At 45.9% G+C, this 258542-nt stretch overlaps 19 protein-coding genes and 4 long non-coding RNA genes across 38 annotated transcripts; 12 read left to right on the plus strand and 11 right to left on the minus strand.

The window, feature by feature from the left end:
* The first annotated feature begins 1652 nt into the window (after nt 1-1652).
* Nucleotides 1653-5203, plus strand: si:ch1073-224n8.1 (zinc finger protein 90 homolog). The gene is given in 3 exon segments (XM_057054281.1): nt 1653-2813; nt 2900-3244; nt 3247-5203. Coding segments are annotated over 3 exon segments (1659 nt in total). The 5' UTR covers nt 1653-2107; the 3' UTR covers nt 3855-5203.
* A 1958-nt stretch (nt 5204-7161) lies between these two features.
* On the plus strand, nt 7162-29699 carry ltbp3 (latent transforming growth factor beta binding protein 3). Of its 2 annotated transcripts, none has more exons than XM_057054257.1 (29): nt 7162-7731; nt 17514-17783; nt 17859-18022; nt 18099-18204; nt 19687-19773; nt 19866-19982; nt 20071-20232; nt 20381-20479; nt 20564-20589; nt 20670-20736; nt 20864-20941; nt 21900-22028; nt 22644-22775; nt 22848-22976; nt 23048-23167; nt 23254-23376; nt 23464-23586; nt 23670-23789; nt 24038-24166; nt 24236-24406; nt 24534-24614; nt 24813-24941; nt 25042-25179; nt 25259-25399; nt 27115-27243; nt 28067-28228; nt 28302-28391; nt 28578-28706; nt 28804-29699. In XM_057054257.1, the coding sequence occupies exons 1-29, from the start codon at nt 7494-7496 to the stop codon at nt 28953-28955; spliced, it is 3741 nt and encodes a 1246-aa protein (XP_056910237.1). In that variant the 5' UTR covers nt 7162-7493; the 3' UTR covers nt 28956-29699. The 2 variants fall into 2 exon arrangements, with proteins under 2 accessions (XP_056910237.1, XP_056910238.1); XM_057054258.1 differs by having other exon boundaries at nt 21903-22028.
* Nucleotides 8162-11213, minus strand: LOC130537426 (uncharacterized). The gene is made up of 2 exons (XR_008953616.1): nt 11010-11213; nt 8162-9147 (listed from the first exon to the last, which is right to left on the minus strand). It is a non-coding gene; the product is annotated as an uncharacterized LOC130537426 (long non-coding RNA).
* A 3515-nt stretch (nt 29700-33214) lies between the features above and the next one.
* LOC130537187 (spectrin beta chain, non-erythrocytic 1) lies at nt 33215-66576 on the plus strand. 6 transcript variants are annotated; one of them, XM_057053755.1, is made up of 40 exons: nt 33215-33615; nt 39665-39852; nt 42789-42902; nt 49343-49494; nt 49730-49903; nt 50221-50312; nt 50486-50566; nt 51331-51446; nt 51763-51875; nt 51962-52149; nt 52237-52354; nt 52516-52674; nt 52767-53069; nt 53267-53420; nt 53514-53908; nt 53997-54260; nt 54345-54556; nt 54744-54881; nt 54985-55204; nt 55319-55855; nt 56056-56258; nt 56358-56448; nt 56607-56753; nt 56877-57140; nt 57338-57562; nt 57675-57764; nt 57894-58172; nt 58269-58399; nt 58479-58683; nt 58767-59141; nt 59231-59475; nt 59560-59698; nt 59798-59882; nt 60102-60298; nt 60409-60533; nt 60617-60692; nt 62817-62995; nt 63089-63262; nt 63349-63391; nt 63468-66576. In XM_057053755.1, exons 2-40 carry the CDS (start codon nt 39696-39698, stop codon nt 63678-63680), a joined length of 7173 nt encoding a protein of 2390 aa, XP_056909735.1. In that variant the 5' UTR covers nt 33215-33615; nt 39665-39695; the 3' UTR covers nt 63681-66576. The 6 variants fall into 6 exon arrangements, with proteins under 6 accessions (XP_056909735.1, XP_056909730.1, XP_056909731.1 ...); XM_057053750.1 differs by lacking the exon at nt 42789-42902 and adding an exon at nt 61234-61311; XM_057053751.1 differs by lacking the exon at nt 42789-42902 and adding an exon at nt 61237-61311.
* Nucleotides 66577-67678: 1102 nt separating this feature from the next.
* On the plus strand, nt 67679-73791 carry dpf2 (double PHD fingers 2). 2 transcript variants are annotated; one of them, XM_057054933.1, is made up of 12 exons: nt 67679-67791; nt 68849-69009; nt 69288-69395; nt 69524-69699; nt 69791-69883; nt 69962-70040; nt 70452-70493; nt 71438-71575; nt 71670-71801; nt 71877-71989; nt 72059-72140; nt 72267-73791. In XM_057054933.1, exons 1-12 carry the CDS (start codon nt 67760-67762, stop codon nt 72347-72349), a joined length of 1239 nt encoding a protein of 412 aa, XP_056910913.1. In that variant the 5' UTR covers nt 67679-67759; the 3' UTR covers nt 72350-73791. The 2 variants fall into 2 exon arrangements, with proteins under 2 accessions (XP_056910913.1, XP_056910914.1); XM_057054934.1 differs by lacking the exon at nt 70452-70493.
* A 175-nt stretch (nt 73792-73966) lies between these two features.
* LOC130537842 (sodium/potassium/calcium exchanger 3) lies at nt 73967-87257 on the minus strand. Its single transcript, XM_057054929.1, has 17 exons — nt 86752-87257; nt 83385-83504; nt 79363-79439; nt 79203-79277; nt 79033-79117; nt 78703-78806; nt 78553-78627; nt 78442-78467; nt 77395-77448; nt 77168-77310; nt 76938-77092; nt 76647-76857; nt 76350-76516; nt 76154-76268; nt 75971-76083; nt 75832-75897; nt 73967-75750 (listed from the first exon to the last, which is right to left on the minus strand). Exons 1-17 carry the CDS (start codon nt 86852-86854, stop codon nt 75640-75642), a joined length of 1800 nt encoding a protein of 599 aa, XP_056910909.1. The 5' UTR covers nt 86855-87257; the 3' UTR covers nt 73967-75639.
* A 9069-nt stretch (nt 87258-96326) lies between these two features.
* zmp:0000001168 (signal-induced proliferation-associated 1-like protein 1) lies at nt 96327-113298 on the minus strand. Its single transcript, XM_057054925.1, is given in 13 exon segments — nt 96327-96453; nt 97331-97721; nt 98267-98504; nt 98507-98540; nt 98652-99258; nt 99384-99541; nt 100274-100377; nt 100667-100841; nt 101038-101226; nt 101312-101436; nt 101520-101829; nt 101941-103043; nt 112950-113298. Coding segments are annotated over 11 exon segments (2847 nt in total). The 5' UTR covers nt 102625-103043; nt 112950-113298; the 3' UTR covers nt 96327-96453; nt 97331-97498.
* LOC130537849 (uncharacterized) lies at nt 104086-104789 on the plus strand. The gene is made up of 2 exons (XR_008953708.1): nt 104086-104534; nt 104617-104789. It is a non-coding gene; the product is annotated as an uncharacterized LOC130537849 (long non-coding RNA).
* Nucleotides 113299-114071: 773 nt separating the features above from the next.
* On the plus strand, nt 114072-116769 carry LOC130537848 (uncharacterized). The gene is made up of 2 exons (XR_008953707.1): nt 114072-114583; nt 115412-116769. It is a non-coding gene; the product is annotated as an uncharacterized LOC130537848 (long non-coding RNA).
* On the minus strand, nt 116062-122513 carry LOC130537843 (histone acetyltransferase KAT5). Of its 2 annotated transcripts, XM_057054930.1 has the most exons (15): nt 122456-122513; nt 122310-122376; nt 121582-121650; nt 121350-121486; nt 120450-120659; nt 119924-120094; nt 119773-119847; nt 118772-118834; nt 118313-118561; nt 118139-118228; nt 117915-118055; nt 117720-117813; nt 117474-117633; nt 117306-117387; nt 116062-117128 (listed from the first exon to the last, which is right to left on the minus strand). In XM_057054930.1, the coding sequence occupies exons 1-15, from the start codon at nt 122471-122473 to the stop codon at nt 116994-116996; spliced, it is 1761 nt and encodes a 586-aa protein (XP_056910910.1). In that variant the 5' UTR covers nt 122474-122513; the 3' UTR covers nt 116062-116993. The 2 variants fall into 2 exon arrangements, with proteins under 2 accessions (XP_056910910.1, XP_056910911.1); XM_057054931.1 differs by lacking the exon at nt 118772-118834.
* A 928-nt stretch (nt 122514-123441) lies between these two features.
* abcg4a (ATP-binding cassette, sub-family G (WHITE), member 4a) lies at nt 123442-135597 on the minus strand. Of its 2 annotated transcripts, none has more exons than XM_057054928.1 (15): nt 135005-135597; nt 133420-133648; nt 130766-130883; nt 130548-130680; nt 130412-130462; nt 129615-129760; nt 129406-129529; nt 129205-129319; nt 128983-129122; nt 127825-127923; nt 127565-127733; nt 127383-127483; nt 127144-127302; nt 126560-126678; nt 123442-126484 (listed from the first exon to the last, which is right to left on the minus strand). In XM_057054928.1, exons 2-15 carry the CDS (start codon nt 133637-133639, stop codon nt 126259-126261), a joined length of 1920 nt encoding a protein of 639 aa, XP_056910908.1. In that variant the 5' UTR covers nt 133640-133648; nt 135005-135597; the 3' UTR covers nt 123442-126258. The 2 variants fall into 2 exon arrangements, with proteins under 2 accessions (XP_056910908.1, XP_056910906.1); XM_057054926.1 differs by having other exon boundaries at nt 133420-133651.
* A 2669-nt stretch (nt 135598-138266) lies between these two features.
* Nucleotides 138267-139928, minus strand: si:ch211-117m20.4 (CUB and sushi domain-containing protein 1). Of its 4 annotated transcripts, none has more exons than XM_057054937.1 (5): nt 139381-139928; nt 139140-139301; nt 138900-139067; nt 138624-138824; nt 138267-138527 (listed from the first exon to the last, which is right to left on the minus strand). In XM_057054937.1, the coding sequence occupies exons 1-5, from the start codon at nt 139481-139483 to the stop codon at nt 138505-138507; spliced, it is 657 nt and encodes a 218-aa protein (XP_056910917.1). In that variant the 5' UTR covers nt 139484-139928; the 3' UTR covers nt 138267-138504. The 4 variants fall into 4 exon arrangements, with proteins under 4 accessions (XP_056910917.1, XP_056910918.1, XP_056910916.1 ...); XM_057054938.1 differs by having other exon boundaries at nt 138344-138527; nt 138662-138824; XM_057054936.1 differs by lacking the exon at nt 138267-138527 and having other exon boundaries at nt 138569-138824; nt 139387-139928.
* Nucleotides 139929-140053: 125 nt separating this feature from the next.
* hinfp (histone H4 transcription factor) lies at nt 140054-143345 on the minus strand. The gene is made up of 9 exons (XM_057054932.1): nt 142850-143345; nt 142324-142550; nt 142137-142248; nt 141835-141987; nt 141670-141747; nt 141349-141469; nt 141119-141257; nt 140905-141029; nt 140054-140820 (listed from the first exon to the last, which is right to left on the minus strand). The coding sequence occupies exons 1-9, from the start codon at nt 143004-143006 to the stop codon at nt 140556-140558; spliced, it is 1377 nt and encodes a 458-aa protein (XP_056910912.1). The 5' UTR covers nt 143007-143345; the 3' UTR covers nt 140054-140555.
* Nucleotides 143346-143930: 585 nt separating this feature from the next.
* dpagt1 (dolichyl-phosphate (UDP-N-acetylglucosamine) N-acetylglucosaminephosphotransferase 1 (GlcNAc-1-P transferase)) lies at nt 143931-147292 on the minus strand. The gene is made up of 9 exons (XM_057053720.1): nt 146872-147292; nt 146675-146795; nt 146384-146597; nt 145984-146130; nt 145757-145841; nt 145491-145679; nt 145282-145369; nt 144878-145033; nt 143931-144801 (listed from the first exon to the last, which is right to left on the minus strand). Exons 1-9 carry the CDS (start codon nt 147024-147026, stop codon nt 144736-144738), a joined length of 1221 nt encoding a protein of 406 aa, XP_056909700.1. The 5' UTR covers nt 147027-147292; the 3' UTR covers nt 143931-144735.
* Nucleotides 147293-147894: 602 nt separating this feature from the next.
* Nucleotides 147895-160582, plus strand: c2cd2l (c2cd2 like). The gene is made up of 15 exons (XM_057053719.1): nt 147895-148193; nt 148470-148902; nt 154637-154732; nt 154897-155016; nt 155656-155766; nt 156209-156322; nt 156439-156538; nt 156620-156752; nt 156836-156900; nt 157150-157265; nt 157431-157602; nt 157992-158084; nt 158346-158473; nt 158643-158856; nt 159187-160582. Exons 2-15 carry the CDS (start codon nt 148537-148539, stop codon nt 159435-159437), a joined length of 2079 nt encoding a protein of 692 aa, XP_056909699.1. The 5' UTR covers nt 147895-148193; nt 148470-148536; the 3' UTR covers nt 159438-160582.
* A 336-nt stretch (nt 160583-160918) lies between these two features.
* On the plus strand, nt 160919-161548 carry LOC130537168 (histone H2AX). Its single transcript, XM_057053722.1, has one exon. The coding sequence runs from the start codon at nt 160983-160985 to the stop codon at nt 161409-161411; it is 429 nt and encodes a 142-aa protein (XP_056909702.1). The 5' UTR covers nt 160919-160982; the 3' UTR covers nt 161412-161548.
* Nucleotides 161549-163300: 1752 nt separating this feature from the next.
* Nucleotides 163301-183209, plus strand: phldb1a (pleckstrin homology-like domain, family B, member 1a). Of its 3 annotated transcripts, XM_057053716.1 has the most exons (25): nt 163301-163379; nt 167071-167169; nt 167364-167487; nt 168223-168393; nt 169561-169674; nt 170456-171534; nt 173074-173310; nt 173390-173518; nt 173628-173765; nt 174163-174291; nt 175597-175752; nt 175891-176001; nt 176080-176169; nt 176249-176383; nt 176731-176853; nt 176952-177110; nt 177269-177409; nt 177540-177644; nt 177722-177800; nt 177960-178104; nt 178280-178370; nt 179110-179256; nt 179924-180143; nt 182109-182194; nt 182493-183209. In XM_057053716.1, exons 2-25 carry the CDS (start codon nt 167110-167112, stop codon nt 182631-182633), a joined length of 4110 nt encoding a protein of 1369 aa, XP_056909696.1. In that variant the 5' UTR covers nt 163301-163379; nt 167071-167109; the 3' UTR covers nt 182634-183209. The 3 variants fall into 3 exon arrangements, with proteins under 3 accessions (XP_056909696.1, XP_056909697.1, XP_056909698.1); XM_057053717.1 differs by lacking the exon at nt 174163-174291 and having other exon boundaries at nt 163302-163379; XM_057053718.1 differs by lacking the exons at nt 176249-176383; nt 176731-176853; nt 176952-177110 and having other exon boundaries at nt 163302-163379.
* On the minus strand, nt 166106-173124 carry LOC130537169 (uncharacterized). Its single transcript, XR_008953564.1, has 2 exons — nt 172805-173124; nt 166106-166812 (listed from the first exon to the last, which is right to left on the minus strand). It is a non-coding gene; the product is annotated as an uncharacterized LOC130537169 (long non-coding RNA).
* A 4066-nt stretch (nt 183210-187275) lies between the features above and the next one.
* On the plus strand, nt 187276-191388 carry atf5a (activating transcription factor 5a). The gene is made up of 4 exons (XM_057054307.1): nt 187276-187496; nt 188238-188486; nt 188777-189953; nt 190029-191388. Exons 2-4 carry the CDS (start codon nt 188345-188347, stop codon nt 190213-190215), a joined length of 1506 nt encoding a protein of 501 aa, XP_056910287.1. The 5' UTR covers nt 187276-187496; nt 188238-188344; the 3' UTR covers nt 190216-191388.
* An 818-nt stretch (nt 191389-192206) lies between these two features.
* stk36 (serine/threonine kinase 36 (fused homolog, Drosophila)) lies at nt 192207-198388 on the minus strand. The gene is made up of 20 exons (XM_057054305.1): nt 197946-198388; nt 197624-197709; nt 197140-197280; nt 196950-197027; nt 196741-196871; nt 196418-196667; nt 196250-196343; nt 195805-196144; nt 195625-195730; nt 195426-195554; nt 195183-195353; nt 195016-195107; nt 194884-194947; nt 194662-194772; nt 194513-194587; nt 194318-194429; nt 194115-194241; nt 193837-194017; nt 192758-193663; nt 192207-192452 (listed from the first exon to the last, which is right to left on the minus strand). The coding sequence occupies exons 2-20, from the start codon at nt 197705-197707 to the stop codon at nt 192333-192335; spliced, it is 3312 nt and encodes a 1103-aa protein (XP_056910285.1). The 5' UTR covers nt 197708-197709; nt 197946-198388; the 3' UTR covers nt 192207-192332.
* Nucleotides 198389-199002: 614 nt separating this feature from the next.
* On the plus strand, nt 199003-209828 carry LOC130537461 (A disintegrin and metalloproteinase with thrombospondin motifs 15-like). The gene is made up of 8 exons (XM_057054306.1): nt 199003-200156; nt 203355-203487; nt 203568-203735; nt 205717-206000; nt 206086-206263; nt 206356-206528; nt 207295-207470; nt 207559-209828. The coding sequence occupies exons 1-8, from the start codon at nt 199224-199226 to the stop codon at nt 208349-208351; spliced, it is 2838 nt and encodes a 945-aa protein (XP_056910286.1). The 5' UTR covers nt 199003-199223; the 3' UTR covers nt 208352-209828.
* Nucleotides 209829-238181: 28353 nt separating this feature from the next.
* On the minus strand, nt 238182-244113 carry LOC130537063 (sorting nexin-19-like). 2 transcript variants are annotated; one of them, XR_008953546.1, is made up of 13 exons: nt 243659-244113; nt 241677-243148; nt 241468-241606; nt 241291-241391; nt 241100-241219; nt 240865-240977; nt 240690-240780; nt 240467-240614; nt 240163-240286; nt 239874-240058; nt 239701-239788; nt 238808-239141; nt 238182-238698 (listed from the first exon to the last, which is right to left on the minus strand). XR_008953546.1 is itself a non-coding variant. In XM_057053472.1 (12 exons), the coding sequence occupies exons 1-12, from the start codon at nt 243771-243773 to the stop codon at nt 239012-239014; spliced, it is 2826 nt and encodes a 941-aa protein (XP_056909452.1). In that variant the 5' UTR covers nt 243774-244113; the 3' UTR covers nt 238182-239011. The 2 variants fall into 2 exon arrangements, 1 of the variants encoding a protein (XP_056909452.1); XM_057053472.1 differs by having other exon boundaries at nt 238182-239141.
* Nucleotides 244114-245553: 1440 nt separating this feature from the next.
* On the plus strand, nt 245554-250661 carry LOC130537065 (carotenoid-cleaving dioxygenase, mitochondrial-like). The gene is made up of 12 exons (XM_057053475.1): nt 245554-245810; nt 246464-246641; nt 246712-246923; nt 247100-247215; nt 247281-247383; nt 247487-247615; nt 247694-247854; nt 247919-248086; nt 248166-248303; nt 248391-248573; nt 248993-249103; nt 249537-250661. Exons 1-12 carry the CDS (start codon nt 245783-245785, stop codon nt 249651-249653), a joined length of 1644 nt encoding a protein of 547 aa, XP_056909455.1. The 5' UTR covers nt 245554-245782; the 3' UTR covers nt 249654-250661.
* The last annotated feature ends 7881 nt before the right edge of the window (nt 250662-258542 follow it).

Consider the following 258542-nt stretch of genomic DNA (forward strand, 5'->3'; position numbering starts at 1 on the left):
ATAAACCAAAAAATAATAATAGTGTCCCATATCTGCTGTCGTGTACATTTGCTCTTCAGATTATTTTCTTCTATATTATTGGGATTAATGGGAATAATAACTAAATAAAATGTCCAAGAAGCAAATTGCTTCCCTTTTTTTAGGTGCTAAAACGTATTTTTTGATGACGCCTGTCTTCTGTGCTCATTCGGGGGATTTTACTCATGTTGTGTCATTATAGGGCCCAAACTTGGACTTGAAGTTATGGGGTGACGTTAAAGTTAAGAGGGGGGTTTATTTTAGACCGTAAACTGTTTTATTCTGCACTGATTCAGAGTTGAGAGAATATCCGCAAGGCCATAAAAGGGGCTCTGACACAAACTTAAGAAAAAGCAGTTCCGAGATCTCGGAAAGTTGCAAAAGGTCACACAGATGGGAACTGTTAGGTGGGTTATTGACACAGTACACTGGAATTATTGGTGGAATTGTTCTTCACTCATAATCTACAGAACCCTCCAATGTTCTTTTCTGCTATGTTCTCCAGATGGCTGTTTTTAATTCAGGGGTTAGCATAAGTGACAACACGCACAGTACTGGCCGTGCCAATTCGGCCTAATAATTCATAACTGCCTGCGTTTCTCCCCGTGATTAAAGCAGATTAATTGTTTTTTATGCTGATGACAGCTCAAAGGCAAACTGAGTCCAGACAGGAGTGATGAGTTAACGAGCCAAAGTGTTTAATTAACCTCCTGTTTAGACCTGCGGGAAATGCATGGCAATAAGATGCTACATCTTGGATTTTCATTAGCAGCTTATTAAATGAGTCACATTGCGTCTCTGCGAAAGCACATGTTTAAATGATAACTCTACAAATAGATGATTCACTTGGAGATCATTTTCTGGTCCCAACATTATTCATTTGGTTTATTAGTTCATCTCCCCATTTGAAATGCAGTCTGCAGTGCCTCCCAGAGTCTGCTGGGAAACACACAAGGGTGGATTCGGCATCTAAAGCAACACAACTGGGTGTGGGTTACTTTTCATTTCTCATAATTCGTAATGTTCATCTGCAAAGCATCAGGGCGTTCATGACACGTCTGGGCAGTTTGGGAAATGAAAATGATCGCGTTACATCGGCATCCTGCACTCCCAGGGCAGCCTGCAGCGAGCTGTGCATGAGGGGTAAACGTCTAATCTTCTCATCCGGATTGTATCAACCACAGAAAAGCCAACCATCTGCAGGCAGTGTGGAATTTGAACCATGAGAGTTCCAGTTTGGATAAAAACTAAATCTTTTCTCTGCAAATGGCTGCTGGAATACACTCAAAAGGTGATCTCCCCCTGAGTATATTCTTGCAGGCTAAAAGTGGAGCGTATTTACTTCAAGAAAAGGACACTGCCCGGGGAAAATACACGTTGATTTCAGGCATAGTAATATGAGATATTCTCTGAAACAAATGGTATAAAATCTCGGCTGCAAGTCGAGATTTGATTAACGACACATTTAATCATTTGGTAGATGAATGTATTCATTATCTCTGGATGTCGGTTAACACAGAAATACACAATTTAATCGTATCAGAGAAGTTTATGTTAATTTGGCCCCCCCAAAAAAGTGCATCCCTCCCTACAAGAACACTTCCAGGGATAAATCCAAACACGTTATTCGGACCTTCTTTGGTGACGTCATATTGGCGCGACGGGCCTCAGTTTACAGTATAAGGAACGCTGGACATGGGAGAGTCATAGCCGCGAAGCAGGAAGGTTTTCACTCCTGATTTACGGATTTGAACATCTGCGTTACAAACACACGAGTCCTTTCTCCAGTAGAGTCTCGGTTTTAGCAGAAAGACATAATTTACTGGATGTCAACCTTAAAGCTAACCGGCTAATATTAGCACGCGGAGCCAGGCCCAGCGAAGAGTCGCATTCTAGGGTTGTTTTTGTCAGCCAGGCTAGATTAACAGACAAATGTAGTTTTTGAAATAACCATTTGTTAAGTTTTCGTTTTCGGCTTAATAAATAACACGTTAGCCCAACTGGTGTTTTACTCACGTTATTGATAGACTGAACGCTAGCTTGTTGACGTTAGCTATTTGAAATAAGGCTAGCTAACGGCATTATAATAATGACTTCCAGGAGAAGCAGTTATGCAGGTAATATGGATACCTCGTCATCAACTAGCGGTAGCAGCTCGATCCCCAGCGGCAACCGTAAACAGACCATCATAGATAGGAGCGCCATGGAGTCGTGTTATGATCGGAAAGTAGACAAGTCTGTGTATGTAGCTCCGCAGGGTAGCCTGACGGTAACGTCGTTGAAAACACGTCTCGCTCCGACAATTCAAACCGCGATGTCCGCAGCAGTCGATACTCTTTTGGGAGAAGTGGTTCTTGTGCTTAATGAGACTCAACAAGAGCTGCTGCACAAGGAACAAGAGAACGAGAGACTCAAAGTGCGCCTCGAAGTGTCTGAGAGGGAGCTGAAGACTTTGCAGGACTGTCTGTGCAGCGCTCAGAAGCTCATTGATCAGCTTCAGGTCTCATACACGGGCCCTCAGTCCATCAATCAATCTGTTTTTGCCCCATCTATGTCTTCCATGGCTTCAATAACTCAAGGAATGGATCGTGATCATCAGAATGCCCGAAATGTGAATGGAGCTAGTGTCGATATGGGCATGGGGGCCCCCGTGGAAGATTCCCTCCATGAATTTGAACCAAGAGATGACTACAAAATGTGTCAGCTTTCAATCCAACCTGATGGCTCTGTGACTAATCACCCTTTGGATTTTGGATCCAACACATCCCATATGTGCTCAGATTCCAGCAGACCAGGTAGATATGCAACTTCTGTGTCTGTTGTTCTGTGTTTTACAACCATTCGCTGTATGTTGGGAATTAACGTCCACATTTGTGTTTAGATGACAGGCAGTCTCAGGGAACTGTGCCCAGGTTTGAAATCAAAGAGGAGCAGGGAGCAATCTCCGGCTCTTGTCCACCCACCAGGAAGGAAGGGTTACGCACTGACAACAGGGTTGTGGACGGGGATCAGTCATCCCACAGTGTGGCTAACATCAGCTACGTTCAGGTTGGGAGCGAGGATTCCCAGCGTTCCTACACTCAAGCTCTGCGTCATCCGCGAGCTGCCAGAGACTGCGGTGCCTTACAACAGGGGGATCTTGAGGGACAGAAGCATTTGTCCCGGACTTCTGGAAGGGGAAGAGTGGACAGTGTTTCACCAGGAAGGGCGGAGGACGCGGCGGGACCTCAGCACCCGACGCGGCGAGCGAGCCTTCGGGAGATCGCCCGCACCACTGCCTGGAGTGCGGGAAGACTTTCCGTCTAATTTCCAGCCTCAAAAAACACATCCGCATCCACACCGGAGAGAAACCGTACCCCTGCGGCGTCTGCGGGCGCCGCTTCCGCGAGTCGGGGGCGTTGAAAACTCACCTGCGCATACACACGGGTGAGAAGCCGTACTCCTGCTCCGAGTGTGGGAACTGCTTCCGCCACTTGGACGGTCTGCGCAAGCACAGGCGCACGCACACGGGCGAGAAGCCGTACGTGTGCGCCATCTGCGGGAAGCGCCTGAGCCGCCTGCAGCATCTCAAGCACCACCAGCTCATCCACACGGGGGAACGGCCCTGCTGTTGCCCCTTCTGCAACCGCACCTTCAAGGAGCCGGCGGCGCTGCGGAAGCACATCCGCACGCACCGCGAGGAGAGCAGCCACATGGGCATCGGCGCCAGCGACGACACCGACCCGGACGCCATCGACGACATGAACAATCTCCACCCGGCGGCCCCATCGCCTCAGATGAGGTTCGGGGAGTGGGGAGCTGAGGAGGAGGACAGCTCGGTGGCGGACTGTGTGTAGAGGACGCTGAAGGGAACAGGTCAAACGGAGCATCCGTCTGCTCTGAAACTGCCACGATGATGCAGAGCATCGTGCCCTTTGGGTCGTTACTCATGCTCCCATGTTTATCACTCACAAAAACAAACCTGAACCACTTCCTGCAGCGCAGCACTGACACTTCTGGACATTGTCAAAGCACCAGCGGCAGCGGCGGACGGATTCTTCTCAGCACGGGGGGGATCGAGGTTCACCAAGTTTTTAAAAGGCCTCTTGCAAAGTGACGTTAGAAACGGTTTCAGGTTCGGTGGTTTTTAAGTTGCAAATGCATCACACCCACCCTTGAGCTGCTGCTGTTGCTGCGGCTCTGATGCTGCTCTGCAGCTGCGGCTGCTGCTCTGATGCTGTTGATGCTGCTCTGCTGCTGCTGCAGACGGTTCCCATCAGGACTGACGCTTCTATTGGATCTGTCTGTCTCTGTGATGCAGCGCAGCATCAAGCCAGTGGCTTCGTGCTTCGTGTGTACACAGACGAGCAGGAGCACTGACCTTTTTGTGTCTTTGTTACCAATTTTCTCATCATTATGCAGAGGAAGCTCACATGTAGCGGCTGCTTCTGTCTCCACGCGACTGTCGCCGGGGTGGAGAGGTTCTAGAGGTGAACTGTGTGAGGGGAAAGACTCTCTCAGCGTGTAAATGAACTAAACAGTCATCTAAACTTTTTATAAAACTGGTTGTGTGCTGGAACTATTTTAGCCTTTCTTTTTCTTAATGTGTATAAAGTACTTGTTGTTATCAGCTGATTATTAGTGATGCCTGGCAGATGCGCGTCCGTGCACGTCGGTGCACGTTCATGTTTCTGCCTCTGTAAATAAAGAAATAGTTTTTTTTACTTTATCCAGTTAAGGGTTAGCTTTGAAATCTCAATGTCTAGCGAAGATGTTTTTTTATTTAAAATGTATAGGGAATTAAATGCTAACCATTTAATGCAATTGTGTACAGGTGCATAACATCTGGAGCTGGGGCAGAACACGAGGCTGTTCTGTGAGGCTCTGCCTCTCCCCTCGTGTCCTCCAATGATCTCCATGTTACGACTGTGTGTGCAGACAAGCGTGAGTCGTTTCCAAGGCCCGGGAGCACTTTAGGTCTGTGACCGTCAGTGCTGAGGTGGGCCTCGCCAGGCTGAGGTGCGTCTGTGTCCATCCTCTGGGGCTGTTGCATGTGGGTGAAACTGAAATGAGGTTTGTTGGGAGGCTGAACAGTCGGTGTTAATTGTGAAACTTAAAACTTTCTATGCTTCTGTGTTCTGATTATATTCCCTGACATCATGTATATCTTGTTACCATGTTACTATATTAAAGGACATTGTTTATGGTTGGTTTTTTGGCTTCTTTTTAACTTTGGCTGTTTATTGTGTTAACATTAATGATGAAAGGCTGCTGTTCCTGCCGGGGAGACCTCGGGCCGACGGACACGTCGCCACACAGCCGGTGGACACGCCTAACGCAGACGTCTTATCTCCTGATGCTGCGTAATCACAGTTGTGCTCGCACAAACCAGTCATTTTGGACTCCTGCTGGCGTTACAAACTAAAACACTGAAGACCTACAAATAATTTGTGGTCATTGTGACATTTTTGTGTCATTTTCATAGTTCATGAGAAGATAACGAGTTATTACTTCGAGCTCACCGGGATTAGTAAAGATACCGCCATCAGTGTCGTATAAATTAAGGCTCGACGGTGGTGATGAGACCTGAGTGTCGGTTCTTGCTTCCCGCCTGCACCCTGATTCTGTTTGGATGCAATGCTGGAATGTTGGTGTCATTACAGTAGCAAGGGAAGTAGTAATTACACACCGACGGTGGGATGGATGCAGGCTTGTTCCAACACACTGAGCATCGTTGAAGCACGTGCCGTGGACGGAGCCTCGGCGAGGCACATCGGAACATGTCGCTGCAGACGCTTCCAGCCCGCAGAGAGGAAATAACAGTTTCATCCACACTTCTTTTGTTTTATTACACATTCATGGCAGGTTTTCCTGATGCAGCTGTGCTCTATTTTAGCGTCTCTCTGGTTTCTAATGTAATATTAGTGCACTGATGCACAGTTTCAAGCTTAACTTGAAGCCTGTGAAGGCAACATGTGACACAAGCTCCCCCAATTAGCCACAAAGCTGCTTTTATGTGCTGAAATGAGAACAATCAAACTGATGAATGAATAATAGATTTGTTCTACATATAACGAGTGACAGGACAACAATGGGACAAAAATGAATTGTTCATAGTTGTCCACAATTGAGGGAAATTTTAAAAATTAAAAAACAAACCAATCCTGTAAAGGTGAAGATATCTTAGATGTCCTTGTAGATCTGCTGCTGAGGAAATGTCAGTGACCTTTAACCCCGATAGGGCCTGTTGGTGTGAGGGATGCGGTCGAAGGTGTAAATCTTAGTGCTCTAGCCTCCAGATGAGCTTCCAGACTTGGTCAGAACTGGGTCAAGGTGAAGATTTGGGTTGGTTTTGGCATTTAGTTGTGATGGAGCGGTCATGTCGTGTGTGTTGTCAGCCAGTGTGGTCATTTCCTCAATGCCGGAAGCTGAAACACTCTCACTCGCTGACAGGAAGTGACTCGGCTCGCACAGGGTGAGGGTGAGGCTGCTCTCTGCCCCTCGTTTAGTCACATGTATCCACCAATCACTTGAATATTATTATTAGTAGTAGTAGTATTGTTATTATTATTACTATTGTTATTATTATTATTATTATTTTACCTTTATTTGCTATAAATACTTAAAGGTACCTCTATAATTAAGTAGAAGTTGCGAGATATAGATTTCAGGGGAACAAACTATCAAAAAATATCGGTCGAGGGAATTTCATATATTTAATAAACATATATTAACATAGCTGAACTCTTAATTATGATGTTATGGAATTACTGCTATAACAATTGCAGTTGGTTTTTAAAAAATCTTCTATGTAAATCATTGAGTAAATGCTAAAAGTTTAACAAGCTCTTAGGACCCACGTGCTTAGGCACATTTCATCCCTGTCTTCGGTGTTGAGCAGATACGGGTCATTTGGAACCGGATCAACCAAATCTCCATGGAAACGCACCCTGTCGCTCCTTCTGAACGCGTGTTTTCGGAGTGACGCGTACAGCTGTGCAGCGGAGGTCTGCAGATGAGAGTCTGGGGGGGGGGGGTGGTGACGAGGAGCAACCAACAAGGAAACGACGTTGCTTGTGCGCCGCCTGACTGGCCTGAAAGAGGGCTGGCTCACCCCTCTCTCCTCCTTTCTTTCTCTTCCATCAGACTCTCTCTCTCACTCTTCCTTTCTCTCTCTCTCTTTCCAGCTCTGCGAAGTAACAGGAGGAAGCGGGACAAAGACGAGGGCAACTTTTCAAAAACAGCAACGATTTAAAGAAAATAAAAACTTCTTTTTAAAAAAAATGTCAGGGGTGTCGGTTTCCCAGACGGATCACTGCGGACCCAGAGGGGAGTGATTTCCCCCCACATTCAAGGAGGACGCGCTCCCCCCCCCCCCCAACTCCACCGTATGAGACCTGAAAACTCAGCCTCGGTTAACAAAGCAGCGGACTCTGAGCTGGAGCTTGGGATTTAAGGTCCCCGGGTCTCTGTGGAGGGCAGCGAAGGATGCCAGGATGCCCCCTCTGATCGCCCGTCTGCTTGTCATCTGGCTGAGCGTCCACGGGCTGGCGTGGTGCGTCGAGCGCTCCTTGGCACGGGAGCGCTTCAAAGTGGTCATCGCTCCTGTCATCTGCAAGCGGATCTGCCTGAAGGGCCACTGCAAGGATACCTGCGAGCAGGGCAACAACACCACGCTGATCGCCGAGAACGGCCAGGCGGCCGACACGCTCACCGGGCAGGGCTTCAGGGTCGGTGAGTGACGCTCGGAGCCCCGAACAATGCGTCTTATTTAGAAGGGATTTGTGGTTTTTTTTCCCCCTGCAGAGGTGAAGGGAGGTAGCTGGGTTCTCCCTGAATAGGGTGGTTCTAGCTGCGGCTCATTATCAGTAACAACACAGTTTGAACAGAATATTTCCAGTCATCTCCCCATGTGTTTACTTTAGATGCATGCACTGTTTGGTATGTGAGAGCAATTAAATGTAGAGTACAGCCTGAACCCCCACTGTGGAGGCTTTTTGGGCCCCTTTTCTCACCGTATCGGATAGACAGAAAAACAAACTCTCAACTCCATTAATCAGCAGCCAGATTTCGTAACCTTCACAATAATTCCCATCTGCCCTATATTCACATCGTAAAGGTTTATGCCGAACCCTGCTCTGTAAATCAATGTGGCTGGAAAACATTCATTTGTTACAATTTAATTAGCATAACATTCACATCATTACAGAGCATATAAATGTACTTTTTAAGGTGTATAGTTTCCCGCCTGGGCATGACCAGGGCCTTTCTGCTGGTATCAGATCAGCTGTGGTTCAGACCTGGTGCCGTGCAGTCTAACCTCAGTCCCCGTGCCCAGAAGTGCACATCAGCAGCCCTTCCTACGCCCACCGTACTGCCTGAGATGTTCTGCTCTGATAAGGGGAGTTTAACAAAGATAAGAAGACTTCAACAAGACATGATTTCACATCATTCCAGCGGCAGATGTTTCTTATTAGTCCGGGGATGACTTTTTTAAAGATAACAATCTGGAGATTCTTTGTAGCGTGACTTTTGATTGATGCCAGAGCATCCTCCTCCTCTCAAAACATCCTTTGAAGATTAAATCCTGTTTTTCCTCCGCTGGCCACTTTAGAGGGACGACGCACCTGCTTCTATGTTTGGACGTCGAGGAGAAGCCAAGATGCCAAACAATCGAATCGAATCTGAGTCTGTGGAGCGTGTGTGAAACGTCAGGACGTGCTGCATCCAGCGGCCCTGACAGGTTTACAGCTGCTGGGATGTTCCTGGGGCTGGATCTAAAGGAGGTCGGGGCGATCCGACGTGTAGCGCCCTGACAGGGTTTTTCCCTGCTCCATGTCATGTCTGAGGCGGGGAGCTAGCTCAGCCACCGGTCCTCCACCCGCTCCTCTCCCCCCGATTTCATTGTGGTGCGTCACCTTTTGGAGCTCCCCTGCCAAATAATTCAGCAGACACATTTGGGATTCCAGGAATGCCTCCCTCTGCCTCGCATTGGGTCTGGAAAGCGTGGTCGCTCTGCGGTTACCTGTCTGGAATGACGAGCGCAGACCTTCTCGGGACTGGCAGATCCAGCTTCTGCTGGGTTAGGAGACGCACGGCGATCGGTGCCGTGGCTGGAATGTGGTGCTGAGCAGTGGAAACTTCTCTCCCCTGTGTTAAAACAGCCACAGCGACAATATGAAGACTTTTCCGAATTTGAGCTGCTGGTACGTCTGCGCGGCGAGGCCGAGGCCTAAGAAGTGAGCAAACTTTTCCTCAGAAGAAGCGCGGCCCCTGTGCCGTCTGCAAACCATTTCCTCCACGAGCACGCCCACGCGCAATTAAGCAAAACTGGGGTTTCATCGTTTCCAGGGTCCGAATGGGATTGAAGCTTAACTAGGGGTGGCATGAATGACACTGTGGAAAAGCAGCCGGCAGCGCGCAGGGCCGTTGCCGGGGTCGCGCTCTGTGCTTCTGCGTTTCATCTGCAAGTATGTGAAAACTGAAGAGCACAAACTCCCACTTCCAGGAAAAACAATCAAGAAGAATTAATCTGATTGCTTCGGCTGGGCCCTCGGCACGAAGGAGAAAAAGGGGTTGGAAGACGAGGAGGTCTGATGCGATCCGCAGACTCAGCCGAGGATTCTCGGTGGACTTTTCCTTTCTAACGTAACCTGAGCTGCACGTGTTCTTGTGCTCGCTGCAGCACCATCCAGATGTTCAGCCTGGTTGACCAGCAGCCTGTGAGCGCCCGGAGCTTCGGCCACCATTGTTCCCCTGGATCATCTCGTAGAAAACCCGTTCTCCGCCCGTCTGTGCTGCGGTTTATTAGGGCTTTATGGCATCTGCGTGCCTTCGTGATGCGAGCCGCGAGGCCACGAAGATAAAACCAGATACGCTTTGGTCAATTGGGTTTCCAGGGGAACCAGATGTGATTAATACTGGCCTGCAATTCGCTGTTCACTCCTTTGAGGCGATGAAAGGAGGAACTTGAAAGCATCGCAACGGGTTTGACATTTACGGCCTGACAGCTCTTTTTTTCTGCTATCACGCGTCTTTTCCAGGGGAGTCTTTCCCTCCCCCGTTAAACTTTATGTGAGGACTAAAAGAGCGGGCCAGCCGCGCGTAAGTCACAGATACACTCTTTAAAACCGCTGACCGGACCTCTGCATTCCGTATCCTGAGGATTTACCACTTGTTTACTGGCAGATAAAGAGTTTATTAGCAATTATATCCACGTGTTGGTCAGACAAAAAGTTGGGGCGACTTCGTTAGCTCCCAATCGCTTGTCTTCCTCAGAGACGGAGAGCTATTATTTATGCGTGTTCACCTTTGAAAAGGATGAGTTATATTCCCAGTAGCCATTTAAGATAGCCTTTCTGGTTACATGATCTGATAGGGATTTTATTTTTTCCTCAACAATTATTAGTGCATGTTTTCCTTGCTGTTGCTAGCACAGAGGCATCTCATCTATCAGGCGCGCTGACAGCAGCTGCTGAGCTCCCACACAGCCGCCTGAGTATCGTCTCTCTCTCCTGCCACTCAGCAACATCTCCTCTCCGTCGGGCCTCCGGGTCCTCCGGCTGCTCCAGATTCTCATCTTATTCCGGACTAAAAATGAAATCCCACTTGGCTTCATGTTGCAGCAGGAAGCGCTCTTATCGCGGCCCCTGTCTGGGCTCGCCTCGGCCGCAAAAGGTCATCGCGAAAAGTGGATGCGGCTATTTCGAGATTTCTCATGTGGTTCTGTATTTAGATTGAAGCGAAGTGTGGTTTGTTTTGGTTTTCTCGTGGCCTGGGTCAGAGGTCCATGGGAGCCTGAAAATGAGGGTTCTGCTCTCTCTCATAATTTGTTTTGATTTTCGAAGCTCTCCTCCTTCTCCCGTTCACACACACTCCTTTGGAGATGGCCAAAATCCTGCAGCGAGGTTGCCACAGGTTGGGGTAAACGCTGGCCACAGCTCACAATTCAAACACAAACATTAACACACGGAGGGGGGGGGGGGCAGCTTATAAATGTGAAAGCAACTTACCTTTGGTGAAAAGTGCTTTTTGTCAGGCAGAATCTGATCTTCGCCCCGCATCCAAGGTTCTGCGTTCGTATTTATGGAGGCGCATTCTGTCGCCTCCGCCCGTCTATTTATTCATGTCAGGAAAATAATACACGTGGTTATTTGGAGACTGCTCGTGTCAGTCACATTGAACAACAAGCTGTTCGCTGTCATCTTTGCATAGCAATTACTATCACTCAGGCTCTCCAGCCTTCAAACTGATTTCCCAGTGCTTAAGTTGACAATTTGATTGGTTAGAGGGATGTAAAGATATGAAATGGACAAAAAAGAAGTGTGCTGCACGCAATGATGTGCACAGAAAAGTCAGGCTGATGACAGCAACATAAGGAAAAGTCTTTAGATGCAATTTTTGGATCAAAAGTAAGATCTGCAGTTATGTTCCATTGATACATCAGATGTTGCATATTTGATTTTACAGCTAAAATGGATTGAATCATAATGAACCTGCAATGTTTTTCTAGTTTGGGAAGAGGATTGAGGCCACTGGGAAAGGCATTGGAGCCTGGAATGTTTTATTCTTACATTTTCTTCTCTCAAAATGATAAATTTACCCAAATTGTCTTCCATTTTGGCTGTGGTGCAGCTGTGACTAAAACGACAGTATTTAACCAAATGTGGTGTTTCTAAAAATGTCATAAAGTTGCCGTTTCAAAAGGCAGAAAACTGCCCTTCAGCGGTTGTGATACTACCTCCGAGTTGTAAAGTGCAGTACGTAGTTTTAATCTGTTGGGGAGGGGGGGTTTGGGACCCTGCAAGGGACCGCTTGTGTGTATCAGAAGTGGGTCTGAGTGCCTGAGAGCGGCGCGCTGAACCCAGCTCAAACAAACAGCCTTCTTTGCCATCTTTAACACTCTCCTCCCATTTGCCAAGTCGAGGGGGGAGAAACGGAGCAGTTATTTAAAGCCACACAGAGGAATGCGAGTGCACCCTCTCCGCGCGGGACCCTGTAGCTGTAATGATTAGCCAGGGTAAACAGAACAACACGGCCTCTGTCAGCACCGCCTGCTGCCCGCGGCCCCGGCCGGCGTGGCCCCCGCCGGCGTGGCCCCGGCCAGCACGGCCTGCGTTAGCTGCCGCGCTCCAGTGGCCAGAGGGCAGGAATCTGACATAATCTCAGCGGAGCACTGTCAGCACTCTACCTGCCTGCTCCCGCTCCCAATGGCTGAGTCCTTTAGCCGGTCATTAGATGACATCATCCCCGCTGTATCTGTGCCAAGATCCTGTCCGACTCTGGATTTCTTTTCCACAAACATGCCTGCCAGAGGGGAGTGACAGGGTCGGCCCACGGCTCTGCGAACCGCACTGCGAAAGTTGCATTTTGGCGAAGCGACGCAGAGGAGAGGGTTAACAAACTGCTGCTTTGTGCCAATGGGAGCGGCACTGGGAGCCTTTGGTGACAGTGGTCGACTCTGGCAGAGGGGCCGCAGTGTTGTCAGCATAGCTGAGGCCACGCGCAAATACTGGGGGCCGATGGGAGCAAAGAGTGATGGATGAGGATGCTTAAGAGCCGGCGATGATGTCATTTTGTCCCACCGTCCGGAGGTTGACCCACCACCGGTTCGCTCAGGCCACAATGGATGGAACACGGATCATTTAGCACAGCAGTAATCAAGGAACTCTCATGCTTCCTTTCTAAATAATGAGAATGATGATGTTGTCTCAATAAATGGCACACGGTGGCCATTAAGATTCAGTCAAAGGGATATAAAAGAATAAACCAACCATTCCTGTATGTTGGATTTTATTTTATTTTTTTAAATTACATTCACTCTTTATTAAAAGCAACTTTTAAAATCAAATCTAGTACTAATTAGTCCGAGTGGAATCTCACCACTGGTTCTGTCAGAGCCCAGAGAGTGAAGTAAATATTGAGTGTCCAAACGCAGATGTTTTACTGACAGATCAATAATTGAATAATGTGACGGCTCCAAAGAGAAAGGTTGTTATGTAGCGGTTTTACTGTTCCAGGGGGGAATTATCTGGGTAAAAGGCTTCATTACCCAACAAAAGTGGGTATTATTAATAAGACCTAACTCACTGCATTGTTCTTCCCTCAACCATGTCGCTGCTTCACAGGCTATTTTACCAGAATAGCCTTTTGTAATTGAAGGTAACGCCACAGTTTCTCTCATTAAAGCTGCAGCTTGTAATTTAGATTGCGTGTAAAGGTCAGAGCTCCAGCACGTCTGCGTCTGGCTAGTAAAAAATGGCCGCAGGTGGACCAAAAAAACCAACATTACGATCTTTTTAACTGAATCTGAGTGGGCTGACTGAGACTGGCGCTGACCCGGCCCAGGCTGGACGTGAGCGGGGGCGGGGGGGGGTGTCCTGGTGACTGTTCAACCAGGCAGCAGCAGACTGTAACAGTGGGAGATGGCCCAGTGGCAGCAGCTGGCCCGGGCGAGCACTTTTAAAACTGCACCACTGCGGTTTGTTGTTTCTTTGGGGTGGGTGCGGCTGAAAGGGCAGGGGGGGCAGGGGGGGGCTCAGGGATGCGTCATCCCCAGACAGACAGGAGTGGGTGGGTGGGCTGTCGCAGCCTTTTTTTCTTGTCTCCATCCCACAGATGTACTCTCAACATGTCGCAGCCTGCGAAATAGAAGACAAATATAATTCCCCATGACCAGTTATTACCTATAATGCCTTTCAAATAGGGAAAATGTGCGTCTGAGTCGGTCTTCGTGTGTTTTCACGCTCGTGTGCGGCTTCTTTTTTAAGCCGCTACACTAACCTTGCTTACTTAATGCTCAAGGAATGCGCATTTTTCCTTAAAGGGAAAAAAATCCTGTCTGGGAATCACAATAATCACCGACGTCACATTACGTTACGCCCTCTTGATTTTACTTCCTCCGTCTGGCTTAATGTTCAGACATACGATACCTATATGACATAAACAACCTCCTCGCGCTACAAAAAGATCTGTTTGTCTTCTCCTGGGCTGAATAATGACATCACGAACAATGACCTCTCACTAGTACGTTACATCAAACACCGTAATGAGAAAAGCTCTAAGAAAGAGTACACTTTCCCTTCTTTTTGTGTATTTTGAGTTTATTTTTGCCTTTGAAACCCTGCACAGGAAAATCTTACGCTTCCCAGCTGCCGAGAGCTCATGTCTGGGGTGTTTAGGCTGCCTTATGAACTTTAAATAAAAAGAAATAACAAAAACTCAAAGCACTGGCCACAGAGAGGTGCATCCCAGGCCTTATTCGAGAACACTGAAGGGAACCCTGAAGACTTCTGAAGCTCCATTTTCTTTGTCTACCTGGTTTAGCTCCTCCCCCTCCTCATGCCTGTGTTCAGCCCATCACAAAAGACGCCCCAAAGAGGTTCCGGGGCTGGTTCGGAGCCAGTGCCTCACTTAACTGGTTCCAAACTGGTTCCAGGCAAAGTGCCATTTTTTTTCTGGGCGAAACAGGGTCCAGTACTAAGACCCGATGATGTGGAGGGTCGGGTAGACCGGGTTATAGACCACACAGTCACGTGATCATGCTTTACACTGACATAGTCACGTGGGTCCGACTCGGCTCTGTTTGGCTCTTGCGGTTTCTTGGAGGGACCAGGTTGGAACCAGTCGAGCTCGGCTTCAGCCCCAGCAGCACCGAGCTAGCGCCAGGTTCTTTTAGGTGGAACAGGGGTATTAGCGGTGTGTGATTAAAAATCACCTCCAGTCTCAGGAATGTCTCAGATCCGTAAAGGTTGAGGTGTGGCGCGAGACACCAGGCAGCTGCGTCTGAGTCGCGATCCAAGTCTGCGAAGGCTGCCAAAGAACTCCGAATCCATGACTTCAAGAGGAAGTCCAGTCCAGAATGAAGCCCTGGTCACGGTCTCAACGTCACGTCTGTGCATTGTGTAATGCGGCGCAGTCATTTAACCAGGAGATATCACACACCCTCCTCCGAGGAGCTCTCACCACACACACACACACACACCCAGACCCGCAGCACGTGCGCGTTCCTTTGGTTAGCTACAGCTCCTGCTTCACTTTGGCTGACACGTCAGGTGTTGAAGAGCAGAACAATGTTGTTTAAGCCTGTGCAAAGCTGTTTACACCAAAGAATTTGGGGGATTGAAAAGGTAAATACCCAAAAGCAAACGCCATCTTCTCCCAACAGCTTCCAACGTCACGCCGGCAAAAAGGTTCAAGGCTACAGCAAAGCGGACGTAAAAAAGTCAAGTCATTTAGTGTTTGTACGCACGTGCAGTCTTTGCACGCGACAAAACGGCGACAGCTTCACTTTTTTGTGTCTTTTTGAGTTAAAAAAAAAAAGAAATGTGCACCAAACACAGTTCAAGGACTTTCCCCTGACCACAAATCTTGAAGAGTGTATATTTAGGAAAGGATGTGCAGCCGGTTTCAGCTGTGTATTGTACTTTCACAACAGTCCCTCTCTAGAAAATCTGAAACCCGACGCCTAACCTTTTCTTTGGCTCGGTCAGCGTGACCCTGGCGATGCTACGTCAGACACCCTGGCTCGTTCCCACACCCACCCCGGCCAGATGGGGCCTCGGCACACACTTTTCCTACACTGTGTCTTCTCTGTGGGTTTGGATTGTGTAATCGCAGTTGGAAAAAGTGGGGAAAAAAAGTTCTTTCCTAACGTTCCCTAATCAAGTCCTGAATCTTTCCCAGTTTCCTCTGGTTTCAGCTGCAGCACGAATCACACGCTATTCTGTCCTCTTCACTCCTCTTCTCGCTGGACTCTGCCAGCAGCTGCTGCCATTAGAGCCCGGCTGAGGTCCATCCCTCCTCCGATGGGCAGATTTCACTCCTTAGCTCGGTGTTTCATTCTCCTTCCCGGCTTTCACGACGTGAGGATGTCCCTGCTGCGCTTTAAGTGATCTAGTCCGCTAATTATGCTGTTTCCCAGACTCCCTCTACGTCTGCGCATAATCACTTCCAGATGTGCACATCTGAAGCGACGCTAACAGAAAGAGGCCTCCTCTCCTTTACTGTGATCCGCTACAGTGGAAACGACCAAAGGTTGCGCTCTTAAAAGCACACTGAGATTAATAGAACAGTAATATATGAGACGTGAATCCGCTCCAGTGATCTCTTAAACGTGCTCTCCTTCAGGTTTGCTCGGCTCCCTCCCTTCACATCGATCAACGATCGGGTTTATCAAGTCCAGTAGGACCTGATAGACTGATGTTAGCGTGAGCAGCAGATTCACTGAACTTATTCACCCTTGCTGCTTTACTGGTGCAACCCACAAACACACACACACACACACACACACACACACACACTCTATATTGCGATGGAGGCTTTTGGTACTCTGTTTAACTGCTTCTGCTTCCTTTATTTGCTGGCCAAGGATCATTTTCTCTTCATATTGAAGGTTTGCTTTAAGCTTTTACGATCCCCCTCCACCGGTTTTGGGTTGCGGCGTAGGTTACCACGGAGGTAATCACACTTTCTTTAGTGCTCATTTCTCTCCGTTTAACCTCCTCGATGCCCTCGCCTGCTGGATCTGAATGGGTTTGACCTCTGTCGCACCTTGACCTCTGCATCCATCCATTAGAATCCTTACATCATTTGCTAGCATGTGCAGCCTTATCTACTGGTGCATATATGGTGCACGGTGGTTTACTGTATAGGAGCCATACTGGTATTTATCTCAGCAATGAGACATTTTTTCTCAACATCTGTTAAAAGAGATAGAATCAGTGTTGTGAAGGTGGGGGGAGGAATGTGACTGTATATGGTTTCATGCTCACGGTGGTGAAAAAGACGATGTGGTCAGGGACCTCAGGAATAGCACCCAACTCTTTGGAATGTTGCTGATAAAACACCACAGAATGGAACAATGTGGAGACACGAATGCGACTTGCATAGTTTCCTGAGAGCGTTTTGATGTTTTACAGCCACTCTATTTAAGTAAGAAAACTGTTTCTCTTTACAATTGGTATTAGAAATGCCCAGTTGAAATGATTTTCCCTTTTTGGCCGTCCCAGACGTTATCAGAGCTCTGCTTGCCTGGGTTCTGCTCCGTAGCTCACTCTTTCCTCTGATTGTTCTGTTGTGGGCATTTCAAGAACCACGGCATTTAAAACCAACACAATGGGAGACCCAGCAAAAACCCACGGTCGATATTGTCTGCACCATCAATCTTTCTCCAACCAGCGTTGTTTTTTGCCCCCGAAGAGTTGGAGATCGATCCCATGTGTGAGAGTGAACCTGCTAAACAGATCAGGACTTTAGCTGCTCTCCTGCCGCTGCTGTCTGGTCCTTCAGATCCTTGAGATTTTAATCCTTCTGCGCTGTTGTGTGCTGCGTTTCTCCATCCACCTGTCAGCCCTCCACATGTTCATGAATGAAAAACATCTGCGGGCATTTCCTTTAAAGGCAAAGGGAAGAATAAATGCTTTCAAGAATCTACTTTATGTGCTTTCCCCCCCCAAAAAACCCCGAACTTTACAGGAAAAACTCAGTTGTTCTGCACCTGTGCTCTCTGTCTGCAGTTGTCTGTCCTCTCACCTGTATGAATGGAGGAGTATGCGTCTCCAGGAAGCACTGCCACTGTCCTCCCGGCTTCACTGGGAGGCTCTGCCAGTTTCCACTTACGCAGACGCAGCAGGCCCAGGCTGCCAGGGGCAACAAGCAGCCCGTCTACCCCATATCCCTGAAGCCAGACAGCCTGAAACTGGGCGGGGAAACAAGCATCGGGCGCACTCAGATGACGCACTCGGTGTTCACGCTGCCCATATCGCAGAGACACCACTCGTCAGAAGGTAACTTTGATCGAGCCCAGGTTGGCAGCAGATTGGGTTAGACCAACGTGCACGTGCGCTTGTGTCTGTTTTCAGTGCAGATTAACGTGCGCGTTCACCACCATCCCGACACCTCCGTCTTCTTTCATCCCCTGGACCAGTCGGACGTCAAGCTTCCTCACAAGACCGGTCCGCGGCTCTTCCCCTCCAGGCACAAGCCGAAGGGGCGGTGCTTCCAGGAGACCACGCCCAAACAAGCAGTGAGTCGAAACACTCGTATCCAGGTGAGACGAGAGCGTAAAAACACAACAAGTGTGCTTTATTTTCCTGCTCTAGTGTACCAGCACGCCGCTGCCCGTCCTGACCAACCAGGAGGATTGCTGCGGCAGCGTGGGGAACTCATGGGGGCAGAACAAATGTTATCAGTGCCCTAAACTCCCAAGTAAGTTACAGATAAGGCGCTCTGCTTCTTCATATCTGCGTCTTATCTTGATTCTTTCCAGGATGTTTACATTTATCTAGATTCTTAAACATACGAGTGTGAGATTTTCGATTTTATGCCGGCCCAAATCCTGGGTGTTCCTGGGAATAAATGACTGTTTACTGTGCAAAAATGTCAAGAATTAGCTGCAGTTTAAACCTTCTACGTCTCGCAAATAACAGCTTTGCTTCTCTATAAAAGTGAAGGCTTTAATGTTGGTGTTAGGAACTGGAGTCAAACTGAGGGGGGAAAGGGAATCTGGGAATAACACTCAGACACTGAGGCAGAAAAAGAGAATGTGGAAAGTAACCATCTATTTCAGAGTGCTCCTAAGGCCCGGCCCACTGCAGGACTGTCATCACATTGCTGGAGATTGAATTTCAAGAAAATCTTGGCTACGCATGTTTTTTCCACTCTGCTATTATTTCGTCTGTCGGCTCTGAGTCACACAATGCCGCCTTTGACACGAGCCGATAATGTACATCTGGTTAGTCTTCACATCACTGGATTCCTGCCCAGAGCTGCTTTGGTACATTTGTATCCATTTATAAGCTCGACTTTTAATGAAAATAACTCTAGTCTGCGATGAAACGTCACAGCTCTGTAATAAAACCGCCTTAAAGGAGACCAGAACTTTCTTCTGTGCTATTTTAAAGTGGGAATATAGACCATGAAAGTGTATTAACGACGTGAAAAGAAGCTTGAACTTGAAGTGTTTGTCCAGTCAGAAAATCCCTGATAAATGAGTGTTTTATGGCTGAACTCTAGACAAGGAAACACAACATTATAGTATTCAAAAACTCTCTGACTCACTTCCCTTTCACAAATTCCCTGACCTCGCTGGGTTTGTTGCTTTTTTGTTCCTCCTTCTTGCTTTTTGCTTCTCACTTCATCCACACTGCCAGCTCTCATGAGAACCAAAGGAATCCTCTAAAAGTAAAAGATTTGCCTTTGAAAGCTGAAGGTCCAAGTCAGTTCTGTCCAGCACAGAAGACAGATATGGAAGAAGTCGACCATGTTGCAGTAGCTAGTAGCAACAAGCTGACAAACACCTCTGGAAAGGTCTTCGTGGAGCTGTTGTGCATCTAACAAACTCTATAATAGTTTGCACACGAAGGCAACAGGCGAAGGTTGGGCTCTCATTGTATAGCAGAACTATAACACTGGAGTCACCAGCCGGACTGGCAGTTGTCCACACCAACAGGGGGCAGCATTTAGTCACCAATTAAAGGAAATAAACAAGGTTTTCCTTTCTGTCTTCAAGAGCAGAATATCCTAGAATATCTTGTAGCAAAAGTCCACAGAAATCTGGCCAACTAAAATGAGTATAGGGAGCGAGCCAGTTGGGAATTTCCCCTCTACAGTATTTTTAAAATGTATTTATTTTTTAAACTCCTGCAGGCTTTTAGTAACACTGTTTTAACAGGATTTCTGCTCTCTCAGATGCACCAGTCAAGCAGACTATTGTTGAAGACTACGGTACTAACTGTCCTCAAGGCTATAAAAGGTTTAACGACACTCACTGTGAAGGTAATACAAGTTTGCTACAGGGATAAATTGGAGCTGAGGTTTGAATTATCGCCATCTAAAACAACTTATAACATCCCCCCCTGACATGGCAGACATCAACGAGTGCTCCATGCAGGGAGTCTGCCAGAACGGAGACTGTCTGAACACACTTGGAAGTTTCAAATGCTCCTGCAAGGCCGGGTGGGCGTCGGAGAGGAATGGCTGTGTGGGTGAGTACCTGGCTCAGTTTCATCCCATCCTTGGATCCTCCTGTACTAACTGGAACCCCCCATCCCCCATTGTTGTCCGCTCCCTCAGATTTGGAGGCTCCAGCTGAGCAGGGTCAGTGCTTTCGGATAGTGTCTGAGTCGCGGGGCTGCGAACACGCGCTGCCCACTTATCTGACCCAGGTGTTGTGCTGCTGCACCGTTGGGAAGGCCTGGGGACCCAACTGTGAGCCGTGTCCCCAGACGGGCACAGGTGAGCATGGGGAGGCAGGAAGGAGAAGCAGACAGGACCTTTTCCAGTTTTTGCTACTTTCACTAAAGTGCAGTTTCGAGGCCAGGCTGAATATTTTCTTTCATTCTAAGTATAATGAACTTTTGTTCTTTCTGCCTGTGGTGCTCAGTGGCCTTCCGTAAGATCTGTCCTGCGGGAAAAGGTTACTTTTTACAAAAAATAACAGAGATATTCACCTTCCCTCCCATCATCTTTCCCCGCAAAGATGGTGAGTCTGTGGATGCTGTCAGGAACAATCAAGCTGCTCTGCAAATGCCACTTTTTAACCAACATCTTTTTCTTTTCCTTTCAGAAGGAAAATACCCGGTTAAACACCCGGTGAGATGTTACTCCTTTTTTTTCCTCTTGACTGAATCATGTTGTTTTGCTGTAGCTTAAATGTGATTATCTCCGTTAAGAAGCCCCCAGAGACGACAACTGCTGTCCAGCAGACTCCCACCACCACCCACAGCCCTCGTGTGCCCGGTAAACTCTTTTTTAATCAGATTAGTGAGAGGCTCTGGGAGACATTAACTCTCTGTGTTGTCAAAATGCTGAACAAAATATTGTTTTACACTAAACTTTGTCTACGTCTCCTCTGCCGGATCCACAGTTGTTAAACCTACACCTCCCACAATCATCAGGCTGACCCCCGACAACGACCCCTTCGAAACACAGACAAAAGTCTCCTGTGAGTTCCCTCAGACTGGTTCAAATACATTTAAAGGGCAGTGCACACAAAAATTTCCGTCTGGTTCACTTATAATTGCTGCGCATCATCAGCCGTGACGCAGGCCACAAGTTGATGTCTTCGACCCTTTTTTTATGCAACCTGACCAAAATAAACCTCATCAACCGATTAAAAACGCTCAAAATGAATCCCACTTTAAATGTTTTGATGGTAATTGCGTTCCCTTACTGCCAGATAGCGCTAAACACACCTTAGTCTAATTCATCAGCATCAGCAAGGACGACAGCTTGTATTTTAAATCTAACTTGGTCCCCCCCCCCATTTGGCCCACTATAATTCAATATTGCACATGTAAACAGCAGATGGATGAAAAGAGAAAATGGTTTTTATTGTTTTAATTTTGGGTTGAACGTCCCCTTTAAGTGTATGAGGAGTTACTTTAAATGCTGGTTCGTGTTTCGTGCACGTCAGAACTCGAAACAGCCAGCTCTCTGCATTCCCCCACGGAGAGTAGATATTGTGGAGCGCTTTTGGTCCGTCCTTCACAAATGACATGTTGACTTTCTCCACGTAATAAATATAATTTATGGCTGCGCGTAGAAAGGTTAAGTATACGCCGAGCCAACCCCTTTGGGAAAGATGGAGTTTTTAGCAGCCAGCTGAGCGTGGGCGGACGCATGCTTCTCTTTGTGCAGGCAGATTTGAACACTGTGGGTATGAAGCAGCCCTGAGGTGATGTTCCCCCTCTGCAGTTAATGGGGGTATTTAAAAGGGGCTTATGTGATGAAGAACAACCTTCCCACAGTTTAAACAATGACCAGGAGGACAATGCTGCATATTTAGAAGTACTGAATGGCTCTTTTAACCCTGTGATTTCCTAACCTCTTCCACGTGGAGCAGTTTATTTTTTTGATTTCACCAAATGTGCATATTTTTCCTGCGTTTCTGACGTTGCCAGCAGATGTAGACGAGTGTAAACTCTACAGGAACATTTGTGGTCACGGCGAGTGCGAAAGCAACCCAAATGGATACGTCTGTCACTGTCACCATGGCTACCGCCTCAACCCAGTGAGGAACATTTGCGAGGGTAAGATGCTATCATGAGGACAATAGGTAGATCACATACAGGACAGACGGATCAATCAAAAAGGAGCTTCAGAATCCACTACTATTAAGGTTTAACCAGTTGTAGATGTGTTAAAGACACTGATTACTCAGCGTTAGTACTCAGTACCGACGTGCTTTTAAGGGCGCTTTTTAGCTTGCATCATGGAAAATGTGGAATTCATCGTTTAAGAAACCTTTGCTGCTTTGAATTTGATCACAAACCAGCTGCAGGATCCATTAAAGACACTTACAGTCTGTTTATGCTTGTTCGCGTCCTCGAAGATGACGAAACACACAGCAACATCCACCGGGAGACTGTTTTTTTTGTTTGTGAATGTAAAAACACAGCATAATGATCATACCAGATTTAAGAATTTAAAAGGTTTTGACATGGCCTTATGAAAGTCATAAAACAGATTTATGCTAAGTAAGTTCAGCCAACTGCTTAGGAAATACTTGTTATTACACTGTGAAGCGTTAATTAAAAATAAATGGCCTGTGCAGCTTAAATCCTTACAAATCTGAGGCCTAAAAATGTATCTTCTTATAACCGATTGCTGATTTATTGTTCCATAAATTGTCTCCTGTCATCCAGACATTAACGAATGTGAGTCGGAACCTTGTGGCCATGGCAGAGGTCAATGCGTCAACACAGAGGGAAGCTACAAATGCCTCTGTCGCCAGGGCTACAAGCACATAGTGCAGAGCGGCCGACCCAAGTGCATCGGTGAGTTCAGCTCCTCCCGCTTCCCTGGTAGCCGCCGGATGCTTGACTGCCGCTGTCCCTTCTGATGCGCAGATCTGAACGAGTGCTCCAAACAGGACATCTGTGGCGTCGGAGGAGAGTGCATCAACCTGCCCGGCTCCTACCAATGCAAATGCATCAGCGGGTTCAGGATCAAGTCGCACAGCCACCACGTCTGCGAAGGTACCAACCGGCGCAGCGTTGCGACTTCACGTGAACGTTTGACTTCAGCGCATCTCTCTCACTGCTTTCAGACATAAACGAGTGTTTAAATCCCAACACCTGCCCCGGTGAGCTGTGCGAAAACACCGTGGGCTCCTACGAGTGTGTGTCCTGTCTGCCTGGTCATGAGGCCCAGGGGGGCACCTGTTATGGTGAGAGAGTCGGCCTTCACCGGCATACATTACCCAGCGTCCCAGAGTCTTCTGAACTCCAGTGAACTCTCTTTGACCGTCACCAGATATCAATGAGTGTCTGAAACCCGGCATGTGTCCCAACGGCCGCTGTGAGAACCTCCCCGGCACTTACCGCTGCCTGTGCAACGAGGGTTTCCTCCCATCCTCAGACAGCAAAGGCTGCAGCGGTTAGTGTTTCCAGGGCTCAATGCGTGCTTTTAACGGGTCCTTCTTCATGCTTAAACGCCCTGCGTGCGTCTCCTTCTCCCGAGCAGACATCGACGAGTGCGAGGACTTCCGGTTGTGCGCTAACGGCCGCTGCATCAACACAGAAGGCTCGTTCCATTGCCAGTGCTACTCTGGATTCCAGCGCACGCAGGAGGGCAGCCACTGCGAAGGCACAAATCGCTCAACCAAAATGAAATTACAGGAAACTCGGTTTCCAGGCGTGAGTCCAACATTTTGGTTTCCGGTCTTGCAGATATCAACGAGTGCGAGAGACCGTCAAACTGCCTCAGAGGCCGCTGCATCAACAGTATGGGCTCGTACCACTGCGAGTGCCAGAAGGGCTACGTGTTGGTCGGAGGAAGGCGATGCCAAGGTCGGCATTCTCTCAGTGTCCTCATAACTATAGTAACTAAGTCACAAGAGAGGCTAAACCTGCACTTAGCGTCTCTGAAGCTAATCTCTAAATGTTCACCTCATAGCAAGATGATGATACTTTCTGGACACTCCTGCAACAATGTTGTTGACGGATCTTTGGAAGATTTCTCTCACCTCTCATTGGAGACAGCTGGTGTTTGGATTAAATCAGACACCGACGGCGGCGTGTGTTTGTCTGCCTTTCAGACGTGGATGAATGCGCCACAGACCGGAACCTCTGCCAGCCCTACGGCTCCTGCGAGAACAGACCGGGCTCGTACTCGTGCGTCTGCAACCACGGTTACGTCCTCTCAGAGAACCAACGCGGCTGCGAGGGTGAGTCTGCGCCAGACGGAACGGCCTTTCAGACGTGATCCAGTCGTTCACCGAGGTCTGCCTCTGCAGCGGTCCGCGTGTTCGTGGAGGAAAAGAAGGAATGCTACCTGAACCTGGACGACACCGTGTTCTGCGACAGCGTCCTGGCCACCAACATCACCAAACAGGAATGCTGCTGCTCCATTGGAGTGGGATGGGGAGATCACTGTGAGATCTACCCCTGTCCCGTCTCCCAGTCAGGTACATTCCCAGCAAATGAGATCGCGACGTCTGTAAAGTCGGCCATTATTCATGTGACTCACCACAGCACTCCACTCATTTATTCAGTAAATCTTTTCCTGATTTTTGGCTGATCTTCTCCACGCAGCCGAGTTCCACTCACTGTGTCCGAACGGCCTGGGCCTCTACTACGATGAGGGACTCATGTACAGTCTGCCTGCCTACCAAGGTGTGTGTGTCATCTAACGACCAACACATGACTCAGAAATATAACCACTGCTCAAGTAAAAGCCTGAAAAGACCTTAATACGATGATAACCTTCAAATCGAGTAAAGAAGAGATTGTACAGTTGCTAGCGTCTACACACACATGCACAAACACACACACAGCTGTTAAAATGTCCTTATGTTCCTTCCCGGTCTGCAGACATCGACGAGTGTTCTCTGTTCGCTGAGGAAATCTGCAAGAGGGGTCACTGTGAGAACACGCTGCCGGGTTACGAGTGCTACTGCGAAAAGGGCTTCTACTACGACAGCAACCTGCTGGAGTGCACCGGTGAGTCGTGACAACTCCCCCCTCCCTGCAAAAACCCCCTAAATTTATTCTCAATATTGTCTCTTGATTATGCGAGTCAACCTTCTCTCCGCTCCCTCAGATGTGAACGAGTGCCACGATGAGTCTCTGTGTGCCAACGGCCACTGCGTCAACACCGAAGGCTCCTTCCTGTGCAACTGTAACCCGCCGTGGATCCCAGACGCCAACAAGAAGAAGTGTGTGCTGGCAACAATCATAGGTGGGTGAGATAAACCGACCCTGGGTCTGGATCGTTCCACAGGATGAGTCCTCTGGACTGAACGTGTGCTGCTCCGCAGATGTAAATGAGTGCGAGGACCCGGCCAACTGCAAGAACGGCCACTGCGTGGACACGCCCGGCTCCTACTACTGCATCTGCACGCCGCCCTGGACCCTGGCCACTGACCGGAACAGCTGCGTGACTCCCGAAGAGCAGGCTGGTGGGTGGAAACCCTCCTGTAGGGGTGTAGGGATGAGAGCTTTTATAGATGCCTACAAACAAACCTGCTAACTGTAGCATGAAGCCATCATCAAGTAGCGTTAATGTTCTATTTTTATTCCATTTAATGTGGCTGAGGGTGTTTTGAGATGATCTAATATTATATATTTAGCAACGACCGCGAGCTATGCTATCGTTTCTTCAAAAATAGATTACGTTCTTTTGGTATTTTCTACACATGCTCTCTGCTTTACTGGTGGGTCCTGCAAAGAATAAGAGGAAAAAAAACATTGTTCTGATGTTGTGGATGAGGATTATGAGAATGGGCAGAGATCAACCAGGCCGGGATCGTCCTGATTCAAAGAATGATCCCTCATTGTCATACCGAGTGGCTGTGGAAGTGCACGGCTCCCAAAGTGTCCTGGAGCAAATGCTTCAATGTATTTATTGGGGAATTAAAAGTTGGATTTTTAAAATAAAAAGATTAAGCACAGGGCGGCTGTGGATTCATTTAAATTCATTTTGATTTTTGTTGGGGCATAAAGACTCTTGATAGATGAAATCTACATTTAACCTGTGGCTTGTCCAGTTTTATTGTCAATCTGCTTGTCAGAGTTCCAGTTTGGTGCAAGTGAGTCCTGACCAACGTGCGCTTGGCGTTGATGCGGGAGCCTGAAGTGCTGAAGTGACTATGCACTCTAATTCTAAACTAATTCATCTGATTAAAGTGTTACTTTGATCAGTCCCAGTATTCATTGCTCATGTGATTTTGGGTTATTTTGACCTGTTTGCAGTTGTTTGTGGGTCGGGACCCTGTGGTGAAGAGCAGTAGTTTAGACAAGTGGGATTCCTTTTGATGACCTTTTGGATGTGCAACGTAAGAATCGGGCCATCGCAGAGTTATGCTGTTTGGTTTGACCTGATAAATATAGCAGATTATTCTAGAGAGTTCTTGGCCAGAGGAGGAACATGGCTGGTTGGACGGATAGTTTGAAGATCTTTGCCAGAGCCTGCTATTAAAACTGCCCTCTGTAACTTCTGGAAGTCAAGCCTGAGGCTCATACAGTATTTTTAGTCTAATCAATCAGCTGTTTTGTAAGCCTGTTGCATAAGAAAGGATCCGACTGTCTTCGTGTCTTAGATACGAGTGGATCAGAAAAGCAGGAGCATCTCTATTTACGTCTCTACACGCCCGTCTAAAACCACACTGGATTTTTTCTTTTATGCTTCAAAGTTTAAAATAAAAATAAAATAAAATCATGTTGCACTCATATCACAGCACACCCTGGCCCATATACGTAACGTAGGAGCATCATTTTCTCTGCAAACTGCCTGCAAATGTCCAACTAGACCCAAAGCCTTGACTCAAACTGCAGCCTCCCGGCTCATTTATCAGTAAACTTTCACGGGAACTCCAGATCAGGTGCAGTATTCTAGATAAAGTCCAGATACAACCGTGCATGCTGTATCTGACAGAAAGGAAACAGGACATGCAAAGGGTGGACACAATAGCCTAAAAACGCAGCGCAAAAGCAGTGTGAAAGCAAATTTTTTCTAAAATCTGAAGATTTGTTTTTACAGTGCACAATCAGAAAATCCAACATGGTAGTTTGGCGGCGGTGCATGTTGTGACGTACCGGAATTATTGTGTCCACCACCTGCAGTCAGCTGACCACATGTTCCTACTGTAACCAGTGTCTGTGGTGCCCTTTGCAGATGTGAATGAGTGCCAGGACCCCTCGTACTGTAAGAATGGGAGGTGTGAGAACACACCCGGCTCCTTTCACTGTTTTTGCGACCCTCCCCTCACCTTCAGTGCAGCGCTGAAACAGTGCGTCTACGACGGTGGGTAAAATCAGCCGGAGCGGACCGATCCGCGTTAGCTTTTTTTAATTTTTTTTTTTTGGCTTACGTCAAAATCTGCCGCTCATTTTGCTCCTTGTAACACCTCCCTTTGTGTCCCATGTGGCCTGACCTGACCCAAGCCTCTTTCTCACAGGGACAAGTTTCAGTCGTGGGGGGGTTCCACTCGGATATAATGCATGTATGCACACAGTAGCCGCGGAATGTTCCAGAAAATGACTATTAAAGAGGAAAGAAATGTTTTTAACTGGTGTCCTAATGTTTTTGCATGTAAAAGTGAACACAGTTTGTCCGGTTTATTGTCTGAGCTGCATTTAAAGCTGCTCATGCGACAGCACAGCATAAATATATAATATATATTATGTACACATATACAGATGGTGGCTTTGTCACTCATTTTCATGTTTAATGGTCAATATTATCACATGCTCATTGTAATTTCAGCAATTTTTTTTAAACATACAGGTACATAAACGTCCAACTATATTTATATTGATGGACACACGTAGATTGAATATTGGCTGGCTTTCCTTTGCTATTTGCCAACTCAGTGCACTTAAGCATACGACCCTGCATGAACTGTGACCAAGAGCCTCCTAATCTCCATACAGGCTGAGTTAGTCTGTTTCTTTTGCCTTTCTTTTTACATCCTGATGAAAACATACGGTTACAGATTTTGGCTGTGCAGGTCTTCACCCTGATGACAATGAAGCCTCCAGAGTTGAGACTCTCTGAATGTTCTGATGTGTCTGAGACGAAAGTGCTGTTGAGCCAAAGTCATTTATCCTCCCCTTTATTCTCCCAGATCGCACCGCGGCTCACAAGGACGTGTGTTTCCTCCATGTGGACGAGGGTTTGATCTGCAGCCAGCCCAAGAACGACATGGTGGTGACCTACTCGCAGTGCTGCTGCCACTACGGCCGCGGCTGGGGGCCCGAGTGCAACACCTGCCCACCCCGACACTCAGGTGAGCCACCAGAAAACATCTCGCCTCTCTCCACGTCTCCTTCCGCTGGACCTAAGGACACTCTTGTGTTCAGATATGTTCAACCGCCTGTGTCAGATGCACCTGGAGACCGAGTCCGACGGGGAACAGGATTTCCTGGCGGTTTTTGCTAACTACAACCCAGGTAAAGCCACATGCACATTTATCCAGGCAGAGGGTCGCAGGTGCAAATCCTGGCGTGGGGCCCTTCGAGCTTGTAAGCGTCCGCTACGGTTAAGGTTTCTCTTTTATAGAAGATGGTTGTAGAACTCTTTTGGGGGTTCGGCTCCACCCACCACTCGGTTTCTAACGCTCGGTTTCTCCGCTGCAGGGGACAGTTCAGAGGAGGATTCGGATGAATGCAGCTGTGCAAACGGCCGCTGCGTTCGCTCATATTTGGGCACCATGTGTGAATGTAACGCAGGTTTTAGGCTGGACCACTCCCGCACCCGCTGCATAGGTCCGTGCCCACCTTCACCGTTATTCATTTGGGATTTTTGCTTGCTTTTTAGCAGATCTTTAAATGTTGCTTGTGGGTTTTTTTCCCGTCTCTTCAGACATCGACGAGTGTGCGGAGCCAGGAGCTCGCGTCACGCCCTGCAAAAACTCCCGCTGCGTGAACACCGCCGGCTCATACAAGTGCTTCTGCAAGCACGGCTTTGTACCCACACGCAGGCCCAACATATGTGTCCGCCGAAGAACTCGATAACCTCCGTGTGCCGCCGCCTTTATCCCTATTGACAGTATGCAAGACATCATGCTGTGAACACACTTCAGTCTGACAGCACAATTAAGGTCTGAGTGTCGACACGACTTCTCATCAGGAGCCAAATCATAGCTCACTGGCTCGCATCAAGTATAAAACATTAAACATATCATCATTAAAGAAGTAAAAGGAGGAATATCTTTGTCTGTTTTTAACATTTTTGTAATTATTTTTAACAGTTGTCGTGTTGAAATGGTGTATTTCTGTGTTCTCTCCTCGGTGATGTCCCTGTTGAACTGATCTTTACTCTTCATTTGAATCTCATGAGTCTGAATTTCCTGCTCACCGTCTCAGCCCCTTGCATATTCTCATCTTATGGCCTTTCCCCCTACATTCCCATTATACTCCTCTTTTTTTTCATCATAACCTCTGCGCCAATATTGTTTGAATTCTGTTACTTTTTGCATTGTTGACTTTGTGTTATTGTACAGTTTGATGTTCCAGTAGGGATGTTTCCTGTCCTAATTGTTGATGTAAAATATGAGAAAGCGTGACGTTTTTGTATAATTTGACGTGTACACCAAAGTGGACTTGAAGCCAGAATAAGAGATCATGCACTTAGTGATGGATAAATGGGAATATTTGGTTATTTAGCCTATTTCCAGGAGAGGTTTTTGACATCTGCTGTCAAGTATTTTGAAAACCAAAGACAGGAGGAATTTAATTAAAAAATAGATGTCAACCAGTCATGCATGTGCTTTCCTTGAGTTTTAACGGGCCATATTTTCTCTGAAATATAAAACCGTTCAAGAGGTCACATGTGGTCTGTTTGACTCCACTGCGGGTGACTCAAGGTTGCCTTTCAAGCACACCTAGAAAGCAAATAAACTCAGCACACAGAAGGGACTCCAGAGGTTTTCGCCGAGCCTTCTCTATACTTGCTTGTAGAAATCTGTGGGATCCACAGCAGTGCAAGTTTGTACTATTTCAAATCAGATACATCTTGTTTCTTTTTGTACAAGTGAACTTCATTCCACTAGTCTTTGTAATCACAACAAGGAGGTTTTTGGCTTGTGAAGCAACCTCCACAAGCTCTGGAAGAAGGTAAAAAAGTAAAAGTATTTTTTTTTAAAAGAAGAAAAGAAGAGGCAACACTCCATTAACAGAAAAAGATAAATCCCAACAATTTTGGGATATAATTTTGTTTCTCCTTCAGTTTCTTTATTAATTTTAAATGGTTTTTTTTCCAAACACAAATCAAAACAAAAACCCCCGTTATGTTATGTTAGTATTTTCTCCTTTTTCTACATTGCAGTTATAAACAGTCCCATTGTGAGCCACTAGAGGGCGCTGCAGCCGCTTATTTGCAGGACTTCCCAATTCCAGACATTCACTGCTGCATCTGCACTGAAGTGTAACAATGTAGAACCGATCAGTCCTTCAGTATCAGCACAACAGCTGGACACTGTGGACTACAACCTTCCTAACAACCAGGTTTTTGTCTGATTTTCACTCCCCATTTGTGTTTGAAAAAGACTCACATGACTAAAATAACTGTCCATCTGTTGAGCTGAGCCCCACACCCAGATACTGTAAATACCCTGCGTCCCTCCACAGATGCACCTCATCCTGTGAGCTCACCGAGTCACGTTGCACACGAGTGCCACCGCAGCTCCTGTGTGTCCTGGTTTCATTCTGTCGATGTATTATATAATTTAAAAAGTGGAACAGCAGGGTGACCTCCAGCAACTAGTTTAGGAAGTATTAAGAAGATGAACAGCAGGGATGGAGGACGAGCAAGAGCTGCAGCATAAAATAGCCTGGCTACTCCTGGGAGATGACTCCAAAAAGTGTTGATGTGATATAAATATCTTTTAGTGGGTCACGCTGATCGGACTGCAGCCCACTCGTTCTGGGATCGGGTGGTCAAATCCACCAAAAAACTCGGGGGGGAAAAGCACGGATCAGAGCGACATGATAATCTCAAGTTATGACGTGTGTCACTTTGCAAATGCAGAACAGACTCTGCTGCTTTATGACGCTGATAAAGTCCCAGCGCGGCTCCACGTGGGCCCAGCCGCGCCTGTAGGTGAGCCTGTCGCTTCGGATCCTCGTCACGTCTCTCGGGCGGTGGCGGCGGATTCGAAGGAAAATTGATGAACCAGGAGAACATGAATCGGGTCGCATCTTTTCTCCTCCCAAGCGTCTGGGTCATGGGATTCAGCTTTGGGGTCGGGGTATATCCCTCACAGAATATACTAAAAACAACAAGAATAGAACTCTGGTCTACCCAACTGTTACCCCAGTGATGCCCCCCCCCCACCCAGCCGGGGTCCCGTCTATAGTGAGCAGACAGAAAGAGGGGGTTTAGCTCAAACTGCTGCACTTTGCAGAAAACACTGTACCGGACCCACTCTGGCAGCCAGAGGAGGCCGTATATCCTGCGCTCAGCTCTTTCCCTTTGTCACGGTGGATTGTGGATGAGCTCTCCACATGGGTGTGGTTCTGCGTGGGGGGGGGTTGACTGTGGCCGTGGGGCGTAAACAGGTTGTGTGTGTCTGACTGCTGACGCGCGCCTGGCGTTATTAACATGATATACTGTGTAAAATGTACAGATCCACACTATTCCATCCTGAATCCGTCCGGAAGGCTCCAAACGCTTCCACACATTCACGTCACAGATGCAAAATCATGGCGCCCCACCACCGAGGACACATCAGAGGCGTTTCATTTCCGCTAAGTGCCCCTAATGAATAGTGTGCTCCTCTCCCAAACAGCCGAGCCCTCCCTGCGAGACCCATCATCTCCTATAGGCTTCACCACCGCCACTTTGTAGGCTCAGCTACGCCCATGCACCCGTGTCACACGCCCTCGGCCGCGGCGCACGCCGAGAACAGACGCACAAACGGGAGATTTAGAGCTGGAGGCCACACGGAGGTGCCTGTTTACAGGCCCCGACGTAAATGGGTACCTTTGTGAACGCTGAAAACATCATTAAATCGGTGCTTAAAAGGAGCAGAAATGAAGAAAAGGCAGGCCTGGCGGTCTTGGGAGGCGTCTCTGCACGAGGATCTTTTCTCAGGCTTTATGAATAACCCAGGTCTGGAAGTGGAAGTTCAACCAGGTGTTGCAGTGTGTCAGGAATTATTTAGTAATAGTGGAGTTAAAAAGAAGGTCAGGGGAGTGGGGAGGAGGGGGGTTCCTAGAAGTAGCAGAACCCAGAAAACCAGCATGATCTGCAACAGGGGAGGGGAAGGGGAAGATACTAATATACAAAAATACCTCAAAAATATACCTCAAAAAAAGATAACTGGGGTGAAAATGTGAACGGGGGTGGAGTGGGTTCACTCCTCATCCACCGTACGCGCAGCTTCTCCGGCCGTTACGTCACTGTTTTATTTATGATGGCTGCACTTTGCGTCACACGGCGGCTCTCAAAGTCTCATTCTGGAGCAACAATGTCGAGTTCCAGATCGTCGCATAGTTTAATGAGATCTCGGTCACCATTCAGACATAAAAAAAAAGGTCTTATCTTCTGCAGTGAGTGGGTGTTTCGCTTTAGCACATCGGAGGATGAGAAGAGCCATGGAAGCAGGCTAAAAATGGCGCACACAGGACCCTTTATGGAGGCCGGCTCGCGCTGTGCACTCGGCGCTCCCGTGAACGTGGGCACCGTGCATTCGGTGTGAAAAGACGCACTAATTATTCTGGTTTCTCTTAATGGTTGTGGTGTTCTGCCACACACAGGAGCTACAGTTTTCTGCTCATAGTCGTTGCATGTTTAACTATGCATGGCTGCGCTTTACAAAGCAGGTGGTCTCCTTTTTTATATTTGATGCGTGTCAGTGGCTTACGGCCAATGTCAGAACTTCTAAAGGAGGAAGAGCCCCAGCTGGAAGAGTCCATAAGATCCCTCGGTTATTGAAACGAGGCAAAATCTGAAACCCAGAAAGCAACCTGCAGAGCCTCGTTTGAGGCACTGTAGCGCATTGATCGGTGGCTCTGTAGCCGAGCCTGGCTGGACGTGGTGAGGCCACCGGTGGGTTCTAGCACCAGGGACAGCACCAGACCCACCAGCACCGCGGCCTTCCTCTCTCCTGCACGGATATTTTGGAGAACACTCCAACACTGTTGCCCATGTGACTGCGAGGGGTCAGCGCCCACCCACCCACACACACACCCACCCGCGCACGCACGCACGCACGCACCCCCCACGCACACTTTTTTTCCCTCTCTCTCTCTTTCTTCCCTCTCTGTCGGAGCGGGGGCAGAGGCAGCGGGAGCGAGCGAGGCACAGACGGCTCCACGGATGCTCGGCCGCGGGAGGAGAAGCCGCTGCGGATATCCGTCTCCTACCTGCCTCGACGCGGGATCTTCTCGAAGCCGCTTTTGTTGACCGCCGGGGGAGAAAGGTGCAGACGAACCCAGAACCCTACGAGCTCTGTCGGGGTTTTTGTAGCGCCCTGCGCGGCGGTGAAGACCCGTCCCCCCACCCCCACGTCCCCCCCGGAAGATGCGGGCTGAGCAGAAAAATCGCTAACTGTGTCACCTGGGATTTTCTTTTTCTCCACAACGTTGCCGATCCAGTTGACTCTAGCGAAGGGGGGACCTTTGAGGCTGTAGTGAACCACCGACCAGCGGTGTGACTGAAGACAAAAGAGAGGTGAGCTTGGCGGTTTTTGCCGTTTTGGATCCCAATAATGGTCCCAATGAAGCTAATGAGGGAGCGCGTTGTCCAGGTGACCGCTGCTAGCTTACCAGCGCTGTTAGCTTCCCAAACACACGTCTATTTTATCACCTCTAATTCCATTTCTGGTGATGTTTATTGAGGGAAAGCGTGGATAGACACACGTTCTGGTGCCGCAGCTGCCTGTTTAAGGAGCGTGTGGGTTGCGATGAGCCGGGTCTCTCCTGCCTTTGTTTGATTTGGTGTCGCCACATCATGAATCTGCGCGGATCCAGCCAGTGGAGCCTCCATCCAACATCTGCTCAGACTTGTTGGCTGTCTAACATCGAGGCCGCCCTTGGTGTTTGCTCCCCCGGGTGGTTTCCATGGTGGCTGGCGTGATGCAAGGCTGGGGATGCTGCCTCCGACATGGTGGCTCCGGGCTTGTGTTGTGATGGGACCGCCTGGCCTAGACGGACTCATGGCGGGGAGGCAGCAGGTAGAAATGTGTGTTTTCACACTCTAAACACGGGTCAAAAGCATCATATTGTCCTCTCTTTTTGGAAAAGAGAGACTTTTTCGAGAGAGGACATGTTGACAGGATGAAACTAACAGGGTAAAAAGTTAAAAATAAGCTCTAGGATTGGAGGAGAAAACGTGTTGTAGTGGGGAGGTGAGAGGGAATGCTGACAATTCCCAGGGGAATTGCAAAACATGCTATTTCACACTATTCCGGCGGACATCCAGTTGCTCTCTAGTAAAAGGTTCCATAGTTTTCAGTGGGGTTTTGCAACCAAAACTCCAAAAATCCCACCACATTAGTGGGAGCAAACCATCATTAAGCGATGGCGAACAACTGCGGGTGAGCTAATTCCATCAGAACCAATCACAGATTCTCAGTGGGATCCACACAGAGACACATCGATTGGAATCTGAATGCGACAAATTGCTGCCAACTGGCAGATGGTGCAGAAAATAGAGGCTGAACATTATGTTATATCCACGGTGCCACTTTTCCTCCTCCTCCTCCAACACCTCACCCATCATTTAGTGGCTTTGCATCCATATGGAGCAATGGCTTTAACACGCATATAATTGTGATTAAAATGACTGTTATCGATGAAATGTACAGGTTTTTATCCTCTGTAATTAAAAGAAACCCCAAACAATTATTTAACAACATTATAATGTGGTTATAATATTGATATTCAGGTTGAGTGTTTCCGCCATGTTCATAATTCCAAAACTATGTGTTGTAGATGGAAATGCCTTCATCTCTAAACTGAACCTCACAGTTTTATGAACATCGTCGGCAACAATTAGCATGAAATAACTCGTGGAACGTCTGGGGAGATGTTGGCCACCAGGGGGCAGCAGTGAAGTCTGTGTTAATCATGTTGAAATGGTGGTAACGGAGCGCTGCCCGCAGGCCTAATCATGACTCAGGCTTAATACACTCCAAACAGGCATTAACCGGCACTATCCGACGTCTGCATCAACACACTGTACTACGAGCTCACGGTCATTTGTCCCAGCTTTGCAGCTAGGTATGTGCATGTAGTGTATATGGGCGTGCACGTGTGGCCAGCGTGTTCCCAGGAGAGACCGTGACAGACGTTTCCCCTCATCCTCCTAAAAAAAAAAAGGAAATAAAATCCTGTTTGGGAGCCACTGCTCTCAGACGCTGTGCACAGCGGCTTTGAGGCGACACGGGGTCACGATGTGAGATGAATGAGAGATGGCCGCTGGCTGGCGAGATGAAGAGCGCCCAACAATGGAGCGGGTCTGTGAATGTGGGCCCCCCATAGTGCTGATTCTCAAAATCCCTCTTGAACAAGCCTTTTTTTTTTTCCCAGTTCCTGTCATTCACACTTTGATTGTGTTGCAGTGAACCATAGCAGGAACCCGGCATACGCTGGTTTAACACGCCGGTGCTGCGTAAATACGAGCGCCTCTTTAGCCGTTTTATTCATTTTGTCTCTCATTAGTAATGCTGCGGATTACCACGTCGCGTTAAAAAGCTGAGGAAATTGAGAGCACATTTATTTTTAATTTTCCAAATTAAACCCACAGCCGCGTGAATCACTTATCATGTGTCCTTTGTGCTCGTCCCGTCGTGTACGATATTTGAGTATCACTAAAACCACGTTTCAGGACGCTTAAAATGCATCAAATAAAGCAGATAGTTGCAGTTTTCTGGCACCAGACCTGGGCGGCAGGTGGTGTGTCTGCTGTTATCTCGCATCAGGAAACCTTGGGAGAATACCAATGCCGTCGGTTGACTGTAGTTACTGCCTGTAGACGGTTTCCTACACAGTAATGAGGACAAACTGGACATGGTCCACGTGGCCGTCTGTTTCTCCTGTATGTTGGATGGACACCGGCATTCTGAATAGATACACAATTGGCAATATCTGCATTTAGTTTCTCCACGTGTGCAATGAAAACGCCGCCCAGGTGATCAGGACGGCCGATACAGCACCCGTCATTCCTCCAAATGATCATTGTTTGAATGTCTAGCTCACCTGTGAGAGTTTGTACACCTGGAAATAAAGAAACCTGAACGCTGGGGAATTAAAGAACAAACACAGGTGGTTAGTGTCAGGTGTTGAGACTGTCCAGTGTTCATGGCTATCCTTCAGTATTAATGCACTTGAGGTCTGGTATAGATGCAAAACCCCCTCAGAACTGTGCGTGTTAAGAGAGATGAGTTATGGGCGGGGCGACACTGACGGTTAGTTAATTAAATACTGGTGAATTAGCCTGGTCTGCATGCCTCTGACATTTCCATGAGTGTCTGGCAGATCTGGCACGGTGACATCCAGCTAACAGACACTCATCAGCAGATGGCTCAACCAAAGTCAGCCTGTCTGATGGGGCCCGTTAGCTTAGCGCCCTCTTTTCTATGTATTAACGGTGCCTCAGATTGATGTTAAATGGAACTACAGTCAATAATCTTGGTGACATAATCTGGAATCAGCGGTTTGCTTCAAAACTAGAGGAAATTATCGCTGAATTCTGAAGTTTGTCATGTTGTTGTGCAGAGCACAAGCCCTCGGTAAATATGGTGACCACGGAGGTCCGGCTGTCTGCGTGAGGTTTGATGAATGTGATGCTACACGTCAACAAAGGGCTTGTGCTCTCCTATTCATCGAGCCATTCAGGGCCGGATTAGCAGCCCGTGGATGGGCCTCTGATGCTTATATGCCTCTGGCTGCCTTATGTCCACAGACAGGAAAGAGCTCTCTGCTGACTCCTCCATTGTAGGGGCCCGTGGGCCGGACCCGGCTCTGCGTGCCGGAGGCTGCCTCCCCACCGTGTGGGTCCCTCTGAGCATTGCAGGGGGCTCCATCAGGGGCAACGAGAGCGTGGCGCCATTTGCTGCTTTAGAATTGTAGATATAGTTGTAGTAACACACAAGCTGCATTTAGTTAGGATCTCGATAACGGGACGCGCGGGTCATTGTTTCGCGTCCCGGTCGTCCGCCCCCCCCCCGGTGCGCCATGGGAGTGGAGCTGGCGGAGGCAGAGAGGCCTAATTTCCCGGGGGCGACTGATAGTGGCTCTCTTTCTCTTTTCGTCCCCCCTCGTGTTGGACGCAGTGACAAACGGACCAGCTGGGCAGAGGGAAGCAGGGAGGAGGGTTGACAAAGGCTGCTGGCTCTGGCCCGCTTTCCCAGCGCTGTCGGCCCGCTGATGTGTCTGCCCCTTCTGAAGCTGGGGTTTATCCTGGAGGCAAGGTCTTTGTGCCCCACTTTAAATCTGCCCCTTTACAGAAGCACTCTGCTCCTAAACAGGCGTTCTAGCGCGGTATAACCTACTTTTATATTTTGAGCAAAGTAATGGCACAATAACAAAGGAATAACTCTCATAACTTATTTTAGATTTAGTCGTACTTGTAAGGATTCCTAAAGTGATTTTTTTTTTTGGGGGGGGGGGGTTGAAGTGTATGTGGCGGCTTCTTAATCGGACTTTACATCACTGTCTTTTGTGTGTTTTTGGATTAGGCCTGGTGGGGGATTTGCTTTCATCAGATCTCTTTAATGTCCCGTTTTTGTGCCACATCTGTCTGATCTGCCTTCATACGCATCTTTGTCTGTGTTAGACGTTGCACTTAAGCAGCTTTTGGGCAAGAGAGTCGAAAACACTGAACTCCAAAGTCTCCAAAGTCTTACAGTAAAATTGGTGGTTTGGTTTACGCCCATCTGATGCGATCTGTGTGTAGAGAAGGCTGAATTTATCATGCATGTGTGATGTTTGCTCTGGTGTGTGTGTGTGTGTGTGTGTGTGGAAGAATGGGTATTGGTTGTATTGTAGTAGGTCAGAGGATTGTCTGATCCTCTGAGTAGCGATTAGTGTAGATATTGAACCAGGCTTCCCCCCCCCACCACAACAGGGGGAGGGTTGCCCTCCATTTGCTGCAGCCAGACACTTGTGACCTCACTGGGTGCTCCCATTTCCAGCCCCCACCCGAGTCTTCTCGCAGCAGCAACGTGGACTTCACTGTTAATCGACCCGTCCTGGATCACCCATCTCTCTCTTGTTCTTTGCCTTTTGGTCGGGTTATTTTTCTCTTTTGAGCTTTATAGTCTGGACATCTTAGAACTTTTCCTGAGCAGCTCCACAAAGTGGTGTGCTGCCGCCAGCCACTCACTCACACGTCCTAGGGTGTACTGGGGTGTACCGGGGTGTACTGGGGTGTACTGGGGTGTACTGGGGTGTACTGGGATGCCACTGAGTGTGGAGATAGCAGGTCAGGGGGTGGTGTGGATAGGTTCTCTGCCTTCCTCCCTAATCCCTGCATTTAGTTTCTATTCCCAGTGACTTCTTAATCTGCTACTAATAGGATTTGCAAAGGTTTTGTTTTATTTTTTGTATGGGTGCAAACCATTTGACTTAACAATACTGAGGTTTCCATGCCGATTGTTGCTGTAAAACTGCTGCTGCTGTGCTGCAGGAAGCAAGATGGAGCCGTTGGGTTCGGAGGCTTGTGCTGACAGTGTAGGGATCTAGAATAATTTAGCTGGGATAATGATAACTGTGTTGTAGTCAGAAGGCAAAGCTAATTAGGCTGTTCAAATGTGGGTTTATGCTAATTGGGAATTCACCATAACAGGCACAAATGGCCCCACACATCTGAGATAATATCTGAGACTGAGCTGGTTTTAAGTGCTTTTCCACACAAGTTGCCTCAAAAGGACGTTAGATAGCTAACATTTTATTTGAAAAATAAGGCAGGTTCAGTGAACAGACCCAGTAATTTCGGTGCTTGTTTTAGAACTGCTCCAAGAGCTTTAATCAAACTCCGGGGGGGGCAGAATCTCACATCGCCTCACCAAATATGTTTATATGCATGCAAGAAAAATACATTCCTGCATTAGTTCGAGTACATAAAATGCCAGTTGACGTCACAGCTGTATTAGGATTGGCCCAGAGATCTCTGAATATGGATGGGCTACGGTTGTGAATTCATTTATAGGAGCATGTGGACAGCGAGCTAGCTTACGCCGTCCGTGCTAACGGTCTCAGGGAGACCAATGTGATGCTGATACGTAAAGCGTAAAGTCGTCCATCGCTGCCGCTGGTTTAGCTGTGGCTGCTACCTCGCTGGCTAACGTCTTTATGAATTATTAAAAGGTAAAAGGTAAACCAGTGTGACCAAAGAGCAACTCAGTAAAACACTGTAATCCTCCTCCTAGCGGGGGGAAGGTGGCCAGACTCCACGCTGACTACTACAAACCTCCTTGTAGTGCACCCCAGTTGCTTAATGGGACTGTGTGTTGGGGGTTTAATCCCCATGTGCATCCCCCATTAGATTATAATGCACTACTGTGCAATAATGTGGACAGAATCTACATTGTTGACAGGTTGTGTTTGGGATTTTTGATAGAATATGTCTCAAATATTACACATACTTACATTTTCTTTAATAACATCTAATATATGTCACAGAACAGAACAGAAAAAAAAATCACTCCTAACCAAATTCCTGTCTGATAGATTGTGTGATATTAAATTGTCTCTTTGTTCCGTCTCCGTCTCCGTAGGTTGAATGTGCTTCCCTCCTGCTCGGACACCATGAGCACCATCTCACCCACAGACTTCGACAGCCTGGAGATCCAGCAGCAGTACAACGACATCAACAACCGCTGGGACCTGGCGGCAGAGACCGACTGGGACAATGAGAACAGTTCGGCGCGTCTTTTCGAGCGCTCGCGCATCAAGGCTCTCGCAGGTAGGCTTCGATTCCGGCGCCGCGGTTGCAGCAGCATCACAACACCCCCGGTCATCTCACCATTAATAACCAAGAATTAGTCCCTCGTTTAGTATAAGGCACAAAAACTAGCTTTGCACCTGCTTATTACTGACATTTAAACCTGTTTTTACAAAAGAGAATGACAGATTACCACCACATTGCACTAACCCAGTTGTGCTACAGACTGAACGAAACCTTTTGACTCCCCCAGAAGGCACCTTTTTATTTTTATGTGCGATCAGAAAAGGAGGACACCAGCAGGCAACAGCCAAGTGGGAGGTGGGAACTTTTTCTTCGGGACAATGTGACACACTTTACGTTGCAACTTAACCAAGAGTCTGGAATGACCAGGAGAATTTACGACAGTTTTAAAGTTCTTCTGAACAAAGGAAGCTCCCTGTCCTGTTTGCTCCTTCTAAACAAACCAGATTAAAGCCCCGACGGGTCTGTAACCGATGCAGTTACCCCCCAACCCTTTTATTTTCCTTTACATATTTAACATCTGGTTAGTTTTACCAACAAGATGCAGTTTTGTGGAGGACCCAGCAGAGGGGAGCAGCAGACAGCCAGGCACCGGCGGAGACACGTGCACATGCACACCCACACGCATGCAGGGGCTGCTAAAACCACATCCTCTGGGCAACTTTGAATACCGTTGTATTCACATGAATGCAGCACAAAGCCCAATTTCACTCACAAATGCAGGCAACTCATTTGGCCGTGCTAACAGAAACACTTTGCATCTTGATTGTATCTTCATATCTGCTGTGCAGCATTTAAATACATTCTACATCTTTCTACTGTCACATAATTATAACGTGTGTGTGTGTGTGTTCGTTCACCTTTTCGTGTTAATACCACTGCAGCCATTTCCAGCTTGACAAGTGTGGGCTTGATGGGCACATTCTTTGACGTGCTCAAGCAGCTCTTTCCCCAGAAGTGCAGTTCCTGCCCACCTTCTCCGATCTACCACTAAATGTCAAGAGGTTTAAGCTTCTACCTGCCACATGTCCTGTTCTCTCCGTGTTTCTCATAGAAACGTCCTCTGTCGTCGTGCATTTCAGTAACATCGCTGTAATGAGTCCACATTTCCTGCTCCTTATGCTCTTTCGGCCTGTTTATTTCTCCGCAGCTTTGACGGCGGTTCTTCTTCATTGTATTGAGATGATTGATTTGCTTTAATAACACACACTTCTTCAAATTTGCTTTACCTTTTAGAAGCAACGCCCTGCCCTTACACGCACAGGCCAGATGAGAGAAACCAGTGGTATCTTGGGGTTTTATATTTGCCCCGTGGGAGTCTAAATGCTTTTACTGGCGTTACTTTGCCATTTATCCCTCTTTTTTCTCTGCATGTTTCAAACATGACTGCTTCTCCTCGGACGGAAGTGCGTTCCCTTCAGTCCTCATTAGTTCTGTCCCCTTCCATGAACAACCAGTCAAAGCAGGCCCGCGGGGAGGTGGGGGGGGGGTTGGTTTTTGTAACGAGACCCATCAAGATGCTCCCGGTTCTTCAGGACAAACACGGATACAAAATGTCCCGGCGTTTTAACGTAAAACCCAGCAGCCTCGCACCTATAAGAGAGGCTGTGACCTTTGTGTCCTCCGTGGTTACAGACATGTAATTATTGTGCACACACATGTAGTGGATCTGTCACATGCCTGACTGTTGACCAACAGCCTAAAGAATGACTAAATTGCTCACTTTAGTTCAGATTTGAACATATTTCTCTTGATTAAATTTAGCTTTGCTAAAGAACTATGAGGACAAGTCTCAAATTGCCATCACGTGATGGCTTATGTTGAAAGATTATCGTGCTACTCCAGTATTTGCAAGTCATTATTTACTCTGACCCAAGATAAATATACTTTTTAAAGGTTTTTGGGAAAAACTACTGAGATACGGCAGAATCGGCATCCATATTTGTTTGTGTTTCATCTAAAGAGACATGTCAATACAGCTGAGTTAACGTTGGGTTTCATTAACGGATTACAGCCTCATATCTTGAATATTGTTTAGGCAGGGTAGGGCAGGGTACTAAGGCAGTTCCACCAACTTCCTTCCTTTCTTAACATCACACCGCAGTGTGAAAGTTAAGATCATCTGTAGCCTTAAAAATGATGAAGAGAAATGAGGAAACCGCAGAGAAAGATGCAGTGTAAGTAAAGTAAAACCCAAGAAAAAGACTCTGGTTATAGTTTCATGGCTTAGGCCACACCTCCGCTGCCCTATGGAATTACAGAGGCGTTGAATAATCCGCCTCAAGCTACACTGAGTAAGGAACTCTAATGGTTTAGTCCACCTCCACACCTCCTCCTTCCACCATAGTCTTCCTTTACGCGCCTCCCTTAAACACACCTTATGCAAATCGGCCAGTTTTCAGTAGCTAGAGCGAGCTTTGTTTACACAGCTATCTGCCTCCAGCCAGTTAGTGTGTCTGCTGCGCTTCAGTCCAACAAGTGCCGCTTCAGAGTTTGGAGGCAAGGATTGGGCAGGATTCTTTTTGCTGGAAGCACCACGGAACACAAGCAAAGGATTCATTTTGCTCCAGAGCTTCACATGTGGTGAAATTCTTCACGGTAGGAGGTGAAACAGGAGACCTCTTTTTTTTTTCTTTTTTTTTTTCTCTTCAGTTTCTTTAGTTTAGTCTCAGATGGTTCTCTGAAAAACACATCCTCAGCCCTCGCGCGCACCGCTGTGCTTTCTCTGGACAAGGTGAGACATTGTAGAAGAAGAAAAGCTGCAACAGTTTCCAGCTGGTGGAATTTGAACACAAAGGATAAAGAATTTTGGATGCTCCCAACTTTGACCCGTGGGTATATTTCAGTGGGAAGGGTTGCTTCATCTGTGCTATGCAGGAGAACTCCCATTCATTCCACATCTGAGAGGAATATTTTGGAGAGTCTTTTTTGAGAAATGGCCATGGACTGGGGCCACAGGGAGAGAGAGCCCGGTTTGTCCCCAGCAGCATTTGTTAATCAGGTGCAATACTCTAATATCCTGGAAGGACGGTTTAAACAGCTGCAAGGTAAGAGTTCTACTGATGTGTTGATGTGGTTCTAAGGGATTCATTCAATTATTGTACATTTATCCAGTGGACGGCAGGTAAACCGATGTACGTAAAATTCAACCATGCTTGTTACAATTGTTAAAAGCTACTAACTGAAGTTGACTTGGAACTAGTTTTAACACACTGCGTTCTCCCCTGCTGGGTGTTTCTGATTTAATTTGCTTTGCTGTGTAAAGGATTTTGCCCAAAGCATTTGAGCATTTGAGCGGTAAAAGAGACTGTTCTCCATTGATGCAAATATTTTGGAGGCGCAACATCGGTTCATCTCCGGCACAGGCAAACATTCTGGCTCCTGATCTGTAGGCCACCTGTCTTTTCTTATCTTATTACAATGCGCGTCTCTGTCTCTGGTTAAAGCTTGTTAGGTGGTGAGGTCCTGCAGACAGAATCCACAGGTAATAGCTGTGCAGTTATGTATGAACTGACTTATTTTTGCTAGCAGTGTCTGTAAAACAAGTGATTAAAATCTGCTCCCATCCCTCTCTGGGTTGTTGCATTTAGCTCACTTGTGTTTTACCGTCTCTGCATGTTTGACATTCTTCTTCCAAACCCACAAAGTTTTACCCCCCGTGTTACCCAGCATACGGGCTGATGCCAAGGTAAAGATTTGTCCGCTGAAAGACGTTGCTTCACGCACACAATGAAAACATCAGTCCACTGTGCCGAAGATAACAGCCACAAGAGATACTATCATTTAGAGCAAGGAATGTAGAAATAACATTCAACTGAGTAACTTTCAGGGTCACAGAACTTCCCTTGACTCTTCTTCTTTTTACAGTCATCCCTCCACATGATGGTGAAAGAACCCTAGCTGTGTTATAGTGCACAGTTGAGAAAATGCTTTATGGTTTTCTCATAATGTGCATTGATACGCTCTGAATGAAGCCCCTGTGAATACATTCACATGTGCACTCAGAAACACAAGCAGATCACGGATACACCCACTTGAATTTCCAGTTTGACTGCCCTAGAGGCTCATTCCACGTGTTCCTCCCTCCGACACTGTGTGAGATGATGACTGCTGGAATGACAAAGTGGATGATGTGAACACACATATCTCCTCTGTCACACCAGCACACGTAATGAACGCCTCTGAAGGGCTTTCAGAGAAATTCTGATATGCTATTGATGTATCTTAACATGCCCACAGCAGCCCTGGGAAGAGCCTCAGCCCAACTTTACCTGGTAAACAGTAAGCTGAGTAACTAAATAACCGCAGCCGTGGGAGGTGGTGGTAATGAAATACTGGGTCACGTGGTTTGATTAAAAACAGGCGAGGTGAACCATCTCTGTTCTATTGAACCGTCTTTATTGACAGATGGAGGGGCCAGTGCTGTTTTTAGCCTTTTCTGGGTTATTCAACAGGTTCCATGATGAATCATGCAACATGTTAATGATTCATTAATGAATCATTATTGAATCATTTACCTGGTAAAGGTTTCAGTAATGTTTAGGACTAAAGTGCCATAAAGCCAAGGCTTTTTACATTTACGTAACACTGGGATCTGGCATTTTTGGTGTCTGAGGCCTTTCTAAAGGGCACTATTACACAGTATTATATTACGCAAAGTCACAGTGTTTTCTCTGCAATAGTGATTGTGTGTGTGTGCGTGCTTGTGTGTGTTAAAGTTCATATTGCTCTAGTCATCGACTCCGGTAGCAGATAAATCCATTTTTGTGGAACGTTAAATCTGATCTTTACTAGGAACAGATCCAAATAGGTTTTCTTGGCCCTTTCTTTCATATTTAACTTGTCATCTTGGTTCTCATTCATCCGGCTCATATTAATCCAGAAAGGTGTAGCCAAGAAGACATTTCTTCAGAACTGAAGGAGCTTTTAGGACCAGAGGCCGAAACGTCCTCCAGTTGCTTTCACCAGTCCAGTTGACTCTTCCCTAGACCTTTACGGGTTCATATTTGGTGTTTTTAATTATACCGTAATAGACATCTGTTAGATTTGAGGTCAGATTTCGGGGTTGGTGGAGTTGAACGCTGTAACTTGATATTCTTATAACACTCTGAGCAAAAGAATCCAGCCTCCGGGTTGGACTCATTACCTCGGTGAGAGTTCTCCATACGTACAATCAAGTACACTCAAAGTGTTTGTTTTGTTTGCACGGTTCTGAGAATATTGACAGTTCAGAAGGGTATCAACCAAGTGTGATTTCGGAGGCTGTCGGACAATTATCCTATTGTTGACCTTTACTACCTTCTTGGCTCCAGATGTTATGGCTGAGGGTTCCTATTCCTGAATTTCACGTGGGATTGGCCTTGGCCGCCACCCCTCCCCCACACCTCTTCCACATTATCAGGCCCAGCTGCAGATGGTACAGAGGTGCATGACAGGAAGGCAGGGTTCCTACCACCACTGCTGCAGTTACACAGGCTACACGACGACTATAAATCTATATTCAGTCATCGTGAATGCGGCATGTTTAAACACAGAGCTGCCCTTTAATCCAAACCACAAACTGTTAAAGTGTTGAAATACATTATGCCACATGCAGTAAGGGGGCGTTTTACCACACAAGTCGGAACCAACGGAAGAGGAAGAGGATCTGAACGTGTCGACTTTCTCTTTTTAAAACATTATTTCATTTTTAAAATTTGTAATATGCGTTAATCTGCTGCAGTCAGCAGTATTCTAATGAGTAAAGTAAGTGAGTCCGTTGCTGCTAACCAGGCTGAGACTGCTTTGAAACCCAGCCGCTCACTAGTTCCTTCCTGTGTGCCTGAGTTTCGTCACTGCACACTTGTTTGGTGTGTTCTGTTCTGTAGAACTAAATGTTTTTCACAGGTTATATTAACCTGTTTGGCTTTCAGCAAAGTCTATTTTTCCACATTTTTCCTAATTTACATCAACTATTTATGTTTAAAATTCAGTTTTAAGCTGTCAGTATAGTGATCATCAGTATTGTGTTAACCACAGAGAGAAAACCACACCCAGTTTGGGGACAGGAAGTCTCCACCTACTGACACCATCTCTTGGGTTTGTGATGATCTGTGTTGGTTTTTGTTAATAACGTGAGCATCTTTGCGAATGTACAAACACAAGTGGACACTTAAAAACAATTTCTTTAGTTCTGAACAGTTAACACATCCCGCGGTGCCTAAATCATTTCTTTAATGATGTTTTGCAGCCGACAGCACGAGTTTCTAAGTACCAAAAGAGAATATAGCGATTTTTCTCCTCACTTAAATTGAATTCAATACACTGAACTTTTTAATTTATTCCCATTCAGACTTTGATTCAAAAGCAATTTTTAGACTTGGTGAATCATCCTTCACACAGATAAGAATACTGTAGAGTTGACTTCCACTGATAAGCTTTCTCTGCACCCTTTGGCAGAATACCATAATCTTGGCTGTGTGGGGAGCGTCCAAAAGAAGGTCATTAAAGCAGATTAAAGCAGACAGATTGATGGAAGTAGTTTACTCATTCTTTCTGAGGACAGAGTGACCAGAGGTGCTTGTTATGAAAGCTCACAGTGGGTGAGGGCCAAGATCTAGAGTATACAGAGTCAAGGGCATTTCTCCCCATCCAGAAAAGTCATGACCTCTGCTGGACATGAAACTAAGTGAAATAGTTTGCATTACTTATTAATTCCTCTACCATTATAAGGAGGGAGCTTTCCTCTTAAAAGATCCGACACATCCGAGGACATTTCTGGAAATAGAGACTGTCAGGGAGAGGTCATAAAGTCTGTCCTTTGCTTTTATATTTGCCCTGGTTTCTGCAGTGGTGTTTTTATTCATGGATCAGCCTGTGTCTCCTTTTAACACCAAACAGAGACAGCTTCTGGCTGCTGCGCACCACACAGACAGGATTAAATCTGGCAGCATATTTCTTCAGATTAGCCGCAGGTAATCATCATGATCAGTCTGCTAGTTTGTTTGAGGGCTAAACAAGAAAGCAGCAATGATCCGAGGTCCCGGCACCCATGATGTCTGATGCACATCTGAAAACCTGAACATGACTAAAGAACTGATTTCAACTAGTGTAGCTCCCATCTCCCACTGCTAAACAATAAAAGAGCAGAAAAAACATGGCTCCATGACAATTTCATGGAACATTTTAACAACAAGGAACAGACAACAATGTTTATTTTGAGCCCGGGTTAAAGGTATTTTGCCTTTGTGCCTTTGCCTCTGCAGTTAAGAGTCAGACAGCTGCTCTTTAGAGTGGCTCATATTATACGGTTGTTGTGGGAAAATCCTTTCTGTGACATTTTTCCTTTACGTCTGAGATGAGTGATAGAGAGGCATGCTTATTACGGCCTGCGTTTATCGCCATCTCTTGTCCTTTGTTGTGTCATTGTGAAACAATGTTAAGAAGCCCTGCAGGAACTCTGCCTGACATGTAATTTCAGAGAGCTGAGAATTTGAGGCTGGGAAGGCTCGCTTCACCATATGCTGATCACTTTTGCCTTTCTGCCCCGAACATTGTGGAAAAACAGGATTTTCTTCCCTTATATTTCCCCATTAACTGCTGGAGTCTCATATAAATGCTGGTCTGATTGTTGGAATAAGCAGCTGCAGCGGGCTCAGCCATGACACGGCTGTGTTTCTGTCGTACTGCAAACACCTCACGCTGGTTCTCTGTCATCTGTTTTTGTGCAGTAGCCTTGTCATTAGCTGCTAAACAACAGCGTGTCATGGTCAGAACCGCTGCCCACTCCCTCATCCTCAGTGGATGGGGTCTGTCACAACAGGACGGAGCAGAATGCAGCCCCCTCCGCTGTTGATAAGCCAGCATCATGATCCATATCGGCCTGATTGATGCGCTGCTTTATTGTGTTTAGTAAAGTTGTCTTTCCTGTTGGTGTTTAGTGGAATTACATTAGTAGCAACTGGAGTTGGACATGACTTTAGGTAACACTCATTGAAATAAAGGGGGGGGGGGGGGGGGGGTTGTATGAATAGTAGCTGTATGTAAAAGCATAATGCTGCTGTTTTTCTGAGCAGTTTGAGTTTAACTCGCTGAACCTGACGAGGGGTTCGGGCCTTTCTGTTGGTAGAGATTTGCTTCTGTCTGGTTCCAGTTCACTGACTCGCCTACGGTCACAGTGTTCACCTCTGTTACCAGCTCACATATCTTTGGCTACGTGTTATTTAAAATATTTTTCTTTGACAACATTGTTTACCTGGGCTGTGCCGAAGCTCTTTTTTTTTTTCTTTTTTTTTTTACTTGTATTGCATGTGAATTGTGCAGGAATATGCAGAAAACAATTGCAGCAGGGGGGAGACGTCATCAGCAGTACGTGACTGTTTATTGTTTTAGGGAAGTAATATCAGACTTTTTAAGTTTACTTATACCAAGTGGTACATTTGTGTGCAGAGCTCATTGAATGGAACCAATTCTTTCAGCTTACAACAGGCCGATGTAGTGGTGCTGTGTTTCATCACAGCTGAAGGGTTTTGGAAATTTTCACTTTTTGTGGCTGGCATTTACACAAGAATTACACAACAGGGTTATCTGTGGTGAATGATATACTTGTATGTAACATTACCAACTGACTGAATCTTACCACAGCTATATTTCATCAAAGCATGAATTAATGAAGTTTGCATATTCTGATTTTAGTCCTCGAAATAAGTGATGACGTCTTGACGTTAATTTAAACTTCTGTCAGTTTGTGTGCTAGTTGGTCAGTTATTTTATCCACATAATTATGTAATGTCAGAGCAAATGTAATTGTCTGCTCTAGTCTACAGTTTTTCTTCAAATGCTTTTTGATTGAATAGTCCTGAAGGTTTTTGAGTGGATATCTATCTCCAGTGCTATTGTATTTCATTGCAGACCTCATGTAGTTCAACCTGTTTTTTTGTGTGTTTCCTGTAAGCTTTAATGTCACTTTATGTGGGTGTTGGTAGGTCCTTTTGTATCGAGTAAAATGCCTGAATTGTGTTTTCAGATGGCAGAGAGCTGTGGTGTCCTAGAAAGGAGGTCACCTTGTTAGGTGGTGGAGCAGATTAGCTTCTTACTCCCCTGGTCCATATGTCTGAGCTGCTGCTACAGCTTAATTTATTGTGATTCTTTTTTTAGTCTTGCTCCCAAAAGGAGTGTCAAAAACTGCCGATTGCTACTGGCCACAAAAGGTTTTCTGGGTTCCACATCACCTGATCAAGCAGCACAGCACACAAGTTTAGCCAACAGCCAACAGCAAACTTTGGTCTGAAGAGTGAAAAGGTCTTGCTAAGCTGTCGGTGCAGCGACCTAATGGTGTAGCTTATCTGTGAAGTTAGCTACTCAGTGGAGCTTAAGATGGACTGTAACCCTCCTCTCACACTGATCCAAAATATTGACAATATATTTTCCTGACAAATGAATATTTCTTTGAGGATAGTGAGGCCAGTTCTGTTGTAAACATGTCCCTCTACTGTTGTGTCCTTTGCAGATGAGCGTGAAGCAGTACAGAAGAAGACCTTCACCAAGTGGGTGAACTCCCACTTAGGACGAGTGACATGTCGAATCGGCGACTTGTACACAGACCTACGGGATGGCCGCATGCTTATCCGCCTTCTGGAAGTGCTCTCAGGAGAACAGCTGGTCAGTATCACACTGCAACACCACACACTCTCCAAAACTTGACCCTGACCCTCAGCATGACCCCAAACCTGCGCGAGTTAGGAGGAAGTAGAACTCATGTGCTCGGTTTCCTCTTTTTGATGCATGAATAACTTGTGTTGTTTTCAAATGAGCTTTTCTATCTTACTGTTTTTGCTGAGCTAATTTAAAGAACTACTTGATCCTTTACCATATTTCTGCCCTTCATTTCTCACAGCCAAGGCCAACCAAAGGCCGCATGCGTATCCACTGCCTGGAGAATGTTGACAAAGCGCTGCAGTTTCTCAAGGAGCAAAAGGTTCATCTTGAAAATATGGGCTCTCATGACATTGTGGACGGTAATCACCGTCTCACCCTGGGCCTCATCTGGACCATCATCCTTCGCTTTCAGGTAGCGGCTTGCATAGTTTTGTAGAGCTTTGTTTACCTGCCCCTCATTGCTGTTGTGCTGTCAGAATAGATTTGGGAATTTCAAGTCTGCATCTACCTGGTTTGTCCTCAGGCACAGTCATAAAAGTCTAATAAAGATCATTGATTCCCTAATTGTATTATGACAAGGTGAAATAACTGGTGAACATGTCAAAATATTTTTATGTTATAATGTGGTGACGAAGCTGCGATAATGACTCATCATATTTATGTATATCATTTTTTAAATATATCATTTAAGACCTGTGTAAAATAGTGCCTGTTTTAAATTGCTTTCAGATCCAAGACATTAGCGTGGAGACAGAAGACAACAAGGAGAAGAAATCAGCTAAAGACGCCTTGTTGCTTTGGTGCCAAATGAAGACTGCTGGGTGAGGAAGGAGTGGGAGATGAGAAGACGCAGACAGAGAGGCCCGATTCATGAAACATAAACAGCATGAATATGTTAAAGATACTCCTGATCATTTTGGCTCTTGCACTGAAGCAATTACTGGTGAATCTTGCTGTGTTTAGTCAATGATTAATGACTTTTGTTCTGGCACAGATACCCCAATGTCAACATCCACAACTTCACCACCAGCTGGAGGGATGGCCTCGCGTTCAATGCCATTGTGCACAAACACAGGTCATTGACTTCTTTCTGGGTTTGATTTTACCTATTACACGTGATGAAATTGACCCTTGTTAGTGATAGAGGTGGTTTTTAAAGTAAGTCTTCATCTGAATAATCAAGTTTACCCTCTTTACTCTTAAGTTTTACGCTATTCCTTTAATTACAGTAAAATTAGGATATTTTTGGGATGCTTTTTCTATTTCGGCCTTTTGTCCATCATTTTTCAGTCTGCTGTAAGGTTAAAAATATAGAAATGCTGTAGAGAATGAGATGACCTAGATCACAGAAATAATAACCCACTTATTTTCTGTGAAAATCTACGTTTGCTAACTCAATTGCACACCCTGCTGGTAATAATACCATCAGTTTTTTTGTCTTATGATAAACCTGTAAATTGATAACCAGTCAAGTACTCTGCATATTATAATAGAGACCAAATGATACGGCTTTAGAATGGAACAATGGAACATTCATATAAATAATGATGCTGCATTTATTCAGATTGTTTACTATGCAGACTGTGTGTTTGAATGAATCTGCAAATAACCTTCAAAAATCTCTATGCCTGAATCCACTCGATCATTTTAAACAGCTATTTGTTGCTTGAGAGTAGATAGTATAATACTGGATTTTATATTAAATATTACTCTATACTAAAAACCTTTTTTAATTACTTTATTACCAGTCATGTTAATAGCAGTCTTTATATTAAAATCCTATTTTTATGACTTTATTTACTACTGACAATAACAATACTTGTCTCTCTGCCTCTTCAGACCTGACTTAATTGACTTTGAAAACCTGAAGAGGTCGAATGCTCATTACAATCTCCAGAATGCTTTCAATGTGGCTGAGAAGGAACTGGGACTTACTAAGCTTCTGGACCCTGAAGGTGAGTGGCTGCAGTCTCCACACAGACACTTCACTTCGCCCAGGTCACACTGACAGCCTGGTGCTGCTGACTAAGCACTAAGTTGCTTCTTGTCCTAACAGACGGATGGCTGTTAGGAGCATGGAGGATTAGTGGAATTAATTGTAGCTGATATCACTAAATCATATGTCAGCAAGAGTAATTTAGTTCTGAAAAAAATAACGTCTTCATTTGGACTATGTTTAAAAATGTATTTTCTCATTCATGCAGCTTTCAAACAAAGAAGAACTGTAAAGACTACAGGGTTAATTTAATGTTATCCTTTTATTTCCTCCAGACGTTAATGTTGATCAGCCTGATGAAAAGTCCATCATTACTTATGTGGCGACCTACTACCATTACTTCTCCAAGATGAAGGCCCTGGCAGTAGAGGGCAAAAGAATCGGCAAGGTTGGATCTCTGTCTGTTTGCGTACTAATATTTACATCAAATATCGCTACCGGTTGGTTTAAATCCAACTAATGTGTCGGTATCAGGTGCTGGACTACGCTATTGAGGCAGACCAGTTGATAGAGAAATATGAGACCTTAGCCTCAGAGCTGCTTCAGTGGATTGAACAGACCATAGTGACCCTGAATGACCGGCAGCTTGCTAACTCTCTGAGTGGAGTGCAGAACCAGCTCCAGGCTTTCAACTCCTACAGGACTGTGGAGAAACCCCCCAAGTGAGTAACTCAATGACCCAGTCCATGTCCAGATATGTACAATTATCAGGAAAACAAGGTTTTAAAGTAAATACTGTGTATCTACAGATTTACAGAGAAAGGAAATCTGGAAGTTCTCCTCTTTACTATCCAGAGCAAAATGAGAGCAAACAATCAGAAAGTCTACATGCCAAAAGAGGGCAAACTCATCTCTGACATCAACAAGGTAAGATCAAACCATTCATGTTCTCCGTAAGTGACTGGCTGAGCCTATTGCTGCCCTTTGTTGACCACATGCATCGACACATCTGCAATCTTTCATCCATCTATACAATTGTTATACCGTATCTGCAACATGTTGTCAACATTTTTGTGCTCTCCTCTCAGGCCTGGGAGAGACTGGAAAAGGCCGAGCATGAGCGAGAGTTGGCCCTAAGAAATGAGTTGATTCGCCAGGAGAAACTGGAAATGCTCGCTGCACGGTTCGACCGCAAAGCAGCTATGAGGGAGACGTGGCTGAGCGAGAACCAACGGTTGGTCTCCCAGGTAACAAAAATCCTCAGTTGAGGCTTCACATGTACGTTTTTACTGTGACTATTGCCAGAATTTGATGATGAGCTGAATTTTGTTGTTGCTAGGACAACTTTGGAACTAATTTGGGAGCAGTGGAAGCTGCCACACGTAAACATGAGGCCATTGAAACTGATATCGGGGCATATTGGGAGCGCGTGGCTGCTGTACAAGCTGTTGCTAGAGAGCTTGAAGCAGAGAACTACCATGATGTAAGGCGCATAGTTGCTAGAAGGGATAATGTACTTCGCCTGTGGGAGTATCTGAAAGAGCTGCTAGCTGCACGAAGAGAGCGGCTAAATGCTCACCGTGATCTGCAGAGACTGTTTCAAGAGATGCGCTACATTATGGACTGGATGGGAGATATGAAGGTACTGGCCCTGATCACAAAAAACACTTTTTCTGCCTCTATGTAGGGTAATGTTCTCAAGCTACTGAGTGTTGACAGTGTGGCTTTAGTTATTTATTTTTATTTAAGTAAGAAAACCATTTCTAAATTGAACTTACATAATATTAACTTAAATGGCGATACTATTGAATGCTGAAAGTATACTGGACTGTGTTTCAGAGTCGTCTGCAGTCTCCAGACAGTGGCAAACATCTGCATGATGTGTTAGACCTGCTACAGAAACACACCCTGGTGGAGGCTGATATTTCAGCCCAGGCAGAGAGGATCAAGGGTGTGCAGGGAGCTGCACAGCGCTTCACTTCTTATGAACAGGGTGAGTCATTTACACTGTTTACACCACTTCTATTGACTCTGGAGGTGATATATATATGTATATGATGCCATACATTTGTGTCTTGCTTGTCAGCCTACAAACCATGCGAGCCAGGATTAGTTAGCGAGAAGGTTGACCTGCTGGGCCAGGCTTATGAGGAACTTGGACAGCTTACTGTAAAACGCAGAGAGCAGCTAGAGGATTCACGCCGCCTGTGGCAGTTCCTATGGGATGTTGGAGAGGAGGCAGCTTGGATCCGAGAACAGGAGCAGATCCTGGCCAGCGGAGACTGTGGTCGTGACCTCACGTCTGCCCTTCACCTTCTCAGTAAACATGAAGCTTTCACAGATGAGATGGCAGCTCGGTATGGCCCTCTGAGTAACAGCATTGCTGTTGGAGAAGCTTTGATTAAGGAGGGACATTTTGGAGCCCCAGAGGTCAGAGAGAGAGTTGAAGATATCCGTGGGCAGTGGAATCATCTGGAAGAAGTGGGTCGATCTCTATTTCCTTTATTTTAATATGCTTTAAATATAAAAGCTACCTTTCCTAAATGCATTTTGTTTTTTTATTACCTAGACAACCAAGCTGAGAGAGCAGAGCCTTAAGGAATCAGTGGCACTGCACCAATTCCAAACAGATGCCAATGACATGGAAGCATGGATCATGGAGACATTTAGGCAGGTGTCTAGTCAGGAGGTGGGTCATGACGAGTTCTCCACCCAAACATTGGCTCGCAAACAAAGGGAGATCGAGGAAGAAATCAAGAGCCACCGTCCCCTTATTGATTCGCTACACGAGCAGGCCCAAGCATTGCCGGAGGCCTTTGTTCACTTCCCTGAGGTATGTGTGTTCTTTTTCATACTTCTTTAATGATGCAGCTCCGTTTGTCATACTTCTTTTTTTTTTTTCTTGCCATGCCTGCAGGTGGATGGACGTTTGCCTGCCATTGAGCAGCGCTACGAAGAACTGGAGTCTCTGTCGGCTGCACGGCGTCAAGCCCTTGAGGGTGCGTTGGCACTCTACCGCATGTTTAGTGAAGCTGGTGCCTGCCAGCTCTGGGTGGAGGAAAAGGAGCAGTGGTTGCACGGCATGGAGATCCCAACCAAACTGGAAGACTTGGAAGTCGTGCAGCAGAGGTTTGTCTGGGTGACACAAATGTAGTTGGAACAATAAACAATGTTTAAAAGAAACCTAATTCATGTGAAACTCTGATTAATTAATGCTGTTTTTTTTCTGTCTTCCTTTAATTGGAGTTTTTTTGTTACCTGAACTATCTAATGACAAAAGATTAAACTGAAACGAATCTATTATTTATGGCTGCAGGTTTGACACCCTGGAACCTGAGATGAATAACCTCGGCGCTCGTGTCACTGATGTGAATCAGGTAGCCGAGCAGCTCCTGAGTTCCGACAACCGTAACAAAGACCAAATTCATCAGACACGAGACCAACTGAACAACAGGTCAGAGCAAACCTACAAAGTTTCTGGAACTTGGATAAATATATTTCTATTCAACATGAAGTTCTGGTACCGTTTAGCATAAAATGTTTTCTTGATTCTCCAGATGGAAGGAGTTTGAGCAACTGGCTGGTCAAAAGAAAGAAGACCTAGAATCTGCCCTTAATATCCAGAACTACCACCTGGAGTGTAATGAGATCCAAACTTGGATGAAGGAAAAGACCAAAGTGATTGAATCCACTCAAGGCCTGGGCAATGACCTGGCTGGAGTGATGGCGCTACAGCGCAAACTCACGGGGATGGAGAGGGACCTGGAGGCCATTCAGGTATGAAGAACTGGTAAAATACAGCACGTTAAAACGATTATGCGTATTTACTTTATGAGGTTGGGCTATTTTATCATATTTCTGAAATTGAATCATTAATTGTGGTTCCTTAAGGGCAAATTGGATGACCTAAGAACAGAAGCAGAAAAGCTGGCCAAGGAACATCCAGATCAGGCTGGAGAGATCCAGGGTCGTCTGACAGAGATTCAAGAAGTGTGGGAGGACTTGAACGACACCATGAAACGTCGTGAGGAGTCACTGGGAGAAGCCAGCAAGCTGCAGGGCTTCCTTAGGGATTTGGATGATTTCCAAACCTGGTTGTCTCGCACCCAGACAGCAGTGGCTTCGGAAGATATTCCTACCTCTCTTCCTGAGGCTGAGAGTTTGCTTGCCCAGCACGAGAGTATAAAGAATGAGGTGGACAACTATAAGGAGGACTATGAGAAGATGCGAGCAGTTGGTGAAGAGGTGACCCAAGGTCAGACAGATGCTCAGCACATGTTCCTGGCCCAAAGGCTCCAGGCACTAGATACCGGCTGGCATGAGCTGCGGCGCATGTGGGAGAATCGCCACAGTCTTTTGGCTCAAGCCTTTGACTTCCAGACCTTCTTGAGAGATGCAAAGCAGGCTGAGACGTTCCTCAATAGCCAGGTTAGGAAGATTCTCATGGAATTCAGCCTTGTTCTGGAGAAATATGGCTTAATTGAAACCACCGTAGCAGAATATTTCTAAAAATTTGGCAAAAACTCCCAGAGTCAAATGTATTATTGAATTGAATTTTAAAGAAATAAATATTTGAGATAGTTGTGTGTAAGGAGTGTTGACATTGCCTTCCCCTGTTTTCTGCGTAGGAGTATGTGCTATCCCACACAGAGATGCCCACCAGTCTCCAGGGAGCAGAGGAGGCTATAAAGAAGCATGAAGATTTCCTCACGACCACAGAAGCCAGTGAGGAGAAGATAACTGGGGTTGTGGAGTCTGGACGGCGTCTCATTAATGACTCCAATGCAAACTCTGATAAGATCCAGGAAAAAGTTGATTCCATCCAGGAAAGGTTAGAACATAAGTAAATTAAGAGAGAACATATAACATCTAAGCCTTTTTGAAATTTGCACATGGAGCCCGGCTCAACTTTCTTCCTGCTTTTCTTTAGGCATCGTAAAAATAAGGAAGCAGCAAATGAGTTACTAACCAAGCTCAAGGACAACCGTGAGCTTCAACACTTCCTACAAGATGGACAGGAGGTACATGATTTTTCATTGAATTATGTTTAAATAAAGATGCCAAATAGATTAATTACTCTTTAAAGCTCATGCGCCATATTAAATAGAAGAGTGTGGGAAAATGGGAAGAAAATGTAAATCTAGGATAAGCACTTAATGATTTTTTTTATTTTGCGTAGCTCACACTGTGGATAAATGAAAAGATGCTGACAGCACAGGACATGTCTTATGATGAGGCCAGAAATCTTCACAGCAAATGGCAGAAACATCAGGCCTTCATGGCAGAATTGGCCTCCAACAAGGACTGGCTGGACAAAATTGATAAGGTATGTCGTTGCAAACTTTCTGTCTGTTTATGAGACGACACTCATAATGGGGATAGTTATCCAGGGTTGACCTTTAACCTTTAATCACCTTAAATTTGCTCATATCTCCTGCGTCTCCAACAGGAGGGACAGGCCCTGGTGGCAGAGAAGCCTGAACTGAAGCCAGTGGTGGAGCAGACCCTCCAGGATCTACAACGGCAGTGGGAGGAGCTTGAGGGAACCACCCAGACCAAAGCCCAATGCTTGTTTGATGCTAACCGAGCAGAGCTCTTTACACAGAGCTGCTCTGCTTTGGATGTCTGGTTGAAAAACCTCGAAGGTCAGCTGCAAAGTGACGACTATGGAAAAGATTTGACCAGTGTCAACATCCTGCTTAAGAAGCACCAGGTAAGTCCCATCGTGCAAGCGAAACACTAATTTATCATGTAAAAATGTACCTGATTTAAAATGTGTTGTAAAGTTTTGTGGTGACACCAATGGGCTTCATCTACTAAAGGGTTTTAATGTATGAATTGTGATTTGTCTGAGCGATATAGCTGGAGTGAAATCAGTTTGATTGACACTTTTTAATTTTTCCCGTGAAGATGTTGGAGCACCAGATGGAGGTCAGAGAGAAGGAGGTACAGTCTCTCCAGTCCCAGGCTCTGGCCCTGTCCCAGGAAGATGCTGGACTCACTGAGGTTGATGGCCAGCAAAGGCGTGTCACTGATACATTCGCCAACCTCCAAGAGCCTCTCAATCTGAGGAGGCAGCAGCTACTAGCCTCCAAAGAAGCACATCAGTTTAACAGAGATCTTGAAGATGAAATTGTGAGTTGTAATACCTGTATGACTTGTATATAGACACAATATAGGAGTTATTAGTTTTTCTCTGGGTTCCTTTTCTGCCAAATATTCACATATTGTTCTGTATTTCTCTCAGCTTTGGGTGAAAGAGAGGATGCCTCTGGCAACCTCCACGGACCATGGAAAAGACCTCCCAACTGTACAGCTGTTGATCAAAAAGAACCAGGTAAAGTGATGTTTGCTGCAGTGAACTTTAAGAGTGTTTGCATTGTTGAAATACTTTTTACACTGTATATAGATTTGAAGAAGAAAAAATCACAAAACTGCCAACTCACCTGCTTTGTTTCTGAATTAGACGTTGCAGAAAGAGATCCAGGGTCACCAGCCTCGCATCGATGATATTGACAGACGAAGTAAGACCCAGAGCCAGGTAGATGGTGAGAGACAGTCGGTTCAAGAGGAGCGCCTCGGTGAACTGCAGGACCTCTGGAACCAGCTAATTGCTGAAACAGACAAGCGTCACACCCGTCTAATAGAGGCCAATCGTGCACAGCAGTTCTATACTGATGCAGCAGAAGCAGAAGCCTGGATGGGAGAGCAGGAACTGCATATGATGTCTGAGGAAAAAGCCAAGGTACAATGGAAAATATACAACATGTTCTTTTTTCTTTGTTGATCTAGGATAATGGCAGCGTGTTGTATCAATCCCAAATGCACTTTTGCCTCATAGGATGAACAAAGTGCATTAGTGATGGTCAAGAAGCACCAGAGTCTGGAGCAAGCACTGGAAGACTACGCCCAAACTATTCATCAATTAGCCAACAGCAGCCGGCTCATGGTCAACAGTGAACACCCAGAAAGGTGAGAGCTTAAACTTTGTGTTCATGCATTAAATAAAGTGGTAAACCGTCACAAAAGCTGTCCATTTCTATGTTGACAGTGAGCGAATCACCTTACGGCAAGCACAGGTGGACAAACTGTATGCCGGTTTGAAAGATCTTGCCGAGGAGCGCCGTGGGCGGCTTCAGGAGAGGCTGCGACTGACTCAGCTTAAGCGGGAAGTGGATGACCTGGAGCAGTGGATCGCAGAGAGAGAAGTGGTTGCTGGTTCACACGAACTAGGACAAGACTATGAACATGTTACTGTAAGACTCCTCCGCTCAGTTGCAGGTTTTAGGAAGTCTGACTCAGCCCATATTAATGGTATATCACTTTTTTCTATGGAAAGATGCTGAGGGACAAGTTCCGAGAGTTCGCTCGTGACACCAGCACCATCGGCCAAGAGCGCGTCGATGGTGTTAATGCACTGGCAGATGACTTGATTGAGTCAGGCCATCCTGAGAACGCCAGTGTTGCTGAGTGGAAGGACGGCTTAAACGAGGCTTGGGCCGATCTGCTGGAGCTGATCGACACACGCACACAGATGCTGGCGGCCTCGTACGAGCTGCACCGCTTCCACCAGGATGCCACGGAGGTGCTGGGGCGTATTAAAGAGAAGAGGGAGGGGCTGCCTTCTGACCTCGGTCGAGACCTGAACACCGTTCAGCATCTACACAGGCAGCACAACACATTTGAAAATGACATTCAGGCCCTGAGTGGACAGGTGAGTCAGCTAATAAAAGGATGTTAGACGAGACAGTCGCACACACAGACATGCTAAACATCCCCTGTACCTCACCTTTGATGATTTAGGTAAACCAGGTGCAGGATGATGCAGCACGCCTCCAGAAGGCTTATGCTGGGGAGAAAGCTGATGACATTCAGCGGAGTGAACATGCTGTGACGTCTGCATGGGAGGGTCTTCTGGATGCTGGTCAGGCACGCAGGGTCCTCCTGCTGGACACAGTAGAGAAGTTCCGCTTCTTCAACATGGTGCGTGACCTTATGCTTTGGATGGATGGTGTCAACCTGCAGATTGATGCACATGACAGCCCCAGGTGATTGACATTTTCTGTCTCTGTTTTCACGTTACTATAACCGTCCTCTGGGCATAAAGCTCACTCTTCTCTCTGTTGTTCCAGGGACGTGTCCTCTGCGGGACTGGTCATTGCCAATCATCAGGACATTAAATCAGAGATTGAAACCAGGGCAGACAGCTTTACTGCCTGTACTGAAATGGGAAATACTCTCCTCAACAATAATCACTATGCATCCGATGAGGTAAAAGCACAACGTTGTTGTTGTTTACGCTGAAATTTATTGAAAAAAGTGTTATTTTTTAAATTTTAATGTAATTTCTGAATGTTCCCTGATTTGTAGATCAGAGAAAAGCTGATACAACTTCAGGAAAAGAGAGACAAGATCAACAAAAAGTGGCAAGACAAGATGGACCACTTACAAATTGGTAAGGGTGCTTATCATGTGACACGTGTATAAGGGCACAGTCAGTCTCACAAAGTCAAAAGAAAGAAAAAACATGAGGGATCTCTTTGTTTGGCGCGTTGCTACTGTGTAAATACAGGAATGCCCAGATTGATTGTTGAAGTGTCCCTTTTTAAGACTTGAGAAGTAAACCACAGTTCTACGCAGTGCTCTTAATATTTTCCTTTTCTCTCCTTCTCAGTGCTGGAGGTGTTGCAGTTTGGGCGTGATGCTTACATAGCAGAATCCTGGTTGGCAGGCCAAGAACCTCTGGTGCGAGCAGCAGAGCTGGGGGCAAATGTAGATGAAGTTGAAAGCCTCATTAAGCGTCATGAGGCCTTTGAGAAGCTCGCTGTAGGCTGGGAGGATCGCTTTGTTCTGCTGGAAAAGCTCACCACAGTGCGTACAGAGGAGTAGAGAATGGGCTGCACCTATCTAACATCTGATTATCTCTCATTCTCTGAGGAGACCTGAAGGTTAGATAGATTTACTGAGTTCCAATGTTTCAGCTTGAGGAACAAGAGATGCAGAGGAGGCGAGAGGAAGAGGAGAGAGCCCGGCGACCCCCCACACCGCCCCCAGCTGAAGAAGCTGCAGATATCACAGAGAGTCACGTACATGATTCTGCAGCCAGGTAAGCTCTAGTCATGGGTGGCATATTGTGCGTATACTGCCAAACACACTTCACATTTATAATTGAGCTTTTCCCAAACCCAGAACCAGTCTGGACCAGACCACACTAAACCAGTCGGTATCGGTGAATGGCGTGCACAGCGACAATGACACATCACAGGTGAGACTCGTTTCTTTACGCCGTTTCCCACATCTGCCCTCACATTTATATCATGTTCCATACTTCCTTTGCATAAAGTCCTTCTTTAATATTCTTCAGCTTTATATCACAATATGGACTTTTTCCGTAATATTGTATAATTTAATTAAAATAACACAAATTACTTTAAAGTGAGCTGCTGGGAACCTGCATATTATTTCTGTTATTAGTGGCCAAGGTCCTGTAAGTAATGTTTATCACTCATTCATAGTACATATCATAACTGTATATGTGTCTCGTCTGTTACAATCAAATCAAAAGATCACCCATATAATCTTCTCTGGGTCCTGGTTGCCATTATTAAACTCTAATAAAATTGTGGGTAATTTACTTAGCTACTAAAATAGATAACAAAAAATTCATCATGGACCTTTCAGATCACTTTTTAATGCGCAGTTACAGTCATCAAAGTGTGTGGAAAAAGTTCTGAAAATATGACCCATTTAGAGGCTTAGAAGTTTTTGTCTGACCTGTTCACCATCTCTTATTGCGTTTCCACCAGCAGTCATTATCGCTATCGTTGTCATTGGGAAAGAAATCAGATCCTAAGCGTGTGTGTAGGCCCAAACAACTGGAGCGTGTGAGTACAAAGCTTTGGTCAGATGTGTAGTCCCCCCTCTCCTCTGCTCAGCTCCTGGTCATAAGCAGCGCCTTTTTTTCTGCTCAGACGTCGTTTTGTGTGACGGATGCAAACCATCGCTTTATTTATTTATTCATCCATCCGCATCGCTCCTAAAGTTGACAACGCAGATTCATGATTCATGGATCATGTTGCTGTTGTGTCTGTGCTGGTATTGACCAGGTTGAGAGTGACTATAAATGTGACTGTGATGCTGTAACTGTACATAGAAAATAGTTTGTTTTAGCCCCCCCCCCCCCCAGGTTTGTGTGCACCTGGCGTGATTAGTGATATGTGATATGATGGTCATCTAACAGCTCGACCATAGAAAAACTGGCATTAGCAGGAGAAAAGAAATGTTTTCTTATGTGCTCACTAATATTTCCATTAAGACGGTCAAAGTTCACAATTTTATCATGTTCGTGCAATTTTTCATGACCCCCGGTGATTCTTTTGAGGCCCGTTAATCACGATTTACTCCTTTGGCGTTTTTCATCATTCTAGATCATGCAGACATCTGTCTAGACCAGTTACAGGAGCTGGGGTGGGATATTGAACACAGCTAGTTTGGGCAGCTGCTCACACAAGCCTTTTAACCAAGTGACTCGGCGTGAGACCCTACGTCCGCACCTCCAGTGTGTGTCTGTATTTCTGGCAAACTGCTTTCGAATTTTCACCTATTAAATCTCCTTTACTCCGCTGCACAAGTGACAAATAATAAAAACACACCCTTTTGTTGATATAAGCCTCTGCTACCTCAAAACCTCGGTTCCATAACATTAAAGTAATCGGCGCTCCATAAAATGAGCTGCTGTGCCGACAAGTCGGCTTTGGCTCCCTTTAATTACCACGGAATCTCATTTAAAACCGGATAAAGCTTTGAATTTAACAGGTCGTTTCTCCGACACCATTTAACATAATCTTAAGAAAATTTACATGCTTATGTTTTAAAGGTTCCCGGTTCTAGCAAGCCCTGACACAACACTTAACAGTCATTTTTAAGTGCTCAAAATTAGTGTTTAAATACGGGTGGGTTCTCTGCTTTTTAATAATAAAATAAAAACATTTGTGCATTTGCTTTTAAAGACATTGTAGTGAATCGTTAATTTAAGACAAATATGTTAAAACCTGACGATAACGGGATCTAAACAAAGAAGCTTGAGCTATTGTACTCAGGACAACACGCTTGAATGCTTCCATTATTTTATACATAAACAGGCCTTTCACAAATCTGGTAAAAGGCTCTTTTTGTGATCATTTAAAAACTATGTGTCGTTTCTGTAAATACATGCCTGTAAGTGTAATTGCCCTGAGTGACAGCACAGTTCTGTCAGGTTCTGTCAGGTTCTGTCATAACGGCTTTTTATGTTTGGCTGCGATCGGCTGCTTCTCCGCTCACTCGCATCCATCCAGCCGTCGGTTTTTACCCACTCACCAAAAGTCTTTTTCTCTTCCTGGAACCACAGGGCTCCGAATCTGAGTCGGTGAACGGTCCAGGTAGGGACAGCGGGCTGGCATCCTCTCGCCTAGAGCCTTCGGCGACGTTACCGAACCGGGGCGGAGCAGAATCTGGGCCAGAAACCATGGAGGGGATGCTGAATCGAAAACAGGAGATGGAGTCCCACAGCAAAAAGGCAGCTACCAGGTTGGTGCGGTCAGAGGTCGGCCAGATATTAGAGAGGTGACGAGACTCTTGCCTCGTCATTCTGTCCCAAGCTTGATTTCATTTTTTCTGTAGGTCCTGGCAGAACGTCTACTGTGTCTTAAGAAAAGGAAGTCTTGGCTTCTATAAAGATGGAAAAAGTGCAAGCAATGGCATCCCATACCACGGAGAGGTGCCCATCAGCCTTGCTGAGGCTGTGTGTGAGGTGGCTCATGACTATAAGAAGAGGAAACACGTCTTCAAGCTCAGGTGAGTAGAAGCGACAGGCCGTCCTGTTGAAATGCCCAGAAGAGGTGGAAGGATCAACAGTTTGTATTTTTCAACAATGTCTGCAGGCTGGGGGATGGAAAAGAGTTCCTGTTCCAAGCAAAGGATGAGGTGAGCCATAGAACTAAACTGTAAAAACAATATCTTAGAGAAGCTGGAATTCAGTAAAGCTCCTCTCCATCTTTAGGCTGAAATGAGCTCCTGGATTCGTTCCATCCTGGGCTCCGTTCCATCAGGAGGAGGAGACTCCCCAGGAGGTCCCCGGGCACTCAGCCGCGCCATGACCATGCCTCCCATCTCGCCCAGCTCTGCCGAGGGCGGAGGTGTTACCATGCGCAACAAAGACGGGAAAGACAAGGATCGGGAGAAGAGGTTCAGCTTCTTTGGCAAAAAGAAATAGAACAAACCACCGCAAGAAGCTACGTTTGTCAGAATTTCAACAGAGTCGAGCAGGCTGGAAGGAAAGTACAACCAGGTCACACAAACATCCGTCAGGCCCCGAGGAATTCATCTACAGCTCGTCTGCGGCTTACAGAGAACTTTTTTTTCCTCTCCAGTTTTAAATGTCATCATCTTTTTCATTCACCCCATCCCTACATCATCTTTAGAGGCTCCAGTCGCTGAAAATCCTCATCCATTCACGTGAGCTCTGCCAGCCAGCAGGGCTCCTTAGTCTGTCAGTAGCTGGAGTGGTTAGCGTTAGCACAGATCCAGGTCCAGTTCAGCTTTAGTCTACCAAACCTTGGATGAAGGCTTTCCCATGTTCATTCCCACTTGGATTTGAATTCCCTGTTTTCAAGATGGCATCAGTCTCTATTTCTGTTCTCAATATTGATGTTATTAACCTGATCAACATTATTGCTGTTATTATCATTGCTGTTATTTATCTTTTGCTTTTGCTGGTTTGATGAAACATTGATTTTAAAATAGAGAATCTTGATTAATGTTGTGGAGAGAAAAATTTGGTTTAACTAGTGGAGAATGTTGGGCTTGCCCTTGTATGTATTTTCTTTTAATTTAATTTAATTTTTTTCTCTCCCTTTTTTTTTTAGGAATTACAGTTTATGAGGTGTTTTGCAAAAATAAAGCTCATTCAATTTTAGCAGTGTGCAGTAAGTGACAAGTTTCATTGAGTAAATGATATAAATATATTTAATAAGTGGTTTTATTTTTTATTTGATCTAAATTTGCCTGTATTGGAACATTTCATTGAGTGGTCTTTTCTGCTTGAGTTTTGACTTCTGTAAAAATGGGGGGGGGTGCAGAGAAGGATTAGTTTTTTTAGTGAGTGCGTGCGTGTGGTGCTGTGAAGTTTGCACGTTTCTGTTATTCTTGATCAAACGTGGGCAGATGAACGCCGCTTTTCAGTGCGGATAGAAGTCAGACACCGAAAAACTCGTACGGGGAAGTTTCAGAAACTGAGCTCTTCTTTGCTTTTGGTTTTCCTGAGATGCAGGCTTGGCGTTACCCTCGAGGCGATTCCATCGTTTTCTGTTCTAATCTTCTCATTTGTCTCTTTCTGTTCTCTACCTGCAGGTGTGAAAGCGCGGGGGGCGGTTTGGGGGGTTTTAAAAACAAAAATTAAAGCACATTATCTGTGGCTGCAGACCGCAGGGACGCGAGCAGGACAGATGGACAACTGACAGGTCTCATTACGGGTGAATTGGGGATGATTGTGCGGTAAACAAGGCTGCCTGATGGAGGCGTTACTGAGCCCAGTGCAGACACAAAAGAACCCACCCTCCATTTAAGAATACTGTCCAAAAGCACCGGTGCAGATGTGCCCTGTGCTGACGTGGGTCACAGGTACGGTGTGAATTAAGCGGAACCTCAGCCGGCTCCGACGCTCACGGCTACGTGTGGCACGACTCCATTTCTCCACGCACGCATTTCACCGTTGCCCTCCGCTCTCATCCCGATGACTCCCGACACATGAGGTCGCGTGAGGCCCGGGGAGCGATTCTTCTCATTGGCAACGACAGCAATCGACATTGTCAGCACAAGAATTTATAGTCCGTTAGTTTGTCAGACTGGCAGTCGTGCAGATTTTATATTAGTGCTGGTGTAGTGTTAATTTGCCTTTTCCTAACTGCCAAAACACAGCAGGAACTTCCTGGACAGCAGTTAGGGACGTCCTCAAAGGTGTAAGCGATGGGTTGTGAATTGTTACCTTTTAAAATAACGGTAAAGCTGGAGCAGAAAGGTCCACAGGAATGTGGTGAAAACGGCTGACAGGAAGTGCATATTTGGTTGTAGTTCTTACACTGGTTGGCCTTATTCTCCACTCCCAGACGAATGTGCGCGCAGCAGCACAACTGGGCTCGGCTGGCGGCACCTGGAGCAAACTGGATCGGACCCACTGCCCCTGAAAACTGGCTTTGGGTGGTGGCAGAACCCCCCCCCCTTCCCCGTTGAAGCTGCCGTGCGGCAGCGGCCGTCGCATACGTGCGTGAGCCAGAAACAATCTGTTGTGCACAATTTTGAACGGAGGAGCTCCACAGAAGGTGAAGGTACTCGAGGTTCAAAGGTCACACAGTGTATTTTCTTATCGGCTATTTGAATGTGAATGATTCAAATTAGTTTGGCCAAATTGGTCAAGTGACGCAAAAAGTTTTCTCATGCTTACACCGAGGCGCTCACACACACACACACACGTACTGTTCTCTGACCCTTGACCCTGGTGACCTGGTCTCGTGGATGTGATCCTCCGCTGGCTGTGAGTCCACATTTTTGTGCGGCATCTTTTTAAATATTGTGCTTTGACCAGAACGCTGAAAGTCTGTATTATAGATGTCGGAGAGGGGGTTTAAGTTCTGAGAGTACCGACGAGGAAGATCATCTTTTACTTGTATTGAAGTGAACACAGACTGGTGACATTTTGGGCTTCCTTTTTTAGAAGAAGGCAGGACGTTTGCTGTCTGCTGGGAGCTTGTATTTTTTCCTCTGATGGTCTGTCTTGCAGCATTTGATAAGCCTGTCTGCCTATACCTTCATTTACTTTTGACGAATGTCTGTCCCATCCTCTGTAACTCAGAGTTGTTGATATCACTACTATTATTAATTGCTGTTATTACATTATTGCTACTGTTGTTACTCTTACTACTACTGTTACTAATGCAACTTGTTGCAAAAAGTATAACTGCTGTCCATTTTCAGGTACGTGTCTGTAATACCAGACCCTTCCACACGATGTCAGTGTGCTGTGGAGCATTTTCATTACAGATCGAGAAATACTGTTTGTTGACTTGTGTATCTACATCTAATATTAGGAATAATAAAACATGGTTTAATCAAAATATGGCTCGGCTTTTTAAGTAAGGAATTTGGCTCACACTGCTGAGGTAGCCCATAATGGAAATGGTGTGATAAAATGTGGGTTTAAAGGGAGGAGAACTTCTGTGTTGGAAATGCTGAGAATTTTTTTTAAATGTGACATTGCATGTCAACATCATTGAAAACACCCCAACCAGAAACAACCTGAAATTTGCTTAAAAACTGGCTTTAATAACTGTCAGTTAATGAGCCCAACAGAAACTGGATTAATCAAGAGCTCCTGCTGGGAAAAAAAAAAAAAATTTTGTTTGCAAAATGTTTCCATCAGACAAAATAAATAGGTTTAACTGCTTCACATGAATCCCATTTAAAGTATTTGCACGTTTCACCTGCTAATTATTCAGGATTCTGATCAGATGCATTTCTGTATAAATAATCACAATACAAGATAAGAACAGATTCTTTTTTCAGAGGAATGTGTTGACCCAACATAAAAATAAATAGTGTGTGCTCCCACATGGTAGCCAACAGACATTTATGGTAGTAGAGGGTATGGGAAAGAGAGCAGTACCAATGCTGCCATCAAGAATGAATAAATAATCCATCTTTCTTCAAATTAGGTCAAAGGTGATCAAGTAGAACTAACATGCAGTGGTTCTGCGATGAATCAGTGGGTGCTGGGAGCACTGGGACTGAGTAGTATACTGGTTAAAGGCCCATGTGGAAGCTGAAAGACTCTGAACCCTGAAGAGGGTACGGGCTGGTGGCCATGGCCCCAGAAAATGAGCAGGATAATATAAAAGCAATTTATGAGGAAGGATTGTGGGTAGAACACAAAGATTGAAGCTGGCTGGAAAGAACTAGAATTAAATATAAAGTTGAAATGTCAACGGAACTCTAATGTATTTAAATGCGTCTGGGTGTGCATCATCCTGTAGACTTTAGAATAGAAAAATAACAGAGACACCTTTTTTATTTAGACTATACAGTTCAATATAAATATATTTATTTATTAATTATATATAATGCGACGTTTAGTTACACGTTTATGTAGTTTTCAAATCACCACAGCTCCCAGTAGTATACCATCGAAATGCGGTAATACCACAGATGACCGAGAGGTGGCGCTACGCTGCGCCTTCCGCCTACCAGTCCTGACAGCGGGCGGATTTACCGGCGTCCACTTGCCCCGAGTAATGAAGCAAGATGGCAGCTGTTGTTGAGAATGTTGTCAAACTGTAAGTATTTGACTTCTCTGTTACTTTACCCCCGGCTACCCGACGAAGGCCGCTCTCGCTAAACGGTTAAAATAGAAACCTCGGTTGTACACAGCGTTAGCTTAGCAATAGTTTGTACTTTTAATACGGTTGGCTAGCGCAGTGAGACCGCCGTGTCTGTTTCACATCCTGGAATGGAAGAGTAAGTTAGCGGACACGCAGTTGACGTCTCCGAATAATGAATCTTGGCTCTCTAACTGTACGTTATTTACACCATAGTGACACAAGTCGTTGACTCAAATTTATCTCGTTATTTCCTCCTGTCCATATAGCTAATGTAGCGCTATTGTCGTAAATGGCTCGGCTAGGCGGCGCGAACCAACGCACGCTAACTAGCTAATGAGACTAACGCAGTTAGCTCAGGCGGAACTTATGGTAAACACGTCAAGTATGGAGGAAAGGCCAGACTTTAATTTCATAAGATTTATATTAAGGTGGCAGGTTGTTGCCATTGACTCTATCCAAATGTGACCTAAAAAGTTTTGTGTCAAAGTCATCGCGATAAAACGGTCTTCCGCTTCATCCCGCTCCGCTATAACGGCTAAAAACAGAAGTTGTACAGTAACCGCAATTCTTGCGAAAATATATCGGCTAAAGAGCTGTGTTTGGTCATTTGAATACAGTTATGACGACCAGAGATGGTCATTCTCTTAACTTCCATTCAGGGCGTCACTTTATTCGACTTTTATTAATGATTCCGAGTTTGCGTTTCTGCTGAATGCGAATATAACTTTCTCCTTTTTCCACTGCAGAGCTCTTTTCCCTCAGCATCATCTTGACAAACCTCAATATAAACCACATTATCATCTTTATGGGTTACAGAAGCATAACTGTCGCCTTTCTGATGAGCTTAAAAACGCGAGACTCACTTCCGACTAAAACACGTCATATCCGGGGGCGATTTTTCCTCCCTTTGTTTTTGAGTTACTATCCCACATTCCTGAATGATTTTCTACATTGTCGGCGCAGTGAAGAACTGTATTTTTCTTTGGGACTGACGTGTTTCTCGTGTGGTCAGGCTGGGAGAGCAGTACTACAGGGACGCCATGGAGCAGTGTCACAACTACAACGCTCGACTCTGTGCTGAGAGAAGCGTCCGGATGCCTTTTCTTGACTCTCAGACCGGTGTGGCCCAGAGCAACTGCTACATTTGGATGGAGAAGAGGCACAGGGGCCCAGGTGAGAGGCACAAATGTGTAGGATGACTGGGGGGGAGGGTTAAATTATGTGGAAGAACATCCTGGTTGGTGAGGTCACTTACAATATTGTTTTACTTACCTTTGACTCCAATTTAAAAATAAGACCCTTATTACTAGAGCTGGTAATACTTTGCTTATACATTTTAATTTTTTTTTTTAAAAACAACATTTTTCCCAGTAGTTTTCTTAATAAAAACTTCCAAATTGGTGCTTAAAAAAATAATTTCAAACTGAGGGATGTGTTATGACACCTCTCAGGCATGGCTCCAGGGCAACTCTACACCTACCCAGCCAGGAGGTGGAGAAAGAAACGGCGCTGTCATCCTCCAGAGGACCCCCGGCTGATCTTCCCTCCAGTCAAGTCAGGTACCTTGCTCTCCATTTTAGCACGACAGAATAAAAAAGCCCTCCTGCAGTTTTCGGGCGATTACAATGCTCCCGTTCGTCATAACCGTCTGATGTTTATGTTTAGTTTACCCTGGTTTAATTTTCAGAGCTCGACATTGGACTAAAGAAAGACGTGTTGTCGGCGGACGGCAGTAGCTTGGAGGCCTTACTGAAGAGCGACTCGTTTGAAAAGCGGACGGCTGCGGATCTTCGAGGGTCTGAGGAGGATTCAAACCAGAGTGATTACACTGGAAGCCTCAGTGCTGCCACTCGCGTCAGAAAGGTTCATGTTGTCAGCATACGGAGGTGAAGAAAAGGAATTGACCCTCAAGGTATTTGTCTCATTTGTTCATTGTGCCTTTGTGTCATTACAGAGGATCCTAGAGCCAGACGACTTCCTAGATGACCTAGATGATGAAGACTATGAGGAAGACACACCTAAAAGGCGGGGCAAAGGGAAGGGGAAGGTAGTCTCTTGATAATTTTAAGTATATATTACTAAAAGTCTGCCGAGGTTCGTTAATGGACTCGGGCTCCACGAACAGGGTCGAGGAGTCGGCAGCACCCGGAAGAAGCTGGATGCAGCGGCGCTGGAGGACAGGGACAAGCCCTACGCCTGTGACAGTGAGTCCTGCCACATTAACCTCCTTCTACAGTTGTGTTTGTAATTAAATCAAGAAAGAGTCCCCATTGTAACCTCCCCGTATTTCACCCTCTCTCTGACGAGCATATCATCGTCTTTCTGCTCTCTTCTTAGAAATGCTAATGCTTGTAGAGCGAGCGGGGGCTCATTAATTTATCATTTCGATGTAAGACGTTTCTTTGACTGTAAATCTGTCCCCCAGCAGAAGAGAGAAGTGGTTCTTCAGCCTCTTTGTTACTGCATCTGTATTGCTTAATGTGTCCTTTTCCTCTTTTGTGTAGCATTTCCACTTTCAGCTGCAGTTCTCATTAGGGCGTAGCTGACTGACTGCTCCTCTGTCAGTCTGCGAGCCAGTTTCTCTGCCTATGCTCTCTTCTCCTTCTCTCTTTCAGACACTATCAAACAAAAGCATATTTCAAAACCTTCTGAAAGAGGTATATTTCTCTCATTCCCTTTTACTCCACTCTGCTGTGTCTTTTTGTCCCCACTGCCTGGTTTGGTTTTTCCATCTGCATCAGACAGTAGATTTGTGTAGTTCACGTCGCATTTTTCACATTTTACGCTGCACAGTTTAGCGTAAATCTGAACTAGATTTAGAAAATGTCGAGATCGTGCACCGTGATGAACTGTTCCACTGATTCATCCACAAAAGAGTCTCTGTGTGCCAGAAAGGAAAGGATGTGTTGCTCAGCCTGTCCTCCGATTGCTGCTGTGTTTTGTCTTTTGAGTCGCTACTACACGCCAGCACGTGACATTCTTCACCTCTGCACCCTGTTAAGGTCTCCGGTGATTTAAAACTTGTTTTATTTTAAAGTTTCATTAAAAACCTTTTTTTTATGTTGAGGGCAATCGTTTTAATTTTTTCTTTTGACACCTCACTTAACACTTGGAATGTTCCAAACTACGTTCCTCAAAACCAGCAATGGTACGGAAATGATAATGAGAAGTGAAAGAAGAGTTTTAGCTCTGGGTGTGATGACAAACCTCACACCCTCCTGTGACATTGGGAGCACACAGTGGCAACTTTGTCTTTCTTAGAGTCAGAAAATGCCCTTAACGACCCCCCAGGCTTGCTTTATTTCATTATTAACGGTTAATACATCAGAAACACTGTTCCGAGTATAGTAAATGTTAGGGACACTATTGGCTTTACTCTACCATATTATTATACATTTAGTCAGTTAATACTGAACTTTTTTTTTTTTTTTAAAAGGAAAGTATTACCTTCATTTTCCACTAATCTACAGTGTTGGTTATAAATAAAAGCACACAAGATCACCAAAATTAGAACTGGTCGATATTTCTTGAGCCTTTTTTTCTGTTAATCTACCTTAGTTTTTGTCTTTGTTCATGCTGTGTCTCCTGATTCTGGTGGCAGTCTGTGGGAAGCGCTACAAAAACCGCCCTGGCCTCAGTTACCATTACGCCCACTCCCACCTGGCCGAGGAGGAGGGCGAGGACAAGGATGAGATGGAGGTCAGCGAGCCTGCCCTGCCTCTGCCTGATGAGCCGAAAAGTAGGAGTTTTCCCCCTGTTGTCAGAATTTACCCTTTAATTGTTGTATTTGATGCAGAACTAAAGACAAATGCTCCAAAACCTTCATTTTGCAGCTCCAAAGAAAGGTCCAGATGGTATCGCATTGCCCAATAATTACTGTGACTTCTGCTTGGGCGACTCCAAAACCAACCACAAGACCGGCCAATCAGAAGAGCTGGTGTCCTGCTCCGACTGCGGGCGCTCGGGTGCGTTCGCCTCCGCTGAGGTAAAACCGAAAGCGCGGGGTCTTTGTGGCTCTAAATGCCCCTTTCTGTGTGCAGGCCACCCATCCTGCCTGCAGTTCACCCCCATAATGATGGCGGCCGTGAAGACGTACCGCTGGCAGTGCATAGAGTGCAAGTGCTGCAACATGTGCGGAACCTCGGAGAACGACGTGAGTTGACCTTAGCTGACCCTCAGCGGTGCCGTGGCTTCAGAGCTGACATCTGTTGTGCTCTTCCAGGACCAGCTCCTGTTCTGTGACGACTGCGACAGAGGATACCACATGTACTGCCTCAACCCCCCCATGTCCGAACCACCGGAGGGTACGTTGCATCTCTGACAGCCGCTCCCACAGATCCGTCAATCATCACCCGCCGACTTGATTTGTTTGTCGATAAAGTTGGGAGCAGATGGGTTGGGAGGTAATTGTGTGATGTTCTGCCTATCAGGGAGTTGGAGCTGTCATCTATGTCTGGACCTCTTGAAAGACAAGGCGTCCATATACCAGAACCAAAACGCCCCACCATCGTGATGACCACCCGCGCCTACGCATACTCATCAGTCAACCCGTCCAGGCAGCATCTAGTTTATCATTTACAGCAACTCTGCTGACCACCAGCAGGAGAGACGGGGAGGTCTCTCCCACCAGACTGGTATATTAAGGCCCCACCTTCTATGTTTATTCCTTCTGTCACAGCAAATATAGCCAAAATCCTACTTCCTGTCGATGTTTTCTACACAAACGGCTGCACAAGTTGCTAAAACCTTCTCTCCTGCATTGTTCTGATTTCAATAGAGCAGATATAGAGTTTAAAGTCCAGTAGCATGCCTGTGCTTTCTTGTTATTAAAGAGATTTTTGTAATTTTTATATATTTCTATGGTATGTAACCATGTGGAGTAGATACAGAATAGGATGATAGGTGAGTCTTTCACTCATCAATTTCACACCTTTCGGACTCGCTGATTTATTCGGGTGCTTCGACCTCTAAATTCATCCCTGATGCTGATGTTCAACGATTTCAGGCAAATTAACAGGAAAATTGTTTGTCTTGTCAGGCAAGTAAAGGGAAAATAAGGAAAAAAACAAATGCTGTGTTCTAGCAGTTTGCATATCTTGACCCATATCTAATATATATATTGTGATTGTGATGCAATTAGAAGTTTTTAATATAATGGAGTTTGCAGATGGACACTGGCTGTTGTTGAAGCCATATGACAGAGCTCCAGTGATAAGCTGGGATGATGAGTGCGGAGTCCCTGAGTGGGCACACATCCATACTCTAAATGTCCCTCAGTGGCCTCCCGTTGTATAAATATAACGCGTAAACGGAGGAAACCTCTTTTGCTACTGCTTCCATAGACGAATTATGCAATAGTTCCCCTCTGCGGCAAGTTGAAAAGAAAGTGTGGCTGTTGTTTTACCTCAGACTGAAGCGGTGTTTGAGGCGTTTGATTGAAAGGAGGAAGTGGCTGCAGCACCTGCGTCGGCCACCGGCTACTCTCCTCGTCCACAGGCTCAGTCCCTTCTTGCATTATCTGGAGGTCAGGTGGACGACGGTAACTGTCAGCTGACTAACGTTACTAAAGCATTATATCAGTTTGTTTTCTTCTCTTCAGTTAGTTCCTTAGAGATGCTGGTGACTAGAGCGTGTTGAAATCCCCTCTTCGCGGTTCGGGTGCTTTATTTTAGGATCCTGTGATCCGCTTCAAAGCAAAAAACATGATGTGTTGGAGAGGCGCGTTGAGGCGCTTCCTTGGTGCTGGCGGGGGTTGTTGGTAATGGATCCAGGCTGCCGGAGAGGGAAATCCAGTCAGTCAGTGTTTATGGAGAGATGAATGCTCTGGGAGAGAGACTGGGATCACTGGTTTACTCGGCGAGTGAATTCGCCACTGGCCGGTTTTCATTTGGGGTCACACAGTGTTTTATTGTTTGAAATGTGGGAAAATAAAAACACAAAGCACTATAACCCGAAGATGTTTTTGTCCGTCCTTATTTTCCAATATTTGGCTCTACACTCTTAATTAAACTTTTAAACAAGGGTTGGGCTGGAAATTCCACCGGTCAGATGCCGATGTTTCCTGTTACCATGACTACAAGATTCGAGCAGCAAGTTCATAGTTGGCAAAGAAAAGTCCAGAAAATGTTGCTAAAATCTCAACATAATTTATTTACACTAATTTATGGTGCATCTTACAGCTGTCAAATTTTGATCTGATCAAAGTATTTACGAGGCTAGAAAGAACATTTCAAGATGGAAAAATGCCGTTACCACTAAAACATTACAATCATGAGCATTATAAAATATTTCTTCTGCTCTGTGAATAAACAGACTTCACCAAGTAGACTGAAAAGCGTAAAGAAACCAGAGAACACTGCAGCGGCTCCACAGGTGTGTACATTCACATTGGAATATTTGAGCCTTTCACAAACAGCCAAATTAAGTGCTTCGCCTGTCTAAAACATTCTATTTCAATACTTCAGAGGTCTAGATCAATAACGCCAAAAAGCTAGTCATGATTGGACATTCATTCTTAGTAAAACATGTCAAGTAGATTAGGGTTGCCTAACTCCCTGTGGTGAAACAACCTTCAAATCCCTCCGAAAGTTCTCCCATTTAAATAATGCTTCAGTTCTCAGAAACATTTCACACCAGAAGGAACAAAGTATTAAAAACAATAGAAACATCGCTCGATTTACAGAAGCGTGATAGTTTTGGCAGCACTCGTGTTTAAGCAGTGAGGTGAAATCTTGATATTGTGCTAAAAGTGGTGAGAAACAAACGCCTGCTCTGCTCCGTCCGAACGCACGTTTCACATTTAACAGCTCGGTCAGCAAAAAGTTTACATTCAAAACAAACAGCCTACCAATTCCTAAAATCTAAAGCAAATGTCCTAAACTGAGATTAAAACTACATTTTTAGTGGGGGAGCAAAGATGTTTGAAATTATGCAATTAGTGTCCACTCCATTAACAGTTCATGTCCGCGTTCAGGGCCACACCCACTTATGTGTAGCCACGCCCAGTTGTTAAGGACGCATGGCGAAGCCTCCGCCCCCTGGTGGTGACACGTGGTAAGATCCCAGGCCCCGCCCACTAGGCCTCGCATATTTGTCCCTCTGCAATTGACAAGCACTGATAATAGTTTTATGGATCATATCAATCTGTCTGAAACAGTGATAAGAAAAAAATAATAAAGCAGGCGTCTCTGTGTAATCTGCAAGCAATAACTTAGTCAAACTGTAAAAAAAAACCTTGTACTGCAGCAGGTTTGACAACATTACAAATATAAATAAATAAATAACCACTCAACGTGTGTTTTCAGACGACACAATTCATAGCTTGCGTAATAATCTAAAACCTACTGACTTATTGCTTTGACAAAACAGCAAAACACAATTCCTCTTAATCTTATTTTTATCAAGCATTTGAGATTTTTTTTTTCCCTTTTGTGCTAACTGGCTGCTAAGCTAACGTGGCTATGCAAAAGATTTCACAGACAGACTCCCTAAAGCTTATAGCAAAAGATTATTTGCATGTATTTTTAGCACTTTTAATTACAGTACAGCAACACAGTCACATCATGTTAGACAAGAGTACCAGACCGCTATTATCTGCTGTTACGCTCTCACAACACTCCCTAAAAGCATCAGACGATACAGAACAGACCTCCGGGCGTATTTGTGTCACACCAGTAAACCCTACAGAGGTGACACAGACTCCTCACAGGGAACGTGACAACGATGCGACACTGTTTTGGCTTCAGGAAAAGAGGACGTTTGGGGAACAGGGCGTCACGTCTGACGGGTCTTAAACTTTTGACCTCACATCTGCCCAAAGAGGATGGAGCAGAGCAGGAAGATGGCGTAGAGGAACAAGAGGCCCAGGCCCAACCGGCGATCCAGCCTCCAGTGGTTGAGGTGAACACTCAGCACCTGAAAGCAGGAGAATAAACTTAAATGAGCATTAATTATCATTAAGTGGACAATGAGGAGTTTGATCCGACGTCTCCTCACCGTCAGGAAGACAGACGCCAGCAGCAGGATGACGGAGTACACCAGTCCTTTATTGTTAATGAAAATCTGTGTGGTGAAAAAAGAAGGAGGAGTCACCATCCTGCAACCAGAACCAGGGGAGCGATGGTAGGAGACGTACCGAGGAACCGTGGTCCACCAGGAGGGTACGCAGAGCCCAGGGGAAGCCCAGACCCAACAGGATGTCAAAGATGTTGCTCCCTATGGAGTTGGACACAGCCATGTCTCCCATGCCTGATGAGGAGCGAGAGAAGAGGAATGAAAGGGAGAACAGGCGTGATCAACGGCGACGGAGGGTGGTTACCTTGTCGGGCTACAATCAGACTGGCCATGCAGTCCGGGACGCTGGTCCCCGCTGCCAGGAAGGTGATGCCCATGATGTAATCTGGGATGTCTAAAGTGTGGCTGATGATGGTGACCTGCAATGTCAGGAAATGGTCGGTCGCTAGAAGAGAAGCCACCCGAGAACGGTTCTGGCCTGGTCCCAGCGCGGTCCTTACCATCCACACCATGAGGTAGGAGAAGACGGCGATCCACAGGGTGGAGGCCACAAAGGTAGCCATGAACCAGCGGTGCCAGCGGGGCCGGATGCAGTTTGGCACGGTGCAGTAGAGCAGGAGGCCCAGAGGCCACGTGATCACCCACTTCACACGTGCGCGGCAGCCACCTGCACAGAGCAGGACTTTTAAACTCTCTTGTTCCTTTACTGCAGCCCTCCACCAGATGGTGCCCTGGAAGCTTTTCTTGATCTTAGCCCCTAAAATCCCCACACAGATTTGTGGGTGCAGCTCTGTCACCTGGTATGTGGACAGGACTGAATATCCCATCTTCATCCTCCTCCTCCTCAGCCTGGCACATCTGGGCTCCTGGGTTGCCCCCCGACTCTGCATCCTCACTGGGTCCTCTGCCTCCATTCTCCAGGCCGCAGGAGCTGGTTCTCTTCAGGCTGTTGGACCCGGGCTCGGCGCCACCGTCTACCTGGTTCTTTCTCTGGATGAGCCTCTGTCTCTGCAAGACGACACGTTTGCTAGCTCGCAGCTCTCTCACCATGTGTGTGTGTGTGTGTGTGTGTCTATTTTAGCCAATACCTCACTGATGACCATGCGTCCTGCCATGGAGAGGCGGGTGCGGGGGGAGAAGTGCGGTGTGATCATGATGCGCATGCTGGCCTCTGAGAAGGACAGCTTGTGGGGGTTGAGGATGAGAAGCTCGTCCACCATCACGACCGGAGGAGGCTCCTGACCTGTGAACACCATCTTAAATCTTCCCCAGCAATGTGGAATCGACGCAGCGCGACCGTTCAACCGTCGGCCCTGACCTTTGTTGAGGAGAACCATAGAGGTGTTGCAAGCAGAGGCCTCCTCTACCATCTTGTCCTCCCTGCCATCCTCTGACCTGGAACAACGCGGCTTCACGCTCCTGAACTGACGCGTCACAAACACCAGAAGCTGGGAGTTGAACCTGCGGCCAACCAGGAATACGGGGTTTGCTAACACTTCCAATCACCTCCACCTGTGAAGCGATGTTGACCAGGTCTAAACCTACTTCATGATGACGATGTAGATTCCATACATGGTCATGAGGAGCAGCGACTCCCACCTGAACCAGACAAAAACGTGCATCCTTCATTTCACACCCATCAAATCAGATCATCACTTCAGAGACATCATGAATCTATATTTAACTCTATAAATTCTCAGTAAATTTTGAAAATGTAAGTTAATTTTAGAATAAAAATCATTACAATTTCTGGCCACAAGGTGGTGCTGTTACACCTGTATTGGTCATTAAAACAATAAGCAAATTGCAACTACAGTACTTTAATATTAAATCACAGTCTATAATATTGACTTTGCAAATAAAACAAATAATTGTTGATGCACCAAGCTTTTATGGAACAATGTCCATTTTAACCAGATTTTAATGTGAAATCCTGCTTTTCCCCAGTCAGCATCATAAAATCAACAATAAATTGGTTAAGAGAATTCCTAAAAAAACAACTTGTTGCACTCCTGACTGATAAGAAGAGCTGACCAACAATTTCCACGTTGAATCACTTTGATGCCAGTAACTGAAACTTAAATGCTCAAATCAGTGACTAAATCCACTTTAGAACCTCCACAGTAGATGGAGGTTCTTGACCTCGTTGATGCACTTTGTGATGGTAATAACAGGTAATAACAGGGGCTGGAGGAGTTGATGACACTGAATGGAGACAGAAAAGGGCTGAATGATGAGTGTCAATACGGATCGAATCTTCACCTCCAATATATTAAAATAGCTACAGCCTGATGCAGAGAAAATTCTCATTTTAAACACATTTTGCTTCGTAAATTGTCCAATCATATGTTTACTACCTTCATACAAGTCATATCGGCATGATGTGACTGGTTCTATGGATTTGTCCTCTCTTGAAGGCACTCGACACAATCAATCAGCATCCCTAATCAACCCACTCAGCCATGTCTAAAACCGCCTCTTTCATCTGTACTGGTCCAGGTCATAACCACGGGCTTTATCTAAGCCTAAAAACAGCACCAAAACGACATCATCTTTAGAGGTCACCGTAAAGAATTTAAGGCGTGAACTCACCAGACGACGGTGGCGTCATAGATAACCTAAAAGAAAAAAAGATCAAACCATCAGGCTAATAACATTGAGCATTAAAGACTTGAGAGCCTTGTTTGGCAGGACGAAACTGACCATAATGAGAGTGAGAACAGAAAGGATGTAGTAGGAAGAGTCTCTGAAGAGGGACCACCATGTCAGAGTAATGGTCTGCGGAGAGGGAGGAGAGCTGTGTGGCCGTTCTCTCAGGAATTACGTATGCGTGCTGGTTGACGTTTGTTCTACCTGCCCTGCAAAGATGCCACTCAGGCCGATGATGACCAGGATGTTGAAGACGGCTGAGCCGACGATGGTGCCCACGCCGACGTCTCCTTTGGTGATGAAAACACCTGTGGGTAAGTGGAAAAGGAGGAAGTCAAGAAACACGACTCCATGGAGATGGTGAGACATAACAGAATAAAAGCAAGTTTTAAGTTGTAATTTGAGTTTTGGTGACATCTACTGGTGGATTTACGCACTGCAAAGGATTTAAGGTGAAACGTCTCCGCCATAAAACGATGGTTTCACAAAACTGCTGGAAAATTCTGTTACTTCCTGATTGGCTCGGCTACTAACCAATGAGTGAAGTAAAAAGCTCTGGAGCAGAGCTTCCTGCAGCCATAAATGTTGCCCCGGCAACATCTTCGCTCAGCTGCAGGTTCTGAAAGAATGACGGCAAAAAGTAAACACTACATGAACCCAAAATTCCATCAAACGCAGATAGAATGATCAGGCAGTTCCCCAACCTCAGATATTTTCTCAAGAGAGGGCACAAAGTAGTCATCGCAGACGATGGCCAGAGCGTAGAACATGTAGATGGCCTAGAGAGCGGAGAGGCACGTTGCTCCTTTTTGTGACACACTTTTCACACACATTTTTACACAGGTATCGTGTGTGAAGACTCACACAGAGTGTATGCAGAACCACAGCTCCATTCTTCCTCTGCTCCTTGGTGAAGATGTCCTCCGGGAACTCATGGATGGCTGTGAACACATAAACATGGCGTTCATCAGCTCCCCAGATTAAAACACACGAGCAACGAGATGAAGTTTTTAACTTCCTTTTATTCTTCTTCTTCTTTTAGGTTGTCATTTTTTATTTTAGATCAGTAACATCAGAAATAGAATCCCACCTAGGCCATCCTCATTGTAACCTCTGGCCTGTCTTTCATTCAGAGAGTGAGACAGGAAGTGAACAGTTTATCCTCTTCCTGTCCGACCTCAAGTGTGAGAGAGATGGGGAGGGGGGGCTGTTAATGACGGCTTTGTCTTCCGTTCCCTTGACACGGCAGAACAGAGGCTGGAGAGCGCGGTGCGGCTCCAATTTACAACTCTGAGCCGAGCTGGCTGAATTTAAACTAGAGAGGAGCTCGCGGCTATTAATAGCCGCTCTGCTGAGAGACAACTGAGGGTCGGCGGGCGCACAATGAGCGCAGCGCAGCCGCCACCGTGCACACTGGAAACAGGCTGCGGGGATGAAAATAGCAACGGTGGTTCCAGCTTCAGATTCTGTCAGCACTATCTCCTCACTTATGCACCATTATCCAAACAACACGTGTTTTTTTAATGCGCAAATACGACATTTATGGAATGTTTATTGTCCCTGAGAGGAAAATAAACCACCCGTCCCGGCTGCACGCGGGCGTAGGCAGGATGCACGCTGGACGAGTGGCCAGCTCATCACTGGGGCCTAGCTGAGGATTCGGTGCCTTGCTCAAGGGCACCTCGGCATTGCTCTGAAGGTGTCCTGGCACCTCTGCTGCTACCAGCAAACATTACACCTTTATCTCCAACGCTGAATCAGTTTATTAACTATCCTGGAGATGGGAGCTTTCCACACCACTGAGGCCGGCGTCTGGCTTCATCCACCCCACAAACAGGCTGTGGTGCTCGGGCGTTTGCACCGGCGTCTGTGACTGATGGAGGAGGACAGATGGTCCAGCTGAGTGGGCGATGGATCGGCTGTGCTCGGTTAGCAAATGTAAATGTTTGCGCGGTGATGTTTAGACGCGTGTGACATGGCAGCGCTGCCACGTGCACCAGCCTGGGGGCGGGGGGTGGGGTAGGGGGGAGTTCCTGAACGCTGGCCACTTCCTTCCTCACCCATATCACCATTCCTACATAAATCCAGGCTGGAAACTTTCCCTCCTCTCCTCCCCACGCTCAGGTTCTCCTGTGGCTGAAAGTGCCAGGCTGCGACATGTAGCTGGGATGGATGCTTTTAGGAGTCGCTGTAGTAAAGGCTGTTGCTATGACGACCTTCCCCCTGGGGGCTGATTTTTTTTTTTTTTCGAGGGTGGCAGTAGGAAGTCAATTGCCTGAGCAGTGAGAAAGGGGGAGGTGAGTACGAGTTTCCCAGGGTTTAGATAAAATGGAAAAAGGAAAAGAAGTGACAGCAGCCTTGGATGGAGATTTCTAAAAATATTTATTTTTCCCTGCAAAACCCTCAGGAGAGGTCTGGCAGAGCTGGATGGGAGGGTGAGGGGGGGTGGGGGGTGAGGCAGAAAGAGTTCACTGGTTTGCTGATGGCTGCTAGACAGGAATGTCCTTCCCAAGACTCTTCAAACTCAAAAAGACGATCCCACATCTGCAGCTTCCTGCAGGAGGGCCCAGTCCAGTTGCGTCCAGTCAGCAGTTTTGCAGGTCTCAGTGGACGTTAGCAGCAGGTCACCGTCCTCCAGCACCACCAGACCAGAGTCCCCTCTGATCCGGTTCTGTCTGACACGCCAGCCCGCAAAACTGGAGTCCCAGGGTCAGTAACTGTGCAGATTACGGCTCGTGTTTATGGCACGGAACTCTGACCCCGCAGCGAGGAGCGTGCACAGCGGGGGGGCGATCATAAAGAGGGTCCAGCTGCAGCGCGGAGCTCCGTTCACATCAGGAAATGAGCTCTTCGTGCTGCAAACGTGCAGCGGCGCGGCACGACAGACGTGTTCATGCTGCAGGAGGACCTGTTCTCATCCAACCCCTCAGGTTTTTCTTATTTTCCATTAGAACTGAGACCCGTGGGAGTGAAAGTGGTTCTGATTTGACGGGCTGAAGTCTCCACCAGTCAATCAGAGGAGCTAAACGAAGGGGCGGCGCACAATAATGTTATTGACCTGGCGATCTGGGGGGGTCCTGGAGTCAAACCACGCTATCGACTGGCACGCTAGAGCTTCTCCAGAGGACAGAACACACACACACACACACTAACACACACACACACACGTGCGTGCACGTTGTGTCTGCATTTTTCATGAGGAATTGAAAAATAAATATTTCATCCAGGTGTTTAATGTAAATTCAATCAAGCTTTTGCGCTTTGATTTGCTTCCCTTTGAGGCGTTTTTCAATGTGGCTCAGATGAAATGAGCTTCAAAACGCATCAAGCGCCTCCGGTCGATAAACGCATCACGTGACATCGAGTCGATGGAAACCCGCCGTTGGCTCCAGTGCTGCATCAGTCACGCCAACAGGTGAGGCCACAGCCCCGGTCCGTGTCATTAATGGTTCCCAGTCTGAACGGACCGATCAGCGCCACCGATCAGGTCGCTGCGTCACTGATCATCCTCCCTCGGGGGGGTTTGTGCCCCCCCTTTGACAGCGAACTGCAAAATCTATCAATAGACACTCGCGGCTGGTTGATGTTTCTGACAGTTTCTTGGTGTGATGCAGGAAGAAGGTGGGTGTGTGTGTGGGGGGGGGGGGGGCAGACGATGGGCACACGAGCAGCACCACCCATGACGTGATTTTCCACCTGCTTGGACACGGACTCCGTCAGATTGTCAGCTCAACTTTCACCCCAAAAAACTGCGGAAAACAAAACTATTTCAAGCTGACGACCTGCTGCCAGAGTAAAGAAACAACGCAACAGGCTTTGAAGAAACACATCTTGTCCCTTCGGTTTCACCATCTGGATCCCTTTGCTCCTGACTGCACCCCCCCCCCCCTCCCACACACACACACACACACACACACACACTATTTTTAGGACTTTGCTTTGCACTTTTGACGCCTGAAATAGACATTTGTCTGGGTTTCAAAATTTAGCATTCAGTTGCCTGGCAACCATGGCAACGCTGGCGAGGTGTGCCGTCTCCATCTTGTGCAGCAGCAGAACGATGAGAGGGGGAAGAGAAGAGTCTGGAGGCCACCAGTCTCTAAGATAACGTCCCCCCGAGGTCCAGGCCGGCCTTCTTAATCACACCGCAGATTACGCAATCACTGTCAGACGGCCCGCTGAGGAAGGGGGCAGCGCGGCGGCCCGCTGCGGTTCCCCCCTCCTCCCCAGTCAAGTGTTTGCCCTGTAGTGCACTTGTGTCTCCATGAGAGGTTATGAGGAAGATCTGCTCGCAAGCCGGGAACTAATAAAGGTTAAGGGCACCACGAAAGGAGCTCGCGGGGGAGCTGTTGTTTCCCGACCGAGAGGGCGACAACAAAAGCAGCCGCACGCGGGACGACACAACTGAAAGTTTCGCACACGCAGCCGCACCATCAGCGCTCGCTCCAGCCCGCGGAGCGTCCTCGAGCTGCCCATTTGCATGATGCATTATTAGCAGAACATAATCTGCATAAATTACCGACACAATAAAGCTGAAACTGCGGCGCTGAGCTGCGGGAATATTAACACATCCCCGGAGCAAATGCAAACCACCTAAAGACACACAACTGTGCGTCCTCCCTCCCCACAACAAGACAGCGACCCCTCCGATCTGAATTTTGTCATGATAAAACTGTCCTCTGTGATGGATGCGGCTCCCGACAGCAGCAGGCCTGTTAATCGGCCCCGGAACCGCAGGGAAAAGGGGGACATTTCCTGACTGGCAGGATGGAGCCTGGAAGGCAGGAGGATCTCAGGTGGCGGCGGGAGCCGGAATACTATAAATACCAAAGAGCAGTGACGAGCACGGCGTGTAATCACACGTCTGCGGACGCCCACGGCCTCACCTGCTCGGGGCTGGTCCCAGCTCTGGTTCTCCATCTTCTCCATCTTCTCCTGCATCAGCCTGCGAGTCCAACGCTGCATCCCGTCGTTCCCATCTGGCCGGAGCTCCGGCGACTCGCCCTCTGCCAAAGCAAATGCAGCCGTAAGACGTCTTCAAATAGGCCGGTTAAGGTGCTGGGAGCTGGTTCACAACGTCTACTTCCCTCGTTGTCACTGAACCTGACCCCTGACCTGACAGGTGACCCCGAGGTGACTGTTGTTTTTTAAATAATGGCTTTTATCTCCACTGAAATGAGCTAAATTTATGCCGAATAAAGACGGGGGGGTCACTCCTGCAGCTGCATCAGGAATTCTTGAGGATGATTTATCCAAAAAAAAACACTTGGGAAGCCGCCGCCGCCGCTGCGCTGGTGTGATTATCTCCCAGCTATTTTTACCCCCCCCCGCCTCAGAATGTGGCCTCATGTTTCTGGGGAGGACAGCGCCCGTCAGTCCGTCCGTGCTGCCGCCAGCTGTCCTGAGACGTCACCGGGGAGGAAGCTAACGGTGCGTTTCATCTCTTAATCTTTGTGATGGTCTCATGTTTTACAGCTCGGGACCCCCCCCCCCCCCCCCCCCGCCTCATCTACACAAGAGAAGCAGCCTCCATTACAGCCCCCACAGGTCTTTGAAACAGGCCTGAGGAGACAGTGAAGTGGTTATTACTCTCCGGGACACGTGATCCTTTTATTTATGAGGCAGGCTGGTGTCTGCGTGTAATGTTCCCAGAATGCCAGGCTGCCCCCCCCCCGACCCCCAATCCACCCCCCCCCCCCCTATGTCGCGCAGCTCAATGAGCTCATTTTACGGGGGCAGCGGCGGACGAGAGCGGGGACGTGGAGGCTTTCATGTCGAGGCATCAAGAGGAGCTCCGCTCGTGTGAAATTCAAATGGGCTTCAGCCACGTGAAGCGTTCTCAGACTGCGACGCTTCCCGCTTTATTTTCCTTCTCTTCGGAGATTCGGGATTTAAACCGACAGAGAAGAGAGAGACACCAAAACCACCGCAGCAGCTGTAAAGTGGACGAGTGTGGCTTTATTTAATCAGCATGATGGCAAACAGGACGTAGTCACATGACTTCTGGCTGTTAACGAAAGCTAAATACGAGCAGCTGTTGGCTTCTGTTAGCATCTACCTGCTCAGGTAGACCAGCAGGATGGGCACGCCGATCCTTAACCTTTAACCTTCAACTCAGGAAGCTTTACGGCGATATTCATGGTCTTGGATCTCCACTTTACAGGCGTCGCGTTGCAGCAAACCCACCTGATCCCACCTGAAACGGATCTAGGCCCCGGGCGCACAAACAGCCGATCACAGGCAACACCGGGAGCATCCGAGGCAACTCCGAAGGAATTCGGTCAAAGGACCCGAAACAATATTTGAGCGAAATGATGTGATTTAGTCTGATCTGTTCGGGTCCTGCGGCCAGGGTCACTGGCGAGGCTGATTCACTAAGGTCGTGACCCAAAGTGCTGCAGCAGATGTACGACGCACGCACACAGTAAACACAGACGTCAAAGGCGCGCACGTTCCTCTTTCGTTGAACACGTGGACAGCTAACGGACACTGGAGCAGACTGCCAGGCTGCTCTATACAACAGGTTTAAACTAGTTTCTTTCACTTCCTGCTTCCACATTGTGAGTTTAGATTAAACGCCTCCACTGGAGTCCTGCTGGAACAGGCTGGGACGGGAAAAAAGGTCCATAAATCTTCTGCGAGAAGATAAAATAAAGCTTTTTTTTAGTAGCCTGTCAACAAAACCACTCAGCAGCTCAGTAACCTGCGCGTTTAGGAACATCGCTGTGTATCCAGGTAGTTTAGCAACTGTTACACCTCCAGAACGTCTCCACCCAGCAGAACCTGGATCCACCAGCGGCCCCATATTCACACGCGTGTCCCGCTGAGCCGTGCACGTCACATGCTCGCGCGGTTAGCCAGGTAGGGGCCTCGCGCTGCAGGTTAAACACACCATTCATTTCTCTGTCACAATGGAAACTCTTCCTTCCTGCGGGTCATAAAACCGTCAGAACTCGGACTTTAGTCGATCAGGGAGCTGCCATAAAGGCAGATCCGCTGGATCCGTCTCGAGAGGACCTCGGTGCTTTAAACACACGACGGGGATCAATCAAAGAGGAAGTGGAACTGTCCGCAAACACAGGAAACCACGGTTAAAACGCAACATGGCGAGGGGGGGTTGACTGCGCCACTTCTCGACGTGCGTTCCGAGCAGTTTCAGATATTTTGATCTTTTTAATTGGCTTTATTTGCTCAGATAGCGGATTTGTTCCCAAACAGCTTCCCCCCGCGTTTCAGATCCCCCTTTCACCAGGTCAGACACGCTTTAAAACCCCCTCTTCTGGCTGACTGGTTTAAAGGTGAAGCGTAAATATTAATGAGGCCGCTCGTTCACGCTGCACCGTGACCAACATCAGCACGACCCAGATGCAAACTCAACACTACGATTGGAAATGTTCGATGGTTTAAGGCCTCGCAGGGGATTAAAGAGAGGGAGAGAGAGGAGGTGGCAGCTGCCGAGGCATGTGAGGAGGGAGTGGGTGACAATCTGTGACCATGTCAGCGGAGGTGATGAGAGGATAATGAGCTGGAGGCAGGTGTGTGTGTGTGTGCGTGCGTGCGTGTGTGTGCGGGTTGCAGTGAAATCCAGTCAGTTATGAGACTTTCCCTTTTCCAGATGCGGCGTGGGTGTGCTCGGATTACCGGAGCGAGCGGTTCTGATGAGAACTCGGGGGGGGGGAATCTGGAAATCCAAATCACCACCCTGCCAGTCAGCTCCATCATTGATGGGAGGAGGCGACAGTCGCTGGAAACACTGGTGAATGTGCGGGCGATTCAGGAGAAAAGTCCCGTTTTTGGCCGGTCCATCTATTTCTGGACCCACGGAGCAGAACAAGTCCCTCGTGGTCCGACATCCAAACACACAAACACAAGCATATATGTGGAAATCCTTCAGGGACAATGATGAGAAATGGAGTAAATGTACAGGCGCAGATCTGTGAACCCCCCACGGACCTTGTCTAAACTCTTTTATGTAATGACCAATCTGTCACCATCCATCACGGACTCGGAGAAAACGACACTTTTTGGCTTCATTTGCCATTTTCACACTCCTCGACGGGATGTGTCTTAAGTCAATTCCAGATGATTGCTTCCGATGACCACAAAAGCTGTTCCGCGGCTCCTTCCTATTGTGAGTCTCATTTTAGGAGATCAATTAGAAGATCAGTCATTAATTCGTTTCGATCTACACGCATTCTTGATCGACTGCACGTGCTGGATCGGACCGGTGATGTCTGCAGGTGTGTGTCTCACCTGGTGCCCGGAGGAGCTGGCTGATCCCGATGACAGCGAGCAGCCCGACTCCACAGCAGCAGAACCGCTGGAAGGGCCGCCGGGTCCTCGCCGCTGCTCTCATTCCTCAGCCGGACGCATATCCACCCGAACACACACACACACACACACACCTGCTGAGCTCTTATACACACTTATGTCTTTCGTAAAAAAAAAGAACCCTCCGAACGCACCACAGGCGATTGCAGCGACTTGTCTGTCAAGTTGTGTCCAGGGATTAAAAAAAAAAGAAATCCAGAGCCACGCCGGGTCGGTCTCTCAACCCCCGCGACCCGGACTCAGAGCTGGGCCGCTTCGCTCCTCGGAACCTGCGGGTGAAACATAGCGAGCCAGCGCCTGGAACGGGGTTGTGCCGTCATGTGAGGAGCTTGAAAGGTCGAGAGCGGATCCCACAGTGAGGAGCAGCAACAGGAGGCGACATTCTCTGAGCTCTGCCTCCTCCTGCTCTCCCCTTTAGACTCCTCCTGCACTGCCGCCACTTCGCCGCCAGGAGGCGACAAACCCACCCTGCCATTAAAAGGTCAGAACCGCGTAACCTGTACCAGTCCGAGGTTCGGACCAATGCAGAGACTCACTTCGAGGCACGAAAGGCTCGATATGGCACACTGATATAAACTAAAGTGGTTTATGTTTATTCAGCTAATTGATGCAGTGTATGGGGTGGACCCAAGACCCTGTAACCCAGGATTTAGTGTCTTCAGTGTGGACACTCTTTGGACATTACAGGCCACAAGTTTTGGCTTAGTAAATGTTTTATCATATATGCTTATAACAGTGGTTTTCTGTCACAAGGCATTCAGATCAAAGATCAAAGAATCCACCGAAAGTTATTTTCTTCTTCATATTATCCCCAGGATTTCCTCTTTTCAGTGTATATAAGCCAAATTAAGCCAATTCTCCGAAGAATAAGGAACAACAAAGGTGATTTCCAGCTGGATCTGCAGCGGTTGCAGCTCTGTAAAGCTACTTATGTAAGGTTGACAAAGCGGTAGCGGGGAAGCCTTTTATAGGCCTGAAAGCTGCTTTCATGTAAACAAACAGAAGTTATGTTTGATCTATAAATATGTGCAGCCTTCTCCTGAAACCTTTGCAAATCACACTACAGTGTTTACTTGGTAACAGCGTTGTTATCAGCCCGCCATCTCCGCGTGTTGCGGCCAAGAAGTGAGAGATAGTGTGTGTATCTCACCAGCAGAAAACCCGCCGTTATGTAACCACAATTCTCTCCCAACACTCAACACAAGTGTAAAATATTGTAATTGTTGTGTTAAATCTGGATGACCGAGAGCGCCACCATCTCTGCACTGTCAAAAAGGCCACATTAAAATGTTTTCAATGTGGGACGACCTCTTTGCCTTCTCTCGGACCCACATGTGATCGTCCTTTAATATTTAACAGTGGAGTTTATGACTGGCGTGTTTATCATTGCCCTACATCAACGTACCGGCTGTTATATGAATTTTTACTTATTAACAGACTTTACAGTCTGCACATTTTGTCACATCGTGGAAACTTAGTGGCGTTTTATTTCCGGGTAAATAATTTGTGCATTTGTAAACGCTGAAGGAGCCTGTGGGTTAAATATTTATGGGCTATTTATGACATTACAGCACTTTTGCAAAACAAAATCGGCCTAATTCCGGCCGTGCTGCTCGTTGGCAACGATGTCACAAGAACCTTTGGGTCTCAGTGTGTGTGTGTGTGTGTGTGTGTGTGTGTGTGTGTGTGACGGGCCGAGCGTTTACGACCGGTGAATGTAAACACTCGCACGCAGCAGCACGCGGCCTCGGCGTTTACAGGACAGGCAGCAGTCGGAGTGGCGTGAAGCTCCTCAGCCGCGTGTGACGCGCAGCAGCTGCTGGAGACTCCAGACCCAAATAAAGACATGGGCCCCACACACCGACGTCCCTGATGTCAGCACCCAGAAGACGGAGCACTTTCCAGCAACTGGTGTTTAGAAAAGCCCCCCCACAGGGCAGACGCCTGGGAAATGTTCCTGCGATGGATGACGTCCCTCCTCGCTGTGACCTCATGCTGCTAGCATTCAGAGACGGGGCTCTTTCAGGGTTCGTCTCACCTCCACAGCGCATCACAACCAGCCAGCAACAAATGAAAATCTATTTAATTAATAAGCGTTAGAGCTCCTGCTCCGACTGTGAACATGTGCAAATATCAGCGAGCTCGCATGCTAGCAAGTGCAGTTTGTCATTTCGAGTTCGATTCTAATTGTTCCCATGTTTAAAAGTAGATATTTTATAATATTTCTGTAGTGCATAAAACCGCCGAGCTGCGTTCGCTGATGTGTGTCGAGCTTCAGAACCAGCAGCTTCAGGCCAGTTCGTCACATTGTCACACTGATGTTTCCCACCAGAACTGACGGTTGGTGCTTTTTTTGGGAAACACTATTAATAGTTTATTATCTGTCCAGCGATGGCAAGAACCCAGTTGCAACATGAATCAGTTCCTGGGGAAATATTTTATTTGCTGAATCATGCAAATAAAAGATGAGGGGAGTGATATCTGCTCGGAGGGGGAACGTTTGAGTCGCTTTCTTACAAATCTAAACACAGATTGTAAAGTTCTAATAGCTCCATTTCCCACTCCTCCTCCTGCAGCCTCCTTGTCTCCACTGTTGGCAAAGAATCAAACAATTATTTGTCATAGAGCATCTATTGGGTCCTTTTTCACCAAACTCTGCTGCTTTCTTTTCTCCCAACACACCTGAGACATTGACTCAGACCTTGACTTTTTCCAGCACCTTTTTCCTTTTAATTTGCTCTCAAAAATCATATATTTATCGCTTTGCATCAACAATCTGTGAGTTTCACGGCAACAGCACACATCATCATCGTCGTCGTCGTCATCAGATCACACGTTTCTAGGGGATTTTTTAAAAATCCCTTTATGGTGGGTGAAATACCAGATGTGATGCTCTCTCCTCCGTCCGCCGCCAAGAACAAAAACATCAGTAAGTGCAACCAAAGACAAACAACTGAGGTCACTATGCTCCGTACATTACATTTTCAGGTAGGCACAAAGTCAGAGTAAATAAGCCTCCACGTAAGACCAGCGCGTCCAGTCTGACCATCCATTCTGAGACCAGTTTCCCTCGTTAAGGCGTACCTAATGGTGGTTAAGACCTTGTTAAATATGTAAGAGATAATGATGATCACATTTAGCAAACACCTGCATGTGGCCGTCATCGTTTCCCCACACAAGAAGCTCTAACACGTCTCACCCGGCGCCTTTCCTCTCTGCCCCGTTCACATTTTGAGTTTGAAACAGCTACAAGTAAATCCACAGTTGCATGATTAATAACTGTTTATACACACACACGCACGCACGCACGCACACACACACGCACACATACAGGGGAGGGGGTTTGAAAGTCTCTTGGCACATTCTCATGCTTTGACCGACCTCCCGCGGGCTGAAACGGGCAACACAGGACGCAGTAAAACAGGCCTCCGGAAGGTCACGGCTGAGGCGCCTGTGCACAACGGTCCTGCGGTCGGGAGGTGGACGCAGCTCAGCGCACGAACACGGAACAGTTCAGGTTCTTCGTTTCATCTGGATATACTGTATTTGAATATGCTGGTACCAGGTATTCACAGTGACTCAAAAAAATAACGTTACAACAGGACGTCTGTACAGGAAACAAAGAGTCTGGCGGAGCGTCTGGCGTCCCTCACGCTCGCCGTCAGTTCCCAGGTCAGTGCACGCTGCCCGGGCCTTTCGTTGGCACTGAGGAGAAGCAGTCCGTCTCCTTGGAAACGCGTTAGCCGGCACTGCCGGCCACGGACACACGAGAGGTGAGGTAACGTTACATGAGGTGGGGAGGGGTGCGGATTTCATCCGACTTCCTTTTCGGACATCCTCCGCGGAAGCGTCCGGTGCAGATTTTACCAAAAAAAAAAAAGTGCAAGAACTACACAGATACACACACACACACACATCAGGGAGGAGTGGGTGAGAGAACCTACTGTCCTAACCGCTAACACCCATGAGCCATAGTACAAGTAGTCGACACTGGAGACATCCGGCTGACACAAAATGGATTTAAATACAAGATAGACGTCTCCCTAAGGTGTCTCAGGTGGACACCTAAAGCTAGTTTGCCGGCTGAATGCAAACGCTGCCTCTGTTTGGTTTTTTTTTGGCAGTTTTGGCAGAGATCTTCTACAGTATGGCTGCTACAGTAAGTGAGGTTAGAAGGAAACGGCTACAGGCTATTGTGAAGGTGACGCTTCCCCTCCGTTGAGCCTTTTCTCTTAAACTCGCACGTCCCAGAGCGACGAGCGCGCCGGGTCTTTCGTCGCCTCCAGTTGCATCTAACAGCACCTCCGCGTGTTCCCTGTCCCCCCTCGTTCTGCTCCACGTCGTCACGGCCGACCACACACACACATTGCACCAACACATCTGGCAGAGAATAATACTGATCACTTATATTATCGGGAATATATATTATACACTTTTGGTCATTTCTAAGAAGACACCACCTAACATGCTATACAGTGTCTCAGTCTTCATTGCCGCTTTTTTTTTTTTTTTTTTTTTAACGCAAGTGCTTTTCAGCCTGGCTTGTCAAGTATTCAAAGCAAGGTACAGTAAGAGATGCACACACACACACACACATACAGGGGAGGGGGTTTGAAAGTCTCTTGGCACATTCTCATGCTTTGACCGACCTCCCGCGGGCTGAAACGGGCAACACAGGACGCAGTAAAACAGGCCTCCGGAAGGTCACGGCTGAGGCGCCTGTGCACAACGGTCCTGCGGTCGGGAGGTGGACGCAGCTCAGCGCACGAACACGGAACAGTTCAGGTTCTTCGTTTCATCTGGATATACTGTATTTGAATATGCTGGTACCAGGTATTCACAGTGACTCAAAAAAATAACGTTACAACAGGACGTCTGTACAGGAAACAAAGAGTCTGGCGGAGCGTCTGGCGTCCCTCACGCTCGCCGTCAGTTCCCAGGTCAGTGCACGCTGCCCGGGCCTTTCGTTGGCACTGAGGAGAAGCAGTCCGTCTCCTTGGAAACGCGTTAGCCGGCACTGCCGGCCACGGACACACGAGAGGTGAGGTAACGTTACATGAGGTGGGGAGGGGTGCGGATTTCATCCGACTTCCTTTTCGGACATCCTCCGCGGAAGCGTCCGGTGCAGATTTTACCAAAAAAAAAAAGGTGCAAGAACTACACAGATACACACACACACACACATCAGGGAGGAGTGGGTGAGAGAACCTACTGTCCTAACCGCTAACACCCATGAGCCATAGTACAAGTAGTCGACACTGGAGACATCCGGCTGACACAAAATGGATTTAAATACAAGATAGACGTCTCCCTAAGGTGTCTCAGGTGGACACCTAAAGCTAGTTTGCCGGCTGAATGCAAACGCTGCCTCTGTTTGGTTTTTTTTTGGCAGTTTTGGCAGAGATCTTCTACAGTATGGCTGCTACAGTAAGTGAGGTTAGAAGGAAACGGCTACAGGCTATTGTGAAGGTGACGCTTCCCCTCTGTTGAGCCTTTTCTCTTAAACTCGCACGTCCCAGAGCGACGAGCGCGCCGGGTCTTTCGTCGCCTCCAGTTGCATCTAACAGCACCTCCGCGTGTTCCCTGTCCCCCCTCGTTCTGCTCCACGTCGTCACGGCCGACCACACACACACATTGCACCAACACATCTGGCAGAGAATAATACTGATCACTTATATTATCGGGAATATATATTATACACTTTTGGTCATTTCTAAGAAGACACCACCTAACATGCTATACAGTGTCTCAGTCTTCATTGCCGCTTTTTTTTTTTTTTTTTTTTTTTAACGCAAGTGCTTTTCAGCCTGGCTTGTCAAGTATTCAAAGCAAGGTACAGTAAGAGATGCACACACACACACACACGCGCGCACACACACACGCAGCGTATCACCCACTCTGAGAGAAGCACTGTGGAACACTGGCTCACCAGCTCAGCAGGCTGAGAGCTTCCAGTTGGTCAGTCTGAGAACTGATGCTGAAATTGTCCTTCCCCCCCTCCCTTTTAGTTCATTTGCATACTCCCTCACCAGCAGGTCCAGGATCCAGGGTGGAGACCGTAGCACGGTTTGAAGGGGATACATGAGTCCGCTTATGTCAAACAGTCAAACAGTGAGCGTGCGAGCGTGTCTCTCCCTGCTGATTGTGCGCGGGTGAAAGCGGAGGCTAACAGGGCTTGTTGACGTTGCACAACAGCTCAGTGACTTTGATGAGGCGAGCCACTGTGCTCTGTGACTCCTCCTGCAGCCGCTGGTTGTTCTGGCGGAGGCTCTGCACCTCGGCCTGCAGCACCGCTTTGTCCTCTTTCTCCTGGAAGACGACACACACACACACAAACAAAAACAAAAAAAAAGGCCGTCGCTCAGATGGCTGTGGCAGGAAGAGGAGAGGAACGGCTGGTGCAGAGGAGGAAACTAGTGGACGCACGTGAACAGTGCAGAGGCTCCTAATACTTCAGTGCTTTACAGGAAAAAAATGTGAAAAATAATGGAAAAGCATCACATATTCCCAGAGCTAACAGTCAATACTGCCGCTTTCCCAAAGACACTTCGTTAATTTGAGCTGCAGCTGCTCATTTTGTCCTCCGAATCATTAATTAGCTTCTTATTTCAGCGATAAACTAGTAATTCATGGCTAATTACAGAAGAATCTACGGAAAAATCTTCAATCAATCAGAGGGAAGGTGAAAAAAGCTCTGAAATAATTAGAAAACATTCAGTGATAGGTTAAAAAATATATATTTATAAAGGATTTGGTACACATACAGACACATACACTACTGCTGAACTCATCCATGAAGATGTGGTGGAAGCTTGACAGAACACAAGCAAATCTTGTGTCGACAACGGGGTTTTTTTTGTGTTTTTCTTTCTTATTTTTCAGGTTTTTCAATTCATGACAGACAAAACAATCAAACAACAGAAATGTAGAAATAAGAAAAGAGCAAAGCACTAGAAAAAAAAAACATTCAAGCAGCTGCCATAATATATAATAAATATGTAGAATATTAGAACATTCAAAGAATCTGAAAATGTATAAATTTACAACAAGGTAAGCGATAAATACAGGCTGTTTGAGTGTTTTCATTGACTGCCTCTGCAGGGACTCAGCTGCCTTGACGACAACGAAACGGGCGCCTGTATCAGCGAGGACGCGTCCTCTCACTCCTTCAAACCTTCTAAATCCACTCTCCTACCTGCAGGCTCTGCAGCGGAAGCTCACTCGGACTACGATTCTTAAAGGAGGAAAAGATTCATGAAAGTCAAGGCACCTTTTGCAGGTCATCCTGCAGCCTCTTCAGCATGGCTTCCAGCTGCGACACTTTCTCTTCCAGGTTCCCCGGAGAGTCACTGCAACCGAGACACATCCACAACCGGTCAGACACGATCGCAGGGTTGGCCCCCATTTTCAGCCCCCCCCCCCAACCCTCCCCCAGGCGTCAGAACAGTTCATTTGTTGTTAGGCAACAGCAACTTAAGTGGGTTCTCTTCCAAGATGGAGTCCAGTAATGCTGGGATAGTCTGTAAGTGTCAAATCAAAGTTTGACTTCAAAGAAACGCTGCCTTCCTTTTATCTCATTGAGTTCTTTTCTTTTTTTGTTCTTTTCTTTAGGCTCAAGAAAATCAGCATTGATTCCTGAAGGACATTTACACAAAGGCAGAGAGTTTTAGGTCTGAGGGTAATGATTCGGAGGGAGAGGTAACCACCCAGGAGAGCAGAGCTGTTGGACCGTCTGCTGGGCCCCACAGAACTCACCTCTCCTTGGAGTCTTTCATCTTGCCGTCTGTCTGGTCTCCCGCTTGCTCCCCAGCTTTGCGGTCTGAGTGAAGGAACACGAACGACACTGTTAACGTTCTGAAGGCAGCACGTGGCGGCTTTGGTCTGACTGTGGAAGTTTTTGCTCAGAAGGGAGGCTTGGATGGACCCCACTCGGGTAGGACACGCCCTGCACGCCTGCAAGTGTGCATGTATAAATCATCGCTCACCTTCTCTGGACAAAGCCTCCAGGATGCTGCGGCAGGCTGTGGCCAGGTCCGAGATGGACTGCCACTCCTCCTCGGTCGAATCTGTTGTTTCCGAGAGGACTACGAGGGAGAAGAGGCAACATTTATTCAATGTAAAAGCCACATATCCGCACTCAGACAAACCCAGAAGAGTTGTATAACACAACAGTAGTTTGAATGCTTCGAGGAATATTTCTACATTGACGCCATGTAACCACTAGAGGGCGCCGTCGCCTCACAACTGGTTAGATTGAGACACTCGACGAGGAAGTAGAGGGATGACTCCAGTCTGCAGCGGCCACTGAATTATATTTTTGACTTTGTAAGGTCATTTTTGCCAAAGGGAAAATATTTAACCGTTATAACGAGCCAATGCAAATATTATAAAAGGGTGAATAAAGAAGATTTCCCTTCCAGATCAATTCCTGCAGGCCAGGAATTTCTTCTGTTACTTTAACTGGGTGGGATGGATGTGAAAGTCCCTCACGATATGGTTGATAACGCGATGTATTGCACATAAAGCACAACCAGAGCCCCACTCAAAAATCTGAAGAATCCGATGAGGAAATGAGTGCTATTATGGCAGCTAAATAATAAATCTCATAGTCTCAACAGAGGCAGAGCAGATGGTGTAAGAGGGGCTCCTTGATTTGGGGCTGCCTCGCCCTCCCACTCCCCATCTGTCCCCCTTTTATCTGAGCCCTGGCAGGGGGTGGCAGCAGAGCAGGGGTGATATTTGATTAGCGGAAAAGGGGGCAGCGTGGATAAAAGAGGAGGGACAGAGGGGATGCAGTGGGAGGATAATAAAACGAGAGGTTTTAAAGCAAAAACAGTTTTTGGGGATTAAATCTAGCAGAGATGATCTGCAACGGTGCACTTGTTCCATTTTTGGCAACATTTGAGCAGCAGTGTGTCTGGAAAAGGAGAAATACCTTTAATTGATGCTGATTGCTCCCACTTCTTTTAAATTTAATCTGCAGCCATCATTGCTTTTGTGACTGGGATTACATGAAAATGGTTTATAATGATGTCTAATAATAATAATAATGAATTTTCACTACATAAATATTTAAATGGCTTCTCTTTTTCATGTTCACAAATTCACAGTAAGCACAACTAAAGAAAGTAATTTTATTTCCCTTGTAATGTAAATAATCACTAAAAAAGGGACACCTTTTAGGTTAAAAGTGAAAGATTGGCTAGTAGTTTTTGTTGGTTACATTTATTTATACCTATAAAGTCTTTACGATGAATCAAACATGAAGTGGCGTCTTAATAACGGAGGCCAAGGACTTACTCTTCGTGATGGAGTTATGGATACTGAGGGCTCGTGAATTTCTCTCCACAAACGACAGCCTGGCTGACGAGTCGCTGGCCGAAGCTCTGTCATCGCCCCACTCGGCGCCCTTAAACTGAAGATGCATAAAAGACACGGTCAGAGAAGAAGATGCAGTGGAGATGACGGACGCACGTCCTCCGGCCCCAGTCCGTCACCTGCTCTTCCTCCAGAGAAACCTTCGGTTTGACGGCCAGGATCAGATCGGGCGTGGCGTCTCTCAGCGCGCCCACGTTCTCGTAGATGTGGCCGCCCGCCTTCAGCCCGACGTTGTCGTACACCGTCCTGTTGTGGCGGGGAGGGGAAACGGCTGCTGATAACGTTGTGTGACATTCGTGTCCGACCGAGGTCAAAACAGAAAAGGGAGCACTTTGATGCGTAATCTCTGCGGTGGCTTAGGCTGAGACCTGATTGTTGCTCGCCATCGTGCGCTCACGCAATCATCTATCACAAATATCACGTCTTTGCAGCCTCAGTCAAACCGTTCCCTTCTGCCGGGAAGCGCAATAAACAGCAGCCGCTCTCATTTCGGCGTGCAGCAGAGCTACGTATCATCATCATGAATATTTCCTTTGTAATTTCCTGCTCATGCACATCCCAGCAGGGAACCCAAACAGTGTTCACACTCATTTCTCAGCCAGGCACATGTGGGTCTCCTGTGTTTCTCTCTCTCATTTGTGTCGTTGCCCAATCAAAGATAAAATATTTTAATCCTTCCTGTTAATTGTTCAGTTACATCCTCGTGGTTATTTTGCATTTGTTATTTGGGCCTGAAGAAGAACGGGAAATAAAAAACCCTCATTACAAAAACTACTTCACCAAACAGCCAATTAGAGTAAAACTTCAAATGAGAAGAGTAGAAGAGTATCTCAGTAGGCGATACAATTCCAACGCTTTGGCGTTCATTTAACACGCTTGGGCGATTCGGGATGAAAGCTTTTCTGCTGTCCTTTCTCTGGCTCGTCCTCCTGCAGGAAAAGTGACGCACTAACTCTGAGATTAAATTGTGATGAGTCAGCCCCGGTTTGAAGATATTTTCAGCCCTGCTGGTGGATTCAAAAGGCCTTTTCACCTCCTGGAATCCAACTCCGCTGGTGACATTAAAGAGATCCTTCCTGGGTTAGGCATTCGCTGGGATGGAAGAATATGGACAAACACTCACCAATCACGCGCTTCCCTGAAGGACGGCTGCTGCTCTAAAGAGCAGCTGCGTGTGAGCTGCGAGCTGCTTCCCTCTGCGCTGTGATTGGCCGGTTGGTCTTGCAGAGACGTGGCTCGATGCAGAGGTAAGCTGGGCGGCGTGAGAAGCGAGCCGTGGCTTTGCCCTTTATCACACGGCTGACCTTCGACCTCTTCCGTCTCTGTCCGCAGCTCCATAATATCCGCTCCGCTGACCCCGGCCGCTGGCCGCTGTCTCCTCTTCCTCCTCCTCCTCCTCCTTCTCCTCTTCTTCTTCTTCTCCCTCGTCCAGCACCCAGGCCTCTCCAGACTGATCCTCACCAGGTTTACACTCTGCGTCCTTAATGGCTTTCTGGTACAGCTCAGAGAAACTTCTGCAGGACAAGAAACCCACAACAAAATGCTTATTTAGAGGCAGTCGATGTGCTTCCATGTAAGGCCGCGATGATTCTTTTATACTGCTTTGAAATGAAAAAGCCACCACTTCCTGCAGAGAATTACGGTGCATTTACGGCATGCATTTAGTGGAAGCTAAATAAACGAGTATGGCCAGGTGTTCCTCTAGAGCCAGCTCTGAAACATTAAATGTATTTATTCTAAGGCTTCTAATCCTCCCCTCGGCTGGAGTTGGTGCTGGTAAGAGAGACCATTAGAGTCATTGATTGGTTGTTAGCCAGCTGGTGTGATAGTGACCGCAGGCCAACAGCATGCAAGCAGTGACCCCAGACCGGAACCTCTCACAGTCTTTAGAGACCAGTGACCCCCGTCCTCCTTATTAGCTGCTGGCTAAGACTCTTTCTTTAGCAAGGCTGCACTTGTACACCAGGGATCTTTTAATTTGTTAGGCAGTTTAATCAGCATTCTGCTTTTTTCCTTTTTTCTCCACAGCATTGCCCCGGTCCCGCTCTGCCCCTCTCACCTGCGAGGCTTCCCGTTCTCGTCCGGCGGGATGACCGTGATGTGGATCTTGTGTGCAGTGCGGAGCAGTTTAGTCCTCTCCTCGGGGCTCAGGTGGACCAGCGAGTGTCCGCACAGCCGCACCACCCGCGCCCACAGCTGGAGCCCACCGCTCTCCGCGTAGCAGAACCGCTGCAGATCCGTCACAAAGCCCTCCTCGTTCATCAGGAAGCCGGGCTGGCCGACGCCGTCCCGAAGGGGGTGACCTCGAAAGCCTCGCATCCTCGGGTAACCAGCTGCAGGTGATATGAGGAACATGCTCAAAGGTGGACAATAGGGGACGTGTTCATTTGGGTGAGAATCAATCAAAGTGTTTGCTGAGGGGCATTTTAAATCCATCCACCCACCTCGAGCCGCTGCACCACCTCCCTTATATCCTCCGCCTGGTTCTCCATCACACCGATTGACACCGACTCTCCACGTTCGTAGAAGATGTCCAGGCTGGGCCCGCCGTCCTTAGCTTCTGTCACGGCCTTCCAGCCGATGACGTCTCTGCAGGAGCAGTTGAACACCACCCTGCGGGTACACCTCTCAATCAGGACCACTGACTCGGCCGACACCCCCAGCAGACAGGGCAGCCTGAGATCTCCCCCTTCCCCCTCCTCTCGCCGGTTGACCATCACGGCCCACACAAGCGCCCCCGCGCTGTGCAGCTCCGCCCCTTTGGCGCCCTTCATCTTGTCTTTGCGCTTGCATCCCAGAGACAGCAGGGGGAACTTGGTGGAGGAGTCGATGGGGGTGGTGGTCACGTAGTTTTCGGCCAGGTCCTTGAGGTACTCCTGGCGGGTTCGCGTGGCCATGGAGCGGAATTTCTCTGACTTCTCTGCGGCATTTTCTGCGTTTACTACCTTCGCCAGGAGGAAGTCTCTGAACGCAGAAGAGCGCGGGAAGTGGGCACCCTTAGGGAACAGTGGGCCGAATAACGGGATGTCTTTAGAGCGGGTCACAGCTACCCTGATAGGCCAAGAAGGGAAGAGCACATATGGAGTTAGAGAGGGAGGGAGCTGACTCTGATGCTCAGATTTCCACATCTCAGCCTGTGAAAGAGTGTGAACGTAACCAGGGAGTTTTTAACACACCTGTAATAGGTCTTGTCAGTACAGCGCTCGTGGACCTGGACGATGATGAAGACGTGCTGGAAATGTGATCGTATGGACTTGGGAGTGAAGGGCAGGGCACCTGGCTCCTGAAACACGATTGTCACGATGTCATTACCGATGTGCCGCTTCCTTAGCAACTGGTGAGGTAGAACAGAGACAGAAATGCATCAAAGAAACAGGCCAGAGTCGGCGCCATCGCCCAGGAAACATCAGTTCAAGGGCAGGATGAGAACATTCGACTGAAATTGTTGTTTTTGTGTCAGTAACATTTGAAAGCATGCGGCTAAAGTGGCCAATGCTAATCCAGGGATGGGCATATTTGACTCTGATTGAGTGAGTTTGACACAAATGGCCTGACTGGAGCACATCCATGGGTCGCTCTTGTCCGTTCAATTCTCTTATTGATTTCACATTTCGCTCTCGTTTGACCCAGTTGTGTTGTTTTGTGCTTAAATACCTGCCCAACGGCACTGAAGTAAAACCTTTAGACTTGGATTTAATTTAAGGTTTGTTTGTGCCAAAGTACGGATCATTTAATTAGAAGAAAAATGTTTACGTCTTCAATAAAAATCACTGAAAATATTTAATCCTGCATTATTTTAACATACCAAGGTACTTACTCGAGAATGAAAATGATCCAAAACTGTTTTTTAAGAACACTTAGTCAGGCTAGAATAAAGACATTATTCTGCCAGTTAAGGGGGATTTATTACTGTTGTGTTTAAAGCTTTAATCTTTATTAGTTTGCCATGTTCAGCTTCTTTGTAAGTGACAGCAAACAGGCTTAAACTGACAGAGACATTTTTATGTTATTGAGGAACGGAGGAGAAATGGGTAAAAAGGACACATCAGTGCTGCAGCATGTTTACCTGCTGAGTGTTGTTGGCCGTGTAGGGCAGCATAGTGGACACATGAAACATAATCTCGTAGTCCTGGTAGCGTGTGTAGAGGGAGTGCGTCCCAGTTGAGTCCGCTGCAGGACAGAAACACACCACACAAGTGTAATTAGGAGAGGAGTCAACATCCCAGAGACTCAAAAAAGGCTGACAGCGTCTCAGCTGCTGCTCACAGGGGAGAAAAGAAAAAAAAAACACTGTCTGATAATCAGCAGCGACTATTTTACAGGAATTAGTCAGATTACAGGAGGCTCCATAGCAGTTATCTCGGGCTTTAAACGCAGCACCGATGCCTTTGCGATATCATTTCCTGAGCAGCCAGGATCCCACACTTGGAGCTGGGTGTGGAGTGTGTTTTCAGCTCACTCTTGTTGTCCAGCTGGGCTCGGTATTTCTCCCAGCCCTTCAGGCGCACCCGCTCCCCGAGCAGGTCCAGAAACTCCTCAAACGCCGGCCCCGAGCTCTCGTTGTTGTACATGTCCTCCTCCGAGCTCTGCCCGGCGCGGCAATACATCACCCCGACCTTCCTCTGGAAATTTAACTGAATGAAACACAGAACAAAAGGTCCAAGGTGAAGGTTGAAAGGTCCCATGCGGAATCTTTCGTGGCATCTACAGGTGAAAATAGGCATAGGTAGAACCGAATCCCTTTCCAAAACCTCCACTTAACCATGATAAGTTCTCTGAAGCTTCAATCTGACCTTCCTGAAAGCTTATTGTCCATCCTCGAGCACTCACCCCCTGTTCGTCCAGCTTCAGCAGAGTGTCTCGGACCTTGGGGGAATTCGAGGCCAAGCGAAGGCAGTGCAGGTTCAGCTCAGGCATAATGAACTCCAGCAGCCTCTTCGGGGACGGGCCTCTGGGGGTCGTGTGACGAGCAGCCGAAGGCACCGACTCCTCCAGGATGGATCCTCGCAGCGTCTTCATCTGAGGAGACCGTTCACAGTGTTACCACGTCGCCTCCAATTGGCTTTAAAAGGAAAGTGGGAGGAGAGAAAAGGGGCAGGTTCACCTCTGTGGTGCGAAAGATGATCCTGCAGTTGTACTGAGCTCCGCTGGATCCTTCCTTCTCCTCGCGGCGGAAGCTGATGGCCACCGGACCGAGGCGATCGTCGATGCCGAAGAAGTTCTGATGCTCTTTAAATGTAATAGTTCGTCCTGAGAACGTGTCCTTGTCATAATAACAAAGGCAAAACCAGAGAAAGCAACACTGGACGTACCTTTCATGTAGAAATATTTGCGGTAGTAATGGGCTCCCAGGTCTGCGTGCTCTATGAAGTAGTTGCTCTTGCCCTGCTGTTGCACGTGACTCTCTCTTGGCTCTTCCAGGACGGACACAGCATCGTTTGGGGTTCGCAGGCTGGACCAGAGCCCCCGTCTCCCCTGAGACCTGCCCAGACCCACCTGTTCTTCACCCCCTGTCTCGTTACGGAAGTGCGGACAGCTGAGGAGAAGCTCGTTGTCGTTGCCGTCGCCCTCGTCCAGCAGCAGCGACTGCTCGGGGTCGTCCATGTACGCGCCGCCGCCGCCCTGAGCAGGTGAGGGTGGCAGAGTTTGGGAAAGCGGGCGTAACTGGGAGGCGGCCGAAGCCCCTGAAGTTATATTCTTTTTTCTCCCAATGCTGTCTCTGTTTGTAGCTACCTCGGTGAGGTCAAACAGGATGCTCTGGACGTCATAGTGAGCAAAGTTCCTAACCCAGGCTCCGCCCACAATATTGTCACAAGGCCCTGGCGGCGGTATCGGTGGGGTCATGGGCTTGCTCTTCTTGCTTAGACCTTCAGGTTTCGGTGGTTTGGCGGGTTTAGGAGAATCTCCTGTTGAAGCAGAGAGAGCTCGGAAGAACCCGTCAGGCTCTGGGGGGGCTCCCTGCAGGCCCAGGAGCAGAAAAGGGTCTTTGAAGCGGAGGGCGTTCGGGCTCAGGGGTCCCTGCTCGCCCATGCTCGACTCCTGAGCCTGGGTCTGCCTTTCCAGTGAAGACAGGCTTCCATATTCCCTATGAAGCAACACTGTGGAGTCCCCCTGAGACCCTGCCACCTTCTCGCCAACGGTTCGAGCTGTCTTGCCGCCGACCTTCCCGGAGGAGTCCAGGTCTCCTAAAGTTACGTCGCTGTTACTTCGCTGCATGATGTGGCCCCGACCCACTGACCTGATGGTCAGTCCGGCTCGGCTCGGGGTGAGACTGTCTCCTTCGGCTCCATCTCCCTCCCTCCTGGGCGGCCACTCCACAACGCCCGCTTCCCGTTTGGAGTCAAAGTTAACGGTGGATACCGGCGGCCGCATATTCTGACGGCGAAACTTGCGGATGAAGAGGTCATCTGACTGCATGGTGCCTGAGAAACAGTTCAACTATATCCTTTCCACTCGGGTCCAGAGGGCCCAGCTAAATGTCTGTCCCGGCCTCTGTGTTGCTGGTGTGGAAGTGGGAAGTTAAAGGGAGCCGGGAAATTCAGTCGTCATTCAATCAACTTTTTCACTCGGGCTCACGCAGACGCCTCTGTGAGGTGCCAAACTTCACCTGGAGGCTGCAGGGGTCCATCCATGCGTGCAGATGTATGTTTGCCTGATACTCCAGTTACACGGGCCTCCTTGATGCATCTCAAAGGTAGGAGGATGAACACTGGAGCCTAAATCTCTGCCTTCTGTGTGGGAGGAGCTCCGTCTCTATTATCCTTTCTATTATGGCATCCATTTGTCTGCACTCTTCAGTGCCTACTGCTTCCCTTTTTATCTGCTCCACTGGCCACCTGTAGAAGACAGAAAGAAAGGTTTTTTCCATCATCGAGCCTTGCTGCTGTTATCGTAGTCACCAGCTTTGAATGTAAGCAGCCCAAACTTGCCAGTCAGAGCAGAGAAGCACTTCCTTTAGTAGAATCTCTCTGACAAACACGCACTGGAAGCTCAAATCACACCACAGCAGCAACGTGCAGCTCTGGTGTGCTTGATTGTTGAGTAATGCCTTGTTTTCACATTTTCCGTTCCAAAGTTTCCCTAAATAGTTCCATAACTGAATGCCGCATTCATGCTGCCCTCGCTCACAATAGACACTATTAACATTTGAAGGCGGGGGGGCTTCCTGGTGCATTGAACACACGCCAAATCAAGTACAAACCTTCCCTCACCTTCACGAATGTTCACCCACAGACATATTACACAAGCCTGCAACAATATTGCTGACAGATAATAAACGGCCGACTTTTTCGGCTGAGGTTGAGCGTTTATCTAAAGTTTCGAGTGCAGTTTAATTGTGCCGCCTTGTATTTCGGAGAGCGACTCACCAGCCGAGCAGATTCTGTCTCCAGCACAAATCAACCGGTTCCTGTCAGCGTTTGACGCTTTCCCCAAACTGACGTCAATCAAGCACGGCTGAAGCCTTTTGTCGCGCGTCTGAACGTTCTTCCTGTCGTTGACACACACATCTCCTTTCGCTTGCTGTGCAGCCAAAAAGCAGGTGCAGTGTTGCAGAGCTACATGCACACACACACACACACACACACACACACACACACACACACACACGCTATTGCAATGAGGAAGTCATAATAAACCATCAGCTTGTCTCCCTATTGGTTCATCAGTCTCAATGCTGCATCAAGAGGTGGCAACTGATGAAACTGCATTTTTTTAAGCGGGCTGGTTATGCTACGGATGTTTGACCACATTATATTTGTGGCCCATCAAAAACGGGAAATTCTGCAGAATAACTGCAATTTTGTTTTTAAAAAAAAATGGTTTAAAGCAAAAACTCGCTGATCTCTATCTGACCGCCACAGCTCGTTCAGCATTTGATGCAAACAGGCTCATATTGAAAAGGGGAACGGTGAATGTAAATGCTAACGCTCGCTAAGTGCAAGCAATGAAAGAAGGCTTGGGCTCCGTGAGGTGGAAGATAGACTTCAGTCAGCTGTCCAAATTCCTCTGAACAAACTGACTTAACCACTGAGAAATCATTTTTGTATTTTTCTAATCACATTTTGTATATTCAGTAAAGTATTACAGTATTATATCAGTATTACATATATATTTGTGGATCTAGCTTTATTTTATGGGTACTTAGTTACATGAAAGGTGTAACTGACAGGTTACTGTCATACAGGAACCCATAATTTACTTCTGTCTGTCTGATTATTATTTCCTGGCCACAAATGATGCTCTGCTAACACACTTATCACCAGGTACCACAAAGGCCTGGAACCCAAACGGGCCGAGCGAGCCTGAAGCGGGCCCAAACCGCACAGGTTAACATTCACTATCACTAACCATCTTTGCACAAACTGCATATTCCAGAGAGCCCTAAACCTCCTGTCCTTGTTTCCATAGCAACCGCTGTGGCGCCACCCTCTCTCGGTGCAGAATCCAGCTCATCCGTGATCCACCGACTTCGGTTAAATGTCCTGAATGTACCAAACGTGCGCGTTGCCGCTTCTTTTAGCGACGTCCTAATTCTTTTTAACTACTCACTTTACACCTGGAGATAAAATGGCATTTTCTACCTTCGCTGTCCACATCGTTTCCTTTTGTTCTATCTGTAAACACACATTCTGTCTGTAAATTAGGTCACAACACACACACACACACCACACACACACACACACAGCCAAGTACATGACAAAAATGATGATGATGGAAATTTGTCAGTTAAGAAAAAAAGATGGCTGTTGTTCCCATATAGAGAAGTGTGAACAATCTTCAGAGAGCCCATAAAGTGAAGAGGAACTAACGCATTTTGGCGCCGTCTATTCTTGTTTCTACTTCTTTCTTTTTTTTTTAAATTTTGCGCTTGCGGTTCCTCTGAAAACAAAAGCACCGTTAATTAAACAACGCCATGTAAGAGAAGAACGATCTAAGCGGCCTCTCCTGTCCTATCACAGCTCGCATTTTATCGGAACGATCAACCTGTTCAGAGGTTTTCATAAAGGCCTCAGACAGCCACCAGAAACAGGAAGCTTTTTTAGCCTTCAATACATCTGATTGCAAAGATTGACGTGGATGCGGTCTGATGCTGACTCAACGCACGCGATCTTTGCGCCGCCGTCTTTAACCCTACCTAACATTATTGGATGGGTGCTTGAATATGCACTCAGATGTCAGCACCAGCGACGGCCCCGCAGCCCTCTGCGCTGGCCCACATCCACAGCTTGTTATCTTCATGTCAGTCTGCGCAGCCGTTGATGGAATCCCTCAGTGACCCTCAGCGCTCTCCGAGCCACAACGCTGCTGCCACATCAACAGAAACCTGACCCGACACCGGGCCAGCGTGCAGGAACCACTTTAACACGCTGTATTAAATGAATGAAAGTGCCCTCTATCTGAGTTGACTTGTAGGCACGGCTTCGTGCCTATCTCTATATGCTTTGGTGTTTCCACATGTCCTCTGCTTCTTAGAACTTCCGGGCCTCTTTTACCGACATGAACTTGAAGGTCGAACGTCTGTTTGATCACGTGACTTCAGGTGCAATACAAAGAGTTTTTCTGTCGGGTCAATAAAGGACGACCCGTGCGTGCACCGGATGCCCTGCAGGATCTTATTTTAAACATTTGGAGCACTGATTAAGACCTCAGAGGGGTTGGCGCCCTCCACAGATCCCTCTGTGGTGCCAGAGCCGGCCTTTCTCTCCAACAAACTCAATAATGCATGCAGACAGTGGTGTTTAATCCTGCTTCCCAGAGCTTAGAGCTCCGTTAGCAGAGACAGGACAGTAATGATCTCAGTATTATTTCACACAGGCTGGAGTTAAACCCAGTTTCATTCTGGTGCTGGGGGGAAAGAAAATAATCATTTTCTTTGTGCGTCGAGCTCCTGCGCGTATGAGAAATGAAGATGGGGTCAGTCTGAAAGGGAAATGTGAAATTACAGAGTGCAGCAGCACCACTTGATCTGCTTTTTAAGGGTTCTATCTGCTGGTGCGGGGACAAATGTCCCTCGTTCTCTTGACCCATATTCACACTGTCCAGGATGGGTGTTTGGCCTAACTGAGGAGGGTAAATGAGGGCCACTAGCATGTCAAGACAAGCCCAAGAACACGGTTAAACTGGATTCTGGAGTAGTACCCCGTCAGGACACAAACTTTCAGAGCTGATCTACGTGAAGCGTGCACTTATGTGGAGAACTCAGGGTCTATTTGACTTATTCTATCTAGACCTGCTTGAATGAGTGTGCATCCTGTCAAACAGGAAGAGATGACTGACTTTTGAACCAGGGGAGGATGGGTGTCATCATCACTTCCCAACACCTCCGCACCTCTGATCAGAACACACACGAGTGGTTTCTTTAGCTGTGCGCAGCCGTCTCCACTTTGTGCTTCACTGCAAGAGACACATAAAAGTGAGATCAGATCCGCTTTCTCCTCAGGTGAAGTCGCGGGAATCTGCTTATCGGCTTAGATGCGATCAGCAAAGGTCCTTACTGCAGCCTCATCGGCTTGATCACATGACGCGCCGCTTCAACTTGCAGCCTGGTGTCGAGCTTCCATCAGCAGCAAAGACCTGAGTTGTGAAATGTGCCACACGGCTTCCTTTATTAAGCAAGTGCGTTGTTTTGACATGTGACCATAAAATGACATAAAGGCGCCGGCTCTGTTAGCACGCGTGTCGCTGCACCAGAGAACCTTTAACCAGGCGAGCCAACACCAGACTTATAGTTAAAAGCTACCTAACGGACTCTTATCCAACAGTCGACGTCTAACTGCGATTGATTTTTTGCAAATTTAAAGCCTGGGACAGTCTGACTTGCATTATTGATCGCATATAATCACGTTAGGTTTTAGATCAGGTTGCATTCCTTCTCTGCTGCAGAGTAAACGACGCTGAACCCTGAGGTGGATTAATGCCTCCAGAAAATTCATTATACTGCACAACAATCCTCAATCTTTCCCCAACGACAGCATCCAGCGCCCCACTGCAGACAGTAAACTGGGCCAAGTCCAGAGGCTGTTAAGTGGATTCTACTGCAGCACTCTCTTTCAGCCCCTGTTTTATGTCTTTTTCTTCATTCAAACCATTTGCAAATGTCACTCTGAGCTATTGGTCCCCACAGACGCCTGAGCTGCACCCCCACTACCCGCTGCTCAACAGGCCGAGATCTCACACGCGAGCAGAACTGTCAGGCTGGCAGGAAAAGAGGAAATTTGTCAGGAATCTCAGGAAATTTCAGCTTTTGCTGAGCATAACAGAGACTTGCTAGCAAACATGACGACAAGCCAGTTGTGATCTCGTCATCGGTAATGGGTCCTATACCTCCGTCCCGTTTCAACTTAAATATTAAGTATCATAAATGATCCTGGACTGATAATGTTTTCACAACACCTAAAGGTGACACTGGCAGGTAGCAGCAATTTCCTGAAGCGGTCTTACACTCATCCTCGAGTATTTCTCTCCTGTCAAGCTAATTGCCACGCTAATTGCTAATCTGTCAGTGCTACTGCAACTTTACTTATCCCAGTGTCACCGCTGCGGAGAGTTTCAAGGAAGGATTACACACACACACACACACACACACACACACACACACACACACACACACACACACACACACACACCCACACTAATGTAGAAGGATGCCAGCTAATGCCAGCTAATGAAATCAGAACCAACAGTGTCGCTGTGTAACTGCTCACACAGATGAGCCACATGCAAGGAGAGGTCATAGTTGTATTTTCTGCTTCAAAAATATGAAAATGGGCTCTGCATGACTACTAAATTATCAATAAGGGTGGGGAAAAGGGAGTTGAGGGTTACCAAGATGTCAATAATTCATTGATTAGTCGCTGCCTTGCCCACTGCTAAAACATCGAGGGTGTGCTCGCCGACACCCGCAGAGCGGAGCTCCTTTGTGACGTAAAGCTAACGCCATCTAACGTCAGGCTCCAGTCGTGGGCCCGTTACAGGAATTGTTGCATCACTTTTATTCTCCACACCAAACTTCTGCTTTATTGCAAAGAGGAAGCTTGCTCAGAGAAGCGCCCACCTATAGCACTGACCACCTTAAAATCACACTTCCCCCTGTAATATATAGAACCAGATTAAACCGATTTGCTATCGAACACAGATGTGAGCAGTATTGTTTCGCACATACGCTACGTGCTGTTCCAACAAGAAAGCACCCAGCTCACACTATTGTTTGATGGGATATTTGCCTTGACTTGGACTGTGTGGGCTGAGCGCTGCCACATCCTGTGTGTCTGAAAATACACCTTGTGGCAGGAGGGACAGAGGGAGTCAAGGCCTGAATGTGAGACGGCTAATGTGTGTGTGCATGTTTGTGTGTCTTTGCTGACTTTATAAAAGCCTTATAGATGAGACACACAGTGACAGGAAGAGCAGCTGTGGTTGTGTGTCTGCATGTGCCCGTGTGTGTGTGTGTGAGAGGGGGTAATCATGACTGTTTCTATTGTGCTGGGCGGCTGCAGCCCTTCGCTGTTCCCCCTTCATCCGTGTACTGGAATGCATCTTCATTTACTCAAGATTTAAATAATAACAGTACTGTCATGTTGACGAGGACGCGGGAGGCAAGCGAACCATCACAGTAGGCAGTTTTGTCTTCTGATGAATGCTGGAATGACAGCACAGACATGTGCAAGTTAGGCTTCTATGACCTCTAGTCTATGACCTTGATGGATAAACCCAGAGATGCTGTTCGAGGTGGATTATCAGTCGGGCTGGAGTCTCCCGTTAGAGATTCCGGACGTGCTGAATCATCTTTGTCTTTCTTGCTGTGTCATTTTATTCCTGCTGCCCGACAAGGGTTTCGTCTTCTCTAATAAATCCTTTTAGCTCGCAAAATAAAATCAGAAAAATAAATCTATATTCGGAGGGGTCGTGTTCTGGAGCTCCCTGTAATCGTGCTGGCTCAGAGAAGCTGCAGTCTCGTTGTCTGGTGGCCTTGAGTGCTCTGCAAATTCTGACCTAGATAGAAACACCAGCAGCTTGAGCAAGGATGTGCTGCGACGAGCTCCCCCGTGACGCTGTACGGTCAGCACAAGCGCATCACGTTCTGTGAATCATGTGCACCAGTGCCCGCATGACTTGATTGACAGAGGCTGCTCGCTCCTTACATTCATCAGAGTGGGCCCGCGGCCACGGTGTCATTTCTGCTGCGTTTCTCCCTTCACTGAGGTATGAAATGAGCACACAAACACCTGCAAGGCACGTTTTTACACCACAAATGCACGGAAATAATAGAAAAATGTCTTAGAGCTCCATTTGTCAGCAAACGTGGAGCCCTATTAAAAGTCAAGTCTATTTTCTGATAAATAAAATAATATCTGATAATAAAAAAAATACATATTTGATTAAAGGGAGCTTAGAGTGTGAGTGCCTAACCTTTTATAAGTAACCCTGATCAGAAAACCAAATGAAGCAACTTTTAAAAAAAAAAAAAAACAGAAATAGATCATCGGCTCTGGATCCTAATCGAGTGTTCAAAGGTCGCAATCAAAGCGAACAAACACATTTGGGCTGCACAGGTGCAACATTTACATTGGAAATGGAGGTGAGGGGGTTTGCAGATAAACAGACACCATGTGCACTGCGTGGCAAAGGTCACGTCTCGGTTTCTGGTGTGTCACCGTCGGCTCCCTCCTCTCACTTCTGCTGTCGCTATCTAACCGAAACAACGTGGACCCGCAACTTCCTCCAAACAACAGCGGCAGAGCACAAAGTCTGGCAAAAAACAACAACTGGATAATCTCTAATACTTCATCTGGACCGGGAATATTTATTCACAGGGGTATTTTTAAACTCTCCTCACTCTGGGATGTTTTCTGTCTTTTTGATCACTATCTGCCCAGAGTGGAGATGAAGCAGTGCAGCCTGTGTGTGTGTGTGTGTGTGTGTGTGTGTGAGAGAGAGAGAGAGAGAGAGAGAGAGAGAATGACTGATCCTGGTCCTGCTTTTAGTGGCTCTGAATACCCTCGAGAGCACTTCTCCTGTAATAGCAGCAGGAACAATGAGAAGGAGCCACGCTGCCGGGTGTGTATGGAATAACTGGGAGCGATTTCAGAATCAGGCACGAGTTGCTGGAGTGCGGAAAAACACGCCGAGTGCACCTGAAACCCGAAGAATTCGCGGAAGATGAGAACATCAAACAGCATCAAAAAGGCTGCTTGACACATTTGGAGACGATTACATCATTAGGCGCCTCTGACTCCAGCTTCCCCCTAACTGAAGCACCCCCCCAGATGTAGGTGGAATCATTCGGAAAACACACGCCGTCACCTAACATCGGACTAAGAGGCCTCCCATTATTCTGCTGCATAATGTGATTGTGATCTTAAAAAGGTTAAAAACACACTTTTCATTGGAGGGGGGGCTTTAGAAGAGCAGCGAGGGGTCACCGTCGACAACAGAGCACGAGTTAAGAGGATCCTCCCAGCACGCTCCACTGCCAGCATCCAATGAGGCCAAGGCTCCGCCTGCCCGCCTGTGCCTCCCTCAATGAGCCCCCACAGGGAGCCAGTGGGGGTGCAGCCATGCAAAATGACTCCAAATGAGAGGAGTGAGACGATGCTGAGTCAGACAAAATCTGCCCGGTAACCCTCCATCACATTCATCCAAATCTGACCGACAAGAGGCAGAAACAGATCCTTCAAACCTGCAGGCAACTTTCTTGTCTGATGGACGAGCCACAAACGGGCCGGATCGTCCCGACAGAGTCGCCTCGGGACGGTTCCGAGCAGAAACAGGACAAACAGCGAGAGCTCACGTTGGAATCCTGCCTGACAAACAGCAGTGAGGTCCGACCAAGACAGGATCTCGCTGCCCAACGCCGCCAACAGCCGTTGGTGTGAGAGCGCACGGAGGTTATTCAAGTCCACCTGCATTTAAAGGGGAAAGAAGGGGGGGGGGGGGGGCTTTTTGTAGGGATTATTTTAATGGCCTTGCTTCCCTGCATAGACGAGCTCCTTTAAAACTGAATAAACAAGTCAGGCTTCAGTTCGCCGCATGGGATAAAAGCAGGCCGATCGATCGCTCGTGTACCACCTGGCAAGAGGTCGCCGCGTTTGAAATGATGGCACCTGCATCATCAGGCATTACTATTTGGCTTAGAAACTCCGAGAGATCTGCTAAACCCGTCACCGCCACGGGGGCGGGCGGTGGCACCTCGGGTCCCTGCAGTCACAGCGTTCCCAACGTGCTCCGGTCAGATCACACGCTCGCGCCCATCCGTCAGAGAGCTTCCAACAACACCAACCACATACCAGCGAGCGGGTCGGCGAGTATCATCTGGTGCCGGCGTCTTCAATGGCGCGCTAATGACTCACCATCTGAGATTGCCAAATTTAAGAGACTTCACTGGGGGGCCCGGTCGACCCGCACGTGTCGCTCGTCAGGGACGGAAACGCCGCTGAAGCAGACGTCAGTGATCAAGAACAGGAACTTGTTTCTCTAGGTTCCATCCTGAATGATCCCACTCCAAAGTTCCGTTGGGTTTAGTTCTGTATATGCGGCGCGGGGGTCTGCCAGGGGGGCGTCGACAGCAGCAGTGTGGAATGAAGAGGCTGTTAGCGCCGTTGCGTCCGAGCACACACACACACACACACACACACACACACACACACACACACACACACATATTGGTGCACGTCACCTCCAAAACCATCGTGTGAACTGCAGCGGGCGCCACACTGCGAGGGCCCGCGCGGCTCAATGTAAATTAAATGGCACGTCCTTTGAGTGCACTGGCTTATGTAAGCTGTTGCCGCTGTTTGTGTACCCCCCCCCCCCCCAACCACAAAGCTCTCATCCCTGCCTCTCCCGCCCCCACCCCCGCAGCAGCCTCATCCATCCCTAAAAAGTCCCACCGACACTCCGCCCCGTCCTAAATTGAGACGGTGCAACGTGGGGGGTGCTGAGGAGGATGAGGTGAGGAGGGAGGGAGGGAGCAGGGGGAGGGAGGGAGGGGTCTGATTCCTGCATCCCTGCTTTTTCGTGCCACCTTGAAAACAACACCCCGATGCCGGGTTGTGGCTCTCCCATTCCGTCATTGTTTGCACTCGTCGCAGGCGTCCACCTCCCGCTCGCCACCGGCCTCTCAGGACATCCAATTATACAAACAAAATAAAGGCATCAGTGATGCTCTTTTGGTTTTTTTCATCCTTTCTTTCTTTCCATTCTCAGTGACCCTACCCCCCCTACACACACACACACACACACACACACACACACACACACTGCCCCTAAGTCTGGCCGCGGAGAGGCTTTTGCAGCGTCTCCACCACAATGTCACACCGCCGGGTTTCAAGGCGAAGCTCGGCTCGCCGGAGAGCGCACAATGGAGAGAGACAGGGAAGATGATGGGGGTTAGTGTCGAGGGAGGGGGGGGAGGAGGAGGAGAGAGGGGGAGGAGATGGGGAGCAAGGCCGGGGATGAAATGCGACAAAGGTTGCAAGCTGGATTCCAAGCTGCGATGGAGCGTGCGAGCGCTGCGTGCGCGGGCGCCTCTGCTCCCTCGGAAGAGCTGCATTTTTAAAGAGCTGGATCATGATGTGACGGTGAGTCAAGCCGCTCCGCTCTCATACATTGTGTCTGCACAGAGGTATGTGGCACACATAGCTCCGTCCATCTGAATTCATTACCATCAGAAAGAGGACAAGGGGGGGGCAGGAGGCTGGAACGGGAATGGAGTTACCTCCACCCAGAAAGAAAAGGCTTACCTCCACATTTCAGCGCCGCTCGACCCTGCCTTGTTTCATCCTGTTCCTCTCTGCCGACTCCCTCCCCTTCTCTCCCCATGACAGCATTTTTCTGCTATCTGTCTCCACGGCGAGCCTCTCCTCCTCCTCCCCTCAGTTCCTCCCGTGCGCTCGTCTCCTTCCTCTCTCCGAAAATAAAATAAAGAAGCAGCGTCCACACTTCCCTGAGCTCGGCGTCTCCTCTGTTCTGCCGCTGAAGTCAGGAGGCAGGTTGATTTGTGCCTCCCTCCCTCCCTCGTTCTCCTTCTCACACCGACTCTATTCCATTCACATCATACTAAAGCCAGCCCCCTCTTTCTCTCCTCCTCCTCTCTAGCTTTACCCAGACTCTCTCTCTCCTCCCCCCAAGAAAAAGCAGCAGCAGAGCAGAGGGCTCTCTCTCTCTCTCGCTCTCTCTCTCTCTCTCTCTCTCTCTCTCTCTCTCTCTCTCTCTCCCCCCTAAACACTATCAATTTAATGTAAAAATGCCAAAGGAAGATAAAACAACCTGCATCCATTCTTGGGTCATTTTAAATCTAATTCTGTGCATTTGAACACGATTCATTGTCACGGGAGCTCAAAACTTCTAGTCTTTTTCCTGTAAATGGTGAATTTAAATTTCACCTCCTATCAATCACTGGTTCTTTTCTGTTGTTCGTCGTATTACTCGTGCGTTTTTGGCAGAAATAAACCATCAGGATTAGTAATCTGATGACATCATGCCTTCATTTAATGGTGTAATTTCAATAATCAATTATGAAATGCTAAAATCTCACTTCAATAAGACTCTATAAAAGCTTGGAGTTCACATTTTAGCAGCTTTTTCACTTTTCCTCTGTCTGATGATCGTCTCTGGAATGTGTACTGGTTCAGATAAACAGCACTTTCTGGAAAGTGGATTTGAAATATAAAAGGCAACAACAACTGTTTGACGCCGAAGCTTCTCGGGTGTGAAATGAGCACACCGAAACTTTTAATCGGAGGAGATCAAACGCAAAAACAAAACCAAAGGGAAGATTTTTGGCTCGATAAACTAGATCCCGTAAAGCATCCAGGTCTTAATGAGAATATAGATTCAGAACCTGCGCGGAGCTTCCGAGAGCGGTTTCCTCCGACTGTTGTGGAAGCGGGGACACGGCTGGATGCTGCAGTGAGGCCACGCTCGCCCTGACCAAGGTCACACCTGAGCTTCCATAGATAATTCCATTTCCACTGACCATCTTTCTGCCTTTTCAGCAACTCTTAAACATGTAGAAAGAAACTCGGTCGTCCATTATCTGCTGACATTTCTGGGCGACACTGATAAATGCTCCAGAGAGGTCCAAAGGGGAGACTGGCAGCACGTGTGTGTGTGTGTGTGAAAGAGGGAGTGTGTTTATTTGAGGAGACCTCAAACGCAGCCAGCGGAGAATCGAGGCCGCGACAATCAGCTCACTCCAGAACGAGACCGCAGGAGCGGAAGTAAGAGAGGAGGAGGTACCTGCGAGTCCGGAGGAACCAGAGGTCAGGACAGGAAGCCCCTCGCCGCAGCAGGAACCAGCGTCCGCCATCATCCCCCCGCCAGTTACTGCTGGAGCCTCATCCAGGCGGTACCATATGGCCGTGTGCATTACCAGGTCAGTGGCTGTAGTCTGGTGGTGGGGGCAGCAGAGGGAGGGGGAGGGGGAGGAGGCTGCTGTCGGCGTGTGTCTCCAGGAGATAAGAAAGACAAAAAAACACCGAGGCGTTAGTTGATAGCGCTCTCAGTTTTACAGTTTAGAGGCGGCGGGGGGGTTCCGCTCGGTCCAGTGTTGAAACATAATCCAGCCCAAGTGGGATCAAAATGGAAGCAGGTGTCGAACCTTCGAGACCGGCCCGGTCCGATCTCGCAGATGACGTCGCGTTACTGTGGATTTCTTGGAATTTGCAATGAACGTGAGTGATTTGTGGCCATCTGACAGTGGGTCGCACCAGAGGTCATTGTGCACGGTGACGCCACAGCTGGGAACGTTCCAGTGGAAAGAAAAAAAAAAAAACAGCCTTTCAAACATTCTCAAACACACTGATGCTTTGTCTGTCCGGGATTAAATATTCCACGATGAGATTCCAGAGGCCCCGGCAGAAACGAAACATGATAAACAGTTATTATTCTAAAAACTCTAAAAAATGCTGCAGTGCCTCTATAATCTCTGCTGGACCTCAGAGAAAATCATCACCTTTCATTTTATTAGACAAAACCCACAGACTGTACCAACAGGATTTAAGGTCAAAGGTCAAGTTTATCATGCCATCATCCCATTTTCCAGAACAAATGTGACCACATGTTGGGATTCCTAATAGTTTTGACCATTTCTACCTGCAATAACAAGTTCAAATTAAAAATGGGGGGGAGGGAGTAGGTTTGGCTCCCTGACGATTCGCCAGAACATGCCGGAATCAGGATGAAAAAAAAAAGTGAATTTCAGGAAGATTTCCCAAGTGAGCAACGTGATAGGATATTAAATGAGTGTGAAGTTCCCCTGCGCCCTCCTGGGAAAGAGGTGGCTCTGCCTGGTGTGGAAGAGAAGATGGGCGAGACCAGCCGAGGAGCAGCGCAGCCAAAACCCAGTTCTTTACCTCCCCCGATACAGGTCGACACATCTGATCCAGATGCGGAGTGAGTCAGCTACAATCGATGCTAATGTGCCTGCAGCTCTAAGATGCTCACTTTAAAGCTGCTTTTTAAACACTTGTTATGCGTCCACCTGCGTGGAGCAGCAGGATTGATCCAGCGCAGGTGTCCATTCTCAGTCTTTCTGCAGCTCTAACACAATTACATCAGTGGAGGCTGCGGGTTGTATTACATTTCCCCTTCAATAAGCATCCTTCTGGGCTAATTTTAGCCTGTGGTTTTAACTTTGGTAATGTGACGCTGCACTGACAGCCGGTGTGTTCAGAGCGCCCCCTGGTGGCCGATGTGAACAACAACAGCATTACCGTCTGTCCGAATTTGTAGTAAATAGTTTCTACTTCAACTGGTCGCTTCGTATCATAATGCAACGGTGGCAAACTAAATAAAAATCTCATTTTAACGGTACATGACAAATCCTGTTAAGATGCATTCATGACACAGAAATTCTGAGATGTTTTTTTTTTTTATCAATTCAAGATTTTGATATCAAAGGTCCAATTTTCTCCACCTCTTTCACTTCTGCTAAATCACTTTCACAAAGGTAAATCCAACCTCCTTTCTGACACATACACATAAAAACAAACCAAATATATATCACCTTTAAATCTCCCTTTCATACTGTGCAGCCTGTTTACATCGAGTTTAAAAAAAGAGACAACTGTACACAAAATTTACATTCATCTAACAGTTCGACATGGCTTCCGATCTTTTGTACAATCAGGTTCAGTTTGTACAGGTACAGGGAACGTGGCGCCGACCTTGACGGGTCACCTGTGAAGTCACGACTGACACAAACAACAGGACAGTTCATTTAAATGCAGCACTACAGTGGATCAACAAACCTATCGTCAATGCAGGCAAATGCAGCCGTCGTCCTCCAGGTTTCTCTTCTCTGCACTCATTTTTTGTCCAATGTGCAGAAAAAAAAAGCTTGTGTTTTATGAGACCAGTAGTCTGGTTAAAAACCTTCAGAGACATAAATCCTTTTAAGTGAGATGGAAAAATGTAGACAAAAACAAGTTCTGCCTGTTGAATTGATACAAAACTGCCCGTCTGGGTTTAACATTATTATTACGAGGAAATTTAATTCACAAGCCTAAAAAAAAAAAAAAAAAAAAAAAAAAAGGAAAAATCTTTAGACCATCGAAGAGTCACTTAACACGCTGCTGAGAATTTAGGTGCTTTCACATAATAGATGCGTTTTCTGGCATCATATCTGGTATTTTGTTCCAACTGACAGTCTTTTTCCTACAATATATACTGAATATTCACAATAAAAACACAAGAAAGTCAAGTATCGCTTCATGTTCCCCGTCTCTTATCTGCTGAAACGTCCTGGTGTTTGATGGTTCGTAAGTGTTTCTTCCAACAGAACGCTACCACTTGCCCCGCTTGCTCCAGTCCTTCGGCGTGAAATGAAGGCATTTTGGATCGATCCGCAAGTGTCTCTTCTGCATCGCCCTTTCGTGTCCATCCACGATCTCCTCTGAAAGTGTCAGGATGTACTGACCCTACAGCAAGAACAAACCCATCATTAGAAGGTGGACTTGCTCCTCGCAGCAGAAACCCATGTTGATTTCTTCCATTTTACCAATACTTTCAGGCATTCCACAGCATATTCCATCACCTGGAAATAGTTCCATCCCAGTGGTGCATGTCTGAATTTACAGTTATGGACGGTCTCTCACCTTGTAATAGTTGATGAGGTTGAGGTACTGGAGTGTTGAAATGACATCTTCCTTCTTCACACTTGTGATCTCACTGATCTCACTGGAGGTCGGAAAACATCGGCACGATCAGATTAAAAAGGACTGACGCTTGACAACATGGAGGTACTGAAGGATTGGTCAGCATACTTGATGGTTATCTGGGGCCTCTCCCCATTGTCAGGTTTAAGGTCCATGAGAATTTCCAAAATGGTTTGCGACCAGTAGGAGCGATAGGACAGCAGCCCGAGGTCAGACAGCGGCTTCTCCGGTGTTCCCGTCTTCCCTTCCACTTTAGAGAGCTCGTAACCTGCGCGTGACACGTCCAGCAGCTTATCAGTATGAAAAGAACTCCACAAAAATGACCTACTCAGCATGTTCTGGTTGCCCACTCACTGAACTCGATGAGTAGTTTCCCATATCCTCTCCGCTGATAAGGCGGCAGGGTCAGGATGCACGCCACGTTGTAATCTTCTGTCGATTCTTTTTCCTGTTGGAAAAACAAACACAAAAAAAGGGTTTCTGACTGAAACGTTGCTCAGATTTCTGTCTGTTCGAGATGCTGCGGTGACTTGTGCGACATTCACGTACCTTAGAGAAGTACCCGACAATATGGAAGCCTTTAGAGTCGTACTCCGTCATTACATAAAAGAGGAAGGGGTCTGTGTCATAGTACAACGTTTTGTGGTCCAGGAAACACTTGGCGAGTAGACACAGATTCTGTGAATAACTCTGCAAAACAAACAAACAAACAGACGTTAGGGAAACAAACCGATCACAAACACGGCGTGAAGAGAAAAAATATAATAACTGACTTTATTCTTTCTGCCATCGATCTCGAAGAATGAGATGGTGCCTTTGCGATAGATCTCGTTGCCTGGAGGATGTCTTAGATTACATTTTGTCTGTTGGGGACAGAAGACACAAGCGGCTGAGCGCACGTTGCCGGAGACGGTACGGCTCGGCTACACGAGGGCGCCGCTTCTCACCAAATGCCTCTGCAGACACTTCAGACTTTTGAGGTACTTGAGGCAGAACTCGCAGAGGTAGAGGATGGGCAGCGACGTCAGCTCTTGTGGGTAGGGGGAGAAGTACCAGGGCTTCAGTCGGTGCCGTCCCAGCTCGATGCACTCGATGTTTTTCATCCTGGTGATGATGTCGTCGTGGCTACGGTCGGACACCAGACTCCCAGTCATGCGGGGTGCAGTTGGAATGCCGTCAGAACTGTCCTGGGAATCCTGGTTGTGCACAATTCCAACATTAGAGTCGTGTACCTTTGCAGCTACTTGCTCAAGGATCCTATGCTGTGATTGTGCACCGTAGATTCAAAGCCGGACTTGTTACCAAACAGGCTAAACTGGGGTCTGAGGTAATCAAGACCTCTTTTTACTGGACCCACTAAGACAGATGAAGACAATCAACGGGCAATAACAGGAAATTAAACAGACCTCTGGTGGTGGTAGAAAGACACTGGCACTTTGTGGGTTGTTATACTGCAAAACCTTTATCATCTAGCAGAAAAAGACACAAAAATACAGGCTTTTGGACACAAGAGAGGGGAGGAAATGATTTCCACTCGACAGTTTGGTCATCGGGGAATGTTGAAATATCGAATTTAAGCACATTTGTAGCGCGAGTACAACCCAGGAGGGGTTCATTCAGAGGTGGATCGCGAGATTGGTAATCACAAATTATGAGAGATGTTAGAAACTAATTTAAAGTGAGGGTAACCATTGTTATATTAACCATTTGAAGTGAGTTTGAGTCATTGTTAATTCACATGACAAACCCACAGCCACCAGAGAAAGGCCATGCCAGCAGTCTTTACAGGAGGTCTCACACATCTTATGTGGGGAGAATAAGTCAACCTTCAATAACTGGCTTAGTTGGATGCATAAAAAAAACAGCACAACCAGGTTGGGCTGACCCACATCACTAAAATGGTAATGAATTTTAACTTCTGCATACACCCTAAAGATCAGCACCCTGAGCTTGGAGCCAAATGTTGAACAGCACAAATGAAGACAGTAAATAAAAACATTACAATCAACATTATAACCACAGATAAACAAGAGATCCGTGGCCCACACATCAACAGTGTACCAGTCGGGCATTAGCTAAACTCCTTGAGTGACTTAAGCAAGCATTAAAAATATAAGATACAGATTCTGGAATCAGCAAAATTACAATCAAGTTCTAGCGACATTTCTGTAAGGTAGCAAAAAGGTAACCATCAAAAATATGGTGTTAGCATTGTAGTGACGTCTTTCCTGCCCATGTTTGGTGCAGTATTTAATATTGGTGACAACTTTGGAAACGCCCTTGTGGAGTTTAAAAAACTACTGTATTAGAATTTACAGTCCAAAAAATAAGCAAAAATCATCATTAGTTAATGGCTGCGATATAAATATAAAAAGAACTGTTGTGAAGCGGTAAATGTGTTACACACCTCATCGTTTGGCCCACAGTTAGCTTTTCTCTTTCGTCCAGGTTGTGAGGGGACGATTCGTCGCACAGTTCCATTCTAGGAGAAGAAAAGACCTTTTAGGCAGGAACAAAAGATTTTTCCTAAACACTGATCACTCAAATTAAACCGTTACCGTGGTGACAGAGGACAGTGGCTCATGGTCTTCGCGAGCTTTAAAGGTGTTGGTTTCCCTCACGGGAGGAAATACGGGTGCCGGAATGGGTTCGACCACGCTGGGAATGGAGGGCACAGGAGGGGCGGGGGATACCTGGCTCACCAGGGGGGCTGGCTCTCCTTTCCTCTTCTGCAGCACACATGAACATCAGACATTAGGATTAAAATTAGAAGAATGTGATTTACAACCAAAGCAGATGACCTTTCAAAACGCACGCCATTGTGCTGCAGTTCATGGCTGTGCCTGTTTGATATGACCTGTATTGTGTTCACTATTATAACGACCAAATATATGAGCAGGCTCGACAGTTGTAGCTTTCAGCCAAGGCTAAGTGTCGTGTACGGCAGCTTTACACTGAAGAGTAAAACACTCGGTTTACAGATTTGCCATGAAAGCCTACAAACCTTTGACAAACAATTACAAAATCAGTTGTGACCCACAAAAGCCTTTCATCATTTTTAGAATTGAAGAAATCAACTTGTACCGGTGTGGGAAGAGTTTTGCCTCTGGAAGGTGCTGTGGCTGTAGGCGGTTGTTGTTGTTGTTGTTGTTGTTGCTGCTGCTGTTGTTGTTGCTGCTGCTGCTGCTGTGGTTGCTGCTGCTGCTGCTGCTGTTGTTGTTGTTGTTGTTGTTGCTGCTGCTGTTGTTGTTGCTGCTGCTGTTGTGGTTGTAGGTTGAGATCTAGACTTTTCCTCTGAATTGAACGCAAAGGAAAAGGAAAGGGGTTAACTGACATTTATGTACACCCTCAAATTAATAATACTCCTACTTCGTAATTAAGCGATTTTAATAGCAGACATGCAAAAATACTAAAACACATTTTCTAAATTTTTGTTGTGTTACTACAAGGAGAGTATATTACTTACTGTCAGAAAAATACATTTACTTTGTTGTTCATTCATTACTCTTTAAAATAACTTTATTCTTTGACCAATAGTTATCAGAATGCAGTTGACATTTGAGTGTTAGGCCAAGCTGGCACCTTGAAACAGTCCCTCCAGGTAACCGCAATCACAACTACTTAAACAAGAAGCACCAATTGTTGCAAACTATGCACGACCTTGAAATCCTAGACACATTTTTGGGGGGAGATTCTGCTCCTCCAGTGTTCCAATAACTTTCATTGCCACATACAGCCTACCGCAAAAATCAGGTATTTTATGCAACTATCACAATCCTGTGAAATTTTAGATGTAAATTTTATAACCTGGGGTCTGTATAGAAATTTTAGACCAATAAATGTATACTGTCACAAAGTGACACCAGTAAAACAGAGCAGACCACAACTCCTTGCAACCTGCCCTGAAGAAATAAATGATCACAAGTTATAAATACTGATAGTATAGCTACAATATTCACAGGTTTTTGTGCAACATATACTGACCACTTCTCTCTCTGGAGAACTGGGACGGGAACCTGGAAGACCATTTTTGGTTGGCGTTTTGGCTTCCTTCTTCGGGAACTGAAGCTTTTTCATATCCAGACGGTCTGCCGTGACCCACTCATCCAGGCGCTTGTTGACTTAAGTATTTATGAGGGACATATTAGCTATAAAAAACCTTTGCGCAGAAATTCAAGTTCAGATATGACAAGAAAAATAAAAGAACTATACTCACAGTCAATGTAGTGTACATAGAAAAGCTTTCTTGAAGAGACTTCTTTCACACTAAGAATTTCAGCCAGCGCTGCAAGAAAAAAAAGCAGATTTGAACTGAAATTAAACCAAGCGTCCAAATTAATGTGTCATAAAGACTGAAAACTTGATAATACTCACTGGCATGCTCAAGAAGCATTCATGTATGTTGATATATTATCTGCCCTGGTTATATTTTAGGTTTTATATCACTGATTAATTAGACATCTCCAAAATGTTTCCCTCGTCTATGATAACATTATGCTAATCTTAAAAACAAACGTTTAAAACGCCAAAATCCACTCCTGCAATTGGCACATCAGTGACAGGTTCTGGTATAAAAAATGCAAGGATAAACCTTAAAAAGTAGGAGAGAAGGGGTAAAGTGAAGCTGTGAGGCAACTCCAAAATCCCACTTGACATGTCAAATTGAATCCATCTTAATATGTTGACAAAAGTCTGATGTTTGGTAGATTTTGCCTAGCCTTCACAATGTTTTTTTTAAATGTCACCACATGTCTCATTGTCCGCAATAGAAATGTAACAATGGCTGAAACGAGCAGTATATTTAAAGTCCTGTACAGTGTGTAAGTGCATGTGTGCCCTGTGCGTGTTTACAGCGCTTTAACTGGAGGCCGTATCTTAACAACTGGGGTTCGCTGGTTAGCATTAGCTACCTTAGCACCTTGACAACAACCGGACAATACTTACGCCATTCGTCCTCATGTTCTTGGTTTTTTCGGAGAACGGGGAGGCGACAGCCCTCCACAATCTCAACCTGTAGAAGATAATACGTCAATACACATGAAAAAATAGGCACTGTTGCTAAAACAAATAGGTGTTAGTCGAAATCGTACCGACGAGTTGTCCGCCATTTTCGTCAACAGCGAAGGCTGGAGCAGGGTGTTGTGGGAAAATGCCGGTCTCCACCAAAGATGATCTGTACACCAAGATAAAAACTCTTCGGTAAACGACGGAACGGAAACGGGAAGTCGGAAAAACGAAACCGGAACAGAGGGATATTTTTCATCACGAGTAAAGAAAGAATATTCGTATTGTATTGAATTTATGTACTGAAACATTCATATACTACGGATGTAAGTCACAAAATGGGCAAATAACATGTTCTGTGGAGGTCTGAGTTCCCCAACAGCTTTTATGATAAAGATCCTAGAGTTAAGAAAGTCCTTCAAACGCTCAGTAACACCACATATATAGGCAGTAGTAATATAAGGTTATATAACATAGTAGATTGCTTTATGGTCAAAAATCCCACCAGAATCCAGAACATCACCAAAATGTAATCAGCTCTTTCTTGGCCCATTATCAACATTTCCTGAAAATTATTTATCAAATTAGTTATCGGTGTTGATAGAACATGCTACTAGGCTAAACTTTTTTTTTTTTAATGTTAAGAATTATGTGTTACTTGAAAAAACTGGGAGTAGTGATGCTAAAAGACATAGAATCAAGAGGACTTGGAGTGGATTTTCCAAACAATATTAGAAGTTAATCCTATATGCCAAAATGTTACAAGTTGTGGTCGATAACCTGCCAGTCTGGGCATATAATGAGTCAAAATACCCGCACAGTCAAGCGGAGGTCACCAGCAGAGGTCCCTCTTGTCAACCAAATCCTTCAATGTAACTCTGGATTAAAATGTTAAACATGTACTTCAACCTAGAACAACAAAGCTTACAAAATGTATTGTCTATGATTTAAATCATATTTGGAAAATTGAAACTTTATCACCAGATAGGTTACTTAATAATGGTCATGGGAATTTGAGTATCAAGGAAATGATGAAGTGCACATGAGTAAATAATATGAATTTACAAGAGCAAAGGATATAAAGCATTTTATTATAACCCTGGGAGTAGTGTTTGATTTACAGACTTGCATTTTTATTTTCTAAAAAAAAAAATACAAACGATAAATTATTGAAATAAAAGAACATTCAATGCACAACAACGGCTTTCAATTCTGAATTTTACTTTCTATTGGGATAGACTGGTAAAAGATATTCAACACCCAATAATAATATGTAGTAGATTCAGATCATTTAATGTGACATAACAGGAAAAATTGGGACACAACAATTAAATTAAATTAAAAAAACAAAACAACCCAAGAAAAATAGCTGTATCTCACACATTTGCTTCCAGAATCTGAAATCCTGTTGATTCATTTGATTAACTGATCTGGGATCAACTCACATCTGGTAGCAATGATCATATGAATAATAGAAATTGAAAGGCCACTGGGAAATTGATGCCTACAAACACAAATAGAAATCTGTTATGACCCGAGCATGAACTTTGAATTTAGATTACTTTGGCTTTGATAGTATCTTTGATATTTGGTGACCAGTTCCTACTGGAAATTGTACCTGCTACTATATATGTCAAATCTTGCCACAGAGAAGTGATGATTTGTTCTTCATGGGTTCTAGAGAGGTGTTGACAATTAACACTCCCAAACGCCCTCTGTTGCTGATTATCCCAGCTTTGTGATGATGGGGTAGATTCTCTACTTAGGTCCAACTGTAGTCCTGCTACAAACTATTGGCTTTTGATTTTTCTTTTCTTTTTTCAATAATTGAAAGAATATGCTAGCACTGTGTGTCGCACTGCACTCAGTTAGAAATGAATGATCTCAACAGGGACTGACGTCAAACGTCTCTGCAGTGGCTATATCCGAAGAACACTTTACTATCTTTGTTCTGTTTCTGTTCCTCTCAGTAAACCCTAGAGAACACAACTCAGTAAACATATCTGACCAATAAGGCTCTGCTACAGCAATGAAATAATAAAGCTAAAATGGAAAAAATCTAATTGCAGTGTCACATTTCCCTTCATACCTTTGGATGATTATTGCACAAATTTCAGGCATTAGAACCTCAAGATCCTGATATAAAAAAAAAAAGACAGATGCCCGAGCAGCAGGAGGTATAACAATTAAAAGCATGAGGAATATTGCTATTAAGAAGAGAACGCAAACCTCCATTACAGACTTTTTCCCAATACATAACAGAACAACAAACTCTTGGCTTATGATGTCTTCTATCATCCTAAAACCATTCAGCAAAAAGGGGACAATTAGCATCTCCTAAAACAGGAATGAGGAAATACAGCCATTATGCTTCACTCTGAAAGTCATACATTTCTTTTTTTTTTTTTTTTTAAAGTAAACATGCAACATTTGGTTGCTGTTTCCCACCTTTCAAGCAGCAGTCATCACATACAGTAGAGAAGGCAAAATAAATTAAACACAAATAAATAACATTTAAAATAAATAACTATTAATAGAACAAACATACACAAAAAGTGCAAATGTACCTTTGTTTATAGCATGACATATTCACTGTACAATCATTGATTATATACTTACATCTTATGCATTATAATAAGGGTTACTAAGGAGCATAGTTTCAGTAACAAATATTTCATAGCAAGTCTATTGAAAATTATTTGCATTGCCTTGTGACAAGGAGAGGCTCTTCTAAACACTGCCAACAGTGAACATGTGTTAGTGTGCATGTGTGTGTATGTCTGTATATTTGCGTGTCCATGTGAGTCAGCGAGTATGTATGTTGATGCAAGGTGTATGTGCAAATACATAAGCAGAATAACCCAAATCATTTTAGTTTCGAGGCACCAAAAAACTGCCCGGCCTGCATTTCCAGTATCTAGCATTGCTTTAGACAACACATACGGGTCAGACATCAGCAAAGCAGGGAGAGGAATCCGTTTACAGCTCATGGAGGAAGCGGCTGAACGGGTAGAAGCAGTTCAAAGGATCGTGTAAAAAGATCGCTGCTATTGAGCCAAACATCCCTTTTGACTTCATGGGCTATTGCGCTTCACCTAAGCGTGCTTGTTGCAAACTAGTTTGAATAAATCAGTCATTTGCATCAGGCTGTAAAAAGCATTCATGCTTGCTTTCACATTGTGCTCCCAGTTCACTGAATGTTTCTCCAGTTCAGCAGTAACATACGTGTGTAATCAGGAACAAGTAAGGGATTGCAGATGTGGGTGTGCGATAAGACAATCCATGGCCTTATTCTTTTTTGAACAAACATTTTGTCCTTCAGCCAGAATCTGTGGTGTCCCAAAGGCCAACAAGCTCAATGAAAGTTGATGAAAGTTGTTTTGTTCTGTCTGGTTCTGTTCCACAAAGAAATTCCTTATGAAGATCCGACAGGACAGCAGAGTTTTCCCCCCTCACAGCTATATGTTGGTATCCATTCTGAAATCTTCTCCCGAGTCATTTTGGTAGGTAATTATTATTTTAAAATAAGAATTCTGTCAAGAACTCTCAATGTTTTTTTTCTCTTTTTTTGAGAGGCTACAAGTTATTGGACATCAGCCCGAATCCCCCACATCTTACTTTGAAGAAGCAAGCATTCTGCTCCTCAGTCAGGCCAGTAAGCATTCAACGTAGATGCAGTATTTTCTGAGAAAAGAACCTGGAATAACAAAGCATTCTGAATATATGAAACTGCAGTTTAACTATGTTGCAGCACATCATTCTGGAATTTTCTGTTCTGGATCGTGTTTTTTTTACATGTACATTGGGTAGAGAAAAGACAGATATCTTCACACTATCTGACACCGCAGGGGTATGTTTGAACATCCTTTGCTCAATGTCTCGTTATATTTTAACGCTCTGACTTGACCTTGTAACGCAGAACAAAGTAAGTAGCCAGTCGAAGGACTAAAAAGAAAACCCCCAGCACTATGAAGTCCACGTAAAGCTTTGCATCCTCCACATCCAACAGCTGCAGGACCTCCTCTGGCTTCTGGAACTTACAAACAGTGCCTGGACACTCCAGCTCGGACCGGTTCATGCCATAGATAGATAGTATCACCCCCTCAAAGCCATACCTGAAACAGGACATCCCAAAACAGCGAGTCATTAACATTGGAGATTTAAAATGAAATGGTGTTAGCCGAAAGTACCTGACATAGGAGACGTAAGAGCTCCACTGAAGGTATTTGGGAATAGTGTCAAAATTGACAAAAAAGCCTGAAAAGAGGAGCACAGGTATGGCTGTGACTGGACCCACAAAGGTTGCCACCTGTGAAGGACAGGAAAAGCCTGCATTAATAAGAATTTCCATAGCATCTGTTCTAGGGAAATAACCAATAATGAAACCCTTTAGTCATTTTTTAATTCTTTTTTTGGGGTCATTTTTAGTCATTTTAATTGAAATGAAAATATTTCCTCAACTGAAAAATGGCTGCATTAAATGCAACATGTAAACGAGGGATATGAATTCAGTAGAGGAAAAACTTTGCCTCAAAAATGTTAAGAAAATTGGAATATTGGCACTATCCATGCATTACTGTGGTGGAAAACTGCCCCTATATTCAACACGTACATATTTTTGTGATGACCAGTGAGCACTGTTTGCTACCTAGGGCCTGCACCTCACAAAATGATGCTCATTGTATGATTTGACAGCATTATTCAGCATTGAGAGGGTCAAATGTGAGACAAAAAAAGCAAATTTATTGGAAGAGTTGGATGAGGAACTGCTTACCTGCAGAGATGTTGATGCAGCACCAATGAGCAAACCAAGGGACTGAGCTACCAGCGCTGTGGACGTGGACAAGGCCATAAAGAGCAGGTACCGACCAGCTTCTGGAGGCTGTTCGGTCATCCAGTAGACTATACTACAGTACATGATTGGACAAATCACCTAGAAGAATGGATGTTATACCATTACCTGTGTGAATGTGCACATCCAAAACAACATCTGCTGAATCATTCAAATGCTACCTGGAATGGAACATCAGCCATAGTTTTAGCCAAATAATAGGCCTTCAGGCTGTACCAGTAGTTTAGATGTTCTCTTATGAACACAGACATCTCCAGAGGAACTGCGGGAAGAGCAGCTGTCTCAGAGAAACAAAAATATAATTCACCTAAAAGCATTTAGGGAGTGGTGTCAGGGGTCTTACAAGTTAGGATGGTGGGCATCAAGGCTGCAAACATCAGGAACAACATGGAGAAAAAGAGGAAGCCAGTGTTGTTGAAGACTTTACTGGCGTCATTTCCAATTTTGAGATAGAGCATGCCAATCAGAACTCCAATACACAGGTGGGACATCACCCTGAGGTGGGTCAGCACCTTAAAAACACAAAAGATTCACATTTAGAGTAATTGGTCTGGCTAAATCTGTTCATCGCTGAGTCAATCTGAACAGGAGTTGTCAGTTTACCGTGTCCCGGCATATTGTAATGAAGGTTCTTTTGAAGAGGATGCGGAACTGTGTGAACGAACTGGTGGCAAAACTGTGTTTCTCCAGGGTTCCAGTGTCCTGTGGTGAGAAGCAGAGATGCACTTGTGGCAGAGACAAACGTGTGACAGCTAATGGCATTGCTACATATCATCCTCTGAAAAATTGGTCGCCGATGTCAAGCGTTGTGGTGCATTTTTGTAACAATGTGTGTGAATATCTTGCTAAAAACGCCAGTATTTCTTGAAATATTGAGGTGAGAAATAAGTGCGAAAAGAGAACTACGATACTGGAACACAAACCAGAGAGATAGACTAAGGAAACTGAAGAAAAAAAGGCAACAAATGGGAACAGAGGAAATCCATACATTTATGAAACAGTTTTAAAAAATTAGAGTCTGTGCTGCGCACCATGTAGGGATAATAGTGAAGCAGATGCAATTGTCAAAAAATGACTTATGAGGCTGAAGAGTTTGATCAATTGCAGGGAGAGGAGGAACAATTTGGAGAGAAATAAACAACAGTGCAGCTTCAAGGGCTAATGCAACTCAACAGGCTCTATTAGAGCGGCTTTGTTAGAAAATAACACTTGCGGTTTGATTACTCTCTCTCGTGAACCATCATTTAGGGAAATTACACAGAGTGTTGAACTCTTCTGAAGCGTTGACCAAATTTTACATTCACAATAGCTCATTTTGAATGAACCATCAGACCAAAGACACAAAGTCTTCAATTTCCTATCGGCACACAATAATTAACATTTTGCAGTGTATGTTTTTGCAAGGCTTGCATATTCTCATTCTTGCATGATATCATGCCATGAAGACAGTGTAGCGTTTCCACCTGCATCTATCTGCCTCAGATATTTGTCCTCACAGTTATGGATGCTGATTGGGGCTTTTGCACATTCTTTAGAGCTCTGGTGCTGTTCTGCCTGTGGTTCTATTGGCCTCATTGTGGTGATATCACAAACTGATAGTGAACATGATTACCGGTAGTTAGAGCTTATGTTGAACCTACAGACATGGTAGAGACTGAGGCTGCTGTCACCTCAACACAGCCAATACAGTCCCCAATAAGTTTAAGTTTAAGTATCAGTGAGGTATTAGACCTAAAGGTGTGGTGCTTTGGAATCACTCACGCTGTAATACTGAGAGGGACAGGAAGAGTCACTTTTGTCCCTGGAATTCTTTTTACTCTCCTCTGAGCACAGACCACCCTGCACTGCATCAAACAGCACTGGGTTCAGATCTCCATACTCCCCTGATGCCACCTCAATGACTGAGGATGAAGAGCACAAGCTTGTAAAGACAAATATATCCCCCACGTTGATGCTATAGTTATAAAAGAGTGATGGACTCACTGAAATCAGCAGGGTTGTGATATGTTGGGCAGTGGAGGCCCAGGCTCTTCAGATAAGGAATGAGGTAAGGGACGGTGCCCTTGTATATGCACTGACCCTGACTGAGGATGTACAGCTGGAGAACAAGCAGAGTCATCAAGATACTGCAGATTCCCACTGACTCTCTCATGGCTAATGAGTTGTTGGGTCAAACCTTCTCACCTTATCAAACATCTCAAAGAGCTTGGCACTGGGCTGATGGATAGTGCAGATTATTGTCCGTCCACCTAGAGCCAGAGACTTCATGAGAGAAACGACCTGGAAACAGGATGCGCTGTCCAGACCGCTGAGAAACAACAAGAAAGAGGTGCATGTTTTTATTGGAGGCTCCTGCTGAGATCCCACAAACACCAGCTTTAATGAGGTCTCACCTGGTGGGCTCATCAAAGAACATGACGGGGGGATTGTTGACCAGCTCCAGAGCAATGGCCAGTCGTTTACACTGACCCCCGGACAGACAGCTGGTGCGTGTCTGAGCACATTCTTGGAGACCCAAAGCGGTGAGGATCTCATCCACCTTAGATATGGACCAAAATTGGGTCTTGAATTAGTTTTCAGGGTATGTCGTGATACTGATCGACAATGGGATGTACAATTTAAGAATAAGTGGACATATAGTATAATATTCTATTGTGAGAATCTCTATTTACTGTGCACCTTGTTAGACCCCTGGAGTGCTACGGTCTTTGTCAGTGTTGTATTAATTTAGCTAACCTCCTACACTGCAGAGTGCAATCTGTAACACTGGAGTCATTTTGTGTACGCAGAGGGGGAGGAGAAATCCCAAAAGATGGTGCATCACACCTTTAAGTGTCATTATGACCTTTGTTTTCAGCATTAATCCTACAGCCGGCAAGTTGCAGAAATGCCTGCTCGGACAGTATTGAGCAGTTCACGGCTGTATGACCTTGAGATCCGAGCTCCTTACTGGTGCAGGGACACGTCAGAAATCATGGAGCTTGACACTGTTGTGGCAGTTATGAGCATTACTGTATAAAATAACAATCAGGGTCGTTTTTGGAATGTGGTTTTCATCAAGGTAACCATAACACTGTCCACTCTCCCCTATACAAATTCCATGATGATTTTCTAAACTAACTCTAAAATGGCTCATGTGTTTTGCAGCACATACTGAACTTCATGACAGCAATACAGTATTCAGACTTACAAGCTCTGTTTTGACCTGCGCGCTCTCATTCAGTTTCAGGTTGGCAGAAACCTGACAGACAAATAAATGTGAGCAAGTGAACAGGAGTTAAAGGCCGGTGATCTTGTTTTTCATTTAACAGTAATGATGCTCTCACCATCATTGCCTCCCTAACAGTGAGGTGAGGCAGCAGCATGTCATCCTGCATGATGTAGCAGGACATCTTCCTGAATGTCCTCAGGTCCCGCGGCCGACCGTTAACCAAAATCTGGCCCTTCATGCCCGTCTCCCTGTTTTCCATTAGAAGAGATGATGACAACGCTGCCATTTCTCAAGCTGATTTTATAGAAGCAGACAAAAATTGCAACACTTTACCTGTATCCTGCAAGAATATTCATCAGGGTGGATTTCCCTGCTCCTGAAGGCCCCATGATTCCAATCAGCTCCTTGCTGTTGAATCTTCCCGACAGACACTTGAGGAGAGCTTTGTAACCTGCCAAAAAGAAATGAATAAATTGTAATAAAAGACTCATTTTATTCATTATATTTAAAAGGCCGTCATAATTTAATTTACAAAACCTTACATTTATGTGCACTGTACAACAAGATAGATTAGTGTGGGAAAAAGTGCTGAAAGTTAGATTAGCACAGTGTTAGCAGCTGTATTGGTGCAACGTTATCCACACAGATTTTGGAGGAGAAGTTTTAAAGCTAACTGTTCTGAATTGCAGACACATCGATTTGACTTCTAGAACAAGTGATTGTACATCGCTGTCTGTGCCGGGTTTATTAACCTTGAACTAATTTGTGCAGCGGTTTCGAAAAGAGGTGGAACAACAGCGACTCAAATGGAGCTTAGCGAGCCTCAAAATTCCCTTGCAATTAAAATTGAGAAGAAAAAAAAAGAGAGCGAGAGAGAGCAAGGTTATTTTCACTAAAGCAGGGGAATTCCTAGACCGCTATTTCTGAAAACCACGGTCAGAGAGAACCATTTTGGCAATTGTTATTATGCTAATGTGATCTCTGGAACATCATAGTTTCATCATAGTTGATTTCCCTAAAAATTAAATGCTGGAAATGTTTACACTCATCAATCATCAGTAAATTCTACGAGGGTATTTCACAGAGTGGAAGGTGTGGTGTGTATCAGTGTGCAGCAAAAGGGGAACACAGTCGTGATGCCTTCAGTGGCGCCAGCAGAAAAACCACAGGCATTACATCCTTATAACAACGGCTGCAGTGGAGAGGCCTGATGTTCAAGATGACTTGATGACACATTTCCCAGCCTTTCAGGCCTGTGTGCTCAGTGGAAACTGTAAAACACTTTTTTATAGCTTCCAGTCAAGGAACGTGGAAATGGGCTGTAGACATCCTTCCTCTGTCTCCTCTGTCAGCTCATCAGAATTCTACTTCTGTCCCGAGCTGAGTTGTGTAATCAAGGCCTAGGCTTAAACCCTCCATCGGAGGAAAGGACCCTAATGACAGCGGCCGTCTCTCCCAGAATATTGCATTATTGCATGTACAGCGTCCATTCAGGCTTTGTCGGTGAAGCAGCCTTACATGTGCATGTGGTGCATACAGATGATTTAACCTGCTCTTTCAGGTTCTGCACAGTGATAGTGTTATCTGAACAAGGCTTCATGTGCATATTCAGAGAACCTTGTGTAACACTCGTCACCTCTGTCCTCTAACATCACAATTGTTCCCCATTACAGGGTGAGGCTTTTCCCTTCATGCAGGTATGATACATGACGCCACATTGTGGTTGGCTTGTCAACATGACAATCAAATGTGTGATTAAGCTGAATTTTTTTAAGCCTATTATCAGAATTGAACTTTTGACAAAGTGATTATGCAATAATCCCCCCCCCCCCACCCCCATCTCTCGCCCCAGTGTTTCACCAGGAGAATCTCTCCCCTGTAGAATGCCCTCACAACAAAAACCTCGTAGAGGAGTCCAACAGAGACAAATGGCCGGCCTTGCTCAGAATAACAAATCACTCAACTGCCCTGGAATTTTTTAGAAAAAAAAGAAAGAAATGAAAACCTCCACGGTTATTCAATTTACAACTGTCATTTATCTCTTCCTCTTACATCACTGAGGCTTTAAGGAATGACTCACCAGAAGAAGGAAGAGTTAGAAATGAAATCATGCCCTCTGTTCTGGGCCATGTTACGTGTCAGCTATATGGCTATTTGCAATGATCCGAAATGATCAATGAAAGCTGTTCAGGGCACACTCTGGGTGAACAACAGTGAGTATGATGTGTGGCGCTGCTCCGCCTTTATGTGTTTCAGAGGAGAGAAAAATGAAAACCAAACTCACTGTTCAATAGCAAATTAGAGGAAAAGCACAAGGTCACAGACAACATGGGTTGTTTTTGTCGAAGCTACTATATAATAACAGACAAACGCTTGCTCCCAGGCTCTTCCTCATCAGTGCTCTCCATGTAGTGGACCAGCAAACACTCCTCTGCCAGGCTAATGCACATCAATATTACACAAGACAACCTGCAATAAATCATATAGGGGCTCTCCTGCTGAGAGTGTAAATAAAAGATTTCCCCGGAGTCTCCCCAAGCACACGCATGCACACAGACACAGACACACAGGCACGCGCACGGTCACACACGGTGATCCCCACCCTGCTGAATGTACAGCTGAAAAGAAGAGTTTGCAGAGGGCGGTGCAGATGATCAGACAGGCCAAGGGATGAAGGTGTATCATCGATGAGGGTGGTGAGTTTAAGCACTGAACAAACATGACTCACTGCCACTGCCTATCGTCCCACTACGGTGTGTGTGTGTGTGTGTGTGTGTGTGTGCGTGTGTGTGTGTTGGGAGGGGGGGGGGTGGTTGTAGACAGGCCAGCAAGGTGCCAGACCGGCAAGTGTAAATTATTTACAACCTCTAAACTCTGCTGAGCACAGCAGAAGCTCACAGGCACAGAATTGATGCAACATGCTGGAGTGTGTGTGTGTGTGTGTGTGTGTGTGTGAAATTTTTCAAACGTTGACATGCTTGTAGTACCTCTCCTCCTCCACCAGGGACCTTCACGGATGGTGTAGGACAGCTCGTTGAACTCCAGGTCCACGGCGGAGCGTCGTGGCAGGTGGGAGAAGCGCTGTGCTTCAGTAATGTGGTTCTCCACTTTTTTCAGGTGCGTTAGCAGCGGCGCCTCCTGAGGTCCGGGGAGTTTCTCCTCCATGGGGATGCTGACCGTGCCCTGCTCCAGAGACTTGTCGGCCATGTTGAAAGGCTGCTAAAACACACAATACAGTCTCATTTCTGCCTCGGCTCATTGTTTTCTCATTTGGTAAATGAGTGAAAACTTGCTGCCTCAGCAGAGGCATTGATGAGGAGGCGTGGTGCTGATCAGTTTAGTTCTCACTGCAGACACAAACTGGTGCTGCATATGATCTAATTATTATTTATTTTATGGAGTGGCCAGCTGAGGGAAATGAGATCCTGTGTGTGAGAAATCGGGATCTGGTTTCAGTCCAGCAGCACATTATCCTGCTGATCCACCAAGAGTGCATGCTCTTCCAACAGCGTCAAGAATGTTGCTCCATCTGAAGCGACCCAATTATCTTCTAAACATCACGTTTAGGGCATCACATGTCAGGTAAAGGTGAACGGCTACATAAACAGTCTGAATTTGTTGAGCATGCTTTTTCCAAAAAGAACTAGCCAGGTGGCACAGTTGTGATCTGCCATCTGTGGTTCATGAACACTTTTTGTTCATTTCAACTCCCTGACGACCGCCCTGGATACGTCAGAGGATCAAAATACTGTGGATTCTGGCAAAAGCCTACAATTATTTAACAGAAACAATCCTCCTTTAAATGGCAATACAATGAAAAGAAGAGGATTTGGGGCTTGTGATTCACATAGGTTTTCAAAAATAAACTAAGCAAGTGGATCTTTTATTACAGATGGTCAGATTTAAATGGGATGATTAAAGATGGATACTGAAATAAATAAAATAAAAAATCAAGATATAACTGCTCTGAAATCACGCATTAGTGATTCTCTCTTGAGTAGTTCTCTCCTAGTGTCTCCTTCCTAAGATGAACATTCTCTGAGTAGTAAAATATCCCCACACCAAGAGGGGTAAAAAAACATTGACCATGACCATCCTGCCATTAGTGAATTTCCATTAACAGCAGCCTGCAAGCATATAAGATCACTGACGGCTTAAATGGCCTCTTAGCCCGATGAAGGCCTCCATGATTTGTCATGTGCCGCCCCAAAGTAAGGACACGTGAGGCGTGCACACGCACGCACACACGCACACACACACACTGAACGGATCAAGCATGGTTTTCAAATGTAGGCCTCCTGAAGGGCTGTGGTGGCTCTGTGCTGCTCTGCAGGGACTTTGTTAAGGATGTTGGCAGAGCTTCATAAAGCACCTGTTCACAACAAAGTGATGAGGTGAAAACATGAGGCTGGAAACATGACCGCGCTCTGAGGAGAAGTGACTTTTCCTAAAGACAGATGAGTCATAATATATTCTGTTCTGAGTACAAAACAGCCAGGGTGGCTTCAGCAGCCGGCCCTATAACCCTACGCACATATAAAAACACACATTTGCACGCCCCCAAACACGCACATTGCAATACTTATGTGTTTGTTTGAATTGAGCAGGTGAGCAGCTCAGTCCTGGCTCTCCTCTCTGGCTCAAAGCAACAGTGCTCAGTTGATGCCTTCAGACATAACGGAGCAATTCCTCCACATCAGACGGTCCGCCAAACAGTCCCAGTCAGCTTAGCACAAGAAATTACAAAAACCAATATGACCAGTGCGCGCCAGACTCCCGCAAATATCCGTTGAAAGGCTTGAAAGGACGCATCCGCTTTCTCCTCATCAATAGCTTTCGGGGTGCGGCGCACATCGTCCCGCATCCACTACGGCAACTCCTGAGATTAAAATCATGTCCGACCTCAAACTAATGATGACCGCATCCTCGATCATCGTCTACGGGAACAGACTCTTTGTCATGTTGGCTTCCCTCTTGGTATTCCTTTCACGCAATTCATCGATCGGCCGTCGAAATACGCACTCGCACCGGAAAGCGGCGGTGATGCTGGAGTGTCACATCTGGGGAGCAACAGAACCAGACAAACGGGTCTGCGAACTGCGCTGCAGATGCTTCAGCGGCAGCTCGATACAGCAGCCGACGATGCTCTCTGCGGCCGGTTAGTGCGTCTGTGAGTGCGCACGCCGGGATGGAATACAGGGCGTTGCTGATAGGATGCTACAGGAGGAAAACATGCCCAGGACTGAGTTTCCTCAGCCTGGCTGCAGGTTTTAATATGCAGAAGTGAATACATGTTTTACTAGACGCGGGTAGCGTGTTTTTAACAGAATAAACCCATTTATGTCGGATGGAAAGCCACGACCTGTTTCAAAATTATCCCCCCAAGTGCTGATTTTAACTCTTTAAATATCTAATGGAATATTCTTGGCCGACTTTTTGCTCTTGTCTCCGGGGATGGTGAATCATGGGAATAGCTAAATGAAATTAGACACAAGCTCCGCCGTGTCATAATTCTGCCCGGTTGTAATGAATTCGGGCTACATGTCTTCAGGGCGCGATGTTGTGGACGGTTTGTAAACACCAGGGCGGTCCGGGAGGCTTTCTCATCCCGCTGTCTCTTTAAAATCCGCACCTGCGCAGCTGCCTGGTACTGATGCTGCAGTGCCCGGGTTATTTTCGGTAAAACAGCCGGGGTTACTCGCGTTCAACATACCTTACATCACCCATGAGAGGAAATCAAACCCATTTTAGGCACCTATCTCTTAATCAGACCAACTACTCGAACTCTTATAGGCAGTTTGAACATATAAACGCATCAAAGCGATAATAGATCCTTAATTATTTGTTATCCAGGTCTGTGTATTAATACAGCGACTGACAGATATCTGAAATCTAAATGTCTCATTAATTTCAAAGCTCCCAAATGTGTGCCACATGTGAGCCACACATTTGTTTTATCCTACAACATTAGTGGCATTGATTTCAGTTACCATCCTCAGTGAAGATAAATGCTTTATTTGGCTCCTGTGTGCGTGCTTATTTGACGGCTAGAGGCAATATTAAGCCCCTATTATATTTTGTGTGGAGCACAGAAGTGACCTTTTCTACAGTCTCAAAAGTATAGACTGAAGTTCACATGAATAAATGATCCCAAAACAACTCACCACCCTTTCAAACAATGGTAGACATCCATCATCACTATACATCACTTTAACAGCGTTTGATTCATAAAGCCCATTTAAGGTGGCCAAAAATGTGAAAGCAAACAGTAAATGTTGGCTTAAGCGTCGGTCTGACATGACGTTGAAAGCTGACAAAGACAGTTGTGAAAGGCAGCATGCAGGACAGAATGTTCAGGCAGGAAGGTTAACATAAATGAGGGTTAGGCGTCCTATAAGTACATTGAGCTGAGGGTCTGCCAGGCAGTGGAAGCAATTGTTCAGGATGAGACTTGGAACAGCTCCTCTCCTCTCTGTGGGGATTCTTTTGCTGCTGACTGGAGGAGCTCTCACAAATACAGGTGGGTATTTAGGACCATGCGTTTTAAACCGAACCCTTCCAGTTTTTCTTTATTATTTTATATGTTTATACAACATGGTGGGCAGGTCCAGCAGCTCTCCCTCTCAGACTGTCAGTGGTGAACGCCCTGTCTGATGAGATTCCAGGGTCCTATTCCAGCTCTGTGGTGGAGGGTGGTGTGCTGATGGGAGTGCTGAGGAGACTGCAGGAAACACAGCTAGACTTCAAGTAAGATCCCTTGTGAACTGTCTGCAATAACACTATATTTAACATCTTTGAGAGCTCGGTGTGGCTCTGTTATTGCTCACACGCCCTGTCTGTCTGCAGATTCACTGTTAGAGAGGACCCAGATTTTGGCCTGTTCCTGGAGAGTGTCAATGGAGTAGCAGGAAATGTGCATGAGCAGACGTACTGGGAGATCCTGTCAGAAAGCTCAGGAGACTACAGAAGGATAGATGTGGGTGAGTCTCATCCCCAGAGTAACAATGCAGCCCATGTAAGAAAAAAAATTAATGAGATATAATGAGCTTGGAGAATTGGCTTTCCAGATGTCCTCCAAAGAGGTACCTGTAAATGATTATTATTATTATAATTTTTGCAGGGCCTGGCTGCTACAAACCCAAAGCAAATGAGCACATCATCCTGAGGTTCACCAAATGGCATTCACGCCGATGAAGAAGCTGAATCGGATCTCTCGTTTCTTTCCTGAATTAATACCTCAAATGTATAGTTGAAATGCTGGATGTTGGGTGCTTTGAATGGAAACAGCGACATCTAGTGGTTGTACTGAATGCAGCTTGTTATCGCGTCATTGCGAGTGAGTCCGTCAACTTTGACTCCATCTGCTCCTTCCTCTTGTTTTAGTGGAGAATGTAAGAAAACTGATTGTGAGATCTTGGTGCAAAATTTGGATGTGGGATTTTAAAAATTTATAATGAAATCCAAAAAAGCCTATTTAGATGTTCTGAAAGCCACTTTGTTGCTCATTTGAACTGCACTTGAACTATATTTATCCATACAATAATTAATCTATTTGGAAAAAATACAAGATTCTGTGTTTAATTTAATATTTTTGTGTTAAGAATGTGCCTATTTGATTATACATTCTCTAAAAGTCCTCCGCTCCAGTCTGCCCCCTGAGCAGCTCTCCTGCTGCTTTAACAAGATTATGGTTTCATCTCATTCCAGGACAGATGGACTGAGAAGAGCAATGAGGAGGCAGTGACGCTTATCTCGGTGGTTTCTCTTCCTTTGCCTTATTCATGTTTATCTTTATTTCTTCCTCTCTGCAAGAGTAATAAATGTGCTTACAAACTGATATTGCATCTTCTTTTATGGAGTAATACAAGGAAGATGCAGATATTGCTTTACAAGACAAACAGAATGCGACAGTTTGGGTGTAGATTGATTTAACTCTTTATAGCTGCAGTGAACAATCATGAAAAAACTGGCTTCATCCAGTAGTGTTGATTTAGTCAGCTCATAGGAATATTGACTTTAAATATGCAGATTTTGGGGCCTGTCTTCGCTTCCTCTTCATCTGATGTCTCAGTCTACACATCTAAGCCTGCAGATGCTAAAAAAAGAAAATAAAAACTTCAAACAAACTTGGACACATCAGCACAACAAAGCCTTTATTTGTGGCTCCAAGCTTTGCGGGAAAAGGACTCACGACAGGATAAAGCACAATCGCAGATGCAAGGGACGCACTGTGCAAAGAAGCGCTTCCACCCAGTCTCCTTCTTTTTACAGTTATCTATCCGGGTGCAGCCATGTTTGGGTGGGCCAAAGTAACTTTTGTTGGTGCAGGTGGCGTTGCACGTCCCATTCAGCTCCCTCTCGCTGACCTCGATGCGCCCCCGCTGACACATACCTGAAGAGAAGAAGAAAAAGAAAGAATGCAAAGAGGGAAGATGTGTAGAGGGTTTAGAAATGAGGGTGCACTCACGGAGGCAGACGGGTTTTGGAGTCCAGCGGCCATCAGGCTGGCAGGCTCGGGTAGGGCTTCCCACCAGCATGAAACCAGAGCGACAGGCGTACCTCACCACAGAGCCCACCCACCAGTCGTTACCAAACACCACGCCGTTGTAATCCACATCTGGAGGCCCACAATTCACTGCAATGGAAAATAAATGCACATTCCCCCTCAGGCTGATCAGTGGTAGTATCAGGACTGTGGTGGTTTTACCTTTACAGAGAGTTTTGTAACCGAGCCAGCAGCAGCTTGAGTCCCCACAGCGGTCTCTCCTCAGCTCCTGGTGCTGCGCCCTACAGCCTCCTACACACAGAGGTGCTGAGCCTGACCAGTATGTGTCATTGATGACTACTTCAGGAGTCCACTCTATCACACCTAGAATGGAGCATTTCATCAGCTGTCTGACATTGCGATTAAATAGACTTAAACAAAATGCCTGTAGGAGAGGTCTTACCACTACCTTCCAGCTCTTCAGTCCATTCAGGAATCTGAGGAATGATTTGTTGGAGGCACCCAAACGGCAGCAGCAGCAACAGAATCACTCCCACAGTGGCCATCTTTTGATGCAACTGGGACCCGAGTCTAAATCATGAAGCTGTCTAATGCCATTTTCACCCACGTTATAATACAAACACGGGAGTCAAAGGGAGCTGCCCTTGGCTGCACAGAGCAGCGACAGAAAGCTGTCAGCACACAGAAAACTAAGCCCTGTTGCTGCCTAATCTTCCACCTACGGCTTAAACCACGAGTTAAGTAATGTCGTAACCACAGGCTCTGTTTTGGGAACAATACATAATAGTTTGCCATTTCATTATCAAATACGTCAAAGGAGCGACGTTAAAAGGACACTGCACCATGTGAGGAGCAGAGTAAAGTAAAACTGGAGCTAAATGAATCTCCAGAAGGGCATTTATCTGTTGCACATCATAATGAATGTAATAGTTTAGCAAGTGGGCGGGATTCAATTGAGATAATGTAATATAAGTCCATCTAATATGAGCATAAGAGACAATGAATAATGTGTTAACTCTTACTGACCCTGCCTAATTGGATATTGTTCATGACAGGAGGGGGCGCCCTAGTCGACATAAAATATCAGTTATTCAAGTGGAAATCAAACTAGAAACTTTAATCACTCCTTTAAAATATTTATTAGGATTTTCATCTGTTAAGATGCAGAATAAAAGGTCAAAATCCCAAGTTTTTAACACAGATTTTGTGACAATTTTAAATTGTCAAAACTGCACTGAGTTAAGGCTCTGCTGGATTCAACACAGTTGGGAATATTTTGCAGACACACTAGTCAAAATGGCATTTTTATGATTACAATCCACTCACCAGTTCAGCTTAAATATCAAAGCATATATTTACAGTTTCCATCATGATAAAGACTAAGGAATTAAAATGTCTATTAAACTCTGCGCATGTTACAACATGATGTAGGTTCAAGATGCTTCGAATCTCTTCACCACGAAGCCACTGTTACGTAAATGAATGGCGTTATTCGTGTTTGCGCAGGTGTAAAACATCACAAATGATTACAGAATGTAACATGAAAGTTCTTTGCTGCTGAGCCGTATCCTGGTATATCTGCATCACGAGAGCTCTTCAGTTAATCAACCCTTTTCATTAGAGATTATACAGAATGGCTTCCTCTGTGCTGATGGTCGGCTCCTCAGCTCTCTGCTCCTCCAACAGCACACCTCTCAGTTCTACCTGCACCTCTACAGGAGTCATCCCAGGGGATTCCTGCTCCATCGCCTGCTCTTCAGCCAGGTCCTCATCCTCTTCCACTTGCCTGTTCTGTCTTTCCCTCATCAGCTGCTCAGTCAATTCCACGCTCTCGTAGCGAATCAGCTGCAGTCGCAGGAAGCCATCCTCGTGCTCCTTGTACCTGACAGACGAAGAGGCCATCAGTGCAGCAACAACCCACACATCTTAAACCCTGCACTGATGGATACTTGAACAGAGGAGATACCTGAATCTGGGGTGTCCAGAGGGCCATTTGAATTGGTGCTTTTTGTGCAGATGAACAGTGAGGCTGTTGCCTCTGGTGAAACACTTATCACATACGTGGCACTTGTAGCGAGCAGCAAACCTCCCCTGGTTTCACACGGCAGAACAATGAAAAACATTAAATGACACATTTGAGAAGAGAACAGACAAAGACTTTATTTTCTCCCGCTTTTCACCTCATGCTCTCGTTTATGGTGAAGTTTCATGGTGCCCAGGGTGCGAGAGGTGAAGCTGCAGCCAGTAATGTCACAGTGAAAAGTTGGCTCACTGCTATGGGTATCGAGGTGTTTGCGCAAGTCAATCAAATTCTTACACCTTGGAGGGAAAGAAAGAAATGGCTGAAATGGGTAATAAAGTGCAAGCTGCTTATGCTGGTGTGGCTTCTGAGCAGCAGAGGATTTGGCACCTGTATTCACAACAGTCGCAGGTGTACGGCTTCTCGTTACTGTGCCGGAATTTAATATGATTTCGCAGCGCCGATGGTGAGGGACAGGTCATGTCACAGAGTGGGCATTTGTAGTGGCTCACTGTAAAAAAACAACAAAAAAAACAAAACAGTGATGCAATTCAATTACCAATGTAACTACAGAGCTGTCTGTTCAAGGAGCCTGAGGCACTCACACAGACAACAAAGTGCATGAGAGCATCAGCTGGGCAAAAATGTGTTGTTCTGATTCACTGCGCAGCTAACCAGGGGAAATAAACTGTTTCCATCCTCAGTACTGACCGTGTGTCCTCATGTGGTCTCGAAGTAGCCTTTCTGTAGCAAAACGTTTGGAACAGTGGGAACACTGGAACCTCTGACCTACAGCACAAATCAACACAACCCGAACATTACAAGAAGATGACAAAAAAATAACGTACAATACAACTCACACAGATTTCGTTTAACCTTCCATGTCTTTTTGCCGAATCATGTGGTCAAACAGTTTGGTGTTGTTGGCGTACATTCCCCCACATCCTGGGCAAGCAACTACCTTCTCCTGAGTGTGGCTGCGCAGGTGCTCTCGCAGTTTGGGACGACCTTTAGTGGTGGCCTCACAATCTGATCAGAAAGCATTCAACAATCTTTAGGTCTCACTACCTTACCAAATGTCCTTCTTTAATGCTGTCACATGTACATCCTCATATACTAGTAATGAGCTTATGAATTATGCATCTAATGTTGAGAGAAGAGTGTATTGGTGGACATACCTTTCCACCCACAGCGTACTGGGAATTCACAGTCTCCTGCTGGTACATCTATTAACAGGCTATGCATCTCCACGTGACGATAGAACCACTCTGGATTTTCAAAGGGAGGTTGCTGGAACAAATACGTTACAGAAAACATGAGACTATATTATGTTTTTTTGAAAAGGGAATGCGTGTATTCTTTTACCTCACACTCGTTCCAGAGGCACACAAAATTCTCTGGGATTTCAGGGATCTTGTTGCAGCTGAGGAATCCAATTGAACAGGTTCCGAGTTCTGGTTGACCACTGAGCACTTGTTCGCCGAACTGCTTCAACTTGGTATGGTAACAGTGAAAGAAAAGATGCCTTCGTAACTCTTCTGAGCCCTCCACAGAGCAGAACCCACAGTCTCGCCAAAGGCAGTTTCTCTCAGCTTGGCAGAAAACAAGACAAGATTCATTCTAATTTTGGTATTTAGGTGGGTTGAAAATGCTTGGCGCTTTACTCTTCTTTGCCTTTAACCTAGATATGAGCAAATGTAACAGATGCTTAACAAAACTGTCATAAAGCAGGTTGCATCGTCGAATGAACCGTCTCCGTATTTTAAATGTAAAGTTCTGTAAAACAAATAGGAGGATCCAGTGATGATAACATCCAATTGCTTGGAAGTGTTAGGTCTGAACAATATGCAGACGGATAGATATCTTCTTTAGCACGGTAAAGATGCCTTACCTTCTACATCTTCGGCTTCCCCCATAACGTCCAAAACATTAAGGTGATCCTCTGCATGTTTGCAAAAGTTCTCCATTCGATTGAACGACTCCTGACACGTACCCCATTCACACTCCAATTCCAGTGTTTTCTTGTGAATCCGTTTGTTAGGTGGCATCTCTTCGATGAGATGATGGGCTAAATTAAGTTGAATTTATAGAAAGATTATCAGAAATTCCTCCGACGTTAGACCATTGTCCTTCAAATGTGCTAGCTAGCGTCAGATGCTGGTTAACTGTAACCACTGCTTTTCAATAACTTACAAGCCGCCCTAAACTACTAACAAATGCAAAATCATAATGGGACACGTTGAAATATAACGTACAGAAAGGGGATCAGAAAAACACGCAACTGTAGGGTACCAGTAATAACTAATTTTGAGTATAATGTGTAATATGTTTCTACTAGGCGAGTTGTTTTGACCAATCACACCAGCGCGGGTTGTACGCAGCGTATATGTTTCCGCAAAGAAAAAAAAGCCCGCCTAAATAGTTCCGGGTGTAACTAACTCTCACTTACCGCTTGTTCCTCCACTGAGGGTCGCGGGGGGGCTGCAGCCGATCCCAGCTGAATGGGCGGAGGCAGGGTACACCCTGGACTGGACGCCAGTCAGTCGCAGGGCTAACACATATAGACAAACAACCATTCTCTCTCACACTCACATCCGGGTGTAACTCGTTCATTATATAGTTTAATAGGAAATGTTTTGCTTACGTTATCACGCCTTAATGGAACAAAAAATAGTCTATGTGCATGAAGTTACTACATTATTCAGAACTAATAGTATTTTGTTTTTTGAGGACTGCACTTATTTTGGCCGTTTTTATATACAATGTACATTTGATGCAGCAATTCAATTAATGCTTCTCCAGCATATTGATTGAGCCTCACTTATTTTAGCTATAAGCTGATATGGTTTTACTTTATTTATATGTAAATGCTGTATTACAGCATTTTTGTGTGAGTACTCTGTAGGACTCAATACACTGTGGCTGTAGTAAATACAACACCACCACTGATAATAATAATAAAAACAGCAGAGTTTTATTCAATTATCTTTAATTTCTCAGCATGAGCTTTTCATCACAACAGTTTCTCTTGAAGGTACATTCTTAAACACAACAGTCCAGTGCCAGTTCAGGTCAGAGTTCACAATGAAACTTCGACAAATATTGATTCCCATGTGTCAGTCATAACAAGAAAATGTTTTGTTATTGCCAATTTCTTGCCTTTTACCCCTCTTCCTCCCATAAAAATCCAATAACCGCCATCTCAATTCAGCTCTATGCATACCTGCAGCTCTCTCCACTTCACCATCCACAAATATAACTTAAGAATTTTGTTGCTTTTCTTCACATCTCCCCTTTATTGTGCATTTGTGGATATGATCATGCGTTCGTGATTAAACTGCTCGCATTAAAAAGTTTCAAGTAATGTTTCAAAGTATGGATGTTTTGTACTTTAAGTGCATCCAAATATCCACAAAGCGTGTATTATCTGTATTATCAGGGATTTGTTTATTAAACGTCAGCTATTGAAGTTGTAGGTCTTGAGCCGCTGTCCTCAACTCATTTTAAAAAGAGTTAAATTGAAAAATGAAAGTATAAAAATATAATTTCTGGGTGGATACGCAACACAATTAAGACCCAGTCATATTTTCTGACCCACTCTCTGAATGTTCAGCGATGTATGCTTTTACGTGAATATACACTTTGCGCTGGGTGTTTACTGCATACAGAACCTCAGGCAGGAAAGAAACTGAGAATGTGATGGACTTCGCTGCAAGGCAGGACCACAGCTCTGTAAAGTAGTCGCACAACAGTGCCATTTCTTTCTCAGAGAGCTGTCTAGATGTCATAGAAGAATCGCACCAAGTAATAGCGAATCCCAAAAGCCATTGCACTGCCCATTACCTAAAAAAGATGAGACTCAGGTGAAGCACACACACTTTAAAGAGTGCCTGGATAATCAAAGTGGTCTGACACACACCTGTATGATGAGCATGATGACTGTAAGGGTTCTCTCATGGGTGGGACCGAGAAATTTCAGTACGAGATTTATTAGGGTCATGTTGTTGCACTCAATAAAATCATCATCTCCCTCCTGGCTTCTTCGCACCTCCAGCAGCTTTAATAACTCTGCTACCTGCAGAGGATTCAATGTTTTACTTTTTAAACCACACAAAAGAACAGAACTTGGAAAGACTGCCACTTATCAGCCCTAAGATCCAGATGAGTCATCATACTCTGTTCTATGGGTTATATAGACATTGCACAATTTTCACATAAATATAAGAATAAAAGCTATTAAATGTATATCAGTGAAATTAAGAAGATGTTGACTGCTATTCTGCACCTTTCTCTGAATGAATGATACTAGCTTCACTGCATTACCTGCATGATGAGTTCTCCTAACTTGGAGAGGTCTTTTCTTTTAAATTTAGAGTAGCTCATCCCCAGGTTGCCCGTATCTGGATTCAGCCTTTCAGTGGCAGCACCATTCGACAAAAGATAACAAAAATAGAGATATGCATATATCAGCATTAATGACCATTAATGAGATATCATAAAACACACACGTGTGTACACACACTGGAAGTTACCTGGGGAGCCGGTGTCTGGGGCAGGGGATGATATGAAAGAGCTGGGGGAGGGAGTAGACAAAATTGATAACTTGAGGGATGAAGAATAGCAGCATCATCTTGCTGAAGTGCCCCAGGATGCCGACCACAGCAAACGTCATCCCAGCAAAATAGCAGAAAGTGTCTCCCACGAACACAGATGAAGGGTACCTGCAACCCAACAGACGCTCTTAGAAATACTCTCTTATAACCACTACAATCTTAAAAAGGTCACCAGGTCAACTTACCAGTTGTGATAAAACAGTGCTAAATTGGTGAAGAAGAACGGTATCATAAAGTAAAGGGAGAAAACGTGGTCATCGTGGTAATCCCCTGAAAGACAACATTACAAATAAAATATCAAATAAAAAACCCTACTGACATTTTAAAAATTCTTCAGCATCAAGAACCTGAATGTCTGAATAGGATGAAAAAATGTGTAGGTATATTTTCACCCAGTACTTGTGACACCCACCACTGAGCTCCAGCACATTAAAGGTGATGATAGAGCCGGCGATAAAAAGAGCTTGTCCAGATTCAATCCCATTGATGCCTGCTAAGATGTTGATGGCATTTGTGCAGAATACCGCCAGCATTCCCATGTAGACATAGTAGAGAATACCTACAGAACAGATGTCATTTATTATGAAGACAAAAGTAGAGTCATAATGTGTTCCTCTGGAATACGAACACCCTCCAGGCTAAAATTAAGCTGACATTTCATTGATAAGTTTGGATCTGATTTTGGTTGAGCAGGCAGCTTTATAGACAGGGGCTCTGTGATGCCCTAGCTTCCTGATCACAAATGCATAGTACAAACATTCCAGGTGCCATGTTCCATGAAATGGGAAGGCTGCAGGAATCACACAACTCACCGAGATCCAAGTGCAGTCCAAGCAGACCTCTGAATGGTTTGGGCACTACGATGACCGTGTTGCCAAAGTTGGTGAAATAGACCATGAGCAGAGGTAGGGAAGCCAAAGTGGGAAGCAGGAGCTTGTGTCTCCAGCGCAAGTTGAGCACATCATCGGCAAATCCCAGGAAGATCATGCAGCAGATGGCCAGGAGGGCACCGATCAGCTGCACAAACTGAGCAAAGAACAAAAGTGGTGAGTCGGGCGTTGAAGTTCAAAGACAAGTGTTAAATGGCGGAAAGACGGACAAACCTCGTCATGAGGGAAGGCCTTACACTGGTTTCCTACAAAGCAGCTAAGGAAAGGCACTGGGATGAAGCAGAAGAGGATGATGAGGAAGACTGTCCCACTGATTACACCCTGGGACTCCGGGCTGCAAAAGAAGGCACACGGTGAGGGAAAGTACAACACAAGTGCAACAATTGCCAGCGTTAACGCGGGTGACTCACATTTCCTTTTTGGATGTTTTATTTAGATCGATTCCGTACAATCTGGCGGCGATGAAATGATCTTTAAATGCAGGAATGAGTTTCAGTGTGGCCAGGCAGCCGAGCGCCGACAGCAGGCAGTTTATAACCAGCGGCAGGACGGGAACTGGTGACATGTTTCCAGGTCTTTATGGTCGGTATCAGATCAAAACACGCTTCTAGCTAAGCTGACGTTTCCCTTACAATCGATCGATAAACAAGATTGGACTGTCACCAAAATATACCATACTCATATTATTTCGCAAAGTACGTCTACAGGATTTTGCAGTCAAAGTCTCCAAACTCTACAGGCCCAGTAGTGATCGATAACACCTTTCATTACCACTCATTTTCGCTATCATCTGTTCACAACGGGGCTGTATTTTGATCACTTCCGAGTCAAGTGCCGAGTGCCACGAGAAGCTTGTATATCCGGTTATGATTTTCGAAATAAAATGCATTTTACTAGAATTTTAAAAACCTAAATCCCATTAGATGACATAAAAAGTAAAGAGCAAATTTCGTAAGCCCTTCACAGACCCCCCCCCCCCCCCCCAAAACAAAATTAATTCGATAAAGGAATCAACAACTTAGGGGAAATGACTGTGTTAGATGTATCGTGTATTGTTTTGTTGGTGTCTCTGCTTAAAAAATCATTTTGCAACAAATAAGGGTTTAAGTATACAAACTGAACAAAACTAACGAAAAGCAAATATTTTATTATACCTCAGAAGATGATCGGGGCTGCTTAAACAGAGAACAATGAAAATAGCTTGTTAGTTCATAATTCTGACTTGAATTTAATATACTGATCGTGGTCTGATAATATTGTTTTTCTAATCCTTTTTACATCCGTTTTACATTTGTTGACCCGTATCACACATGAAAACAAGATATGGCTTTTTTTCTGACTGTAGTTTCGTTATTACAGAGCACAGTGGCGCATCTTTTTTCATATCCGTTCTGATCAAACTCTTATTTTGAAGGGCTTCAGTTTCACTTTGTCGTGGCTGTGTGGCTCTGCTGGGTCCGCTGCGTTGTCGGAATTGGCACTGTGTCGAGCTTCGGTTTACAGAAGCAGGAGGGTCCGGAGAGCCGATATTCTGGTCCCGTGGCCGTGTGAAGCGCGCAGACTGAGGTCGAGCGGCCTCTGGGCCGCCACCCGGACCGACAGTGGTCGACTTACCGCTCACCACCTGGAAATGAAAGACGCGGGTTTGCTGTTGGTGCATACCGCCCCGGAGCCCCCCATGCTTCCGATGCCCTGCATTCGATCACCTGCAGCCCGCATCTTTAGTTGAATGGTATGTAAGCGTAAAACTACGCTTGGTTGTTGGAGTTTGATCCTTTTAGCTGCGCTGTATTGGACCTTTTTATGATAATGCATGATGCGTTCGCATTTATCGACATAAGGTTGTGTCTGCTGATAAGGTTGTGTCTGCTGATGTGCACTGTATTTGACGTGTCTACACAGTCTACGTTGATGAGGGTTTTAGTCCACTTGTACTCAGTGCATGCGCTCTGCATTACTGTTATAACTTGTAATTGCGCCGTTTATTAAGACAACTGACCCTTCACAGGTTACTGATCTGCGTTTGCTGACCGTCCTGGACCTGGTGATATGAGAATCCCCAGGAGACAGTGATAATGGAGCTCCAGGAGTTGGGCTGGCTGTGTCTGGTGTCTCTCTTCCTTGTCTCTTTACTCATCGTACTGGGATGGCTTTGCCAGTATTGTATGACCCTGCTGCATCTGCAGGGATCCAGGAGCAGAACCAAACAAGTGGGTGGAGACTCACCCTGGCCACAGCTCTCCGTCACTGTCCCGAAGCGGAGCCTGGCCGGAACCGTGGGGAGTTTCCTGCAGAAGCTGTGCTTATGGCGTGGTCGACGACCTCCATCTGAGGCCGGGGTTAAAGGCCTGCTGAGCTCCTTGTTCTCCTACAAGTCCGTCAGGGAGCAGTGCCAGAGAACCTGGGTCAAAGCTCTGAATGAGCAAGCATGCCGGCATGGGGTGAGTTATTTAACATAACTATCAACCTGGCAGCGTGCGCGCCTGTAGCTACCTCTGCACGCAGATGCATGAGGGCCTGTGCTTGTGCTGTGTCCATGAGCTGTGGTTGTGTGTGGGCAGGGGAGATGGAGGTGTGGGAGGTGGAGTGTCTAATCGGTAAGAGCACGGGGAGGCAGCGCTTTGTGTACGCTGCACTGAGGATCAGTCAGCCTAACCACAGTACCAACACCCACACCTCATAAAAATATCCCACTACCTTGGCCTTGGCGGGAGGATATTGATGAGTCCATCCCAGCGAGCGCTTGTCTCACCTTGTAAGCCAAAACCAAAAACATTTGAAACTGCCTCAACGCTGAATGTCCCTTCATATATCCTAAAGCCGCCCTGAAGGACTATCCCATTTGTGACGGGTCCTCAGATCTGTGCGAATCAAAGCATACCACACAGTCAGATGCTTCCTTTGAGCGCTGGACCAAGAGAGCGAGCCCCCTCCCACCACCGAGGACCCGCGTGTGCATGCAGCAGAGGCCAGAGGAGTTGGTGGAGAGTTTAAAGGGGTCAGATCGATCGGAGCCGTCACCTTGGATGACTGGAGACGGGTCTTTATGGCAACAAACTTAGGCTTGTTGGAAATTTTTCTAAATAATCATTGTTGTGTGACAGATGGACGCTGATCACTTTGTGGCAGATAGATTTGAAGAGAGCCAGACTCTGTGTTTTCATCTCTCTTAACTCGGCTGAAAATGAAGAAGAACAATAAAGCCAGAGCCAAGTGGATCGAACGGACCTATCATTGAATAATTCATCAGGTTCCTCCCAAAATGTCAGAACATCGCTTGAGCGTCTGTAGCATTTGAGTGCTGATTCACGATGCTTTGAATATATTTACTACTGCTCCTCTTGTTAAAACCTTGGATTTGAGACGCTGTGAGGGCTTCATTGCTTTTTTAAAAGTCTTTTCTCTTCAGTACTGCTCCAACCGTATCGGTTTGCAGTGTCAAGCTCAGCAACTTCGATCTTTTGTAGTCCAAGAATTAGTCTTATCATATAATTCGCCCGCCGGTACAAAGAGGTCGGAGCGTTCCTCTGAGCCTCCGGTCGGTGGCATGTGCTGCATTGTATATTAGAGTGTGACAGCTTAGTTATCTTACGGTAGCGTAATTGCAGCAGTTAAACCACGGTGACCTTCAGTTATCAAGAAACGTCGCAGCATAAGGGCGAACCTCGGCTGAAGAGCAGTTTCTAGACAACATTTGTCATGCAAACAATGCAAACAATCCCCCGTTGGCAGCAGTTGAACATGAGAAAGTGGATCGCATCAGCGAATCGCTTTTTTTTGTGTGCTTAACCTGTGGCGACAGTGTGACCTTTTGGCTTATGTGAAAATCTTTAAAAATAGATGATGCTAAGAGGACGATTCTCCAGACTGCATATGAGGAGGAGGAGGAGGAGGAGGAGGAGGAGGAGGAGGCAGAGATGAGCTGCTTGTGTCTGCGCGTCCATGTGGTGTTGATCTGAGAGTGCGAGCCAAAGCTTACGGTGGAATATCTGCTAGCCGGTGTGTTAGAGTGCAGAACAATCTGTTCATGCAATTGCAGCCGGGGAAGGGAAAATAAACCCAAACAACTGTTAATGAAGATACGCTCAAGAGTTCCAAGAAAAGGAGACATTTTCTGCAACACTTTCTTCAACTGGGGCTTTTCCCCCCCTAAAGGCAACTCTGATTGCGTTTTCCTTTGATTGTATTGACTTTTAGCTCCTCCCCTAACTGACAGGAAAAACCTGCCGCGGGGGCTAGTGGCAAGAATTCAATGGCCCCAAGCAAGTCACGTCACATTCCTTTGCCTCTCTGTTGCTCAATATCTGCCAACCGGCAGCATGGTTGCCGCGGCCTCTTAAAATCAGCTGTGCTTCGAAATCAGGCAAACTATAAGATTATTTCATGATAACGACGGCCTCAGTGTCTTTGTGTAGAGATTAACACAAATCCTTTACAGCATTAAGATTGATGCAGATGGGTCCTCAAGTAATTCTGTTGTAATGTACTTGAGAGAACATGAAAAAAAGGCAATGTTCCTAAAGGGTTGCTCATTGTAGGATTCATTTAGGATTTGATTAAATATTTTTAACTAGTGATGGAGGGAAGCTTCCACTCAAGACTTTACTACAAAAGGTTAAATACGAAACTGGGACTCGATGTTATTTATAGTTTTAATACACTCATTACTACAACAGACTATAGCCCTCCAATGCTCATGCAGGAGCTTGGAAACTGCTGTTGCTTGCAGCTAGCGTCGTCTAAATGATGTTGAGTGTCATCGGAATGCTGCGCAGAGGGAGACCCTGAGGGGAGACCTGACTCTGACCCTTTAGTCCACTCCTCACAACAACATGACGTGGCTGAAATGCTTCAGGAGCCAAGTGGAAGCTGTTGCGTAATGGCACATGCTAGAGCATCATTTTTAGAGATAAGGTATCAGAGACAGTGGCCTGTTCAGTTTCTAATCCAAAGGCACGCTCTCGAGAGATTTGTGTTTTAATCTGGGACTTGGGGAGACTCAGGATTTCTCCTCTGACAGTTTGAGGAGAGGAGACGATCTGCAGGGTGAAAAACACAGCCCGGCTGCAGCTGCAGGGTTCTTTAGATTTACAGAGTTGAAACCAAGTGTAATGACAATGATTTATCGGGTTGCAAATGAGACCCCTTTTCTCACTCTTCCTGTAACTCTTTAATCCCTGGATTTATGCCCAGGCTTCAGGGCAACTCAATAGATAGTGTTTTAGTTGTTGGTCAAGACACAATATACACACACACACACACACACACACACTGCATAAACGAGGACAAGCTTGTGAGGACATACATGCTAGAGTTTGCACAATTCCACTGAAATGTGAGCCGAGGAATTAAAACCATGAATCTGTCTGACAGCATTCAAAGCACCACCTGCACCTTCGGGCAGTGGTTCTGTGATGTTTGGTGACCCAGTTGTTTGTACAAATGTTTGCTGAAATATTACCGGCTATAAGGCAGCAGAATTATTATGGAGCTCTTCTTCTTCTCTGTGTGGAGGGAGCTTCGAGCACTGGACTCCCCAAGAGAACTGCAGACCACGGTATCACCATCAGGCTGCTGGTGCATCTGCAGCTGACACACAACACCGAGTCCTCGTGCACAAGTGTGCATCTGCAGGAAATGAAGCTCAATGTCCTTTCAAGATGTGCAATTATCAAGAGGCTGGTGATTATCTTTAGGCCACAGTTCACTTTTCCCCCTCTGTGGCTGAACTGCTGGTAGATGATTAATGCTATTATTATGCTCGAGTAGAGTTCCACTTTGCAACAGCAGGCTGAAGCACTTGGAGCATGTTTTGCAATGACTGAACAGGAAACTAACCTTTCACACTACAGACAATGAATTTCAAATTTGCTGACAGTTAATTAAAATCCACAATCTTGCAGGTGAACCTAGGAGGTGCGCCCGGGTCTCCCACCTCAGTAAAATGAAGACACGGGTCAGAATTATCGTAATGCTTCGTCCACAAATTAGAAAGTGAAGACATTGGGTTGTTAAACATTTAGTTTACCCTAACATTTGTCAGTATAAATGGCCCAGAAATGAGCCAAAAGCATTAGCTGCGACACATCTTATGGTCTGAATATCATTTACTCGATACTAAAAGGAAAAGGCAGCAAAGGGTCAACAAGAGCCACGGGGTAGCGGTGGTGGTTGGCGGCGTATTTCTGGTTGACCCACAAGCTTTTCAGAGGCATCGGTCCAGCCGGACCCAAAGGGGGTGACGCTGACAAACCTGAAGTGACACCGCCGAGGTCCTCAGGAAGCGTCCCTCTCCAGAATTACCCTCCACACACACAAACACGGTTTGACAGCAGTGGTTCACAAGGACAAACCTGTGATTTTCCTCCTGGCTTTGCCCACTTTGCGACCAAATGAGCTGTGTTGCCTCTGCACAGAGGATAACACACCAGCGCAGAGCACCAGATGGCTGCATTCAACGTGAATATGGGGGGGGGGGGGGGTTATAAAAGGAAATTATCCCAAGGAAGAAATAACAAAGACAGTCTGTTGACCCAGCCTCTTCAAGGCAGAAAAGATTTGGATTGATGCATATTGTCAAGTTGACAGTCATTGTTTTATGTTTGATATGAAGCAAGACTAATGGCTGCTGTCAGTGCACCTTTTTATACTGTAACACTGGAGCGTGTGAGCAACATCACGTTATATCTCCATTTTTGAGGCTACATCAAATGAAATGTAGATAATTCAGGAGACCTTATTGTACTGTTTTGTGCGTTACAGGGCTGCTTAAACCTCACTTTCCGTTTCAGTCTCACTCTGCCTCAGTTTTAATAAAGGCACTGATTTTGTTAGATAGTCCAAAGCGTCTGACATTTCTGAGTATTTAGCACAAGATTTAACCCATACGTAATGAGTTCATTTTCCCCACAATATGAAACACTCTTTCCCCACCCCCCCTCTGCACTCTGGATGCAACAAACGGTTGAGTGACTGAGCAGTTTTTGAAGCTCCATCCATCCATCCGTAGGAAGCAGAGCCAGTGGCACGCTGGAGTCATGTGACTGCAGTGTCGTTCCACCTAAAACTACATAAGCTTGCATCATTGCACTTGGCTTTCTGCCCTTTTCTCTCTCTCTCTCTCTCTCTCTCCCTCACACACACACACACTTATGACTCTTGACGCTGGACTTGGACCTACAGAAACACACGCCTTGACTGTGGGGGATTTGTTTCCTCTACTTTACACCTGTTAATCCAGTTAAAGCTGTCCATTGAAACACAGCTTTTGGCACACTGACATTTGATCGCAGGTCACCGATGTGATGAATGCACAATGGTTAGGGGTGTTTTCCCAGTCTGACACTCCCAGAATAAAAGCTGCACTGCTATAGGCATGACTAAGCACTGGCTGATGCAGCCTGATCATATAGACACACACGCACCGCGCTTGGAACATCCTGATTGAGAGAGTAATTACGCCACTTCTGTAGACTTGACTTTCCTCTTTCCACCCTTTGGTCAAACATCTGTTATTGCCAGTAGCTTTTGGCAGTGTTCTTCTGACTGTTTGGATGCACAGTAATCGTGTTTCCTGCATATTTCAATTGTGAGCCTATGACATCAGCAAGAGAAAACGCCACAGTATTCACTGAAGTGATCATACGATGGATGATCAGGACCATTTGCTCAATTGTTTACTAGTACAAATAAAACCTGTCACATGCACAGAATTAAAGTAATGCTGTATCTTATATCGCAAACTGGATCTAGTTAAATGTGCATTTCCAGGCGAATTCATGCACTGTTGTAATTTAAAAAAAAAAAAAAACTCCTGACAGATTTCTTTCATTAAAACTTTGCCGGTTTAATACAGTCGACACTAAAAATCTATTTTGGGGAAGAAAATGAAGTTGGAGTTTGGGTGGAACAAAATGTGTAATTGGTGCTGGTTTGTCTGTTAATTCCTGGGATTAGATACAACTGTGGTGCAGTCATGATGAGCATGTGACCCACGAGGTCAACACCACGTGTGAGGTTTGTCCAATCGCTGCGCATGGATCTTGAAAGCTCTGTGACATTTGATACATTACACACTGATTAAAGATGAATAAAGTGAAGCCCTGACTGGCTATAAACGCCTTTCCTCTTCTTCTTCTGTAATATTAAAAGGCATTTGTTCGCTGTCTCTTGCAGAGCTCTATCCAGATCACTTTTGACAGTGGTCTCCCGTTAACCGCTTCCTCTGCAATAGAAAGTGTGACCTGCACTGACCACTCGGCACAGCGCGTGGTAGGTAACCTGTGTGGTCCATGTTCAGGATAGCATGACGAGATCCTCCTCTGAAGCACGTGTCTTTGGCCAGACACCCGCTACATTTTACTGAGTGCACATCATCTTCGTCATCGTCCTCATCATCATAACTGGAAAATGTTTTCTGTGGTGTTCTCGTCCAGGTTCTACACTGTAAATGTTGTGTGGACATGGTGACGTTCCCCGTCACAGTCACCCAGCAGTCACCCGCTGCTGTTTCCATGGACACCTACCAGATCACTATTGCGCCAATGGTGACAAAGGTACAAAAGCACACCTGGACTTTTGCATTTTTGTGGGTGGCCACAAAACAAACAAGAGTCTGAGAACTTATTATATTCAAATATATTGTTAGATTAAATTTTAAGTAGGTACGGGGCTTTATTGCTGTCTTTTAATGGCAAAAAGCAGATATTGTCCATCTGAAAAACAAATAAATGTTTATATTTACTATTAATTTAAGTACCAAGTTGATTAGTTTTATCTACTTGGATCAAATCCTTCAGGCAATGCCGCACTTAAAACTCCTTTTCAGAGAGGCCACACATCAAATACTGCAGTTAAAGCCCAATACTTACTTATTTGGTCACTATTATTTGTAATTTCCAACAGTCGGTTTAACATAAGGCGGTTGAGGAGGTCTCCTGAAAATATTGCAGCAGATATAATTTATGAAACGGACCCAAAAGTGATTAATATCAGTTAAGAATGTGGTAATGCTGTCTTGTCTTGTGACAGACTTCCTGCTGTGCTGAATGATCGTTAGCATGATCTGTCAAATTTACAACAAACAAACGTCCTTCTACTACATGAGAAGGTTTTTTTTTAATAAATTTGGCTTATGTTCCTCTTGAAATTATTCGTCGTTCCATGCAAGTGAACGTGCTGTCTGGCTCCATTAGGTGGTGCTGTGTCTGGAGGAGGTGGGGGATGAAGGGCTGCTGGTGTCCTGGACCCTCTGCAAGCAGCCATCCTTCAGTCTGACCGTGTCTCCGTGCAAGCTACAGAGACAGGTGGGAGCCTCTAAAATCGATGCATCGTTTGAGTGTTTGCTTGTGCGTGAGTCACCCCCCCCCCCCCCCCCCCACGTTAATCCTGGTGTGACTAATGAATGAACCACCGCTCTTGAATAGTGTTGCATAAATTTGAATGTTGTTCATTTCCTATTGTCTCTAAATGGAAGCGAGGTCGACGAATAAACAGGAAAAAAAATCCAATACTAAGCCGAGGACATTAGAGAGGAAACAACTGAGACGGAAAAACAAGAATCTCCAAGTGTAAATGTTCCATAATGGATGAAATGATTAAATCCCCAGAAGGTGCAGTCATTTTGAAGCAGGAATAATTGCATAAATCAAACCAGTATTTCTAGCTGCTTATGAATAGGGGGGTGTATTCTTACATTACTCGTAAATATTTGTCAAAAGCACCTTTGTGACACATGTTTCTCCTCAGGGTCATGGGGGTGCAGCAGACCTGGATGTAGTTAAAGGTCTCATAGAGGACACGGTGTTCAGCACTCAGCCGGCCATGGTCCTCAGTCTCAGGGCTTGTGCATCTAGTCCTTCGGTGAGGAGTGTTCAGTACATTTTGCCACCCCTGCGCTTTCTGCAACAAATGCATGACCCAACTGGTTGTTGTATGATTCATGATGATGAAATCTATTTTTTCCTCCGTGCCGCCAGGCCTCCGTCGATCATCTGTCGGTAGGATTGAAGTCCACACCGCAGACTGCGTTGGCGAGACGACTACTCCTCCGGCAGCTCAGGGCGACTTTGTGTAAAGGTCAGGTGGTTTTTCCACAGCCGTGGATCGTTGCTGTCCGGTTTCCTGCTGATAGCTGACGCCTCGCTCTGTGCTTTGCAGGTCAGTGGTCCAGACCGGGGGAGGTGTGCTGCGTCCTGAGCTCGGACCAACCCTCCACAGAGAGGATGACCCGCTTCCTTCCTGTGCCCAGCGATAGCAGCACGCCATTAGAATGGAATGACGATATCAGTCTGTAAGTCGTGCTGAAAGGCTGCGATCAGCTTCAAAAAAGGGAATATATTTCCTGGCTAATACAGTTCTCTGTGTGCATTGAAGGGAAGTGGGCCAAGAAACCAAAGAGCTGAGAGTGAGACTCTTGGTGCGGAACGCCAAAGGAGAAGGTGAGGCATTTCTGGAGGGTGATTTACCACCAGCTGGAGTTCTAAAACTTGATCAGTGTGATTTTTTTGGGCTGTTTCATTTAAGTCATCACTACCTAAATTGAGCCTGGTTGCTCTTTGTTAGCATTTTTGGGACGTGGCTTGTCACAACAAGCCCCATTGTGGGGCTTCCGAGCAACACTTAGCACAGATTTAATCCGGTGTATATAAACACATGAAGCCTTCATTTTCGTTTTTGAACCTGGATAGAATTCCTGCCTGGCCACGCCTCCATATCCCTGCAGCCCAGGTGTAAAGTTGGACAGCATAAACTGTCAATAAGCCCAGGACATGGCTTGGCACCAAATGCTACCATCACAGCTGAGGTGAGTCCTAAGATCATTGTTTTTAGCTAACATAGCATTTGTTCACCTACGAGAGAGAGAGAAAGATGATTTATATATATTTATATATCTCCTTCTAGCAGTTTCCTTAGTATATTTTGAACTGCAGGAAATTCCATTTGTTCTCCTTTCTTCCGCCTCCTCCAGTTGCTGTATTTGGAAGCAGAGGAGCCTCGCAGCACCCATAACTCTTTGCCAATCCGCTCCTCTATTACCCCCACCAAGAAGGTGGATGTGGACCGAACCATCATGCCGGACGGAACCATCGTCACCACCGTCACGACTGTCCAGTCTCGGCTCAAACTGGAGCGAAGTCCAGGTGCTAAACAGCTTGAAGGAACTTTAATGTGTGATAATTACATCGTTCAGATAAGGAAGGGCAGCACTTCATCAGTCGCAGCCTGTGCAGGGTAGATCATTAGTGGCAACATAAACACAAAGTATTTTTTAAAATTGAAATGTAAATACTGTCTGTGGATAATGTATTGTTGGTACTGCTTATCAGCCATCATTCTGTAGAATGTGAACTTCCTGGATACTCATGAGCACCTGAGTATATATAGACACACTTAATGGCAATGAAGCCTTGCAAAAATGGTAATAACCTAATGGTGTGTTGAGTACTGGTGGGGCGAGAGAGAGAGAGAGAGAGAGAGATCCGATTCCTGCAGATTTTAGAGGAGACAGTGACAGAATATTTTGCCGCAGGTGAATCTCCTCTGTGCTCGCCGTCCAGAGTGGAAGTGACTGAGAAGAAGCCCGTCGTGCTGTCAGATGTCAGCGGCAGCCCCAACTCCAGCAGTGAGTCCCTGAGGCTGAGAGGACGCGTTTTACATAACAGATGCAAAGTAGAATAAGCAACAAGCTGTGGTGTAACATGATAGAGGAGGAAAGCACTTGATCATGATCTCTGCGTGCATGTAGAGGCGTTCAGAAACCTGCCGCTGAACACTGTAAAAACGACTGATAACCTTTGCACATTCACATCGACATGGCTGTAAGGCTGTTTTCTGTTGTGATCCATTTCTATAGTAGGAATATATATTTGTTTTTGTCACTCAGGGAGCAGCCGCCTGTCTAATGGGCTGGATCCTGTGGCAGAGACGGCCATTCGGCAGCTGACAGAGTCCAGAGTGGCCCGAAAGACGCCAACGAAGCGGAGCACTCTCATCATCTCAGGCGTGTCAAAGGTCAAACAGCTACACACACACTTAAGCCGTGTAATGCTGTGGGTCAGTGTTGAGGTGGGATTAGGAAGTCATGATGATTAGATGTTTTATTATTGGAGCCAGCGCTGGAATGTGCAGCTTTTAAGGAGGAATAGTTGACATGGCTACTTTTTAATATAACACTCATCAGGTTCCCGTCTCAGAGGATAACTGCACTTTATCGAGCGGCTACGCTGCAGCCATGGACGCCGCCGTGCATGGCAACCATTACGGCATTGGACGCCACCAGGAGCAGGAGGAGACGACACCCTCGGACGTCTCAGAGCGACCGTCTGTGGATGATGTGGAATCAGATACTGGATCTACGGGTGCCTTGGAAACTCGCAGCCTCAAAGACCATAAAGGTAACGGAGCATCTCTCCATGTTCAACAAAACAGACATTGAAAATATTTATTTTTGATCAAAACGTTAGGAAACATTGTATTTGCTGTATTTAGTATTTTTCTCAACAATACAAAACTTGATGTATTCCACTTTTATAGGAAAGCGCAGCTACTGCCCCCTAGAGGCGAGTGTGCTACATGTTGTACTGAGTCTCGTCCACAAGTCTAATTTGAACTGTAAATCATTGTGTAAATCTCTAAGCTTAATGTCTAACTGTAGCAATTTTTAGGTGTTTTAATTTGTTGATTTATTAATTTCTACTGTAATGGTATCATTGGTTTTCTTGCAGTGGGCTTTCTACAGAGCGGGTCAAAGCTCCTGTTCCGACGCCGATACCGAGAGAAAGAGTCATGCCTGAGCCAGTCCCACGAGGACATCTCCAACATGAGCAATAACTTTGCTGCCGCCGCCGCCAACGGCAACAAGAAATCCGGCAGTTTTTCGCGCCGGCTCATCAAGCGCTTCTCATTTCGCACATCAGGCAAATCAAAAAACAAAGCCAGCGCGACCAACGGAGGAGCAGGTGCACCAGGTAACTGATGCCATCCAGAGGGCAGCAAAGGGGCTTTTCTGAGCTAAACCCTGCAAACTCGTCTGTGCTCGCTCGGCTGAAACCCCAGCTGTCACCTGCGCAACACACAAGAATGGCACCGCACCTTAAAACATTGTTTTTTCTCTAGGACAGTTTTTTTTAAATATATATTAAACAAGTACTTTCTTTATCTCCCAAAAATGACAAAGTGTAGTCGCGTTACGCTGTAAAATAGAGACAATGAGGTGGGATTTACCATGCAAAATATTTTTAAACACTTTGGTTAATTCTGTTTTAAAAAAAAAAAAAAAAATCAGTCCTAATCTAGCTGTGCTGTTGTTTGATGTCGTATCTAAATAATATATTTATCATACTTTATTTGTAACGTGGCATATCATGAATGCGTTTCCATTGCTTTTATACCTTCTTCAGGATAGATCTTCAGACAGCTGAAGAGGACAGCGAGTTTAAAGGTTTTACAGTGTGACGTTTTCTGTCAGTTTCAAACATTCAACACTCATTTACACCTAAAATTAATAACTACATGAAATCATCGAATGCATATTTAATCTTTACATTTTTGCAATGAAAGCAGCAAGAGTGATTATATTGTGTTGTGTCAGACGCCTCAGGTGGGCTGTGCGTTCGTAGGAAGTGCGCGATCAACTTATTTATCAGTAACATTGACAGCTTTATTTATTTTGAGCAAAAAAGCAGCAAACTGTGAGTATTCAAATGGAGAAATGCTTCAGCTGCAACCTTATAGATAAACCTGTAGGTTTACAACAAACATGGTTAAAATGGACACACTCAGGGCTTTAAGTGTAATGCTGTAAATTATATATTGGCAGGCAAACCACAAATACACGTTTTCTTTTGACCTTTACTTTATTGTCAAATAGAAATCTATACTGTATCATTATTAATGGCTGCATACATTCAAAACAACCAAATTAAGCAATTTTAGTACATTTTCAGGTTTGTTTGCAATAGCTTTTTGAAGGGATGGCAGAATACAAAGATAAATCCCTACTGAACAAGACTACTTTGTGGTGTAATAGCACAGAACAGGGAATGCAGCTACAGAATTGCTGTTGTTATTATTGAAATGATTAATATATTGCAAAAAAAATAAATTATTTTTCAAGCATCACTTTGGATTTTTTTTTTTTTTAAGGGTTAAATAACAGTGTCTTCATGGTAAATGCAGAAGAAAACAATTCAAATAGATAAAAACATGTATGTATATAATCTGAATGACCACGCTTTCCTTTGCGCTACTTTATATACGTTGGTTTTGAATAGGCGCGGAAAACTGCGAGCTGGAGGGAACCTCGTCTATTGGCCCTCCGCGCACGCTTCTTTGCGTGTTGTCCAATGGCAACAAGCGAGGAAAAAACCAGCCAATCAGCGCAGCTCAGTCTGTGGCCGTCAGCCAATCGGCTTGTAAGGCGGGACTTGCGGTGCTTTTATATCCAGGTCTTGGGGTTCCTTTCCTCTCTATTTCCTGTAGCTGCAGTGAATCGTGAAGTGGGCGAACGTGAGAGCTCGAAATGTCTGGAAGAGGCAAAACCGGAGGAAAGGCCCGCGCCAAGGCCAAGACTCGCAGCTCCCGCGCGGGCCTGCAGTTCCCCGTCGGCCGCGTCCACCGTCTCCTCCGTAAAGGTAACTACGCAGAGCGGGTCGGTGCCGGGGCCCCCGTTTACCTGGCCGCCGTCCTGGAGTATCTGACCGCTGAGATCCTGGAGTTGGCCGGCAACGCCGCCAGAGACAACAAGAAGACCCGTATCATCCCCCGCCATCTCCAGCTGGCTGTGCGCAACGACGAGGAGCTGAACAAGCTGCTCGGCGGCGTGACCATCGCCCAGGGAGGCGTCCTGCCCAACATCCAGGCCGTTCTGCTGCCAAAGAAGACCGGACAGCCTGCGCCGAGCTCCGGCAAGGCGGGCAAGAAGGCCTCCTCTCAGTCTCAGGAGTATTAGCGTGTCGGCTAATAACATTCCACCACAAAGGCCCTTTTAAGGGCCAACCATGTGTTCCTGAAAGAGCAACTTTATCTGTTTTGTCGTGGGTTCAGGTTTTTGCATCGTTTTATTTATTAAACATGTCGTTTTGTAAACCCTGGCATTCATTCATTCTTTGGAAAAATGTTAAACTAGGCGACGCATATCGATATTAAACATTGCAGGCTGCACTGAAACCGCCACTGTTAATGAGTAGGAAACACTTATAACTTTACACAAATTAAGCTGCAACACCGACTAGTAGGTCCCAGAAACCTCACTGGTCAGTGTTGTGGCCCCAACACTCTAGCCATACAAGACGTATTTAGATTTAATTATTTTGCACTAACTCTGCTTTATACTCCTTGCGGTTGAGGCCTACATGAAGACACCAACGGCTCTGAGCCCTCAGCTCCAGGTGTTTCCTCTCACAAGGACATGCACTTCTCAAGCACCATAGTTGCTTCAAATGCAGAAGCTATTTTGGTAGATTCCTTTCAGGGCTTTACAGATGCAAAGTGAAACGAATCTTGCATTTTGTGTGCAAATGGGGGATAAAGATGCAATTTTGAGTGCATAAAAGATTATTCTTCTAGAACATCAAGTCGGACACAATGCATTTACTGTCCAGGACATGAGGAAAATTCCGTAGAAAACAAATAATGCCGCCTCAGTCGTGTCCGGTCCCTTAAAAAATGGCTTGCGTTCACCCCTCCAGATGCCCAACATGTGTTGGTTTTTCTTTTATTAGAAAACCGAAGCCACCCACGGACATTTTCATTCATTCACACTTTTCAAACAAAAAGTTGGTTCCCTTTCGGTGTCAAATTAATGAGAAGACTCGTCATTCCCAAAGCTGGCCGGTAGAGGGCAGTGTACCCGTGCCTGAAAACCAGGGCAGCCGAACATGTGCGCCTCTCGGACCCTGAAATGAAGACTCATTTCACCCAATGATCACGTTGTTTCCAGTTGCAGATGAAGGTCTCTGACACATTAAAAGAAAGAAATGAAACATCTGTCACAATGTCACAAGAGTATAATACAAGTTGTTTTGGTATGGGTGTGTTTTCTCCACAGACAATTTAAACTCACACCCTGTCCTTTTCCATTACGGGAGGAGAACATGCAGATATTTCTGTCTGCTGGTGCTGTTTTATTAGTGGCAAAAGCAGCATGACACATTGGGTTTGAACTGAGCCCAGGACAGCCGGAACCAATTACCCGAGCCTTGACAACGTGTCCAACACCAACATCCAGCCTAAAAATTCCAGCTTTGAGTGGGGGAAAAAATCCTTACTTTTCTCTAGCTGTGATCACTATAATTCTGAGACTTGCACCCTCATAAAAACTACATTTTAAGACTTTGTTATGATAAACCTGATTCAAGTTTTGTGTGCAGCTTCTGTACCAACAGTAGACACTTAAATGGACTTAAACCACGATTAAGTGAAAGTGATGCAGGGAAGGATTAATAAGTTAATGCTCACATCTCATGAAACTGGTGTATTATTTTTGCCTCTTTTTATGATTAGTACATGTGAGCTTTGTGAAATAGTACACAAGAGATTTTATTTTAAAAAAAAAATCAAAGCTGTCAACACAAATTTATCATGTTTGGATGTGATATTAAATCTTGTTACAGCTGTGTCTCCTTGTCCTGTCTGATATTTCCTTCTTTTTTATTTTTTAATTGTTTTGATGTTAAGCTTTTTTTCTCTCTTTTTTTTCATTACAAAACGTCAGATCCCCACAACAAATGTGACCCCTGAGGATCGCACAGCAGTGCAATGCTGTGAAGATGGGGGGTGGGGGGGCTGCAACAGACCGGAAAGAGGAGGCAGCAGAGAGAGAGAGAGAGAGAGAGAGAGATGGGAAAGTTTTCTCCTTCACAGTTTGGAAGATGTTTTTCATCCTTGGATTGACATTCAATCATTCCACAGAAGACAGGTAATTGCTTGTCTGCGTGCATGTGTGTGTGTGTGTGTGTGTGTGTGTGTGTGTGTGTGTGTGTGTGTGTGTGTGTGTGACCGAGAGAACTGGTACTTGTAATAACAGCTCGTACTCACTCAATCTGCCCGATGTTTTTGTGCCTTCACCCACTTTTACCGACTTCTGCGTAGAGCGCTCAGTTTAGGTGGAACTGTTGTGTATCGGTGTTCTACGGAGCCCAAAACTCCCTCTGTGTTACGTGAGCGGTTCCCAGACAGGAGACACATGTGTCTGAGCACCATGGAGCTTTCACATCAATTATTTTTTGTTAAGGAGGGCAGATGTTCCTTCAGCACATCTGTTCTGTAGCGTCAGTGGAATATCAGCGGCTTCCTGTTCCTCTTCGCGCTGGTCCTGTTTGGATTCAGATTTGGATCCTAGGTTACACGCTGGTTCTCTGTGTTCCCTGCAAGAATGTGTCTGAGAACATCTCTGAGTTGACAGGCGGCGTTCCACAGCAACGTTCTCCTGCCTCATTACGCAATATTCCACCCACAAAAAGCTCCGCTACTAAAAGGGTTACAGCAGAGGTCGCGGCGGTGGCAAAGGTCATGGTTTGGTCTGTTACCCTCCACAGAAGAAGCAGGATTTGTGTGCAGCCTGAGGATAGAACGTTCCCTGTTCACCCACATCCATGAGAGCTGCTGCTCCCATTCTTCAACCTGCCCACTCTCATGGCAGAACATCTCTGCAGAGCTCACACACACACACACACACACACACACACACACACACACACACACACTGATCTTTCCACCAGACACAACTCTTAAAGTCTGGAAAATAACCTCTGTTGATGGTGAACATTCTTCAAACTGCTGTGTTGCTGCCACATCTGTTCGGATGAGGAACAATGAGAAACTCACGTGTATTTGCCTCCGTTGCGCATTCAACCTCTACATAATTCACATCGAGCTGTTGCGGCTGACCTCCTAAACAACCAGCCAGAAATATTCATCTGAGGAAATATTGTTTTGATAACCTGAAGTCTTTTGTTCTCATATTCCTCATGTTCTTGCGACCATAACGGTTCTCATAATGGGCCATTAAAAGATCACAAATAAGGACATTGGTTCAATTATGGCTGCCTTGGGCTGTACCTTCACATGGCTGAGTGAGCAGGGCAGCTGACCCTGAACACGACCCTTCTCTGCAGACTCTGTAGTCCATCTGCTTACTTACTCTGTTTGTTTGCGCTGTTTCCCTCAGTGACTCATCATCTGTTTGGTTTCCTCCATCTCCTCTCTGGCCTCCGACCATGGGAAAAGCCTTGAGAGATCAATCGTGCGGTCCCTCTTCCCACTCTCTCTGTCTCTGAGCTGGAGCCTTCCTGCGAGAGGCCTTTAGAGATCGCTCACATGCACCCGCTCTAATCACTGGGGTTTGAAACACAATGTATGTATTATTAATTGCATACAGTAAGAGTGGGAGTGATGGACAGCCCTGTTTCCTCCCTCCTTCACGTACATACTTTTCATTTCTTCACACTGGTTTAATAAATACACAGCGCTGGTGAGACCCTGCAGGCCTTAGGATCCAGCCCCCTCAGCCGGTGTGGTCCATCTGATCTTCCAATCACTGGCACGCATCTCTCTGTCTCTCTCTGAAGAATATCGTATTTTCAGATCAATCATCTATATTGTGGGGGTCTATTCAGCAATAAAAAGCAGAAGGGCTGTCAGCGAGACCGGACATCTTAAAGTCATGTCAAGCACAAGAGCACAGGAAAGTCCTCCTCTGCTGCGAGCCTGGGCTGTAACTCTGCACCGCGCTGGGGAGGAGAAGAAATAGGGAGGAGGGAAATAGCAGAGGAGTGAATGAAAAAAGCCGAGAGCAACACATAAACAACCATGTGGGCACTGCTCCATGGACCGACAACACGTAGACGAGCACATGGATGTAGCAGCCGGCTGGACTCTGTGAAAGGAGACAAACGGTAGGAGCGGCGCTTCCAAACTTTCCCTGATCGATTTTTATAGATCCAGTTACTAAATAACCCTCGTTATTTACCTCGTAGTCAGCTGTGTTTGTGTCTCATGCACAGTTTTCGGTGTTCACTCTGCTCTGGGAGAGTTGCAGCCCAGACTGTGCGGCTGCTGGGGTCTATTTTCAGAGGCTCGGTGCAGCTCTGAAGGGCAGAACTGCCCCAGTAATGACAGCTTACAGTGGACGAGCCTGCATTTGTCAGCTTTAAAACTGTTCTCCAGGCTGGGTGTGTACGCCTGGTGGGAGCGCCTGTGTGTGTGTGTGTGTGTGTGTGTGTGTGAGTCAGACAGGCACATTACCCTCTGCCCACGCTGCTGCCCAGCTGTGTCTGAGTGCGTGGCTCACACAGGGCCGGCGTTGACAGCCTGAGAGGGGCGAAGGCTCCGCCGTCAGCGCCGGACAGAGGAGACGCTCTGTTCACCGGGTCACACAAGATGCGATTGTTAGAAATGTGTGGTCTCACCCGGTGGTGCCACATCAGACAGAATGCTCAGCACGGGTTCAGCTTAGAGAAAAAAATGGTTTTCATTTCTTTTTTTTCTTTAAAGAATTAAAGATGAGTGATGTCAGCCTCAGAGTAACTGGGAGCCATTTAACCCATTTTCTATTTGATGCAATCCCATGTGAGCGAGTGCAGAGTGATGTCATCATTTCCTGTATACACTGATGGAAATATGAAACAAGAAACAAACCAGAACCAGGTTTGAGATTTAATCATACACATTTGATTTGATTAAAAATCCAGCATGTTAAATGTAAGAAACACAAAATCAGGAAGGACTATATCAGCCTATATAATAATATATATTTATAAAGTTACATAAAAGTATTATTTTGTCTTTATGAATTTGGTTTTTAAACATTGTTGCAACACACTTTTTTTTTTACTTCATCCAGACCAACCCACTGTAGCAGCTCTATGGGAGCATTACTATTACAAGAAATCTATGCATTTGTCAAAGTTCCATCAACTTTCTTCTTGAAAATATTATTGGACATCTTCATTTGCATCATCATCATCATCACCCAACAGTCATTACCATTACACAGATAGTTTTTATTCCAGTTTTGAGGTGACTGGATGTGTCACACTTGTAACTCAGTAGTCAAAAGGAGAGTCATTTAAATTTAGACCAAATACAGATTAGATAACAGGCTGTTGTGTCTCCCCTGGCTTTGCTTTGACTGCTGAGATGATAATAAGCTGTTGCCAAGAGGTGATTGTAAAAACAGAGTGATTCATGCCTCTTTGTGATGTTTGTTAGCCACGCTGGTCATTGCTTAGCCCTCATCTACTGAGCAGCTGGATGGAATCTTCAGCATCTGTCTGCGGGAGCGTGTCCCCGTCTCTGTTTGCCAGATGAGCCTCTGTGAGTCATCCTCTCACCCCTGATGTGTTAACCACCTGTGGGACACAGTCACACCTTAGGCACCGTGTCTCCTTGATGAGTCTTTCTGTCTCGCTGGGTCTCGGCAGACAATCGCCCAGTATGATGGTTTAGTCACATGGGCTCAGACAAAAAGTAGGCCAGAGGGTTTCTAAGGAAAGTACTGTTCTCATTGTAGTACGACTGTAGTAGCAGCATCGCCGAGCACCCATTCATTCCACACTGAGCTCTCTCTCTCTTTCTCTGTCTGCCTCCCTCTCTCCCTCTATCATTAGGATCTTCATGCCTTAGACAGTTGTGACAGTCCAAACAACATGAAGCAAATGAGCAGGAACAGAGGTGAACCTGGGAGACAGACACACCAGGTCCTACAGGTGAGCAGTGATCTATATTGTTTTAGAGCTGGAGTTCCTTGTTTCTGTATGTTTAAATTATGAAAAGTATAAAATTCTTAAATTTGGAAATTAAAATAAATTATTATGCATTATAGATGGTGTCTATAGAAGTGTTTATGTTGAGTCAATGCGCTCAGGTTTTTTGTTATTTCACATCTAATTCTGTTTGGCAGAGCACTCCGTTAGACCTGATTGAGACAGGCAAGTCTTTAAAAGTCCAAGCAGAGCGCCCTCATCTGGTCAGTTTGGGAAGTGGACGACTGAGCACCGCCATCACCTTGCTGCCGCTGCTGGAAGGTAAAATCACGTCCGCGTGTGTCCAAACCTGATCAACAGCTCGAGCACATAATTATTATCACAGTGCTGCAAGACAGAACTAACATACATTTTTGTGAGCCATTTCAACACACAATTTGTCATGATTCATCCTGTGCAGAAGAGGACAAGAGCTACTGAAAAACAATATTTTCAATGGCTATAATCTCACACCTAACTTCTTCCACGGAGGCTTTGAGTCTGAATTGTAATTGTGATCTAACAAATACAACATTGTTTTATTTAGAAACCATAAAAGATCATTTTACTGTGGACACCTTAGGTTCTTTTTTTAATCAACCAGTGTTGCTCTTATGGTGCCAGAGTTGCAATAACACGTGCCTATAATTTTCTTGTCCTATTTTCTTTTCCTGAGCCCAGACACCACAGAGGAAGTCACCACAAGAGAGCCTGCTATATTTTGTCCTCCTCCCCTATTTATGTGCCATGACATTACAATAAATATACAGCGCGCGCAGCTTTGTGGTTAACCCCTCTCCACTCATACAAACATCGCTGTTTGTTACATTTTATTAAATTTTAGGTGACTATATACATTATAGTTTAGCATATATAGTTTAGCATTCAAGCACGTGCTGGGCTCCGAGGCCTTGACCCATCAACGTGTCGCAACCTGAGACCACCTAAAATAAATATTCTTGGGTCCACGAGGGTCTCCTGTAAGTGACGCTGGGAAAATATTTTCTCTTGTGGCAGGGAGGACAACGCTGGGCAGCGAAGGGACAGACATTCCTCTGCAGGGCCCCGGCGTCGCGGCCCAGCACTGCTACATTGAGAACGACGCGGGCAGCATCACCTTGTACCCGTGTGGAAACCAGTGCTCTGTGGATGGCCTTCCCATCACAAAACCACATCGACTGACTCAAGGTAGAACCAGCCTGCACATCTGTTTAGTGCATCACAGACTGCTCAGTTGACTCTAGATAGACAGAACTGTTCAGCATTATTATAGCTACCTAAACAGGTTTTTTTTTAGACTTTTTAAAGCCACGAGTTCATAGCTATTGGCAAATATTAGAATTTCACTATTAGGTTAGTTTGACGAATAAACAGCTGCCTACCAGTCACATTGAACCCTGGGATTAATATTTTCTTATGCTTTGGCTGAATCCCACGAGGTTATTTGGTCCAAACTCGCATATTAAAAATGTCACTGCTTTTGAGACGGTCCTCTCTGATGTCAGGGGAGCCTCTTCTGTTGTCTGGGCAGCACCTTGATTACCCCCCCCCACCCTCAATTTTAGCAGGAGTCCAGGCCAAAGTGAGAGTGAGAAGCGTGATGATGGGTGTAATAGTGGGGCTCTTTACAGACATTTGGGCAGACATAAACAGAGCTCTGTAAATAGAAGAACACTGCCTACAGCGTCAGCGTCGTCACACTGTGCATAGTCCACTGACCTTCCAGTAACATGAATACCTGCCATAAAAATGGCATAGCAGCCCCCTCCCTCCCCCAGTCACCCCTCTATGGGATCCAAGTGAGCCGCTACAGCAGAATGTCATTCGCTGATCAGCCAGCGTGTGCGGAGCCAGCAGCTGCTCAACTGGAATAATTCCGGCTGCGCTACATTCAGAGGACGTGCCACGAAATCCTGATTTAAATGACCCGGGACTGGATTCAATCTGCTTAATTTTCATTAGTAGGACAATGTTGCAGCCACGTGGAACTTTGGACTTGAGGGATGAATTCAGTTGAAAACCCTGCGGGTTATCCAGAGCTGGACACAAAAGCTCAGCGTGTGACTCTCAGGAAACTGGACATACCGGGAATTCTCAACGGCAAATGCAAAGAAAATAATTTTAGCTCACTTGTGATTTTCAGGATAAATGTGAGTTCACTTTATCATGTCAGGAAGAGTCAGCGTATCACAGTTAATGTTAAAGATAACATCTTTTCCACTCTTGCACTTGAGGTTTAAGCAGAAATCTGGGTTGAAATTAAAACCACTGAGATTTAAATGTTAAGTCATAAATAATTGATGATGCCATCATTGATGTAGACATTTGTTTTTATTGTTGCTGTTATTTTGGCAGGATGCATGCTGTGTTTTGGCCAGTCTGCCTTTTTCCGGTTCAACCATCCAGAGGAGGCCCTGCGCATGAAGAGCCTGCTGCCTGGACTCAGCAACACAGGAACTCAGCCTTCTGGTAAAAACCCTTCTCCCTTCTGCTTCTCATCTACAGCGCATGAAGATTCAGCTCAGCTTCGAGTGGACATATTTCGGGTATTTCGACTGAATTATTGTCCATTAACCTTGGCCCGATGCAGAAATAGTGTATTCAGGACTAATTATCTGTGGCCTAGATTGTGATCTAATTCATTCATACCTGTTTTTTTCTCTCTCAAGGTCTGACCCTATTGTGATCAGTGGGTTTGTTGTAATCTCTGTTTGTACAGCGAGTGCCAGGATGGCGTTACTCGCCCGGCTCGCCGTGACGTTTTCTCTCTGCTGTCAATGATGTTTTGCAGCCATTCTACTCTGACCTTATTGGTTGGGTTGTACAGGCGCCACGCCCTGCCCAGTGTATGTGGCGTGCTCTTTTCTGAGCGGGCCCTGATTTCATCAGCTCTGAATGAGGTACACGGCGGCACCTTTTTATATTTAGCAGCAGCAGATCCCAGTGGGATTAAGGCACAACTGAGGAGCAAAACATCTCCTCATGCCGGAGAACAGAGGCCTAGAGACCTTTAATGGAGTCACATGGACACTTACAGTGTTGAGCATGTGCGAGCTGCTGAATTTCTGTTTTTAATTGGTGACTGCCGTTTGTCTGACCTCCCACGTGGTAGATGGCAGGACAAAGATAACACAAGACAAATACCTCCCTGTATCTGCTTATGTGTGTTTTTCCAACTGTCCTTTCAAGTGTCTGCTTTCTTTATTCAGCCGGAACGCTCATGCACAAGTGTTTCTATCTCCCTCTGCAGACCCCCACAGCGTCCTGAATGGCAGCCATCAATATTTTCCCAGCAACGGTGACGCAAACAACATAGCAAAGACCCTCCAGGACTCGTTGTGCTCTTCATCTCAGTCTGGTGTACAGCCTCTTCATCGGCCTTCTACACCAAATATGCTGAATGGAAAAAACAGCTCTGTGAAGGGGGGTGTTTGTTTTGAAAACACTAGTAGCAATCTAGGCCAGAGTCCCGGCAACAAAACCCCTCCGGTACCTATCAAGGCGGCTCATACAAACCTTAACCCCGTCCCCCTTCCACGGACTGCTGTCTTGGTGGCTCCAAGAGGCACCGGTGGTGGTCTCAGGTCCCAGGAAAGCCCCAAATTTCTCCGGAATGTAAGAAAAGAGGCCACAACAAGCCTCGCAGCACCTTGCAGGGAGTCAGACAGCTCAAGTCACAAGCCCTCTCCTGTCCGATTTTCCTCAACGGCTCCATCAAGCCCTCGAATAAGAGGTCCCTCCCTCCAGAGGAGATCTCCTAGCCCGATGAGAAACCAGCATCTCTCTAATGCAGACGTCCCTCAGAGACTTAGGACCCCCGACATGGCTGGATCCACTAGAGTGCTCCCTCCTCTAAGCCCAAACATATCCGGCAGAGGTAATTCAGGGACCCAAGACTTGATGTCCACCACCACATCACAGGGCCTGACTCCTAAATCCATCCCCAGGAGTCCCCAGGGTCCACGCAAACACGTTGCTCCTTCCAAAGCAGAAGCCATCAGGCCGCGCTGTGCACAGAGTCCATCAGCTCTGTCTGGGATGGACAAGGAGCCCAGTGCCAGACTGTTGAGGCCTGGCTCAGGTTGCTCCTTCACGCCAGGCGTGGGCTCCCTTCCTGGTTCATCTCCACTTGCGAGCCCCCGGAGCCAGAGAAAGACCCCTTGCATGACCGTAACAGGATCTTCCAGCAAGGACCAGAACTTTGTGAAGCCGTACACGAGGGAGCGAAAAAACAGCATCACCAAGATCACTGACAACGAGGACGATCTGCTGGAATACCATCGTTGGCAGAGAGAGGAGAGGCTGCGAGAGCAGGAAATGGAGAAGCAGGTAGGATGGGTTCACACCTTTCATACGTTCAGCAATCAGCTGAATTGAGGTGATTTTGATCTTAGATCGCATCAGATGACTTTGTCCTGTATTTTATAAAGAGGTTGCGTGTATGACCGGAGCAGCTATTGAGTCTGCAGTCGGATACTGTGATTAAATCTCCTGGCACGCAGCCGTCGGCTCATCCCCGGAATGGCTGGGCCCATATGACCCAAGTAACATGGGGTAAACATTCTTCCCGCGGTCTCGAGATCTTAGGCAGAGGGCGGGGCCTGTGATTGCTCAAGACGATACTTATTAAAAGGACAAGCAGCTTACTCATGTGCAACCGGCGACTCTTTTATAGCCATGCTATATCATGCCATGCATACTTGTTATCCATCCTCGCTCCACCCCACCCCCACCTTTGACAGCTGAGGGAGGGGGGGGGGGGGTCATTCCTGGCCCCCAACATTGACAGACTATTTCAGGAACCAAAATGTTCCTGGTAATGAGTCAGAGAGTCACTGACAGGTTACCTGAGTTTGACTGCTTTGTATACAGGATGTTTACATTGCACACTTTTGCCAAGGTCACTTCACGGCCGTGCGGCAGGAGCTGAGGACTGAAAACACTCAACAGAGACAGCAAATGACATGTGGACTGTTCTCTACATGTAATGAAATATGTATTTCGGGTCCAGTAAAAGGTTCAATTGATTCCCTGGTGTCACAACAGTGATAAAGGGCAGATCGGAGAGACAAAAGGAGGATTTCCTGGCAGGGGAATGAGAACTGCACACTTGGCGAATGACTCTCATGCCACACTTGGCACAACCCAGCCTACATAAATGATAGTCCTGTACTTTAATAGCAGAGTTTCTTTCAGCAAAATTAAGGGCAAGAGAGGCGAAGCAGCTGTAATAGAAGGATAATTTTAGCAACGGTTTCACTGGAAAACTGCAGCTCTGGAATCTGAAACGTTGAGGATTTTTGTACACATGTGGCAGATTTAATAAAGCATAGTTTTAAAATGACTGTCACTACATATTACAGCATTTCAGTGAGGTCAGTTTTACATTAGCACAGTCAGAAATTATTAAAATGTAATTAATAATTTCAAACAATGATAATATATGTTGAATTTTGGTTTATATGTCTCTCATATATGGCTCTCTAGAAGTAAATTGTTCTTTATATGCACATTAGATTTAACATCTGTAGATTTAACATGAATCCAAACTGTACGATTTAAGTCAACTAGCCAACAAGATGATAGTTGAGCTACTTACCCCTGTCTTCCATTCCATTCATTCTTGTTGAGACATTCTGTCAGATGGTGTTTTCATAAACAACTCTGGCAGGTTTTACTGTTTGCTCCTCCTGAGAGACAAACCACAACAGCTTCAGCCGGCCTGCTATCTGGTTACCGTTGCACCAGTGCACGGTCTGAGGGACAGCTGCCCAAACGGGACAATGTCACACAAGGACACACAGAACTGATCTGCAATACGATCTGTGGGGTGTCTCGCTCATCAGGTGTCAAACGTGTCCTCTGCAGGAGCGGCAGAGGCTGGAGTCCATCCTCAGTCTGTGTGCTGAGTATAATCTGGAGGACGGTGCTGGAGAGCTGGCAGAAGCGATGAGGAACGGGCTGCTTGGAGGTTCTACGGCACCCTTCTTGGACACGGGGCGGGGGTTGTCCTTTCATGATGTGGACAATCTACAAAGGCCGACAGAGAACGATGAGGAAACCCAGAGAGAGGAATGCAGCAGCACAGAGAGCACGCATCAAGAGGTAATAAGCACGCAGCAGATGTAGAATCCAGTGCTATCTGGGCAGATTTCAGGAGAATTGTTTCTGAATGTGGCCACAGTGTGAGGAGGTGTTGGCCAGTGAGGAGACGGTCTACCTGGAGGAGAGGACTAGGATCATTGCCAGGGTTGATGACTTGAAGCGCAGAGTCAGTGAACTGGAGCGTCAGCTGCAGGAGACCAGACAGGAGGTCAGCTACACATGCTAGTCAGCCCCATGTAGAGCTCTGCATCAAATCCAGGCTGTCTGGGCTGTAGGTGTGCACCGGACATTTAAGGATGGACTGTATTTTTCTGCAGGCGGAGATGGAGCAGGCCCTGCTGCAGGCAGAGAAGCAAGCAGAGCAGGAGCAGGTGGAGGCTGAAAGCGATACTATCTCCCAGCTGCAGCTCAAACTCAGCCAGTTGGATACAGCCACCCAGAAAGAGAAGCAGAAGGTGGGCACAGACACAGAGACGGGGCTGCTGAGAGCCTCTGCATGTCTGTCGGTGTTTGGATCTCCTTCCTGACCGTAGTCTCAAAGCACATTTATGGCTTCTTATACTGCTAGTTATTTGTTAGCGATCTTGGGATACGAGCACAGATCAGCTAGCATGTCCAGTATTTTTCTTTCAAAACTTTCCAACACTCAACTTTCCTGCCAACTTAACCTTCACCTTCAGTCCTTTAACACCTCTACCTCCTCTGCCTAATAGCTTTAAAGCTTTGCTGCACGAACCCAACTAATCAGAGTTTTTATTTTTGTTGTTTTCTCCCTGGGTTTGGCGTGTGCGTGTGTGTGTGTATGTGTGTGGAATTGGATGCGATTGTGTATGTGTTTCCATGTGTTTTTAGGGGAGGGCTAATGTGTCGGCCGAGCAGAAGGCCCTGGAAAAGCAGAGGAATGAGTACAATGAGCTGAAGAGGCAGTTTGATAAGTGCCCCTTGTCTCTAAGGGAACAGTTACAGGAGCAGCTCAGCAGGGTCAGTGTTCTCACGCAGCCCACTGGCTGGCAACAGTGAGTTACAACATCAAATACTGCAGTGCTGGATGACCTGCAAAAAAAGAAAGAAAAGAAAGTTCCCCGCAGACCTGCAGGCTGCTTTTCCCCTTTCCCTGCTGTCGCAGCTCATTAGCAAAGGTTTACTTTGTCTGGGCTATTTCTGACTAAACTGAGGTTTTAATCTGATCCTTAATCTCTGCTGTTCCCACACTCGGGATGCTTGAAATGTCAAATGCGATTAGTCTCAATTATTAACATGATTAACAGCTTTGCTCTAAGCCTCTGCATGCCTTTCATTGTGAACGCGTTATTTACTGTTTGAGAGCACGGCTGTGTTAAATTGGACTGTGTGGCATTTTAGTTCACTTCAAAAATAAAGGGAACACTTCAAACTCATCCTACATCTTGATGAATAAAATAGTCCATAGTGACAGCTATGCATGTTGACTCAGAGCTGCTGGGTTGAAATCCAGATGGGGAACTGTGGCCGCCACCCTCCATCCACAGGAGGCCAGGCAGAATGAACCCAGGGTCTGCTCCACCAGCATATGCTCTGATTACTGATCTCATCCTGGTACCTAAGAGTCAGGGTGACCCTCCCATATGGAGGTCTGTGCCGCCTCTAAAGAGGCGCCTCCACAGACTGTTACTGACCTACCGGAAACCTGATCATGCAGCAGAACATTCTCCAATCAACATCTCCAAACTCTCTAACATCACACGTGCTCGGTGTGAAGACGTCAGGGATCCAACGGAGAATCTGCCAGTTCTGTTTTCTCAGGCTTCATGGCTGTGAGGAGCACCAGACCCCTCATGTCACCCCATGGAGTTGGGTTCTGTTGGTGTTGGTAGACCTGCTGATGGGTCGTTTGCTCCTACACTGTCTCCTGGTATGTCATCAATGCTCTTCCCATTGTTCCAAGAGACGCTGAAAGCCTTCTGGCCATGGGCCCAAATGACAGAACTGCACCACCCGACTATCTTCTGTGGGCTGCAACCCATTATCTGCAACCATCATTGGCACTTTGGACAATCGCTGTCCTGAAGTGTGACTGACTGGGAGTTACACTGGGATGATGATGCGTTCCCTTTATTTTTCTCAACAGTGTATAATGAAGATATTTAAAGTTCCATCTCTAGTTCTGCCTGGCATGGCTACTGAAGACATGAACATGAGCGAGACTGAATCATTCTGTTGATATTTTCCCGAGTATTTTGTCGACATGAAGCCTTTTTAAAGCACCAAATATTGCCAGCGATCTCATTTTCGTGTGCATGTGAATAGAAAACTGAAGCTCTCGAAATTGGGACCAAGCGGTTTGAGGAGCTGGAGTTCTGTCAGCTGGAGGAGGAGAGCAGAATGGAGGAGAAGAAGGAGACTCAGAGCTCACGGCTCCTCCAGGAGCAGGCTGAGTACCACTGCAGACTGGCTCAGAGGAAGGTCAGGAATGTGTTTGTAGCACAAATAAAAATGCGTGTAAATTTGGACTCTACAGGGTGGAATATAAGTTGGGTTTTGGGTGCGATTGTCAACATTGGTTGACGCCAACACGAGGCTTTACGTCATTATGTTTCACAGGAGAAGATGTTCGCGCTGGAGGCTCAGGTGAAGCAGCTCGGCTTCCAGGCCGCTCAGGACTGCGAGAGGTTGACCAAAGACAAAACGCTGACTCTGCAGCTGTTGCACAAGGTCGGTGAGCCAGAAGATGCCCGTGAGGATGCAGGGTGCACCGGAAATGGGAACCTTACCTCCACAATATGTTTTTAGGAACAAGAAAGGCTGTACAGTCTGGAGAGCAGGTACCAGGCTTTCACAGGAGGGCGGAGCTTCTTACAGCCCAACAGCAGCATCCAGGAGGTGAGCAGGACACGTCGACTTACAACCCAAGGAAATGTTCTTCCTCCCAGCTTCTGTAACTTAGCTGAACTTTTAACAGGAGTTTCTCCACATCAGTGAACCTGAGCTTGTTTGTATGGACGGTCCTCCTCATAGTCCCTGTCCCTCCTCTACCTCCTTCTCCTCCTCCTCTCACATGCCCTCCCCTGAACTCTATCCTGTTAGGCTTCAAGAGGTAAAGCTCAACAACATCCTCTTTGTACCTAATTATAACAGTCCTACATATCTGTGCTGCAGTTCCTGCTCCCTTTATGAAACGAGGCTTGAATTAAACACGTTGCTGACAAGAAAAACAGGAAGCATGCCTGTAAACCAAGGTCATTGCGACTTCAGTACGTAACCAAAAATAACGAGAAACCTTCAGTACGTTCAGACGTGAGCTGCCACTATTTAACAGCTGCAACAGCTGCTGCAAAGCTACTTTGCAAATCAATATACAGTCGAGATAAAGAGCTAATTCCGCAGTGGCCTCGTCTGTCTGGATGACTTGTGTTGCCCTCCTCGGACCCCTCCTTCATGCAGGAATACCTCAGGCTCTCCGATGTGTATAAGATGTATGGAAATGCTGCTGTGCCTGCTCGCTCTTCCTCCCCGGCTGCTCTCCACTGCCTCTCTTTCACTGTCACTCCGGCTCTGCCATGCGAGGTACAAACTCTCCTGTTCTCTGACACTGTACACGTCACTTCCCCTGACAGCTTCCTGATGTTCTCTCTGTAAATGTGTGTATTGTTTCTGATATGAAGGAGTACATCACAGTCAGTCAATTGAGCCATATCTTTGGGATGCAAAGACTTCCCCCCTCCTCTTCCTCTTCTATTCCATCATTCCAACTCACCTCTTCTGAAACCAACTTTTTGTGCCACTCAGCTCCGTGTGGCCCTTCCTCCCTCCTCTCTGCACAGGTTGGCTGTAGTTGCCTTTATTATCACATTCTATTAACTCACTTATTTCCAAGGCAGCAATCTGGCTTTGATAGCTTCTATCTGTGTGCTTGGCGCTGTGATCCCTGACGCTGATGCTGCTCTCCTCTACTGCTGCTGGGTGCTTCCCTTCACCTCAGAGTCAGCCTGAGCTGCGCAGGAATGCACTGCCACCTCTTAACCTGGAGCGCTGGTACCAGGACATCATGGCTGCAGGAGAGCCTCAGTCATGTCCTCCACCGCTGCCTGCAAAGTCTTTTTCCTCTCGCAGACAGGTGCAGGTAAATTCGCCGCTCTTCCCTACTTGGACAGCCAAACGCAGAAATGTATCTAAGGTTTATGGGCACAGAGTGAGGACAGATGAAGGGAGGGGTTGGTGAGTAAAATAGCGTCCCCCTCTGTTTTTCTTAGCTGCTGAAGTCCAAATCGGATGGTGAGGTTGGACAATCTGCTTCATGTGGCGCTGCAGCACTGCCTCAGTCCAGCAGTGCTCATGAGAAAAGTACATCCAACAAGGTCTGACATTCATTCGGTCATTCGGTCATTCATTCGGTCATTAATCCATCAGTTTATTATTCATTCATTATGTGCAGGGGTTGCAGTTGGTGCTGAGAGACATGTCTCACCCATCCGATATAGACTCTAGGAGGCAGCTTTCCCACCAGAACACGGGTAATTTAAATTCATTTAATTGAAAATATGTTTTGTTTTTTCGTTATTTTATTTTTGGAACAACGTTTAAGCCTCTGGAACGCAGCCAGGCCGCTGTAGTGTAGTAGTTCTATCCGTAGGGGGCACTGTGAGCCTTTGACAGCCACTTCTGCTGCGCAGGTCTGTCTCCCACGGTGCATCACTCCATCCTGCATCACCAGTCGCCACCGAGTGGAGGCCAGGCATACGACACCCTGAGTCTGGAGAGCTCAGACAGCATGGAGACCAGCGTCTCCACTGGCAACTCCGCCTGCACCCCAGAAAGGTGAGAGACTGTCTCTGTTTCCATAGGAACACTCCAGTCTGCCCTCTCTCCCTCTCAGAAGAGGGGTCAAGGAGCTGAGTGAAAGAAACCTTTCTCTGCCTCTGCCCTAAGTGTGTGTGTTTCCCCGGCATGTTGAATTTTCCCGTGACACACTCCTCTGCTCTGGGTGCTGCAGTGCCTGCGGGTCAGAGGTCCACAGGATCGAGGAGATGGAGAAGATGCTGAAGGAGGCTCAGCAGGAGAAGGCCAGGCTGATGGAGAACAGAGTGAGTTCTCCCTCAACCCCGGACATCAAATCATCACCAGTTAGCCAGTTATCAGTCGGTTTAACTGATGGATCCATAAATGATCACAGAATCTGATGGTTTCATCACTCATCGATGCTATGATGCTCAATAAATCTTGGTCTTGTGACATAAACTGAACTGTTTAAGTGAAGCCTTCTATTCCAGATATATCAATGATTTTTGAGTTAATTTTAAACATTTTCATTCGAATGATGATCAGATTAATCAGGTGGACGTTATTTTGCTCAGGTTTGGCTCCATTTCAGACACAAAGGTTCTACTTTTACGTACCTGCAGACAGAGAGTAACCGAGTCAAACCCGTGTCGCGTCTCTGTGGTGTTTCTAACTTTCTGGAGCCTTCAGTCAGCGTGAAGAGTGGTGAAATGGAGTTGGAAGTAGAGTTTGTTTACCTTTAGTGCTCCTCCAACATGTTGAAACAAAGCAGACACGAACGTAAGTGTCTGAAAGCTGCAAAAGATCATTTTACATCAGCAAAGCTTTTACACACACACTTGAGGGATAGATTTTACAAAACCCTGCATTGGGACTTTTATTCTCATGTGCCTCCTCTGACAGTTGTTCACTTTGTATTGCAATATTTGCCTAAAATTTACATACTGTCCCCATCTCAGTTTCCCCCTCCACCACCACCATGTTGTTTTTTACCCCCTCTCTTCTCTCCATCTGTTCCTCTGTCTCCTCTCTCGAACCTCCCAGGAGAGGGAGGCGCAGGCTCGGCGGCAGATGTTGGAGGAGGAGCGGAGGAGGCGAGAGGAGGCCGAGAGGAGGCTCCAGGATGAGACGGCCCACAGGCAGAGGCTGGTGGAGGAGGAGGTGAAGATGAGAGAGAAGCACTTCTCCCAGGTCAGTGGAGCAGCGGGAGGAGACGGGAGGAGACGGGAGGGAGGGAGGGAGGGAGGGGGAAGGTGACGGGAGACGTGGGGATGGGGATTAGAGACGAGACACTAAAGGAAAGGCTGGGTGTACGGGAAGATCAAAGATTGTGAGGGGAATGTAAAAAAGAGAAAGGGGAGCGGGATGGGTGTGGGGGGCAAAAAATAGCATCTTTGCATAATTAAATCTGTAACGTTGACCGACTGGATATAATTAGAACTGCAAATAAACAAATGCGCTCAAATAATCAAACGCAGATGCACCTTGCTCCACATTTCTAAGACAAAGGCCGGCCTTTTCCCCCACTACAATCAATAATGCTCCCAAGTGTTTTGTTGCAAAGCACTAACTGGGTTTAGCATCTTTTAGTAATTACTTTGCATCGTTTTCGCACTTTGATCAGATTATGTGTAATGGATTCTCAGCTGCCCCAGCTGTTACACATGTCCACTGCTAACAGGCTAAGTTAGCATCTAGCTGATGAGTGCTTGGAAGCAAAATACACAAAACAGAGCAAATACGCTTAATTCCTCATTCAGTTGGACAAGTATGCAGCTGGTTTTCATGGCTTGTTCTTGTTCACATGTGTGGCCTAAATGGTTAAACACACTTTAGAAACCTCCTTCTCTCTTTACAGGCCCGACCGATGACGCGATATCTGCCAAACCGGAAGCAGGAGTTCGACCTGCGCGCCCACGTGGAGTCCTCGGGCCACAGCATCGACACCTGCCCCTTCGTCATCCTCACGGAGAAGATGTGCAAGGGTCACCTGGTGAAGATGGGCGGCAAAATCAAATCGTGGAAGAAGCGCTGGTTTGTTTTTGACCGTCTCAAGCGGAACTTCTCTTATTACGTAGGTGAGAATGCGCCGCTCTCGTCTGTTTGCCTGTCTGAACACCCCCACAATGGACTTTTTCCAGGCCTCAGAGTTAAATCTGCTCAGTCTTCATTGCCAGCCCCGGACTGGCAGTACCCATGTTCACATTTTTGACTTCAGTGTCAGGCTTATTGAAGAACACTTTCATATGAAGCGAGAAAAAGAGCTGGATAAGCTCCTGTGCAGCTGGCCCCCACCTGATTTATTCAGTTTCCCCCACAGCGGTGCTCTGCGTGCGCTCTTCTCCATCTATGAGATGTTTTTCAATAAAAATCTGAGTTCTGTCCCAGCCAGTGTTGATTCACTTGGATCCAAACACTAATTAAAGCTACACGAAGTGGAATTTTCCTGCCGTTTTCCTGCGTTCTGAAGCCAAAGTCAGTGTTTCATTCCCATCTATCAGACTGTCCCCTGAATCTGTAACCAGAATCCTGAATCATTCACGTGTGTGTGTTTGAGACATTATTTAACAATCAGGTTCAAAGTAGAATTTGGGGATATTTTCATTATTCCTGCCGCTGTTCTCTTTGCTCCCCTCGCTCCCACTCGTCTAGCCTTTTCACCCTCTTACTCCTGACGAAGATGATGGCGATGATGGTGATGAAATAAGATGCAAGACTTTCTCTGGATGTGTTTTTCTCAGGGAGGAGGCTAGCTCCTGGCTTGTTCGTGACTAATAAAACGAAACTTACATTTCAAAAACATTTATCTCATTACTAAGCACATTTGACTTATAGGAAAGGGGAAGCGGGAGAAAGTGTCAGGCTGACTTCAAAAGACGGTCTCTAATTGTTGCTGGATGTTTGTTTCTTGGCTCATAAAAGAGCCGAAAAGTTTAATCTAACAAGACCAGAACCCAGGAACTCTTTAAGCGGGATGGATTTGGGAAGATCTCAGATGTGAGAAAGGGAGGTTTGAGCTCCAGACTGGGGGAACGAGCTTCAGCAGCATTCAACACATTCAGGGAGGAACGGAGAGATTGATGGTCCGAAGGTCCGACCTGCTGGAGGGGGAGTGGTGGAGGATTCGATACACCAAAGAGACGCACTTGTTTTGAAGCTCGCGAAATGTGAGCCTCGCCGGCAGGAACCCTGCGTAGGAACCACAGAGAGAAAGTTTCAGTGAGGAAAACAAGTCAGATTAATGGGCTGGTAAAGTCTCCAGGCATGGCTGGAAATAGACTTTTAATTAACTTTTACATCAACGCAGCGCTGCTCATACCTATTCATGTGTCGTTAGGAGAGAATTTTTAAAAAGTTTAAACACCTTTCTCCTTGATTTGGTTTCTGGTTTCTCTATTTTTGACTCACTTTTATTTATAGAGAGAAATATATACATTTGTGTCTGAAAACTCAATTAAATCACACATTGAGTCTTATCATTATCTGTCCTTTATTGTCTGCATTTATTCTCTCACCAGGGTTGAGGAAAAAGACAAAAATAAATTGATAAATATGCAAAACATCTCCTGGTATTTGACAAAAGTGCTGCAAAAATTGATGATTGCACTTAACAGGCAGAGATTTAATGATGACTTTATCATAGTCATATTAATATAATATATAAAAAAATATCGTCCTGGTTATTTATTTGTAATTGTTTATTGAGCTTTTTTGTGAGGAGAGGGACTAAACGTGGTGACAGCAACATTAAACGTCAGTTTTCACTTGCTAATTTCGAGCCTTTTATTAAGAAATGTGCAGATTATTTGTCACCTCTATTTCAGAGCAAAGCAATTCAAATGTGACTGACAGACATGAGGCCAGAAATAATACTGAGACAATAACGTGACAGCTTTTATTCATTTGTATAATTTGACATGGAAGGTTTTCCGCGACGCTGGTCGATGGTTTCGCCGGCTGTCGGAGCTGACAGAGGTCTTGCATCAGTGTGAGACATAATGTTTACGTGTCTTAATGTGTTTTTTTTCCCCTCCACCTCTCAGACAAGCATGAAACCAAGCTGAAAGGACTCATTTACTTCCAGGCGATTGAAGAGGTTTATTATGACCATCTGCGCAGCGCCACCAAGGTATTTTATTTTAAATAGAACACAGAACTTTCTCTGAAAAATGAGAATTTTTGGCTGAGAAATTTTGACATGAATTAGAAATTCAGTAAACTAAAACCTTACAAAACGCTTAACTCTAAATGTTCTCATTGATGTTTGAACTTTACTGGATGCTCTGTGTTTTAAAAAACAAAAATATATTTTACAAAATTATCCTTCAAGCTCACCAAAGCTAAAATGCTGCTTCCAGACAAAAAGCAACATCAGCAACAACAGCTGTTTGTCATCCTGGTGTCTGATTCTCCGCCTGTTCCTCCAGAGCCCAAACCCTTCTCTGACCTTCTGCGTGAAGACCCACGACCGTCTCTACTACATGGTGGCCCCCTCCCCCGAGGCCATGAGGATCTGGATGGATGTCATAGTGACGGGCGCCGAGGGCTACACGCAGTTCCTGAGCTGAGGGACCAGCGGGTCTGGAGGGCCACGGTTCCAGAGCTGGAGCTCAGTCGGATGTTTGACGAGACGGGAGCCCGATGCCTTCAGGCAAATGAGGGCTTCATAACAGCAGAGGTGCCTTTATAAATAAGACTTTCTCTAAAATGGATCTGAGGGAACTTCACTAACTCAAATACATTCTGTTAAAAGACCAGAATATCATAACCGGAATCTCATTTTGGAGGAATCAGGATTCATTTATTTTACATAAGCTGAAACTGTAAACACTCATGCATGAATTTTGAGTTCAACTTGAGTCTTTTTAATACATTTGTACTTTGATGTAAACGTTTATCAGGTGAGGACGAATTATTTCTCAAAAATGCTCCTGAGACCTTTATTGTTTTTTCCAGATTTTTACATTTTAATTCAAGTTTAATTCAACAGTATATCATCCTAAATCTAGGATTTATGTGTTTTCACATCATTTTAGTGAAGAAAACGTAACATTTTAACAAAGATATAAATTATAGCCTCATAGTGATATTGTAAAAATCCAAATTCATTGTATCTCTAATAAATAAATATATATGACAATGTAGCTACGTGTTTGTTTGTCTGTTAAACTACTTTTATGTTAACTAATTGGCTAATCTGATGACATGCTGTTACAAACCAGCTCCTTGCCTCCTTAATTACTGTTTCTGAAAAACAGGTTGTTAATTACCAACTTGCTTTAAGTGATCCTCGACTGCCCTAATGAGATCCTTGAACTACTGTTTAAACAAAATCAAATAATAGGTATTTCCTTTAAGACGCTCCTCTGTTTACATAAAAACAGTCAGATCACTTAACTGGTTAATTGGCTTGTTGTTTGTAGTTAGCAGGACATGACTGCATGTGTAGTTGTGGTGATTAATTAGGTTCACCCTGCGTGAGGTGGGCTGTAAAAACAAACATGGCATGAAATTACATGCAACTTTACATGTATGATTCAATATCGAGAAATTTGACATGATTTTTGTACGTCTGTTCGGAAAAAAACCACGCTGAGAATCCAGGAAATATATTTCTATCATTGCTCACAACTGATGAAAGAGAGGAACGCGTGCAGGTAATGCACGTCGGGGCTGCGTGATTGATTGACTGATTGGCCCGATCAGTGGGATATTAGTTTGGAACCCTGGTGTTCCTGAGTGTCTGCGGGTGCCGCAGCAGCTGAATGATAAACAGATCTCAGAGAGCAGTGGGCTCATTACCGGGGCGATGAACATGACTGACACCCAGTCTCATTGTTGCTGAAATATTAATGAGCCACGGGTGATTTTCACATGCACAGATTAGCCGTTCAGTCAGAGGTTGAGAGCGCAAATAAGACATTCAAGCTGTGACTTAATACAGCGCTTGCCTATATTTTGTCAATACTAATGGGGGAAATGAACGTCAGGAAGAAGCCTGATAAAATGGAGACGTCGGCAGCTGAGAGGGCATCACCTGTCAGAGATGTGCACGTCCTTCACAAACCTGCAGCCTATATCAAGCATGCGAGTCCAGGAAAGGTTTCATAGAACACGCACACACACACACACATACACACACACATGCCAGATAAAAGGAGTCTTCGTTAACACGTCATATTAGCACTGAAAGTTCTCCTTTTGATGTTTACCACTTCTACTTATTCCTCTTTGGAGGAAATCCGATGTGACAGTCATTAATTCAATCTCGGGAACACAATAAGTACACATCATTAAAGTACAACACAGGGATTCTGTGGCACAACAGTGGAGCACAACAATAGAATCTGAAAAAAACATCCAGAGGGGAAAAGAAAAGCACCAGAGATGGAAAAAAAACAAGACGTGACTAGCACAGGGGCACCCCAGTGTTCACCAATATTCCTGTTTGATCTGAGCGTCAATATCATGGAGAATGTGTGTGTGGAAAAGTACAAAACGGAGTGTGTGATATGACGTGAAAGGAACCAGATGAATGTGCTCGAGCTTCACCTCCGATGACCACAGAGTGTGACAGACGTGAAGCCTCTGGAGCCTAAAACAGAGTTTTCTAGTGCAGGGGAAAATGCAGAGTGTGTGCAGAGGACAACAGGGAACCTTTGGGACTCGGTAAATGCTTAAAAGAAAAAGCGATTCACGACAACAAAGTTTGACGATGCGTGAAGTGATCTCCAGAAACGTGGAGGACAAACACAGGTGCTCTAATTCACCACCGAGTCCTTGAGGAGGCATAAATAAACATAAACCTGCGACTGTTTCAGATCTGTCATGCTAAATTAAGTTTGCTGTGAGTAGATTCAGGAATTAAAATTCAATCACCCCTGTCGCTGCCTCTCAGACTCTATTATCTGTTCTCATCCCAGACAAACAGACTCAGGAAAAGGTCCCTCCGAGTGGCACCCATTCACAAGTTTGAACCAAACTCCCTGTTTCTATCGTATGTGCAAAGAGGGGCAAAAGTTGAGGACAATAAATTCTGAGAGAGATGATGATGAAACGATGGTGTAAGTCCTACTCACATGCCACACGTGCACTTGGCATGCAGCATCCATTTCCGACTTCAGAAATATTCAGACAATGAATGGTTGGACAGGCTCGCCTAAACGTCTCAATTAAACTCAGCTGGGTCCTGGACTGGCGATACCGGACTGGGACATTTTTGGTTTTGCCCGGATGACGACACAGAGATGGGCCGAGCTGAAGGAATCCTGGGGTGAAATGTGCACATTTAAAGTCTTTTCCAAAATAATGACAATGGAAATTGCATTTGATGGTGGAGGCAGCGGAGAGATGCTGTCATGAACTCTCATGATGCACAAACAGGAAGTTCTCAGAGGACCAATTAACACTGACAGACAGAGCAGTCAGCTTTTTCCTGGGAGACCCTCCAACTTCACCAGTTACTATCTCAATCTGGTCCCCATTACAACTACATTTATCTGGATTGCATCAGGTTGCCTTTCTACAAATTTCTGCACTTGTGAATGCATCGGCTCAGCGGGCATTTTTCTGAACTGCCCCCTGTCCCGGTGAATAACTCAGATTAACACAGGTTAAATGAATGAATCCTAAATAAATAAAACTTCTGGAAAATAAAACTTGTCTTCTGGAATACATCAAGTGAGACCACAGCTAAATGTGGATGGAGCTGTACCAGTCGATCCTGACTGAGACGCCACTCATTGGACAAAAGTGTCCCCAGTGATGTTCCAATTTAGCAGAAATTTAGCAAATCAGATCGAAAGAATGCACAAGAGATGGTGCATAAATAGAGGTGAACAGGTAAATAAAGTGAAAACAGAGGACAGATTGAGGGAGAGAGAGAGAGAGAGAGAGAGAGGAGAGAGAGAGAGAGAGAGAGAGAGAGATGCAAATCCCATGGCAACAGCAACCTGAAAACAAGTCGAAAATAGGGGGCAGTGTCCGCTATTACTATAGCAACAGAAGAACAGCACCGTTTGCTCGGTGTTGAGATTTGCTGAAAGGAGAGAAAACAAAGATTTGTTTCTCCGATAATTGCTATCGGCAGTCTTCACAAGTAACTGAATTTCCTCCTGTCAGACGTGTCTCTCGCAATTAGGAGGTTTGATAAAAGTTCCGAATGTAAATCAATATTAAAGTCGACATCGGGAGCTGAATAATGCAGCACATCAACGTCTGATAGGATGCACAAACAATAACTACTGATTAAATATTATTGGCATGGAAGTGAATATCTGACTTAGACTGTCTTAGCTCTATATATGTTGACAGAACGTTTTAGACCCGTTGTATCGACCAGATTAAAAACAAAAAAACTCCAACTGCTACAGTCTCTGAAGCTTTTATTTCCAGTTGGCGAGCGGAGCTTTCCCGTGGATGTTTTTAAATTGCCAGCACCGTTCTCCACGCCCGGTTTGTTTACTTGAACATGTGCTCTCGCTGCACTGCAGGAGGAGAAGAGCAGGCTGATTTGCCCTGCCTACTGTCGACCAATCACATTTCACATGTGGCCAATTCCAACCAATGGCGGAGGCGCAGCCTGAGCGCAGGCAGCCAATCAGGGCGAGCGCGGACTACTGATGCAACGGAGATGCAACAGACTCTCCAAAACAACAAAGTGAGCAATTAATCAAATAGTTCCCGCTACGTAACAGCAATATGCTATACGTTAAGGTAAAGGTCCACGTCTGCAGGCCCGCTGCTATACATTTCAGAGGCGTGCCAGCGTAATTCGAGCGTTTTATTCCATTTTCATCGTCTTTAGGAACAACAAGGTGTTGACTTTTAAGCTGCATTACTTGCTTTTCTTATTCCAAACACAACCTGGCTTTTCCTACCTTTAACTGCAGTTAACGTGTTAGCTTCAGAGAGTATAAATACTACAAACATCGATGCGTAAAGATTAGCAAGTGCCATCTTTTTGAGCTTTTCTTTTTTTTAAAAAATGGTTTTTACGTCGTGCCCCAAACGAGGAACGTTTACTCCAATGAATAAAATGGAAATTACAATTCAGTATTAACGTCTCACAACCCACACCATTAAATAAGAGCACTTTTAAAGTAATTTTTCCTCATAAATGGCTCGGCCCAGCAGGCAGTGTGTGGGACGTCCTTCGCTGAGAGGCGGGGGGGGGGGCTCCACACTCAGCAGGCTTGGTGACGCAATTGGTTGCTAGGTGTGAATGGACTGACGCTTCCTCGCAAGTAAGCAGCGCCCCAGTATACAGGTCGACCACAACAAAGCAACAACTCGTTCTCTTCGTGCAGTCCCGGACATTCCGAGCTCAATTATGGCTCTTTAAATCCGTCACGTTACTGGACCCGAAAAAGAATCGTGCTTTGCTTTAGCAACGCACCCCAAGTGCTCTACAATTTCTCTGCAATAATGGAGTAAGTGACACTCTGCGCTCACTACTGTACAGACTCGACTGTTGTTGTTCATGTTTGTTGAGTGGTTATTTTGTCAGGTGTCTTCTGTGCTGATTTAAACCAGTCTTCTCTTATATTATCTCAACATTTACTCATTTTTGAGATTTTTTACATTTGTTATAACAATAATAATATGATTTCTAGCTGTTTTCACGTGTACATTCTAGCTGCTCTATGACATTAAAAAAAAAAAACTTTAAACACAATTATTGCTTTTCATTCAAACACACACTGCATTAGCATCCCTGAAGCTGCTCAGGTGATCAAACAGAGGAACACTGTAATGTGATTGTAATCAGCTGATCTCCCCTGATGCGATTTAGCAGTCCGATCCTCTCTGAAGATCCTCCGGTGATCTTGACAACCACCTGACAGCATCTCTTGTTCTCGTGTGTTTTGAAGACACCAGGTGCAGTTTGCTCGGAGGGAGACCAAAGCCCGAAGGACACAAGCTCTTCCTAGTTCCATCAAAAGCTGCCTCAGCTGGGAATTATTGAACAACTCTGAATATAACCTTGTGTTTTGCAGACATTGAGTGTGAATTTCCTTTTTTTTTAAAAGGATTTCTTCACCACAACATTTTTGTCAACAGACCACGTCGAGAAACTCACTGCAGGCGGCACGAGTGATATTTCCGATGCCGTCACCTCAAGTTGCTTTTTCGCAGCATGCTTCTGATCCCTTCTTCTGTCTGCCCTCCAGGTTTCATTATGTTCACCCAGCCCTGCTCTCTGTGGCCCATCTGTCAGACCCGGCTTGCTCCCAGCATATGTTTGGACTTGGACTGAATCAAAGCACCAACAGACCAAATGATGGCAACATCGCCTCCTGTTTGGAGGACTCATCATGTCTGCCCGGCAGACCTCCTCGCTCTCTCTCACCCACAGGCTAACCAGAGCCAATCACAGGGGTGCAGGGGGGAGGTGTCAGAGGAGAGTCAGCACTTAATTGGTGAGTTGCAGCAAGTGCGTTTTTTTTTTTTTTAAATATTTTTCCCCCATTTCAGGTGGGCTCGGCACTGCAGCACATTCGTCCCCCTCGAACAGTTAAGTATTAACCTAGCTACGTCGAATACGTCGATAATCGAACGCCGGCAGCCTTGCTCTCGCAGTCTCCATCGCCGACCAACGTCCGTCTTCGGGAAACGACGACGTTGTCGAATGGCTGCTACGTTTATTGTTTGCGTGAGCGTTATCGTTTAGCTGTGCCTAAAGGTCGCATTTACCGTTTCGTCTCGACAGGTGATGGTCTTACTGACTGGATGACGGAAGAAGTGGATTTCTCCTCGTACCTCCCAAACCCTCCTTCCCCTCCCTCCTCCACCAGTGCCTCCCTTCCCCCTTCACCCCTTCACAATGATATCCAGGTGCCCTCTGACTTGGAGGTCATGACCTCTCTGCTGCAAGAAGAACTCGCCCAACTAGAGGACTACTTTCTGTCCGAGCCACTGCCAGAGAAAGGGCAGCGGCAAGGGAAATGCGACAGGGGTCCACTGCCGGCAGGACCTCAGTCCTTCGGCCAGCTACCCTACGCTTCATACTCAACGTCCAACCAAACGGAATCCAGCCCACTTCTTGTTACCCTGGCAACGGGAGAACTGGACATCCTGAACATCTGCGGTGGGCCAATCGGGCGATCCAAAATTCCAAGGCACGCCCCGTACAGCTGCAGTCGCCCTAGTGGGAGTGGCAGGAAGAGAGTTCCTGACGGCGGCAGGTTTTGTGAAGGCTATGACAACACTTTGCTGAATCCCAAAAGCAGTAACTCAGGTAGTCCAGCGGTGTCCCTCACTGGGAACTATGGCTGTGTAGGTGAAGAGCAGCTGGCAGGGAAAAGCTACTGCCTGGGCAGCGCAGTCGAGGTCAGGAGATGCGGCGTTCTACCAAAGGAGAAGACCTGCTGCTTCAGTCAGGACATCGTTGGTGCTGCGAAGGCTTCTGGTGGTGGGTTTGGCTTCGGAGGATCGCTCGATGTGTCCCACAAGAAGGAGGATCTGCTGATGTACAGCATGAGGGAGGTCGGCGGGGGCACTGGAAACCAGTTGCTCAATAACGTCAAGGCGAGCGTGGAGGTGACAAAAGCTAGCATCTCTTGGAAATCCGAGAGCGGGGAAGGTTGTTACCTTCCAGGGGCAGCACAGTCTGAGGCCTACCACAGCTTCTTTAGCAGCGAGCAGGTGAAGTCCGAGAGTCTGCAGGTGGGGCAGCACGATTTGCACTGCGACTTCTTGGAGGATCAGACCCAAGAGTGTCTTCTAGTGGCAGGGGAGGGTCTGGACGTGGAGTCTTCAGGGCACAGGCAGTCGTGCAGGCTGAAGGACGAGCACTGCGCCTGCAAATACGACGTGGACGCCAGTCCGGGCGAAGGCGGCGAGCGCAAACAGAAGAAGAGAGACCAGAACAAAACGGCCGCTCACAGGTACGTCCGAGTGGCTGGTTCTCAGGCGTCTCTTTGGTCCAAATGTGATTTGTGTATTCATTCATTGTGACTCAGGTATCGCCAGCGGAAAAGGGCAGAGCTCGACTCTCTGGAGGAACAGCTGCACTGCCTGGAAGGGAGGAACCGGGAGCTGCGGGACAAGGCAGAGTCGGTGGAACGGGAAATCCAGTACGTCAAAGACCTGCTGATTGAGGTTTACAAGGCCCGTAGCCAAAGGCAGAAGCAGGATGGCACAGCCTAACACCAAACCCGCTGCCAGCGCAGTTCGTTACAGGGAAAACGTTTGTATTTTAGTGGGCGATCTAAGTGCATGCTTTACTGAGGCGATTTCTTCTTTTCTTTGAACCTATGCTGAAGCTTCCGTTGCTGTCACGCTCTGATCACTTGCACTGTGCCGTCGCGATGCTTTAAATGACAATCAGCCTAATAAATCACACTTAGCTGAAGGAGTGGTGTAAATACTTATGCAGGTTTTCTAAAATAAAAAAAAAAGAAGTTCTGATCGCCTTACATCAGACCTGATGTCAGCAATAGAGCGTCTGTTTTCCGATTTGTTGTGCGTCACTTCCATCCTTCCGTAAAGAAGAAATCAAAAATGATGTCAACGTTTCATTCATCCTTCAAACCAAATACTTTTCTATGATAATGGGCAGTGTCTCTTGATCTGTGAATGAAGTTTATTCCTATTTTAACATTTTAAACTCCTGCTTCGAGCTGACTTTTGCAATGTTGTTACCTGACTGAGGTGTGGACAGTTTTATCATTCATTTAGATTATTTAATGCAGATGTAACTTCTAACTTCTGCATTTGTCTTTTATTGTATTTTCCTGATACATGTTTTACTTTGATGCAGTAGCTGTTTTTTTTTTTCTTCACCAGAGCAATAATGTCAAAATTTGAAACTGCACGATGGGATAGAGGACCAGGTAACCTTTTGCACTGATTTGGGGGTGAAATTTGACATTGGATTGTTTTTATTTTGCATATTTAAACTGTTTTTCAGCTCAGGACACACGATTTTCCAGCCACTCCTCCCACTGCCTGATTTCTGACTGGGGATAAAAATGAAATTTCCACGTTTCAATATTTTTGCAATAATAATAGCACACATTTCCCCCCATCTAAAGAGAATTTCCTTAGGCTATTGTACGAATCTGGTAGCTTTAGTGGAGTTTAAGCAGCCTCCCCCAGTGTGTTTTATGATATCTCTTGAAATAGAAAACTTTGGGTTCTTCCTTCTTATTAATGCAATAATTTTAAGGCCTCTGGCTGATCTGCACTAATTTTGTGGTTTCGGGAAGTAAAACCCCTTTTATCTCTTTAGAAACACTTTTTAAAAAATCATCAAATTATCGCATTTTTGTTTAAAAATGTTTTCAATGTGCTGGTGTAAAAATAAAACGGTCTAAAATATTTTCCAGTCGATTTGTTACGAGAAAAATCAGCACAATTGTAGATGTGCGCAACGTTTATTTCAAATTTAGTTTGTGTGGTTGTGTGTTTTTTAAATCAAGTCCTATTGTTTAATCGCTTGTGTTCTCTCAACTCAAACTATTAAAACCAAAAAAAAGTGTGATAAATTCAATGAAAAGACTTTTTTTCTTTTTTTCCTTTTAGTGTAAATTTAACCGCTTCCTGAGGAAAAAATAAATAAAATGTTTCATTACTCAGTTAGACCGTTGTGATTTTCTTCTCCGACTGGAATCAGGAAGTATTTTTATTCCGTCACAACATAAACGTAACGATTAAAAACACACTTTTTGGGTGGAAAAAGTGTAAATGTACAAGGTCCAGAAGCCTGCGGGGCCCTGGGGGACGCCGATATCGGTCCCGATTATTACTATCGATCCTCTTCTCCAATTGACAATCATTTCTATAAATAAGAAAGAAATTAGAACAATTCAGCGCCCAGTTCTCTGAAATCCTTTTCCGTTGCCGGACAATTTAGCGACTCACTATGAAAGAAATAAAACTGCGACGCAGGTTCTTCTTTTAAAATCCGACAACCTCGTTTAACGTCACAATAAATGCGCGTGATGGAAAAACGCGCAGTTTAAATTACAACTGTTAATTTTTGTTTCTTCCGCATTTCTGAAAGGAAAAAAAACCTGAAATCAATGTCCTACCTCCAAACCCGTCCCCGTCCCCCCCCCCCCCCATTATATCTTAACAAAAATAGAACCCTAACCCAAAAATAAAACAAACATTTAAAAAAAAAACAGTGTAACTGAGACACTTCATAAATTCGTTTTAATTGCATTCATGTACAAAACAACAATACAAGCAAAGATGAAGAATCTCTTGTGTGTTTTCCTTCCTCACTGGGGACATCAGACAGGACTGTGTCTATTCTGAGGTCAGTCCAGGTCACCTGGGGCCCCCCCCAGCCCTTTGATGAGCGGATGATAGTCACACTGTGGAGAAGCCTCCTGGACCGCCTCCTGAAGCTGCCTCCTGCCATCCAGAGATATTAAGACCTTCAAATAAAGCAAAATGCCTGTCATGCTGCAGGTTAACACTTAGGAAATAAGTCTTGGAATAATTCGATTAGAAAAATCCATCCTTAACAAAGATGGACGACTCATTAGGATTTTTGGAAATGAGACTAGAGCCAAAGTGTCTTTTGGGCTTTTGGAGTGTTCTTTTTTGCTCCAGGTTGTAGCTGCAGGGATGCGTGAGGCCTTAATATTTTAGTCAAACATGAGAAAGTGTCATATTTGTGAATCTGTCATTTGAAAAAAAAAACGAAAAAAAAAATTAAAGTGTGTAGGGCGTCACCCACCTGGTGGACCGCGCTGTCCCTGCTGTACACACACAGCGTTGCTATAGCAGCCTGTCTCACTGCGCTGTCGGCGTCCGTGCACGCAGCTTGCAGGAGTCCACTGACCAAGCGCTCGTCACACAGTGACGACAGGGCGCCGTCGACGCACGCCAGATCTCCCAGGGCCGCGCAACAGTGGCGCCGTGTAAGGGCGTCGCCGTTGGCGGTCAGTGGTGCGAGCAGGGCCGCCGTCCTCCCGACCTCCTCTCGCCACCTGAGCCTCTCCGCATCGTCTAAACGGAACGTGACCAAATCCCCTGGGGTCTCGCTACATGTCCATTGGTGCTTGCGGCGCCCTTTCTCTCTGCCCCCACCTGAAGCCTCGCCGCCCTCACCGCCACATAGTTTAAGCGCTGAAATACACCTCAGCCAGCGGCCGACCGCCACGCACGACGACCTCCGGACGTGCACGCAGGAATCATGGAGAACGTCGAGCACGCTCCTAAAGATGTCAGGTCGCAGGACATTAGATGGAAGATGCCTCAATGGGTGGAACTTCCCCAACAGTCTGCACACACCCGCCCTGATCTGGCAGTTAGTGTGAGCCAGCGCCTGGTGCAGCACCGGGGCCTCCAGGCGAAGCTCAAACTGGGAAGACTGGGCGACCAGCGACAGGAGAGTCAGGAGCTCCACGGCAGAGTCCCACAGCTCAACCGGCTGCAGCGTGGCGGAGAGCAGAGAGCTGGCAGTCCTGGCGCGTGGAGGCTGGTGTTCGGGGACGGATGCCTGGCTGTTAGCAGGCGCCGCAAAAAACCCACAGGCTTCGCTCCCGAGGCGGGGGAAAGAACGGCCTGGATCGCACAGGAGCAAGCGGTTCAGCAGCGAGATGGGTTCCTCCAGATGGGCAGGAGGGAACGTTTGAATTACCTGCCCCCCCCCACCCAAAAAAAAGACAAATAAATAAATAAAATACTAGCAAGTCTTCAACAGATCAAACAGCCAACAAACAAGACGACGAACACGGTCGTGTTCTCCTGATGCCGGCGTGATGCAAGAGTTGTGCTGCGTTACATCAGCAATTCCGTCTGTGAGCGTCTCACCTGCAGGAGGCTTCCAACCACATTACAGCTGTCATACAGCTGGAGAATCGTGGCCGTGGTGTGGGGAGGCAGATCCATGGAAAACGGGAAGCACAGCAAGTAACAGCTCAGCGCGGACACGCTGCTGTGGCTAACGAGCACCTCCAGGCCGTCGGGGCTGCCTGCAGCGAACAGGCCGACACTGTCGGGATGGAATAGGGTTTTTTTGGGTCAGCTTGGGGGTCTGTGGCAGAAATGAAATGTTGGAAGAGAACACGAGAGACGTAAAAAAAACCAACCAGTCTGTGCCCAGCAGGCGGCTAAGAGTGAACACGCAGTTGGAGCCATGATCAGAGAGGACAGGAAGGCAGGAAGCTGGATCCTCCAGGTAGAGGGACAGAGCAGTGGAAAGAAAGGCATGCAGGCCTGGTGGAAGAGCAAATTTAAGTTAAAATGCTCAAGTAAATGGGCTTTTTGAGCATTCTGGGACCTATTTATCCACCGTTTGCTGAGCAGAACTCAGGATGTGGTGCTGCCAGGGAATCTCCAATTCTTTTCCAAAGATCCTTTAATATAGCTGGGTCCAAACACGAACGTCTGGAGTGAATTTTCCGCTGTTGAATGACAGATGAAGACAATTCCAATTCCTGCATCCACCTGTAAACTATTTGAAAGCACTGCAAAGTGACTGGCTGACCTTGCTGAGTGTGTGGTGGAGTAAAAGAAGGAGCCCATCGCAGAGCCCCCATCCAGACAGGAGAGAGATGTGAGGCTGTCGTGGCAACAGAGACGAGATATTACTGCCATAGTTACCGACAGCCAACCAGCAGTGGGCGGGATCGCTACCTGATATGAGTCCGACAGCAGAGATTTCAGCGGGGGGGTCAGGTTGTCCACGTCAACTTGGACCTCAACATCGTGTCTGATGAAGAGAACCAAGATGGACGCAGCCAAAGGCTAAAGGAGAGGTTACACAACCCGGCATCACGTTCACAGCATCAGTTTCCTCTCATAAACAGTTTCAAGTGCTCTAAACGCATAAACAGAACATGTTCAGTAAGAACTTACGGCCAAAGGAAGCAGGTTTGTTTGAATGAGGATGGCTGAGAAAGGCTTTGTGAACTCCTCCAGTCTAAGAAAAAGAGATCAAATACTTAAAGTGAAAGCATCAGTACCCGACCAGCCCAACAGTAAAGAAACCTCTGCTCCTTGTCCACCCAGCTCTGGTGTTTCTCCCAGTAGATTCTGAGAACGACGATCATTTCTCCCAGTATGGGAATGCTCTGGGATTGCTGGGCAGGGAAAGCAAAGTCAGCTTCAGGAATAAATATCGTCCAAAAATACTGCTCCAATTCCCGAGAAGCAACCTGAATGAAGCTCGAGTTCTCAACAGACTCGCGGAGGAGGCCAAGGAGGGTTTGGGGCAACCCAAGTGTCCCGCCAATCTGTTGCATCTTCTCGGGGTCAGAGGCCAGAATCAGGTTGCGTAAGACCCTGAGTGGGAGGTGAATACATTCTACAACCATGCCGCCAGTCAGCTGGGCAAATAAAAGAGAATTACCTGGTAAATTATGATATCTTATGCCCTCCTTCATGTCTGCCATCATTACCTGAGCTTCAAATGCCAGGAATTTGGCTTTAATTTGAGGCGTGATGGTGGTGGGGTTTAATGGCTCCCTGGGTTGCCTGGATGGATTCGATGCTTGGGCCAGTCCCTCCCAGTAGTCCCTGTCCACACCCTGAAAGGACAGCGCGCTGTGAGATTTGCAAACATTGTTTTCTGAGAGAGGATCTAAAGCAGAAAAGAACCTGAACGAGCTTTGAAGTCCTGCTGTCGCTGCTGTTGTTGAGCGCCCTTTGAGATCCGGGCTTCGTGCTCGGAAATTCCCGCTCGTAGTCTCTGCTGATCTGACCCCTGCGGAGTGTCCACAGTTGTGTTTACACCCACCAGGACGCTGAGACATCAACCATAAAACGTCCAAAACAGACCTTGGTTTTACCCTCACGAAGGCGTGGCTTTTTGACGCGAGGCGTTCACTGGCTGGATTCGAGACCACGGAGACGTCAGTAGACGGGGCCATGGAACGTGTGGCTCCCGCACGAGGGTCTCCGCCATTTTCGACGCCGTCCTTCGTCGCTTTCGCACCCCCACCTGCAGCTGCTTTCTCCCTGTCTCTTCTCTGCTCCTCCTCCCGGTATTTTCGCAGCAGCGCGCTCTCTCCGGGGGTCAGCGCCGACTTGGTCGCTGCTTGCAGATGTTTCAAGGCCAACGCGTCAGGGCTGGGCGCCTCCGTCAGAGGCCGGGGCACGCTTGGGTCTGCTGGAATCACTGGTCAGAAGCAACGAGGCTGCGTTACGACAGTTCGGAGGAGTCAACTGATTCGTCTCAAATCACACTGGGGAGATCTTTTAGAATAAGAGCTGCAGACGTCACCTAAAATACCATCAGCAACAAAGGGATGGCGCAGGAGGTCTGACCACGACAACCGCTTCTGAGGGTCTTTTCTTAAGAGACCTTTCAGGAAACTCTGGAAGGAGAACTGTGCTTTATTATCAAGAATGCCTAGGTTTGTTTCCTAAATACTCAGCAGCTGTGCGTCACCAGACAGTCGTCGCTCATAGTGTCAGGCCAAGGGACGGGGTCTGCCACGATGTGGTTCAGCAGCTGGAAGATGGACTGTGTGTAGAACGGAGGCGCCCCCGTGTGGAGCTCATAAAGAATGCAGCCCAGAGACCAAAGATCAGCAGTATGGTCATACGGCTTCTCCTGGATCAGCTCAGGACACATGTACAGTGGGGTCCCCTTGATCGAGGTCAGCACAAAGGTGGAGAAACTCATGGCCCTTGCAAACCTACAGCAAGATAACATGATGGAGCTGATTCTGCACATCTGGAGCTTGTGAGGCTAAAACAGCATCTACGTACCCAAAGTCACACAGCTTCACCGTCCCATCTTTCATTAAGAGCACATTTTGTGGTTTCATGTCCCGATGGAGGATGCGGTGAGAGTGCAAATAATACAGAGCTGAGGCCAGCTGGCAGGCAATCTCACGGACCTTTAAAGGAGGAGAATGAGTGAAATGCAGAGTCACAGTAGAACCAATGTTGGGTTTTGTGGTAAATGCACTTTGTACCTGCGTCTCTGGTAATTTTCCATCATCCTCCAGGACCTGATACAACTGGCCCTCCGCATACTCGGTTACAATCACAATCTGTCATAAACACACCAGGGACTGCTGTCACGACATTTTAGTTGGATGGAAACAGAATAACCATTTCTACGGCAGCATTTTGTGGACTAACAGATTCCTTTGATCAACTTACCTCAGTTTTGGTTTCAAAGCTGTCAAAGAGCTTGATGATATTGGGATGCTGAAGACCTCTCATAATCTCAATCTCCCTTTTAAGATTCTGCAGCTCCTTTTCTGACCGACCCACTTTATTTATGAACTTCAGAGCTACTACCTAAGGACACACATAGATTAATAACATAATGAATACATTTGTCCATTATTAGGAGATGTGGGTTTTTTTCCCACTTAATTCTTGCTAATTTATATGTCAGTTTCTGCACATATTACATTATCACATTGTACAACACTAGTTACATTGCAGAAAGAAGGAAGGAAAACACAATTTACATCATAAACTTGTAATACTTAAAAGTAATTTGATTACAAAAACGTTCTTAAGGGTAGGAAAACGTAACTAGATGAGCAATATAGAAATTACATAACTTCATTCAAATTAAGTCGGTGTTTCTTTTACAACAGACCAAAGTGTGTGATTTATCCAATTTCTTACATACTTGGCCTGAATACATTTTCCTCCCTTTGAACACTCGACCGTAGGAGCCTTCTCCCACCAGCTCCAGAACGTGATATGTATTCATGCCTGTGTCAAAATACAGGAAACTGGCGTCAACTGGCGGAAAATGGACATAAAATATGACAAGTTTTGCACCCCCCACCCCACCCCCAGGAGCTCTTTTCTTTAATTTAAGCGTTAGTAGATCTACTGATGCACTGTAGCTAAAAACACCGCCTGTGATCATAACGCAATCTACTATTACTACTGCCCTCGTCCTTAACTACGTAGCCTGTTGCCCAAACTGTATTGTGAATATAAACCTTGAAATCTGCTTGGAATCGCTGGTAATGATTCAGTTTGCTCTCTCCAAGTGCCTTGATTCTCTAATCGGAATCATAGTACATATTCTGCCCCTTCAATCAGCATGTCTTTCACCGACGCTCGATGGCTTTACTGTTGTCTCGCGTCTTCGTTTGGTAACCATAACAACAAAGCTTTCGAAGCCATTTCTGAAATGCCGTATCACAAACACAATACAAACACATCGAATCTGATCTCGCTTTCACTTATCCTGGATAATCATGATGTATATCTTGTATTTACAACGTGAATCTTTGGGAATATTACATTTTGACGTTTGCAAAGACGCGTAACGCTAACGGCGAGACTGGCTTTATTTGGGACAACAAAAAAGAGAGGTCCTTAGCATAGAAACCAATCTTGCGTTCGTAGCAACCGCTGACTAGTTCATGTAAATATATACTTCCCATATTCTATTTTTTTTTTTTTACCCCGCATAACTTCTAAAATGGCTTAAATTTCATCTATAGTTTTTAATAAACAAGCTGATTTATCTAACACAAATATACGAGTAATTCAATTCGAATGAGGGGACAGTTGCAGTTCTTCATTCTCCCACTAGATGTCAACCACGAAACGTGAAAGACGTCGCCGAAACATAGCTGATGAAACAAATTTCAGATATATCACACACTAACAGATTAACTGTATAACATTCTTGTCAGTGCAGCTCCAATAAACTCACCATGCATGCAAGTTACACAGAGTTCCGTTTTAATTATTAATTCAGGAGGTATTTCTCCTTTTGTGGTTACGTAAACGATAAACTTAATTGCAACAATTTGTTTAAAGGGCTTAATACGGCGAAATTGAAATCGGTATGTTTCCAGCAAATATGCGCAGCCAGTCTCAGTCCGCGAGGGGGGAAATGCTGCTGTTCATCACTGCCAAGGTGATAGGTTAATGTTTTTGAAGTGACTGCACAAGAACTGGATCCAAAGACGACCTCCTTCTATACAATGATTGGTTTTCGTGTTTTTCCACATGCTGAACAGGCATAAAATCGCAGAGAAACAGTAGTGAAGTCCACACACAGGTGGAGACTGGGAATGGGTCATGACCAGGAGGAGTTTGCAATGACTGGACTTGTACGACCTGCATTGGTGAAGAATCCTGCGCATTAGGATCATGCTGCTCTCCCTGTTCTGTGGCTCTCCCCGTCTCCACTGAGCTTGCAGACTGAGCATCGTTATCTTCTCTGCTGGTCATCGCGTTGTTTATTGGATGCACATACCGTCATGTTTATCAAAACAACTTTTCTCCTCTTTCTTGTCTTACCCTTAAAACTTGTGCATTGCATGGAAGTTGAACTGTGCTACCCGATTGAACTGGATGACCGCAACCAGGATAGGAAGAATTTCCAAAACGACGTGGAAAACCTTCATGGGAAACATGTCCTAAAAATACGAGCTTTCCAGCAGGACCTGGTACTCGATTTACACCAGGACTTTAGTTTCATTGCCCCTTCTATTGCTAACCAAGACAAGTTCTGGCCGTCCGACAGCGATGACACAGCTGACCTCAGCCGGTGTTTTTACTCCGGATATGTCAATTCAGACCGCGATTCTTACGCTGCGTTGAGCCTCTGCAAAGGTTTACGAGGCGCGTTTGGCTCCCAGGGCTGGGAATATTTCATCAGCCCGGTGCAAAACAACACCAGAAGCACAGAGAGCGCGCACATCATCCGGCGCCGAACCAGCGACAACCTGAAACTCAACTCCACCACCAGATGCGCCGTGGACAGCGACATCAGTCTTCAGGCAGCGAAGTCGCTGGAGAAATACAAGCATCTGGACGACTATGGTAACGTGACCGAGACGATGCTGAGGAGGATAAGGAGAGCCAAAAGGTTCGCTTCGGTCCCCAGGTACGTGGAGACGCTGGTGGTTGCGGACAATTCCATGGTGCAGTTCCACGGCGATGACCTGAAACACTACCTCCTGACACTGATGTCGGTGGCAGCGAGGCTCTACAAACACCCCAGCATTCTTAACTTCATCAACGTCGCAGTTGTCAAGATCGTGATTCTATCCGAGGAGGAGAAGGGACCCAAAGTGTCGGGGAATGCGGCCATGACACTGCGAAACTTCTGCACTTGGCAGAAAAAGCTGAACAAAAACACCGACAAGCATCCAGAATACTGGGACACGGCGATTCTATTCACCAGACAGGTAACACAAGCTTTGTTTTACGTGAATTGGGACATTAGTGTATTTCACTGTGCGTAATTACGCACGGAAATGCGTAAATCCAACGAGTGTCTCTAACCATAGGCGGAATCCTGACTCATAAGGTCTTTTGTATATTTATATTCGATCACAGTTTAACTGTTTATCAAAGACTGTGCACCTCCGTTAGCCCCCAGCCCTGTTGTCAGTTGCTGTTATGAATTTGCTTTCTAAACACCTGAAGAGAAGCTACTCAGCAGTACTACTCAAAAGTAAAGATGGGTCACCGAGGAAATGACATGTGCTGAACTGGAAATACTGCTGAATATGCTTCACGAGTCTTTAGAGAATATGTTTTTGTTTTTAAAGACTGGAGACACACCTCTCAGCCTCTCCAAGTCCACTCCCTGCACTCCCCAAAATATTTGGCAAATCAAGCAGGGCCATTACTCATATTCATTGATCTTATTCTAACATGCATGTGGAAGCTGGCCACTTCGGTTCCATTACAGCCAGGAAGACCTGGAATATATTTGACAAATCCACTCAGCAGTCGTCCGATCAGTCACAACATTGAAACCACCTGCCTGTGGCTCTTTTCAGAAACCACTCAAAACAGCACAGACAGTGGATTTCCTGCTGTATAACTTGAAGAGTGTGTGGTTTGGTTCTGTTCTTGGTCCTGACACATAAAGAGGAAGATCTGGAGGGCCCGGTTAAATGACTTCTCTGTTCCTGTCATGGAATTATGACATGGAACTGTCAATGTTATGGCTGAACGGTGCATCCAGCCGTGTGGAATAGTGGTGTTTAGATAACGCTGCAACTAAACATGCATCTGCACATGCAGTCAGAGTAAAGCAGTCCAAGCTGTGATGACGTAAGGTTTGAGTAATCAAATTTGACCCCAGAAAATACCAGTTTTACTTGTTGTTTACGTCTTTGCCAAAACTATGCGCCCCTCGCCCCCTCAGGGATGCACTGGTCGGAAGTCTCTTGTTTCTCTCAGTTGTTCCCATTCTTTCTCCAGCTGTGGGTTTTCCAGGCCCTTGCACACCAACATGCCTGATCCTCATTAAACAGGCCCCTGAGGGGATACATGGATGCATGGAGAGAGGAGAGGCTGCTGTGGGACGGGGTGGGGCGGGGCGGGGGTTGCCGCGTGCCGGGGAGAGTTGTCACATCTCCCGGGTGTTTTTGCTTCACCTGTTCAGGCTGAGTCTGAATCAACACCGTTAACATTTGCAGCTGCTGCTCAGGTAGAAACGCTCCTGTGCATTTCCCATGAAGAGGACTCCAGATGCTAAAGGTTTGAGTTTGACTCCATTTTAACTGCAGACGGTGAGTCACGCAGATGTAATCCGTCTTTTAGACACAAAGATACCAGTGAGAGGACTCACTGTTTCACCTATGATAATGGCCTGAATAGCAGCTTATGACATTGTATCTTTACCAGCTCTGGTCACTGACAGAAAGGTCCTTGTTTTGTAGCTCTAATTTTAATTATGTGGGTGCTAAAGGCGTGGGAAACGTCCCGCCCGCCTCCTGAATGGTAGCAGATGGTTAAATACTCTATGTTCCCAATTCAAGTGACAAACAAAAATGATGATGCGATTTGACAGCTGTCTGATTAACATCTGTTCAACTGAGCCTTCGCTCGCGCGTTGGGAAACTACGTATTGCGTGGGCAACTATTGTTGACCCACCACAGAAGTAAGAGAAAACCAAACCACATAGATTTCAACACTGCAGTCTGAGTCCCCGCTGGTCTCCCTGTGGGGAATTCAACATTCACCAGGCCCTCTTTGTTACAATCCTAAATTTAATCTGGGCTTTTGGCATGCAGGCAGACAAAATCAGTGTTCCTACTAATGTCTCAAAGCTACACATGACAAACGAGGCGTCTGCACACACGTTCGCGAAGCACCGAGCACTCTGCTGAATCAGCAAAGGTCAAAAAATCAGAAAATCCAAACCAGCTTCTGTTGATTCATAGCCTGGTGACTCAGAATCAGTCAGTTTAGTCAGCAGTGCCGTTAGTTTACTGTGGTCCTCGGCGGGCATGAGGGGAATGTCATTGTCTGCTTTTTTTGTCGGTTTTGTGAAGACCCGCTCAGCGCTGTCCAGAGGCAACAGTAAAGGACCACAGTAAACTAACGGCAACTTTAGCTGGATTTAACCAAATCCCAGCAGGACTGTTGTTTAAATAAAATGAAGGGCACAGAGTTGCACTCTACCCTGCATCCAAACTGCAAACTGCACTGAAAACAACGTGGAGATATTTAATTTTCAAGGATCGGTCGCTCAAAAATGCAAAGATAGATGGCAGATGTGGGAAGTAGGTCACAGCAAGAAAAAAAAAAAACTGATACGGCTGTTTTTCCTCATCTTGCCTGTCTCACACCTTTTCGATTCTTCACATAAATGACCCAAACCTTCATTTGTCATCTGCGTATCAGCACATCTGGACGGAATTTACGCTGGCCAACAATTGTGGTTTTGTGGTTTATTCTAGGACTGATTTGTCATGGCGCTCAAGGTCTTCAATTGGCCCTGATTTACATGTGCTCATCCAGCCCAGCGGAGGACCGTAGAGCCTGTTTGACGTTAAAACTGTAACAGAGTTTATCTATAGCAGCTGACTGCTGTTGGTTTATTCCCAGCCGTGTGGGGACAGAGCTCTTTCTGTGCCAGGCGGAGCCACTGGGGGGGTTCTTCTGTGGTTGCCGTCAAAGTCGTCCTGTGATTAGGCCGTTGAGCTCCAAACGTAGGCTACGGTCTAAAACAGGACTCTAAATCCTCGCAGTGTAGCGGGAGATGGTCTGGAAAGTCTGCTCTGGTATGGAAATCCTGTGATTGTCCCCACTCACATTACCTCACAGATGATTGGCCTCGAACCAGCGAAGACTGGCTGGAGGAAGCTTTGCTCGCCATTACAGAATCTAGAAACCAGATCTTTTGAATCAAGAACGTGACACCTTGAAGCATAATTGAAATTTTCATCGACCGGTTTGACTGTTGTTACTTCTGCTAATAAAAGTCAAACGTATGAAAACTTATAACAAATAACTCACATTTAATTACTAATAAACCTCGGTACTGGAGGTTTTGTCTGATATTGATTTACCAAAGACCCCAATGGAAGCTGGATACACTGTAATGAATCAGGGTACCAACGGAAAGGTGCTGCTCTGGTTCCAGGATCTATGTGGAGCCTCCACCTGTGACACACTGGGCATGGCAGATGTTGGCACCATGTGCGACCCCAAGAGGAGCTGCTCCGTGATCGAAGACGACGGCCTTCCCTCGGCCTTCACCACTGCTCATGAGCTCGGTGAGCCGCCGTTTGGTGCTCCGCCCCCCACGGCTTTCACCTGATTTGTTTTAGCATGCATGTATTTATCGCCACAACAGGACATGTGTTCAACATGCCGCACGATAACGTGAAGGCGTGCGCCGACGTGTTTGGGAAACTGCAGGACAACCACATGATGTCGCCCACGCTCATTCAGATCAACCGCACCAGCCCATGGTCTCCCTGCAGTGCCGCCATCATCACCGAATTCCTTGACAACGGTCACGGTGAGTCTCCACGACCTTTGACCCCGCCTCTTTGAGTACACGCAGACTTGCAGTGTGATTGAGAAGGTGTGAGGCCAAAGCGAGGGCAGATGCACGCGGCTATCAGCGGCAGACTCCACAAACGCCACAAATCAAAGCGTTTCCACACCTCGTTTATTTTTTCATACGGAATAAACACATGTTGAGATTTATGTACTTTTGTCCAATGACAAACATCACTTGAAGTCAACAAGTATTAAAATGATGAGAGTCAGGGAGAGTTTTAGCCCCGACTGACGCCACACACTGACTCTCTCTACATGATTCTTGGGCCAGCAAAGGAAATTATGCTACATGTCCTTTTAAACTGTCCTGTGCGAGTTCACAAATGTTATAAAAGTCAAATGATACATCTGCAGATAACTTTTCTGAAGGTGGAGGGAGACTGCCAACAGCGTTTGACAAATATGCAGTTATGTGTCAGAGAATCCAGATACTTGCTTCAGTTCCATGCAGCTGTTGAGTAAAGGGGAGTTCCATGGTTTCACTTATTTTCTGGGATTAACCGGCTCTTCTTGTGGACCACGACTGGCTACAATCATTTTAGATAAATACATTTAAGATGGGATTCCAGATTTTCTCTGCCTCAAGTGACATCAGCCCCCTAAGATGTAGCATCAAGCCAACCCAAGCTAAGAAGAAAAGTATTTAGTTGGATGCAGATTGTTTGCAAAGCAGGCCAGACCGCAGGACTTGGCCTTGGAGCGATGCTAAACATTTGTTTTAAAACTGCATGCACATCTGGCCCAAATTAGAGGGCTTGTTCTGGGTAGAGTCACCACGGTGGTTTAGACTAGGAGGTGTATCTGCCCAGTGTTTCCCATGCAGGTTTACTCCAAATAGGAAAACTGTTTAGGGTTCCTTTTGCACCCACTTACGACATCATCCAAGAAGAGCATAATACAAAATGAGACAAAGAAGAACATGTTTGAGTTGGCAGGGTGGATTTCTAGCTCACAATCCGACCAGACTTTGTGAAAACAGGCGGCTAACAGAAAGCATCTTGCTGCATGTTTCCATGCGATCCTGCACCCCGAATCATTTGCAACCTGTTGGTTTCTTCACCTAAGTACAAGACCAGATGGTGTTTTTGATGATTGCTCCTTGGAGAGGCTGCAGGAAGGAAGAGGTGAGGTTCAGTATGTTTAGCGCAGGGTGACTTGTTTAGATTTTATTGTGCATTCGGTCAGTCAGCTTGATTGTTCTGCCAAATTTACAAAGGAAATGGGAAACAATTTTCAAACTGAAAGCTCATAGAACCACTTATTTCCTATCTCCTTATCTGTTCTGAAATATCTTGGAAGTTTGCTGTGACACATATCAGTAAAAAGTCAGAAAAAACCCTTTTTTTATTTTCCTGTGTGGCAGAATTCCATTTAAAATTCCTGACAAGGGTGAGAGGCTGCATGTCTCATAAACCCTCCTGGAAACCTTCTCATCCACTGATGTACCACCAGGCACTTTCCAAGCACCTGCTTGTCAAACCTTTTCTATTAATAGCCCGTTCTTGGAAAGGGCTCTTGCACCATTTATCATAAATGCAGTTCCATCATGCCTGATGGCATCTTGACAACAATGAAAGAACTTTTTAAAAAATATATTTGATGTGAAAACTGCTGTTCACTAGATGTATTTCTCCGTACAAAAGTTAGTAATGACCCCAGTGAGCAGGAAAAACAGAGCAGCCATGAAAGAAATAAAGATGTGTAACAAGATTGTGCTTGTTGGAGAACTGCTGAAATACTCTGGCTACACTTTGTCTTTTAGTGTATGTGTGTGTGTGTGAGTGTGCATGTGTGTGTGTTTGCGTTTGTATGTGTGTTTACATTTGTATGTGTTCAAACAGCCCCAAACATCATCATCCACTTCCAACATGTCCAAATTTAAAAGATATAGTGCAACTGTTTGTTAAATTGAAACCTTCTGGGTCTTCTTCCTCTAGGGGAATGTTTGCTCGACCAGCCACAGAAGCCGCTGGTCTTCCCAAATATGCAGCCCGGAGCATCCTATGGTATCGACCGACAGTGCGAGCTCGCGTTTGGGGAGGGCTCCAAGCCCTGCCCCTTCATGCAACCACCGTGTGGCCGATTGTGGTGCACAGGAAAATCCAACGGTCATTTAGTGTGCATGACTCGGCACTTCCCCTGGGCAGACGGAACCGAATGTGGGAATGACCAGGTCTGCGAACAAGGGATCTGTGCTGGCAAACAGCTCCGGAACGCCAAGGTTAGGCTCATAGGTGCTGCTGAGGTCTGTGATTCCTTTGAGGTTTTTTTAAAACCATATTTTGCGCACTCGTGTGTTTGTCCAGGTGGATGGCCGCTGGGGCAAATGGGGCCAGTTTGGCTCCTGCTCGCGCACATGTGGCGGCGGTGTCCAACTGTCTAGAAGAGGGTGCAACAACCCAGTTCCCTCAAATGGGGGAAAATACTGCCAAGGCGTTCGGGTCAAATACCGCTCCTGCAACCTGAACCGCTGCCCTGACACAGGTACGAGCCTTCTAATCAGAGAACTGTCCAATAACGTTTTCCTCCCTGCAGCACTCTCACCTTCTGCACCCTCCCACCCCCCCTCCATGCAGGTAAGACCTTTCGCGAAGAGCAGTGTGAGAGAAGCGGCCTGAATTTCAGCAACAACCGCATCGCCCCCTCCGTGGTGTGGGTACCAAAATACTCTGGAGTGTCTTCTGACGACAGGTGCAAACTCATCTGCAGAGCTAACGGCACCGGATATTTCTACGTTCTGGCCCCCAAGGTAAAGGGAAAAACTTGCACTGTGTGATGGTTTCTCAGAGAACGAAATTCTAGGAACCCAAAATCTAAAGAAATTAGATTGAGATTTTGGGAGCCAGAGAACAATGAGCCCACGTGGGTGGAGAAGAATAGCTGCCTCTGGTCCAAGTGCAAAGAGCAAAGGGAGGAATGAAGAAAGAAGGCTGGGGGTGGGGGGGTTAGCATGTTCAGATAGCAGAGTGTGGAGTGAGCTTTAGCAGCAGTGCAACTTCATGTGTCACTCAGGCTGGTATAGGCGCAGATAAGGATCCGGCGGCTCTGAATCACATCACTCACTGGAGGTTTGAACCAGTGTCAAAAGTTTAAAGCCACGTTTATTGGATACACACTGACACTATCATTTTAAAGTAAGCATATAAACCTGGGACTGGGTCACACTCAATCAGAGACACACACTCCCATCACTCACACCGAGGGCCTCCAAACAGTCACCTCATGGGATCGTGGGAGGAGACCTATCAAAATAAAGTTCCAATCATAATAAAAGCACAATTAGACCGAGCAAACGCTCCACATGCTGTATTTAAGAAAGATTACACTTCCCTGTGTTTGGACTGCTGCGCAAAAACAACAATGAGGTTGAAGCAGCCACATCATCAAATTCATGTTTTATTTATTGGAGCAGCAAACCAGCAAAGTCAATCAGTATGCTTATATTTTCGCGCAAGATTGTTGTGACTATCTGGTGCGGTCCACACGTGAAGCTAACCTCAAATTTCTAAACTTAGGTCGTGGATGGGACACCATGCTCCCCGGACTCCACTGGAGTGTGTGTCCAAGGCAAGTGCATCAAAGCTGGCTGTGATGGAAAAATTGGCTCAAACAAGAAGTTTGATAAGTGTGGAATCTGTGGAGGCGATAACAAGGGCTGCAAGAAGGTGTCGGGACTCTTTACAAAGCCTGTGTGAGTATAGCGCCCATTACTGTCGCTTTTGTCCGCTCCACCGTTATAAAACCCGACTGAGTGTGCTGTCATATCTCTTGGTATGCAGGCACGGCTACAATTTTGTGGTCATACTGCCAGCGGGCGCAGCCAACATAGACATCCGTCAGCGGGGCTACAAGGGAATGACGGGTGACGACAACTACTTGGCAGTGAAGAACAGCGACGGCCATTACCTGCTCAATGGGAACTACATAGTGTCAGCTGGAGAGAGGGACATCATTGTGAAGAACAGCCTGCTGCGGTACAGCGGTACCACCGGCCTCTCTGAGACCCTGCTGGCTGTGAAGCCTTTAGGAGAATCTCTGACCGTGGAGGTGCTGTGTGCTGGACAGATAACGCCTCCTCGTATCCGCTACTCCTTTTACCTCGCCCGCCAGGCCAAAGTGGACAAGAATCTCAAAAAAGAAGGCCACGTTAGCTCCCATAACAGTGTCCTGGTTGACGATGGTAACAAAGAGAATGGAGATAAACCCCTCAAAACGTCTTATAACAAGGAGACTCCTGTTCCTGGGAAATGGATATCTGCAGGCTGGGATAAGTGCCCGGTGACCTGTGGCACCGGGCTCCAGAAAAGGTCGGTGCAGTGTCTGAAACCTGACGGGAAACTCGCATCGGACTGTGATCCCTCACAACAACCGTCAGACACCAGGGTGTGTGAAGACCCGTGTCCTGAGTGGCTCATTGGGCAGTGGTCTCCTTGCTCCAGAACCTGTGGGAAGGGATTTAAGAGACGACCACTGCATTGCAAAACCCGAAATGGGCAGAGCCTGCCAAGGGACCACTGCACTGGCTTACAGAAGCCACAGGAGCTGGACTTCTGCAACTTAAGACCATGTTAGTGTCGGAAATCTATGAACTACATCTTTGTATAGTGTTAAAATTGACTGAATTGAATCAGTTTGCAAGTATCTCTTGTAGTTTCACATGTAGCGTTGGACACCAGCTTGGAAAAACTGTCGCCATGAGCAAAACATGCAGGATTAATGCCTAGAAGATAGTGTCATCAGCCTGACTTATTATTATTACGTTACTCTGCCAGACATAATCCAGGCCCTGCTTTAATAGTGAAAATCACACAATAAAACAGCAAACAGAATTCAGACAAATCCCCAGTACTATGACAGATCCAGAAAGTGTATTTGCTTTTAAAATCAATCTAATTTACTTTATGAGGCTGGAACACATTAAATGTTATTATATCATTGAACTGTGCAGATGCAATTAATTAAGATTAATGACCAACTTGGTTGTCCAAAAGAAAGAAGCAAATACAGCAGGCTCGACACAAGGGAAGCAGAGACTATAATTCCAATCTTGATTGATGAGGACAAGTCTTTATTGGCCCTGTGTGATGAGGTTTTGGGTTTTTTTCCCAGGGAATATGTTGAAATTGATTAAACAAATCATGTAAACTGACTGTACAAATGTACCCTTTTCTGCTGCATTTCGACTGAAGTTTTTAAATCTTCAAAGCTCCAGTACTCACCTAATTCATACAGTCATTATTTTGCCATCAAACCTAAAAACACAGCTTATTTTGAGCCAATCGTTCCCAGAAACCAAAGCCGACATCCTTAATGATAGATGTGACAAAACAATGAGGGGCAGGGAGCAACGGCTGCCGGTTGGCTTCCTGGGGCAGCCAGCACGGTGCTTTTATGAGTCCAGTTGACCAAAGATCTGGGCTGCTTTGCTGAATTCCTGCCTCGTGCAGCATGTTTCCTCACTCCTCTCACTTGTTTTGTCCTTCTGATACAACGAAAGTCTTCAAGGTTCATAATGTTCAGCCATGTTAAGTCATGTCTGTCTGGCACAGTTACTGCAAATAATTTATTATCGGTGTAACGATAAAGCCCAGAGAAAAAAAACCTGGCACGCCCTCTGTTATACTGTACAGAACGTGTGTTTTTCTTGGTCCTCCTTGTTTGGCCCCAGAGCCTCAGCCAAGCTGTTCTTTCCTCACTCTTAGTGGAATCCTGTAATCCATTATATTCCTGTTTTGTTTGTAAAAAAAAAAAAATTGTTAAAAAAAAGGGCCACGTTGTCAAATCCAACACCCAGCTATAGGAAGCATCCAGCGCTGGTTGGATTGTCATGTTTAGTTTTATTTTTTACCTACTTTTGCACTTTGTACAGCAAAAGAAAACCACGACCTACACGGCTGTATTGTATACTATGTATACTCTTATTCAGCTCTGTGAAGAATTTTGTAAATACTTTTGTAAGCTTTTTTTTTTTTTTACACGGACATTTGTAACTGTCTTTGCCTCCAGTATATTTATTCCACAAATAAAGTCATTAAAGAACAAAACAGAAGGTGTATTTCTTATTTCTGGTGTCTGATCCCAGCAGTTTGGGTATCGGGAGTTTAATTGTGTGTGTGATCCAAATTATCTGAGTATTATGAGTTACTATTCTTCCAACATCTTTCTCGTCATCTTCGACCATTCAAAGTGTTTTTTTTAAATCACAGATCAAATTTCACACATTCGGAACAGCTGTGATGTTCACACCTCAAGTTTGTGAAGGTTTATGGAAGACTCTCATTCAACGTGCACTTCCACAGTCACTCTCCACTAAATGATGTGCACTGGCTCCAACTCTCCAAAAAAAATGGCAGCTGTGAGGGAAATTTTCTGAATGGTGCAACGGCGTATGAGTCGAATACGTCCCGTTTAAAGCGTTTCACAATCTTACTGGGAAGAAAATGAGTCTAAAAGGCTAAATTATCTGAGCTGTATAGAATGTAGAATGGAGGAGAGCCAATTGAAATATTTGCTCTCTATTTCCTCTCGTCATGTCTAACTGCTGTTCTGGAACCTTTAATTGAGCCAGACTCCTTATCAACATAATGTCTGACTCTGCTGCCCCGACTCTAGCAAAGACTTCTGGCTGCCTGGATCCTCCTCAGGCCGACTGTCTGTTCGTCACTTATCTGGGGAGGGATGTAAATGAAACAGGTTCAGATAGGCGGCATCCATCCATCCATCCATCCATCCATCCTTCCATCCTTCCATCCTTCCATCCATCCATCCATCCATCCATCCATCCATCCATCCATCCATCCTTAAAGGCCTGTGGACTGTGGGAGAACCTGAACTGGCTCAGAGCTGTGATTGGGAGCCAGTCCAGTCAAATTCCTTCCACAGTTTCCAGTCATCTTGGGTGTTTTACACGGCTGGATTTGGGGATATTCTGACATTCATCTCCGCAGATCCTCCCCAGGTCTGTCAGGCTTGATAAGGACTCTCACAAGGTCTGAGTAATGTGCAATGTTGTAATTTGTCTATTTTTCTTGAAATCTGCAAAACCTTCTGAAATTCTGTTTAACTTGATCAATTTGAGTGTAGAATGATGAATATATTACATAACATTAAAAAAGTGAAAGACGGAACTTTCCAAGTGCAATGTGTGTGTTTTTTTTAATAATACAATTTTTATGAAAGAGCACATGTAGACAGAACCTCATTGCTGTGATCTGTATTACTCTGATCGGACACGGAACCATAACGAACGAGGATCAAATAATGGGGAACCATTTGTTTGATGTGCCTGAATGACAGCTTAGAGTTGTTGTTGGAACCATCTGTGGAGAGAGATCACTGCATGTTTGTCAGTCACCATCACTGTTGCGTCGACCTTTGACCCTGATGTAAACCATGTATGAGGATCAATTCTGCACCTATATACAGTGTTTTACATCTGGTGTGGTTTATAGTAGAAAAAAATGGATAAGAAGAGACCGAAAGCTGCAGGGAGGACTTTGGAGATATGAGGAAAGATAAAACCCGGACGTCTCCGAGCTTGTTTGCATTGCTTGTCAGCGTGAGAAAAGGGTCACGGAGGACATTCTGTCGGCTGGAGCTTAATGTTTACTTAATCTCAAAGTATATAGGATGAATAATGACCACTTACTGAGCTCCAGTGTTTAGTGTTCCTGCTCTGAGTGTAAAACTGGGATGGAAGGTTGCAAAACTGGGGGCTTTATTCACAAGAGAAGAAAGGAGACAATGTCAACAGTTTAGCTGCAGATTCTCCAGATTTACCATGTGTGGTTATTTGGGTGTGCTGAGTGATGACAGCAAAGGTTTTTGCATTTGATGGAAGAGAAAATAATGTATTTAAAGCATTTCTGTGCGCGGTGTCATAGGAACTAATGTTCTGTGGCTTAAAGGGCTCCGGGGCTACAGTGGTGGACCTCCATCACTGTCCAGTTGAGACGAGGCCATGCGAACGTCATCCTCCCTCTCAGACCACAATTACTCACAGAAAATGCTCCTTCAGCAAATCCTCCGGCACACTGTGGAGTCAGCAATTTGCTTAAATTCGAGCAAGAAAGACAAAAAGTATCTCTCCGTGTCTTGTAACTCATCAGGTCCAGTTACAGGAAATCTTTTGTTGATCTAATGGAGAAAGTAGAAAAGAGGGTTGGAAATCACCTGTTTCCTGTTTTGATGATTTGTGATACTTTTTTTCATGTACAGAAAAATCCCTCCCAGCCTCCCAATGGTGTTAAGAGATTCTGTTTCTGTGTTCCACTGCTTTCCTGTGAATTGGAACCTTTTTCTGTTAATACTAAAACACAATCTGCATCTGTTTTTCCAGCACTTCCTGCGAATGTTTCATCAACGGACCCTGAAAGGGGAAAAAGAAATAAAGATTGAACAAATGAGAATGAACAAAACTTTCCTCAGTGGTAACAATCATATCTGTGAATTATTCGCTATTATTGTACCTATTTGTGTCTTTAATGTTGATGTGGACTCAGTTTTAAAACACGCTGGCAGACACTGGGGGCAAATTTCTGAAACTAAAAGCCATTAGTTAATTTCTCCTTTGGAAGCTTGTGCGATGCACTGGACCAGGAATAATGGACTTTTCATGCCAGTTCTCTTCTCAGTACATTTTTCACTTGTACTCCATGTAAAAGAGAGGTAAAACAACTTATGAGCTCATAAATGTGTGAGATCATCCTGTGGCGAAGGGGCAACATGATTAACAGGGTGCTCAGATTTTAGATCTACTCAGAAACACAAAGCAAATAAAAATAAACGTCCAGTCAGCAAATCAGAAACAAACTTCAGAACAACCATCGACATGACCCAGTTTTCTAATGCAACAAAAATACACAGCGGCTGTCAGCATAAGCAGCAGGTTTTTAAGAATTTCCCTTAACTTCAACCCAAAACAGGGACGCTGAAAAATCATGACACAAACCTGAAACCATTCAATTTTTCATTTGAGCTGTTTAATCTGGGATTTAATTCGCGTTAATCACTTGTTTTGTTGACATGGAAGTCCAAATCGTGGGTCGGCTCTTCGGGACACTTCTACTCCGTCTAATCTGTTCCCTGGGATTGGCGACCAGACGTGAGGTGAAATCTTTAATTCATCAGGTGTAAAATAAGATGTTTAAAACATTCAAATGGATGTTTTGGTTTGTAACTAGAGCAGCAGAGTCTTCGTCTGTGGCTCTTTTGAAAAAGGAGAAATAATGAAGGCATTTTAGAGGAATAAAGTAGAGACTTTTCCCCTAATGAGATCCTGGCAGGGGAAAAACAATCTGCTGAATTTCAAAACATCACGGTGCGCCTTCAACACGAGGCAGCAGGTCCTGCTGCCTGCAGCTGCTCTGCGTTTGGACTCGAGCCACATCAGTCTGGCCCCCACAGTCACACGGGGCGACCTCATCCGTCAGGGAGTAAAAACAAGAGCGTGGAGACGTATGACGGCGTAAACTTCTAAAGCACATCTACGCCTTTAACCTCTGAGCCCTAAACGATCCTTTAATCAGAAGTCATCATTCCTGAACAAGAACAACCAGAATCCCGCTAATCCAAACCTCATGCAGGCAAAAAACGCACAAAAACATGCTTGGAAACATCAAATGTGTCCAGGTGACGCGGGAGACGTCATGCTGAGGAGACCCGTTTGGTAACTTGTGCTGTGGGACGATGTGCAGAAAGATTTTCCTGTGACAGATCACGAAATAAATAAACCTTCATCTGCAGGAGGGAAATAGGTGAATGTGTCCAGCGGCATGCTGGGAAAAAGCTGTTTGATTCTCCAGGGCAGCGGGAGTTGATCTGGAATACATGCGAGAGCGAAGCCAGCGGAGGTCATTAATCGTGGCGTTGGAGGAATGGCAAACGTCCCTGCGGGTTTCTCTCATGCTCGGCCAAACTTTGAGCCGAATATTCCTCGTCCTTTTTCCGTCTTTCTCGTTTCAGCAGCATCAAATTTGAAACCAACGGAAGAAACACGGGACCCTCAAACTGGAAAAGATCTCCCACATCTTGGGTGGAACAGTACGCAGGTAAGAAAATGGATTTATGGAAGAGAGAAAGATATTTTACTCGTGTGCCACGACTTCTAGCAGAGTACAAACCAGACACCAGACTGGACAGATTAGTTTCAGATGTGCTTCGGTGTCTTTGGTTTGAATCCAGGGAGCCTGATTTTTCAAACAAGGCCCGGATCATCATTCTCTACATGTGACACACAGAGATCGATTTGATTCATATTCCGATGATGAATTAGGGCTCTTTTCCCCTTATAAGGTTTAAATTAAACTGAAAGAGACCAACAACTGTGTTGTGACTGCTTGCCAAATGGCTCCTACCCAGGAGGGGGGAGAGAACGCCGTCCGCAAGTATTACAAGATGGTGCAGTATTTCATGCGCTGTGTGACATTTACGAAAACAACAGAATTAAACAGCTCAGACTCAGTAAAACACCAGATCATTAGCATGGCCTAGTTCACCTCGCGGCAAAAAAAGACCTGAGCTTTAAATCACGTTAAATGTGTGTTCTCTGGTTACAAACGCGGTGGGAGGGTGAGATCTCCTTAAATCACACCTCAAAGGTCTGAAGTCAGCCTTTAAAAGATACAGACAGACAGACAGACAGGCAGGCAGGCAGGCAGGCAGGCAGGCAGGCAGGCAGGCAGGCAGGCAGGCAGGCAGGCAGGCAGGCAGGCAGGCAGGCAGACAGACAGACAGGCAGGCAGACAGACAGATAGAGAAACATGGTGGCCTGGTGCAGAAGGCAACAGGAAGAGGATGCTGGGGGCACCAGTGAGCACTGGGGGCCGATCCCATAACACCACCGTCAGGCCAGCAAATGCTGAGTCTCACTGTGACGGCAGGATTTATGAGCAGACGGGAGGATCGAGACAAGTGTTGGTTTTGTGTTCAAGATGAGTCGTGGATGACTGCAGGCACCCTGGACTCAGCTGACAGGAGCTGCAAGACTGGGGAACCTTCAGGGCGGTCTTCTGGCTGTCTGCTCAGAGTTGCTGGTGTCATCAAACTATGATTTAAGATGAAGTCCTCTCCTCCAAATGAAGAACAGGGCTGTTAAACAAGTGTTCCCCCTTTACAATGAGACTCTTAATGTGACTAAACGATATAAAATCAAATTAAAAGAAAACTGTAAAATAGAAACACTTGGATGAATATAATAATGTAACGAAGCTTATGGAAAAAGTGACTTTGACCTTCCGCTATTGGATTAGACTTGGATGCTTATTTGGAGACTTGGACATGAACATCGGGGACCTGAAATATGGTGACCTGAAAACACTTCCAGGAAGTTACTGTATAAAAGTAAAAACAGCAATATCCTTAAAAAGAGCTCCAATTTGAGGAGGGAGAAGACGGCAGGAGCTGCAACAGCAGACAGGGAGACGGCTTGTGGTTGTGGTGGAAAAAACATGACTAACCTGAAGAGACACTCAGAAGGAGCTCCACCTTGTGATTAATGTGACCCTCGATGCTTAAATCTCCTCTTTTAATTTGCTGTGTGACAAACTGTAAGCAGCAGATGAGTTCAGTAATAAACTCACACCATTTTGCCCTCCATTACATGTGGAACAGCCCTCAAGGCAACCAGACTTAATGAAAGATGATGGTGACATCGATGGCCTTGGCTTTTAAATGTTCCAGGGTAAACAACAGGATGTGAAAGAATATCCAGGAATAGCTTTGGACCCAACAGAGGCTCAGGCCTTTAGGATGGGCGGCAGTTATTCTGCTCTATGGTGGACTCATTTTGGGGTTTGACATATAAAGCCAAAGTTAAAAGATGGCCAAAACGAGAACTGGTCCTCCTCCAGTGGCAGAGGCTGGGATAGTTGCCGGGCACCAGTTTGAACCAGACCGCTGCTGAAAGGTCAAGCTGACATCATGCATGTGCAAGTAAGTCTCAATAAGTCAGCCAGGGAAGTCTGTTATTGGGTAACATTTCTTTCTACCCTTCTTTTTATGTTGACCCCAGTTTGCTATGCAGCTGTGGGTCGCACAGAGGTCACACCAGTGGTATGAAGGTTACTGGTTCAATCCTGGGCCCCCAAGTCTACATATCGAAGTGTCTTGGAGCGACCTCCTGAACCCAACGTGTGTCCTCCTCTTGATTGTTACTCTAAATCAGCCTGTGGCTCCATCGCTGAAACCGAGGCTATTTAGGAGACTTTAGCAGCACGAGCGATGAACAAAAATAGATCAGTACCTGCGTTTAATTAGTGAGAAAGGCGCAGATGACACAGACCAGGGATCAGTTATAGCAGCTCTGCAGACAAAGCCGGCAGATATACAGCTGAGACTTTTATCGCCTGGTCCCCCCGCCAGTTATGGTGTCACTTCCATGTTCTGTTTTGCCTCTCCTGATTTAATGTGACACGCTCGAGACTGTTACGCCGGGAGTCAGAACACTGTCCATAACTGGACGGTTTAATCCGACATGATGACATTTCTGTTTGTTATTACAAGCTTATCTCACTTGTAACCCTATCCGAAGCCAGGGCGAAAGGCGTAAAATGTAATGCGCATTTCAAAATAAATATGATATCTGCGGCGTTATGAATGTGAAATGGTCTCCGGGTGTTGGTGGGACAATCCCCTGAGCATTTAAAAATTCTTTTTGGCCACATTTTGGTTTGGATGAGTTTCCCTGTGTGTTTCACTGCATTGCTGATGGATAAATGTGGTGGTCAGAAAAAGCCACAAATACAGGCAGAGTTCATTCAATCCACCACATTCTCGCCCGATGCTTAAACCATGATTGATGTTCATGTTTTAGCTGAGAAGCTGAAGGTGGTCCCTGGGGTCAAGCTCTTGAAAAAGTGGGCTGGGGAAAAATCTGGGGAGGGAATGAATTTTTTAAGACGCTGGATTCCAGGGACCAACATTCCAGCTACATGGTCTAGCTTGTCTGGAGTTTTGGGCATGAAAGCCTGCATAGAACCTTCAGCTCCAGTGGGAATAATGATAATTAAAAGTAGAAATCTCTTCACAAACTCTAAATCTTTGCCCAGTTCCCAGTTAAAGTATATCATTAACCACATTCCTCTTTAATTCATCCATCTTTGCTCTACTGCTGTATCCTATAGCAGACTCACAGGACATTTAATATATATTTTCAAAAATAGCAAAGAAGAAGAATGTAACACACGTTTTCCATTTAAATGACTCACTATGGAAGATTCTGCCTGTTTAATGAAGTTTTTCAAGACATCGTGGTGGCTGAATAGTTCACATTCCGTCAAGTATCTTTTCACTCTGTCAATATTATTTTCAAAACACGTTTGGCTTTTAAAATGCAACTTCCTGATTTGTGTTAAAATGCTCATTTGCTAAAAACAAAAATGAACCATCTAATTATTGTGCTGGCAGATTTACATCACAGGAAAGTAAAAGCATCACTTGAAAGGTTAGCTGATCCCTGTAGTTAAAACATATGACCTAGAAGAGATATTACCTCCACCCCCCCAACACACACGCGCACACACACACTTTTGGTGTTTTAGAGTACTTCCTAGAACACAGGTATTTTCCTTTTTAACGCAGACATTTATTGGGGAATACCTCACCAGCAGTCCTATTTGATCCTCAGTCAACTGTGGTTTACAGACTGCCCCTTTGGGAGTTGTTGTGACTCTGGCTGGCATTAAACATGAAGTTAAAGCATGAAACCCCTCTGCTGTCACTCACACACACACACACACACACACCACACACACACACACACACACACACACACACTCTGTATGCATACATAGATGGTTGTGTTTGTCCCTAGATGGACAGATAACCTGTCTGGGGTGGTCCTCCTCCACTCACCCCGTCACTGCTGAGATGGACACGATGGCAATCATCTATGATAAACATTTATTTACTCATGATGTCATGTGATCATAGTGATGTCATGTGATCATGGTAGATCAGACCTTTGAAACTGGACAGTGATGAAAGTCCATCAGCAACTGATGAGAGGACTCGGTCTTCTTCACTATTGGCAACATGGGAGAAGATAATCCATCCATCCATCCATCCATCCATCCATCCATGTGATGGATGGAAGATGTTATTGTCCTGTTTGTTGGACTGCAGATGTTCCTGCTCCACTGCCACGTGTTTAGTGTTTAGTGCGTTTGAACTCTGTTTGGTTACTGAAGCCCTGTTTTCTGGTCTGGATTGAGTTTGAGTAGTCGTTTATAAGGTAACCACAGCAGCAAAAGAGGTTCACAAAACCAGCCTTTCTCCTTCAGCAGGTAGGTAAATGTAAATCTCTACATGCTGCGCCGAGGAGTGTGTTATAACTGTGATATTACTGATGCAGAAACAATTCGCCTCAGCGAGCATCTGTGGTCCAGACGCTTGGATGTTGTTCCAAACACATTAAAATGGAAGCAGAAAGAAAAAAGCTCTTCATCCTCAATGCAGCGACAAGCATCTTCGGCTTTTGATGATGTTTTTGTAATGTTTGCTGTCGCCGCAGAAAAGCCACAGTTGTGCAAGTTCGGTTAGCCGTTATTGCTGTTGCCTGTAAGATGGGATCCAGCTGAGCTGAAGCTCGTATGAAGAAGACCCAAACAAACTTAGTATGTGTTCTAATATAATGTCCATTTGAGTGGAGAGTTTCTGCTGCCCTGCTGACTCCAGTTTAACCAGTCTGATAACGATTCTGATGACGATTGCTAAAGCAATTAGCTGGAGGGGATTGATCAAAATTAGGCTGTTGCCCAGCATCTTCACGTTGGGGAGATTTTGAGGGATCAAACGGGGTAAAAAACCAATAACTTTGTGGTTTGACACAAATCCTTCTGGGTTTCTTTACAGGCTTCCTCGTAGAAGTGGGTCATTCGAGCACTGACTCAGTGGTTGTAGTCGCTGTGCGACCACAAAACGAATTATCCATTTAAACTCAGAATAGCATAAAATTAGATTTCGTTCCAATGCCTTTGTTTGGCATTTGGCTCTAGGCCGACAGCTCCTAATCACCATCCTGGAGGATATCCTGCTTTTACAGGCTTCCTTTTCATTCACAAAACGTGTGACAATGTTATACCTGAATCCAAATCCACCTTGGAAAACTCTTTTCCAGTCACAATTTTCCAGTCTGGAAGATTGTGGTGTGATAATTTTGTATTTTCCCAGGTTGATTCATGGGGTCAAATGCATCATTTTGGCATAAAAACAAGGGTCGGCCTCTTTATAATGTATCACTGATGTACATTAAGCTCCTCTTGCTCTGGAAACACCTTAAAAATTACTCAATCTAATCATGTTGTGGGCGCTGTGCGTGCACACAGGCCATTAGCTCAGAAAGTAGTCTGAAACTTTGAAAGAAATTTAATTTCTTATCCACCAGCTGGCTGATCAGCGAAACAGCCAGCTGACTCGGAGCCACAACTGGACAAGAATCCCATTTAATAAGTTCAACATTTCACCACTAAAAAAACAAACCGTCCTCGCAGCGCTCACTTTGGACAGAATTTATAATAATATAATCACAGGTGTTTTGCACTGATGCTGGTGAAGAAGTGTTCCAGGAGGGTCAAACAGGGTCTCATGTCAGCTCACCGAAGCCGTCTCACTAAATGGAACACAACCTTAGTGGAGTATTTTAAAAACACTTGTGTTTTCTTCTGGTTTTATGCCAAAGAAGTGATGTAAAGAAGACTCTTTCCAAAGAGTGGATTGACAGAACAAAAGCAACCGAGCCCCGAGCCACAGAATTGATGCGACCATGTTTATGCTTCCACTTATTTAATGTGAAACAAGCCAGGAAAAGGAATAATTTTGTGCAGTTGATCGATCCCCTTAATTAACTAGAAAGCTTAAATTTCATTATTAGTAGCATTAGATCTGACTGCAGATGGGCTGTTTGTGTGATAATCAAATTTGCTTTACACACTGTATATTGCTCTCTATAGTCTTTATTTGGGGCCGTACAGGTGCACTGACTCCAGATACCGTCTCACTTGCACTTGTTGTCCTGTAATTTCTGTTTTTCTACTTGTGGAGAAACCTTCAATTATGTCATAAAGGTTTCTAAACCTTTCATCTTATCGTTGTGCTGGAAGCTTCTTCAAAAGCACCGGTTCCGTTACCTCGGGTGCTTCGGCATTTCAGGGACCACCCAGTGTTTCAGGTCGTTATCTGCCCAGTTGACAGCACTAATTATAGAAAATTAGTTGACTGATACTTTCCAAGAAAAAAGAAAAGTAAGATGCATATCTACTGCACACCTGTCTCTCTCTTAGGTCTAATCAGGTTTAGTCTATCTATCTATCTATCTATCTATCTATCTATCTATCTATCTATCATCTGTCTGTCTGTCTGTGTCTGTCTGTCTGTGTCTGTCTGTCTGTCTGTCTGTCTGTCTGTCTGTCTGTCTGTCTGTCTGTCTGTCTGTCTGTCTGTCTGTCTGTCTGTCTGTCTGTCTGTCTGTCTGTCCCTTTCATGAGTAATAAAATGACAAAGGTTGGGCAGATGTTTAAAGTGCCGTCACTCATTTTATAGATTTTATTTTGAATCAAGTGATTGTGTGTCTGTGACTCTGACTTAATTCCACTGGAACACGCCAAAGGAAAACATTTTAAAGGAGGCGGCTACGGGGGAACGCCATCTGTGATTGATGGATTCAGTCGGTGAAACTGCTGTGTGATGCAGGTTTTGCACCTCAGCCTTTTATTGCCAGTTGAGTCTTGTCTCCGACCTGTGAGTCTGCGCAGCCGATGTTGCTTTTAGACTCTGGGGTTTTGGTTTCTGTGAAGCTGCGAGTTAAAACACAGATTCCTCTACTAAAAGAACTGCAGTTTGCTCTATAACGTGCCCACATACATCCTGCCGGAGTGGTCCAAAGGTCCTTCCTGAGAACATAAGCGGGCGTTCCCCTTTAAATTACAGAAGTTAATTTGTTTCTTTGTTCCACCATCCTGGTACTTTTCCGCTCCAACACCCACACAAGTCACCGAAAGCCTCAAGGTTTACTCATCAACGTTTGGCGGATCCTCACTCTTTGGTGCGAACAAGAACCACGCAGAGAGAAATGATTCAGTTCCGCCGCGAAGTCAGCAGAACCCTGCGTTACCGGGACTGAGCTGAACAGAATCCAGCCAGTGAAACCACTGCGGACTTACTTGAAGTTGCTAAATAAATAAAAATGTTCTTGTTTAGTTTTACTTTTGCAAAGTGTTATGGCGTGTCCTGTTGTTGGACTATAAATAAAATCATCATTGATCAACAGATCATTTATTTTTAGGTGCATAAAAGGTAAATACGCTAAAACCTCGCAGTACTATTGACAGGGCTCCACAAATTCCCAGCTTTATTGCATAAGCTATGTTGCATAATGTCACACACAAAAAAAACATTAAAACATGTCTGTAATATATTGTATTGGGGGCGTGGCCTAGTTCAACACATCCCATGAATGTCACCAGATCAACATTTAAAAGTTCTGGACAGTGGTTCATCGAGCAGCTGAACTTTGTGTTCTTTTGAGTTAATAACTGTAATTAACCTAACTTGTCAGTAGTTTTAATGCCACAGCTCAATGATATATGTGTGTGTGTGAGGGCAGGAGCTTTAAACCTTATAGGAATGCCTGTTAACAGCAGGCTAAATGTAGCCCAGCAGGACTTACAAATAGCATGTTTTCTCGCCTGCGATTCCATAAATGTTGCAGGTTGTTTTATGCCTTTTGGCTTTAATCTTCCTATTCTGCAGAATTAGTTCAGTGAAATTTCTTTGGAATTCTTTCATGCTGGTGTTCCATTGGGCAATAATCACTATCAGGAGGGTTACAAAAACAGTGTAACAAAACTGGATCCAATTAATTTCCAGCAACTGGGACATAGAAAAGAGCGCACAAAGATGAAGCCAAGATTAAGCCAAAGGATAATGTTCTTCATCCTTTAAAGAAGACATCATCCCTCAGAGAACCATCCAAGTGTACACATGCAGTCACATTAACAGCACTCAGATGGTAGCCGGAACCTTTCCCATTAAGCCCCTCTCCCACATCTGTACGTGTCTCTGAACGGTGGCGACGCTGACCGCAGCAGCTCTGAGCAGACCTCTTACTCTAAGATGGAATCTTTCTTTGAAGTTCAACCACATTTAAAAGGGATCTGGATGAGAGACAGAACGGGGGAGTCAGAACGGGGCCTGAAACCAGGCAGGACTAAACAGCCTTGCACTCATGTGAAAGGTTAGGGGGCAAGGCACTGGTATAAGTTGTGCTTTTAATTAGCCAGCATTAACCTACAGTGTTAGTCTCTGACCCCCAGGGGGGCTGGTGGTCAGTCAGGGAGAGGAGAGGAGAGGAGAGGAGAGGAGGAGAGGAGAGGAGAGGAGGGGAGGGGAGGGGAAGGGGAGGAGAGGAGAGGAGAGGAGAGGCGATTAGAGGAGAGGCGAGGAGAGGAGAGGAGAGGAGAGGGGCGGGGAGGTGAGAGAGGGAGAGGAGAGGAGGAGAGGAGAGGAGAGGAGAGGAGAGGAGGAGGAGAGGAGAGGGGGGGGAGGGGAGAGGGAGGGGGGAGGAGGAGAGTGAGAGGAGAGGAGACGGGAGAGAGGAGAGGAGAGGAGAGGAGGGGAGGGGGGGGAGGGGGGGAGGGAGAGGGGAGGGGAGGAGAGAGAGGGAGAGGGGAGAGAGGAGGGAGAGGGGAGGGGAGGGAGAGGAGAGGAGGAGAGGAGAGGAGAGAGAGAGAGAGGGCGAGGGAGGAGAGGAGAGGAGACGGAGAGGAGAGAGGAGAGGAGAGGAGAGGAGAGGAGAGGAGGAGGAGGAGGGGGAGGGGCGGGAGGGGAGGGAGGAGAGGAGAGGAGAGGAGAGGAGAGAGAGGAGAGGGGAGGGGAGGAGAGGAGGAGAGGAGAGGAGAGGAGGAGGAGGAGAGGAGGAGAGGAGGGGAGGGGAGGGGAGGGGAGGGGAGGGGAGGGGGAGGGGAGAGGGAGAGGGGAGGGGAGAGGGGAGGGAGGAGAGGAGGAGAGGAGAGAGTGAGAGGAGAGAGGAGAGGATAGGAGAGGTTTGACCTAAAATGATGCAAATGAAAAAAAACTGTTGCAAATGACTAAATTATATCTGCCTTTGAAGTTGTTATTTGTCTTTCAAAATGATTTGTCCTGCTATCTTTCGTGTGTCAGGGGTTCGTTACTGTTACAAAAGTGTCCCAGCGGGAACGCTGGAAATATTCCCAGCTTCAGACAGAAAGAGCTGGCTTCCTGGCAGCAGTAAACACGTGAAGTGATGGACTCTGCGTGCTCAAAGAGAGCAGGAGCTCATGGATGCTGCGCAGCAGGCCCAGAGGAGCGCTGCTCATTCAGAGCGTATGAATGAGTTGAGCATCACAGAGGCTACTGTGGAGGAGAGCAAAGACAAACACACAACTATCAAGCGAATCCTCCAGAAGCAGCTGGAAGAACAACAACATGAAAAAGGCACATTCACGAACGAGCTCTCGGAGGTGAAAGGTCATCAGCAAGAGTTCTTAGAGAGAGAGAGAAAGAAACCAGCTCATTAATTGAGACGAGGCCTTCAGACTGCAGCTGCAGGAGCTCTGTGAGCGGAAGGAGGCCATTTCCCAGCAGTCTGCTGAGAAATGGAGCTGGAGGAGCTCAAACAAGACCAAGAGGAGAAGGGAAATCTGGAGCTAAAGGCCCTGCAGTCCCACTCTTCCCACCTTTAATGCCTCTTCAGCTGCAGCTCCAGCCTCCACTGGTCCCCTGACCCCAACGTCCTCACTATGATGCACTCTATACAACAGCCTATGAGGACCTGGATCAGTACATTTCTTAAAGATACTAATAAAACATCTTAAAATCCTTAGCCCACCATTTTCCCCTCTGGAACACTAAAATAATATTCGATTTTCCCTATTTAATCCTCTTAAAATAGCGTAGTAATTGAAACATAAACAAAGAAAGCAGCTTGAACGCAGCGCGGGGAAACAGTCATTTCCTGATGACGCAAAAGCCCAATTTGATGTTCTTATACCACACGTGTTTGCAGATGGTGTTCGATAAACCTTTCATGGCAATGAGTTCCATTATTTCTGCTTTCAACGCCAAATAGATGAAACAGAATGTCCCAAAGAGCAGAGCCACAGCTGGATCCGACCCATATCGGAACAGAGATCTCACATCCATGTCTCACGTTTCGTTAATCCCGGTAACAGATTACATAACCGAAAGAGAAAGATTCAGAAAGAAAATGAGGGAAATAATTGGGCCTAGGCAAATGGGATTTGCTATAGATATAACGTATAGGAATAGATATTATTGATGCATGTCTCCCGGGCTGGAGACCACCATCGTGGCCTCACGATGCCTTAATTAGAAACACCTGATGTTATTTGCTCTGATAAAAACAAGTCATTTTAAAACTTTATAGGCTTCAGCTGTGCTGGGGGGGGTGTTCTTAGGTGGTGAGTAAACCGACTGGACGCGGTCTCCGCATGGTTGCTCAACCAAGACAACCAACTCCTTGTCTTTTAACTGTATTGCATTTTGTTCCGTGCAATCATTTACACAACTCTGCACCTTATGCGAGTAACATAACAGTATTATTGTGGTCTGAATGATTTAACCACCTATAAAACAAGTCGACATCGACTACAGCGGTCGTCCGTTTTTGTGCAGAGGAGAGTGGCTTTAATTAAAACCAAAAGCTTAGAAAGACTCCAGTGTTTTAAAGATCTGCCTTGCCAAAGCTTGGCGCCTGCAAGCTCAGCACAGACTGCAATTTGTGTTTCATCTCCCCCATCACAGCAAAACAAGACACATGGGTCCAGGCACGCCGCACGGATGAAACACCGGAGATGGTTCACGACGGCTGCGGAGTTGATCATCTGTTTGGCTGACGAAGCAGAAACAATGGTGGAATTCATCATTTGGAAGGACATTGAAAGCAGCCCTTTGTAAAGATCAGCCTGATCATTTATCAGTCTGATAAGAACTTTTCAATGGCAGAAACTTGGCTATTACAGATTGGCCTGCCTAAAATGATAATGAGCTGTGCTGCAGCTGGCCACCAGGGGGCGCTTTGCATTCATTATCATGTCATTACGATTATTCTCACACAATTCATGCTTTATACATAAAAAGCACATCACATCAAAAATGTTTTATTTATTCCCTGTTTTTATTTACAACAGAAAAACATCAAGCCTGTGACCTAAAATAAAGAATTAATATAAATCAGATATTTTGACATAATCTGTTGAGCTAGCAGTAGCCAATTGAAGCAGTCAAAAACAACAGTCATTATTTGTAGCACATTGAAAGGCAAACTTGGACGTAGCACTGAGACAACGTGAGCGTTAGCGTGTTTCTATCGCTGGAAGGCAGGGGTGTTTTCACGGGAACTTCTTTTTCAGTTCATAACACAAGGGTCACTTGGGGACGGTGAGCTGCAAGAATACTGCGTCGGATTAATTTGTTGTTCTCGCCACGTGTTTTCATTTCCAAAGTGGCGTGGCCTCGCACGCATTGCGCTGAGCTGAAGTAGGCTGTGGAAAGACTGACCCCCACATCTTCCTGTTCCATAAAGGGCAACCTCACACATGTCCAAATAAGTTTTACTGCCAATGACAGGAACCCCCTCAGGTCATGCCTGCAGGTGACCTGATGTGGAATTTTACTGCGGTGATACTGTGACGCTTTTCTCTGCTGACTATTGATACAGTTAATCCTGCCTAAATTAGTGGAGAGAGACGTGTTTGCAAAAGATCGGTTGACAAAACACCAAGTAACGTGTTGCAAATTGTCGGCGTAATTGACTGTCATGATGTGAGCCAAGATCTGTGGTTTGATCACGTTTGGTGGCCAGAATATGCTGGGTATACAGTTTTAAGGGAAGAACTCCACAGATATGGTGGTTTTGCTTTTACCTTTTCAATCAATTTTGTAAAAAGAGAAAGAACCTCCATTGTTCGCATGTTTCAACCAGCATTTCTGGTTATTTGTTCGAATCCTTTTTAATTTTTAGCTGCTGCATCCAGCTATGAGGTGCATGCTGGGAAACCTGCACTCCTGGCTGAGAGACATAGGCCAATTTATGACCCAACTTCAGCTCCCTCTCACATCTATTATGCTGTAAATAAAGACAGGATGTGGCCTTGAGGTCAAAGATAATCCAGCCGAAAGGCCTCCTGCCTGCAGCAGCATGCTCCGACCTACATCCATTTCCTCTAGCGCATTGTGAGAGAAAAGACGGTGAACCCAGGTGCTGACAAAGCTTTATGTAGGGATTAGGGGAGACACAGGAAATTAAAACACTTCAAACATCCCAGAAGATGAAGAGAACGTGGGCACCTCAATTCCCATGAGAGCAGCGCTCGCATGAGGCAGCGAGAAGATGAGGATTTTGGGTCTTCAGGCTTTGTGGAGTCATGAAAGCGTAATCGGGGATCCGTGTAGTTCTGCCACTCGGATGATGGCGACTGTTACCAAGTACACAAACACTTTCTCAGCTTTCATGAAATTAGTCCTGGTACATGGAGATAATGAGCTCATCGACCACAATAAATGAGTCATCCACACATGTTTTCATTATTTACAAGGCACTCATAAAGGCACGCTCGGAATGCAGCTCTCATAGGGCTTGGTTTCCCATCACTAGTTTCTGCTGTCAGCACACGAGGTTGGGTGGTTTGGATGGAACCTGCATGCAGAGATGTGTAGGGGGTCACGGTCAATGGGGTATAAGCAGACGGGAGCTGGGTCAGAAGTACAAATTCAACACTGAATCATCGTTTATCTCAGAATCCGTGATCACCGGCGGTGGGGGAACCACCGTTATCAACAGCCTTATTTGTAGGTTAGATGTTCCTCTCCCTCCTCTGGTTTATGTGGGGGGATTAAATGAGAGTACAGACAGAACGTGGAGTGGAGTTTCTGAAGTTCACTCTGTCCTGGTGCTTCAGATGCTGCGTTTGACGAGTGCCAGAACAATTGACTCAGCCTTCAGCAGAGTGGATTTTCTTGTCGTTCTTGAATGCTTTTGTGGTTTTAAAGAGCAATGTTAGGGGACTTTTGGGTTCTGCGTGTCGAGGATCAAGCAAAACAGTTTGAACATGTGACTACGTGGCCGGTTTAGCCTGAGTATTTCAGTTAAGTTACCATGTTTGGGAACCGTTTTTCCTTATTTTCTTCAGGCCCAGACGTAGGGAGCAGTGAGGTCATTGTGCAGTCTACATGGCGTGGGTTACGCTCTCTGCATTAGCTTTTTGTTATGTAAGCCATATAAAGGCAGAGGAGATGTGATGAAAATGTGTTTTGGTTCTCTGTATTGGAAGAAAATGGAACGCCATGTAAGGAAATCTCAGTGCGAGCAAAACTGATTGAAAGCACCTGGCAGTGAGAGCAGCAGACAAACAGGTCGCCGCCAAACCCTTCTGGTATCGCAGGACGCATTTTTCTAAGTGCAAAACATCAACATTGACATTGCGCAACCAGCCTTTTATTCCTATTTACAAAGAAAACCTGCTCATTTAAAGTGATCTTTGTTATTTAACAGTTTATTGAACCTGAATGTACAGGTCTGATATTTTCCCCAAGCCGAAGAAAAAACATTAAAGACAAAACAACAGTAAAGTTTTTTATAGCATATATGGAATCTTTATAGGCTGACCCAATTGGCTTGACTCAGCTTCAAAAACAAACAGAAAAAGGGAAGGGTCCGCTCTGTTGTTTAATTGAGCTCTAAAGTGGAGCTAATAAAAGTCGAGCACGTGGCTGTGCAGGTGAACTCAGGAGCATCCACCAGCGTGACCTGTTCTTGGGCTCATCTGGGTGCAGATGTTGGTGTTCCTCCTTATCTGAGCTCTTCCTTCTTCACATAATGTCCGAAATCCGAAACGCTGCACCCAACGCATCAGAGCTGAACAACTCAGTCCCACAGGGTTTGGTACCAAAGATGATCACAAACACAAGTTAAAGCATTAAGTAAATGTGTTCCTGATGTTCCCATGAGAACTGCAGTGTCGTTGTTTTGGCTGAAATCATCCACATCTTGGCTGCACAAAGACGGTGAATTCTCCAACAGGAATCTGCAGGAAAACAACAACATACATTTCAAAATGATCGTGATAAATCTGGGCCCTTGCACAATGCAAGGTGATGATTCAGTTTGTACTGGTGTGTACTGGCTGCTGAGGGGAACAGGACAGAACCCTGAGGGGAACTTTATCTTTGACTGACTGGCATTGGCAGCTTTAAAAGCTGATGGTGAAAGATTGCAACTGAAACTACTCTACTTGATATAAAGATTATATATTACACTTCACTCTATTGACAATTTCACGGCAACAACATCAACCCGAGCTTTTAATGGATAATAAACCCAAAACCATGAAAATCAGGAGAGCGTTGCATTTTAGGACACATTTGGTGTGGAGGAAGTCAAAATAGCTCAGGATGAGATCAATTTGACTCTGGTCGGGCCACCCTCTGACAACAAAGGCTATTTAATAGTTCTTCAGTAGTTCTTTGCTGTTGCTGTGGTGCAATTTAGTACCCACTGCTGTGTGATTGTTCAGCAGTTTTTGAGATGCAATTTAACATGAGACAGAATCAGCCAGAAGTTATTTGGTTCTTCCCAGAGCCCAGCTTAGTGTAATTTGTTGGTGGATGGCACAAATTCACAAACAGCTGGTCCAAAGTCGAATGTTTGGATTTTGAAGGTGTCAGATCAGTTGGGTAACATGTGCCTAATAGGTTGCAGAAGGTTCAGCTAATTATCACACAGAAATACAACAGACTTACACCCCAACAAAGGCGTAAATAATGTGCTCGTGCACCGTTACCTCAAGCGACGTGCAGTAAAATCAGGAAAACAAATGAACTGAACTACATTGAATCCCTTTTCAGACCTCCCATCGAGGCAAATAAACTCCACGCAGGTGGTTCTGCTTCTTGGCAACGTATGCATTGAATGTAAAATTGCTACAATATGGCTCTATAAGCTTTTGTGCTGGATTTAGAATAACAAAGTGTTGTGAAGTGCAACTTCATTGACTTTTTACCGTATGCAGAATTCCCTTGTGACCCCCTCATATGCATGTTTTCAGCCTCGCAACGGAGATGAATGAATGACATCATTTGTTTAAACCGTAACTGAGATGGAGACATACTAAATGATTTAACTTGTTTTTAGACACCATAATTATTTATATTGTAATTTTCCCATTCACAAACAGAGCCATTCATGAGTTTACACTGAGTACTCAGGTCCAATGCTGAGTTTTCCGGTGGTCCTAAGAGGATGGATGTAGGCGATCCTTGAAAAGAGATGTTTGGACCAGAAGATTACGAAAACATGCTTAGGGTCTTGGCTTTGGTAAGTAAGGTGTAGTAATTAAGATTCAAAGACATTCTGACACCTCGTTAAAACATGGGATGGATTACAGTAGGTTCCTTCAATGGTTACAAGCCCATTTTTCATCCTGTTCCTTTAAAAGATGCTGCATTTCATCAGAACTGTAGAGAGTCCTGAACTGACCGGCGTAGCAGACAGAAACAAAACTGTTTTTCTTCTAAAAATGGTGTCGGACCTCCAGTTGAAACCTTAACCTCTGCACGGTAAAACTGCAGCTGTAGCTTTTAAAGTTTGGTACTTAGTCATTCCTGAAGGAAAAAAATGTGTCCACGAGCGGGATTTCTGGAAAACGGCGCAGACAGGATGACCACGCCAGTTGAAAGCGCCGGGCGTCTCAGGATTAAGCGTTTTGTCTTTGAACGATGAAGAGACTCGTAAAAGCTCCGCGCCCCGCCGCGATACTCCAGCCGTTCGGCTGAGCGTGGCTGCACGTGCTTATCAATGTGCCACAACATCTCTTCAAACCTTTTATTAACAAGCGAGCAGTGTAACACCGCAGGCAGCTCTAACTCGTCTCACATATAACCTGTCTCATATGTAAAGGTCGTGGTGGTTCGACATAAAACTTCGCTAAAGTCTGCGTCTGCGCTCAGCAGGACATAAACACTCCGAGGGCGAATCAAGGAGCGTTTTTATACACGTGTGGAAGCCCGTTCCACGCAGCAGTGCCACCGGATCAATCAATTATGAGAGGAACGCTTCGACCCCCAAAATGGCGCCATTATATTATCAACCCTCCTGCTGGGCAGAGCTGCTTATTAGGCTGCATAAACCAGCCCCACAGCTTCGGTTCTGCAGCGCAAGACATAAAATACCTCGAGCATTACCTTTAATTTCCCTTGAGCCTCAGGCAGAAGTGAAAATCATTAGTTTGAAAATGGGAAGTTCACGTTCCCCAGAGGAACTGCAGCTAAATCGAATTTCATAGAGGCAAAAAGCTAAAAACAACAACAACAAATAAATAAATAAGAAGAAAAGGCAGGAAGTTATCATGCTATTGACATTAAAACTGCACCTTTTTAGGGGTTTTTAATTTAAGTTTCCACTTTGTCATTGATCACAATATGACAGCGGTTCAGCTGTTCCAGGAGAACATCACACTAAGCTCAACTCTTCCGTCTGGCTGTGTTACTCAGCCTGGACCAGACCTCCCCGGGTCTCTGACTCACGCGGCGACAGCATCACATCACAGCTCGCTGCAGCCTGTTTCCACGGCAGCGAGAGAGCCATCAAAGGGAGAAAACCACACTTCCAGCATCTCCGTAACCAGATGCAGGTTTTTTTCCAACCCGGACCCCAGAGAGCAAGGGGAGATGATCCAGAACATACTGGAAGAGAAACATCACTGCAGCATGGGTCATTCGGTCTATTTGCTGTTTGTCTCTGGCAACAATGACCTGAATTCCTTCATTCCTGAGGAACAATCAGTACGGTGGTCTTTATCCAAGACAGTTAAAAGTAGGTTAGTGTGGTCAGTGTTAGTTAGTGTTCATTGTCATGGTCATGAGGGCTGGACAGTGCCTGAATGTTCACATTTAGGCTATTTATGGAGAGCCAGTCAAAGGTTTTCACAGGTTCTCCAGGATTCCGGAGTTCAGTTCCAACGCGCATGTGAAGAGCGTCACTCACGACCCCCAGCAGGGGTACCTTCAGCCGTGGTGTAATACACAGCTACCCGACTGAGCAGGCAACAAAAGGACTGAGGATTTCTGTGTTTGTAGAATCCAAGAATGACTCAGAAAGGTTAAACAGCCAGGAACATCAACCACGATACAATCAGATCCTCATGTGGAACAGTGTCTGCTTCAGCCACGCATATTTGAACATTAGAGCTAAACAGACCCTTTCACGCCTGAAATCACACCCTGAGATAGGGAGGGAAAGATGAAGAGTAACATCACAGTAAAAAAAAAAAGCCACAGAACAAATGTTATTAACAGAAAAGAGTTTTGAATGAGTGGCTGCAGCTGGACTTTGTATTCTGTGAGTGATTATGAAGAATAATTATTGAGACTGGGTAGAAGCTCTTCCTGCTTTCTGTGAATTTAATTAAATACATAATATGTATGCGTCTGAAAGTGGTGACAAGGTGACTCTGGGGGCTCGAACAATGAATGTGACTGTCACTGCAATCACTAAAGTTCCTCTTAGAGGGCCTCCAACTTTTGCTAAATGAATATTTCAGCCTGTGGTTACAGCTAATAACCCACCGCTAGGCTGATCTGGCTTCCTTCAATGGTTCCAGTACTTTCCAGTGCCGGGAGTGGAATAATTCTGACTTCAACACTTTCGCAGCTTTGAAGTTCTCAGTGATTTATATTCAGGTCTTTAAACTTCAAAGGATGCGCGACAGCAACAATTCAAGCCTACTTACATCAACATGTGACTCCTCTTTAACTTTTACTTTCTGACCAACGGGAACCGAACCGTCGCACTTTTCTGGTCTATAAATTGCACTTTTCGGTGGATCCGAGGCCAGACCTCATTCATCACCACTATTGACAGAAGCAGCACATGCTAACCTGTTGACGTTCAACGATGAGCTTTTGTTCAGAAGATTCTACGTGTTTTAACAAAAGGCTTTGTTGATTGTTTATGGATTGTTGCTACGAGGCTCCGATTTACTTGGATCTTTTACCAATATGTTCTCACTCCCAAATCATTAAGTGCAGCTGCCTGGTCAGTGTTTCAAAGGTTCGGATGAAAATGTTCTACGTTCTTCATCAGCATGCACCATCACGTTCCCACAGATCAATATGCAATCGCTTCCAAATTAAAGTAAGTTACTTTTCTGTTTTTCCACATGGTACCATTAGAACGTAGCGGGTCCATGTTAAGAACGGAAAGAGCCTTGATTTGTTATCGACAACGTTAGACAACAATGGGTTGTTGCTGTTTGTCCCAGTGAAACCAGTCATTTAAACACTGGAAACAGAGGGTAATGATGACAAATAGGCCGGTTTTACAGTCCAGGCCATTATAAACATGTCCGTTTTGCAGGGAAGCACCCGAAGGTATCCAGAACCTTTCAGCGCTGCCTTTGCACAGCTGGCAGATTCATCTGTGAGGAAAAATCACACGCACCGCAGGAAGTTACAGTTTGCTTCCAGGTTAGTGCTTTTCTGTCCCGAACATTTAGCATCGTATAAACACAGATCTTGTGGTGGTGCAATTGCAACCAGAAAAACTGTCTTTCAGGAACCGCAGCTCCCTGGGGAGCTCCTCAGGTGGCGGCTAACCTAGATGCTACTTTGGTCTCTGGAGCGTCTTCATATATTTTGTTAGCTCTGTGAACGTTGAGGGGAAAATTGGGTTGATTTTGTATTATTTAAATACTCTTTTTGGACATGTTAAATGAACATGTAACCTTTCCAAATTTAAAGAGGGGGAAACCATAGATAATTATCTGGTAAGTCAGCAAACGTCCTCAGTTACATCATTTTAAGCGCTTCGGGGGATTTTGATGACTAACTGAATTCTCTCCCTTCTTGTGGGAGCGGGATTACCGTCGTTTCAGCCAAATCTGCAAACTTATAAATTTGATGTCAGGCCCAAGAACTGGCATCAAATGTGGAACAAAGTCAAAGTGAAAATAATGGAAATATTGACAGATGTGAAGATGGCAGGGAGGTCGGGGGGGATTCCGGAGCTTTGGCCTGTCAGGAGCTTTAGGATAAAACAGTAACTCAGACCATCCAAAGAACATTTTCGTCACATTAATGTCTGAGCTGAAGACATTTAATTAGCCCTGATATCGTCCCATCATGTCTCCAGCAGTTTGAAACCAGATGCATTAAACGCTGGAAGCATCAGCCCATCTCATGAAGCTTAAGGTGAAACAAGAACTGGAATAATAATGTTAATGTCAGAAATAGAACAAGGTCAGATGGTCTCACTTTTATGCCGAGAGATTTACTTACACACATTTCTCCATCTACTTTTTTAAAAATCAGCTATTTGACCCCCCCATCCCCGGCCGCAATCTATCTAAATGTGTTTATTTTTATTTTGTCATGTGTGAAATGAGACATGTATATTTCTCACACACACACACACACACTATCCACCAAGGATTTAAAGCAGTAGAGTTGACTTTGTTTGCTCCAATCCTCCCCACAAATACAGACACACACACACACACACAGACACACACCAGCACATCTGGTATCATACAAGTACAAAGAGAAGTGAACGTCCCTAATGTGTGTGTGCGTCTTCAGTGGGAGAGCTGACACGTGTTTCCACCTGTCTGTGTGTGCATCTTTAAGGCTGAATATGCCCCTGGCACTGGTTTATGACTGGAACGCAACCAGCATTGAGCCTCCCAACACCTGTACAATAAATCACTCGCCCGCTCCTGTAGCTGTTGCGTAACCCTCCAGAGTTTTACTGACACCACCGCAGAGCTGCCCACGACGGCGTCCCCGCACATGGGTGGCGGGGGTGGACTCACCTTTTGCACGATGGCCGTTTGTGTGGGCTACAGTATAACCGGGCAACAATGCGTCCATTCTGTGTTTGAAGCGTTTACACCAGCGATGCAGTGCTGTTGGTCAGTGTTCAGCTGCTTCAAATCCCAGTTCGGATGAGCTGAGGTCAACAACGTTATCGCACGCTGCCTCTCAAAACAGTCAGCCAGTTAGTTAGCGGCAGGGCTCGAGGAGGTCAGGTGAATCACTGTCAAATTTTGGCTAAAAAATATAGTTTAACAATAATAAAAACCCCTCAGGAAGCATGATCAAGATATCAGTCGCAGGCAACGTTCCTTGGAAGCCATGGAAGTTTCCCGGTTCCACAACTGGGAGGTAAACCAGCTGCGGTTTCCATATGAACCAAATAAATACAATATGTTGCACGGAGGGAGGAAAAAGTGATGCGCATACACACAGTTAACTATACAGTATAATGCAGAATTTTAAGGCATGTGCTGGTGATATGAGCTCATAAAATCCATTCACAGTCTGATCGCAGCACTGGAGCCAAGCGTGGGGGAGCAGCTGATGTTTGGGGGGGGGGGTCCACACCATGCCTATGCTCCTGAAAGTTTGTTCCTTGTTTTTGCAGATAGCATCTTTTTTTCTTCTTTTTCTTTGACAGTTTAAGCCAGAACAAAGGGAGGACTGCAGGTTTCAGAAAGTCCCCCTCCGCAGAGCCAAGAGCTCACACAAACCCTCTGACTGCTCAGGAAAAGCAGCTCCGCACTCTCACGTTCTGCTTCTCTGCATGGGATGAAAATATACGGCAAATCTAGAAGGCAAGCATCCTCCTGGAGGTCCGGCTGAGGCCGGTTTTTGATTTCCGGGTGTTTGACTTGGCAAAAGGGCGAGAAGAGATTTGGGTTGAATTTCTTTGTAGACTTAATCAGCAAGTATAATTAATTTGTAGCTGGAATCTTTACCCAAAATAACCATCAGGGTCTGTTTAAAATCATACATTCATTTGTGTAAATAAATAGCAATGTGTGGTGAAACGGCCACGTCCCTCTGATGTGTCGCCAGGGCCCTTCAGCTTTAAACAGCTCTGAGTGTTTGATTATTGATTTTAATATAACCTGTGGGAGATCACTTCCCCGTGTGCTTGCATGGGTTATTCACTGAATACTATGTTTTATAAAATGTTCATCTTTACTTGTTATTTACCTGCTATTGTCTTAAGTTGCATCTCAAACACAGACATTATGGTCATTTCTGTTCATTTTCACAGCTGTACAAGATCAGGAAATGCGTAAGACTGACTAAAGTGTTCCAGACAGACCTTTGACCTGCTGCATCACTGTGTCCTGGCATTTGTGTGGATGTTCCTGTGAACGAGCCTCCACCCTAAACCTTGTGTAGATCAAGTACACCCCCTGATGGCAATGCCCCAGACGCCCTCACAGCTCCGCCGTCCCAGGCTGGACCTTTGAAATCTGCACGGTAGCGTGGAGAAAAGACTAAGCAGGGACTTTTAAAAGCTGCAGCAAATCAGCCAGAACTTCTAAGACTTAAAACACGTGCAAATCACAGAGAGCCACGTTGGAAATCATCTGTTCTGCGTAAAGACCAGAGCAGATGAGTGAAACCACCTTTCAGATCTCCGCTCAGGCCTGTTTACAGCCCTGCCGACGTGCCATAGTTGTCATTTCACACGTCAAGGGAACAGTTACAGTCTAAATCCAATTACAGAGGATTCCCACAAGTCCCAAAGCCCCCGTAAGGCCATCAGACCTCATTTCAGCCAGGTCACTTCACAAACACAAGAGTGAGGAGCTTCCAAACACAAGAGTTGGAAAGAAGAAAGTTTCTTGTCTGTGTTGCCGCGACCCCCTCCCATAGGTCCACATTCAGAGTCACGTGATCTCCAGAAATACCTGGATGACTCAGTCCCATTTTCTGCTCTTGGAGTCTGTCTGAGTTACTTATGTCTCTTAGAGGGGGTGATTGACAGCAGCATTTTGTGGATTTATCTTTGCAAATCTACCCTTCACTTAGCCAAATGACATCATGAGCAAAAGTCTTCGGGACGTGCGCATACGTGGGAGTGATCGTCACAGTTTTATCTCTTCTAAAGGCATAATTCAAGTGTTTGTACAGAAATATCTCCATCGCCATCCAGATCTTATCTTACACCATATGTTCTAAACCCAGAATCTGTTACTCGTCCAATGACCTCACGTTGTCTATTATGTTTTTCTAATCATATTTCTTTGTGTCATCTTTTGGAAAATGCCTGTATTGGAGTTCTGCTTTTCCGTTTTTAAAGGGTTAAAGTTAAAAAGTTCACGCCTAAAGAATGGAACAAATCAAATGGCGGAATTACCAGCATGTCTTGCCTTCGAACCGTGAACACTGGGACCATAAAGCGTTGCCTTTTGCCCAAGGCCCACAGAAAATGCTTCTTAAAATGACAGGCGGCGTCATTTTTTCCCCACATTTCCTTTGAAGTGCAACCTCGAACTCATGTTGAGAGAAAATCTGCCCGTTTTACAAGCATGTTGCATAATTTTAGGAGCATTTGCTGGTTAAAAAGAAAAAGACACAACTCACACCGATGCGGTTCATTTCATAACCTCCGTCACAGATGCCGTCAACAGGCTGCAACCCAATCTCTGCATGAAATGTGTGTGCACGCGTGTGTGTGTGAGAGAGAGACAGATGCTGGTATTCCAACGGTGATAAAAGCGAGCACACATGGCCCGGCAGATGAGAAACAGAGGTGACGTGGACTTATTGTTCTCTGACTTCGTGGGTTGATCAGAGCTGAAGTGCAGAAACAACAAAATCCTCCTGAGATGTCACTAATTCCACCACAGTTAATAATCCCAGAGTGCAGCCATACTGTTAGAATCCTTTGCAGCAAACATTATACACCATAAAATCCACCAACTTGAGGGATTTATGTGTTTGTTTACTGGGATTTCATGTCAGTTTCGCAGAGTGTGAGATAAAACTGCGTCCAAAAGAAAAGGGAAACACTCGGGGATCGTGTGCATTATTTAAGTGCAGAGTAGCCATAAATAAATCCGAAACTGTGAGAAATCAAGACGGTTGCATTAGAGAACATTTTGCTGCTTTAGTTTTGGGGTCTGCAGCAACTGGGGGGGGGGGGGGGTATGCGTAAAGGTTTGTAGCAAAGAACCCAGAAATCCACCATTATTCTGACACAAGCTTTGTTAGAATATCAACCTGACGCTGTTGGTCATTAATCACCACATCTCCAGGGGAGGTTCTCTACACGTGCGTCTCCTACAGGGCTCAAAAATGGCCAACATCTCAGAAGCAGGGGGTGTTCGTCCGTATGTTCTGCAGCATTTCGATCCCGTTCGTTCCCGTTGCTGCTGCGATCCCGACTACACGATGGTGACGTAGCTGAAACTGCTGACAAAAACGCTGAGTCATCTGAAGGAAGCAGTTACCAGAAGAGAAGTCGGTGATGGTTTTGACCCAGTTGCTCCGAGGCGAGGGCAGCACGAGGTCTCATCCCGCTTTGCATTCCTCTCCTCGCCGAGGTGTCACAACTGTCAACCGTTGTTTTGAAAAACTATATTTACGTCATTTTCTCCCTTTTTTTGTCTGCCCAGTGATGAAATGATTATGACGGGTGGGGTCAGCCAGTCCTGAGCTGGATAGTCTTTAAATATGCCGCTCTTCATTAAACAGACTCTTTTTAAGTGTAACTAGATGGAAATAGTTGACTGTGTTGAGGTGTCGGGACCGTCAAGACCTCGCCGCACACATGCGCGGTGCTCCAGACCTCTAACAGAAACCAGATTGACTTCACCTAACAGTCAGATGCAAGAATTAATGCAGCCGCGGGTGTGTTTTCATTGGCCTGTGAGGCGGTAGACGGAGAAGCGAATGCAGTCAGAGGGAAAGTGGCGTTCCTGGCAACATCTGGCACGTTCAGCAGCATAAACATCCAGAGATGTGATGAGCTAGACCTCATATCTGCTGATGCACCCACTCAAAGGATCCCACCTTCGTGTGTTGGAGCTTCTTTTTTGTCACTGGAAGCTGGAGCTCATCCCAGTATCGACCCAAATACAACCAACGTGTAGAAGCTCCTAAAATCACCATTTACAGGATTCAATCAGGGCGTGAGGGGATAAATCCTGAGATGGAATCTGACAGCTGAAAAGAGCCACTAAGTCCAGGAATGGTAGTTGATAAATGTGAGTCTGCACATGACGTTTCACAGATGTTTGTCCCGACGGGAGATTTGTGGCGCAAATGCAGCTGCCTTGACTTTGACGTGCGCGGGCCCACCGTCGGCGCAGATGGAGCGTTCCGCCTGCTGAGGCGGCGAGTGAAATCTCAGAGCTTGAGGCAAGAGGTGCGAGCCTGCCAGGATCAGCCAATGATGTCATGAGAAAGGAAGTGAGTCGGGCCGAATGTTCCTCGTGTCATATTTATGAAAGTCTTCAGAGCTGCACGTTGAAACAAAGGCAGTAAATTGGGCCACTGACATGGAGCTCATGCGAACGTTAGCAACATAACGTGCTGCAGATTTAATGTGTGATGATCACCAACAACAGGATTCTCAGATCATCTTTATTTGAAGCCTTTTCATTTGCAATGCTGCATTAATTAAAGATCTACTGTATTCCTACATAAATAAAACCTAAAGCCGAGGTGGATGTTAATAGGAATCAGCGTGAAAAGGCCTTATTTAGTTCCACTGTGGCCTCTGAATTGCCCACAGCCTGACAGCGATCTAAGATGGCCAGGGAGACACCAGCCCTGAATTTTCCCACCATCTGACTGGATGCTTTCAACACATCGACGGTGTTTTTATTGCGGGCTCCTCAGAAATCCCCATTAATGTCTTCAGCTTTATAATTCTAAATAATTTGAGTCCACAAAGGTCCGTGCACACACGTCAATACTTCCACGTTTATCCTGGAGGCTTGAGCCAACAGCCAGGCGTTGGTTTCTCAGAAACTCCACTTGAGCAATACGTTGCTCTGAAACATCTTGGACTTGGAACGGCTACGTCCTCTCTGACTCTTCTGTGTGTTTTTACATAAATGCTGGCAAGAATCTGCTCCTTTAAGCTGCACCAGATGGAAAATATTCACCAGCAGAACACATGGACTAATATGACAGCTTCAGTTGCTCAGATAGCACTAAGTGTAACGTTTTACATATTGTGATAAGCCTCACATTTGTTCGACTGAAACGTCTCACGGTGCAATCTCCTCGTTCTCACAGCTGCATTCTGTGGAAGTTTCCATGACTCTCCTGACACAGATGTGACAGTAAAACCTCTCAGATTATATTCGGCGCAGACTAAAAACCTGTGTCGTCATCACCGCTGAGCCTCCACCCAACAATCCACATCCATAAAAGCCTATGATGGCATCCTGATCACGTGTGATGACTGTCCTTGTCTGAGACTCTGCTCAGGCTCTGCAGCAGGGATTTCTGGAAGGCCTGGTCACATGACTCCGGGATCAGGAACTCCAGCAGCAGGTCGCAGATGCTGAAGATCAGATGCCTGCGTATCATCAGACAAATAACTGAGTCTGGCTTGTACGATATGAGTTGTTGCACCACACGAAACATCCACAGCAACAACACATGATTGGTAGTGAGAATGACCAGTGTTGGAATATCAATAAATGTAAATCAAGAGCTGCTCGTAGAGTTTATCATCTTTGACACCTCGTACCTCCCCAGAAACCTGGACACAGTCTCGGTCGAGCTCACATTTTTGGTGCTAATTATCCAATCGTCACGTGGTCCGATGCAATGAAAATTTTACAACATCCCATTTTCACCTCTCCTACCAGAGCCTGTAGTGGTTCCACCCTACTCACATCTGCGGATTATGCCAGACGTGTCCTCTGTGGTGTATAAGGAACCCAACATACTAATATTTGTGTTATCAATCATTTAGGAGTAGGATATTTATACAAATATTGTTTTGCGTTTCCCCATCGGTTGGTGTGATCCCTGTTTAAAGTGGAGCTGAATATAAATTTTAGCATTGTTATTCTTAATAGTCAGCTATAATCTATCACTGGTGTAGTTTTAGTTTCCACCAGCACACTCACTTGTTTATCTGAGGGTCCTGCAAAGACTCCAGCATTGTCTCTATGCTCAGTCTGAACTTTTCGCTTCCCAAAATGTCCGTAATAATCTCTGTCCGTGCAAGAGGGGAGGAAAAAAGGATGACAAAATTAGAAACAAACAGGATTTAAACAACACATCTGCTGCAGGTATTGACCTGGTAGCAGCTGCATTAGACAGTCCAGGCATTGCTTTTTAGCCTCCTGTCTCTGTGCAGCACTGCGCTCTGGCCGTGGCTGGACAGGCAGTGTGCCGCCCGGCCACACGGCCTCCTGCAGCACTTGCAAGTAAATCACCCAGCAGGGGGCGCTGGTGAGACGGGCGACTCCTACATCCAACCAGCTGAAACAGAAGATGCTGCGTATCATCAGCAAGTACATGAATGTATACAAATGGACATATCTTTCAAAATTTGATGGAGTTTGTGTGCGAAAAGGCAGTTCTACCTCTCGATGAAGGTACCAAAGAGCAGCCTGATGGTTTTCTGTATGTTCTCTGTACAAAGCCAGCTCCATTGGTCTTTCATTAGGAGACACAGAATGTTCAAAGCAACATCTGCCACCGCTGTATCTGCAGCACACACGACAGGAAAGCTTTAAACAAGCTTCGTATGATCCGGGGATCATACACATCAGATGGGCCAAAGCTTCAAAGGTCAACGCGTAGCTTTGCTACCACCTAGTGGTGAAATGTTGTCACGCTGGATTCACTGAAACGTGCGTACATTCTTGGTAAAGCTAAGAAATCAACCTGTCACTTGAGTTTTTCCCACTTCCTTCTCTTTGGATGACTGATCGCAGCTTTGCCTGGCTGCTTTTTCCCCATTCGGCTCACATAATCGTCTTTCCTGCTGTTCGATAAAGCGCTCAAGGTCCGAGACTGTCATGCCGTTAAGAACCTGAAAGCAGGATGAGCAAAGCTGACATGGTCAAACATCCATTTTTCATTATTTAGAGATCTTATTCTTACTTACAGTGCTGCCTTCACTGAAGCAGTATGTGACTTTGGGATGCAAGTCAGGTATATTGAGAGAAGGAGAGATTTTGCTGGCGAATATTGACCTCCTGTTTTGTGTACAAAACCCCCAAAATGCATCCTTACAAATGTATAAATGAGACACAAAATATACAGTAGTCTAGGGTTGTCACCTATACTTTCTGCTGTCCAGTGTTCGTCCATCAGTCTCAAAGTCTTCCACTGGACTAAAAACGTCTGGATTTGGGAAAGCTGTCTTCAATGTGTCAAAAGCATTTTCCATCATCTTAATTGAGAGAAAAAAAGGAGAAAAAATAGAATAAATCTATGGACACATTGGGGTGTTTGTAACTCTCGGATGAATTTGGATGCCAATTGCGATTGAATAAATAAATAAAGCTTTCTCACCTTATCAATTCTTGATTTGACAAAAGGCTTCCTTCCAAAATACGTGGTAACATCTGAGTTGAGAGCCAGGAACTCCTGCATGTCCTCGCTGTTGGACGTCTCAGGAATGCTGCTTAGTTGCTAAACATACATTATCTTCGCATCAGAAAAGCGCAGAAGCGCCTCGGGTGAGGTATTGAATGAATACCCACTTGAACAAAGAGGTCGAGTTGGGTTTTACGAGCTTCGACCTTGTCGTTGTCCGTGTTTCCAAACATGAGGTCGGGGAACATTTTCTTTGGGCCTTTCACATCTGAGATGCACAACACACAATGAGCCTGACGTGGCCGACTGAGCTTTAAACGATCAATCGAGAGAGGACGTCTCACTCTTGATCAGTTTCTTGACTTCTGATTTTTCTTCTAGACGTGTTTGCAGGTTGAGGAACTCGCTGTACCTCCGGTGGACGGTGTGACAGGACAGGCGCCGCGGAGCGCCACCGATCTCAGCCTCGGCCACCGTCTCAAACTGTTAGAGAGAGACGGCGAGTGATCATCTGGGATCCATACTCAAGCACCAATCAAACATCTAAGCTTACCGTCACAGCGTAGAGAGTGTATGGATGTGTGCTGGAGCCCCTCTGCTCCGTCGCAGTAACACCAGAAACGTGCACATTCTGGATCCTGACCGATGAGGCTTGGGGTGTGGAGGCATCGCAGTTGTAGCAGGTAACGCAAGGTCTACGCGACGGAGAAGTTGCGGATTTCTCCGAGGCTACACCAGCCGCCCACTGGGAGTCCATGGGGGCCACGGCCTTTGGCCCGAAGTTTTTAAGAGGACCAAAGCAGCCAAAGTCCTCTTCATCATTTAGGGAGAGGTTGCAGATGTTTGCTGGAGAGCCACAATCACAAAGCCCTCCTGTCAGCTCATCTGTAGAGTCTGAAGGAAGCAGCGAGTCCAACAACGCTGTTTTGGACCTTGATGAGGGGCATGAAGCCGAACAGCAGTTCATTTTGCAGGGTTCTCGTTTCCCAGAAGCCACCAGGCTAAGCGTGCTGCTCTGGGAGGAATCCCAGCCACAGCCTGAGCTCCAGCTCTGTACATCATCCAGATCCACGGTTCGCTCACTGCTGACGCCGTCTGACAACGAAGACTGGGACCTGCATGTAATCCAGGATTCATGCTGGTTCTGACACAGATACAGTGGATCTCCTGGGAGCTCATTCACGCTGACCTTCTGCGGCTCTCTGGACCTGGTGATGATGTCCAAAATGGTCTGATTGAGCCAGTCGGGATCCGACACCCTGTGTATCAGCGGCAGCAGCACGTTGCAGGTGATGAGCTCTGTCACCATGTAACCCCCAGTTCTGGTCTCCATCTGAGGATACGGAACAACCACGTGCAAGAAGAGATTAACCAGCGCTCTGGAGTATCTGAGCTCCTCAGCGGGTCTCTTCACAGCTGGATGAGGTGTATCAACCTCGCTGTAGAGCTTCCAGAGGCTGAAGCTCTCCTTCTCTGTCGCCTGTATCTGCCGGGCCGTCATGTAGCTCTGCAGGTGACACCCGTACAGCTGCAGCAGCTGCTGGACCAGAGCCTTCCTGTCCACTCGCCGCGCACGCTCCTTCAGCTCCATCACGGACTCCAGCATCGAGCTGCACACGGCACGCTCAAACTCCCCCTCCGCCTCCGGCAGCAGCGTGCGGTACCACGAGGACACAAAGTCCCGCACCGCCTTGTGGACGGCGTTGTGGATCTCGTGGTTCAGCCTCCACTCGTGTTCGGGCGACCACAGAGGCGGGCTGACCTTGCCGAGAGGCAGAAAGTGTTCCAAGTGGAGCAGGCTGTTCGCGTCGAGAAGCGCCCGGGACCCCAGCCAGCCGCCCAGAACCACCAAGAGGCTGGTGAAGATGCAGAGGAGCCACACGTTGACGAGGAGATGGAAGAGGACCAGCCACGCCAGCAGGATCCCCACCCCCAACACCCTCCGCTGCCCGAGAACATCTGATAAAGTCCAGTTATTGGTCATCTTTGCAGATTGCATCATGGCCAGGAGGTCAAATGTGTCCTCTTGAAAGAAAAGTACGTCATTATTTGTAGTTATAGACAAAAATCATCTCTTCTCTTCAACATCTAAAACAACTAGCAGAAAATGTCATTAGGATTAAAATTGGTTTTATTTATTGCTTTAATTGTTAGGTTATAACAGATTATTGAGTCACTACAGAAGCAAATTGTTTAAAGTAAAAAAATTAAACAGCCGTTTAAATCCTGCTCACAATATCTGTGGAAAGAAAACAGTTGTGGCATTTATGGAAACTTGAGCCTGAAAGGCCACATAGGACAAATACATTTTTGTTCTGTGACAGCATTAACAGTTTAGACTGGAGGCTATCGCTATAGTAACCTGTAAACTTGAACAGATGATCAACGGTTTGTTTCTCCTTTGTATAACCAACCTATTACATTGTGGCTGCCTTGAACCTCCAGCCTGTCCAACACACTGGCAGCTATCCGGCACCGGTGCTAAATATTTATCTGTACTGTAAAACAAAAGACACGAGAGCAAAGTGACGTTACCTGAGCGGCTGTAGGATCCTCCTGAGGGCTGTTTCGGCCCTGTTGGACGTCGCTTTAATCCTTCAACAAAGATTATGGGGATCAGTGTGTGAGGCCAGAGACGCAGATGGCCCATATGGACAGATTTAGCTGTAGGTGTCTTCTAGTACACTGTTAACAGCTGCTCTCAAAAATGTTTCAGAAAAGATCTATCTCTCAAACACAAGACTTGATTATACACTTTACCAGATATTTATTTGTGTTTCCAGTCAATCAGTTATGTTCCTCGGAGTTCAATGCATCAAATTATACAGAAAAACCAACACTGAAGTTGGTATTTTTGAATTTAAATAGGGCATTTTTGCACTCAGGGGTGAACAATGAGTGTGACTTTATTTTACCTAATAAATCGATTCAGTATTGCATCAGAAACATGCGCAACGCGATGTATTTTATTTATAAGTGAATCGAGTTTACTATTAAATCTATAGTTCCTAGAGTATAGTTTACTATTAGTTTCCTGTTAGTTCCTATAGTATTAATTACTATTAGTTTACCATTAGTTTCCTGTTTGTTCCTATAGTAATAATTACTATTAGTTTACCATTAGTTTCCTGTTAGTTCCTATAGTATTAATTACTATTAGTTTACCATTAGTTTTCTGTTAGTTCCTATAGTATAATAACTATAGTTTACCATTAGTTTCCTGTTAGTTCCTATAGTATTAATTACTATTAGTTTACCATTAGTTTCCTGTTAGTTCCTATAGTAATAATTACTATTAGTTTACCATTAGTTTCCTGTTAGTTCCTATAGTATTAATTACTATTAGTTTACCATTAGTTACTGTTAGTTCCCATAGTAATAATTACTATTAGTTTACCATTAGTTTCCTGTTAGTTCCTATAGTAATAATTACTATTAGTTTACCATTAGTTTCCTGTTAGTTCCTATAGTAATAATTACTATTAGTTTACATAGTTACCTGTTAGTTCCTATAGTATTAATTACTATTAGTTTACCATTAGTTTCCTGTTAGTTCCTATAGTATTAATTACTATTAGTTTACCATTAGTTACCTGTTAGTTCCTATAGTATTAATTACTATTAGTTTACCATTAGTTACCTGTTAGTTCCTATAGTATTAATTACTATTAGTTTACCATTAGTTTCCTGTTAGTTCCTATAGTATTAATTACTATTAGTTTACCATTAGTTACCTGTTAGTTCCTATAGTATTAATTACTATTAGTTTACCATTAGTTACCTGTTAGTTCTATAGTATTAATTACTATTAGTTTACCATTAGTTCCTATAGTATTAATACTTTTAGTTTACCATTAGTTTCCTGTTAGTTCCTATAGTATTAATTACTATTAGTTTACCATTAGTTCCTATAGTATTAATTACTATTAGTTTACCATTAGTTTCCTGTTAGTTCCTATAGTATTAATTACTATTAGTTTACCATTAGTTTCCTGTTAGTTCCTATAGTATTAATAACTATAGTTTACCATTAGTTCCAATAGTAAATAAATAACACAATGGCATCCTATAGAAATGTTTTCATTATTGTTAATTATTGTTTATTATTCATGTGATGGGAGGAAAGAGAAAAACCTGTTTGTGATTTTTAGGATTTAATCGGAAGAAGCAATCTAATCTAATCTAATCCAAACACAGGCAACGAAAATCACAGAACTCTTCAGGCAAAACTACCTGGTGCAGAAATAAAGGAAAGGCGTTTAAATACAAGGGGCGGTATTATACAGGTGAGGGACGCCAAGGTAAGGAGGCGGAGTCAGGAGGGAAGTAAATGGTCATACAGTGTAGGTAGAAAGAGCCATGAAACTAAATTAAAAGCGGAAAAACGACCCAAGAGCCATGAAACTAAATTAAAAGCGGAAAAACGACCCCAACCTGACAGCAAGGTTAAGGTGGCACGACCTCGTTGACGTCACTGGATCGCGATGTTTTTGTTCCCAGGACAGTGGGGGAGAGTCCCCACCCCACGTCGTCCCTCACCATCCTGGGAAAAGAAGAAAGATGGATCGCCTGTTTATGTAACGCGCTGCTGCGGCTGCTGCTGCTCGTGTGCTGCGTTCACGGTCCCGGCAGACCCTCATCTCTCCTCCGATCATCGCCATGGCTCACACGGAGCTCCAGGATTCAGGTAAACCTCTTTTATTCCAGGATGTTTAAGGTGTTTTTTTAAACGGATCTCGCACGTACCCGCGCACCAACAACGTCACTATACGCGTCTGCATGTACATATGTTCATATACTTATCTAATGTATGGATATCGCCATTTGGGTCCGTAGGCAGGCCATTTTAACCGATGAAGTTTGTAGGTTTGGTTGCTTTTCTGACAGAACAAACTGTTCTCTCGGCTTCTCTCCAGACGTATCAGGTTTCAAAGCGAACCTGTTTTCAATTGAGGACAGCGCCGGAGTCATTTGTCCCCAGGAACTTTAGTGGAAGAGCAGCCCGTCCAATATGTGCAATATTATGCACTGAGGAGGAAACATTCTACATGAAGAAAGTGGCCCAGTTCATGGTTTATGTTCCCCGCTGCCCCTTTGGTGGGTGTGAGAGGCAGAGCTTGACTGTAATTTAAGTCAGGAGTCAAGAGTCTGGCATGGGAGAGGCGCCTGTCCGTCATAGTTTTGGCTTGCTAAACTCTCCGGCAAGGCCAAACACAGACAGGGTTTACAGACAAGGTTCCTCCAGCGTGGTTCTGCTGAGCATGGCCACACAAATAAACACTGTTTACAGGTTTTCAGGGGGGGTAATGTAAAATCCTGCCGTTGTTGTGTTTGCCACAGGGGCCAAAGCAAAGGAGCGCTTGGTCCTGCAGGGTCTGGAGACCATCGCCCCCCTGGTGCGCTCCGTAAAAGAGACCCCCGAGCCAATCCCCACTGAAGTAGAGGGAACCATCCCTTCCTGGATCGACGGCAACCTCCTGCGCAACGGTCCGGGAAAGTTCGAGTTTGGGAACAGACAGTGAGTTGCGGAAGCCCTCCAGCCCCTCGGGGGGGATAAACACACTCAAACTGCCTGTGCCTCTGCCCAGCTACAACCACTGGTTTGATGGGATGGCGATGCTGCACCAGTTCAGGATAAGGGACGGCGGAGTGACGTACATGAGTCGCTTCCTTCGCAGCGACGTCTACAAGAAGAACAGTGAGCAGGACCGCATCGTGATTTCAGAATTCGGCACCCTGGCCCTGCCCGACCCCTGTAAAAACTTCTTCCAGCGCTTCCTGTCTCGCTTTGAGATGATACGTGAGTGGACAAAAAGGCCGGCTCGTGTTTGTAACAGAGAATAGGTTCTGGAACAGTTTACCTGGATAAATGTAGGTAAAATGAACTGCCGCTGACCCTCTCATTGAACTTTGTGAGGGGGGACCAGTTCTGTTCCCCCCCGCAGGCCTCAGTAATCCTGCCATTGTGCGTTCCAGAGCCCACCGATAACGCAAGTGTGAACTTCGTCAAATACAAAGGGGACTATTATGTCAGCACAGAGACAAATTTCATGCACAGAGTGGACCCGGAAAACCTGGAAAGTTTGGAAAAGGTACCTTCACACTGGAGTTTTTCTATCAATTTCTACGACGATTTAAAGTGAAATATCTGTTTTAGGTGGACTGGAGCAAATTCATCGCCGTGAACGGGGCCACTGCGCACCCCCATTATGACCCTGATGGCACCTCCTACAACATGGGTAACTCCTATGGACACAAAGGTCAGTACGTCTGTGTTAACGTGCAGGATGTTTTCCCTGCCAGCGTGCACAAATGAGAGATTTCTGTTTCCACCTTCACATCTGGATGGCTGTCATGTGACAGGAGCCTTGTACAACATCATCAGAGTCCCGCCTGAGAAGACCGAGGCCACAGAGACTCTGCACGGAGCCAAAGTTCTCTGCTCTATCGTGCCTAAAGACAAGTCCCATCCTTCCTACTACCACAGCTTTGGTGCGCCGGCCTCACCAGTCACGTCTGTATCGTCCACGCTGGCTCCGCCCACCGGTAACATCAGTCTTCTGCTTCCAGCCATGTCTGAGAACTACGTGGTGTTTATTGAGCAGCCCATCAAGATGGACCTTCTGAAGATCGTCACGTGCAAACTGAGAGGCAAAGCTCTGTCTGAGGGGATCTACTGGGACGCCGGCCAGGACACCGTGTTCCACCTGGTCCACAAGCACACAGGAGAGGTGAGGAGCAGCCACGTCGGTCGGCGTTGAGGACGTCGCCGATCTCACGTTTTGTGCTTGGCAGGTTAGTGCGGTGAAGTACCACACCAAGGCCTGCTCCACCTTCCATCAGATCAACGCTTTCGAGGAGGACGGCTTCCTGATGATCGACCTGTGCTGCGCGGACGACGGCGAGGCCATCAACAACTACCTGATCCAGAACCTGCGCAAGTCGGGAGACGCATTAGATGAGGTCTCCGCCCACATTCTCACCCCTTTATCAAGTTTAAACCAGCCCCAGCGACGCCGAACCTGCCGTTCTGCTCCTCCAGGTGTACAACGCCACAGGCAGGGCTTTCCCTCGACGATTCGTTCTGCCGCTTCACGTCACCAGCGAGATGGCAACAGGGCAGAACCTGAACACTCGAGCCTCCAGTCAGGCTACGTGTGTCAAAACGGGCAAAGATACGGTGAGCAGGAGGAGGTGGGGATGGGTGGGGGGGTTCTACAGTTCCCGCTCACACACGGACGACTGAAGCATGACTCTTTGTGCACAGGTATTCTGTCAGCACGAGGATCTCCATGGCGACGACCTTCTTGAGTTTGGCGGGCTGGAGTTCCCTCAGATCAACTACAGCAGGTGCAACACGAAGCCGTACCGTTATTTCTACGGCTGCGGCTTCAGGCACCTGGTGGGAGACTCGCTGCTGAAAATGGACCTGAAGGACAAAACGTTCAAGGTGCGCGCGTGTTCGTGCATGAGGACTCGGGTCATGGTATGGTTGAGTGTAACCTGGCCTCCAGTCAGTGTAAACAATAAATCATCTGTCAGATCTTCAAGATATTCAGTATCTGGTAGCGCAGAAACTGGGAAAAGAAGCTTAAATCAACACTGCAGGAGCTGTAAAAGCCGCTAATTAACATGTTAATTCACACGTATAAAATCAAAATCTAAAAAGATGACACGCTGTGGTTTTATGGGGTGTTAACTGTTGCCCATTTCCAGTCTGTAAAGCTAGCAGGCTGCTGGCAGCTGCTTCAACAGTGTGTGTGTGTGTGTGTGTGTGTGTGTGTGTGTGTGTGCGTTATCGGGGCTCCTTCTGGATGTAACCTGGCCGACAGCGTCTAATATCCTCTCTGACATATCTGCCACTTTCAGGTCTGGTACCAGAAAGGTTTCTACCCATCAGAGCCCGTGTTTGTGCCGGCGCCCGATGCTGAAGACGAGGACGACGGCGTGATCCTCTCGGTGGTTCTGACGCCCTCACGGGTGAGATCGGAGACGAGTTGTTTACAGCTCTGCTGTCCTGACCTCAGAGCGGCAACACGCAACATAAATGCTTTGAAAAGCCAAAATTATTAGGAATCAAATGCAAAATGAGTGTAAAGAACCTCAAAGTTTGGTTCTTTTCTTTTTTTAAACAACGATTGTACGTATGTAGTATATTTACAGTGGATTAAAAACAAGAGATGTTCATAAAAAAAACAGATAAAATGAATTTAATTAAACAATGTGAAGACCTCCAGCAGCAGCCAGTCAGGAGCATGTTGTGCAAATGTGAATTATATTTGATTTTGCAAATGAAATTTAATCAGGGATGATTTCAGTAGCCTGTTTCTGCTTCTTAAAGCAAGAAACAAGAGAAAGGCCTTCTGCCCCTGCATTTCCAAAAGCATTCCACTCAACCTTTGTTCTACTACAGGACAAGGGAACGTTCCTCCTGGTTTTGGATGGGAAGACCTTCCAGGAGCTGGGAAGAGCCAACGTGCCTGTCAACATGCCTTATGGCTTCCATGGTATTTACGAGGCCTCTTTATAATGCTGCATCATCAACAAAACACATGCACACTCCAGTAAATTCCAATTTACCGATATGGTGCTGCGTCGTGTGGGATGTATGGTTCTGGTGCCAAATGAAAACTGCTTTCTTGTGCCTCACACATCAGAGATCGTTCCATTTATATAACTTTTTTATTCCTTCCTTATTTTTCTACTGTGCTGTTTTCGGGGCGGCGGGGAGAGTACTGGAGCCTCTCCCAGCCGCGCCCATGTGAAGGCAGGGTACGACCCTGGACGAGGCTCCAGCTCGTCTCATTGACTACAAATGCCTTAGAACGCATTCATTTCGAACACGAGTTGCCTCTCAAACGTTCCCCCAGCGTTCGCCCGTAGAAGCCGAGCGTCCGGTCACTTCCGTGGGACTGCAAGGAACAGTTTTTTTCATCGTCTTCGACGGTCATTGGTTAAATCCCACGGTTGTGTCCCGCCCCCGGACGCTGGGACTCCGCATGATGATTGGAGGATCAGTGCAAAGGCTGAATCCCTTTTTGATTGACAGGGAATTGTGACCCATGCACAGACAGCGGGGTAATTTCCACTGTTGAGGCTGAACAAGCTTCCCAGCCAACACTATTCTGCAGGGATTTATCTCAAAGAAGAATTCCACATTGGTGACATTTGGTCACTTTTAATGGAACAGCGTCGACGTCCCTTCAAGTTTGTATCTTAGAGATTCTTGGTCAGGTGACCTCCCACTCCAACGGACTGCACACATGAATATCAGATCCACCGAATGAGGGAAATTCCATGCTTAGAGTGTGTAACAGGACGTGAAAGCTGTAACAGATGTGGCACTCAGAGAATGAAACTCCAGCACATTTAACATTTTCCTTTGTTATAGTGTAACAGTAGTGTTGTTGTGAATGTCTGAGCTCTGCAATTTGTACGTTTTCGTTTTTATCCAAACATTAAAAGTCTTGTAACAGGAAGCCCAGAATAACTGGGCCACAGTGGATTTTTCAAATAAAACCCTGTAATTGTGTCTAAATATGTGGTTAATCATTTTAGCCCCACGCCTCTCTCTGCTTATTGTCTCCAGATTTACCACCATGGTCGGTTTCATGCTAAACAACAACAAACAACAAAGCAAATTCTGACTAAGAACAAAAAACAGCCAGTCTCTTGGCTGCAGAAAGCCCAAGTACTTTTTAGACTTTAGAGTGTCACGGCTAAAGTAAATGTGGAGGATGTAGACACAGATATCATCCACTAGGGGTCGCCTCCTCCTCTCTTTTCTGAAGGCGCAGAAAGGAAGAAAACTTCGTCTTATTGATTGTGAATTTTTTTTATCAATCAACAGTAGCAGTGAACCTCGGTGTGTCATATATGAGGGGTCAAATCTGTGGCCTGCAATCAGAGCAGAGTAAATCAAGCTAGGTTATAGGACCAGAATATGCTTTTCACCAGTAAACTCAGGACATCTTGGCTTCAAAGGGCTGTTTAAGGGTTAAGACTTGGTTTCAAGGTTGCCCATTTCCATAGAAAAGCGAACAAAACAGAGAACAAAACAGCCATTTAAAAAACAAAAAGAATCAGAGATTTTAAATGAAATCCAGCAGTCTTGATTCGAAACCAGATAAAAATGTTTCTGAAGCACGAAAACCAACCTTACACGTGTTTCTGCCTCCAAACTGTCAGTGTGAATTACCAGCACTAACTTGCACGTGTGGTGTTACTTTAATGGGATGCTGGGACATGACCAAGGAAGCAAAGATCATTCCAGTGATCAGACATGTGATTTTAAATTGATCCAGAACACCCTAGGTGGCTTCCCTTTATTTTGTATTGATGACTGGAGCCTCATTTCATATGGAGATGAATTTTATTCCGGTATCTACTGTCAGATCAGGTCACATCTGGCAGTAGTCTCTGATCAATTGTGGCATGAAAGGCACAATGTTCTATTTTTATCCTCTTTCCTATTTGTGATATAAATAGCCCTGAAACTGCTCTCATTTTGTAAATCCAAGTTATGTTTGAAGTCTCACGCCACTGAGACGCACCGTCACACCCACCACAACCCTCAAGAGTGAATTTAAGTTATGACCTGAAACTGTGCATGCCCTCATTTTACCTTCATTATAAAGAAAATAAATCATAGTGATGGGAAGTAATGAGACAAAGTCTTCAGGCATTTAGTTGCGTTGTGTATTCAAATAACGGACAAATGACCTGAGTGATTGTTTTATTAGTATTCTGTGGGTATATATGATGAATGTGCCCCAGAGGCTTCCTAGCAAGGATAAGATCACAGTCGATCACAACACAGAAATGCAAAACAACAAAATGGATCAAACTGACGAGCTTTCCTGTCAATAAAGTCCCGCATGTAGGATTTGGCGACCTCAAGTGGTGGTAACGGGTTGGTTCGTATTTTAGTTTGCTTTGTCCATTCTGGTCTACTGTAGAAAACATAGTGGAGCAGCATCCTGATGAAGGCCCTGCATCTGTAAATGGCTTCTGTCCAAACAGGTTGCTGGGAAAAGCAAGCTTACGTATGTTATTTTGGACTTCTGTGAACCGATGATGTAACATTAGGCCTTTGATAACAGCATCTCATAACTGACAACAATTACCTGAGCAGAATAAAAATACCCTGCATGAATATTATGTGACAGCTTCTGTGAAAAGGGCTGTGTTGAAAGTTGAAAGAATTTTATATATATATACTGTATATATAAAAAAAAAATCACCTCCTGTCCCTGTTTTATGTGCGTTAGTCTGACCAGGTTCATAACACACTCTCTTTCACACACACACACACACACACACACACAAATGTTTTCAACTGCCTGCAGGTAAAAGACACGGAACGAGCAGAAAACATTTGCCTTTCTTTGAATCTCCGGCTCTGCTTTTAGACGACAGACGGAGTCTTTCTGAGGTAACCCTGTCAGATAAAATGAACACATTCGCCCTTTTTTCTGACAGATGAGAATTGCATCAAAATGTCTCCATAGATTCGTTTTGAAGCTGTTAGCAGCTTATGGACAGTGTGTGTGTGTGTGTGTGTGTGTGTGTGTGTGTTTTCATACAACACTCGAGCCCTTGTTCTGGTAACATCAGACGACTGAAATGGAGTTGAGGTTTTCACTCCTGTTTCTCTTTTGTGTGCTGCATTCTCGTGATAATCATGTACATGTGAGGAATCCGGTTTCTCGTTCACGCTCGCTGTTTCCAGTTACTTTGTTACTACAGCGCAAACGTGTGTGAACCTTTTCTACTTTTAGAAGCGTCTCCTCACCTTCAGGCATTGAGGGGGGACATGTGAGGGTTCCTGGTGTGTTCTATAAGGTCACCTACACACACACACGTACCCTGAATCCCCACTGCCTTCTTTACAATACATCCCGCCTGAATCACGTTAACCCATAAAACATGTCTGACATATTAATCAGGTCTGCATGTGGGGGTAACTGTACTATTGCTCTGCTGCTCGGGGGGAGGCCTCTCATTGGGCCATCTTACGCATTCTAGCGGCCAATAAGAGATGACTGAATCTCTCCTCTCCTAGCAACAAGACTCCTTTTCTCTGGTCCTGCGATCAGCAAACTGACACCCTCACTTTCACATCGTGCAGAAGTTCGATCTGAGTGTGGCAGGCACAAAAAACAACCAAAAAACAAGGGGAGACGAATTCATCATTTTCCACATGACTAAAGAGGCTCAATTTGCTCCCTTTTTATCCGACTCCCTCCGTCTCCCATCTTGGCTGCAGCTCTGTGTCTGAGTGCTTTCAGGCGGCTCCTGTCTTGCCATCTTAAAGGAACAGCCCTGCATTTTTTTTTTCTAGTCAGGGGCATTGTGGGTAATGGTCTGTACTTGTTGACCTCAGACTGCTGAATAGTGGGGCCTCTCTCAGGAGGGAGAAGAAATACCTTGGCACAAAGCTATCATTTCCCTGAGACACTACCAACCCCACAGCTATGAGCTTCTCTTTCTCTGCAGATGTTACTCTTAAAACTGCTCTTATTTAATGCAAAACAAAACCCCCAGTAATTATCTTATTTTATCATTATTAGTTAATTGCCATCAGAAAAGACGCCGTTTGTTGCGCAGCACCTGTTGCCAGTGCTGTAGGCATGCATGTGCACATGGCTATCTGACCTCCGACCCCACATTCCTGCTTGTGCCCCTCACGGCGAGCCGGACATGTTCGCCCCGGCACAGTTGTGGCGTCGCTTGTGCAGTGAGTCCAGGTGTGTGCGACTCTGTTGTTGTTTGTTAAGAATAAAAGACTGTTCGGTGGCAATTGTGGCAACAGTTTGACCTGCCACTTGCTTGAACTCACATCGAGCAGACCGCTATCTCATGCTCATTACAGGTCAATTGGGGTCACATGCAGAAAGCGTGTAAAGCAGATAATTAACTGCCCAGATGACCTCTTGTCCTTGTCGGCATCTTCCGTCAAGTCTCTAAATCGACTAACAGCAGGAACAAAAGCCCCCACAAAGCTCATTTAGCCGCTTTCAATGAGGACAGACAAGGAAAGAGCGGCCACCCTTTGAAGTGCCTTCCCTCCATCCTGCTCTGGCCCCGCCCCCTGTCCAGTAGATCTGACCGTTACAGTACGAGTGGACCGAACACACAACCGCCGTTCAACCTTAGGTGACCCTTGCTCTCCTCAGGCCCACCCTCCTCCAGAGGAATGCTGCTGATGGGAGATTTTAATATACCCCAGCCCTGTGCGCCCTCAAATTTGGCGGTGCAGCGTTAACACAAGCTGACACGTCAGATTAGCCACAGACATCAGGAATGCTGCTGTCTTTTTGTGCCACGTGGACTTAAGCCAAGAGAGCCTTTGGTTGCAAAGGCCACATAGACCTGTGAAAAACAGGTCCACGACAGAAAGATACCGGTCTGTCTTAATGTTAGCGCGACAGGGACGCAGCCACCACGGCTCCGCAAACCCCTCCGACCGCAAGAGATTTACTATCCAAAATTATGGTGACCACATTATTAATCTTTGGACTTTATGAACACGAAAACTGCGAATTGTGAAGGTGATATTAGAGCGCTCGGTCGCACCCCTCTGCTCCTCTCGCTGCTGTGTGAGCTCATCCATATCTGAGGCTTTCTAAGATGTGCCTAACGTCGTATTCAGGCTGCTTTGCTAAAGCTACTCAAGTGGAATTTCTTGGTTTTTACCTCTCGTGAACTAAAGAACAGGCTTTGTGTATATAAGATTCCAAGGACGAAACTTTGCTTTTTGACATATTCAAACATTCCGTGTTGGTTCAACCAACTCTGAAATGGCATCTGTGGGAACATGAACTGTTGTCCTGGTGATGTTTCACAGCTGATCCCCATCAAGATGAGCTCTCTGAGAAAATGCAGGGTGGATTTCTGGGAATGAGTCTGAATCACGATTTGAATTGTGATTCGCGTCCGACTGTCAGGTTAATGGTGGTGCCGGGCTGTGAGCAGAATTGGATTTGTGATCGCCCCGCTGAGCAGCGTTATTGTCATGTTTTGTGATGAAAACTGGAGAATCAAAAGACGGCACTGGCTCTTCACTAATGAGAGTAACGGGCTGATGAAGAGTGGCGTCTGAATAACACAAGACATGGATATCAACGCCTGGTCATATACAAGCAGAAGTGATCCTCATGGCTTTCATCCACCGTATTTGAAGAGCCACAATGCCTATATAGTTGCCAACGACCACTTTGTTATCCGTAATAAAAAATATTGTAAGCAACGTCAAAGATATGTGGTTGGAATGTGTTTACGTCTCACTGTGGTTGCAGCAAATATTCAACATTTCTGCCGGATTTTGGGGCCCAAGCTTCTCTGCTGTGTTCGCATTCCTGAAATACGAGTGCATTTTTGCCACAACAGAAAGGAAAGTCATCCAAAGCCTGACTAACGTTCAAGGTGAGTATCAGACTCCACCCTGAGGATGCGTACTCACAATCCAGGCTGCAGAATTCCACCGAAAGGGTGCTTCAAAATGTGCAGTTTTAAAATAAATCCCTCTCTTTGATCATATCATGAGTGGCTTTCGTAAATGCAAACACAGCAAGTGAAGCAACAACCTGAATCTGTCTTTAAATCAAGAGGAACATTTAATGGTTGACATCCGTCAGAGTCCACTTCTTTAATGGCGATGGCACTAAAAGGTTGTGTAATGATATTACACAAAGAGTTTGCAACAACACCAATACAGTTCCGAATACGCTGGTTTTCCAACTGAGGGAAAGTGAGTTGGAGGTTAGATTGTAGATCAAAAATGATCTGTTGTAGTAACCGTGGCCTGATTATGAATCACACAGGTCTCAGGATTCTGTTGTCCGGCCACTCTGACATCACAAACATGACATAATCACACCGGAGGTCGTCACCGATCTCCAGATGCAAGAACCTGACCGCCTGGATCAACTTTGTTTAGCCCGAGAGCAGCTGAACGGACTTCACAAAGGCCGACTTTCAACAGCCAGTCCAGCAGCTGCACCCAGACGTTCAATGCAGGGAGGAGACCCGATTTGGGTGAATGCCTTGTGGCCCGAAAGCAAAGCTCCATCTGCTCAGGTCTGGGATTGTTCTACAGAGCCAGACTGGTTTCGGGAAGGTGCCAGTTTGTGATTTAAATGTGCGCGGGGCGGATCGCCCATCACCTCCGCTAACTGACCTGTAATCCTAATGATTCCGACCTCATTTCCTTTCAGCAGGAAAGAAGGTCCAGAAGAGAAAAACTGCTGATTAAGAAATGATGTGAGACGGGGAGAGGGCAGACCTCAGTGGGATGGTGGGGTTTGTCTTACAATCATCCGTCATTTATGCCTGGACATGAAAGAAGGTAGAGAGAAAAAAAATCGCACACACAGAGCCCTTGTTTCATTTCTATGGCAACCTGAGGACTATTATCATACCTTGCCATTCATTATCAAACGACTCGTGTTGATGGGGAGTGAGACATTGTGGGACGGAGGAAAGACGGCGTGTTGCATTTTGTCCTCACAGCTGAGCCAAAAAGAGACGGAATGAATGAATCCGAACAAAGCGACACCGATCAGTTTAGTGATAACAGGAGATTCGGTAGTAAATACACATGTGTGATGGACTGAACCAGTACCCGTTAAACAACCTGCAGAACCGGGCTTTGGATAGTTTCTCCTTCAATATCAACTGGAGAGATTATCCAGTCAGCAAACATGCGTCTCACCGGATTGCCAGTTGATATAGAAAAGAAATCAAGAAGGAAAAGTAAACCTAAGTAGTAAACAATCACGGAATATTGGTCACCTTGAGCAGGTAAACACTCAAAAGAGCCTGAATTAAAGCCGGGATGGCTGCAGAAGATATTAACGAAGTGAATGAGTCAATGCCCGCTTTGGGTTTGATGTTTGGATTCTAAATTATTCATGTTAATATGATCTTATAATATTAAATATGTATGATTAAGTGAGAAAACTAATGAACAAAAAAACAAAACAGAAACTAGATCTTTGGTTGCTCCACACTGAGGAGAATAACTAAAATTAAATCTAACTGATTCCACAAAGATAACAGATGCTTTCAAAGGCGTGTGCACATCATAGTTTAAATCAGGAGTGTCGAATCTGTACTCCAACCGGGTTTTGTGACCTACCAGGTAGTCAACCCTTTCATCTGGGTTCCCACTTGCCTTTGGCGAAGGTTTGAGGACACAAAAACCCGGCTGGATTGCAGCCCCCGAGGACTGGGTTTGGACACCCCTGGATTAAATCCATTCTACACTGGCTGGATGATGCAGGTTTCCATTAAACACTGCGATGTCATTATGCTCTCAGCAACAAGACACATCTGTGGAGACTTTCAACATGAATCTTTTGCTTATTAACACCATGATGGGTGATTTTAGTGGTGATCTCATGTTGCTCTGGAAGTCTGTGGAAGGTTTTCCTGCAAACATGTTTTTCCAACCACCTCAGTAATGAAAGTATTCCCAATATTCTGTCACTGAATGTGAAACTAACCACAGCGCCGACCCGATGAACAGCTTTTCATTGTTACATGTGTTTAATGATGTTATAGAACATGCAATACGCCTCTTGTAAAAGGCAAGAATTGATTCAAGCCTTTTGTAAAATAGCAGTAAATTGCTAATAACCTTAAGTCAAACGCATGTTGTGTCATTCTGCAGGTGCATGTTGGGAGTTTAGCATGTTGCCTGAAAATCTAATTTAGAGCAGCCCTAAATAATTCAGTAGGGCTGAGCGAGTGTGCGCGTATGTGTGTGTAGGTAAATAGTTTTCCGTTCTTGCAGCAGCGCTGTGGTTGCTAACTGAGCGAGCAGAGAGCGGGGTTAGTGTGACAGTGCATTAGCAGCCAGGATCCATTCTCTGCATCCCCAGAGAGACCAAAGCAGGCATATTAACATTCTCCTCAGAAAGACCACAGGATCTGCCTTCAATGCAGTCTGAATCCAAACAAAAGACTCTGTGTGTGTGTGTGTGTGTGTGTGTGTGTGTGTGTGTGTGCGTGCGTGCGTGCGTGTGTGTGCGTGTGTGTGTGAGTGACAGCCAGGCTAGAGGGGAGGCATCTGACTGTTAGACATTATTATACAGCATCGATCCATTTTTCTGTCACTGTTTTTGTTCTCAAACTTTAAGCAAAACTAAACTGTGAAATTTGCTCGAGTAATAACTCTGTTTGTGTTTTGTTTTGGGTTTGTTTTTTTTTATCTCAAAATGTCATCTGGATCGAGCATGCACTGCAGATACACCAATATTAATGTCTGCTTAACCTCCACCTCACCTTGGTATAAATGTTTAAGTCTTCCTCACAGGATTTCTGCACTTTCACTAAATTTGTTGGATCCACAGCTTGAAGGTTGGTGGGGTTCAAGTCTGGACTTTGCAGATTTAATTCCAAAATGGTGTTTTTG

This window comes from Takifugu flavidus, chromosome 14, assembly GCF_003711565.1.
Source record: "Takifugu flavidus isolate HTHZ2018 chromosome 14, ASM371156v2, whole genome shotgun sequence".
Taxonomy (NCBI): domain Eukaryota; kingdom Metazoa; phylum Chordata; class Actinopteri; order Tetraodontiformes; family Tetraodontidae; genus Takifugu; species Takifugu flavidus.

What these genes read in the sequence shown, in the direction of transcription:
- ltbp3 (XM_057054257.1), top strand. Translation starts at nt 7,494, where the DNA reads ATGCCCCCTCTGATCGCCCGTCTGCTTGTCATCTGGCTGAGCGTCCAC. An exon ending in AGACCACGCCCAAACAAGCA is followed by an intron (nt 18,023 to 18,098) that starts GTGAGTCGAAAC and finishes TTCCTGCTCTAG; the next exon opens with TGTACCAGCACGCCGCTGCC. An exon ending in CCAGGGGGGCACCTGTTATG is followed by an intron (nt 23,168 to 23,253) that starts GTGAGAGAGTCG and finishes GACCGTCACCAG; the next exon opens with ATATCAATGAGTGTCTGAAA.
- LOC130537187 (XM_057053755.1), top strand. Translation starts at nt 39,696, where the DNA reads ATGAGCACCATCTCACCCACAGACTTCGACAGCCTGGAGATCCAGCAG. An exon ending in TTGGAAGTCGTGCAGCAGAG is followed by an intron (nt 54,557 to 54,743) that starts GTTTGTCTGGGT and finishes TTATGGCTGCAG; the next exon opens with GTTTGACACCCTGGAACCTG. An exon ending in GCGACAATGACACATCACAG is followed by an intron (nt 60,693 to 62,816) that starts GTGAGACTCGTT and finishes CTGGAACCACAG; the next exon opens with GGCTCCGAATCTGAGTCGGT.
- dpf2 (XM_057054933.1), top strand. Translation starts at nt 67,760, where the DNA reads ATGGCAGCTGTTGTTGAGAATGTTGTCAAACT. An exon ending in CAAGCCCTACGCCTGTGACA is followed by an intron (nt 70,041 to 70,451) that starts GTGAGTCCTGCC and finishes TCTCTCTTTCAG; the next exon opens with ACACTATCAAACAAAAGCAT. An exon ending in CTCCGACTGCGGGCGCTCGG is followed by an intron (nt 71,802 to 71,876) that starts GTGCGTTCGCCT and finishes TTCTGTGTGCAG; the next exon opens with GCCACCCATCCTGCCTGCAG.
- LOC130537842 (XM_057054929.1), bottom strand. Translation starts at nt 86,854, where the DNA reads ATGAGAGCAGCGGCGAGGACCCGGCGGCCCTTCCAGCGGTTCTGCTGC. An exon ending in CTGTTCTCACTCTCATTATG is followed by an intron (nt 78,468 to 78,552) that starts GTCAGTTTCGTC and finishes TTTTTCTTTTAG; the next exon opens with GTTATCTATGACGCCACCGT. An exon ending in TGGCGTCTGTCTTCCTGACG is followed by an intron (nt 75,751 to 75,831) that starts GTGAGGAGACGT and finishes TCCTGCTTTCAG; the next exon opens with GTGCTGAGTGTTCACCTCAA.
- LOC130537843 (XM_057054930.1), bottom strand. An exon ending in TCGATGGCAGAAAGAATAAA is followed by an intron (nt 118,056 to 118,138) that starts GTCAGTTATTAT and finishes TTTGTTTTGCAG; the next exon opens with AGTTATTCACAGAATCTGTG. An exon ending in AGGCCCCAGATAACCATCAA is followed by an intron (nt 117,388 to 117,473) that starts GTATGCTGACCA and finishes TCCGACCTCCAG; the next exon opens with TGAGATCAGTGAGATCACAA.
- abcg4a (XM_057054928.1), bottom strand. Translation starts at nt 133,639, where the DNA reads ATGGCCGACAAGTCTCTGGAGCAGGGCACGGTCAGCATCCCCATGGAG. An exon ending in TCTTTGAGATGTTTGATAAG is followed by an intron (nt 129,320 to 129,405) that starts GTGAGAAGGTTT and finishes CTTGTTCTCCAG; the next exon opens with CTGTACATCCTCAGTCAGGG. An exon ending in TTACAATATGCCGGGACACG is followed by an intron (nt 127,734 to 127,824) that starts GTAAACTGACAA and finishes TGTGTTTTTAAG; the next exon opens with GTGCTGACCCACCTCAGGGT.
- si:ch211-117m20.4 (XM_057054935.1), bottom strand. Translation starts at nt 139,483, where the DNA reads ATGGCCACTGTGGGAGTGATTCTGTTGCTGCTGCTGCCGTTTGGGTGC. An exon ending in TTACAAAACTCTCTGTAAAG is followed by an intron (nt 139,068 to 139,139) that starts GTAAAACCACCA and finishes TTTCCATTGCAG; the next exon opens with TGAATTGTGGGCCTCCAGAT. An exon ending in TCCAAAACCCGTCTGCCTCC is followed by an intron (nt 138,825 to 138,899) that starts GTGAGTGCACCC and finishes TCTTCTCTTCAG; the next exon opens with GTATGTGTCAGCGGGGGCGC.
- hinfp (XM_057054932.1), bottom strand. Translation starts at nt 143,006, where the DNA reads ATGCCACCTAACAAACGGATTCACAAGAAAACACTGGAATTGGAGTGT. An exon ending in GCCTCTGGAACGAGTGTGAG is followed by an intron (nt 142,249 to 142,323) that starts GTAAAAGAATAC and finishes TATTTGTTCCAG; the next exon opens with CAACCTCCCTTTGAAAATCC. An exon ending in ACCATAAACGAGAGCATGAG is followed by an intron (nt 141,030 to 141,118) that starts GTGAAAAGCGGG and finishes GTGTGAAACCAG; the next exon opens with GGGAGGTTTGCTGCTCGCTA.
- dpagt1 (XM_057053720.1), bottom strand. Translation starts at nt 147,026, where the DNA reads ATGTCACCAGTTCCCGTCCTGCCGCTGGTTATAAACTGCCTGCTGTCG. An exon ending in AGGCCTTCCCTCATGACGAG is followed by an intron (nt 146,598 to 146,674) that starts GTTTGTCCGTCT and finishes TTCTTTGCTCAG; the next exon opens with TTTGTGCAGCTGATCGGTGC. An exon ending in TCATCATGCTCATCATACAG is followed by an intron (nt 144,802 to 144,877) that starts GTGTGTGTCAGA and finishes CATCTTTTTTAG; the next exon opens with GTAATGGGCAGTGCAATGGC.
- c2cd2l (XM_057053719.1), top strand. Translation starts at nt 148,537, where the DNA reads ATGGAGCTCCAGGAGTTGGGCTGGCTGTGTCTGGTGTCTCTCTTCCTT. An exon ending in CGGCAGCCCCAACTCCAGCA is followed by an intron (nt 158,085 to 158,345) that starts GTGAGTCCCTGA and finishes TTTGTCACTCAG; the next exon opens with GGAGCAGCCGCCTGTCTAAT. An exon ending in CAGCCTCAAAGACCATAAAG is followed by an intron (nt 158,857 to 159,186) that starts GTAACGGAGCAT and finishes GTTTTCTTGCAG; the next exon opens with TGGGCTTTCTACAGAGCGGG.
- LOC130537168 (XM_057053722.1), top strand. Translation starts at nt 160,983, where the DNA reads ATGTCTGGAAGAGGCAAAACCGGAGGAAAGGCCCGCGCCAAGGCCAAG.
- phldb1a (XM_057053716.1), top strand. Translation starts at nt 167,110, where the DNA reads ATGAAGCAAATGAGCAGGAACAGAGGTGAACCTGGGAGACAGACACAC. An exon ending in CTCCGGCTCTGCCATGCGAG is followed by an intron (nt 176,854 to 176,951) that starts GTACAAACTCTC and finishes TCTGATATGAAG; the next exon opens with GAGTACATCACAGTCAGTCA. An exon ending in GAACTTCTCTTATTACGTAG is followed by an intron (nt 180,144 to 182,108) that starts GTGAGAATGCGC and finishes TCCACCTCTCAG; the next exon opens with ACAAGCATGAAACCAAGCTG.
- atf5a (XM_057054307.1), top strand. Translation starts at nt 188,345, where the DNA reads ATGATGGCAACATCGCCTCCTGTTTGGAGGACTCATCATGTCTGCCCG. An exon ending in GGAGAGTCAGCACTTAATTG is followed by an intron (nt 188,487 to 188,776) that starts GTGAGTTGCAGC and finishes TCGTCTCGACAG; the next exon opens with GTGATGGTCTTACTGACTGG. An exon ending in AACAAAACGGCCGCTCACAG is followed by an intron (nt 189,954 to 190,028) that starts GTACGTCCGAGT and finishes ATTGTGACTCAG; the next exon opens with GTATCGCCAGCGGAAAAGGG.
- stk36 (XM_057054305.1), bottom strand. Translation starts at nt 197,707, where the DNA reads ATGAATACATATCACGTTCTGGAGCTGGTGGGAGAAGGCTCCTACGGT. An exon ending in TGTTGCTGATGGTATTTTAG is followed by an intron (nt 196,145 to 196,249) that starts GTGACGTCTGCA and finishes GCTTCTGACCAG; the next exon opens with TGATTCCAGCAGACCCAAGC. An exon ending in GGGACAGCGCGGTCCACCAG is followed by an intron (nt 192,453 to 192,757) that starts GTGGGTGACGCC and finishes CTTTATTTGAAG; the next exon opens with GTCTTAATATCTCTGGATGG.
- LOC130537461 (XM_057054306.1), top strand. Translation starts at nt 199,224, where the DNA reads ATGTTTATCAAAACAACTTTTCTCCTCTTTCTTGTCTTACCCTTAAAA. An exon ending in CGATTCTATTCACCAGACAG is followed by an intron (nt 200,157 to 203,354) that starts GTAACACAAGCT and finishes CTCTGGTTCCAG; the next exon opens with GATCTATGTGGAGCCTCCAC. An exon ending in CACCACTGCTCATGAGCTCG is followed by an intron (nt 203,488 to 203,567) that starts GTGAGCCGCCGT and finishes TCGCCACAACAG; the next exon opens with GACATGTGTTCAACATGCCG.
- LOC130537063 (XM_057053472.1), bottom strand. Translation starts at nt 243,773, where the DNA reads ATGGGCCATCTGCGTCTCTGGCCTCACACACTGATCCCCATAATCTTT. An exon ending in AGTCAAGAAACTGATCAAGA is followed by an intron (nt 241,392 to 241,467) that starts GTGAGACGTCCT and finishes TGTGCATCTCAG; the next exon opens with ATGTGAAAGGCCCAAAGAAA. An exon ending in GGGAAAAACTCAAGTGACAG is followed by an intron (nt 240,287 to 240,466) that starts GTTGATTTCTTA and finishes TGTGTGCTGCAG; the next exon opens with ATACAGCGGTGGCAGATGTT.
- LOC130537065 (XM_057053475.1), top strand. Translation starts at nt 245,783, where the DNA reads ATGGCTCACACGGAGCTCCAGGATTCAG. An exon ending in CACGGAGCTCCAGGATTCAG is followed by an intron (nt 245,811 to 246,463) that starts GTAAACCTCTTT and finishes TGTTTGCCACAG; the next exon opens with GGGCCAAAGCAAAGGAGCGC. An exon ending in TCAAAACGGGCAAAGATACG is followed by an intron (nt 248,304 to 248,390) that starts GTGAGCAGGAGG and finishes CTTTGTGCACAG; the next exon opens with GTATTCTGTCAGCACGAGGA.